Below are 288,358 nucleotides of genomic sequence, written 5' to 3'. Positions count from 1 at the left end.
TTGAAATTAACTGGCACGACACCCATAATTTACTGGCACAGCCAAGTTTTTACTGGCATTTCCAAAATGTAAAAAAATTACAGTTTTATGTCCAAATTTCAATATTTAGGCTACAAATAAGTGCAAATATGCAAAAAAAAAAAAAAAAACATACTGCAAGTAGTCCAGGTGGCCTGGGCACAGACAGAATGCAGTACTGGATTACAAGAGTGATCCAGAAAGGGGGGAGAGGGGACTTACCTATTCACTGAGAGAAACAGTACTGCAAGTGGTCCAGTTGTCCTGTACACAGACAGTAGTGCTGGGTCGCTGGTCTTCACTCCTGGTATAGGCACCAGTGAGGGATGTATGGCATTGAATTTAGGTTAAAAAAAAAAAAAGTCATTTTTTTTTTTTTTAAGTACAGGAGTGGAAAGGAGCTTTTAAGCTACAATGTAAAACCATTTTTCAGCAAGCATTAGGCTTTTAAATTAAAGTCCTTCTCTGGGCACTCCTAAACCACCCTCCCAAATGGGTGGTTTAAGAGTGCCCAGAGAAGGACTTTAATTTAAAAGCCTAATGCTTGCTAAAAATGGTTTTACATTGTAGCTTAAAAGCTACTAATACAACAAATTGTTTTCAGCTCTGACATTTGTCTTTGCCAGAGCAAACATTCTTTTTAGTAAAATGACTGAAATATACATTAACCCAGGTCCATCTACACAAAATAAATCTTTCTGCTGCATTGTGTGTTAACAGGCAGCTGAACAGCAAAGACTGTCTTTATCTGGCCGACCTGTGCCTGCCTGAGCTAGTGTCCGTGACTCCCTCTGTGACTGTGGATGGATGCCATCCGTCCTGCAGCACAGTCACACTGAACACTCCACCACGAGGCTCCATATTCCGCCTGCTCAGCTTCAGCTTGGCATTGGTTTTTTAAATGCTGGCGCCTGGCGGTGGTGTGGCGGGAAATGCGCCATGACATTCAGCACTCGACTTGCGGTGCCTTGTCACAAGTAGGTGTGCCACACAGCTTCTTACGACCGGATACAGAAAAGTATCGGGTCGTATCGGGTCGTCCCGGGCATTTCCGGAACTGCGAGCCGATCGCAGCCATTTTTCACAGGCACTTTTATCCTGCTATGGGCATTTATGGGCAGGGAGAAAAGTGCCCCGTTTTTACGGGCTGCTCGTAAATATAAGGGCGGTTGGCAACACTGGTGCCAGTCACTTTTATGCTTGAACAAAGAGAAGTTTATTTCTCACAACAGGAAAAATGTGGGAGAGAGGGGTAGGGCACAGGACATCCTTAGTCAAAAACAGCAGCAGACTTGGAAATCGGCAGACTCCTTAAACAAAAATGTGGAAAAGCAGCACAGAAAAAGAGCCTTTAAGCTGGAACCAGCAATCTGTACTTTGTAGCATAAGCTGTCTCCTTTAGAAACACTAGTCAACTAACAGAAGGTGCAGGAATGCAAGAGTAACCTCTGGTACTTCATCACAGGTCTCCATCCTTTCCTTCATGCTTCCAGGTAGTAAGCAGGCTCTCCCTTGCAGAGCCGGGAGCACATGGCTAGAAAAGGGACAAAGACCACCTGACTTCCTCCAAATATATACCTTCTCCCAGCATGCTCAGTGACCAGTGTGATTGGCTGAGAAAAGTATACAAATTCATAACCTCAGACCAACCTGCAAAAACTAATTTTAGGGAGGTGGCACTCTGCACCCCCTCCTCCCCCCACCAATTTAACACAAGCAACCCCACAATACAGTGCCCTGTGCCCACAGCAGGACAGTGACCCCCTTACAGTTTACTGGTATACTCAAATAGGGACACCTGACCATCATTTGGATACTGTAAAGCAGGTACCCCTGATTTGGGGGGCAGTCTAATGATTTCAGTGCCAGTGTCAAAGGCAAATCAGAGTGCCAAGATCACAGGGCTGGATTCCTCTTAGGGCAGATCAGGCTGCCTGCTGCTGCCATAGATCAGAGGAGACGGAGGTTTGCAGAGTGGAGTCTCCCCCTCGCCCTTCCCAGGCTCAGCAGAGGCTCCCTTTTTAAAAGAACAATGCCTGAAGGCTGCAGCCATCCTCCCTCTTTCTCCTTGGACCACAGCCTGCCTGCCACAACAAGAAACCCCCCTCCCCCCCCCTGCTCTTGTCAGATGACTAGCACTGCAGACTCAGTCAGCTCTCTGCATTGCACAGCAGCTCTGCTCACTCCCCAGTGCTCCACCATATAAGAAAACAGCCAGCAGCTCAGCTGTTCGCATACCTTTCCATTCTTTCAGGCTCCTGGACTGGGCTCTCTCTCTGCTCCACACGGCTTCCTCCACTCCCCTCTTTCTTCTTTTGCGCGCTAAATGCAGAGGCATCACGTGTCACAAGGGCTTTCATAAGGTAGCATCTCTGCACAACACTCTGGATCAAACTGCCCCCCTCATCAGCTGGATCTAACTAAACATCAGCAGATAATACGGCTGTATCCCTCCTCTTAAAAAAAAAAAAAAAAAAAAAAAAAAGAGTCCCACAGCTGACAGCCAGGATATAGCGCAGCCCTTGTGGGTGTCAGGGAGCCGCAACCCAAATGCAGGAGACTCCCACACCGGGAGACTTGGGATACCTGTAACGTAGACTCATTGTAATTCATCACACTAATGCAAAAGGTAACAGTGCCACCTATTGACAAAGGGGAGAAACCACAGCAAAACCGGTCTTAGGAGGAAATCCAATGATCACAAAGACTACAAATTAGCCAGGGTAACACCTAGCACCGCTAAATTTATTAGCAAACCTGTTTAGAACAAGGGTGCTACATTGTGATGCGGGAACCAGTGCGATTCCAGTGTGAGTTCCCGCATCGCATGTCTCTGGCAGGCAGTTCATATTCCCCTATGCAAACTGCTGTGGGAGTCAATACAAAGGTAATGACTGCCCCAGATCAGTTCGCAGATCATAGTGCAAACTGCCAAAATGGTGCAGGAATTGAATTACATGGGTGTGAACACCCATATGATCCAATTTCAGTGCGGACCAAAAAAAGGGTCCTGCACCATTTTTGGCCGAATGCGATGTGAATTCAGCCATACACTGTGTATGGCTAAATTTGCATCGCACAGAGTTTGCATGTGATCTGCACAGCAATGCGATGCAAATCACATGCGATGTCTAACATCGCAATAGTGTAAACCCAGCCTTAAAGTGGAGAGATTGTGCCTTTTATTGCTGCTTGTACGGCAATGTAAGATCAAGATGGAAATAATCTCTCTAAGGCGGGCCATACATGTTCAATTTTCTTGTACAAGAAATATGAGGTCAAAGCTAAACAACACTTTCACTCGTATCCAATTAGGCAGGCCATTGTACTATATAGTTGAAGGTGAATTTCAAGAAAATTGTAAGACAATCGTATAACGCAGGAGTTCCCTAACTGTGGGTCGGGACCCACTGATGGGTCGCGAGCTGCGTTTGAGTGGGTCGCGCTGAGCTGCAAATAACTGAGAGTGGGCCTGCTTAAATTGTGCTGTGTGAGCCTGCGCAAATTACAGAGAACCAAGGCAGTCAAATCGCGATGGATTCAGGACCACGCCCATGCAGTTTACGAAGGCTGGTCTGCATTTCCTGCGAGGAGGATACTTGCATCAGTGAGCACGTATGTGGGCTGTTATGTAGGATATGTTCATGGGGTGAAGAGCCAGCTCCTCGGTCCTGCTGATGGCAGCGGTGGTGGCTAGACTGGCGGCAGGATTCTCTCAGCTATAGCGAGCAGCCTCTGTGTCATATGAGGACCAGGTGGCCCGGCGGTGTCAGGAGTTCATGGCAGCTTCTGTGACCAAGTAGAGGATCTGAAGGAGAAGAGCCAGGACACCAATACCAGCATAGAGCTCCTCATCATGGAGACTCTGGGTGAGGTGTGCTGGGCTGTGGAGAGGACAAACAGGGGCTTCACCTTCACTGTGGACTGCTGGGAGAGGAAGGAGGGTGAGTGCCATATAGCCTGCTGATCACTGTCCTGGGGTTGTTGATTTCTGTCCTCTGCCTGCCTTATACTGTCTGTGAGGGTGCTGATTACTTACAACTCCACTTATATGCCACACATGCCACAGATTTCTGACCCCTCACTTAGAATATCTGGCAAGTGTATTCAATAATAATTTGAAAAGTAGTAAATTGATATTTTTAATTTAACATCCCCCTGCCTTTAAAATATGCATTATTATTATTATTATTATTTGCATTTATATAGCGCCAACAAATTCTGTAGCGCTTTACAATATTCAATTACAAACAAATGGGTCCCGAAAAATAACTGTATTCAGAAGTGGGTCTCGGCCCAAAAAAGTTTGGGAAGCCCTGGTATAATGTATGGCCAGCCTAAGAGTCCTGTCACACTTTTGCAACTTGGAATCTGACTTGTGAGACCCCAAGTCGCAGGACATGTGAAATTCAATGTATTTCTAATAAAGCCATTCCTACTGACACTACAGATGTTGCTGCGACTTTAAAAAAGATTCCTGCACTACTTTGGTCCAACTTTTGATGCGACCTTGGTCCTGAGAAACCAATGCATAATCCCAACGCACACGTTCCTGAATAATGGCTGTGTATATAGACAGGTGCCATAGCGACCTTCGACTGGAACCGAAGATAGTCAAGGCAGAAGAATGTCACGAGCACACCGTGGATCTCCAATGTGGGTCCAAAGCTTTATTCAGCAATCACAATATTAGAGCAAAAGCAATGTTTCAGGGTCTCACAAGAGCCTTTCATCAGGCATGTGACGTCCAGAGAATGTAAAGTCAGGTCAAAGTCCCACCAAAGTCGCACTGGAAATCGTGTGACTTTGGTGACGCGCTTATGTAAAGGAGCCTAATTTGAAAGGGTGGCTGTTACTATGACCTCAACAACTTCGCTGTGTTACAGCACATTCATAAAGTATTCAAACCCTCTTCACTTATTTCCATATTGTTATGTTGCAGCCTTATTCTACAGTTGTTTAAATTCATTTTTTTCTCATTAATCTACAATCAGTACCCTGTATTGACAAATTGAAAGCAGAATTTTAGAAATGGCTGTGAATTTATTAAAAAGAAAAAACAGAACACACACCGGGACTGGAGAATCTTCTGCCATTCTTCTTTGCAAATCCTCTCAAGTCAGTCAGGTTGAATGGGGACCATCGGCTGACAGCCATTTTCAGGTCTCTCCAGAGATGTTTAATAGGGTTCAAGTCAGGGCATTCAGTGGTGGTCCCTCTTGCCAAATGCGTCAAAGGAGGGGCACATTTTTCCACAACGCAAAGCATTGCAGCTGGAACAAGAGTATACACAGATGCCTTTGCAGTTTAAGGGGAGGGCATAAAAACCCAGTTCAGATGCCTGTCTTTAGCACCCCTAACCACTAGGTCCTATGGATGTGGGGTGCCTCAGCAGGAACAGCCCAGGCCCAGCTATACTGACCTCCCCTCAGGTCACCAGACACAACTCCTCGTTATACCTGTGTGCACACACCTAAGGACAGGCCAGAGCTTTCCTCCTCATTCTGCAATGAAACCCATCTATATCACATTTCCCTGTTTTTTATAAATGTAGCAGGATTCCCAACCATTCTGCTGGATATGGGTCTGCCTGGGTTACCGCTAGCAACAACAGCACATTTAAGCATGTTTCTCCAAGTGTGAGCACTGAGACAATGACCAGTCCAGTATCTTTGGGTTTTCTATATTTATTGAGAACTTGGATGGGAGAAGGGAATGAGTGGGATACTCCTTTGGCTCAACTATGCACAAATTGCTAAGGACAACTGAAAAATGCTTGTTAGCGCTGACTTGATGCTGCCTTGATGCCGGTTAACGCTGGCCTGCTGCCTGAACTGACTTCTAATCACCTCCTTGTGACTCAAAGTCATCGTTGAAGCTCCCTTTTCGCGCTCCTTGCTGAGGTATCTACTTTATCACTGCTGCACTGCTGAACACTTATACGCTTCAGGGCCCGCACCGGCACCCTCTCTCACACACTTATCTTCAGGGCTTTGACTCTGGCACCACCTTTTCTAAGCCTTCTCTACTGGTTAGCTGGCTCCCGGATCCCTCTGACCTTCTGGAGTGGTCCCTTATCCTAGGCAGACCCCTGGGCAGTTTACAGTACTCACGACACTGCTTTCCTGGAAAACTCTGCCCCACAGCTCCACTCGGTCCTCAGCACACTGGATTCCCCCTCTGCAGCTCAGCTCAACCTTCCATCCTCTAGGCTGACTGCCCAGGACACTTTCCTCACGCGGACAGAAGGAGAGACAGCTGTCACCCTCCTCCTGGGACTCTGCTTCCCGCCAAAGACCACTCTGTCATGTGCCCCCCTCAGACTTTTACCCCATCCCAGGATGCATTGCGGCAGATTCTGCCCTCTGGGATAGATACAAGCCCTGGTGTGCTATTGGTCCACTGTCCAATAAGAGCCCTCATTGGACACAGTGGGGAGACTCCCTAAGCTCATCAGACACACCTGGAAACACATGACCGCCTAGCTGAATAATCAGACCCCTCTGATAAGCAGACAGGGTTTCCTAGCACCTACCTAGGAGGGTGCTTCATAAAGAACACACACACATGTACTATAATGCTTGTAAAACTAGGCATCTGTGTGCCGGCGCTTGTTTACGGACTTTATTAGTGTGGAAGTTTTACTGTGAAAAGAGCGCTTTATAAAATGGCATCGTATGAAGCGTGATAATACATGGCAACCAAATCTCAGTCACATTTATAAAACACGGTTGGTCCCTTTGCTGTTTTGCCATACTGAAGAGGTCATAATCATACATTTCTTTTTAATGTGTGTTACAGAAAGTTTTTTCTTTTTCCTTTAATTTATTTCATAGGAATTTGTCTCCTGCGACACACGAGCTAGCAAGACTGCGTGCTGGGGAATTCCATTTACTCATGAGGTGTGTAAAGCCTGGTGCCTCGGAGTGGTACATGTTTTTAAAGAACAGCTGTTACCTGCGGTGATTGTGACTGGACGCATATACAATTTGTCAAGCCACAATCAATGCAGGTAATTGCTGGATGTGCGAACGGTTACAAATAGCTGTGGCTGCAGTCAGCCTGTCTTTGCCTTGTATGGGCGGATGCAGCTGTTCGCAAACACCTCTCATTCCAGCTGCAGGGAATCTGCAGATCCTGGCTGCTGGAAATTGCAGGGTGTAGCGTTAAAACGCCTACCTTGACACTTCTATTAGCACCACCATAACGATTAGCAAGGATGGCTGGCATCTCGGACTAATTCATGGATTACTGCATATTATCTATGGCCTGCTCACTCAATGCACACATCACTTTGTATTAGCTTATGGTTTCTGTAAAACTATACAGACTCATTAATGGTTTTAGTGGACAGTGTAAAAATAAAATAAATTAAAAGTGCCCCGTCTCTCCGTGCTCGCGCCCAGAAGTGAACGCATACATAATATTCCCAAAAAGTGCAGCGCTAAACTTAAAAATTAATCATAAATGCAGTAACAGAGAAATATCATACAAATGCCATTATGAAAATGACATATAAAATAGGTATAGAGTGTCTAAAAATCCCAAAGAAAGTCCAAAGGGAATGTGTAAGGTGGGTACACCACAGTGCACTAATGGGGGTAGCAGCTTACCAAAAAGCCATGGCTACTCAACTTAATGAGAAAGCCTCGCCAGATAAAGCATGTCTCAGGAATTCCAAGAAACCATAATATGGTCTATGTCAGAACTTTCTATTCCAGAGCCGGAGGACCTCGCAGCTTTAGATGTGACTATCAGTGCAAGAGGAGGCGGAGAAGGGGAAGACGGAGCGCTAAGGAAAAACCTAGGAAAGCGGCAGCGTGACGTCACGAGCACACCGGAACGTGAAAGGTCGTGTAGAATAATGCCTCCCGTCGAAATTTCGATGGGAGGCATTATTCTGGGTGATACCCCATCCCTCTGCTTGCACACAGCAATGGATATTGTACTGTATGTAGCTGATGTTACATACAGTTTATACATCGCGGACAGGGGGCGCAGCAATTGGTAAGGGAACTATTTAAAGTGATAGCAGTGCTGAAGTTATGTTTTTAAGTGTATTAGGTGTCATTCACAAGAAGTGGCACTGCATAGGTTTTCAAGCATTACCATGTGCATTTTACTACAGGAGCTGCCTTTGAGAATGAATGGCACAGCACAAATACAGTGCATTACTGTGTATTGCAGTGACACACCTTTAAAGCGGAGTTCCGGCCACAAAATCGACATAATCGATTTTGGGCCATCCGCTTGCTTTTCGTCACCTGAAAAAGAAATGGATAGTTACAATTTTTTTTTGTTTACTTACCTTGTTATTGAAGAAAAATATACTCACCTTTCTTCCACTTCCTCCCTCTGCGGCCGTGGCCCGCACCGTCACTTCCTCTTTGCATCGATTCCTTGGAACTGAACGTCATCACTCCCAGGAATCAATGCATCTGCACCGGCCCCGCTCGTCACTTCCGGTGCGGCGCCTCATTCCCTTCTAAACTGCTTCTGGGCATGCCAAGAAGCTGTGGAGGGATGACGTGCCCGCACCGGAAGTGACGATCAGGGCCGGTGCAGGCGCATTCTGGGAGAGGAAGACACGGAAGAGGACGCGCTGGCTTCAACTGCCCACATCCGAGATGGCAGCGCTAGAGAAGAAATTTTCAAGGTAAGTATTTCTTCTAAAAGGTAAGTGCGACCCGGGACAGTACAGAGGCTATCCATTGTGGAATGTACTAGCCCTGACTGTCCCGGGGGTATTTTTATTGAAAAAAAAAAATTTTGTGGGCGAAATTCCGCTTTAAGGTCCAATCACATCTATTCGTTTTAATGCACATGTACCAACATAACCCTTGATCTATATAGCACATATTTTGGAGCTTTTTCAGCCATGTCAACTCACCTGAAAATGTAGGGAGTCACCCGGTTTTTCACCCATCTCACCCTAGCTCTCTGGTTGATGTCCAGATCTCCCATCGCTCCTCACTAAACAGAGACCTGTTTTGTTGACATGAGACCCCCTTTTTTTCTCAAGACAGTCCTACACTTGACATTGGGAGCCAGTAAAAATAGGTGTTTTTTAGCTGTGTTTAGGCCCCCCACCTTAGCTGAAAAGGCAGATTGGAGGTGTGCACAACACATCTGCAATGCACTGTGGTGTAACAATATTTTTACTGCCGCCTAACGTATCATATTCAAGTCAATAGAGCTGCACTGCAATTGTAAGCCAAATGCAAGGCTTGCAGTCGTTGCACAGTATTCCACTCCAAAAAAGCCTGTTTATGGGGCAAAAAAAAAAAAAGCAAGTATTCAGGAGGCGGCAGTAATGCCTCTTGCTTAGTCAGCCTGCACTAATCAGTGAAAAGTGATCCACTAAGGATACCCTTGGTACCCTACGGGTCTTGGTTCAACCTTTGTATATGATCTAACCCCATGGCCCTGGCAGCTGTAGTTCTGCCTTGGCTTCCCCTAAATTCTTCTTCTAACCTCTATCCTGGAAGCTGGTTCTTCTTGCTCCTTGGTGCTCTTCTCTACTGTGGGACAGGAATTATTTTTTTACAATTTACCCTACTGTTGCAGTCAGGACTGTCATGCTACCTGCCACTTCTTCCCTTGCTAACTGACCCCTCTTCTCTTTCCTTACAAGGGGTGTCCCCTCTATGGGATTCCTACCTCCTCTTCTGCCTAGTTTGGTGGTCATTTTACCTTTGATCTAGGGATCTATGGCTTCTGTCCTCAGAAAACGTGTACAGCCTTCTCTGCTTGAGCCCACACCTCCAGAGATATCTGTGTTTTTTTTGTAGCATGTAGCATCTGTCCTTCTCACAAGTTGTGGGGCCACCACCTGATCTGTTTATGCTTTTTCAAAACCATTTGTTTTCCAGATGGATGTCTGAGCCTCTGCTGTTGCATACTTCAGCTACAAGGTGCTTCTGATTTCAAGTGTTTCAACCCTTCTTGTTGTTTCCTTTGCTGTGTAGGCAATTTTGTTTCCCACTCCTTGAGTTATTGCTTGGTCTAAGAACCAATTATTGAGTCCTGTACGATTAGAATAATATAATTTTTTATGTACCTGTAAATTACATTTCTTGGAGTACAGGACACAAGTCCCACCTCCCTTTTCTCTATAACCTCCCTATTTCTTGCTAAAAAAAAAAAACATCGGGAGCCTCACTGAGTGTGTTGGGTGGAAACTTCACACTAGACCTCATGCAACTTGGATTCTGTGCCTCTCCACTCTTCTTCCAGACTCTGGGGCTTTTGATTTCCAAATGAAATGCAATGTTTTTCACAGTCTGATGATTTAGGGAACCATGTCATCTGCTGTTGTTGGTCTACTGTATTTTTATCAAGTCCAAAGTCAGCACAGCCCGCTACCAGGAAATTCTAGAGCTCATCATACTTCCCTCTGCTTACCAGATTTATGGAGATGCTTATTTAATTTTCCAGCAGGACTTATTGGTTTAATGATAATGTTATCACTGTGCTTGATTGACCAGCAAATTCACCTGGCCTAAGCCCCTTAGAGAATCTGCGGGGTATTGTCAAGAGGAAGATGACACACACCAGACCCACAATGCATATGAGCTGAAGGCCGCTATCAAAGCAACCTGGGCTTCCATAACCCCTCAGCAGTGCCACAGGCTGATCGCCTCCATACCATGCCGAATTAATGCAGTAATTCATGCAAAAGGAGCCCCGACCAAGTATTGAGTGCATACTATACCTTACATAGACATACTTTTCAGTAAGCCAACATTTCTGTATTACAAATCCTTTTTTTAATTTGTCTTATGTAATATTCTAATTTTCTGAGATACTGAATGTTGGGTTTTCACTAGCTGTAAGCCATAATTATCATTGAAAGAAAAATGCTTGAATTATTTCACTCTGTGTGTAACGCATCTATATAAAAAATGTGAGTTTCACTTTTTGAATTGAATTACTGAAATAAATTAACTTTTTGATGATATTCAAAAGATGCACCTGTAGTCACTGCTCATATCATGCTTATATGAAGTGAAAAGAGGTTTTATAGAACTCCAATCTATCTTTACTGTACATATTCACAATATATTTTATTGGCCTGACTGATGCACACTGATGAAAGATGAATATGACCGGATGGCATGGTTTACTGTAATTTGTATTTGCATAGCCGTACTAAGTGATCCATAGTGCTGGATTCAGACCCTGGGGTGGACAAGACACTTCAAGTTCGTGGGCCCCCTCAACATAGAAACTAAATTATACTATATAAATAGCTTATATAAATTATAGGACTAACACCGAGGACTAAGAAAATAAGATTTATTCTAACCTAAGGAGTATAGTTTACGCGAGGCGTCCGCGCGCCCACAGAGAGAGTTAATATACGGTATTCTTGAAATGAGAGAGCGAGCATCATCCAGCATAAGTACTTTTTCGCTGAGTTCGCAGTAAAATCTTTCTGAGCATTATGGCAAGCTCCCTCTATTTTTGCTGAGTGCACGGCCTTTATAGGCGCACGAGAGGTGGCATTTACAGGTCCACAGGCTGTAAGGTTCGGGAAAATGAAAATTTGTAGGAAGTCTGGTCAAAGGATTTGGGACATGGAAAAAAAACACTGGTTAGGAGTTGACTTCTTCACCGCTACACTCGGTGCAGGGCACATAAGAAAGCAAGGTCATCTACTCTCTGCTGATTTCATCCAACACTCTGTTGCCATGCCTGTCCCGAATTCAACCAATCTGGTAATTTTGTGTAAAACTTTCTAACAATGTTTTACCCTTTTCGAGACCGCAGAGTGTCTGATTTTCCCCTGGACTCATTCAGGGTTTAAGTGGGGGGAGTGAGATTTTCTCTCATGTTTCTCACTGCGATAAATTGGTGCTCATCATTAACTTCATCGCCCACACAATGGGCTCAGGGCTGTTGCCTAACACTTTCAACATTTTTCAAACTTTTACCTTGTTCCACCTACTTGTCTCTCGTACACAAGGCAATAAATTACACAACACAGCCATGGTAAAACAAACATCTCGAATAATAGTTAAAAATTATGAGAAGTTGAAATGTCAAACAACTACCAGAAGCCCTTGTCCCTGTCTTTACCTCTGAAGTGAGGCTTAACTGTTCCATATCCTGACACCCACTGAAACGTTGTTAATTTTTTTTAATACATTTTTTTTAATGATTACTGTATTTTCTGGCGTATAAGACTACTTTTGAACCTCAAAAAAATCCCCCAAAAATGGGAGGTCGTCTTATACACCGAGTAGAATATCTCCAAGGTAACCTAAGTATAAGTATTACCGGTAGATCATGTAATAGGGGGGTCGTCATATACGCCGGAAAATACGGTATTTTTCTAAAGGAAGACTGGGGCACCCTCTGGCAGGGGGACCCAGGGCAATTTCCCCTTTTATAAATCTGGCACTGCATACAAGGTTTCTGTGATCTGCACCTTCCCCATAACAACTGCGTATTGATATTAAACATGTACACACAACAAAAAAAATACAGAAAGCTACATTGTTACATCAAAATATAAATGTATTTATCAGATAAACTGTACAAGTCACTTCACAATGGCGATGGGTTTATTTTAATACAGTTCACAGAATGCAATTTGGATAATGCATAATGAATACTGTATATGGAGAAACATCTGTTATATATCAGGAAAAAACATCCAGTACGTAATATACATTTTCCATAGGTAAAGCATTGTGAATATATTTTTAGCAAATTAGCCAACGTCTCAAGGTCTATTCAAAGGGAGTCTATTGCAGCAAGAAGCAAACTAAACAGTTCGTGAAAAAGAAGAAAAATACTAGATTAATGTACTGCATATTTTTTTATCAGCTACCGTAGTGTTAATCTACAATTTTTTTTATTTTATTGTATGCAGACATACATCAAGTACTCAGATCAGCACAACCCTTATTCATACCCATGTCTTGATATTCTAATTAGATCACTAATTTGTCGTCCATGTTTGTTTCATCGGGGATGTTGTAAATCCATGAGGTTCCAAATCACACAGCCAATGTAAGAAGCTCACCTGTGTGTGCTTGACCACATAAATGTATGTACAGTGCTTGATCACTTTAATAAAAACCAACCTAACACTGTTTAAGGAGTAGCCAGTGCAAGTTATGATGGCAAATACAAGAACAATGTATGGAACTGTACAGTTCTATCTGCCATTTGGCTTTAGGCAGTAGGAACCGATCCAGCCTGAGACATTTGCTTTGTGACCTTTTATGGATGAATACTGTCAGTCTGAATTTATCAATGCAGTGGACAAAAAAAAAACTTCAATTGTTCATCATCCTCCTCCATCAAAACACTGGAATGTTTGGAGCAAAATAATGGCTGGTATTTATTAAACAAATGCATCACCCACGCCAATCCCTAAAAACTCATTTTATGAACATCATTTGAACACAAAAAATGTATGAAATGTACAAAAAAAAGGAGTAGCGTGTGTAAATGGAAAGCTAGTAAAAGCCTCATGGTATATTGGGCTACTTTTAATGGATTTCAGTAGTAATTTGCTAGTGCTGGACGAAAAATGAGCAGAAGACTGTAAATGGTTGCTATGGCCAACATAGTTTTTTTTTTTTTGGAGTTTATTATTATACACTGTATTGACTCAGAGATGCAGTTTTCACACACATGTGCAGCAAATTAAAGCATGTATCAGCTTTTTTGTTAACGGGAAAAAAGGATGGGGTCTACAGCATGAACTGGAACATGTCATAGAAAATGACCTAGGGCATGGGTGTCCAACCTTTTGGCTTCTCTGGGCCACAATGAGTGTAGAGAAATTTTCTCGGGCCGCATATAAAATATATACTATAGTTAATGTATATAAGTAATAAAATGCCGCCGCGCCCCCCGCACTAATTTAACACAACTAGAGGATGATCAAATGAAATGGAATCAGTATACAGAGGTTTACTTCTTCTGAGAGATCATAAAGGAACACTCTAACCACCAAGACCACTTCAGTGATTTGGAGTGGTCATGGTGGTAGGAGTCAAAAACACTGCACATGCTCGCCTAACCCCCCCCCCCCCCACTCCGAGGCAGCCTCTGCCTACAGTTGATAGCTGCTGTGGCCGTACCCCCGACCCGACTTCCTTCCTCTCCAGCAAAAAAATAAAATTGTCAGGGGGCAGTGGGCCGCATTGCCTGCGGTTCTGGGCCGCAGGTTGGACATGCCTGACCTAGGGTTTTGTGTTTTCCAGCATAGACATGCCACTATACATAATGTCATTTTGTACACCTACAAACCCATCTTAAAGATTTACTACGAGCTGCATGGACCCTTCAGCAAGTATATTTTTTGACATTTAAAAGTCCCCACAGACTGAGATTTAGGATCCTCAGATCCCCTAGGAACAGGCATCTCTGTCATTCAGATATTCATGTATGATGGCAAGACTAAAGGACACTGCAGGCACAGCTGGAGGCGAACCGTAGCAATCGGAACATTTTATAATTTAGAGTGAGAATGAGTAGTAGTTCTATAGACATGAAATCTTCTCTCAGTCTGGCAAACAATATTCAGACTGTTACAGTTATGGCTACAGATGACTACCCAGATCAGACAGCATAATGCAATGTAGCAACCAAGGATCCAGCACATTTGGAGGTACTAGGGGGGCTACAATGAACATTTTGTAACATCAGTAGCACTTGTTACTGCATGCAAAGATTTTCTAACTTGTCAGAAAATCTTCCGAAAAACCCAAATATTCTTTCTTCTTAATCAGAAGATGAAAGGCAGGTGTTCATATATATATGCACAGCTTCCAGTTGGGAAGATCCCGGTGCTACAGGCAGATCGTCATCCTCCTGTCATATGCAGGACGACATCTACCCATCCATAAGGTTTCCTCAAATAGATGCACTTTCTAGATGCCGAGTGTTACCACCAACACTCATCATGAAAATAAGCATTGTTGAATTTGCATGCAAAAGCCACTACTTTGGGGGGGGGAGGTAGGTGCAATGATCAGCTGAAATGATATATCCTAAATGATTTGAATTTCCCCACAGTGGCTCATGCAGGGCCGGTGCTAGACTGTTTTACGCCCTAGGCAAGATCAGCTACTTGCGCCCCCCCAAAAAAATAAAACAGGTAAGGGGTTAAAAACTGCTCTATGTCATATCAAGTGACCCTGATCTGATGGTTCCTCCATGTAATGCGGTCATACCTAGTGATCCCAATGTTCCTCCATGTCATACCCGGAGACCCTGATGTTTTTCCATGTCACACCTGGGGACCCTGATGTTCCTCCATGTCACACCTGGGGACCCTGATGTTCCTCCATGTCACACCTGGGGACCCTGATGACCTCAATCCCCTATGGCACACCCAGGGTTTCCAATTCCTCATGGCACACCTGGTGACCCCAAACCCCTGTTACACTTGTGACCCCTCTCTCCCATGTCACACCTGGTGACTCAGCTTCCCCATGGCATACCTTGTGACCGCAATTCTCTTTCACACCAGGGATACTCCATGCCACACCCAGGGACCCTGATTCCCTGTTCTGGGGACACTTACTGGGCAGTATGAAGAGAGTGGCCTGCACTCTGCCCTCCTTCACCATGATCCTGCTTATTCCTTCTCCCAGGACGCTCCTCTTCTGGACCACAGTGCTCACCACAGCTCCAACCGGCTCCTGGTGGAGGGAGAAGCAGCAGTCAGAGAGTTCCGCACCTCCTTCATCACCAACATCCTCAGATCATTCCGTTGCCTCGTCGCTTCTGCTCCAGTAAAGGTGCCGCCCTCCAGTGCCGAGCTCCGGCTCAGGTTCAGCTCTCCTCCACTCCCTGCTTAATACCAACCCAGGGAAATGAACGGCTGCCCACCAGCTCAGATTAGAGAGTCACTTCCCGCCCAGGGATTAGGCCGCTCAGCTCCAGACGAAGAGGATCATTATGCAGCTAGCACTCCGGTGGGCTCCTTTCCTGCCCCTTGGGGCTCCCCCAACAATGGTGGAAAGCCAGGGCCTGGTAGTTCTGTCACTGCCACAGATACCTGGCATCTTCCTCTGTCCCTTCTTCCTCCCCCACTGCCGCCCCTTTCCTCAGCTCACAAGGATAATTCATGATGGAGCGTGAGTGCTGACTCGTGGCTGCGCCCCTAGGTGGCAATGCACCCTAGGCAGCTGCCTAGTTTGCCTAGTGGAAGCACCGGCCCTGGGCTCATGCAGGAAGTATTAGGAAGGTTCTACAGACTTCATTATGTAACCAAACTGGCCAATCTTTGGGAGTCCAGGACTGTTGGTGTTTAGCTCTCCTGCCTGAAGATTTTTTTTTTTTTCGCAGTCCACATTTAGTGGCATAAAAATGTTTTGTGATGGGTATAGGCTCTAGTCAAATTGTGACCTTTAAGGGAAGACATGCAGGGCCCTTAAGGTGTGAGAGAACTTATAAATGAAAGTTATTTTTATGATATAGGGGGCATTTAGAAATGGTAATTGTGCCTGAGCAGTAACCTGAATAGTTACATTTTTGTTTTATATTCTTCTGAAAAATAGCTGTGTACTTTCTGGTATGCGAGGGTGACTACACACTCCTGTGCCTACAGCTCTATAGCTGTGAGATCTAAGGTGCTCCTGCCTCTGGCTAGTCTCAGGAGGTTTGGAGTGAGATGTGGTGGTGTCACTACAGTACTACTTACTCACTATTCTTCCTACTGGAGGCTATAAAATGAAGAAGCAAAGCCCTACCTTTATCTACATTGCCTCCACACAGAGACACAGTGCAGAACAAGACATCATAGGGCAGCAATGAGGGGGGGGGGGGGCAGCTGTTGTAGACCAAAGGCTATACTGGTGACTAATCCATTGCTTGTTTTTTTTTTTTTTTTTTGCGCACAGTTTACAGGGTTTTTTCTTCTTTAAACCCCATTTACACACTTTCACTGTTACAGTCAGTAGAATGATCACTGAATTAAATCTGTTTCTAAACTAATGTGTATATGATCATGTACAAACAAGGGTGTACCTGACTAGATCTATTATGGATGAGTTGTGTAGGCAGCCCTTTATAGTATAAAGACCACAGTTTATCTTTTAATCAGTACTGATCCTAAACAAAATCAATGAAGTTGATTTACTAAGCCTAGAGAATGCAAAATCTGGCGCAGCGGTGCATGGTAGCCAATCAGCTTCTTACTTCAGCTTGTTCAAGTAAGCTTTGAACAAAAAAAGCTTACTTCCAAAAAACCTGGAAGCAGATTGGTTCCTTTGCAGAGCTGCACTCTCCAGGTTTAGTAAATCAACCCCAATGGGTAGCCAGCTTTAGGGTTTGCGTACAATGCCATCAGAAAGAAGCAAGAAAAACCAATATAATGCATGCTGATGGGTAGGTTCTGGAAAATATGGATCTTTGTAGTGTTTAATGTTGTGATGTGTCTGATGATTACAAGGCTTTTGAGTTTTACCTAGAATTGATGTTTACTAGGTCGTTGTGGTACAAGCCAATCAATGCACTGTATATACATGCTCTGCCTTGGTTTTATGATGCATTTCCAAGGACGGCAATGCAATTAAAAAAAAAAGAAAGTAGAAGGAATGCAAATGTAAAGAACAAGCGGTGACAGAATGCATCACAAAGCAGACCCCTATGTAAAGTATGATTTTCTCCCAACCTGGTAGCGCCAATTAAAATATCTGGCAATGTGCATTTTCCAATGTATGTGAAATGCAGATGCCACACACCTTAACTGTAGCATTGTCATAAGCCTCCAGTCACCTTCTTTGAATGGCTTCGCTGTATATAACATATATGTGCAGCAGAGCCATGTAAATCAATTTTATATGACTGAAGTAGTAACCAAGTTCTACTCAAACATGGCTGTGTCTGTGCAGTCATATTTACAGTCATAGGCTGCAATCACCTGATCTGAGTGATTTTCAGGCATTTTTATTTGAGTGTTTTGCAAGCATATAGGAGCGTTTTAGAGGTGCATTACAAGCATTTTATCTTTGATTCTAACTTCAGGTTTTTTTTTGTTGTTTGTTTTAGCGCCGGTTCCCACTATAGAGATGTCAGACATCGCATGTGATTGGCACCGCACTGCTCTGCAAATTGCATGCGATGTCTGTGCAAAGCAAATTAATTCATACAGATTGTAGGGCTGAATTCTTATCGCATTCGGACCAAAGTTGTGCAGGACCCTTTTTTTGGTCTGCACCAGAATCAGATCGCATTGGGTGTTCACACCTATGCAATCTGATTCCTGTCCGAATTGACAGTTCGCACTGCGATATGCGAACTAATCTGGGGGTGTCATTACCTTTGTATTGACACTCCCAGCAGTTTGCATATGGCAGTGTGAACTACCTGCGACTCGGGTGAGATGCGGGAACCTGCAGTGGATTCGCAGGGTTCCCGCATTGCTTCAATGTGAACCAGCAATAAGCCAATAAAAAAGCACTCAGGGGAGGAGGTTAGGGGTGGAGAGCTGCTGTTTGGCCATAAAACTTGCGACAAAACAATTGTAAAACACTCATGTTGCGTGTTTTCAGGGGTTCCTATTAAAGTCTATAGGGCCAAAAACACTTCAATTGGTCAGGAAATAAACTCCTGTGCTTTTTTGAGCAAAAGGAATTTCACTACAGGTGACAAAATGCTCAGATGTGATCAGGGGACATTAAAATGAATGGGATTTTTCTTGTCGAGTGTCCTGGAGCTTCGAACTACAAAACACTCAGGTGTGAATGAGGCCTTATAGATTTTATGGAATTTTCTTTCCTCTCCTAGTGTCTAAGTGGCATTTTAAAGATCACTTGGAGCCAATATATTTACTTAGAAATTATAGCGGAAAATGGATGTTGATTTACTGCCTATATTATATCATCACATTAGGCATACTAGTATGTCACTTCTTTCTACTTCCGTATTACACAGAGTCAAGGATAGACTAGAATAGACCCTGGTTTAAAAAGTCTACATGTAAGCATGCCTAAACACAATAAGACAAGAATATTTATGAACTGGCATTGCTGTGGGCTCACATAGAATACTGGCAACCTGATGCAGAGTATACAGTGGCTACACTTTTTTGCATTATTCCCTGGCCTGACTAAACCGAGCAATCCAAAGACATTCATGGCAGCTTACAAATTCTCTCCAGCACGGTAGGCCTGCTGGCACAATTACCAGCTCACCAGTCTGAACTTGTGCGTTGTTACAAAATAGGGCTTTACAACAGACATGGCAAACTCGGCCTGCTGAGGAACTGTCAGCTTGTACAGTGCATGTGATGTCACATGTATAGTGCACATGTGCTGACCAGCACTCGCATACGACTTTACAATGCATTGCAAACTAATTTTACATATGTCTTAGTGCAATTTTTTTTGTTTTCTCAGAGCCATTAAATGCAGATGCCACACACCTTAACTGTAAGCATGATCATGAATGTCCAGTCATCTTTTTTGAATGGCTTTGCTGTAGTCATCTTGTAAGTATATAGCATATGTACAGCAGAGCCATGTAAATCAGTTTTAACAGCACTGCTGTCAATTTACAATGCATTGCACTGCAAAGTGTTGTTACATGTGTCGTAGTCCAGGAGCTTTTTCTCAGGGCCATTTCTTTTTGGACTGCTGTCCTTATATATCATGCAGCAATTAAATTCAACTTTTTTTTTAGCACATACCTAAGCATCAAACAAACGGTATTCTGCTTGGCCTTGTATTTTGACTGCGTTTAGAAATGCAGATCAGAGCAGTTGGTTTTAAAGATCCCCAAAGCTGGGTTCTCACTGTTGATCTGCATTAACACCTGTTTTGTGTGTTGTGCTGCAGTGCCATTAATTCCTAATGGCAACTTGATTCACCTTGCCAATGGACATGTTACATTGCACCACAACCGATGGTCGTGCATGCACTTTTTTTGATGTGTTTGACAGCCCTTTCAAACAAATGGCCTGCCTTAGCGCAACACACGTTAACCCGCATGTGCTACTGCACCGCAGATGTGTGAATCTAGCCTTAAGCCTCATACACACGCGTCGAAATTCGGCCGGGAATTTTCGTCAGACGACCGATCCGCTGATTTTCGGCTTGTTAGTAGGATGCTTCCGACAACCGACTCCCACTTTTCGGCCGAAAAAATTCTGGTGTGCAGGCTATAAAATTTTTGTCGACCGTCAACACAACGTCCGATTTTCCTTCAGTCAGTACAAATTTCGTGACTACTCAAAAACTGTAAGCTGGCCTAATGAAAAAAATAAAAATTCGGCCAGTCCCCGCAGGGCTGACTGAATTTTAATCAGTGTATGGCCAGCTTTAGTCTCCATAATCCCTATAAGTGACAGATTACAGAATACATACATTTAATGTACTTCTTCTGTACATAAAAGAAAGTAATTCAAGCTTGTATACAATGATTCAATTAAAAAGATGTACCCCTTGTTTATCTTGGGACCACTATTCTACTGCGTTAGTTTGACATATGGATGTGGTTGGGAACTATGGCTGTTATAGGGCTGGTCTTAGAGGTCACTCATGATCTGGCCTAGGTCATTCCATCCTCTTGAGTGTTCTTGCATCAGGCACTATTTAATGCACGGTGCCCATGGGTGATTTTGCCATGGGTGCCGCCTCTGATACTGTACTGTCCTTACCGATGGTGTGCTTTTATTATGTCTACATACTTGCTATATAATGGTGTCTATGTTTCATGGCTTCAAGCTGTATACTAAGTTATTTTTGTTTTCAAGGTTTTTTGCTGTCTATTTGTATTGTTAAATGTTTTTTCTTCAATAAAAATTATCTGATTTAAAAAAAAAAATTAAAAAGATGTAAGATTAACACTTGCTATAATAAGGTATGACGGTAGTCCTATAATAAGGAGTTAAGTCAAAAGCTGGCAGTTTCAGCAAAGATCTTTCTTAAGAATGAAAAGCCCATACACAAAATGATGCCGGGTACAGAAATGTGCATTTGCATCGTGTGCAATTGTTCAAACCCTTTTGGATAGAAGAACAGATGTTTAAAGATTGATAGTCTGATAGAAACAGACAAATTGCAGCTTTACAGATCGATATTTCTAGTGCTGTTAATCTAAGAAAGATCTAGTTTATGAACTATCATTTTACAATGTTTTTTTAGAGGATATTACCCATTTCTTCAGACTGCTATCAAGAGGTTGTGAAACAATACAGAAGAGTGTACAGAGCTATGACGTACTGTGATCTACAGCCAGCTCGTTGGCAGACATAAAATATAAAATCCATGTAAATTAGAAAATATATATTTTTTCCCCCATTGCCATTGCCTCATAATCTTTGCTCCCAAAGGTTACGGCAGCTCAAGTCTCTTTAGCATTCAACATGCTTCCTGTTGTGTCAGATGCCTGGTCCCCAGCTAGCGTGTGGCTCCATCTACTGACCGCTACTTAATTACTGTGTCCTACAGTAAAGTTAGCGCCATCAGATGGAACCACAGCAGGTGAGCAGGCATCCAACGTTCCTAGATGCACGTTGAATGCTGTGGAGTCTTGATTCATCAAACTCTTGTAGAGAGCGAACACAGAGGTAAGTCAATGCAGCAGGTAAATAAACCCACATTCTAAGCTTAATCTATCTAGCTCTATAAAGAAAAGATCGCTATACCTACCTATTCTGCAGCTGCTCCAGTCCGGTCCCAGACTGAGCCGATAGCGGCTGCTTCAGTTTGAAGGAGAGGCAGCTGACAATGGAAGACCCATAGTAAGTCTAAGGCAGGCCACAGACTGCAGGAAAAAAGGGTTACAGGAAAGAAATTCACACGATTGCCCCATCAACACAGACAGTGTTGACAGGGGAATCCCTCCTGCTGAGACATTGTCTTCTCCCAGCAGGGGGCAGGAGAAGACAGTGATTATTGCTAGCGGCTATAGCAGCTGCTTGCGATGATTGCAAGAAAATTTGGCAGGCTGGTTATACCCAAGTTGGTCGATAGATCAACTTGATACATTCAGCCTGCCCATCAAGGCCTCATGCACACTGGAATTTATCAAAACGTCAGTGGAAAGCTGTAGCTGTAGGAGTTTTTCAGCGGTTTTTAGCTTTTTTCAGGTGTATCGTTTTTTAGAAAAACGCTAAAAGCTTATGGCTCATAAACTTTGATAAATGCAGAAGAGCCGTGTTTTTAGGCTTTTATCAGTTAAACCGTTTTTACAGATGAAAAATGCCTCTTAAAACCCACTAGTTCTTGCTTTTTTTTTTTTTTTAGAGCCAGAAAACCCCCCTGCCAACTGCCAAAAACTGCTGATAACAGCCTGTGTGTGCATGGACAGGATAACATGCTGGGGAGTTTACTGGCTGTAGAAAAAAACGCCTGATGCAAAAACAGCAGCTGTAAAAACTTCCAGTGTGCATGAGGCCTAAAAGTTAAAATCTCGGCCGGTACAGCGCACAGTTCAAACCATGTATGCCCGGCCTAAGAGTGACATCACTTCCCAGCCGTTGTCTGCTTTCTTCTGCACACAGATGGCACCAATGAAGGGGCTTTAGAATAGGCAAGAATAGTGACCTTTTCTTTAAAGTGTTAGATAGATTAGGCTTAGAAAGTGGGTGGGAGTAGGTTTAGAGTTAGTTTGGTTTTGCATTTACTTCCACTTTAAAGGAATTGAACCATTTTGCATTAAGACTCTGTGTATTGGCAAAAAAAATAAAAATAAAATATATATTCCTATTGATTGTGGATTGGATTTGTTGGGATTTTGTTTTGTACATTATACACGACATTGCCTACAACTGCATCCAATCATATGCTTAAATTTACAAATGCAGTGAGCATGGGAGGAAAGATTAACGATTTATGTAGCTACACATACATGCACACTCCCATAATATGAGGCACCCAGTGTCTGTAACATAGCCAGGTAGTGTGGCATTGCCCATAATAATGAGGCATTGGCTTCCATTTTCTAATCTACACAGAAAAAATGATAGCTAAAATATGGCGGTTTGTTTGGGCCAGATCAGAACTTTAGACTGAACGATCATGGGTATACCTTTATCAGGTACTTGGGCTGTTTTACAAAATAAGAAAACGAGGCAATCTATGACACATAAAACAGCATATAAAATCATTACAAGGTGCAAACCATAGGTAAGCAAGGATCTCCCCTTTAGAATGACTGACAAAGCCCTTGTGTGAAGAAAGAAAAAAGCGTTCGGGAATGATAGAGCAGAAATTTGTGGCACTGGGTCAGTAATGGGCCACATATCCTCTTTAACAGCAGTACACCAGTTCAGCAAAATGTTTCCTCCTCGTTCCACAGGAAGGTGCAATAGTCATTATAAAATCCACAGCTCCATGGATAAAGTGCATATGTGAGGTCTTCAAACAGAGCTGAAGTGCAGATGTGTCCAGGTGCATTCTAAGAGCAAAAGCTTGCCTGCAAGTGAATCTTTTCATTCTTGTCATTGCTACTTATTATCCTCACATAGTGTGTGTAGTCACCCCAAAGGTATAAAAAGGACAGCTGGAGCCATTAGCCGACCATCTTGAATAATTAGCTTCTAACCAGCAGATGCAGTCATTTGCACTCCGTTCAAGTCAAGATTGTTTTATAATCGCCTCTGCATAAAAAATGCCACGTGCTACTTGTATTGCAATCCCCACTCTTTAGTTGCCTTTTCTTGCTTCAGAATACTGTTAGGTGGATCCTTTAATTAGAAGAAGGAGAGGAAAGAAGCATTAAATCAGAAGTCATTGCAAGATATTAATACACTGACAAAAGCAAAATAAATTTTGTTTATTGCTATCTGATTTATATCCATATATTTCTTGCAGGCTAAAATTACTGTCATCAATGATATAGGGCGTGTTGTTCTATGCCTGATATGACAGACGCCTGTGCTGACCTGTTTTAGAAGTTATTTCCCTTGCCTTATATTCATCCCCAGCATCACCAGAAAAGCACATGGTATTATGTGCTGTTTGCCATTTTATGATCAAAATTTTCATGGATCAAATGCATTTATTCCTCCATATTGGCAGTCATCACAAAGGTTGTACACTTTTACATTACTGCTACATTTTGACTGGCATTAAAGGTTAACAACATATTTGTAACATGTTACACCTGTGTTCAGGGTGTAACATGTTGCTAAGTACCCCCCCCCCCTCCCCACATGGTGACAGTGTGTGGGGGTTCCTCTAACACCCCACAGCTGCTGTCACTTTTAAAATCAGCATGGCTGTGTGAGGCTCTGCCTGCACAGCTGCATCATTCCTTCACATACAGGTCCCTCTCAAAAAATTAGCATATTGTGATAAAGTTCATTATTTTCTGTAATGTACTGATAAACATTAGACTTTCATATATTTTACATTCATTACACACAACTGAAGTAGTGCAAGCCTTTTATCGTTTTAATATTAATGATTTTGGCATACAGCTCATGAAAAACCAAAATTCCTATCTCAAAAAAATAGCATATTTGATCAGACCAATAAAAAAAAAAGTGTTTTTAATACAAAAAAAGTCAACCTTCAAATAATTATGTTCAGTTATGCACTCAATACTTGGTTGGGAATCCTTTTGCAGAAATGACTGCTTCAATGCGTCGTGGCATGGAGGCAATCAGCCTGTGGCACTGCTGAGGTGTTATGGAGGCCCAGGATGCTTCGATAGCGGCCTTGAGCTCATCCAGAGTGTTGGGTCTTGCGTCTCTCAACTTTCTCTTCACAACATCCCACAGATTCTCTATGGGGTTCAGGACAGGAGAGTTGGCAAACCAATTGAGCACAGTAATACCATGGTCAGTAAACCATTTACCAGTGGTTTTGGCACTGTGAGCAGGTGCCATGTTGTGCTGAAAAATGAAATCTTCATCTCCATAAAGATTTTCAGCAGATGGAAGCATGAAGTGCTCCAAAATCTCCTGATAGCTAGCTGCATTGACCCTGCCCTTGATAAAACACAGTGGACCAACACCAGCAGCTGACATGGCACCCCAGACCATCACTGACTGTGGGTACTTGACACTGGACTTCAGGCATTTTGGCATTTCCCTCTCCCCAGTCTTCCTCCAGAATCTGGCACCTTGATTTCCGAATGACATGCAAAATTTGCTTTCATCCGAAAAAAGTACTTTGGACCACTGAGCAACAGTCCAGTGCTGCTTCTCTGTAGCCCAGGTCAGGCGCTTCTGCCGCTGTTTCTGGTTCAAAAGTGGCTTGACCTGGGGAATGCGGCACCTGTAGCCCATTTCCTGCACACGTCTGTAAACTGTGGCTCTAGATGTTTCTACTCCAGACTCAGTCCACTGCTTCCGCAGGTCCCCCAAGGTCTGGAATCGGTCCTTCTCCACAATCTTCCTCAGGGTCCGGTCACCTCTTCTCGTTGTTCAGCGTTTTCTGCCACACTTTTTCCTTCCCACAGACTTCCCACTGAGGTGCCTTGATACAGCACTCTGGGAACAGCCTATTCGTTCAGAAATTTCTTTCTGTGTCTTACCCTCTTGCTTGAGGGTGTCAATGACGGCCTTCTGGACAGCAGTCAGGTCGGCAGTCTTACCCATGATTGCGGTTTTGAGTAATGAACCAGGCTGGGAGTTTTTAAAAGCCTCAGGAATCTTTTGCAGGTGTTTACAGTTAATTAGTGGATTCAGATGATTAGGTTAATAGCTCGTTTAGAGAACCTTTTCACGATACGCTAATTTTTTTAGATAGGAATTTTGGTTTTTCATGAGCTGTATGCCAAAATCATCAAATATTAAAACAATAAAAGGCTTGCACTACTTCAGTTGTGTGTAATGAATCTAAAATATATGAAAGTCTAATGTTTATCAGTACATTACAGAAAATAATGAACTTTATCACAATATGCTAATTTTTTGAGAGGGACCTGTAGATCTTTGAACGAATAAAGCACCGAGGCAGATGGACTGTAGTTCTCAATGAAATATACAAGGGGGAAGAGTTTACACTCTATTATCGTAGGTTATAACAAAGAATACACAAAGGTGGAAGAGCTTACAGTTTTTAAAGTATAACTGAAGATACTAAAAGGGATAAGAGCTTACAGTCTATTAGGGTATAATGGAAAATACAAAAGGGTTAAGAGCTTACAGTCTGTTGAGTTATAATGGAGGATACAAACAGGATGAAGGACTTAGAGTCTATTAGGGTTAAATAGATGATACTAAAAGGGGAAGAGCTTGCGGTCTATTAGGTTATAAAGGGAGGGATATAGGAGGTAAAATAGTTTAAAATATATCAGAGAAAGTAGTATTAAGGAAGATTTCTTTGAGAATAAAATGCTTGTATTTTTTCCCTTAAATTACTGGTAAATTAACAGTGTACCCAAAAGCAAGTTGGCTTGGGGTAGGGAGAACCCAAAGCTACGGTATTAGCCTCCTTATGTCTATTTTTGGACTCTATATTGTAGGGACATGTAAATGCAATCTGAAATGCCTTAAATAGACTCCCCTGCCTCCCTGCTGTCAGAATACACAGATCAGTGCTGCAGCCCTGTTAAAAATAAAATTTTCCAGCAGTTCTATTTGTGAGAAGTTGATCAATAGATTGACGTGTAATAAACAGGTATGACCATACATGGACCAAAATTTATCCAGCTCTTGCAAAACTGGCCAAATTTAGGGCCTAGGGTTTCAGGTTGCTCAGAATAAATGGATTTTTGTAAAATCTTACCGTAAAATCCTTTTCTCTTAGCTCATCGACAGACGTAGTCCTCGGTGATACACCACCTTCGGGTTATGTTACCTCCGCAGGAGCAGGACTAGACAGGAAATTAAAAAGCTCTGGCCACACCCTAGGGGCAGTCCCAGAGGGTATATCCTCTCTCTCTCTGCCTCAGCAAATCAGTTATGTGAAAAAGCAGTGCTTAGAGAATTTAACCCAACCCAACTCCAAAACAGAGGGGCGGGGACTACGTCTGTCGATGAGCTAAGAGAAAAGGATTTTACGGTAAGATTTTACAAAAATCCATTTTTCTCTAGCGCTCATCGACAGACGTAGTCCTCGGTGATACACCACCTTCGGGACGTCCCAGAGCAGTATCACAACTGAGGGGTGGGAAAATGGAAATCAAATCCCAATCTAGAAGGCCCAACCGGTGCCAACTAGAAGTTTACAATGCTCATCCTTAATGATGAGACTCAACAAAAAAATTTTCAAACAGAAAAAAACCCTCGAGGTAGACCACCGGTCTCCTCAAATTGCGGCCTGCAAAACCTTGCGGCCAAATGAGGCATCCGCCGATGCCGTCACATCAATTTTATAGAATTTTGTAAAGGTATGTACCGACGACCAGGTGGCCGCCTTACATACCTGGACCACTGACGCCTGATGGCGAAAGGCCCAGGAAGTACTGAGCGCTCGAGTGGAGTGCGCCCTAACAGGGAACGGAGGACTCTGACCCTTAATAGAATAAGCCTGTACCACCGTCTGTCTAATCCATTTGACAATGGTTGCGGCAGATGCAGGCAAACCCTTTCTGGGGCCATCCGTGATCACAAAAAGTGAATCCGTCTTACGGAATGATTCCGTAGCTTTCAGGTATACCCCGATTGCCCGAACCACATCTAAGGAATGCAACGCATGTTCCCGATGATGCTTGGGCTGAGGACACAAGGAAGGTAGTACAATATCTTCATTCAGATGAAAATCTGAAACCACCTTAGGAAGAAAAGATGGCTTAGGATGAAGTACTACCTTATCCCTATGAATCACTAGGTATGGGGACTGGCATGATAATGCAGCCAGTTCTGACACCCTGCGAGCAGAAGTAATAGCCACCAAGAAGGCCACCTTCTGGGATAAAGTAAGCAAGGGAATCTCCCTGATGTTTTCAAAAGGAGGTTTCTGTAGAACCGACAAAACCAAATTAAGATCCCAGGGCGGTAAGGGCGCGCGGACTGGAGGAGCCAGGTGCCGCACCCCCTGGATGAAATTCCGCACCAAGGATTTGGTAGCTAACGGCTTCTGAAAGAAGATTGCTAATGCTGAAACTTGACCCTTGATGGTGCTCAAGGCTAGCTTCTGCTCAACCCCTTGTTGCAAAAAGGCCAATATTCGAGACACCGAATAGGTACGTGGAGGAAATCCTAAAGATTCGCACCACGCAATATAAGTCTTCCATGTGTGATAATAGACTTTGCTGGAAGTCGCTTTCCTTGCTTTAATAAGGGTAGGAATGACAGAAGTAGACAAACCTCTGTCCTTCAGTACTTGGGTCTCAATGGCCAGGCCATTAAAACCAGCGACTGTAAAGCACGAAGGTAACTTGGTCCTAGAGACCACAGACACTCCCTGAGACGAAGTTCCCACGGAACGTCTGCGACTAGCATGTCCAAGTCGGCCAGGCCGGCTTGAGGAGGCCAGCCTAGAATTTCTAGGACCACTGGCGCTGATTGGATCTGAACCAGGCGTCCCTAGAGCTATCTGGCCCCGACCATCCGAGAAAGTCTGGTCGTTTTCTGTTTCCACACATTTATCAGATACCTGATAGTTATCAGGAAGGGTGATCTTTTCTGGTTGAACCTCAGGGACCGAAGTCACCCGACTAGAGGCTACTTGGCCTATCTGGTCAACCAGATCCGATTCCTGTGAGGTATCGGGACTAATATTAGGAAAGGGTAAAGGAAAAGATCTATTCAGGGAACGGTAACTACCGCTTCCTGTGGTACTTAAATGTTGGAAGGGAAGAATCGCACCGGTAGTAGTGGTTGATGCTCGATCTAATGTCCTGAATACCGGTGAAAACGTCCCCCCACCCTGAAACCGGGTGGGGGCGCACCTTCAGGCTGTGTACTCCTTTGCTTCGGGTTTGGCTGGGTTGGTCCTCTGCTTGTCCGACCAGCCCTTCTTGAATCCTCCTGGAGGAGTCTTGCCTTTCCCGCTAGTACCAGCCGGGCGCCCTTTATGGGCGGTAAAGAAAGGTCCTCGCTTGTTGCGAGGTCCCTTAGCTTTTGCAGCCTGTGGCAAGAAAGTGCTCTTGCCCCCAGTGGTATCCTTAATGATTTCATCTAGGTTGGCCCCAAATAGACGATTCCCCTGAAAAGGGAGATTGGTCAAGGTCTTTTTGGAACCTAGGTCAGCTGACCAGCATTTTAACCACAGCACACGTCTGAGGATCACTGCTAACTTAGATGCATGCCCTAATAAGGGAGTTGTGTCCAAGGCTGCGTCACAGATAAACTGTAGCCCTTGTATAATCTGTTCCATCAAATCAGATGTCTCCTGGGGAATATCTTTTCCCCTAAGATCTTGGCGTACCATTTTCGCCCATTCCGTAAGTGTCTGGGAAACTAGACCAATAACAATTACTGGTCTAAATGCTGACCCTATCAGAGAAAAGATAGTGCGGGACTCTGCTTCTATCTTTCGATCCACCGGATCCTTAAAGGACGAAGTGTCCTCCACTGGAATAACCGTGGCTTTATTCAGCCTGGAAATAGGCGGATCCACGACTGGTGGTACCGTCCATTTCTTAATGATGGATTCCCAAAACATTTAGGTACCGGAAAAGCCTTCGCCATCTTGATGGGCTTATTAGTACCGAAAGGCCTCTCTGTTTCAGTTGCCTCTGCCGGTAAAGTCTCAAGTTTTAAGGTTTCTTGCACTGCCACAACTAGTGCGTCCACCAATGCTTCTTCCTGAATAATAGCAGGAGAAGAAGCGTCCTCCTCACTGTCTGAGGGGGCTTTACCTGGGATAACAGCCCTTGCAGAGGAACCTGCAACTGCCGTGACCATCTCTGAATCTGAGTCAGAGGTGTCAGATGGTATAGGGGTAGGCGGGGGTCGCTTCCTTGACCCCCGTCCCTGACAGGCCGCCTCCACCCGAGCCACCATAGACTGCAAAATTGCTGTAAATGATTCTATACTCTGTGCACCGGCGGGTCCCGAGGCCCCCTCGAGGGAAACAGGTGGGGGAATATGTGTGGCAGGGTCCATGATAACTCCAGTTACTACCTGGATAATATAATTCAAAAGAAAAAAACTTTTTTTTTTTTTTTTCTGACCCCCAGCGCCACAAAAAACCCCTTAGTGTTACCTGCTAGGGATCCCTATCGATCGAGAGAGAGAGAGATAGACCCCCAGGCTCACCACTTGATGCTCAGAGTTAAACTGCAACAGCTTACAGCGCTGTCTTGACAAACAGGAAGTCTTTTGGCTGGCTGCCCAGGAAGAAGGGAGGCGGCTCCGCCCCTCTGCACGCCTTCCTGCGCCTCCCCCAAGCTCCACGAGGTGTAGGATCACCTCAAACATGGCCGCCCCCATGCTGGAGACACGAGGCTACGCCAAAATGGCGGCTCGTGCGATCCAGCAAAAAAAATGGCGGCGGCCTGTGCTGACTAGCGGTGTGCTGCAGGGCACACAACACTCTCTCTGCATGGGGATATGGCGTGGTTGGCGGTACCGGCCCTGGCGGACCGCATGGAGATCTGATTTGGAAGGCAGTCTACATGTCCGTGGCTTCTGACTGGTAGGTAGCTTATACTTAACCCATAAGATTCCCAGAATGCCACAGATTACATCTTTAAAACATGTATACAATAGATTGTTAGCTCCCAAACCAAGCCTCCTGGCTTTTTGCACACATAAAATCACACTCAAAGTAGGAGGATTTGTGACATGTTATAGGATAGAAAGAACTCTTTCTTACCATACAGAGAGGGGCCCGCGTTCACCACAAAACCCGTCAGGGAAAAAGGGGGAACATACTACTCACCATACCGGAACCAGGCGGGCACCAACTCCTGACAGTACCCCTCTCCACCGGGGCGGGAGGGCTGTCGACCGATACGGACGCCGTGACTCATGGTCTTTGGCGTTTCAGCGAGACGTTTAACTCGCGGGTTCAGTCCTTTTAATGGGACTTTGTCGCGGCCGACCCAGCGCGGAGCTATGGCCTGCACGCGCTCGTAGGCTGAACTGGGGTGACCACCGGATCTCATCCAGCCCGTCGCCCAGTTCAGCTTTCTTGCTTGAAGATCTCACAGGAACACTGGAGAAAAAAAGCTGTCTAAAAATCCTTTTAGAAAAAAATTCTTGCCAGGACCTAAGATCCCAGCAAGGTATCTAGGTCCTTACTCCTAACTAGACAGAAAATAACTGATTTGCTGAGGCAGAGAGAGAGAGGATATACCCTCTGGGACTGCCCCTAGGGTGTGGCCAGAGCTTTTTAATTTCCTGTCTAGTCCTGCTCCTGCGGAGGTAACATAACCCGAAGGTGGTGTATCACCGAGGACTACGTCTGTCGATGAGCGCTAAAGAAAAAAGTGTTTTGGAATTTTCCTATACATATTTGCCTCTAATGGAAGCAGACAGAGCAGCCTGAGAAGTTTTAACATCATCAGAATGTGGTTTCATTATTATTTTTTTTTTTCTTTACAAAGCTATTGTATGCTTCTCCACAACGATCCTGTGCATTTCAATGTCATTTATTTACTGCTGCTGGGTCAGGCTGTGAAAACAAATTACAATTCCACAGAAAAGTGCCCAGAGCCTCACAAAACAGGAACTTTGTGCTGCATTGTGAATTCCAAATGCGTTAAATGTTTTCTTCCAAGTCTTATGGATTGTTTGAGCTGTAGAGAGAATTAGTTCTACTACATCTGCCAGGGCTTGAAGCTCTACAACAGACTTCCCCTTTGGGAAACAAATGTGCAAGTTATTGATAGATTAAATTTTAAGAATGACACATTGTCCCCGTTTAGAAACAAAATAGACTCTCTACTTGCTTCCATTATTGTCCCCAAAAAAAAAAAAAAAAAACAGTACACATGAGGCAAACCGAGACATGAAATGATTTTCATCCAATCCTACAAAAAACTGTATTAGACAATAATTTGACCCTAAAGTTCCTATCCTGTTTTTAAAGTTCAAAATTGGGTAGGTCAAATACCTTCCTTATGTGGCCATGTTCCTTAAGCACCAAGGACTGCATTCTGGGAGGAACTGTGCCTATTTTCCTCTATACCCAGAAGGCAGGTTGGCTTACTATGTAGGGTATAATGTGGCAACTTATCAGACTTGTTCAGTAACTGAAAGCCTTTCGCATACTGTAGGTCTACATTACAGATTCATGGTTTGTGGTAGATAAAATGGACAGGGGTTGGAACCCGTCAGGTTTTTACTGTTATCTGGGGCTCCACTAGAAAGATTTTTCCTTTACTGCTTTTGCCATAAAGAAAGTGAGCGAAACTCTGACCGCATCAGACAAAAAAAAAATGTTTTTCTTTAGAAAAGTAGGGAAAGGCTTGAGGCCCTGTTAGAATTTTTTATTTGTCGGTGTCCCTGCTGCAGATTTTCCCTCAGCACACGAATATATTGGAGAAATCTCTCTAATGGAGGGCTGGATAGCAATAATAGTCCAACAGGAGTTCCAAACCTTGCCCACTCTATACCAAATTAGAAACAAAAGGTTTTTGGGTTGACATATGGGTTTGCTGCAAGATCTGTACACCCCTGTCCACTGAACTGCAGCTTATTAGCGGTAAAAACAAGCCCTTAAAGTTTGTAAACCTCAATAACAAGCCTCCTTAATTTGCTGCCTATAAGTCTGTAAATTATACAATGGAAAGATTTTTGTTATATCTGTCCAATAAGTGCAAAAATGTAATGCAGTCACAATGTCTAAGGACCAGTAAGCTGCAATATAATACATTTTTGTGCTTGCATGGCTTGAACCTTTTTAAAGGCTTAGAAAATGCCTGCTAAAACGGATGGCCTTTAGCTTAGCCTTTACGAGTCAAGAATGAACAATGTCTGTGTGTATTGTAAAGAATGCAGGCAGTACACTTTGAGATAAAGGAGGATATATTTTCCTCCTCAACTACTAGCCTATTCGATTAAAAAAAAAAAATATGGTAAAGCATTGGAAGGTTGCATGCGGTCAATGCGTGTGAATCAGTATTGATCAAGCATGTAGGAGTTACTTGGCTTAACTACTTGTATAGCCAGAAACCATAAGTGAATTCAATTGTACTCTTTACATTGAAGATTTTAATGAGCTAGCACATCGATTTGCTGGATCAGGCTGGAGAGCTGGAATAAGCAATCACTTGAGTATGTGAGCAGAAAAGACTACTTCACAGCATAATCATTCGGAGGTTACTTGTACTGGAGGATATCCAAACTGGAAAGAACACTCACTGTTTTTATTTCATTGCAGACCTATTTCCTGGATTTTGGCACTAAAGGGGTTGCAATAAAAACTCCTGATCACGAAGGACATTTCAAAGAACACTAGGTGAATATGAATGTGAATGTAGTCTTTGTATTAAGCTATTAGAAATTAATCTGCCCTGAAGATAGAACCTAATCTACCATGAAGGTATTACTTCTTAATTTTTCCAAATGATAAAATGCTACTTATCATATCCCCCCCTCCATGTGGCACCTCAGTGAAAAGTCACTTCTCTAACAATATAACTACGTACTTTAGAGGCAGAAGAATGATACTGGTACTGGGGACCTCCATGATCTACAACTCTATAGGATTCTATAGAAAGGTTAAGCAGAAAATCTTCAACAGAAGTCATAAGATATTCAACTAATGCAGGATTGTTCCTTGCAATGGTTGTAGTGTGTTCATGTGTGCAGGCACGGGTCTAGGGTGCATAATTAAAAGATATGCAAGTCCTGTCCATAATCTTCCTTTTTTTTTTTTTTTTTGTTGCTCCCCTTTGGTCTGCTAAATATACCATTGATAGTGTTACCTGTTCAATAATACAAAAAATATTTGGTCATAAATATTGTGAGCTGAGAACTTACAGTGCTTTCTGCCTATGTACAAGGAGGGCTTATGGGAATGAGGAGGATGCAGGAGATGGAGATGAGGAGGACAGAGGAGATGGAGAGTTCTTTCTATTCCACCATGTGCTTAGGAATTCAGAGCGGTGTTCTCATATCAAAGAGGTAGATAGGAGCACACTATATTGCTAGTAAACAATTATTTTTCTGTACTTGCAGAATGCTTAACCTTTTCACGGCTACACAAGTGTACCATGCATTCCTGCTGAACCCGCCTTAGATTCAAACCATGTATGGGCAAGCAGAATGTACCCAAGTTGATCTGATCTATCAACTTGGGTACAAGCCAACCAGTCAGATTTGACATTCGATTATTGCCAGCAGCTATTATAGCCACTAGCAGCAATCACTGTGTTCCCCCATCGAGAGAATGCAATGGCTCTACGGGAGGGACTCCCCCATCAACACTGACTGTGGCTGCAGGAAAGAAAATCGCTCTGTCTATGGCCTGGTATAAGAACCTGGCAAGCAAAAAGACTTTAGTTACTTCTGGTTTCTGCTGTCCCATTAGCTTCTGTGAAGTGCAGGAGAGACCTGAGGGGTCCAATAGACACCCTGATGGCTCATTAAAGAAAATCTGTTACAGTATGTATGCTATCACACATGGAGATTTTAGTTTTCTATATGATAGCAATAAAGTTAAATGAAAAAAGTGTAAAAAAATAAAAATTACACCCACCCAAGCCCTTAAAGATTTTTTACCATAATGCAATGCAAGAACAAGCCGCATTGTATGTGTCAATGGACACACATGGCTTGCTATGGGGGCACTCAGCAGGAGGGAGGAGCCAGGATCACCGCCAGGGGACCAGAAAAGAGGAGGATCGGAGCTGCTCTCTGCAAAACTATTGCACAGAGCAGGTAAGTATTACATGTTTTATTTATTAAAAAAAATAAAAAAATTCCCTTTGCAGTCACCTCCCCGCCTCCACGTATGTATGTAAACACATACGTCAATTGCGTTATGCGATACATATAGCTGTGTGTGCTGGACTGATAGCAATAACTCTAGGGCCAGTATTCAGAGTTAACTCTCAACTGATGACCTGCTAAAGCTTTTAGCCCACTTAGAGCAGAATCAACAGCAGTATCTTGAGCCAATTTATCAAGTGATGGGCAAGGTGCATGTTAAAAGTCCTACAATAATAACATTATTGGTCGGATAGGTGGAGATTAGTGATGAGAACTTATAAAACTGGGCAGCATGGGCTGGCAGAGGGATATACACCCCAACTAACAACATATCACAAGTACCATTTAAAGTGGTTCTAAACGCTAGACACTTTTTAACTTAGTGCACTTCCTGCATTACGGTAAAAAATGTCCCCGTATTTTTATCACCTCCTGACCCCTCTTTATACTATCTCAATCCAGAGATGTGACCGTCTGCAGCGGTACTTTTCCTCTCTCTCTGCTCACAGAGGAAGCCGTGAGATCAATTGGTTCCTGCTGCTGTCAAACAAATCCTTTGAGCAGAGAGTGGAGCGGAACAATGCTGCGTGTCAATAGACGCACACACCATGGCTTGGGAGTGAGCCTGCAGGTGTACCCCTACAAGAAGTAGCTTCCTATGGTGGCGCACCGAGAAGAGGAGGAGCCAAGAGCACTGGTGGAGAACCCAAGAGGAGGAGGTTTGGGACTGCTCTGTGCAACACCATTTCACAAAGCAGGTAAGCATAACACTTTTTTTATTTTAATAAAAAAAAAATAAACTTTACAATCACTTTAAAGCATGTATGAGGATATATTTTCCTTCCGGTTCCAATTTGAGATCTAAAAGAGAGGAAGCCAGGGACTTACGAATAAGCATACTGACTCCCCTAGGATAGGAAGAGAAGACGGCATGGTAGTGGTGGCCTACCTTTTCAAAACTTTTTCAAACTTAGTACCTTACTTCCCACAAGATGGGCCTTCTATATTATAGATATGTGAGGGCAGTAGGTCTTAAGATAGTTACACACTAGGGAGGCACTTAATCTTAGCATTAAGGCCCCTAACAATCCAGGAAATAATCGTTAAGGTAGTCATGAGTATAGCTAGAAAATATTAACCACTTAAGCCCCGGAAGATTTTACCCCCATTCCGACCAGGGGGTATTTTACGACTCGGCACTGCGTGACTTTAACTGACAATTGTGCGGTCATGCAATGTGGTACCCAAACGAAATTTACGTCCTTTTTTTCCCACAAACAGAGCTTTCTTTTGGTGGTATTTGATCACCTCTGCGCTTTTTATTTTTTGCGATATTAATAAAAAAAGAGTGAAAATTTTGCAAAAAAATGACATTTTCAACTTTGTCTTTTAAAAAATATCCAATATACTCAATTTATGTATTTTTTTTTGGCCAAAATATATTTAGCTACATGTCTTTGACAAAAAAAAATTCAATGAGCGCATTTTTATTGGTTTGCGCAAAAGTTATAGCGTCTACAAACTATGGTGTAAATACAGAAATTTACGCAGCTTTAATTTTTGACTGCCTATCTCATTTCATGAAGTGCTAAAATGGCAGGGCAGTACAAAACCCCCCCAAACTACCACTTTTTGGAAAGTAGACATCCTAAGGAATGTTCTGAGAGGCATGTTGAGCTCATTGAATATTTCATTTTTTTGTCACAGGTGTTTGAAAAATGACTAAAAATTTTTTTTTTTTTTTTACACAAAGTTGTCATTGAAATGATATATTGCTCACACATGCCATGGGTATATGTGTAATTACACCCCAAAATATATTCTGCTGCTTCTCCTGAGTACAGGGATACCACATATGTGGGACTTTTTGGGAGCCTAGCTGTGTACGGGACCACAAAAATAAATCCCCACCATCAGAATTTCAAAGGGCGTACATTTTTCATTGCATTTTCTCACTACCTCTAACGGTTTAGGAGGCCCTGAAATGTCAAGGTACCACAAAACCCCCCCAAATGACCCCATTTTGGAAAGTAGACACCCCAAGCTGTTTGCTAAGAGGCATGGTGAGTCCATGGAATATTTTATATTTTACCACAAGTTTTGGGAATATTACTATTTTTTTTTTTTATTTTTTTTTTTTACACAACGTTGTCACTAAAAGATAAAATTCTCACACATGACATGGGTATATGTGGAATTACACCCCAAAATACATTCTGCCACTTCTCCTGAGTATGGGGATGCCCCATGTGTGAGACTTTTTGGGAGCCTAGCTGTGTACAGGACCGCGAAAACCAATCAACACTCCCAGGTTTTCTAATGGCGTAAATTGTGCATGTCACCTCTGCACTACCTGTCACAGTTTCGGAGGCCCTAAAATTCCAAGATAGCACAAACCCCCCCCAAATGACCCCATTTTGGAAAGTAGACACCCCAAGCTATTTGCTGAGAGGCATGGTGAGTCCATGGAATATTTTATATTCTGCCACAAGTTCCGGAAAATACATATATATATATATATATTTTTTTTTTTTTATTTTCACAAAGTTGTCAGTAAATGAAATATTGCTCACACATGCCATGGGTATATGTGAAATGACACCCCAAAATACATTCTGCTGCTTCTCCTGAGTACAGGGATACCCCATGTGTGAGACTTTTTTGCAGTCTAGCCGAGTACAGGTCCCCGAAAACCAGTCCCCGCTTTCAGGCTTTCCAAGGGCGTAAATTGTTGATTTCACTCCTGACTACCTATCACAGTTTCGGAGGCCCTAAAATTCCAAGATAGCACAAAACCCCCCCAAATGACCCCATTTTGGAAAGTAGACACCCCAAGCTATTTGCTGAGAGGCATGGTGAGTCCATGGAATATTTTATATTTTGCCACAAGTTCCGGGAAATATATATATATATATATATATATTTTTTTTTTTTTTTTTACACAAAGTTGTCAGTAAATGATATATTGCTCACACATGCCATGGGTATATGTGAACTGACACCCCAAAATACATTCTGCTGCTTCTCCTGAGTATAGGGATACCCCATGTGTGAGACTTTTTTGCAGTCTAGCCGAGTACAGGACCCCGAAAACCAATCATCGCCTTCAGGCTTTCCAAGGGCGTAAATTGTTGATTTCACTCCTGACTACCTATCACAGTTTTGGAGGCCATGAAATGCCAAGACAGCACAACCCCCCCCCCCCCAAATGACCCCTTTTCGGAAAGTAGACACCCTGAGCTATTTGCAGAGAGGCATGTTGAGTGTTTTGCAGATCTCACTTTTTGTCACAAAGTTTTGGAAATTGAAAAAAGAGGAAAAAAAAATGCATTTTCCTGTTTTTTCTTCATTTTCCAAAAAAAATTAGAGCTGCAAAATACTCACCATGCCTCTCAGCAAATAGATTGGAGTGTCTACTTTGCAAAATGGGGTCATTTGGGGGGGGTTTGTGCAATCTTGGCTTTTTATGGACTTCAAAACTGTGATAGGTAGTAAGGAGTGAGATCAACAATTTACGCCCTTAGAAAGCCTAAAGGTGCGCATTGGTTTTCCGGGTCCTGTACGCGGCTAGACTGGCAAAAAGTCTCACACATGGGGTATCATTGTACTCAGGAGAAGCAGCAGAATGTATTTTGGGGTGTCATTTCACATATACCCATGGCCTGTGTGAGCAATATATCATTTACTGACAACTTTGTGTAAAAAAATAAAAAAAAATAAAAAAATTTTTTTTCCTCGAAACTTGTGGCAAAATATAAACTATTCCATGGACTCACCATACTTCTCAGCCAGTAGCTTGGAGTGTCTACTTTGCAAAATGGGGTCATTTGGGGGGGTTTTGTGCCATCTTGAAATTTCAGGGCCTCTGAAACTGACAGGTAGTCAGGGGTAAAATCAGCAATTTACGCCATTAGAAAACCTGAAGATGTGGATTGGTTTTCGGGGGCGCGTACACAGCTAGGCTCCCAAAAAGTCTCACACATGTGGTATCCCTCTACTCAGGAGAAGCAAAAGAATGTATTTTGGGGTGTCATTTCACATATTCCCATGGCATGCATGAGCAATATATCATTTAGTGACAACTTTCTGTAAAAAAACAACAAAAAAAAAAAAAAATAATAATTTTCCCGAAACTTGTGGCAAAATATAAAATACTCCATGGACTCACCATGCCTCTCAGAAAAAAGCTTTGGGTGTCTACTTTTCAAAAATGGGTCATTAGGGGGGTGTTTGAACAGTTCCGGCATTTTATACTCAATCTTATCCACACATCACCCACTCTTTTAACCACTTGAAAACCAAGCCTTTTCTGTGCCTTTTTGTTTACATGAAAAAATATTTTTTTTTTACTAGAAAATTACTTTGAACCCCCAAACATTATATATTTTTTTAAAGCAGAGGCCCTATAGAATAAAATGGTGGATGTTGCAAATTTTTTTGTCACACGGTATTTGCGCACAGATTTTCCAAACGCAATTTTTGCGAAAAAAATAAATTTTTTTTTAATTTATTGCACAAATACACTATATAATTCCAATTTTTTTGGTAAAATTTAAAAGATGATCTTATGCCGAGTTCATAGACACCTAACATGACATGCTTTAAAAATTGCGCATGCCTGCGCAGCGACAAAAACGTATGTACATTTTTGAAAACCTTTAAAAGTCTCTACAGGTTACCACTTTAGACTTACAGAGGAGGTCTACTGCAAGAATTACTGCACTCGATCTGGCGATCGCGGCGATACCTCACATGCATGCTGCAATTGTGGTTTACATATGACACTAGACCACCGCTTGCGTGCGCCATTGCGCGCAAGCACCGGGGGTAAGGGGGGGGGCTCAATTTTTTTTTTTTCTTTTTTCTTTTGCTTTTTTATGTTATTTTGACACCTTTCCTTTAATTTTTTTTTTTTTAAATCATTTTTATTGTTATCATAGTGAATTTAAATATCCCCTATGATAGCAATCTGTGGTGACAGGTACTCTTTTTTAAAAAAATTGGGGTCTTTTAGACTCTAGATCTCTCCTCTGACCTTAACGCATCTGACCACACCAAAATTGGTGTGATAAAATACTTTCCCAATTTCCCAATGGCCCTGTTTATTTCTGGCGAAACAGAAGTCATAAAATGCTCGTAGCCTCCGGCATCTTAGGCCATAGAGATGATTGGAGCCATTCTCATCTCCAATTAGCTCTATGGTTAGATAATTGAACCACCGGCTGCACTCTCGGGTTAACCGGTGGGACAGGAGAGCCAGAGAAAAACCATGGAAGGCTGCGGAAGGCGGCGGTGGGGGGGGGGGGTAGGCCCCTCCCACTGCATGTAAAAGCAGTCTAGCGGCCAATTACCTGCTAGAATTGCTTTTACATGTAAGCTGACCGCTGGCTGTAAAAAACGATACCAAGATGATGCCTAAATCTGCAGGCATCATCCTGGTATAACCACTCAAAGTCCAGCAACGTACCAGTACATTGCTGGTCCTTGTTTGGCATATAGGTTTTTTTTTTTTTCATGCAGCCTGTGGGCTGAACGGAAAAAAAGAGAACCTATCAGAAATCAGCACAGGAATAATGCGTAGTATTACTCATCATTAACCGCCCAAACAACCACCCACTGAATTTAATGATGGGTATACACGACACTATCCACGTATACCAAAATAGGATTTTAACTGCAGTGCTGAAATCAGAAAATCACCACAGCTGCTATCAGCAAAGGTATCGATATATGCTGAGCGCAAACGCTGTTTGTGTCAGAATATATAAAATCAATGCGTGGTAGCCGACGAGGGACCTGCAAGAGAAACAGGTCACAAAAGAATGAAAAAACAAACAAAGGACATTGAAAAAAAGTATAGTAGGAAGGAGTAGAAGGACATATAAAATGACTGACAACAACAGTTTTTGGATCTTCATCATTAACCGCCCAAACAACCACCCACTGAATTTAATGATGGGTATACACGGCGCTATCCACGTATACCAAAATAGGATTTTAACTGCAGTGCTGAAATCAGAAAATCACCACAGCTGCTATCAGCAAAGGTATCCATATATGCTGAGCGCAAACACTGTTTGTGTCAGAATATATAAAATCAATGCGTGGTAGCCGACAAGTACCTGCAAGAGAAACAGGTCACAAAAGAATGAAAAAACAAACAAAGGACATTGAAAAAAGTATAGTAGGAAGGAGTAGAAGGACATATAAAATTACTGACACCACAACAGTTTTTGGATCCTTTTATTTTTCTTTCTAACTGTTCCTTTACTTCTTGATTTGGGAGGGACTGCGATCATCTGCGATCTTCTCTTCCAGCTTGGGTCTCTCAAAATGTCGATGGACATCCAACATCCTTCGAGACCCTGTGTTTATGTGCCCTACACTGTGTCGTGCTGTACCCTACGCTAATAATCCACTAGTGTATGGTAGCGCTCGAAACATTCCCCGATGCAGAGACCAGGTTGGTCAGGACATTTGGGACAATAATAACGGGTGTCACGCCTAAATCCGCGCTTGCTACAGACACGACATCTTCTTTGGGGCCATCTTTGGGTAGGGGTACTCGGGAGGACATGTGAAAAATGCCTCTCATGCAGCCGGCTCACTGCATCTGGAAGGGGAAGTTGGGCAGGCATGCCTCCTGGGTACAGGTAGGCAAGGATGATCTCTTCCTGGAATTCCCGGAAAGATCCAGTTCGTCCTGACGCCCTGTATAGGACAAAGGCGTTCAGCATAGCCAATTGGTATAGGTAAACAGACACTTTTTTGTACCAGCGTCTGGCTTTACGGGCAACTAAATACGGCGCCAAAAGCTGGTCGTTAAGGTCCACCCCTCCCATGTTAAGGTTATATTCGTGGACACAGAGGGGTTTCTCCATAACGCCAGTTGCCGTAGGAATTTGGATCGTCGTGTCTGGGTGAAGGGAGGACAGAACATAAACATCCCGTGTATCCTTCCACTTCACCCACAAGTAATTTGTCCGTTTTCAAGCAGGCTCTCGCCCCCCGACTAAGACGGGAATCTACAAGCCGTTGGGGGAAGCCCCGGCGATTAGGTCGCACGGTGCCACATGCGCCAATTTGTAAATCGAGAAGGTGACTAAATAGTGGCACGCTTGTATAAAAGTTGTCCACGTACAAATGGTACCCCTTTCCGGATAAGGGTGACACCAAGTCCCAAACGATCTTACCGCTGCTCCCTATGTAGTCTGGGCAGTTGGGGGGCTCCACACAGCTATCTTTTCCCTCATAGACCCGGAAACTAACTGTATAGCCTGTGGCCCTGTCACACAATTTATACAGTTTGACCCCGTACTTGGCACGCTTGCTGGGGAGGTACTGTTTCATAGCAAGGCGGCCAGTAAATTTAATCAGGGACTCGTCAACGCAGACAACTTGTTCGGGGGTAAACAAGGCTGCAAACCACTGATTGAAGTGGTCTATGAGGGGCCGAATTTTGTGGAGCCGATCATATGCAGGGTCTCCCCGAGGACGACAGAGTTCATTGTCGCTGAAATGCATAAATCGCAGAATTTGCTCGTATCTCGTCCTGGACATAGAGGCAGAGTACATGCGCATATGGTGAACTGGGCTAGTGGACCAATATAGCCGCAATTCACTCTGTTTAGTTATGCCCATGTGGAGGGAAAGGCCCAGAAAGATCTTAAATTCGGAAACCGTTATAGGTTTCCAGCCGAATTGTCTGGCAAGGTGTGAATTTGGGTTGGCGGCGATGAACTGTTGTGCATATAAATTTGATTGATCCACAATAGATCTGTAAAGATCTTCCGTGAAGAACAGCTCAAAAAAGTTCAGGGGCGTAAAACCAGCTGTCTCCACGTGGATTCCAGGTTGGGCGGTGAATGGGGGAAGTACTGGCGCTGTAGTATCAGTGGGTTGCCAATTAGGAAATGCCAGCGCATCAGGGAGGGCACTATGGGCTCTACGGGCCTGTCTTCGAATACGCGGTGGCTGCGGGCCACTACTTGTGCTAGCCACCGCACCAGCTTCAACTGCACTTAGGGGACTCGCCACGTCACCAGGTCTTACTGCAGTGCTGGTTGTACTAGGTCCAGGTTGTACTAGGCCGCTGGCGCTTGCCAGGTCGCCAGAAGGATGAGCGGCACTAGTACCCACACTCTGCTCCATACGAGCACCCTGCGATTCCTGCATCACAACAACTTCAGAATGGGGTCGGGTACGCCTGGGTCTAACAGGGACCCATCTGTCGTCGGAGCTATCTGTCAGGGAGCCGCTGCCGTCATCAGGTTCATATACTGACACTAATTCGGTCATTGTAGCTTCCCCTTCGCTATCAGATGACTCGGTCAGCATATAACTGATAAGCTCTTCATCCCTGTACGAACGTTTGGTCATTTTGGTAACTAAATTTACTCGTACAGTGATGCGACTCACAGGTAATAAAAGCACCTGGTTGTCGAAGATTATTTCAAGCGCTACAAAAAAAAACTGCTAATGCTAGCAGGGATCAGGCCTGACTCTGCTAACACAGCGGTTTTGTGTCTTGTGTTTTTTTGCAAGTGACAGTAATCTATTGATTACTACACTTGCCTGGGTGAAAGGGTTAAACGCAGGTGCTGGCCGGAATCAGTACTGATCGTGCAAACACCGCGTTTTGGGAACCCTAAACTATGGGGGCGCTAGTATAGTTCTGATCAGATCAGATATTGATCTGTTCAAACACTATACTAGAAATGGAAGTGAAGGTGCGTGCGTGCGTGTGTGGCAATCAAGGGGTTACTTCTAAACTATGCGCTGGGGATCTGGGGGGGGGGGTGGCGGGGACCCTAAACCTCCTTTGGGAAAGAAACTAGCTAGCTAGCGCAACCTCAAGTCACAATGACACCAATACAAAATACAGTAAAAACAGTATATTATGTGTGTATTAGTGCTAATGTGACAGAGGGTGTAGGGGTTAACGGGATGTGATCAGGGGGGGATCAGGGGTTTAAATCTTTATTGGAAGGGACTGGCGGGTATCCTAAGGATAAAAGGAACGGTGGCAAGCGCTAAACCTGGTCACAAGTCACACTTATACGGGTATATAGAAAATGCTATATACTGTATACAGTGTGCGTTGTGGCAGGGGGTGTAGGGGTGATCAGGAGGGGATCATGGGATTAAATCTTTATTGGGCGGGTGGCGAGGACCCTAAACCTCCTTGGGACACAAACTTAGTCGCCTGCGCTAATTCTGATCACAATGACACTAATACAAAAATACAAAAACACAGTATATTACGTTTGTATTAGTGCTGATGTGACAGAGGGTGTAGGGGTTAACTAGCGGTGATCAGGGGGGGATCAGGTGGGATCAGGGGCTTAAATCTTTATTAGGGGGGGGGTGGCGGGTAATTCAAGTGGAAAAAGGGGGGTCGCAAGCGCTAGACCTGACCACAAATCACACTTATACGGGTATATAGCAAAATGCTATATACTGTATACGGTGTGTGTTATGGCAGGGGGTGTAGGGGTGATCAGGGGGGGGTCAGGGGCTTAAATCTTTATTGGGCGGGTGGCGGGGACCCTAAACCTTCTTGGGACAGAAACTTAGTCGCCTGCGCTAATTCTGATCACAATGACACTAATACAAAAATACAATAACACCGTATATTGCGTTTGTATTAGTGCTGATGTGACAGAGGGTGTAGGGGTTAACGGCGGTGATCAGGGGGGGGGTCAGGGGAGATCAGTGGGTTAAATCTTTATTAGGGGGGGGTGGGGGGTAATTTGAGTGGAAAAGGGGGGGTCGCAAGGGCTACACCTGTTCACAAATCACACTTATACAGGTATATAGGTATATGCTATATGCTGTATATAGTGTGTGTTGTGTCAGGTGCTGTAGGGGTTAATTGGGGGGGGCGATCGGGGGTGAAATGTGCCTATCTAACTGTGTGTGGGTGTGCTTGGTGCAGTACTCACAGTAAGATGTGCTCTCCTCTCACGCTGGATCCAAAAAGACCGTTGTGGGGGGAGGGCACATCTCTAAGCCTGTGTTTACATTTCACAGGCTTAGAGGATGATCTGATTGGGCAGGACCGATCAACAGGTCCAGACCAAAAATGATTGGCCTGGACCTGATGACTGATCGGTTCTGAACCCAATCGAGTCATCATCGGCGGCGGGGACGCGCGGGAGCGCGCACAGGGCTGGCAAATTGTGCTGACGTAGGCCTACGTCAGTTTGCCTGGCCGGGGCTGAGTGCCGACGTAGATCGTCGTGCGCCGGTCGTAAAGTGGTTAAAAGGTAAAAAGGAAGAGAGCTCCATTGAACTATAAAGAAGCTGAACAGCCAGCATAAAGCACTTGTTGACCAAAAAATGCAATCTAGTAATAATAGGAGGTCAATATAGCATCCTTCAAGTGAGAATAGCTCCACTATAAAGATAACCCCAATACTAATGCCTTGGTCTTTTTATTATTTATATTGCAAAAAATAAAAAATAAACATACAGTGGTGATCAAATACCACCAACAGATAGCCCTACTTGTATAAAAAAAACTATATAAGTTTAGTTTGGGTATAGTGTTGCATAACCATGCAATTACCAGTTAAAGAAGAGCAGTGCTAAATAGTAAAAAATTACCTTGTTATGAAGGGGGTAAAATCTTCCGGAGCTCAGGCAGCTAAAGAAATCAAGCTGTAAGGCTGCACACTTTTTGCTTTGATGCACCTGGAATGTACAGTATTTCTATGATTTAAAGTAAATGTTCAGTTGGCCTTTATGGTCAAACTATTAAACCAGATCAAACTTTGCACAAGCACCTTCCTTGCCCTGATTCAGTGCGTCACTTTTGAGGATTGGTGTTTAAGAGAATCAAAAGAAAATCACACTTAATATAATTTCAAAGAAAAAATGCTTGCATTTGAAATGTAGTTAACATGCACTCACATTGCATTTTAATTAAATTGTATAAAAGAAGGAAAGGCATACAGCAAAGCACTGGTCACCAAGATCAAATCCAAAATGTAAATTCAAATTTAATTTCCACATTATACTTCAAATATTTCTAGCCAACTTCTATTAATCTGCAACCATGAACAGTATAAACTAAAACCTCGTACACATGCAACGATTGTTGGCCGACCGATCGGCCGTCTTTTGTCCAGTGTTGTTGTGTTGGTTGGAATGTGCTCTAGACTGCACACACATTTTTTCGGCCAACAACAACCAACTTCAGAAGTGATGTCATGTGCTGGTTTACTTTCTGTGTGTTTTTTCTTCTCTGAGCATGCCCAGTCTTGCTCATCTGATTTTTGTCTGCCGAAATCTGTACTAACTGACGAACAATCGGCCATTCTGTTGACGGCCAACAAAAATTTTATAGCATGCACACCAGATTTTGTTCGGCCGAAAAGTCGCAGTCGGTTGTCGGAAGCATCATACTAACAAGCCGACAATTGGCCGATCGGACGTTTTGCCGAAAATTCACGGCCAACAATCGTTGCGTGTGTGCGAGGCTTTAGTTTGTGAAGATCAGCACACATTTCTTGAATTTTGTTACATGTATTCATTATGCCTTGTGAGGCATAATGAGTAGGCACTGCTGTGTCACAGAATTCACAGAGCCTGCCTTCTGAACTACAGCGTTTCTGAAAGGAGAAGTTTCAGGAAATGGCGTCAGTACAAGAATCACTGCTTGTTGGCAGCAAGGCACCATGGAATATACACTGCTTAGCCATAACATTATGACCACTGACGGGTAAAGTGAATAACATTATTTATTTACAATGGCACCTGAAAGTGGAGGAGATATATTAGGCAAGTAAACATGTTGTCCCTAAAGTTGATGTGTTGAAAGCAGAAAAAAATGAGCAAGCCTAAGGATTTGAGCAACTTTGGCAAGGATCTAATTATATTGGCTAGATGACTGGGTCAGAGCAATTCCATAACTACAGCTCTTGTGCTATGTTCCCAGTGTGCTGTGGTCAGGACCTACTAAATGTGGTCCAAGCAATTAAAACCCGTGAACCTGCAACAGGGTCATAGGCGGCCAAGGTTCACTGATGCGTGTGGGGAGCAAAGGCTGGCCCATGTAGTCCAATCCAATAGAAAATCTACTATACCTCAAATTTCTTAAAAGGTTTATGCTGGTTCTGATAGAAAGGAGGCAGAACACACAGTGCAACGCAGTTTGTTGTGTACAGGGCTGCGTAGCTGCAGATGGGTCAGGGTGCCCATGCTGTTCCCTGTCCGCAGGCAAAAGTTTTACAATTGGCACATAAAAATCCGAACTGGACCACAGAGCAATGGAAGAAAGGGCATGGACTGATGGATTATGTTTTCTTTTACATCATGTGGATGGCCGGGCTTATGTGTGTCGCTTACCTGGGGATGAGAGGGCACCAAGATGCAGTATGGGAAAAAGGAAAGCCAGCAGAGGCAGTGTGATACTTGAGGCAGTGCTCTGCTGGGAAACATTGCATCCTGACATTCATGTGGATGCTACTTTCGAGTCCATGCCTTGACAGGTCAGCTCTGTTTTGGCGCAATAGGGGGGACCTACTCAATATTAGGTAGACGGTGACAACGTTATGACTGATTGGTGTATAGTCCCCAGAATTTGAAAATAAACAGAAGATGCTGCAAAGCATGCAGTGAAACCAGGATATTGTGGAAAGAGATAGCAGCACTCATAATACGCAAGGAGATTTTTTTTAAGTAAGTTTACATAGGATTGTCAAAAATGATTGTTTGTATTGCTATTACAATACTGATATTAAATGGTGCTGAAGTTTATTAAAGTGTATGCTATGACATTAGATTTCCTTTAACCACTGCGCTTTAGATCCTTCGCAAATACAGGTTAGAAGAAAAACACATATACAGTAACCCATAGCCAGTAACATACACAAGCATTGAAGGTTACGACTGAAATACACACCTACCTTTGTTCTTTTGGTCACGGTTTTTCCAGAACAGAGCAGGATTTCTTTTCAAGGAAAGCACAGCCTCCTACAACATGTCCATTTTATAGCAGAAGAGAACCCTGAAGCTCCACAGATAAAGATGTCTATAGTGTGAAAAGAGTCGTGGACTTGTCACTGCACTTTGTGTTTTTGCTTATAAATAAAATTAAAAGGGACAGCAGAATGAAAATATAATAAAAAGTTTTTTAGTTTAAAAAAAGTAATTTGAGGTAGATTTGTTTTTTTTATAGTCTCTTTTTAGTTTTTACTAAACTGAACTTTCATCCAACTTTTCAACCAACTGCGTATGTTTCCTTTTTTCCAAGATCTTGCTAAGTTCCTCTGTGAATGAATTGTACAAAGGAGAACTTGCCTCCTCACTTTGTCTTAAAAGCATGTAACTGTTACCATTCATTTTCCTCAACATGTTAGGCAGGGTACTGATCCCATTGGTGAACTCTGACGGTAAAGGAGGTGGTGGTGGCGGAGGAGGAGGATTTGATTTGGTAGGAGATGCAGTTGGTGCCTCTCCAGGTATTATCTGAAGGCATCCATCAGAATAGTTATGTTCCTCAGACTTGTCTTTGAAGTTTGAAGACACCGTCTGAAGTTCTACACTGGTTATCCGAGGATTGCTCATTGCATATTTGCCTTTTCTTTTTTGCTGGCAGGAAACATACAATAGAACAATAGAAAGGACTAAGCACAGGCCGCCAAGAACCGTGATGACAGAAATGTAGACAAATTCCAGCTTAGAAGAAGAATAAGGTGCTGGTGTTGGCAACTGGTTGTTGGGGGTAGCATCAGATGGTTTTGGAAGCTGTAGTAGAACACTGACGTTATATGAAGCAACTATAGACTGCAAGCCTTTTTCATCGGAGTAACAGTCATATTCACCACTGTGTTCCAAAAGAGCATCTGTGATGAGGAGTCCATCGACTCCCACTCGAAAGCGACCATCATCATCTTCCAGTGGGTCGGTGCCATTCACTAGCCAGAGAGGCTTAGCCAGGTTAGACCAAAGGTCACACTGAAGCAGGACATCATCTCCTTTCAAGACAGTTCTAAGTTTCTTCACTGGAACAACTAAAAAGAAAGGTATATTAGTAAAAAATAATGTTGCAGACTCAGCCTGCCTGTTACTCAAGAATAGAAAACGCAAAATGTCATGAGGTATTAAGAGACTTCAAATGGAAAAGAATCAATGAAGGGTCTAAAGAGGCTACATATATTTACTGCGCAATGGAGCACAAATACTGTCTTTTCATTCCTCCTGTACTTAACCTTCCTTCTCCTCAGCCTCATATTGATTTATCTGTTATGATGCAGAAAATATCAGATGGTACAATCTGACAAAGTCTAGCAAGGAATAAAATGGGTGGCCCATCACTGATGAATAAAACAAGAGTTGCTCTTGCCAACTATAAAACAAACAAGATGATGTAGTATGCAGCCAAATACCCAGGAAAAGGATGTAAAAGTTGTGGAATATTTGCCTAATAATGCTATTACCTATTCAGAGAAGACATGGGGAGGATTTTTATGTCCTTGTGGAGGCCTCTACACTCTAGCCCCAGAATACTAGGCTCTACCCATTGTCATTTAATTGTCAAATGGCAGTAATTTGACTGGGGACATGTGTTCTGCCATCTGATTTGGCCAGAAGTCAAAATTTCTGCATTCAGGTGAAGAATGCAGACGGTCTCTATAAGGACACTCATTTATAGATTAAAGCACAAAAAGTTACTTGTATTATTTGTTAAGTTGGGTACTTCCTAAGGCAGTGGTCTTCAAACTGCCCCCCTTTGCTTGCCTTTTCCGGCCCTTGGGGCGCTATTTATCCTACTGACATGAACAATGTGTAGGGCATTCTTTCTCCCACTGACCCCAGTGATGGAGCACTATTCCTCCCACTAACCCCAACGATGGGGCACTATTCCTCCCACTGACCCCAGTGATAGAGCACTACTCCTCCCACTAACACCAACGATGGGGCGCTATTCCTACCACTGATACCAACGATGGGGCACTATTTCTCCCACTGACACCAACGGTGGGGCACTATCCCTCCCACTGACACCAATGATGGGGCACTATTCCTCCCACTGACACCAACGGTGGGGCACTATCCCTCCCACTGACACCGATGGGTGACTATTCCTCCCACTGACACCAGTGATAGGGTACTATTGCTCAATTCCAAATCACAGAGCAACTGACGACATAAAAGTTTGGTTTTAATCAACCAAAAGATGAGGATATAGAATTTGCCCCAAATATACCCAGAGGAAAAATCCTGTTGCTTTTGACAATATTGTCAAAGCTTTTTTCTCATTTTGCAATTTGATCTTTAAATTAATGGTGTAGATGCTGCCAATTCATTGCCTTGACTTTATATTTGACTGAATTTTCAACAGTCAACTAGTAGATTGCTTTGTACATTCAAAATAAATGCAATTTCCAGTGGTCCTAAAAAATGCTGCAACTGTCTTCCACCCACCACTACACTGAGAACTGAGCAATCATAGACTGCTAATTGCTCAGCTGTTGGTCTTCAGTGAGCAGAGAATCAATGACAAGTCAGCCACTGGCTCTCTGCTTGGCCCCTCCAGTGCTCACAGGAGTGCTGGGCTGTGGAGTGGGCAGGAGCAGCTGGCTTGGGCTCTCAGCGGCTCGCTAACATGCTGAGCCAGCTGGTGGTCCAGGCATCTGGGTGGATCATTTGCTCTGTGTATGGTCTGCCTCAAAGGTGGAACTTGAAGCCAATCAGGCTATGTTGCGTTGCTCAGAGTTTTGATCCTGTTTTTCAGGCACTGGCAGGTATTTGGACAGCTAATAAGAAAGAGCACAGGGAGGATTTTGCCAGTGGAATGATCCTCATTCATAGTCCAAGGACGTGAATACTAACAGCAGAAGACGATCTGCGGGTGGGGGGTACTCAATGTCCTCCAGCACCCTCTGAACGTTGGTAATACACACAGAGCAGGCATCTGCCTACGTAAACAAGGCAGATCGCCATTCTGACAGGGGGGAAGGGATATATTCTCTGTTCCTGCAAAGCAGGGACTAGAATACATTACTTCCCCTAGTAAAAGCAGCACAAACAGTACACATAAACACTGGCTAGGCACACAGTTAACCTTTTTAGTGGCCCAGATGTTTAACCTCTTCCCAGCCAGTGTCATTAGTACAGTAACAGTGCATATTTTTAGCACTGATCACTGTATTAATGTTACTGGTTTCCTGCAAAGTGTCAGCTAGTGTCCAATTGTCTACCGTAATATTGCTGTCTAGCTATAAGTCACAGATCGCCATAACTAGCGTAAAAAATAAAAAATTATATATATATATATATATATATATATATATATATATATATATATATATATATATATATATATATATATCCTATAGTTTGTAGATGCCATAACGTTTACGGAAACAAATCAGTATACGCTTATAGGGATTTTTTTTTTTTTTACCAAAAACTTAACAGAATACACATTGGCCTAAATTTATAAAGAAATTTGATTAAAAGTAAAACATATTGTGTTTTTTTTTTTTTTTCCAAATTGTTGGTCTTTTTTTGTTTATAGTGCAAAAAAGAAAAAAAAAAATTTCAGAGGTGATCAAATACCACCAAATGAAAGCTCTACTTGTGGGAAAAAATTATAAATTTTATTTGGGTATAGTGCCGCACGACCGCACAATTGTCAGTTAAAGTAACAGTGCCGTATTGCAAAAAATAGCCTGGTCATGAAGGGGGGGGGGGGGGGGGTAAGCCATTCAGAGGTCAAGTGGTTAATGGCTGTGAAGCCTAATTTACATTATGCAGCTGAGAGCATTTTACATATTTTTGTACAGGACAGGCTGCATCCACCATCACTGCTCCACTATGGACTATGGCTTCTGACTGTTCTCCTTTAACACTCTGGATGGATTACACTGCAACACTTTCAGCTTGTGATGCTCATTAGATAACATAGATAGCAGTGACAGGGCTTAGATCAAGCCATAGGTACAGTGCAGTCTCAAAGGGAGCATCTGCTGTTGCTGTTTTCTCATCTGGTTGTTACTCCCTTGAGTCTGCAAATCAGCACAGAATACAAAGTATAATATACCTTATAAGAGCTTTTACAGTTTCATGAAATACATTTGGTTATTACTTCATATGGTCAAACTACATGTTGGTTCTCCATAACAGAGGCTAATTTTTTGTTGAGCTGATGATGGTAAAAATAAAAAATAAAATAAAATTGATTTTTACAGGAAAACCTTTATATTCTAATTAAAACAATCTTCCCATTAATAAATGATCAATCCTAACAACGGAAATACAATTCACTGTCTGGGAATTGCCCCCCTCACTACTGCACCTCCTGGCATAAACTGCCCATACCTGGTTCAGACTGCCAGCTTAACGGAAAAAACTAACGGATTCCCCCATCCACACTTTCTGTGTGCATGCGGAAATCCTCCCCGCTGTGTTATTGTATTCTGACAACGGGGAGACTCCCTCCCAACTCCCCACTGTCAAAATACACAAATTATCCAATATTCCTATTTGCGAGACTACAAATCGATGGATCGACTTCTCATGAACGAGAATGGACATCCATGGATCAAAATTTGGATGTTTTTTTGCTGAACTAGCAGAATTTCAAGCTATGTGTGGCCAGCTTTAGACCTAAATTTAGCTTATTCATATTGGGGGGGGGGGGGGAGGTGATAAAAACAACAGACTTACTGGCAGGATCACCAGGTGAAAAAGGAAATAAAGCCTATAAAAGTAAAACCAATGCAGCCATTACATCTAAAAATTGGTGAGCTGCTATATAAGGCTCATTTAGACAGTCGATTAATCCCACAGGCACTGGGTGTTTATATCTATGCATGCACTCCTGCCTGCAAATCAAACTTTGACATGCGATTGTGTAAGTGAATCCACACACATCTGCCAGTGGAGGATGGGATTAAATAGTCTAAATTAATCCAAATAAATGTTTGCTTTTGGGTTTAATTCTGCTTTAACATCCCTGGCATTCCTTTAAAGTATTACTAAAGGCATACTCTTTTTTGGAGTATAGTAGAGACGGATTAGAACACTCATCAGTTTTTATTGCTGTCTTGTCTGTCCCCGTTAAGGAGATTCCCCCACTCTATTTGTCCTTTTTATCATTGAAAAAAAAAAAAAAAATCCTACATTTTGTGTTGTCCTCAGAAAGGTAATAGAGAGGAAATCTTCCAATGGGTACACTAGTTCTAGTGACCTGGGAGTCCCCAAGGAATTCCCTTGATTTACAGAGATTTCCTCTCACTTCCTGTTTGGCTATGGGACAGGAAGTGAAGGGAAATCTCCACAATGGGACACAGATGGCGAAAAAAAATATAATAGGTGTTATAAACCCCCCTTGCTCTATGCAAAATGAAAAGAAAAAAAAAAAAGTTTTGCCTAGAGTTCTACTTTAACCACTTGCTGACCAGCCGACTCTGTTACGCAACACAACATACCTACGTGTAGCAGTTAGTGGGGGAGCCAATCAGCGGGTCCCGTGGACGCGATGTCCGCCGAACACCGGCGATCACTCCCCATGGAGACAGAGCGGCGGTCTGCCGAAGTAGACTCGGCACATCGCTGTTCTGTCAGTAATGAACACAGGGATCCTGTGTTCCTCCTATTTAGGAACACAGGTCTCTGTTTTCATCAAGTACATCCCCCACACAGTTAGAAAGCATCCCCATGGCACACATTTAACCCTTTGCTCGCCCCTGGCATTAACCCCTTCTCTGCCAGTGTCATTAGTTCAGTAACAGTGCATATTTTTGGCACTGATTACTGTATTAGTGTCACTGGTCCCGTCAAAAGCGTCAGTTAGGTGTCTGATCTGTCCGCTGCAATGTTGCAGTCCCGCTAAAAATGAATTTAAAAAAATGACATAAATCTTTCTCCTAAATTGTAGACGTGATAACTTTTGTGAAAACCAATCAATATACTCTTATTGGGATTTTTTTTTTACCAAAAATATGTAGCAGAATATTGGCCTAAATTGATGAAAAAAATAGATTTTTTAATTTATTTTAGTTTTATAGAAGTAAAAAAATATAGTATTGTTTTCAGAATTGTCGCTATTTTTTTGTTTATATCGCAAATAATAAAAACTGCAGAGGTGATCAAATACCACCAAAAGAAAGCTCAATATGTGGCAAAAAAAAGGGACATCAATTTTATTTGGGTACAGCGTCACACGACCGCGCAATATCGCAAAAAATGGCCTGGTCATTGAGGGGGTAAAAACCTTTCCGGTCCTTAAGTGGTTAAGCTGGCCAGCAAGGACTGCCCAAATTTTGATTTATCCTTGTCCGCTGCCACGCCGGAGAAGGCGATCTAATGATCAGCTTCAATCGAATGGGAATGTTGGAAACTTAATTCAATCAGAGCTGCAGCCAATCCGGCCACAACCAGTAGCTGAACAAAAAAAAAAAAAAAAAAGATCCATCTATGGCCAGCCTTTTGCCTCGCACACAAGCGTCGATAGTTGGCCGTGAATTTTCGGCCAACATCCGATCGGCCGATTTTCGGCTTGTTAGTATGATGATTTCGACAACCGACTCCGACTTTTCGGCTGAATAAAATCTGGTGTGCAGGCTATAAAATTTTTGTTGGCCGTCAACACAACGGCCGATTTTCCGTCAGTCAGTACAGATTTCGGCAGACAAAAATCTGATGAGCAAGACTGGGCATGCTCAGAGAATAAAAAACACACGGAAAGTAAACCAGCACATGACATCACTTCTGAAGTTGGTTTTTGTTGGCCGAGAAAATTTGTGTGCAGTCTAGAGCACATTTCAACCAACACAACAACACTGGACAAAAGACGGCCGATCGGTCGGCCGATAATCGTTGCGTGTGTACGAGGCATTAGTCTGCTTCCTTCTTGCTTGTTGCTGGAAGAATGCGATCTGTATACATGCATATCTAGAGGGATGTCAGAAATGCTTCTTTTTTATCTGTGTTTGAGGACAACTATAGATCGCTGTATTGGCCAGCAAGCAAAGAAATATAAAGTGACAGAATTATAACAATCCCAAAGTAAGCAATCAGGAGAGAGCAGTAACATTAAAGGTTTTTTTTTTTTTTTTTTGGCCTATGAGATTTAACTTTACTTCCTGTCCCAGGGATACAACAGGAAGTGAGACAATCTTTCCAAAATGTAGGGAAATCCTTCTTAGACAGTTGACACTAAAACCGTTATTCTTTGTGGACGATTTCCTTGGATTAACACACTGCATGTTCCAGTGACAACTGTAAAATTTTGCATTCCCTATCTAATTCAGGTGCAATCTCCCTAGCGGGGACATAAATGCCACTAAAAGTCTGACTCGGGTTTTGGCTATAGACAAAATGACAATTTTTTTTTTCCACTCTAAAGAAAATATTTAACTTCAATTTCCTCCTACAGTTTTTCAAAATTACTTTCTCACTACATGTATGCTCATAAAGTACCACTTCGCTTTCTCACAAGCATGCAAGGCTGATGTTGTAAAATAAACAGAGAATTTACCCTGGTCTGTGTTGTTTAAACATCCTCCGTTACCATTCTGAACATCCTGCGTCATCTGTACCCTGCAAGAAGCCAAAAACAACAATTTTAGCTGTAAAATATAATGACAATCACAGGCCGCAACAAAACCAGAATTTAAAATGTATTAGGAAAAGGAAAAGCAATAGATGACTCCTAGGAAGGTCTGAACAATTTGTAGCATGAAAGAAGAAGTAATACAATGTCTCTCCAATAAATAAAGGAGTCCTGCAGTTACGTCTGACATACCACTTTAATTGTTAAGCTGTTGTTTTGCTAATTGGGCATTACGTTAACCTCTTTCCACCAATCTTAAAAAATAAAAATAAAAAATAGTATGTAAAGGGAAACTATAACTAGCTTTATTATTATTTTTTTTAATTTGTACATTTATAAATTGTTGCCTTGTATCTGTTTATACAATTTACACACATAGTATTTACTTTTCAAATTATTAATTTTTTTTTTTTTTTAAATTGATGGCATAGGAACTACAGGCCAAAAAAAACCAGTACAAGAGATGCTGTCTACTTTGAGGCTCAGTTTGCCTGACTGAAAGCTTGGACTGAGCTGCTCAGACTGAGTGGTTTGATAAAGGATAAGTCCCTCCCGACTTTTTCCCTTTTTGGTCCTGGCCATAATGAATATGCACAAAATGACTATGCGTTTCCTTTAATAAAAAATATAAGCCCGAAGGCTAAGCGAAGTTGAAACATAATATTTTTCAATGAGCAACGGTGGCTTGATTGCCCTTTGATATTACATCTGTGAGAATGGCAATAAGAGAGCTGCCAATGGCTTGTTTTTAAGACTCTAGTGCTGTGAGCCTGGTGAATCACTGAACTGGAACAAGCATGCAGGATCAGAGGTTTTAGACTTCACTTGTTACATTCTTATTCCAGGTCAGTGTAACAATACAATGAATTCCCATAGTTTGCTAAATCGCATGGGGTTGATGGAACAAGCCTGTTGTCCTCGATGTGGAGAAGTCTATGCAAATGTTTTGGTCTTGTCCAAGATTATTTTCTTTCTGGGCTGAATTGATATGCTAGCATCTTAGTCTTTAAGCTCTGAAGACCCTGGAGGTTTGTCTACTCGTGTACTTGATAACTGTGTTCCACTTATTTGTAACCATGTTATGTTTCGCTTGATATTTTTCTATGCAAAAATGCAGCTTTTGCTGCACTGGAAGGATCCAGCTCTGCCTACGTTGTCATATGTTTTACGCCTGATAAACCAGGCTTTACCTTTGTATAAACATATTTACAGAGGACCTGTCTGTTCTAAAAAATGTAATAAAGTATGGCAACCTTGGCTGGATATTTTGGCCTCCCAAATGACAGATTTGGCTTCTTCACAATCCTCCCTTTAAATGGGTTGGATATGAATCTTCTACCTGGGTCTGGAGAGAACACTGTGTGTGTCTGAGATTGATGTGTGGCTGTTTTTGCTTCTTCTTCTTTTGTTTGTTGGCTGAATCGGACTGCCCATGTCTATTGTACTGCTGATTCTGGGTATTCCTGCTAAAGGCTATGATGCTTCATGGATAATTTACTTTGTATTACCCTGCTATTTTTACTGTTGGGCTCTCCGCAGATAATTTTAATGCCATTACCCTGGTTTACATGGCAGCTGCTGTGTATGTTAAAGAAAAAAAACACCTTAAAAAAAAAAAAAATCTCCCATAATTTGTCCTTATTGGTTTACTTTATACTTCCAAAAACTTGTAAATCTCCCCTCTTTTTCAAATTCCTTTCATATGAAGAACCATTTTTGCCATTGTTCTATTGCAATCACACAGTACAATACTGATTCCTAACAGGAATCATGGTCACACTTGAGTACTTGAATTCAACAGCAGGTGGAGCAGCATTTCATTTTGATTGCCCTGTTTATTCATGTCCCCTTTAAACATTTTAGGTCATGCTTTTTAGGTTTGTTGTGTTATGGAAAATGCAGAAAGGAGGACAGTCCCTGTTCAAACTTTACAATGGCAGCACTAGGAACACACGGAGATGAGAAACTCTAGCTTGGTAATCTGGCCAGTGGAACCATCTGAAGGTATAAGGAGCTAATGAGTGATTAAAGCCACCACCGTCCCCTCAAAATGGAAATATTGGGCACTTCTGATATGCATGAATTAAAAAGCAACCTGGATTAACAGAAATGCAGATGTTGCCATTGTTAACATAAACCTGTGGTTAGGCTATGAACATTTACATATTCTTAAATAAGCAATACATGAAATTAAAACAAGCCCTTGCAGATCTCTATAGTTGAAGGCACTGTGAAGGAATGCATCCTCAAAATACATAACCGAAGCAGAGAAATCCCAACTCATCTTTGCATCCTGCCAACCAAACTGTTCAGAAAGGGGCTGCAACCTGAATTCAGAGTCTCTGTTGTGATTGAGGATTATTTACTTCAGGGTACATGCAGCAACAAAGGTCAGAGGGGGCTTGTATGAAAGCTAATTTATGGTTTGGTAAAGAGGATGTTAAGTCAGGTGGCTTTTTTATCTTAAGGCATTCTATGCCTTAAGATAAAAAGCCTTCTATGTGCAGCAGCCTCCCCAGCACCCCCTAATACTTATCTGACTCCCCTCTCAATCCAGCGATATGCACGAGTGCCTCAGCCATTCCGGACTCTCTCTCCTGATTGGCTGTGACACCGCAGCTGCGTTATTGGCTCCCACTGCTGTCAATCAAACTCAGGTATCCAATCAGGAGAGAGGGGGTGGTGCCAAATGGCAGTTCCATGTCTGAATGGATAAACGGAGCTTCAGATTGGCTCGTGTGACCCTATAGCAAGTGGCTTGCTGTGGGGGCAGTCAACATGAGGGAGGGGCCAGGAGCTCCAGCCAGGGACCCGAGAAGAGGATCCGGGCTGCCCTGTGTAAAACCACTGCACAGAGCAGGTAAGTATAACATGTTTTTTATTTTAATAGAAAAAAAAATTAGATTTTACAATCACTTAAATGTTTGGTATATACTAATGCCTATAGCCTGGACACAGCTCATTCTGAAAACCCTAACTGCCTGGCTCTCAAGCTGAACCACCAGATTCATAACTGTCAGTAATACTAATTCTGATCAGAAACCCTGACTTCAGTTTCAGTAAAATGGCATCTTTAGTCAAAATGTTTTAATTTTAGTCTGGATAGATTTGGCAAATGTTAAAACCCCTGTTTTCTCAAGTCGGTGTCCCTGGTCCCCAGGATAAATGGAGAGAGTGAGTCTACCCTGTAGATACACAGTATCCGGATACATTATCAGCTGTCCAGCATGTGCGAGTATGATTTTCAGGGACAATAGAAGGCATCCTCTTTAGAAAGATTTAATTAAAACTAGTTCTATAGACTATAAAACTCCTATGAACGCGTCAGTCCTACATAAAATAAATACATAACATTTTTTACACCTGGTTTTCTGCCACATAGTTTAGCACAAGAATACTAACCTGTCCTGTGATGTTCGAGGCTCTCTACAGACTTTGCCATCCCACCCACAATACGGGTTTCGGGCCAGGATACAATCATAGCATGAGGTGCTTCGGCTACATCCAGACAGTGGTAACTGCAGGACTCCACTCTGAGCTCCAATATACAAACTATTCTGTAAGACAAAGACAAGACACAAGTTCTATTTATTACATGAATTTCATTTTTTTAATTAGGAACTTGTTGGAACACGACTTTAATTTGTGACCAGAATTTAATTAACTCTGCTGAATTGTTTAATATCATTAGAGTGGCCCAGAATTGCTGGTAGTTTAGATTTCAAAGTGAGTTCAATAAGTTCACAAAGATGATTAGAATGACATGAAGATATAAGCGGTCTCCTTTCCAAAACAGTCTTGGAGCTCATGTAAAATGAGAAAACACAAGCAGTAAACAAGCCCTAAGAGAGGCTCTTAGAATTGACAATTTGGTAGCAAACCAGAACAATTCAGCAAGTTCAGCAAAATAGAGAGGACATGATGTGCATACAAAAAGTTAATACAATATGATTAAACTAGAAGGAATACATTAGAGAGATCTTGGCAAGATGTGACCTTCCAGTACACAAGAGATGTGTTCTCCCACCCCCTCCGCTACCCAGATGCCTCAAACCTTTCTACACTCCTTCCACTCTCACTTTCCCAAGCACCACAAAAAACCCTCTTCAAAGGCTCCATGAGAGCAAAACTTACAGACAGGTGAATGTTACAAAACATCCATATAAAATAACTGAAACTGTGGATAGTTTCTATTTACTCTGCAATTTTATTTTATTTTTTTAATTCGGTTTGAGATTTAATGGTATATAATGATAAATAAGGACAAAACTGAGACAATTGGGCATAACCTGGCTCAAATGTCCACAGAAGAAAATATAGAAGCCATAGTGAAAAAACATTGTCACACATAATAGAGTGAATACACTGGGATCCACCAAAAATAGTGGAAGAACCGAACTGACCAGAAATCTAATATAGGGGCAATATGGGATTTCCATCTCAATTGCTTTCCTGGCATTAAACAAAAGACCCAAAAGTGTTCTAGATGTTCATTTAAAGAGCAACCCCAGCAAACATCCACACACAGTGGATCTATGCTGCGATTTTTAAAGGATTATATCGTTTTTTTGTGTTTTATTTTTCAGTTTTAGTAAAAAAAGAAATAATGTCAACTATCTCATCAAAGTGTTACTGAAACACCCTGTATCCCCAAAACCTTGATTTCTAACTTAAACTACCTTTCCACTAAATACAATAACCAGTAAACTAAACTGGGGTTGATTTACTAAAGCCTGTGCACTATGTAGGTGCAGTTGCTCCAGAGATAAGTGAAGTGAAGCTTCACTTTGCAAAGGATATCCAATCACATGCAAAAAAATGAAAAAAAAAAAAAAAGCATTTTTGCATGCACATGATTGGATGATGGAAGTCAGCAGAGCTTTGCCTCATCTACTAAGCTCTGGAGCAAAGGCACTTGCAAAGTGCACAGTCTAGTAGTAAATCGATCCCTATTTATCCTGAATGTCCTTAACTGCCATAAGCCACAATCTTTTGCATAAATGCTGTTAATTGCTTTTGTTAACTATGCGATCCAGATTGTTATATTGTAATTGAAAAAAAAAAAAGGAGGTGAAGTTTTTGTGCTATACAGTCCGATTTTGTCCACATAAAAGCCAAAGTAAGATCAAAATGATGTTGTGCCGCAGCATCTACCACTATTTTACTGGAGTTTAAACAGAACTAAACCACACGGTTAACAGAAAAAAAAACTGCTTCCCAAATAACATGCGAGACATGAGATAAGACTTAGGGATGTCTAGTAATATGCAATTCTGTGTAAATCTGACAATACTGTAAGAGGGGAAAAAGCCTTTCATTCTTTTCCTTGGAATCCCAAACATACTCTGGCTGAATGGAGCCAACCAATAAATAAGATATTCCCTGCTGGAACCCTTCACATTTTGCACTTTGATGTAAAAATTAAAGCATTTATCAATATGTGCAAAAGATGGGACAAGCTTGTGAATAAAAGCAACCATCAGAAATGGCATCAGCATATCATATCACACGTAAGTCCAATTTGTTCGCAAATTAGAAAGATGGACAAAATACTAGATTTCAATTTCACTTCAAAAGACAAAAGACTACAAAATGTGTTTGCAAAGTGATTTCTTAAAGGGCTCTTTTACACGGGCGTTCCGTATGTCCGTTTTTCATCCCATCCGTTTGCGGATGAAAAACGGACATAATGTATCTCTATGTAAATACGGATATCAACGGATGATCATCCTCTGACATCCGTTTTTTGTCAGTTCAGTTCAGTTTTTTTGAACGGAGGAGAACCCTATTTTTTCTTCCTTTCAAAAAACGGAACGGAAGCAAAAACGGATGTCAGTTGTGTCATCCGCAGACATCCGTATTTACATAGACATGCATTATGTCAGTTTTTCATCCGCAAACGGATGGGATGAAAAACGGACATACGGACCGGATGACACAAGTGTCATCCGTGTCCGTTACAAAAAAAAAAAAAGGACCTGATCGGGCAAAAAAAAAGGATCGCCCGTGTGAAAGAGCCCTTAGTGGCTTCCTAAAAAACAAACAATTGACAAAAGTTTAGAGCACAAAGGTCCATTGCTGCGAAAAATGCTTTTACAACTCCAACGCTCTAAAGTGATAAAAACGTAAAGTGGATTGGTGAAGCATAATCACACTTTGATATTTGCAGACTTATTTACTTTTCAATAAAAAGAAACTCAAACATTTTCCTGCCCTTTCTTGAAAATATATCAAAATGGTACAATTCTTAGGACTTTGTGCTATTTAATTTTCACTTTATTATCAGCAACAGACTGGGTGAGGTTTATTTTGCACTGTGATTGGAATCCTACCTGTTGATTAAGAAAGAATGTTGAATACAAAGCCAGAAAAGCCTAGGTATTGTAGAGATAACACTGGAATGTCTGGCAAACTATTATTTGACATAGATTATCGTGACTATAGCAAATGGACAATGCTATCAAATTAGAAAATATTTACTTTAGTCTTTTAATTTGGAATTGTTAAAAGAAATTAAGATCCAATACACTGCTTAATAAAGCTGTCCATAGATGACAAAGAATGGTTATATCTGCATAGAATCTGACCAACTATCCATTAATGCCTGCAGACAGAGTCTCTGCTTGTTCAGAGTATGATGGAAGGAAGAACCAACTGATAATTTAAAACTCGCCAAAAATCGTTCCAACGGCATCTAATGTCTATGAGAAAATGTAAGAACATAGCTCAATTCCCAAACTAATATAGTAAATTCAAAAACAAGCTTTAGGAAATGTGGGCTCAACCAGGGTAGAGTAGCCTATGGTAATGTTCATATTTAGTAAGCAGCACAGGGGCTCTATTCCTCAATAATAGGATTTTTCTATTATTTTAAATCCAGTAAAAAGTATAAATGCATAAAGCAGCAGACAAGACATATTTACCACAAGGCTGGATACAATGTGCTGCTGGCAGCTTAAAGAGACACTCTCGCCTTGCTCATGCAGAGCTAAGTGACCGTGACTCTGCAAAAGGTAATGCTCACCTTGCCAGCACCCCTCACTCCTCCACAGCATACAATATAGAGCATTTGCAGGTATGGGAGGAGCTTGAGACCTGTACCCTTGTGATAGTACCCAGGCCAAGCAACCAACTGCAATGCCTAAGCACTGTCACATGACCAGTGGAATGACTACACTGGGTAACCTAAGTTGTCGGCAGAGCTGATATCAGCATTGGCTCCAGATAAGCAAGGAGCTGAGGGAACACAAGTAAGGTGTGTATTGGGGTTTGGGTTTTCCCATTGCCTTGCCTAAATAATGTGACAATGTCACAACTGCTCACTCAGTGTCACTATTGCTCTTTCTTTTAGTATCAAACGGCACAGTAATTTAGATCTCTAAGATTCTGAAGGTGAAAGGCAACATATGCAAATTAATAGATCTTCAGGACCCTGAAATATGTTGTATTTACTGCTTTAGGTACCACAGCATTCATTAGGAGGCTTGGTGCATGTGGGGTCATCGACACCACTGCATCATCATGGCAAAGCATAAAACCTAAGCTAACTCCTTCATGGAAGCTGGGCTTTGTTTTTTGTTAGAAAGGACAAAAAAGAAAAAGAGGGGCGCACCGACCTAGTGCATTACCATAAAACCATTTATTAAAATATTAAAAAGTGTACAAAGTACTCACAAAACTAGTGTGATACAACACACATCGAGAATAGCATATACAGTCTCCAAGGTAGCCAGGTCCCAATTGTGACGAATGGGCATGCAGATGGTCGCATGGGGCTGCTATGGCTAGGCTGACGTGTTTCAGGGGCGAGCCCCCTTCCTCAGAGCCAGATGAAATGCCGCTAGTTTTGTGAGTACTTTGTACACTTTTTAATATTTTAATAAATGGTTTTATGGTAATGCACTAGGTCGGTGCGCCCCTCTTTTTCTTTTTTGTCCTTTCTACCAGTGGTTCTGGATACCCTTGATCCTGAAGGGGGCAGCAAGACCAAACAGCTCTCTCTACATCTGAGTTTGCAGTGCACCTCTTTCTACTCCATCAGACAGCACTTGAGCGCAGGAGGTTTTGTTTTTTCTTTGTTTTTTGTTCCTGATTTGGACCTAACATGACATGTTGAAAGAAATGCTGTAAATAGGTCATATTTTGTTTTATATTTCCATTTGTTATTATTGTCATTTCATATGTGCTCAGTATACCTGTAAATCATGCTTAGCATAGTTTTTCTTTAAGGTCACCTTAAGCATGTGCTACCATCGAGGATAGGGACAATCTTCAACCACACGCTACTGACTGACTTTTTTTGGGAGAACTAGCAATTCATTTTTCATCTGGCCACTACTATAAGATTCAGCTGGCATGAGCTGCACAGCCATTTACAGGCAAATGTCCATTTTTAACTTTTGGGTGGCTATATAGGCCCAAAAAATGAAAAAGTTGCAGCCAATTTGAAGATCATTAAGGGTTAACTAAGAAAATGTACAGTAATTGGAAAAAAAAAATTCCAAAACATCAGAACTGCTTTTGATTCACAATGCAGATATTCTAACACACTGCACGCACAACCTGCGCTACATTTGTTCCTTGGCTAAATCAAGATTATAGGAACCTTGCTGCTTGAATGAGTACAAGTAGGTTACTTCCATCTAGACCATACTCAACAACTAAATATGGAGCCCTGTAATGATCGAAAAGTCACAGAGAAAAGATTCTAAGGAACAGCTGAAGATAGAACCTGTAACCTTGAACAACATCTAGCATGAACCTTGGTACAAAGCTGGCCTGTGGTGTAGGCACAAAGAAAGGTTTGATATGTTCAGATTGCTGGAATAGATAATTATCTTAGACTTTAGGTTTGCTTTAATTATACAATAAAAACATAACACAGACAGTACCTGTTTCTTGGAGATAACCAATTTTTCTACCGGCTGTGGCTTTTTGAAGATCTGGATCTCCTCTATGATATGAACTTGGGATTTGATGACTACTGCCTTGTGAATCCAACCATTATCTGCAAATAAACATGAGGAACATCAGACACCTAACCAGCAGTTTATCAAACACTAACATTTAGGCAGTCCAGAGATTATACTGGTAGAACGAAAAAAAAAAATGGCTTGATTCCACCATCCACACATTCAAGGTGGATGGGGGAATCCTCCCCGCTGAGTCTTTGTATTCTGACAGCGGGGAGACTTCCCCGCTATAGCCAGTGGCTCTGATCAAGCAGAAATTTTCCAGCGGGGTGGTTGTACAGAAGTCAATTGGTATATTGACTTCTGAACAACCACCCTGCCCATACATGCATCAAAATTTGGCCAGTCCTTGCTGTGCTGGCCAAATTTCAATCCATGTATGACTGGCGTAAAGCTGGCTATACACTGACTGAAATTAAAATGCTTCAGCAGAGACTGGCAGAATTTTAATGTGTGGCTGCAATGTGTAGCTGCTCGATCATTTGACTTCTGTCAAAAGGGACATGCTGGAGGGGATTCCACCATCCACCTCATTTGAGTGGATGGAGGAATCTGTTGGTGGACAGCATATGACCAGCTTTAGAAAATATTTGCATCCCCTGGATCTGCAAACTAAGACACTTGTTTGCAAGCTTTGCATGGATATGCAATATATACATACAATATTTATCATTACACTTGCTCTCGTACATAATCCAGAACCATGCATAAGAACCACTCAAGGTATTATTTTATACCAAAGCATACAGCCAATCACCCTGTCCAGCCACTGCACAATTTTGACTACCAGTGAACCCTTCAATGCGCTATTGATAGTTAAAAATAATGAAAGCACATCTCTGACCAATATTAGAAATCCAACCCAAAATCCACACTTTGTGTCAAGGCTCCCAGAAAAAGTTTTATTATACAGACCTGTGCCAAGAAACAGGACATCATATTGTTCTCTATCCAGAGCTGTGACTCTGTCTGCAGCTATCTGGGTATAAATGATGTTCTTCTTCATGAGAATTGGTTGCTTGTCAATAGACTTTACCGCTTCAGCCATAAGAGGATGGAGTTTTACAAAATCCAGGACATTATTGGGGAGATCCTGAGAATTGTTGTAATTGCTGCTTCGCAGTTCATTTGTAATGCACTGTGTGAAAGAAAACGTATTCGTGGAATTTTTAATGTGTGAGTTCTCTAGACAATTCATGCTGATGCTTTAATTTGTTCACCTACACCATTTTCATTACTTTAAGGTAACTGAACAGTCAATTAAGATAAAACGAGAACAAATAAAGAAGAAACCTCTAAACCCGTAATGTTTTCGCAGTTTTTTTTTCTGTTTTTTTGCTGAAGCACTGTACTACCTATGCAATGTTAGTGCAGCGATTTCCCCACTGAGCTATTGTGTTCTGAAAGGGCCCCCCTCATCACACACCAATCAGTGCTGGTAGTCATTGAGTTTGAGAGCTGATCAGATGCTGATTGGCAACTGTTTTTACAGTATGCCCGGTCGGCAGGAGCCAGATGTTTGGACAGCTTTGGGCAGACAGGTTGCAATACACCTGGACCAAATGTCGGCCAGTTTCTTTTACACTGGCAGATATTCGGCCTGTGCGTACCAGGGTGTGAGCTAAAAAGATATCAATGACTCAGGAATGCAGGGGCTCAGTCCTGATCTCCTTTTCTCCCGGCATGGCAGTGACACAAAACATGCCGGAAGAGAAGTGCTGAGCCAGAAGATGAGTGTACATGAGGCTCCTGTCAGGGGCGTAACTACAGGGGTTGCAGGGGTTACAATTGCAACCGGGCCCCATGCTCCAGGGGGCCTGTGTGGCTCCCCTGTACACCTGGATAGGAGGGGCGGCGGGGGCAAAATGTAGAGAAATCACTGTCCTCCTTTTTCCTCCTGTAACTGCGGGAGGAAAATGGAGGAGATTGGTCCCTCTGTATACTGCCCCCGCCGCCCCTCCAATCCAGCTCACTTGTGTTCTGCTGTCTCTGGGCCCCTGTTATGAGCTCCCCTGCCCCCCCCCCCACTGTGCTGCCCCCCCACTATGCTTCCCCCCCCCCCCCACTGTGCTCCCAACCCTCTCCTGCCAGCTGCTGCAGGTGATGTGTCACAATAGAGAACCAGGAAGGAGTCGGTAAATATGTAATTTTCCAGCTCCTTCCTTTTTCTGAATGGACAGAGTCATAGTCAGGGACATTGTAAAAAAATAAAATAAAAACTACTGACACCAGTGGGTGAACTTCCAGGATAGCAAAGGTCACACATTTGCGACCGGGCCCTGGCATTCCACCACCGTGGGGAGGCCCCAAGATGGCAGGAAGGGGGCCCACTGCAGAACTTGTGAAAGGGTCCCGCAATGAGAGTAAAGGGCCCCAGGATCAGTGGGAAGAGCCCCAGGCTTGAAGAGAAGGGCCCTGGCCGGGGGGCCCTTCATGGTTTCTTGCACCGGGGCCCTGAAGGTTCTAGTTACGCCTCTGGCTCCTGTTACCTATTCTCCACGCATGGCATCCTCAACATGGAAACTGGTAGTGAGACTGGCAATAACACAGGACACCAGTCTCATTGCCAGAGGTGAGGTGGCAGGGACAAGAAGGGTGGGGTGTGACTCTAGCAGAAATCAGGTTCCTATGCAGCCACCCACCTACATACAAAGCAGTGAGGGTTTTTTTTTTAAACCGTTTGATTAGCATTATATACGATATATATGATATACTATATGTTACTGGCTACCTAAAATAGGTACAGTAATGATGTACAGTACACATTCTTCACGGTCAAAGGGTTACAATATAATAACTACACTGCTGCCAAATATGCTACATTTTTACAGCCTCTGAAACAATGCTAATATATAACGACTAAATTTTACTGAAGAGAAGTCCTGTCCAGCAATGTTGCCTGCAGCCTCCTGGTACTTCTTGCTATGTTCTGAAATACCTTCTTCAGGAAAACAGACTGCTCATTCAACTCCATACTGTTGGAGATGGAATTAAGAGCTTCAGGAGTTATGAAAGGGCAGTTTCAGGTCGAATAAAACCATACACAGTTTCTGTGTTCAGGATGCCATGTGTCTAAGCGGTTTTACAACAAGTTTAGTTGCAGCTTGGATTGTTTTAATGAGATCTATGATGCCTCTTTTTTTCGTGATAAATGTCTTATGCTTGGTACACACAATCCTAATGTTCCTGCTTAACCGGCCGAAATTTTGCCCATGTGTCTCACAACCAGCTTGTGTCAAACAAGCATGCTGAAAAACCAGCATCTGACCAGAAGTCCCCCTGTCAGAACACAATAGTACAACGGGGGAGAAGAGAAGCTCAGTAGGATTACATAATTAGTATGGCGACCTCTCCGTTTTTTTCAATTCAGCCCACTGGGTTGAAAGAAAAAAATACTTAATGTGTGTAATAGGCTTTAGGCTGATGTGTGTGATAGCTGGGGAGGGTTATATGAAACGTGTCACCTCTCTGCTTGACTAACAAAGACAAAAACTTGTAAGAAAAGAAACGGCCTCACATCCAGGAATTCCAATTGCCTTTAATTTCCAAAGTGATGACACCAAAGACACCAACATAGGGTCACGTAGATGCGTTTCACACATACATCTTGTGCTTAATCATTATTAATCATGGTAATGATTAAGCACAATATGGATATGTGAAACGCGTCTACGTGACCCAATGTTGGTGTCTTTGGTGTCATCACTTTGGAAATTAAAGGCAATTGGAATTCCTGGATGTGCGGCCGTTTCTTTTCTTACAAGTTTTCCACGGAGGCGGGCCGGGACTAACACTCTATGGGATATTCCACCTCTAAGCTACCATCACACACCTGGAGCAGCGTTTTCTCCCTTCAGTAACAAAGACATAAAAGATTTAAATGCAAATTTAAATGTGACTGTTTTTGTCACTAACTTATGAATTTTGGAGAAAAATGGGCGGAACTGTGTTTAGTATGACTTTCTAATTCCCTCCACACAGTTTGGGGCTGGTCAGACCTTACTGTTTTCAAACCATAAACAAGTTATAATGAAGTATTTATTTTCCTCTATTTAGAGCATCAGTTTAGAATATTGGCAAGATATGCAATATTGTTTTCAATTGAAAATCTAGATATGCTTTATGCAGTATTTTTATTGCGTTTCCCTTCAAGATTCATTAATCATAGTTTTAGGTATAGTCTGGTAACCGTTTAACAGTTTCTGCATTATATCCCCTCATGTAATTTTAAATAACCATCAATCTGGGGAAAATTGTAGGGGAAACCAGGAACCACAAAAATAAATTTAAAAAAATGTAACATTTTCTGCAACAAACCAAATTTGGGATTTCCGCAGATATGTTTCACATAACATGCTGCTATATGGTCTGCCAAAGTGGATTAGTGTGCTGACAATCAGACAGAGTCAGCCAGTCACCATATCTGCCTTAAAAGTGAGCCAACCCTTCAGCATTGACTAGGTCCTGGACATGTGCCCAGGCACTTACAGAGTGTGGACCTTAGCTTTCTTACCAAGAAAAGGTAAACATTCCAAGTGTGTGCTATTACAGGGTTAAAAAAAAAAGTTTCTTTCATTTTTAAGATCGCTTTTAGGTGTTGATAAAGTGATAGGCGTAGCCCAAAATCAAATTAGCTTTCTGGTAGCTGGCTTATTTTACACAACATGACTTATTGAATAAAGTCTCTTGCTAAATGAGCATCACAGAACCCCCTCTAAACATTTTTTCCCATTTTAAAGGATTTGGAACTTAAGCAGGTTATCATACAATGAGCAATTTCATCCAGTTCCTAATGAATTTATTTAGTGGGTGGCCCCGTCAGCACCACTCAGCCCAAAATCCTTCATATGAAAAAATCAAAGGAGCTGGGTGGAAAATAGTCTAACAGCAACTGCATCCAATGACATCCAGGCCTGGCTCCAGTATTCTGGCAGCTGGTACCACTGGCTGTCAGACAACAGTAGCCACACTGGGAGATTAATCTTCCTGTGCTGTTTTACATAGATAGAGCAAATCTATCTTGATTTTTTTATTCAGTCCATAGGCTGAACAAAAAAAAAAATCTATTGGTCTATGGACAGCTTAAAGCGGAGCTCCAGTCTCTTGACTTAAAATGTTAAGTCAGCAGCTACAAAAACTGTACCTGCTGACTTTTAATAAACAGCCACCCACCTGTCCCCTGATCCAGCGGTGCACTCACCCCAGCCGTTTTGTCAGTGTCCTCCCTCAGTGGTGCCTGCAACTTTACTAAGGACACCCGGCAGTGACTGCTTGCATTTTCACAGCGAGGTGCCCACTTCCCATGCGCGAGCAGTGCCTGTGACTAGTCCTGAAGTCTTCTTGGACCTGCCATGTGTCCCAGAAGACTTTGGGAAGAAGTGGGAAGGAGAACTTCCGCTTCGGATTGCAAAGGGGATTGTAGCGAAAAGGGGAGCAGGTACCTGTCAAAATCGGGTACCCGCTCCCCCCTCCTCCCCAAAAGTTCCTTTTTACAAACTGGAGATGTGGAGGAGGTCTGAAAGGTGAACTTCCCCTTTGGGGTGGAGCCCCGCTTTAAGGCCCATCCCCCTGGCATCCTCTTTCCAACGGTAACTAAAGATGCCCTTATAAGATAGGTAGGTGGCAGTATTCCATTGCGAGCCTGATCGGGATAATTAAGGCAGTATTTGAATATCTGTTTCTCCAGATATTTTTTCATCTTTGTTCATATTCTAGTTGATCCTGCTGCTTTTGCCATTACTCCAGATGATTTGTGCATGTTTGGCATATCTTTTATTACACACAAAACATGACGGATACAGGGTTAAGAAACACTTACAGAACCTGGTCTTGGCCTCGGTGGATCCCCTTGATATCGAGACCATTTTCTTAAAAGATCTTGATATTCCATGTAATCACCCTCAAACACATCGTGAATATCTGTTATGCTATACCTGCAAACTGCTGAAGCTTCCATGTTTCTCCTGGAAGAGAGACAATACAATATCATTACTACATGTCTGCAGCAGGGCCATCACATTTTTCTGAAACAACAGAACAATACACTGCTTAACACAAAAACATGGAATTAGAGAACACGTATCAAGATACATGAGCTGAGCAAATAACCTATATTATGGGCATTTATACAGCAGCAGTTGCACATAACCTACACTGATGGAACAGCTGAGGCCCCTGTGATTCTCCAGGGCAAGCAACGCACTGAGCTGGCTAGATCGCTCCACTAGTGGGCAACATGATTTCTGAGAGAACTGAACACTGTTGCTACAACATGGATTAATGAAGATTACGGATGTGCAGAAAATGCAACAAGACAGATGGAATTAAGTGAAAATAAATATGAGGAACATAAACAACCCTCCATGTAGCATAAAGCCAAGCAGAGGAGACACCGTTTACTTAAGCAGACTTCTGCTCAAATGATTACTGTAAGCTATGTTTATGGTCTGGCAGTAATGGAAAAATCAAGAGTAATAGAAGCAAACCATTTTTTTTTTTTTTGGTACCAGAAGCAAATAGGACCACACAGCATTAGGGCCCTTTCACACTGAAGCATTGTTTATTTTACCCTGTATTCTGAAAAGTCTTGCATGTAGCATTTTTGGTGCACTTTCCAAAAGCGCACCAAAGATGCACCCTCAATTGAAATCAATAGGGACCACATCAAAAATGCAACAATAAGGCACCCAGGGCATGTTTTTTGGAGCATTTTTGGGGTCACAACACTTTTTTAAAAAAGATTCCCCCTTTGGGGGAGTCAAGAATGGAGAAAGATCTGGGAGTCTTGGTAGAGGATAGACTAAGCAATAGCATGCAATGTCAAGCGGCAGCTGCCAAAGCCGGCAGAATATTAGCATGCATAAATAAAGGGATGTATTCCAGAGATAAGACTATAATCCTTCCACTTTATAAAACTCTGGTCCGACCGCATCTGGAGTATTCTGTCCAGTTCTGGTCGCCAGTCCTCAGGAGGGATGTGTTGGAGCTGGAGAGATTTCAGAGAAGGGCAACTAAACTAATTAGGGGATTGGAGGACCTTAATCATGAAGAGTGTCTACAATGGCTTAATTTATTCTCCCTGGAGAAGAGACGCCTGAGAGGGGACATGATAGCAATTTATAAATACCTCAATGGTGATCTCAGCATAGAAAAAAAAGCTATTCAGTCGCAAGGATTGCATGAGAACTCGAGGACATACAATGAGATTAGAGTAGAAGCGTTTTGACCTCAGGCAACGCAGGGGTTTTTTTTTACTGTTAGGGCTACAAGATTGTGGAATTCTCTACCAGAAGAGGTAGTTTCTGTGGGAAGTATGGCTACTTTCAAAAGACTCTTGGACGTACACCTCAAAGATCAGAACATTAAGGGGTAGAAGAGATGATTACGGCCACGCGCGCCTACACAGGTTGAACTGAATGGACTATTGTCTTTATTCAACCTCAACTACTATATAAAACTATGTAAACATATGCCCCTGTACCTCCATGGTCTGTTGAATGTTACATTCAGTTGCCCCCTTCCTCCCCTCACATGCCGCCTGAGCTTCTCCCCGGCTTTCAGTTTAAAGTTTGGTCCCCCTCCCTGTTTTACAGTTCCTTTCTGTCCTGCCCAGTTTTCCTGGCTCCTCCCCCCTCTGCAGTGTCCCGTGTAATGACGGGGCAAAAGATGGTGGGCTCTGCTCTGTCTTTGCCCAGCCAGCAAGACAATTCAAGCAGAGAGGAGCTTGGTGACCACAATGGAGGTACAGGGGGGCAGTGTATGTGTAGGTTTCCAGCATGTCTTGGCTCCTTAACAACCAATAAATAGCCTATTGATAAGGAGCCAACACCCCACTGTGTCCTGTGCCACTGACGCTTTTCACTGCTTATGCGCTTCCTACAACCCATTTAAAACAGGCTATGCAGCTTTAATAAATGCATTGTGCATTTTAGAAGCGCTGCAATGTGAAAGGGCCCTTATGCTGCTGCATGACTTTGTACAATACGGTGCCTAAAATAGCGTTGTAAGATGTTTTAATTGAAATACACTTGTAACTAAATGTGTTTGTTATTACTTTATAGACACAGATACATTGTAATCAATCCTGTACTGCCTGGAAGTGTAGAATGAACAGTTGACCTCCGCAGCAAAGTGCCTGATCAGTAGGCTGTAATGGGTTAGTGATCAAGCTGTATTGCTTGAATGTAGAAATGAAGGGTGAGGTTAGGAACCTGGCTTTGATGTTTATGCAGGTGTGTCTAGATTATAAAAGACCTTTTTTGTACGTATTTTAGCTATATAATATACCCGCTTGCCTGGATTTCAGAAATGCTCTGATACCAATCTGCCTAATTACTCGAATCACAGCAGTGCTAAATGAACTTATATTTGTCTGTTGCTATAAATGTGTTTTCTGTACCCCACTAAAATGAAATGGCATACATCAATTTATCCTGATTAAGGAGACAGAGGAAAACAAGCAAATTCTATTGAGTAATTTTTCTGTGCTGCATCTCTAATTCTTATTCTATACAGTTTATATTAGAGCGAGGCAGCTTGTAGCTGGATGCGGAGAAACATGCCAAAAAGAATTACAAAGAAAGGTTTGAAATTCTGCATTATTGTGTCACACTGCTCGGGCCAACAGCTCCCTGACAGACTAGAAAATCATTCCTATTTGTCTGCACAGCGGGGTGCTATTAACTCTTTGGCTGCCATATTAGTCTGCCATCACTAATTCATAAAGCGCAAGTTCAAGTATCCAAAGGATTTCTTTTTAATGTTGTACTACGAAATTCTACCTACCAAACAAACAGACATGACAAAGCAGTTAGAAAATCCTACGGCTGAAAAATCAGTATCTAACATGATCAAGCCCTGGCTGCTTAATTCTTCTCATCAATAATCAATCAGGTAGTATCTTCAGCGGTCATTCTCTGATTAGACTGTTATAGATTGGAGGGCCAATGATCCTATATCTATGCAATTATAAGCTCCTTTGAGGTAACAAGGACTAATGTGAATAGTCTTATGTTCTTTATTAACAGCTGAAGGCTATACTATAAAGCCCCGTACACAGGAGAAGAAATTCGGCCGGGAATTTTCGTCCGACGACCGATTTTCGGCTTGTTAGTATGATGCTTCCGACAACCGACTCCAACTTTTCGGCCGAAAAAAACCTGGTGTGCAGGCTATATCATTTTTGTCGACCATCAAAACACGTACGATTTTCATCTCATTAGTACAGATTTCGATGGGAAAAAATCTTATGAGCAAGACTAGGCATTCTCAGAGATGAAAGAACACATACAAAGCAATCCAACACGACATCACTTCTGAAGAGAGTGTCGGCGGAAATTTGTTGCGTGTGTACGAGGCTTTAGACTTAAATTTTGTGGACTTTTGCAGCTCTAAAAGTCTTCACTCTTTTTGAAAGGTGTTCCGAAAGAATTTAGAGTGCGTCTGCAGAAATGTATGCTCATTACCCAATAAAGCATTTGTTTGTGTCAAGTATTTCAATTGGACAAGAGGATCTGGCTTGCAATCAGTGTTTCAGTTCCTCCCATGACAAGGATGAGCTCAGCCGTATTCCAATCCTAGATCCAACCCACCTGAGCAATCCCGCCAGGAAGCCCTCACTGCACACCACCTATCATAAGTGACTGAGGAATTTCCCGGCCTGCAGCTGCACATATACACGCCCCCTAGGCTGCTCATGATTGTCAGTGTGCAAAGATGGCTTCCTGGCAAGATTGCTCAGGTGGGTTGGGATTAGAATATGAACACACCTGAGCGCATCCCTAGTCCCAAGGGAACTGGGCTCTGTGCAAAACACTCAAGTTCCTAAACAAAACTCACACCAACTCTTTATAGATAAGGCTTTGAGCACAGGAGGACAATCATGCTGGAGCAGAAAAGAGCCTTCTCTTTATTGTTTCAGGTTGGAAATGCATGTCTAAAAGGTCTTTGTATGTTTTAGCATTAAGGCCAGGTTCACACTATTGTGTTGTGCATGCTGGTGCCACGCACTAAAACATATTCTAACACACCACCATGCATTGTGGTGCTCAGCATTACAAAAATAGCGTAAACACCTTTTCGGTGCATTAGGCAGCCCGATCAAATAAATAAGCTGCCTTTACCCAACACTTATTATAGCAGGGGTCCTCAAACTATGGCCCTCCAGCTGCTGCAGAACTACACTTCCCATGAGGCAATGTAAAACTCTGACATTCACAGCCATGACTAGGCATGATGGGAATTGTAGTTCCTGACCATCTGGAGGGCCATAGTTTGAAGACCCCTGCATTATAGCCTTGGAAAAGTGTGAGTCCCCGGTTCACATTAGTGCAATGGCAGACATTGCATGTGATTCAGAGCGCACTGCTCTGAAAAGCACATGCGATGTCTGTGCGATGCGAATTCAGCCATATAGATTGTATGGCTGAATTTACATCTGATTCGGACTGAACACGCACAGGACCCTTTTTTGGGTCCACAATAGAATCGGATCACATGGTGGTTCACACCAATGCAATCCAATTTATGACCAAACTGTCAGTTCGCACTGCGATATGCAAACTAATCTGGGGGTGTCGTTAACTTTGTATTCACACCCCCAGTGATTCGCATATGGCAGTGTGAACTGCCTGCAATTTGAATGTGATGTGGGAACCCGCAGTGGATTCGCAGGGTTCCCGCATCACATATGTGTGAACCGAGCCTGAATCTGATCTAGCACTACCCTCAACTTGAAACATCTAAACTCAGTTATTTTGAGGTGTACACATATAGTGTATATTATTAAAAAAAAAAAAACTACAATTATGTTTCCTTTTTTGCCCTACTCCCTTTTTGTATATTGAGAGCTATCATTTCTTTAATAGAAAGAGCAGAGGACCTTCCTAGAACATGCACAGTGTAAAACAGCATAATGATTATTAAAGTGTAACTTTACTCATACAAATTGATAAAATCTAATTTTCTTTAGTAGGAAACAAACATTCCAAATTATTAATTATGCCAACAAAATGAGTGTGTGCTGTAAATTACCTCCAGCATTGCTACTATTTCTTCTTGCTGGAGGCTGTCATTTTGGTCAAGTCCAGAGCCCCCTAACAGCAGTAAATCTTTAGGCTGTTAGCAGAACAGCCTCTACAAATTCGGCACAGTACCTAAAAATAGAGAGCAACTGAGCATGTGCAGAGCAGTGTGAGACAGTGGGGTTGATTTACTAAAACTGGAGAGTGCAAAATCTGGTGCAGCTATACAGGATAGTCAGCTTCTTACTTTAGCTTGTTCAGTTAGGCTTTGACAAAAATTCCTGGAAGTCTTTGGTTTCCAATTTAATATAAATTTCACAAACAATCCTGACTTCTACAAACCCGATTCCAAAACACTTGGGACACTGTACAAATTGTGAATAAAAACAGAATGTAATGATGTGGAAGTTTCAAATTTCAATATTTTATTCAGAATATAACATTGATGACATATCAAATGTTTAAACTGAGAAAATGTATAATTTTAAGGGAAAAATAAGTTGATTTTAAATTTCATGGCATCAACACATCTCAAAAAAGTTGGGACAAGGCCATGTTTACCACTGTGTGGCCTCCCCTCTTATTTTTATAACAGTCTGGAAACATCTGGGGACTGAGGAGACAAGTTGCCCAAGTTTAGGAATGTTGTCCCATTCTTGTCTAATACAGGCTTCTAGTTGCTCAACTGTCTTAGGTCTTCTTTGTCGCATCTTCCTCTTTATGATGGGCCAAATGTTTTCTATGGGTGAAAAGATCTGGACTGCAGGCTGGCTATTTCAGTACCCGGATCCTTCTTTTACGCAGCCTTGATGTTGTAATTGATGCAGTACGTGGTCTGGCATTGTCATGTTGGAAAATGCAAGGTCTTCCCTGAAAGAAACTATGTCTGGATGGGAGTATATGTTGTTCTAGAACTTGGATATAGCTTTCAGCATTGATGGTGCCTTTTCAGATGTGTAAGCTGCCCATGCCACACGCACTCATGCAACCCCATAACATCAGAGATGCAGGCTTCTGAACCGAGCGCTGATGACAACTTGGGTTGTCCTTGTCCTCTTTAGCTCGGATGACATGGCCTCCCAGTTTTCCAAAAAGAACTTCAAATTTTGATTAGTCTAACCACAGAACAGTTTTCCACTTTGCCACCATTGACCATTTTAAATGAGCCTTGGCCCAGAAAAAACGCCTGCGCTTCTGGATCATGTTTAGATTTGGCTTCTTTTTTGGCCTATAGCGTTTTAGCCGGCAACGGTGAATGGCACAGTGGATTGTGTTCACCGACAATGTTTTCTGGAAGTATTCCTGAGCCCATGTTGTGATTTCCATTACAGTAGCATTCCTGTATGTGATGCAGTGCCGTCTAAGGCAGTGTTTCTCAACCTTTTTTCACTCAAGGCACCCTTTAAAAACGTTGGACAATCTCCAGGCACCCTTTAAAAATGATGGACAGTCTAGAGGCGCCCCATTCTAAAATGTAAAACCTATTCTAATAGCTTTACATAATGCAGCAACAGCCACAAGTCCAAGTAGGACACTCAACTCTAGAGGTGATTTATTCTTCCAAAGCACATATACTTTTGCAAACTGGTACTGACTAGCATTCCAATGTTTCTCCTCTCCCTCAGTTTTTCTCCATCACTCAGCTAACGTGATGCCAACGCTGATGGAGCGGGGCAGGGGAGGGGCAAACAAGGATGCTATGCAGGCGACTGACATCATCCTTATCAACTGATGATGCAAATCTGTGACTTTGTGTAACTAAAAGGGAAGACTTCATCCACACACTGGCTTATATACAATTTTTAGGCATTTTGCCAAGGCACTCCTGAAGGAACCTCAAGGCACACCAGGGTGCCTGGGCACCCTGGTTGAAAAAGGCTTGTCTAAGGGCCCGAAGATCACGGCCATCCAGTATGGTTTTTTGGCCTTGACCCTTACGCAAAGAGATTGTTCCAGATTCTTTGAATCTTTGGATGATATTATGCACTGTAGATGATGAGAACTTCAAACTCTTTGCATTTTTTCTCTGAGAAACTCTTTTCTGATATTGCTCCACTATTTTGCGCCGTAGCATTGGGGGAATTGGTGATCCTCTGCCCATCTTGACTTCTGAGAGACACTGTCACTCTGAGAGGCTCTTTTTATACCCAATCATGTTGCCAATTGACCTAATAAGTTGCAAAATGGTCCTCCAGCTCTTCCATATATGTACATTTAACACCACACTTGCAGCATACTCCTGCTTAAACATTTAGAAGTCACACTTCTGTGATAACTGGTTCACACTAGTGTGATTTCTGATGCCACTTGAGTTGCACAGAACTTCATGACAATGGAAATCACATTGCTTTTATTGGTGCCTGATCAGAATAGAGTGATTTTGGAAATGGTTTCTGTGCTACTTTGGTGCAATTTGAGCTTGATTTTTGCTCTATGGAATTGCATGTTCATGCAATTCTGATGCAATTTGGAAAGTGATTTCATGTTTTTGAACCCTAAACTTCAATGCAAAGCAGCAGTAGTGCCTTGACTACTACGGATCAAAATCTTACAGGAGTAAAATCGTGTCAATATGTCACACAAGTCACATTACATTATCGCACCTCAAATTGCCTCAAAAGTGCCACACTCTAGTGTTAACCGAGCCTTAGGGCTCTTTCACACATATAGTCTGTCAAACGGACTCCATTTTTCTCAGCGGGGATCGATCCGTCGATCCCCCGCTGAGCAGGAGAATGACAGCTGTTCTCCGCACTGTGTGCCGAGACACAGCTGTCAGAGCCCCATACATCTCTATGGGTGAATCGGATGGGAACGGACCGTCGGTCCGTTCTCATCCGATCCCATCCGCTGGATGGATGAAAAATAGGGTTTCCATCCGTCCAGATTTGACTGATTGGATCGGGTGTCAGCGGACATGCCCCATAGAGATGCATGGGGGGACCGTTCAGATCCGCCAAAAAAACGGACAGGCGGATCTGAACGGTCTGCCTGTGTGAAAGGGGCCTTAGCCCCGGTTCACACTTGTGCGTGTGCGGGGTTCGCATGTAATGTCGGAGCGCACTGCTCCGACATTACATGCGATCGGCTGTGCGGTGCGAGTTTAGCCATACAAACTGTATGGCTAAATTCGCATCGCACCCGCAGCAAACACGCACAGGAGGCATTTTTGCAGCCGCATCAGGATCGGATCGCACAGCAGTTCACACTTGTGTGATCCGATCCTGTGCGAACTGCACGATCGCACTGCGATATGCGATCAAACTGGGGGTGTCGTTAAGATTACATTGACACCCCCAGCGGATCGCATATGGCAGTGTGAACTGCCGGGGGTGCGTGTGCGATGCGGGAACAGGCTGCGAATTCGCCTTAATGTATAACAATGTTTGTAAACAACTATGATTGGCAAATATTTGTCAACTATAACAGCTCAAGCAAAGGGCAGTAAGACCACCCCAGCCAATTAAAGGGGAGTCTGTGAGATCTAAAAACAGCAGACGCAATGTGGTTTGAGGATCAGAGAGGGCCTATAGTGTTGGACAGGTTTGAACATGCACTTTTAATCATTAGCACATCAAGGCACTGAGGGTCACAGTGGGCATAGTTAGTTCTGTCAGTACATGCTCCACAAAGCAGAGCAGATACGGAGCTTCTGAGCTGAGAGAGAAAGAGCGTTAGTAGGGTAAGGACCCATGCAGGCACATTCATACTACTTATCTAGGCCTCCAATGTCTTAAAAGAACATTTGCTACACCATCATTTTCCCCCAACTTTGAGCGGTCTAAATCTCAAACAGTGGATAAATAAAAAAAACAAACACAAGAGGGAGTCTCCATCTAGGTGTAGCAATTTATTAAAAAAGTATAAGAGACAATAAAAATGCACTCACTAGTTAAAAGTGGATCAAGGCTTGTCAAAAACCCATATAGACCTCCAGAGGATCACTGTAAGGCTGCAGAGCTCTGCAGGTATGTGGCTAGTTGAAGCAGAGTTCTTGATGGAAGAACAGCGGAACAAGCTGGAACATAAGCAAGAGCAGCTTCCAGAAGTAGCAAGATGGCTGCAGCGCCAAACAGCACCTCTATGGGTTGGGTGATGACAGAAAGTGGAGGGGATGTGGCTTCACGTTTCAAGGATAACAGGAGGGCCCCTTTAACACTAGGAAATCATAGTTTCCTTCATGGCTGCAGAGCTCTGCAGCCTCATAGTGATGCTATGGAGGGCTATATGTTTTTGACAAGGCTTGATCTACTTTTAACTTGTAAGTACATTTTTATTGTCTTTTCTACTTTTTTGAATAAATTGCTACACCTAGATGGAGGCTCTTGTGTTTATTTTTTATATGTGCATTAGGATCTCAAGACCTAATCTGAGAGGAACTGCATCCACTTCACCTGGTATGCCCCATCACTCTCCTGGCCCTGTTAAATGATAGTTGGGTTCTAGTCAGCACAATATCTTACAGTGCCTTGAAAAAGTATTTATACCCCTTGAAATTTTCCACATTTTGTCATGTTATAACCAAAAACGTAAATTTATTTTATTGGGATTTTATTTGATAAACGAATACAAAGTGGCATATCATTGGTGAGTGGAAGGAAAATTATAAATGTTTTTCAAAATTTGTTACAATTAAAAATCTGAAAAGCGTGGCGTGCATTTGTATTCAGCCCCCTTTACTCTGATACCCAACTAAAATCTAGTGGAACCAATTGCCTTCAGAAGTCACCTAATTAAACCTCTGGGTAATTTAATCTCAGTATAAATACAGCTGTTCTGTAAAGCCCTCAGAGGTGTGTTAGAGAACCTTAGCAAAGAAACAGCATCATGAAGGCCAAGGAACACGCCTGACAGGTCAGGGATAAAGTTGTGGAGAAGTTTAACTACTTGCCGATCACCCAAAGCAGATTTACTGCAGCAGGGTGGCTCAGGTGTGCATAATCACGTAGATCTACGTGAATATGGGCACGCGGTTTTGGCGGCGCGAGTGCGCCGCTTGATTCCCGTTCCCGCTGTGGTTAAACACAGCGGGAGGCAGGTGTCAGGAGGAGCGGGCTCGATCGCCGCCAGCCTCCCGCAATCTTTGGCAAAACTGACAGGAGAGCCTCCTAGTATGTAAACAATATAAGACGGCTCTCCTGTCAGCTGAATCACCAATCTCTCTCTGCCTCTGTTCAATCCATCCCCAAAACAGCTATTAAGCACATCTAGGGAACACATTTAACCCATTGATCACCCCCTTTCCTGCCAGTGTCATTTATACAGTAACAGTGCATACCATTTAGCATTGATCACTGTATTAATGTCACTGGTCCCCAAAAAGTGTCTCTTAGTGTCAGATTTCTCCGCCGCAATCCCGATAAAAATCGCTGATCTTCACCATTACTAATAAAAAAAATAAAAAAAGTCCATAAATATATCCCGTAGTTTGTAAACGCTATAACTTTAGCGCAAACCAATTATAAGCTTTTTGGGATTTTTTTTTACCAAAAATATGTAGCAGAATACAAATTGGCCTAAAATGATAAAACAATTAGATTTTTGATTTTTTTTTATTGGGAATGTTTTATAGCAGAAAGTAGAAAATATTGGTGTTTTTTCAAAATTGATGCTCTTTTTTTGTTTATACCATGAAAAGAAAGCTCTATTTGTGGGGAAAAAGGACATCAATTGTATTTGAGTACAGTGTCGCACAACAGTGCAATTGTCAGTTAAAGCAACGCAGTGCCGAATCGCAAAACAATGGCCTGGTCATTAAGGGGGGTAAAACCTTCCAGGGCTGAAGTGATTAAAGCAGGGTTAGGTTATAAAAAAATATCCCAAGCTTTGAACATCTCATGTTGAATCACCTTTAGCTGCAATTAAAGCTGTATTAAAGAGCATTAATCAGAGAAGCAGCCAAGAGGCCCATGGTAACTCTGGAGTAGCTGTAGAGATTCACAGCTCAGGTGGGAGAATCTGTCCACAGGACAACTATAGGTCGTGCACTCCACAAATCGGGTCTTTATGGAAGAGTGGCAAGAAGAAAGCCATTGTTGAAAGAAAACTATAAATACTCCTGTTTGCAGTTTGCGAGAAGCCATGTGGGGGGACACAGCAAACATGTGGAAGAAGGTGCTCTGGTCAGATGAGACCAAAATTAAACTTTTTGGCCTAAAAGCAAAATGCTGTGTGTGGCAGAAAAATACACCATCCCCAGCGTGAAACATGGTGGTGGCAGCATCATGTTGTGGGGATGCTTTTCTTCACCAGGGACAGGGAAGCTGGTCAGCGTTGATTGGAAAATGGATAGAGCCAAATACTGCGCAATCTTAGAAGAAAACCTGTTCGAGTCAGCAAAAGACTTGAGACTGGGGCGGAGGTTGACCTATCAGCAGGACAACGACCCTAAACATACAGACTGAGCTACAATGGAATGGTTTGAATCAAAGTATATTCATGTGTTAGAAAGACCCAGTCAATGTCCAGACCTGAATCCAATTGAGAATCTGTGGTAAGATTTTAAAATTGATGTTCATAGATGCTCTCCATTCATTCTGACAGAGCTTGAGCTATTTAGCAAAGAAGGATGGCAAAAATTGTCACTCTCTAGATGTGCAAGTTAATAGAGACATATCCAAAAACACTTGCAGCTGTAATTGCAGCGACAGGTGGTTCTACAAAGTATTGACTCAGGGAGGCTGAATACAAATGTACGCCACACTTTTCATATATTTGTTGAAAACCATTTCTCATTTTCCTTCCACTTCACAATTATGTGCCACTTTGTGTTTGTCTATAACATAAAATCCCCAAAAAATATATTTAAGTTTTTGGTTGTAACATGACAAAATGTGGAAAATTTCAAGGGGTACTGTATTAATCTCTTTGGGATTAATAACGTATTCTGGGTATGAATAATTTTTCAAGGCACTGTATTCATTTACAGTGGATGAATACTGCTAATAATGACAGAACATTTCCTCCTTGGCGGTGAGCAGGTGATGAGGCACCCATTCTAAATATTGACTAGATAAATTGCAAGATATCAGCAAACAACTCCCATCTGGGCAGTCATCAGTCAGCCCAATCTTGGCAGCGTCTGCTGACAAAATTCTAATTGGTCTTTCTTCGCCAGTAATTATGAGCATTTGTTATCAGCAACAGCTTCCATCTTTGACTACCCTTCTTTCCAGTGAATAAAAAGGCTTTTAGCAGCTAAATTTAGTACCATACAGCTTATCCAACAGGTGCCACACTATCACAAGAGATACTGTAAAACTATCAGTCTTGGGTCTTAAGCTGGGACCGGCGGAGATTCAAACCATCTATGGGCGGGTTGAATTTACCCAAGTCAATGAATCGATCAACTTGGGTACAAACAGTATGTTGAATTTTCAGCAATAATCACTGCTCTTCTCCCACAGGGATGGCTCCCTTTGCCTCCCTACCACCCGGAAGGAAAATCGCACCATCTATGGCCTGCCCTAGAATCAAGCAGTTTAGTTATTGCTTAGCAGTGTTCAAAATATTTAATAACTGCCCACATACAAAAGGACACAACTAGAACTAGAAAATCAAGTGTATCTTTATGCAATGCTGACATTGCATACGTTACCAATTCTTTCACCATGCAGCCGTCTACAGGGAGATATGAGTTGGGTTTGCATTGAACCCAGAAGTTGTTAATGTCACCTGATCAACTGCAGCCAGGGAATCCCCCACCAGCAACTGTATGTACACAAAATGAGTGGGGGGTGCTTGTGACATTGACCCAATATGGCCCCATTCCCTGTGGGGAATGCCCTGCCCACAGTCGATTTGCAGCAGTAGGTAGGAAATACAGTTTACTTCTGGGTTCAGTTCAAACCCAAAAATTTAGACCCAACGTGAGCTCATTCTTATCTTATCTACAGGGTATTAAAGTGATTATAAAAGTCACTTTAATACAAACGTGTCATACTTACCTGCTCTGTGCAATGGTTTTGCACAGAGCAGCCCTGATCTTCCTGTTCTGGGTTCCCCCGCTGGTACCTCCACCCTTCTGAGTGCCCCCATAGAAAGCAGCTTGCTATGGGGGCACTCGTGTGGGCGCAATCCCAAGCAAGACTGTGTGTATTGATTGACACACACACACAGCCCAGCTTGGCCCTGCCCTCCGTTCTCTCCTCCTCATGCTGCTGCCACCATATCAAGTAGGGGGGAGAAAGAGGAGAGAGCCAATGCTCTTGGGCACAGAGCTGGATCGAGTTCAGTCTCAGGTAAGCATTTAGGGAGAGTCGTCAGCTAAACACAGTAGATTTTTTACCCTAATACACAGAATGCATTAAAGCGGAGTTCCTCCCCCCAGAAAAAAAATTAAAAGTCAGCAGCTACAAATACTGTCCAGGGTTCCCGCGATGTCGGCACCAGAAGCCGATTTTTGTATCAGCTCTCGGGTGCTGCCGCTGACATTCAGGGTAAGGGAACCCGGCAGTGAAGCCTTTCGGCTTCACAGCTGGTTCCCTACTGCGCATGCGCGAAACGTGTTGCGCCTGCTAATTGGCCCGGTGGCGGAGGAAGGAGGAGAGGGCGTTGTCTCCCGGAAGTGGGGAAGGGTACCTGTTAAAAACAGGTACCCGTTCCCCCCTGAAAGGTGCCAAATGTGGCACCAGAGGGGGAGGAGGAAGCATATATGCTGGTGGAACTTCGCTTTAAGGTAAAACAAAAAAACCCTTCTGTCTTTACAACCACTTTCATTTGTACTTACCCTGATGTTAAACACCCTTCTGCAGCATGATCAGCCTGTGAACTTATGGGAGTTGACCCCCCCAAACAGGCATGGTTACATCAAAAACTGATTTTTCAAATTTCTTTATAGAATATGTAAACACAGATCACCAAAATCTCGTATAAGCACTAAAATGCTAAAGTCATTTTAAATTCACCCTCAATATTTTCATATCTGCACCTGATTTTAAAATGACATCTTGGTGGATCCTGCTATAAAAGTTCTTGCTCGGGTACTTCCTGTTGTATGGGTTGTATGGTGATAATGCTCTTGCAAATATGTTCCTGCATTGTCACCCAGTCTCATGCACTGGCAATGAAGACTACAAGTGGCTGGTTCAAAATAAAATATGGAGACTCAACTGTGAAACCACCAGGAAACCTGCCCCAGGAAATACCATGCAGTCACAGCTAGATGGCATGCATACTGACAGGACGTGGCTCCAAAAAGGCTGCAGGAGAAAAGCAGCACGGAGGTATAACAGAAAATAAAAAAGGTGAAAAAAGTATGGTTAACAAATGGTTAAAGTTTATGGCACACAATGCTTTTAGCATTCGGCTTCGTTCACATATGGGCGATTTGAATCGCGGGCACCCCAAGCACAGTGCGATTTCGCCATAACTGTAGAGCGACAAAACTCACTACAATTGTGACAAAAATATCAATGTCAAATGCTGTTGGCTCATGAGCTTCTTTGGAGAGTTTTTGGAGCAGAGGAAGGCCCATTCAAATGAATGGGGCCGTTTCAAAAATGCTGCACTAAAAAAAACACAAAAAAAGCAAAAAAAAAAAAAAGCTGCAGCTCCTGTCGCTGTGCTACGCTCAGATGTGAATGGAGCCTAAATGTCGATTGGTTATGGCTTATATCTAAAACCAAAAAACAGCATTTTATATATTGCAACTTAAAAATCCTTGGGTGGCTGCATTCGTTTTCTTTTTTAAACTTTTTCCCTTTATTTTTTTAACTAGTGATTCTGCCCAGAAACAAGATAGAACTACAACTCTCCTATTAACCATAAAAAATAGTGAGGTGTGATTTCATAGGCGTGCGCACAGGGTGTGCCAGGTGTGCCTGGGCACACCCTAATCACTCTGGGTGGCGCAGATTCCCCCTGCTTAAACCCCTGATATTTGACCAAAGTCCCCTAATGGGCTTCAGAAAAAATGTGTAAAAAATTATTTAAAAAAATAAATAAAAAATAAAAGTGTAAACAAATAATAAATACACCAATCTCTGCCTTAAGGGCTCTTTCACACGGGCGATCCAATCAGATCTGCCTGTCAGTTTTTTAGGCGGATCTGATCGGATCCTCCATGCAGCTCTATGGGGCAGCGGATGTCAGCGGAGACACCTCCGCTGACACCCGCTGCCATCCGTATCCGATCCTATCCGTGAAATCCGGACGGATGGAAACCCTATTTTTCCATCCGTTCAGGGATCAGATCGGATGAGAGCGGACAGCAGCGGGGGCTGTGACACCTCCCTCTCCGCACTGCAAGTGGAGACGGAGCTGTCATCCGCCGGTTCAGCGGGGATCGGCGGATCGATCCCTGCTGAGCAGCACGGATCCGCCTACGGAGGCAGACCGTGTGAAAGAGCCCTTACTGACACTGTTCACTGCTTTACATACACACACATATGTGTTTGAGCTTTGAGGTGCACACCCTAATGCAATAGGCTGTGCACACCTATGTGTGATTTTGTGGTGCTGAGAGACAGCTGAGAACAATGTAACTGATAACTGCAAGAGCTGACAGCACAGTTCTCAGCTCACACAATTTCTGGCAAGGGCATTTTTGAACTTCTCTAACAGACATAACAAAGTGCTTTCATGTTTAACAGACCAAAAGGGAATAAAAAAAGGGAAGTTCATTGTTAGAGTTTATATACACTTTTAATGGACATGTTTTTGTTTGAGGTTATTACGTTTGCAGCCTCACATCAGGGGACCCGTTTGTTCAACTGCTCGTGACTATATTTTTTCGATTCCATCTTTCTGCTGTGATACCCATGAAAATTGTAATGGGAGACTACCCTTGTCCCTGCGGTCCCATTTTAGCAGCCAGATTCATTGCAGTTAGATAAAATGCCCACAACCAGAAGCAAGGCAGAAGACATACTTGGTGTAGAGACAGGCCTTTTATATCTCCTGGGGGGCCATACTGGGAATTAAAAGCATTCCTGGCTTATAGACTATTTATGCAAATAAGTAGTTCTGCCTTCACTAGCTACATGCAAGTTCCAGGTCAGTGACTCAAAGTAGTAAAAAGTCAGAAAATCAAACAGGACTGCCAGGCAGTTAGCATTTTTGGGACAGTAAAAGCATCTAAGGTTTCCTTTAATAACACACTGCAGCTTAGTGCAGAAAACATGGAGGACAAGCTAAAGCGTACGTGAGCACAAACTAGCTTTTCTTCTTCTTGCGGAGACACACCAGGCCTTCTGGTAAATGTCAGAATTGCTATAAAACTGGTTTAGGTCTGTCACTAAACATGACTAGATTACATATTGCACAATACTTACTCTCCTAGTTCCAGGTAGTGGAGTCAGGCACCCCATATATTGCAGATTTCATTACAGCAGATACAGCAAATCACAGTAAACTTTGTCCATCGATCTCCTTTGCCCGAGAAAATAGTCTTCCATGTGACAAGTTGCACACGTGAAATATTTAAAAGGGAAGTAAAACAATGGAATTCACACTATGAAGGAGAACAGCAACACAATTGCTGCATAGTCAGGAATTGGTCATATCCCACTGATTACACAATGCACTTAAAGCAGAGCTCTAACCAAAAGAGGAAGTTCTGCTTTAAGGCCTTCTTCCCCACTCCTGTTTGTGAATTGGAGCTTTCAGAGAGGGGAGGGGAGCAGGTACCCAATTATGACAAGTACATGTTTCCACTAGGTGATCTGAAGTTGAAGTTTCCCTTCCCCCCTCCCTCCAGAGGACTGTGGGACCAGTCACAGTGCGCAGTGCAGCGTCGCTTGCGCATGCGCAGTGCAGCGTCGCTTGCGCATGCGGAGTAGACACCCAGCTCTGAAGCCACAAGCTATCACAGCAGGGTGACCATAGTAAAGGTGCCGGTGAGGGAGGACGCAGGTTGAAAAACGGCTGGTGTGAGCACACTGCTGGATCGTGGGACAGGTGAGTGGCTGTGTATTAAAAGTCAGCAGAAACAGTTTTTGTAACTGCTGACCTTATTTTCACCTAAGAGACTGGCTCTCTGCTTTAAAGTGGTTGTAAACCCTTACATATACCCAGTGAAGTGACTGGCCTCAGGTGATGCACAGAGGTGAAACAAATCCTCCTACAGAAGTTGTACCTGTTTATCTACAGTATTCTTTCTAAATTGGTTCAAAGTGCTGATATTTAAAGCTGGTCTGAGAGTTAAAAAAAAACGGGCTGAGAGTGAAAATTACACTATACAGAGCTCAGTGAGGAGAGCTCTGAGAGCTAATTGAAGGGAAGAGACACACCCCCTTCATACAGTACACAGGAACAGAGCTTGGCCTGTCAATCTGCTGGAGGTCCCTCCCCTGTCACCATTTTTCTCCTGTGTCAGGAAAAATTGTCAGAAGTGATTCATCCTAATAGGAACAAAGTAGCAGACATAAATGATACTTAGGGGTTTATTTACTAAAGCTAGAGTGCAAGTGCAAAATCAGGCTCACTTCATAGAAACCAATCTGCTTCTAACCTAAGCTTTTTCAATTAACCACTTCAGCCCCGGAAGGTTTTTCCCCCTGGTCAGGCCATTTTTTGCGATTCAGCGTTGACAATTGCGTTGACAATTGCGTGGTCGTATGACACTATACCCAAATAAAATTGATGTCCTTTTTTTCCCCACAAATAGAGCTTTCTTTTGGTGGTTTTTGATCACCTCTGCGGTTTTTAGATTTTGTGCTAAAAACAAAAAAAATAGCGACAATTTTGAAAAAAAAAAAAAAAAAAACACAATATGTTTTACTTTCTGCTATAAAACATTCCAAATAAAAAAAAAAATAAAAAATTGGATTTTTTTTATCAGTTTGGGCCAATTTGTATTCTGCTACATATTTTTGGCAAAAAAAATCCCAAAAAGCGTATATTATTTGGTTTGCGCAAAAGATATATAGCGTTTTCAAATTATGGAATCGATTTTTGGACTTTTTATTTTTTTTCTTGTTTTATTTAGTAATGGCGGCGATCAACGATTTTTAGCGGGACTGCGACATTGCGGCGGACAAATCTGACACTAAGTAACACTTTTTGGGGACCAGTGACACTACTACTGTGATCAGTGCTAAATAATATGCACTGTTACTGTATAAATGACATTGGCAGGGAAGGGGTTATTACTGGGGGTGATCAAGGGGTAAGGTGTGAGCCTAAATTGTGCTTACTAACTGTGGGGGGGGGCTCGGTGACAGGCACGCATTGATTGGGGTTTCAGGTTAGCTGAGACACACAATCTCATTGTGCCTGTCTGAAAGGAGAGCCGCCTGTTTTGTTTACATAGTTTCTCTGAAGATTGCGGGAGGCTGGTGGCGATCGCGCGTCTAATCACGGCGGGAGCGTGGCCCCGGCGTCGCATGAGACCACGTGCACATAATTACGTAGATCTACGTGATTGTGCGCAGCCAAGCCTCCCTGCCGCAGTAAAATCTGCGTGGGGCGGTCGGCAAGTGGTTAAGCTTTGGCAATAAAACCTGGAAGCTGATTGGTTTCTATGCATAAGTAAACTGATTTTGCACTCTCCAACTTTAGTAAATAAACTGTTCTGGATTATGACAAGTACACACAATAGAAGGATATGTTTTGTTCATATTTCATGTCTGAGGTTTACAACTGCTTTAAATAAGTAGGACTACAAGCATTTAGGAATTAGCAAAGATGAAATCTTGACAGTCAGATTTTGAGCATTTTCATCAGCAATTACAAAAAATAGGGAAAAGTATCCATTTTGGAGATCAAGGAACAATTGTATTCTAGGGCCCTTATTCACACCTGTGCGTTATATGTGCTTTTTAGGTGTGTTGCAATTAAAATAAATAGACCGCCTAATGAAGGAGCACGGATGCTCCGAAAGCTAGCAACGCCCATTTTTCCCTCCACCTCACAGGAAGTGATGTCGGGCTGACAGGAAGTAGGAAGTGGAGCCCCACAGAGTCCTCCAGCACCACAGCACCATCAGACAGGCTGCCAGACAACAACCTCCACGCACCACGGCACCCCGCACCCCTCCTTTCTGCAACGGTATCCAGGACAAGAAGATGTATGATCCCATTCACCTACCGAACCGGCCTTTACTTACCTAAGAGTAAGTCACTATGTGTTTTTTGTATTAATAAACCTTATGCTTCACTAAGCTGGCGCTGCTTTCTTTTTGTTTATTCTCCTCAGAGCCTCTCCTTGCTCCAGCTGGCAGCCGCTTTCGTGTCCCCCTCCCCCCTTCCACCTCATCCTTTTTTATATTTTTCTACCCATTTTTTACTTTCTATATTTTTACCTCTTTACCTCATGGTATGCCACCCACCATCAGAGAGCGCCATGTAATCATTGACCAAAACCAAAGGGGACTGGCAAAGAATTTGGTCTACAGTTGCTTCTTGGATCAATTTGAAGTGGAGTTCCACCCAAAAGTGGAACTTCCGCTTTAGGGAGTCCTGACCCCCTGACATGCCACATTTGGCATGTCATTTTTTTGGGGGGGAGCGGGTACCGAGTTTTGAGAGGTACCCGCTCCCACTTCCGCTCGGAGCGCTGCGGCGCCCTGAACGGAAGTTCTCCTCTCCCCCTCCCTCCCTGCAATCTTCTGGGACACGTCAGAGGTCCCAGAAGATTGCCGGCCAATCACGGCGCGCAGCGCGACTCGCGCATGCGCAGTGGGTACCCGGCTGTGAAGCCACAAACTGTGACAGCCGGGTGCCCACAGCAGTGATGCCGGCGCCGAGGGAGAGGATCGAGGCTTCGGGCGGCCGCACGGCTGGACCGTTGGACAGGTGAGTAAATGGCTGGAACTCCGCTTTAACTTCTATCAATGTAACCTCAGCTGAATTGGCATTTAAGGTCCCCTTTGATATACCTGTATATTCTCATTCAGATTGATGCACCTCAATCCCTGATTTCCCAATATGTGTTTGACAGGCTGTAGTGCTGCTGGAGATGTGCTGCACATTTTATGGTCCTGTCCTCGGTTGAGCAGATTCTTGACCAAGTTATTTAAACTTCTACAAACCTATTTTAGCAGCCCCTTCCCAAAAGATCATTGGCTTGTGTTTCTCCATCGCAAACCCCCTTTCCTAACCAAATAATTCAGACTTACTACTTATGTATTATTAGCTGCCAAACAAACAATTGGTAAGCCTGGGAGGAAGACATTTTTTTTTTTTTTAAAATCAATGAAAATCCTATTAGTATACTCATGAACACACAAGAAAAGTATTTTTGTCTGGATACCATGGATCCAATACATCTATGCCTCAGCAGTATCTTCAAACACAAAGTGATGACCGCACACCAATGTAAGTGAACATGTGAAGTTCATTCACCACTGTAGATCCAAAACTGAACATCAAAACATCACAGAGGAGGACAAAAGGTTGACGCGTTTCCCGAGTTTACACTCGCTTACTCATAGCCACATCTATGCCTCACTTTCTCCTGAATGCTGGTGTTATTGGAATTATGGAGAACTCCATTTTCTTTTCACCCTGCTTCTCCTGCATCTAAAGTGGTCACTTTATTGAAGATCTTTGCAGAAAAAAACACTCTAAAACTTACCATTGTAAAATAAAGGCTCCATAGAAGATGGTTGCATTCCAGGTCCCCACCTCGAGGGTGTATGCACTCTTTAATGTTTCATAGTACGGCATGAAGCAGGCCAATCGTGCTTTCAAGAATGATGTCCATTTCCTTTGCAAGATCTTCTTCCCTCCCATGTCACTCTGCGAACATAAAGGAAAGATTATGTGGCTAAACAAAAGAAAACAGAAATTAGGGAGAAAATGGAAGAGTTCTTGATAACTATTGGTGAAAGTCAAATTACACTACAGGATTTATGAGGCACAGCGGTCAGAGCATGCTTATTACAAAACCTGAAAAAATTTAAAAGTTTTAGACACATAAGGCAAATAAATATATAAGCGTATATCGCTGGCATACATGCACATTTCTCAGTTTTAACTATTTAATCATGCTGCAAATACAGAAAGTAACTGTTCTTGTGTCAAGTATTTATAGTATGCTCCTACTTTCCTCTTTGACATCACAAGATAGCTTTAAATTCCTGAGCAGCCCTGCCTACTCAATTTCTGATGGATTACAGAGGACACCAACTCCTCCTTATCTGCCCTAACCAGCAAGATTTACGGCAACAGGCATTTTTTTACTTAATAAAACAGATATACCAAAAAACTTTCAATATTTAATTTAACAGAGCAAATAAGAGAAATTTATTTTTAGAGTTTACATTTTAATGAAAAAAAAAAAAAAAGATTCTAAAATCACATTGTTCTAAAAGGAGCCTGGCATAGATTGTGTGCACTCTCTAGAACAGCCGTTCTCAACCACGATTCTGTGGAAACACTGGGTTCCTCCTGAGGTTGGTGGGGGCTCCTTAACCACTTAAGCCCCGGAAGATTTTACCCCCATTCCGACCAGGGGGTATTTTGCGATTCGGCACTGCGTGACTTTAACGGACAATTGCGCGGTCGTGCGACGCTGTACCTAAACAAATTTGGCGTCCTTTTTTTCCCACAAACAGAGCTTTCTTTTGGTGGTATTTGATCACCTGTGCGATTTTTTGATCACGCGCTATAAACAAAAAAGAGCATCAATTTTGCAAAAATAGCAATATTTTTCACATTTTTTTATATGAAATTCCCCCCCAAAAAAATGTAAAAATCTAAATTTTTTAACATTTTCGGCCAATTTGTTCTATGCTACCTATGTTTGGTAAAAAAAAAAAAAATCGCAAAAAGCGTATTTTGATTGGTTTGTGCAAAAGTTATCGCGTTTACTAACAAAGGGAAAGATTTTGTCATTTTTGTTGTTTTTTTTTTTAACGCGTAATGGCGGCGATCTGCGATTTTTTTTTTTTTGCGATACTGCGACATTGCGGCGGACAGATCGGACCCTTGACTGACATTTTTGACACTTTTGGGGTTACCAGTGACATTTCTACAGTAATCAGTGCTATACATATGCACTGTTACTGTAAAAATACACTGGTAGTGAAGGGGTTAACTTTATTAGAGAGGGAGGGGCTGTGTGTGTCCCTAGGGGCGTGCTTTCTACTGTGATTGGCTGTGGCTTCAGATGTATGAAGAGTGATCGACGGTTCTACATAGTAGAACCGTATGATCAGCCTTCATACACCGGGGAGAATGACAGGTGGCTTGTTTACACAAGCCGCCTGACTTTCTCCCTCTCCCCCGCGGATCGCCGAGTGACCGGCGGACATCGGGTCCGCTGGTCACACGCGCGCGGGGGGGGGGGGGTCCGTGACCACGCGGGGGCGCGCGCTCGCTCCCTAGACCCTCACAAGCTAGTGACTTAGCCCTACGTCACTTTGCCTGTGAGGGGCTGACTGCCGACGTAGATCGGCGTTAGGCAGTCGGCAAGTGGTTAAAGAGGTAGTAAACTCCAGGGAAAAAAAACCTGTAAGATAATGGCATAATGAGCTAGTATGCACTGCATACTAACTGAATATGAATTACTTGTCTTAGAGAGAAGGCCTTCCAGCGGCGCCCGCTCACCGCTGAGACGGCTGACACCTTCCCCGGTGTTTCTTCCGGGTTTGTGGTCTCCAGCGACGTGAGTGACTGGGGCGGCTTTGACATCACTCCCGCATATGTGCACGAAGCCGCCATTTACAGCATGAGTTCTGAAGGTCCGGCGCGGTAAGCCGGACCTTCAGAGCGCCGGCGATGTCATCAGCTGCATGCACTCTGAATATCTCCTGAACTGTGCAAGTTTAGGAGATATTCACAGTACCTACAAGTAAGCCTTATTATAAGCTTACCTGTAGGTTCAAGTGGTGCAACAGAGTTCACTACCACTTTAAAGGGTTAGTTCACCTTTACCCAAAAAACTGCCTATACAGGTAATGAGTGCCTTCAAATAAAAACATACTGTGCAGTTTTGACCAAAGTTAAAGTGGTTCTAAAGCCTAAATATTTTTTAACCTTCATGCATTACTTGCATTAATCCAAAAAATATTTAGACTTTAGTATCCCCCCTTTTACTTACCTGAGGCTGTCATTCATTTCAACGCTGTGCACGTCTGCAGCTCTTCTCTCCCCTCACTTCCGTGTCTCGCTGGCTTTGCTGGGAGCGGGGGGGGGGGGGGGCCCAAGTCCCTGTGTCTGTCAATGGATGCAGCAATTGGGCTGGGGAGTGAGCATGCACAAGTGCCCCCATAGGAAATGGCTTCCAGTGGGGGTACTAGATATAGAGGAGGAGCCAGAAGCGTCGGCAGGGGACCTGAGAAGAGGAGGTCCGAGGGCCGCTCTTTGCAATTCCATTGCATAGAACTGGTAGGTAGAGATGTCTCTTATTTTAAAAAAAAAAATTACCCTTACAGCCACTTTAAATAACATCTATACTATAGGTGTAGGCCATTTGCATATCTCCTGAAGCCTGGCTAAAAAACTCCCAGAAGTGGCATTATCCCATCCTGCCTTGTTGCTAGGAGGTTTCTAAGAGACTCCCAGGTGATTAAACCCAATTGCATGTGCTCTCTTTACACCGTGTCGCAGTAGCTCTGAGCTCAGAGATGCTGCAGTAAAGAAGACAGAGGAGCACACACATGCGGGATTTTGAAAGTTCACTTCTGTGATAGTGGGGGTGAGCAGTAACAGTTGAAATGTCTTAGAAAAGTCCTAGCAGCTAGACATGGTGATGCCATCTTTGAAGGTTTTTTTTTTTTTTAGCCAGGCTTTGGAAGGTTTGTAAATGGCCTAGACCTATAGCAAGGGCATTATCCAACTTTAGTCAAAGCTGCACAGTTTGTTGTGATGTACAGACCTGCATAGGCAGTTTTTTTGGTGAAGGTGAACTAACCCTTTACACAGTAAGCAATGGTAAACTGACCTTCCACTTACACTGACCACATGTGCAAGGGGGAATTTTTCACTAACTTCCAATATAAAGGGTCACTTCTACACTGAGCACTTTTAAGGTAATATAAACAAAACCTGAAAATTATTTTAAGGGTTCCTCAAAAGGTAAAAGGGTGAGAAGGCAGGTCTAGAGGCCATGATTAGCTATTTTGTAAGAAAAAAAAAATCTTGTTAACTAGTGCTACCTAAAGTTGGCCTTACATGCAGATGTAAGACTATTTGGAAATAAAAGACTAGTTTCTCGTATAAAAACAAAAAAAAAAAAAAAACAAAAAGTAAAAACAAACAGTGTAGTGCTGCTGACAAATATATGTCACTGATATATAAATATATGTCACTGATATACAAGTATATGTCACTGATATGAATATCACTCATTATTGTGTGGTGGACTTTGAGATGTTATGATTATTGATATTATTTTTATTTAATTAGATGTAATGTTTTAATACAATAATTTGTCAGCAGCGCCACACTATTTTTAATGGGGTTTTTTTTTTAGCTGATTCGGTGAGGGAACACACTTAAGTGTGAGCTGCAGCAGCATTATTTGTTTATTTTATTCAGTTTTTGGTGGCAGTGCGCTAGCTGTTTTTGGCTTTCATTTGTTTCTCATAAAGGCTAACCTGTCAAATCTCCTAAGGTAGTGATGGCGAACCCATGGCACGCGTGCCACAGCTGGCACGCAGAGCCCTCTCTGTGGGCACGCCACTGACTGGTTATCCTTTTCAGGGTCAGCAGCTTTGTGGGGGTGCAATAGTGAACAGTGGAGGGCATGTAGAAGTAAGCAAAGAGGGGGGCTTTGGGGTGCAAAGGTGAGTAGCCAGGTTAGGGTGCATTTACTTATGCAGCATCCCTTGCTGCTCTTCTGAAAAGCAATCCATGGTGAATCAATTTTCAGAAGGCAGTTGACAGCTGGCTGGGAGGCGATATATTAATCTGCTGGCACTTTGAAACAGATAAGTTGGTTTTGTGTTGCAGTTTGGGCACTTGGGCTCAAAAAGGTTCGCCATCACTGTCCTAAGGCAAATGAAAAAACAATTTTAAACCCGCGCTGCACAATAGTGATAAATTATGGTGATAAACTGTGAAAGTGTGCAGCTGCTGAAAACACTAAGAAAAATCTTAGAATAAATGAATAAAACAAAATTTATGCAGCGCTAGCAATAAATTAGTGAAAATATAAAATTATGATAAAACCAATCTATATCATACAAGAAATCATAATATAATGTATCAATCACATTAAGTGCATAAAATAACTGCAATAATTATATAAAGTGCATGATAAACTAAAAAGTTGAGTATAGTTTTCAAGTGAGAAGATTAAAGTGCATAAATAAAAAATTTGGTGAAAAAAGTCCTTATTGATGATCCAATAGGTGCCAAAGTGCCAAGTGAATAAAGGTGCTTATAAGGTGAAGGTGCCCTCTTGGTTCCCCACTCACCGGATTGCGATTGTAAAAAAGCCCTTGGTATTATTGCACATTTGCCCAGGATCTGATGTGGGGTTCCTCCGATGTGACCTCCAAATTGAAATCGTCTCCGATATCACCATTAAAAGAAAAACATCACGGAAGTGCGTCAACGCGTTTCGCCGTCACACACAGCGTCTTCAAAAGGTCCTTTGAAAAAGGTGTGTGACGGCGAAACGCGTTGACGCACTTCCGGTTGCGGACGTAACGTCATTTCCGGTTGGGAACTTCCTGTATGTGGAACGCACGCTACGAGCGGCGCCACTCGCTTTGTTTGATACATGCTTTTTTAACCTTTTTATCCTGTAAGTATTGAATCGCTTTTTGGGGAAATAAAATATACCTACGTACTTCGCGATGTATGGCCCTTTTTTCTTTTAATGGTGATATCGGAGACGATTTCAATTTGGAGGTCACATCGGAGGAACCCCACATCAGATCCTGGGCAAATGTGCAATAATACCAAGGGCTTTTTTACAATCGCAATCCGGTGAGTGGGGAACCAAGAGGGCACCTTCACCTTATAAGCACCTTTATTCACTTGGCACTTTGGCACCTATTGGATCATCAATAAAGACTTTTTTCACCAAATTTTTTATTTATGCACTTTAATCTTCTCACTTGAAAACTATACTCAACTTTTTAGTTTATCATGCACTTTATATAATTATTGCAGTTATTTTATGCACTTAATGTGATTGATACATTATATTATGATTTCTTGTATGATATAGATTGGTTTTATCATAATTTTATATTTTCACTAATTTATTGCTAGCGCTGCATAAATTTGTTTTATTCACTGTCCTAAGGCAATTACTGGTGTACTATGAACAGTGCAACTCTCACAGTAGTGCAACCATATTGTATATCCAGTATAGCTATGTTTAAAATACCCAAACTTACCTGTCCTAGATGCTGGTTGCAGTCAGTGAAACAACAGGTAAGAAGATCTGTCATAGAGGCTACTTAGCTCATTGCCATGGGAGATGCATGCAAATGCATCTGAAGGTAACCAATAGTTTAATACAGGTTCTTCAGCAAAATATGTTCCATACAGGAGGAACAAATATATGTCACCCAGCCATCCCAATAGCTCAGAAAACAGATATCACCTTTGAATCTCATGTTCTACTTCAAGAGCTCCACCAAAAAACAAATATGTCACCAGATCCAACCAGTGCTGATTTCATGTCTTTGGGCACTCTAAGGCAAATCATACGTGTAAAGATTTCTCATGTTAAGCCCCATGAGCTGGATAGCGTGGATGGAGAAATCTGCATAATTGTACTGTATATTCATATACACTCACTGGCCACTTTATTAGGTACACCAGTTCAATTTCTTGCTAACACAAATTGCTAATCAGCCAATCATGGCAGTATCTCAATGCATTTAGGCATCTAGATGTGGTGAAGACAACTTGCTGAATTTCTAGACCAATAGAACAATCTATTAAGCTTCTATGAAGAAGTGAGTTGCCATCTAGATAAAGGAAGATCTGTGCATGTGGTGTATCTGGACAAAACATGTGATACAGTTCCCCACAAACATTTACTGTACAAACTAAGATACGCAAGTATGGACCATAGGGTGAGTAACTGGATTAAAAGCTGGCCTCAGATGCGAGTCCAAAGGGTGGTGATAAATGGGGAGTACTCGGAATGGTCAGGTGTGGAAAGTGGGGTCCCCCAAGGGTCTGTCCTAGGATAAATCTGTTTAATTTACTCATAAAGGACCTAGAGGATGGGATAAACAGCCCAATCTCCGTATTTGTGGATGATACTAAATTAAGCAGGGCAATAACTTCTACACAGGATGTGGAAACCTTACAAGAAGACCCGAACAAAATAATGGGGTGGGCAAATGAGGTTTAATGTTGGAAAATGTAAGATGATGCATTTGGGTGCCAGAAATACGAACGCAAGTTACTTACTAAGGGGAGAGCCTTTGGGAGAATCTAAGATGAAAAAGGACCTGGGGGTCCTAATAGACGACAAGCTCAATAATGGCATACAATGCCAAGCTACTGCAAGCAAAGCCAACAGAATACTGGCATGTATAAAAAAGGGGATTCACTCCAGAGATAAAATGATAATTCTCCCACTCTACAAGACTCTGGTCCAGCCCCCTCTCTTGTATGCCATCCAGTTCTGGGCACCGGTCCTCAGGAAGGATGTGCTGGAACTAGAGAGAGTCCAGAGAAGGGCAACAAAGCTAATAAAGGGTATGGGGGACTTCAGCTATGACGGAAAACTACAAGCATTGAACTTATTCTCTCTGGAGAAGAGACGACAGAGAGGATATGATATCAATGTACAAATAACGTACTGGCAACCCTAGCATAGGGAACAAACTTTTCAGCGAAAGGGACTATATAAGGACTCGTGGCCATTCACTAAAATTGAAAGAGAAGCGGGTTTAACCTTAAACTGCGTAAAGGGTTCTATACCATCAGAGCAGTAGGGATGTGGAATTCTCTTCCACAAGCAGTGGTATCAGCAGGGAGCATCAATAGTTTAAAAAATCTATTAGATGGGCACCTTAACAACCACAACATACAGGAGTATACAATGTACCATTGACATGAAAAACTTATACACACTCTCATCATGGGTTGAACTGGATGGACTGGTGTTGTTTTTAACCTCACTGTGTAACTGTAAGTTCAAGCCGAGCGTCAGAATGGGGAAGAAAGGGGATTTAGGTGACTGAATAGGGCATGGTTGTTGGTGCCAGATGTGCTGGTCTGAATATTTAAAAAACTGCTTATCTATTGGTATTTTCACGCACAACCATCTCTAGGGTTTACAGAGAATGGTCCGAAAAGAGAAAATATCCAGTGAGTCAATAGTGGTGTGGAGGAAATTGCCTTGTTGATATCAGAGGAGAATGGGCAGACTGGTTTGAGATGATAGAAAGGCAACAGTAACTCAAATAACCCCTTACAACCAAGGTATGCAGAATACTATCTCTGAACACACAACACATCGAACCTTGAAGCAAATGGGCTATGGCAGTGGGTACCACCCCTGTCAGCTAAGAAGAGTAAACTGAAGCTGCAATTCGCACAGGCTCACCAAAAATGGACAATAGAAGATTGGAAAATCGTTGCCTGATTTAGCGAGTCTCGATTTTAGCTGTGACATTCAAATAGTAAGGGCCTAAAACAACATGAAAGCATTGATCCATCCTGCCTTGTATCAATGGTTCAGGCTGTTGGTAGTGTAATGGTGTGGGGCATATTTTCTAGGCACACTTTGGGCCCCGTAGTACCAATTGAGCAATGTTTAAATGCCACGACCTGAGTATTGTTGCTGACCATGTCTATCCCTTTAGGACTACAGTGTACCCATCTTCTGATGGCTCCTTCCAGCAGGATAAAGCTCCAGGCCACAAAGCTCACATCCTCTTAAACTAGTTTCTTGAACATGACAATGAGTTCACTGTACTCCAATGGCCTCCACAGTCACCAGTTCTCAATTAAATAGAGCACCTTTGGGATGTGGTGGAACAGGAAATTCACATCATGGATGTGCAGCTGACAAATCTGCAGCAACTGCTTGATGCCATCATGTCCCTATGGACTAAAATCTCTGAGGAATGTTTCCAACACATTGTTGAATCTAGGTCACAAATAATGAAGGGAGTTCTGAAGGAAAAAGGGGGTCCAACCCGGTTCTAGCACGGTGTACCTAATAAAGTGGCCAGTGAGTGTATATGCTATTGTATCTAAACAGCCACAGGACTCGCAGCAGTCTGAATACTCAGAGTAGCTATGCCTGACAGGATGCAGTCACTGTTCAGCCAATCATTTTTCACCAGGCTCAGACGATTTTAAAATCGACTTTGTCGAGCCGGGTGGTGTCAGCATTGCCACCAACGGCTCAAATTTTGATCTATTTCAGCAGGATTCAGACAGGTTTTTTGCCACGTATGACTAGCTTAAGTAGTAGCACTGCTAAAAAAAAAACGCCTAACTCATAAATCCATGATTTTACACCACAATAGAGTTTATCTGATAAATGAACGCAATTTAATCTGAAATTCTCCTTCAGTTAAAAGTTCTTTTTAGTGACTCACAGTTTACTGCATTCCTAACATGGTAAACAAGTCTTGGAATGGTATCTACAAAAGATATCATTGTGAAATGTTTTTATCACCCGTGTACATGTGGGATTGGACATACACCAAATAATTGTCTCTCTGGTGTTTGTCTACTTTCAGCCACCTCACCATAAAGGATTCATTGGCCCTGATTTCAGGAATTCTCAGAGGTGTAATAATTAGCAGAAAAAAATCTGAAAGTGCAAAGCCTAAGCTTTATTTCACAGTAAATAAGCGGACTCTAAAGTGTATGTAGACATTAAAAAGTAACTGGACTTTTTTGCCCCCTTTGAATCTGTTAAATATCCCAGTGAAAAAGTATTGTTCTATCTGTTCGATAAATATCTGTTGATCCTGTCAGAAATCCACTTCTGTCCAGCGCACTGTGTAGTGTTATCTCAAGCAGTGTAATCTTCCTGCCCAGGTAACCTCTTTACTATAAAATACCACCCTATGGTATAGAGGGGAGGAGACGGGAAGGTGATCTGTAGTCCTAAAATACTTCTCGTCCTAAAAGTGACAATGCTGCTCCTCCAAAGATGCAGTATAGGGATAGAGCGCTGTCAACCTAGGAAGGGTGCTACAAGGGTTATTAGACGAAAAAATAAATAAAAAAAAAACCTGAAAAAAAGAAAACTAATCCAGCCATCATATGTAAGGACTGGTTAGCAGCAATAAATGTTTGTTTTGAGGTTTAGATACACATTATACATAAACAATTCTGGGTTCTGCAGAAACTCAAAGACAGAACATCTTCCCTTCTGACTGTTGACTCCAATAGAAGGGATTTTCCACTTAAGCCTATCTCCCTGTGTTTCAGGAGTTGTTCATCTCTGGTGAAATTTAAAAATGCAGAGGTCACAGAAGAGGAATACATCCATGTAAAGCAAAAAAGTTGCACTTTCTTTTTACATTAAGACACCATGGGAGGATAATGCTTGTGACACTCTTAAAAACTGAGGAAACAGCAGATCCTGCTGCTAACAAAAGGGATGCAATTAGTATTGTAAATAAGGAGCGATCAGTTCTCTGTTCCATGCTGAGTATGTGGCAGACACAACACAGAAAGCAGTACAGCTAAAGCTGAAAGCATAAGTTCACCTTTGGAGCATGTTACATGTTCTGACGGTTTTAGGGTAACATGTTCCAGCATTTGCACCTTTTCCTCTCAATCTCCCTTCCCTGTGACAATGGGTGAGATCTACCTACAGACGCTGCCATGGCCATCTCATTAACCACTTCCCGCCCGTCCAATAGGCAAATGACAGCGGGAAGGTGGTTGCATTATCCTGACCACTCTGTCACCTCATCTCCGATCTCAGTAAAGAGTCTATCACAGCTGGTCACATAGTAAATAGGAAGTGCCGTTAATCAGCTTTCCTCAGTTCGTGCCTGACAGGCACGAGTAGAGGAGAGCCGATCTGCGGCTCTCCTGACAGGGGGCGGGGGGGGGGGCTGGTCTGCACTGGTAATCAGAGCATTGATTACCAGTGCAGACCCTGGGGGGGGGGCTAGGTGCCACTAGAACCACCAGGGATGCTCACCCATGACCCCATGGATGCCCACCCATGACCCCAGGGATGGCAATCAGGGCTCAGGGAGCCCGCTAGTGCCCATCAGTGCCACCTATCAGTGCCCACCAATGCTGCATATCAGTGCTACCCATCAGTGCCACATATAAGTGCCCATCAGTGCAGCCTCATCAGTGCAGCCTCATCAGTGCAGCCTCATCAGTGCAGCCTCATCAGTGCAGGAAAAAAACGTATTTACAAATTTGTATAACAAACAAAAAACTTTTTTTTTTCTTCAAATTTTCAGTCTTTTTTTATTTGTTTAGCAAAAAAGAAAAAAACCTTGATCAAATACCACCAAAAGAAAGTTCTATTTGTGGGAAAAAATTACATAAATTTGGTTTAGGTGCAGTGTTGCATGACCGCGCAATTGTCATTCAAAATGCAACAGCGCTAAAAGCTATAAATTGAGGAGTGTCCTCCCAGTTCTCCCCTGCTCTCAAGTAACTGCCTACCCTTATCTGAGGTATGGGCAGACAGCTATCCCGATTGTCTGGAGGAGATGGACATAGCACCCACAATCTGCAGGCTCTTTAGAAAAAAATAATAATAAATGCACATTTTTTTAACTGCAAAAAAATGTGCATTTTTTATTTTCTAAAGGTAAACAGCCTTGAAAGCTTTAGATTCCTCTGACCTTCCCTGCTCCTTCCTCTCCACTCAGCTGAGATCAGGAGTAAGGAGGAGGGCTTTGCTCATATAACCTCTTTGGCAGTTTTCTACACTGAAAACTGCTACATTCCCTTTTTTAATTGAAAGCGGACCATGCACCAATTTCTATTCCACTCAGAAATAGCGACAAGTGTGGGTGGCACAGATAGACCATAAACAAGTCTATGTGTTTAGTTACTGAGGCAAACGCCACTTAATTTTTCAGGAATATTTCTCAAAATACAGTTAATATCTAAAAACAGTTGACACTGCTAGGAATTGTATACATAAGTTTTCTTCAGTTAATGGTAAGTGGATTTAAACATACTTGGGACAAACATAGACCCACAATATACTCAGACAAAAAAAAGAACAACCTATATTTATATATAAATGGGGAGACTCGATGGACCACTTGGTCTTTTTACTGCCATCACTCTTCTATGAACCTGTACTAGCTTTTCTTTGTCCCTCTAACTTTGTTAAGGGGGCCTTACTTTCTTTAAACTTTCACTCACTGGGTAGTGGAATGGTAATTGATTGAGCTTGCATAGGGAGAAGTCAAACCCCCATAAAGAGAAACTAAACACACACATGGCATAGAAGAGGTTTTTACTTTTCAATAAAGGCAACAGCAGACCTCTTGTAATGGCTGTTATTGAGCATGGCATTTACTTAAAAAAATTAGAAATGAATATTGGTTTTAACATTTGCATGATGAACTCCCAAAAAGGCCAGTGGGACTGAACTGTTGGATGAAAACTGAGAAGCAGAAAAGAAAAAAAGTGAGGTCGCCCATAGCAAACAATGTTAGTTCACAAGTACATGTTAGGAAATAAATATCATTTATAAACAGACTGTCATGTAACACTGAAAAAAATTAGGAATTTGGGACTTATACCAAAAATATGTTTGTCATCTCCTTGGAAAAATATCAGCTTTCCCAATTTCTGTGTTTATATTACAGACAGCCAGTTAAGATAGCGATTCTAACACCAGAATATATTTTGATGGTGAAAACTTATACAAAGAACAAAGTGAATGGTGGGAAGCAACAAACAACAACCACTCAGAATTCAATGGTGTAGACCTAAAGGGGGAGACTTACTAAAACTGGTGCAAATGTTGGCTAAACAAAAAAACTAAACTTAGTATGGACAGCCTTTGTGAACTGCAGCAGAGAAAAATCAGGTATCCACCCCTGGAAGACAGGGCTCCGCTGTGTGGCAGAGCGGTGTAAACTCTTAGGCCCTGTTCACAACTGAGTGATTTTCTGCTTGAAGCTCTAAAATGCTCAACAACCCAAATCCCATTCATTTCAATGGCCCCTGTTCACATCGAAATGTTCTGTTGCCTGAAGCAAAACACCTAAGGCTCAAAAAAGTATGTGAGCTTTTTTTTTGGTAGATTTCAAGCGTTTTTGGCCCAAGAGACTTCAACAGAAACACCTGACTTGAGCGTTTTACGAGAGTTTTGTTGCTCATTTTCTCCTCAAACACCAGTTATCCGCCGCTAATTTTCTTTCCCTCTCCTCCCCCTAGTGCTTTCTATAGGCTAAACAACAACTCCTGAAGCTGTATAACGCTTGTAATACGTTTTAAAAAAGCTTGTAAAAAGCCCCCTGAAAAACGCCAGTAAATCAACATGCTCAGGTGTGAATGGAGCCTAAGACTAGAAAGTCAGAAATACAAATCCTTTGGCAGGTAAAACAGCTCTTACCAGGGCAAGATCTAATCTATCTGATCTTGGGGACAGTATGAAAAAACTATCTGGGGGGCATGAACGGTGTGAGTCAGAGACCCTCTGTCACACAGTGTGAAAGAGATGCAGGGAACAAGTACCCCCTGTCTAGGGTCTGAGAGGTAGTGTAGAGGCAGTGTGGAAGTGAGCCGGAAACACTAGTATGTATTAGTCTGTCCTTACATTAGGAATATTAAACATAACCTGCATCCCCTTATATTAGGAGTCCTCATCAGTCCATATATACATCAGGGTTCCCACCAGAATGCCCCCTTACATTGGTTGTCCCCATCGGTGTGCCCCCTTACATAGATTGTCTTCAATTATCCCCATCTGAGTGCCCCTTTAAATAAAATCGGTCTGAACAAGAGTTCCGTTTTACAAAATGTCGCCATCAAAGTGCTCCTTACATAATTTCCCCTCATAGGAGCCCCCCCCCCCCCACCTACATTAATTGGCCTTATATGACTGGCTCATGGATCAGTGGAGGCACTCTCAGAGATTCAGGGGTTTGCAGCCCACCCCAGCAGCCGCTAGATATGGGTATGGCTCACATACATGAATTTTATCTGTATTTTGCCCAGAGTTAAGCTTTACAACTTATTTCAGATTTCTCTGAGTTGGTATGAAACATTTTTATTTGCATTGCTTTACTAAATAAACAAAAGCAAAACAATTACATTTTCCTAAACTTTTTGATTCTCGCATCCAATTATCGATTCCAAAATGTAAATGATATAACAACGTTCCTCCACATCAAAGGACAGTTGACCATGAGCAGGAGACAAGACTGGAGACTGCCAAACAACCTTTAAAAAGATCATACAATACAGATAAGCAAAGGTCAAATTTGGTGGGCTAAGCCCTCATGCACACTGAGTGTTTTTGGCGTCATGCAGTCAGTAAACTCCCCAGCATGTTATCCTATCTGTCCATGCACACATAGGCTGTTAGCACTTTTTGGCAGGGGCATTTTCTGACTGGAAAAAAACCCAGAACTAGTGGATTTTGAGAGGAGTTTTTCTAATAAAAGCTTATAAAAGCTGAAAAATGCCAAGAAACACTGAAAAACGTGGCTATTCTGCATTTATCTAAGTTTTTGAGCCATACGTTTTTGTAGGAGTATAATTTTGCTAAATAATGCTAAAAACCACTGCTAAAAAAGCTGAAAAACTCCTTCTACAGCTACAGCGTTCTACTGGCGTTTTGATAACATCCAGTGTGCATGAGGTCTAATAGTGACTGGTTTGGTTGAATCCATCTTGGCCAGCTGGTCCTTAACCCACAGTTTTGTTGGCTAAGGAAGTCTTAAAAGTATGAATCTAATCAACCATAACTTCCCTGATTACAATCAACACATGGTGTAGTTGTTGATTAAAAAATGACAATCAACAAAATACAAAAAAGGATGAACATAGTTTTATGCAGATTGCAGAAGCCCAAAAAAAAAAAAGTTTTACATGTTAGTGATGGCAAAAAAAACTGCAATACTATGCTGTGTGTTTCTAATGTATGTTTCCTGCTCTAAAATATAAGACTCAGGGACTTAAAGAGGAAGTAAACCCTCCTCTTTCACTTGTACCTATAGGTAAGCCTATGATAAGGCTTACCTATAGGTACTGTAAATATCTCCTAAACATGTACCGTTTAGGAGATATTTACCTTAGATGCATCCAGTGACATCACTGGCGCATGCGCTCTGAAGGAACGGCCGCTGGTGCCGTTCCTTCAGAGCCCCGTGCCGTGACCGTCGGCTCCCGCGCGCGTGCGCGGGAGTGACGTCACCGCGGCTCTGGCCAATCAGATGGCAGGATGCCGCGATCCCGGAAGACGGGCGACTGGACATGTCACCCATCATGCAGGTAAGCGGACAGCACGGTGGGGGCTCGTTCTAAGGTAAGTATTGCATAATGAGCTAGTATGGGTTTCTCTTGCAGGTGGCAAAAAAAAAAAAAAATGTTGGGGGTTTACAACCTCTTTAATGGTGCAATCATTTAGTGTACAGCTAAATATGGTGTATACATTTCCCTTTAAAAAAAAGTTGCAATAGTATAAAATCCGGTATTTTAGTAACTGTATGGGGTTAAATGGGGCTAATACTTCACATGGCAGTATTCAGAACATTCCTTTTCAATTTCACATAACTATTTTTAGTAATAGCTATTAGTATTTTTCTCTATATTCATAAGTAGACCAAGCTGCCAAACAACATTGACAATTACAAGGGTTGGGACAAAGTATACAAGGGCTCATGCCAAAAGACTTTTGTACTCCATACAAATTTATGGGAATGCAAATCCTGCTTCAAACAGAGCAGATGCAGGTCAGGAGGTGGCTAACTGCAGGTAAAATGCACCCATCAATGGATTGGGAATGATCTCAGAAGCATCTAAAACTGATGTCATCAGTTTAACAAGCCCTAATGTGGCCCGGAGTGCCTACACCTGTCTCAATTTTACTATATATTTGTATCATTTTTATTTTCATTATATTGATACTTTTTTGTACTTTCAATATCCTGAGATACTATGTTTCACTATTTAGGTTTACTCAACCAGTGTTATGAAACCATATGAGCTCACCTACCTCACTCTATTTTATTCATCACAGCTTCCTCATCACCATTCCTGGTCATTGGTCACACTGTGATCAGCACTTTTTCTGGGGATCTGCGTTTTTCTTCGGTGCTATCTTTCGTTTTTTTTTTTTTTTTCTTCTCTAATGTTGACACTGTTTCTGCTGGAACATACCTTGTACATTGAATACTTTCATGTTTCACTATGTGATACAGCCCATATTCTAATACTTTGATATATTATTCCTTGCATTTTCAGCCAGTGTCATATCATCTTTAATTGATCACATTCTCCATCACATATGTTTCCTTGCCTGTCCCCCCCTTTTTTTTTTTTGTGTGGGTACTCTTGTCTCTTCAGCTCCCGGATCAGACGTTGGCACCCCACCTCATGGCAGCATTTCTCAATCTGATTTGGCCCAATTTAAGTGTTGTTTCCCCACTTGGGTCATACATTTGTTGAAACTTCACAGTTGTTGGCCAATATAAACGCACAGCAAATATTGATATTTTATTATTTACTTTTAGACAGATTTACTTATATACTCCTGATGAGTGGGCATATTAGACCCACGAAACGCGTAGAGTTTTCAATACAGATATACCCAATACTATGCTACACGGATGCAGCAATGCTGTCATCATGCGCAATTTGCTGCTATGTTGTTATTTTGTCAATTGTTTCCTACATGCTGTACATGTTTTGTAACTATGGTTATGGCTATACATTTATATCCATTGTATGCTTTTACTCTACTAAGAAATTTTACTCTTTGACTCTTCATGGCTATTGTGGCAACCTCATATAAAGTCCCACCTGGGCGACCGTTCTCTTGTTTTTACAAAATTTTAGGGATGGAGATGTACACAATTGCAAGTGCTAGACCAGTTTGTTTTACCAGGAGTGCCTACAATGGTCATCCATTATTCAACTAGTCCCAAAAGAAAAATAAATGTTGCTGTAACGACTTAAAAAGTGTTAGCTGAAGTTGGGCTTTCATTTGTTGCTTACTTAAAAATCATTTAAAACTGCATGTCTAACCTACGTCCTTAGGGTGACAAACCTGCAATGATTTTACTGCAAAAAGAACAGCACTTTCATTCTGCTAAAAAAAAAAAAAAAAAAATAACAGAACTACTGGAAGGATAAACAGGTAATACAATGTCTCTTGGGGGAAAAAAACAACTTCTATGTTATTGCTCCTGACAGACTGCATCATAAATTATTTTTTACATTTTGTCCATAGTTCTACTTTAGTTTAGAAATAAAGGCACTAAAATGTACCTCCTCTGACAGTCTGGGTCCCTCCCAAGTCGCCACCATCTTCGGGTGCTAATCCTCAGACACCTTCATTGGCTGGTGCAGGATGACATGCGCATGCACAGGAGTCAGTCACCCTGGCAATGCAAGCTAAGTTGCGCATGCTTAAAAGTTACTTTGGACCTAAAATGGAACTTCACTCTCCCAATCAACATTGACTATTTTAAATCCTTATGCTGCTAGCATTATTAAACAGATAGTAAAGTATACACAAAAGGTGTTGTAGAATATTTGAAAACAATAAAATATATCTAAAACACTAGAAGCGCTAAATAGAACAGAGGGCTATGAAAGGCACTTCGACAAGAGTCCTTCAAAATATCATTCCTGCAGTCCAGTCTGAAACAGCATGTGTCAGATATAAAAACGAACACAGTCCATCAGAAAGGTAAGGGAGTGAGGGATCTTGACTTATCCACCAAAAATTCCACCACCGACTGGTGCTCCCCCCCCTATTCTCAAAACTGACCAGACAATAGGTGAAAACACTCCTTCAAAGGATCCACCAATCAGCAAGTGTGGGACTCCAGACTTGGACGGTTAACTCATCCCTTCCAACGTTACTCCATTCAGAACCACATGTAAATGAAAAGAGTGGGGGCGAAAATAGTGTAATTCCGCACAAAATTTATTGAAATAAAGGAAAAAAACAAATTAGGCCCCTCTCCCCTCCAGATGTCTACTTACAGGAAGTCTCCACGACGAAACGCGTCAGAGCTGTTGTGCGCAGTTGCCTATAGCACTAACATCACGCCGGACATCTTTCAGGATTTCTCAGCAATAAGAAATCGGAATTGGTGGCCATCCAGCGTGTATATTTTACTCAATGCCTTCATTAACGGCCTTCCTGTAAGTAGACATCTGGAGGGGAGAGGGGCCTAATTTGTTTTTTCCTTTATTTCAATAAATTTTGTGCGGAATTACACTATTTTCGCCCCCACTCTGTTCATTTACATGTGGTTCTGAATGGAGTAACGTTGGAAGGGATGAGTTAACCGTCCAAGTCTGGAGTCCCACACTTGCTGATTGGTGGATGTTTTGAAGGAGTGTTTTCACCTATTGTCTGGTCAGTTTTGAGAATAGGGGGGGGGAGCACCAGTCGGTGGTGGAATTTTTGGTGGATAATTCAAGATCCCTCACTCCCTTACCTTTCTGATGGACTGTGTTCGTTTTTATATCTGACACATGCTGTTTCAGACTGGACTGCAGGAATGATATTTTGAAGGACTCTTGTCTAAGTGCCTTTCATAGCCCTCTGTTCTATTTAGCGCTGCTAGTGTTTTAGATATATTTTATTGTTTTCACATATTCTACAACACCTTTTGTCTATTTTTGTTGTTGTATAGCAGCTGCTTAGACTTTGTGTCAGATCATCAAGCTATAGTTGCCATCTCAGTAAGTTCTGAGTGCAGGGTGAGTGGATATATGTTATTGGTTCTCCCTGTCAAGCATACTCTTCACTCCTGGTTTGTAGATAGTAAAGTATATTATATTCACTTGGTGTAAACCTTCTTTTTACATTTCTTCAATTACTTCCTGGTTTCCATGCCTAGGCAAATGATGTCATACATCCCAGGAGTCTTTAGGAGGAAAGGAGGGGCTCTCAGCTAAGCACACCTCCTGCCTCAGTTAAGGGCATGTAGCTTCCAGATTGCAGGAAGTAAATTCATCTGCCTTTACTCAAGATGGCAGTAGCGAGAAATACTAGAGGGCTGTTTTTCAAAGTTCTTTCTCAGCAAAACAAAGCATAGAGACATGAATGGATAGGGGAGTTTACTTTGAAATAATATTCAATTAATTAAAATAATATAGTGTTTTGGTTTGTGCTGATGCAGTGTAGTTCCACTTTAAAGCAGAACTGTAGGCATTTAAAGTGATTGTATACCCCCCTGTTGTGTTTGTACCTATAGGTAAGCCTATAACAAGGCTTACTTATAGGTACTGTAAATATCGCCTAAACGTGCACAGTTTAGGAGATGTTTACACATTGCATGCAGGCGATGACATCAGAGGCGCATGCGCTCTGAAAGAACGGCCGTCCGTGTGGCTTCTTCGGAGCCCTGTTCCGTGACCAGCATGCACGGGAGTGACGTCACGCGGCTCTGGCCAGTAGCCCAGTCGGAGCTAGGAGACCTGGAAGGAAGATGGGCAAAGATGGATGCGGCCTTCAGCCGGCACGACGCAGGCTTCGTTTTCAGGTGTCACATAATGTGCTAGTATGCATTGCATACTAGCGCATTATGAATTTACTTTGCAGGTAACCAAAACGAAAAAAAAAATTCCAGGCTTTACTTCCTCTTTAAGAAAAGACAGATTGGACAGGTAGGTGAATTTTATTGTAAAAGAGACACAATGTCTCTTCTGCGATAATAGCTTGTCTGCTCACATTCGTCGGGTTAAAAGCAGTCAGTTCTGCTTTGGGTCTAAAGTAGCATTTAATGAAGGCAGCTAAAGAGACCATCAAGGTGTACAAGCACATATCAAAAACAGAAGTCTGACCAAAAGAGCTCATTTGTGCCAATGCTGGCGGCTATAGCCACTGTGATCATTGTATTCGGTCAGTGGGGAAAGCTCCCCCCCCCCCCCCCAAACAGAATACAATGGCGCTATGGGAGGGAATCCCCCATTAACACTGTGTGGCAATCAATTTTCTTTCCTTCAACAACTGCATAATTGTATTGCCTGCCTTACATAGGTTTCTGTACATAAACAATATATACTATCAGGCCCTTTTCACACGGTTGGACCGATCAGGTTCGCCTGTCCTTTTTTAAGGCGGACGTGATTGGGCCAACCATTCTCCTCTATGGAGAGGTGGATGTCAGTGGAGATGTGTCCGCTGACACCCGTCTGGCATCTGATCCAACAAGATCTGCTTATAACAAACGGATGGCGATAGGTTCGCCATCCATCCAGCGGGTCGGATCGGATGAAAACGGACATGCTGTCCGTTTTCATCTGTCCATTTTCATCCGATCTCTCCATTGAGGAGAGCGGAACTCTTACAGGTCTGTCTCTGCACAGTGAGCAGAGACAGACCTGTCATCTGCCTGCTCAGCGGGGATCAACGGAGCAATTTCTGCTGAACTAGCGGAGTCCGCTGAGTTGATCTGCCCCGTGTAAAAGGGGCCTTCTTCATACTTTTCTAAGAAAGGGTTGTGTGACCACCGGGTTCTCCTGCACAATGAAAAGCTGTACATCTTTTTAGAATGAGACTCCGTTAGTCTGTCCCTGCTCAGTCACCTGACTGTGACAACAAGAGTTCAATGCACTAGCTAATGAGTCTGTTGTGAAAGCCATTTTCAGTAAAGGGAAATGTTGTACAAATTGATAAGAAATGAAGCTATTTACCATCTGCATGCATTGTAAAACATTCTGGCCGATGGCTTGTAACAAAACAAGAAATGAGTTTACTGGGGAAACGTGCCTTATCTGATAACGCCTACGAGTTTACAGCTTGTTTTTATATCGGGCAAATGTGCGCTATTTTGTGATGTTTTGGAACAGCTGAAAAATGGATGTGTTTATAGCCTTCTGTTAACACAAGAAGCATGTTTGACAAAGTGTTCTTTTGAGACTACTTTACTCAATATGAGGAGTGCTGCCAACAAGTCATTGTAAAACATAATCACTATTATCCTACACAGAACAGATAGGACTGGCTGAAAGAAATACAAGACAGAGAAAGAAGGAAAGAGAACTCTCCCACGGAGCTAACAATCTAAGCCAAGCCAGATTTGCCAGGAACTTTCTTCCACTGGAAAACTTTTTGTCAAATTGCTCCTAAGACCTTGTTTAAAATGAATGAGCATACCATGAGCTGTATATCCTGAATATAACAGGGACTTTATGCTTTATATTTAGTTCTTGTTTAATTATAAAGATGTGACACATACTGTATTAAAGAAATCCTGTCCACATTAAACTACAGTATATAAATATACACACACACACACACTCAGGAAGAGGTTGAGTTACCCCCGTGTGTTATAAATGTATTAAATAGATCCCGCTATTCCGCCAAAACATATAAACCAAAGAAAAAAAAATCTTTGGCTTGAAAAAGAGCATGGTCGCTCGAAACTGTTGCTGACATAAGCTACATTGTGATGAAATTTATGGATTTTTGCAGTATATGGACACCACATTCCTTCTTTGATATATATATAGATATATATATATATATATATATATATATATATATATATATATATATATATATATATATATATATATACACCATATATATACCATATATATATATATATAAAACCACCATTGATAAATTAGTACATAAATAAATGTAACATTTCCAGGAAGATTAAAAAGACACAAATTACTGCAGCTCTGTATTCTATTTCTCTGCTAACATCATAAGGCTTTTGTCAGCAGACCTGGGGGTTATATACACACTCATGGGGATTGGTATAACGTTACAAGCCAATTGTAGAGTCACTGGATCATTTACATTAACCAACAGAATGTGTGGCCCCCCCCCCCCCCGGAATATATATTTAAAAAGAGAACCTGTTACACAAAAGGCTATTACATTGTGTCAGCCCCTATGTGATGGAAATAAAGCACTTGAGCATTCATTCCTCCCCGAAAAAAATAAATAAAAATAGAGCCTCCCTGCCCCCCAGGTGAAAATATAAAATGCACGTGTTGGGGGCACCTGTGTACGAAAATGGCGACTGTGTTACAAGCAACATACAACCACCCATGCTAGAGTGAGAGCAATCATTCTAGAGCCATCATTTACAGTTAACTCTCAACTGATGACCTACAAGGGCTTTTAAAACTATGCCTATGGACAATATTGTCAAGTTTGCCGCTGTTTGTCTAGTGCATGCAAATTTAAGACTTGACTTATTGGGCATTTACTGAATTTACCCCATGCAATCTTGTCTTTTATCTAACAATTTGGTAAAATGTTGCCTATGTGCACTAAAATTAACTTTGGCGTATTTTTTTTTACATAAAATATGTGTTTGATAAACCATTGCACTAATATATGTTGATGGGAATAAGGAAAAATGGGGAGGAAAGGGGAAACGGAAAAAAGGGAAAAATAAGGGAAGTGGGACTTTAAATGAGACTCGTGCCATAGAGTCTCCATCCCTGTTAATCATAAGCATAAAATGAACATAAAGAACACATAGTGTTCAAAAATAATATGTTCAAAAATAAAAAAGGTGGGACTTTGTATGAGGTGTGGCCAGTTGACACATGATGTTTTATGGGTAGTACATATACATTTGCTGGTAAGCATAAGAAGGCATATGATCAAACATCAAGTGTTTATTGACATGTAAAATGGCAGTAAGCCTGGGTACAATCGATACAATAAGTTCAAGGGGGACAAACAATATACAACTGAATAATAAAGGAGAATCATAATAAAAAATGACAAAGGTGGACCAACAACCATAAAATTTGTACAACATGATGGTTGGATGCATGCTAAGATGATATTGAGTATACATAGCCTCTTCAGCTCGACGCGTATCGTGAAAACCGTTTCACTTCTTCAGGAGCAGGCATAATTAGACTCTACGGGAACATATAAAATATATGACATAACATCCAATGAAGGGGTGTAGTGGAAAATATATAAGGACATAGACTTACGGTTAGGATATAGATTGTCAGTGAGGCTGTAATGGCACCCATAATTACGTCTGGAAGGGAACTGTGGGAGCTAAAAAAGATCCGCGCAAGGCCAGGGGCGCAAAGTCCATAGACATGATGTGAATTGCCATATAGGTTCTCAGGCTGGGTGATCAAAAAGTGGCTCTATTAGGAAATATTAAATTAATGGTATGTAACAAGCATTTTGCCTTTTTCATCTGTTTGGTCACCCTGTTATTTGGTTTTTCCTCCCTTACCAGCATTTTGCTACGTGTCACCTTTCCTTCCCTTATATCGCACATCATATCATTACCCTTTTGGGCTGTGAGGTTTTCCTTACTGTTTCAATACCCCACCTACTCTCACAGTCTGTGTCTTGCTATCCAACCTTGGTTCACTCTCTACACACGTGGTCTCGGGTCTATTTTTCATTTATACATTTTTATGGTCGCTACTTATACCATTAATTTAATATTTCCTAATAGAGCCACTTTTTGATCACCCAGCCTGAGAACCTATATGGCAATTCACATCATGTCTATGGACAGTTGTATATTGTTTATGTCCCCCTTGAACTTATTGTATCGATTGTACCCAGGCTTACTGCCATTTTACATGTCAATAAACACTTGATGTTTGATCATATGCCTTCTTATGCTTACCAGCCAATGTATATGTACTACCCATAAAACATCATGTGTCAACTGGCCACACCTCATACAAAGTCCCACCTTTCTTATTTTTGAACACTATGTGTTCTTTATGTCCATTTTATGCTTATCATTGCACTAATATCATGTGAGATAAAAAAATAAAAATGTGGACCTGCCACCATTTATATATTCAGGGTTTCTGACTTCAGAAAAATATACAATGATCAGCCATAACATTATGACATTTCACCATAACCCTTTAAGACATGGACTCCCTTGACCTGTGAAGGCTGTGGTATTCGGCACCAAGCTGTCAATAGCAGATCCTTTAAATCCTGTAAGGTGTGAGTAGGTACCTCCATGGATTTTACTGGTTTATCTAGCAAATCCCACAGATACTCGATCGGACTCGGATCTGGAGAATTTGGAGGCCAAGTCAATGCCTCAAACTCGTATTTCTCAAATCATTCTTGAATTCTGCAGACCTGTCCAATTTGCATTGCTCCGTGGTCCATTTCTGATGCCCCCGTGCCCATTTTAGGCACTATTAGGTGTGGACACAGGTCAGCATGGGCACACAGGCCACAGACCCAAAAATCAGAAATGCACTGTGTGTTCTGACACCTTTCTATGGGAACAAGCATCAACTTTTTCAGCAATTTTAACTACAATAGCTCTTCTCTTGGACCGGATTACATAGGCTAGCACATGCATCAATGGATGGTTTGCCAGTTTTCTTTCCTTGAACCACCTTTGGTAGGTCCTGACCACTACAGACCAGGAGCATTTCACAAGAGCTGTAATTTTGGAGATGCTCTGACCCAGTCACCTAGACATTACAATTTGGCCCTTGTCAAAGTCACTCAAATCTTGCCCTGTTTTTCTGCTTTGCCCTTACACTTGCAGTTTTTCTGCTTTCAAAAACAACTTCAGGGACAACATACTCATTGGCTGTCTAAAGCCCCGTACACACGTACCGATCGTCGGCCGAACGATCGGCTGTCTTTTGTCCAGGGCTGTCGTGTCTGTTGAAAAGTGCAAAAGACTGCACACGAATTTTGTCGGCCAACAACAGCCGACTGCAGAAGTGATGTCATGTGATGGTTAACTTTCCTTGTCTTTTTTCTTTTCTGAGCATGCCCAGTCTTGCAAATCTGCTGTCTGTCGGCCGAATTCTGTACTGACTGGCGAACAATCGGCCGTTCTGGTGTCGGCATACAAAAATTTTAATGCTTGCAGGACAGATTCTGTTCGGCCGAAAGTGCGCTGTTGGCTGTCGGAAGCATCATACTAACAAGCCGAAAATCGGCCGATCGGTCGTCGGCCGAATCTTTTCGGCCGACAATCTGCACGTGTGTACGGGCCTTTACATATCCCACCAAATTTAAGATGACATTATAATAAGCTATTCAACGTTATTAACTTTAACTGTCAGTGGTCATAATGTTATGGCTGATCAGTGCATATTTGGAGGATTTAAAGTGATATAGGAACCTTTTTTAAATAACAAACATGTTATACTTACCTGCCCTGTGCTGTGGTTTGGCACAGAGCAGCACAGATCCTCCTCTTCTCGGGTCCCACACCGGCGCTCCTGGCTCCTCACTCCTTCCAGGGGCCCTCGCAGCAAGCAGCTTGCTCTGGGGGCACCCAAGCAGCCACGCTCCCGACCTATGGCTGTGTGTGTCCATTCATACCCGAAGCCATGGCTCAACCTCGCCCCACCCGTCTCCTGATTGGTTCACTGGCTGTGATTGACAGCAGCGGGAGCCAATGGTGTGAGAGCCCCAAGAGAGGCAAGGCTCTCGCAGACATGGCTGGATCGAGAGGGAGGTCAGGTAAGTATTGGGGGGCTGCTGCACACATTAAGTTTTTAACCTCCATGCATAGAATGCATGAAGGTGAAAAACCTTGTGCCTTTACAATCACTTTAATCTTCAGGCCTAAAATGTGCATTTTAACCTGAGCAAAAAAAAAAAAAAGCCTAAATGGCTCTGGCGGAAAGGGTAAATGTATTTATGAAATGCAAACGCTGACAGAACCCTCATTTGAACCTGCATTTATCAGCCTCTTGGAATCTACATCAGTGCTTCAGACTCTAAGAGGGAAAAGCAGCACAAGTAACCAGTTGTACTGCAGTGCTCATGGTCTAACAAGAAAGCAAGCAGAGTAACACAGAAATTAGCTTACAGTAAGGCAAAAAAGTATTTGATCCCCTGCTCATTTTGTACTTTTGCCCACTGACAAAGAAATGATCCATCTATAATTTTAATGGTAGGTTTATTTTAACAGTGAGAGACAGAACAAAGTTTTTCAGAAAAACGTATTTCAAAAAAGTTATAAATTGATTTGCATTTTAATGAGTGAAATAAGTATTTGATCCCCTATCAATCAACAAGAATTCTGGCTCTCAGGCGTCTTCTATACAGGCAATGAGCTGAGATTAGGAGCACTAGCTTAAAGGGAGTGCCCTAATCTCAGCTTGTTACCTGTATAAAAGACACCTGTCCACAGAAGCAATCAATCAGATTCCGATCTCTTCACCATGGCCAAGACCAAAGAGCTGTCCAAGGATGTCAGGGACAAGATTGTAGACCTACACAAGGCTGCAATGGGCTACAAGACCATAGCCAAGCAGCTTGGTGAGAGGGTGACAAAAGCTGGTGCAATTATTCGCAAATGGAGGAAACCCAAAATAACTGTCAATCTCCCTCTGGGGCTCCATGCAGGATCTAACCTCGTGGAGTTTCAATAATCATGAGAATGGTGAGGAATCAGCCCAGAACTACAGGGGAGAATCTTGCCAATCATCTCAAGGCAGCTGGGACCATAGTAACCAAGAAAAAATTTTTTAACACCATACGCCGTGAAGGACTGAAATCCTGCAGCGCCCGCAAGGTCCCCCTGCACAAAAAAGCACATGTACAGGCCCGTCTGAAGTTTGCTAATGAACATCTGAATGATTCAGAGGAGAACTGGGTGAAAGTGCTGTGGTCAGATGAGACCAAAATCAAGCTTTTTGGGATGAACTCAACTTGCTGTGTTTGGAAGAGGAGGCCTATGACCCCAAGAACACCATCCCTACTGTCAAACATGGAGGTGGAAACATTATGCTTTGAGGGTGTTTTTCTACTAAAGAGACAGGAGAACTTCCCCATATCAAAGGGACGATGGACGCGGCCATGTACTGTCAAATCTTGGGTGAGAACCCTCTTCCCATAGTCAGGGCATTGATAATGGGTCATGGATGGGTATTTCATCATGACAATGACCCAAAATACACAGCCAAGGCAACAAAGGAGTGGCTCAGTTAGAAGTACTTTAAGGTCCTGGAGTGGCCTAGCCAGTCTCTAGACCTTAATCCTACAGAAAATATGTGGAGGGACCTGAAGGTTCGAGTTACCAAACGTCAGCCTCTGAACCTCAATGACTTGGAGAGGATCTGCAAAGAGGAGTGGGACAAAATCCCTCCTGAGATATTTGCAAACCTGGTGGCCAACTACAAGAAACGTCTGATTGCCAACAAGGGTTTTGCCCCCATCCCGCCTCTTAGACTTCTATAGCAGAGCATAACAGCATAACAGAGCGAAGCGTTCTGGCCATATGCTACAGATCTGAGAAGCGGAGACTGCAGTGTGTGTTTTTTGGAAAAAAGGACGCGCACACAAAACAGAATAGTGCAGCATCACTGTGAGGATGAGAACTGCGAGAAGGAAGGGGGTGAATTTGTGAAAAGAGGTGAGAACTGTAAAGGGGGGGGGGGGGTACAGAGGTGGCTGTGGACAGGGGGGGTACAGAGGTGGCTGAGGACATGGGGGGATACAGAGCTGGCTGTGGACAGATAGGGAGGGAGGGGGATATCAAGAGGGCTGTGGACAGGGGGGGTACAGAGGTGGCTGTGGACAGGGGGGGGTGCAGAGGTGGCTGTGGACGGGGGGGGGGGGTACAGAGGTGGCTGCGGACAAGGGGGGGTACAGAGTATGTGTTTGTTTTTTGGGATTTTGGGCTAGAGAGCGAATATGCATGGTGAGGGGGGCCCAAGAAAATGCTTGCCCAGGGTCCAAACAATATTAAAGATGGCCCTGGTCCTGTCAAAGGCTAGGAGAGCGTCCAGACCTGTAAGTAATGACTATCAGGAACAGCCTTTTATGTATCGAACCTTGGCTGGTCCCTGCTGAACCAGCCGAATTGTGATTCCTCTATGGGCAGCGTAATTGTACACAACATAGACACTAATTCTTTTGTAGTCTTATAGATAACTGCCAATTGGGCTACTTAGACTCCATAGGATGACAAAGGAAGCATGCACAAGACTTCGCACTGGTCAAAATTCTGACACCATTAGTTCTTGCTGTTATCCAGCAGATAAAATGCTTTTACCAGTATATTTAACAGACCAAATGGGAAACAAATAAGTTTACTGCTAGGGTTTTATATACAGTTTAAATATGATGGTGCCTCATGGGCCCCTGGGAAGACTTGCTCTTACAACCATTTCTCTATGGTCAATCATATAGTACATATGCCAAAACCTGGAAGCAACCAAGCCCAGATGCCAGAGAGGGAGATGAAGTGGAATCAAATTTTCACGTTTAGAATTTTTTTTACTAAGTGTGGGTGCACCGTAAGGAACCGCAAATTCTAGATTAAAATACCTACCTTGCACACCCGAGCTACTCTTGCAACTTTGGTGTTTTCTAGAAACTCAGAACTTTCTTCCTTGACTTGTTCATTAAAGAAGTAGTAGATTTTATCATCATCGCCTATTGAAGAGTCTACACTTTCTTGAACCAAAGAGGAGGACACAAACTCAGCATCTGTGAAAAGCAAAACACCACAAATAAGCAGTTGGCAGTCAGGGACTTCTACACAGGAGGGACATGTTTAAAGTGCCCCCCGTCATATTCCTAAACACCTACCTGAGCCTGTCAGCAATACAGTATTGTGCTTGTCTCTTCTCTTTTACTCTTCTCACAAGACACACAGGCAGCAATGGGAGCCATTGGCTCCTTCTGCAGTCAGTCAAATTCTGAGAGGAAGCAAGGGCGGGGCTGAGCCACCATGTATGTGTCTATGGACACACATAGCCGGGCTCAGGAGTGAGCCCACACTGGTGCCCCCTCAGCACACAGCTTGCTGAGGGGGCATTCAGAGAAGAGGCGGAGTGGAGAGTGCCTGCGGGGGACTCCAGAAAAGGAGGTAATATTCTTGAACAGAGCAGGTAAGTATAATATATAGATTTTATTTTTGGGGGGAAAAAAATGGGACTTTAGTATCACTTTAACATTAGGTACCACTGCTCATGATTCAGAAACATGTACACAAAACTCACATCCCTGTAAAGATAAAATTTAACATACCGGACATTTAATAAACATGCTGTTGTGTTGACAGTTCTAAAAAAGCTGCAATTTTCTAGTTGACTATAGACATTAGTAAACCTTTGAACATGATGTACTGACAGGAATGAAAAAATGCTGTAAATTAAGAAGGCAATCAGAAATAGAAGTGCTAATAGTTTATCAAACAACAAAATGGAAAGTAAATGAACAGAAGAGAAATCCAAATCAAAACAATATTTCCCCTACCCCCTTTGACCTCAAAACAGCATCAATTCTTCTAGGTACACTTGCACATAGCGTTTGAAGGAACTCGGCAGGTAGGTTGTTCCAAACATCTTTGAGAAGAACCGCAGATCTTTTGCGGATGTAGGCTGCCTCAAATCCCTTTGTCTCTTCATGCAATCCCAGACAGACTCGATGTTAAAATCGGGGCTCTGTGGGGGCGAGACCATCACTTACAGAATGACTTGTTCTTTTTTTACGCTGAAAATAGTTCCTAAGGGTCCTTTCACACGGTCCGCCTCCGCCGGCGGACCCAGTGCTGCTCAGCGGAGGATAGATCTGCCGAGAGTGTGCGGAGAGGGAGCTGCCAGATCCCCGCTGTTCTCTATGGGGGAATTGGATGAGAACGGACCGCCGGCGGAGGCGGACCGTGTGAAAGGACCCAGTGCTGCTCAGCGGGGGATAGATCTGCCGAGAGTGTGCGGAGAGGGAGCTGCCAGATCCCCGCTGTTCTCTATGGGGGAATTGGATGAGAACGGACCGCCTGTCCATTCTCATCCGATCCGATCCGCTAGACGGATGGAAAATAGGGTTTCCATCCGTCCGGATTTCACGGACAGGATCGGAATCGGATCGCAGCGAAGATGTCTCCGCTGACATCCACTGTCCCATAGGGATGCATGGGGCATCCGATCAGGTCCGCCCAAAAAACTGACAGGCAGATCTGATCGGATTGTTCGTGTGTAAGGGGTCATATGATATTGGCTGCATGTTTGGGGTCGTCGTCCTGCTTATGAATAAATTTGAGGCCAATCACAAGCCTCCCTGATGATATGGCATGATGGATAAGTATTTCCCTGTATTTCTCAGCATTGAGAACACTATTAATCTTGACCAAATCTCCAACGCCATTTACAGAAATGCAGCCCCAAACATGCAAGGAACCTCCACCATGTTTCACTGTTTCTTGCACACACTCATTATTGTACCCCCTCCCGCTATTTGCAAACAAATTACCTCCTGCTACAGTCAAATATTTCAGAATTTGACTCATCAGTCCACATTACCCATTTTTTGCACCCCAATTCCTGTGTTTTCATGCATAGGACATGTAAACAAGGCTAAGCGACTCAACACATTTTTACCTTGCATTCCCTGCATAAGGCAAAAAATATCCCAGTAATTGTATGCCCCCACCATATACAGCGGGTAAAGTATGTATTGAACAGGTCACCATTTTCCTAGGTAAATATATTTCTAAAGGTGCTATTGATATTAAATGTCCACGTCAGTAACAACCAATGCAATCCATACAAACAAAAAATACAAAACACAAAAGTTCAGAAATGAAGTTATGGTTAATAAAATGTAATGACACAGGGGAAAAAGTATTGCACACGCTTACTAAAATTTGTTAAATAATTTGTACAAAATACTTTGTTGGTAATGGCAGCTTCATTCCTGTATGAAGAAACTAGTCGCTTGCATTGCTCAGGTGTGATTTTAGCCCATTTTCCAAACTGTCTTCAAATCTTGAAGGTTTCTTGGGCCTCTTTGAACTCTGATCTTTAGTTCTTTCCATAGATTTTATTTTTGATTGAAGTCAGGTGATTGGCTGGGCCATTCTTGCAGCTTTATTTTTTTTTTTTATTTGAAACTAATTGAGAGTTTCCTTGGCTTTGTGTTTGGGGTCGTTGTCTTGCTGAAATGTCCACCCTTGTTTCATCTTCAATATCCTGGTAGATGGCAGCAGAATTTTATTAACATGTCTTGGTGCATTATTCCACTCACCCTTCCTTCAATGACATGAGGTTTGCCAGTAACGTATGCTGAAAAAAGCCCCACACCAGGATTTTCCCACCTCCAAACTTCGCTGTTGGTATGGTGTTTTTGGGGTGATATGCTGGGCTCGAGTCCTGCAGGAATGTATGGGAACAACGTTCCTGTATTTTTTCCACAGCAGGAATGCCGTTCCCATTAGCAGCTGCGTCCTGCAGGACTGGCAGGGGCAGACTAGGCCGAGGGACAGCCAATTTCTGCATAACCCGGCTACCATAAGGTCAGCGCTGCAGGCAGGAAGGCAGGCTTTGCATTCTAGTTCCTCCTAAAAGGTTTTATCCCTCCCCGGCGTCAGTTACCTATTGGCTGAGGAGGTAGCAGGAGGTGGGCTGCACAGCCTTCTATTGCCTCACAGCCAATGGGTGCACACTGCACTGTCCATTACTTTCAGTGGGCTTCCTGTGGTGTTGTGGCATGGAGCTGCTCTGAAAACTGATTGAGGTGAGGAAGAAGAAAGTGTGTTATGACCCAACAGTAATTAAAAGCTGCTAAAAATGCCTTCCTTGCTCTCTCTCCATCCCCCTCTCTCTCTCTCCATACCCCTTTTTCCACCCCTCTTTCTCTCTTTGCATCCCTCTCTCTCTGCATCCCTGCAACCCTCTTTCTCTCTCTCCATTCCTCGCTCATTTAATTTATAAGGCCAGCCACAGACGGAGTGAAATTAGGCCAGTTCAGCAGGAACTAGACATTTCAATCCATCTATCGGCAGACTGGTTGTACTGAAGTCGATGTTGCATTTCTTTATATATATATATATATATATATATATATATATATATATATATATATATATATATATATTACGTATAGAGTTCCCACACTTTTTTCCCCAGTACTTGACACCTGGTGATATGACGTGCCACTTGACCTCCAAACAATGTGCATATTATGGCATTCAAAGTGTTCAATTTTGGTCTCATCTGACCAGACCATATTCTCCCATTATTTCACAGGATTGTCTAAATGTTGAGCAGCAAACTTTCAACAAGCTTCAACATGCTTTTTCTTCAGCAATGGAGTCTTGCATGGTGAGCGTGCATACAGGCCATGGCAGTTGAGTGCATTACTTATTGTTTTCTTTTAAACAATTATACCTGCTAATTCCAGGTCTTTTTTTTAAGCTAACCACAAGTGGTCCTTGGCTCTTGGGCAAATCTTCTAATAATTATTTTTACTCCTATCAGAAATCTTGCGAGTGGTCTTAACCGGTTTATGGTGAAATTATGTTTTGTCCACTTACGGATTATGGCCCCAACAGTGCTCACTGGAACATTCAGAAGTTTCAGAAATCTATCTGTAATTAATGCCACAGTATGTTTTGTAACAATAGGGTGCAAAGGTAGTGAGAGCTCCTTGCTTTTACCCACCATGAGATATTTCTTGTGTGGCACCTTGGTAATGAGACACTTTTACAGGCCATCAGTTGAGACTGAACCAGCTGATATTAATTTGCACTGACAATGGGCAGGATTGCTTTCTAACTACCGATAGATTTCAGCTGGTGTCATCGCTTTTTGCACCTCCCTTTCTTCATGTGTTCAATACTTTTTCACTGTGTCATTCTATTTTATTAACACATAATTTAATTTCTGAACTTTGTTTTGATTTTTTTGTATGTATGGAATGCATGGTTTGTTATCAACATGTGGTGAACATTTCATGTAAATAGCACCTTTAGAAATATATTTACCTATAAAAATGGTGTCCTATTCTGGGAAAAAAGCCTTTACAACTGCTTTAACATTTTCATTACTATTGGTTTACTGGCAGTGAGAGCATGTCATACAATAATAACCTATCTTTTTATTTTACAGGTCCTTTCAACATACCTGCTGAAAACCCTCTACCTAATCAAAAATCCCCCACAATCCCATCTGTTAGATATACATACTAACCTCAGAATGTAAAATCTACTAAGTAAGGAATGATTAATTGTGCAGAAATCTGTGTACAGACCATCTTTTGTTCTGTTCTAAAAATCAATTCACAATGTATAATGCAGGGACTAGATAAACTGATTTTTTTTCACCTAACATATTTACAATGGTTACATACAATATATGAAATCACCACTGTATTTTCAAATGTTATATTGTTTGTTTAAATGCTACACGTGAGCATCCTGCATGCAAACCGACTGAATTCCAGGAAAAGAATCTAGTATTGTATGTATTGCCAGTTTAACAGAAAATAAAAACAAATGTAATATACCTAGCTTAAAGTTGAATTCCAAGCTAACTGCTAAATACACAGATGAAATATATATAGGTTTACGGTTTTACCTGCCAAGGGGTTCATATTTCTGTCCATCCAGTTCTGAGATTAAGGCCTGGGTTCACACCTATCCATTTTTTGTGCCTTTTCAGTTTTGCAGAAACACACTACAGTAAATTTATGGGTCACGTTCACATCTGTGAATTTTATGGAAAGAGCCAGGGACTTTTTTCTGGTTTTTGGTTCCATAGACTTCAATGGACCAAAAACGTGTATTGAAAAACACAAAATGCACCTGGCATATGCATGGGGTGAACCAGGCCTTACAGCACAGCCCTGTCTGATAGAAAAGGAGCGGAAAAGGAGACCCAATTTTTCTCTTACGCAGATAAGCAACATTTACAGGTCTTGTCCCTCCACCAGCCTGTGACTGGACAGTAAAAGAAGATTATTTATTGGTCACTCTGCTGTCTACCGCTATCAGCAACTCCTTTTAGCATATGGAACTGCAGCACACTTCGTTCTGTTCTAGAGCCCTGCTGTATTCAGGATTTGCAAGAGTTTGATATAGTCAAATAAACAAGCAAAAAGTTGGGGGAGCAAACCCTGAACATGTATTTCTAAAGCTGGTGCAGCTATGAACCAAGCGACATGCATATTAAAAAAAGAATAGCGCACACATGCAAAAGAAATGAATATCAAATATGAAGACAATCCATAAATAAAAAATGGGGATTTGGTCCCACCATATGGCCATATCGTGTTCAAGCCCACCACTACGTCAAAGTACCCCATTGGCAGTGGGTCCTACACTATCCATAAAAAAGGATGAATCCAGCCTCTCTAACCCATGGAGACAACACTCCTGGCTGGGAGAGATGTGCTAATGCACTACAAGGGACTCCTCCTAGATATTACATGCATGAAATTACAGGCCATGCACCTTTTGAGTTTACATCTATAAGAGCCCACCATATTTAGGAATAATGGGATGTTATTTACTGACCGTTGTTTCTTGTTTTTAATTTGACTAGGTGCCACAATATTCCGGACACTTCTAGCCCATTTAAAAACTACCTTAGGTTTAGTAGGAAGTACTCTACATAGGGCGGAGTCTTGCATAAGGATGGGCCAATGTTTTTTAATGGCCCTTTTGACAGCCCAATGTTGATTGGTAAACTTGGTAATAAAGAGGGTATTAGAGGGTTCCTCACTTTTACCTTCAATCCTTCTACTCTCGCCACCCATAGTATACCTATCAATGGCCTCATCAATGTGCTCCTCACGGTACCCTTTTTCTAGAAATCGTCTCTTTAATATATCAGCCTGCACCAGGTACTCTGAGACTTCTGTACAATTCCTACGCAACCTACAAAATTGGCTGTGGGGTATATTCTCCTTCCACTTAGGTAAATGGCAACTTGTACGATGCAAGTATGAGTTGCCTGCAGTCTCCTTAAAATGCGTCCTAGATGTATGCGCGAAACGTATTGGATATTTACGCTTAACTCTATGTCCCCCGATGGCTTGAATGAGGAATTGGAGGTTGGCACTTTGATTTAAAACTTTGTTTTTATGTATGTACCAGTTTATATATTTTACATGTTGTCAGCATATATTTACATCTTCCTCATCTCTTATGGTCTTCTATGTCAGTGTACATATATGTTGGCATGTGTGTTCCTTTATACGCACCCAGTATCAGTATACGGGAATATTTTGCGATACATATGCGCACATATATGGTGTTTATATTGTTTTGTTAGTCTAGTCTCCACAGTGACATGTAGGTTTTATATATATATATATATATATATTTTTTTTTTTTTTTAAAGTCTTTTAAAGTTTTTATTGTATTATGAACTTATTCACTTTTATTAATTTTTATTAGATATGTACAATTCATGGATATATATGAATGTTTGGATATTATTGCCCCCGATTACAGGCTCTCTATTGTCATGTCCCTTTAAGAAATAGTGAGGGAAGGAGCCGCTATATTGTTATATAAATGAAGGCAAAGGATCTCTGGGGTGTTGAGATCTGAAGGAGGAGGCTACGCCTCCGAAACGTTGTCCCTAGCAACCCCATGCAAGTCATGCTCTGGGTCCCGATCGGGGAGTCTCCCTCGGCTTAACCGCATTGTCAGTTTCTCTGAGCGGCTACAGCACCGGCTCCCGGAGGGTGTGCAGCGGCGGCTGGACCGTGCGCAGGCGCACCACATCGAGTCTCCTTGAGTAAGCTAAGGCGGTTGGCTTAGCTGTACGATACTCACTGATCAGTGCAGGATGAACAGCTGAGCCGCCGAGGCTAGGAGGAGAGAGCCCTGTAAACATCATCGGGGGATATTTATTTCCATGCATGACTTCCTATCTGTTTGTGAGTACCTGTTTTTATGGCTTCTATTAACTTCAAATAAATGGTGTTACACTAGGGCGGTGTGCGCTCTGTTCCTTTATTTATTTTTTGTACAGCTTCTTTGCCTCATATCCCATGGAGGGTTAGGAGAGCTGCCACGCTTCATTCATGTGTTTCACCACAGGCCATATTACAAGATTCCCCAGCTTGAGAATCAATCTCCAGGATCTGCGCAGGGACTGGTAATGTGTATTTTCTCTGTCTTTTTTTAATATGCATGTCGCTTGGTTCATAGCTGCACCAGCTTTAGAAATACATGTTCAGGGTTTGCTCCCCCAACTGTTTGCTTGTTTATTATGTATTCGGTCTGACCAGACTTCTGTGGTTGAGCACCCCCCCCCCCCCCCACACACACACGCACACACCTGTACTCTATGAGTGTCCACTATCAAGTAGATATAGGAGGAGTCCCTTGTAGTGCATTAGCACATCTCTCCCAGCAAGGAGTGTTGTCTCCAAGGTTTAGAGAGGCTGGATTCATCCTTTTTTATGGATAGTGTAGGACCCACTGACAATGGGGTACTTTGACGTAGTGGTGGGCTTGAGCACGATATGGCCATATGGGGGGACCAAATCCCCATTTTTATTTATGGATTTTCTTCATATTTGATATAGTCAAATGAATGTACAGTGCCTTGCAAAAGTATTCACCCCCTTGGCATTTTTCGGGTTTTGTTGCCTCACAACCTGGAATGAACATGGATTGTTTGAGGATTTGCATCATTTAATTTACAGAACATGCCCACAACTTTGAAGATTTTTTTTTTATTGCGAAGCAAACAATAAATGGGACTAATTAACAGAAAAAGTCAATGTGTATAACTATTCATCCCCCTAAAGTCAATACTTTGTAGAGCCACCTTTTGCAGCAATCACAATTCCAAGTCACTTTTGTTAAGTCTCTATGAGCTTGCCACATCTTACCACTGGGATTTTTGCCTATTCCTCCTTGCAAAACTGACCACAGATTTTCTATTGGATTGAGGTCTGGGCTTTGTCTAGGCCATTTCAACACATTTACATGTTTTCCCTTAAACCACTCAAGTGTTGCTTTAGCAGTGTGTTTGGGGTCATTGACCTGCTGGAAGGTGAACCTCCGTCCTAGCCTCAAATCACGCACAGAGTGGTACAGGTTTTGCTCAAGAATATCCCTGCATTTAGCACCATCCATCTTTCCCTCAACTCTGACCAGTTTTCCAGTCCTTGCTGATGAAAAACATCCCCACAGCATGATGCTGCCACCACCATGTTTCACTGTGGGGATGGTGTTCTTTGGGTGATGTGATGTGTTGGGTTTGCACCAGACATAGCATTTCTTTGATGGCCGAAAAGTTCAATTTTAGTCTCATCAGACCAGAGCACCTATCTCCATACATTTTGGGAGTCTCCCACATGCCTTTTCGCAATCTCAAAACTTGCCATTTTGTTTTTTGCTGAAAGTAATGGCTTTCTTCTGGCCACTCTGCCATAAAGCCCAACTCTATGGAGCCTATGGCTTATTGTCCTCCTATGTACAGATACTCCAGTCTCTGCTGTGGAACTCTGCAGCTCCTCCAGGATTACCTTAGGTCTCTGTGCTGCCTCTCTGATTAATGCCCTCCTTGCCCGGTCCGTGAGTTTTGGTGGGCGACTGTCTCTTGGCAGGTTTGCTGTTGTGCCATGTTCTTTCCATTTGGTTATGATGGATTTGATGGTGCTCCTGTGGATCATCAAAGATTTGGATATTTTTTTTACAACCTAACCCTGACTTGTACTTCTCAACAACATTGTCCCTTACTTGTTTGGAGAGTTCCTTGGTCTTCCTGGCAGTGTTTGGTTAGTGGTGCCTCTTGCTTAGGTGTTGCAGCCTTTGGAGCCTTTCAAAAAAGGTGTGCATACGTAATGACAGATCATGTGAGACTTAAGATTGCAAACAGGTGGACATAATTTCACTAATTATGTGACTTCTGAATTTAATTGATTGCACCAGAGCTTTTTATGGGCTTCATAACAAAGGGGGTGAATACATACGCACATGCCAATTTTCTGTTTTCTATTTCTAAAAAATAGTTTTATGCATATATTTTTCTCATTTCACTTCACCAACTTAGACTATTGTGTTCTGATCCATCACATAAAATTCAGATTAACAAAACATTGAATTTAGGGCTGTAATTTAACAAAATAGGTAAAAAGTCAAGGGGGTGAATACTTTTGTAAGGCACTGTACATACACTACTTGCATATATTTTAATGACATATTAATGAACGCAAAGCCGCATTATATGATTTCTTTTTTTATCTGCCTGAGTACAGCTTTAAGTCTGGAGGTCCCTATCAGTCTGCTTATGTTGTGAATTGGCAGCCTGTTTCACTATCTTCTTGTTTACTGGATGTCATAACAAAGGATGTCAGAGAATGAGCAGAAGGCATTTCATACGTCTGCCCTGAATTATTGATGCCGCTTCTCCCCTCAGTATGAAATAATCACTTGGGCACACACATTCAGGTTAGAAAACACAACAAAAATATGTATGTAAAAAAAAAATTGTGTGTGTTGATTAGAACCATGGTCTTCTAGAGTGGCAGCTGATGGTTGGCAGAGACAGATAGAAAAATGAAATGATAACCGAAAACTTGTCAAAACCAATGCAGCTCAGAAAATGAACACATGACACCTGAATGAACATCTAACAGTGATTTTGTCAGAACTTGGGGGAATATCAACAGTAAACATTTCAGGGGCAGTGAAAATCTACCGAGAAGCGGTGTGATTAGATGCCATCAAGTAACAGACTGCGATAAACAGGCCTCCTGAGAATTGTCAGCACAGTGCATTTGGAAAGTAGATGAAAGGTTTATATGGACGAAATAAATACAGAGGATTAAATTGATATCTACATGCCTTTAAGGTGCAGATTCCCTAATAGTTATAAGTGGAATCTGGTGGGTTCAATTAGCGCCTAGCTACATATAGGCCTTGGACACTCCAACGTCAAGATCGGCCTGCCATAATACCCCACTCTGTTCTTGACCACCTGAGAGGTTTGGGGGGGGGTCTGACCCAATTTTCTGCATTCCATACACCTTCTTTTATGCTTTCTTGTATTTAAATTACAATTTAGAAATCAACCTTGCAGACTGCAGACCCCATGTAATGGCCACTGATGACCCAGGGTCATAGATATTCCAAAAATATAATCCTCAAAATATCCAAGGTTGAAAATTGTCAGATGGCTGAACCCTCTAGCAGTACCTGCCAAAAACTGAAATATCCATGCCCTGATCTAATTACTAAGCATTGTTTTTGTCACCAATAACCCGTGTCACCAGTTCAGAGCCTCAAAAGTACTAAAGCCAGTGAGTCACCATAATTAGTCTACTAGCATCTTCAGAAGAAAGTTGGCAGCTTATTGCTCTCATGACATTCTGTAACATTTCCAGCAAATGTATAGCAAGACCTGACCTCTCCTACCTGTCTACTGAACAACAAGGTTGACTATTACATTTAAGGGCCAATAGGAAGACTCAATAGTCACAGAGCCAAAACATTGTATAATGTGAAAAATTAAATCAAGCCTTGCTAAATAAAAAATGGGGGGGGGGGGGGGTTCGCTAGTAGACAGGCAAAGTCTACATTTTTCACAATATACAAGGTCTTGGCTGGCTGGGAAAGGAAGGGGGGGGGGGGTAATGGAGTGCTAGCATCTAGGCATTGAATAATCAACAAGATCCTCTCTAAGCTTTGACAGTGGCATCTACACAGTAGCAACAACTGCAAATGTAAGCTTTCATTTATAAGTGAACTGGATAGGACATTTTAAAAAGCAATGCAAACCGGGGCTCTATTTGTCTGACTGAAATGCCAAACTTGAGTAATTGACTCCTTTAACCACTTTAACCCCGGAAGGTTTTACCCCCTTAACCACTTGCTGACCGCCAGCAGTACATATACTGCAGCAGGTCAGCTCTGTCCCACGAAACAACGCAACTGTACGTCAATTCGCAGGGCCACGAGCGGGGGTGCGCGCACGCCCATTCACCACAGGGGAAGCTGATCTGCGGGTCCGGCGGCCGTGATCTCTCCCCGTGAAGACAGAATGGTGGTCTGCCGTTATAAACACAGCAGACTGCTGTTCTGTCAGCAATGAAAGAGGGTTCCTCCTATTAGGAACACAAGTCCCTGTGTTCATTCCATAAGTACATCCCCCACAAAGTTAGAAAGCACCCCCTAGGGACACATTTAATCCTTTGATCACCCCTGGTGTTAACCCCTTCCCTGCCAGTGTCATTAGTACAGTAACAGTGCATATTTTTAGCACTTTTTACTGTAGTAATGTCACTGATCCCCCCCCCAAAAGCGTCAAAAATATCAATTAGGTGTCCGATCTGTCTGTTGCAATCCTGCTAAAAATAGCTGATCGCTGCCATTACTAGTAAAAAATAAATAAAAATGAATTTTTTCCCTCTAGTTTGTAGACGCGATAACGTTTGCGCAAACCAATCAATATACTCTGATTGTTTTTTACCAAAAATATAAGGCAGAATACATATTGGCCTAAAATTATGAAAAAAATTGATTTTTTAATTTTTTTATTGGGAATGTTATGTAGCAGAAAGTGAAAAATAATGTTTTTTTTTTCAGAATTGTTGCTCTTTTTGGTTCATAGCGTAAAAAAAAAAAAAACGTAGGAGGTGATCAAGTACCACCAAAAGAAAGCTATTTCTGGGGAAAAAAAGGACATCCATTTTATTTGGATACAGCATCACACGACCGCGCAATAGTTAGTTAAAATAACGCAGTGCCGAATCGCAAAAAAATGGGGGAAAACCTTTCCGGTCCAGAAGTAATTAAATACCAGGCCCTTTTTTCAATACGACACAGAGTTACTTTAACTGACAATTGTACGGTCATGCAACGCTGTACCCAAATAAAATTTATGTGCTTTCGTTCCCACAAATAGAGCTTTCTTTTGGTGCTATCTGGTCACCTCTTCGGTTTTTATTTTTTTGCGCTATAAGCAAAAAAAAAAGCTACAGTTTTGACAGAGAAAACAATATTTTTTTACTTTCTGCTATAAAACACAGCCAATAAAAACTTTAAAAAAAAAAAAAACTATATTTTTCATCAATTTAGGCCAATATGTATTCTGCTTTTTGGTACATATTGATTGGTTTTCGCAAAAGTTACAGCGCCTACAAATGATGCAATATTTTTATAGAATCTTTATTTATTTTTTTACAAGTAATGGTGGCGATCAGCGATTTTTAGCGGGACTGCGACATTGCAGCAGACAAATCAGACATCTGACACTTTTTGGGGACCACTGACACTAATACAGTGATCAGTGCTAAAAAAAAAAAAAATGCACTGTTACTGTACTAATAATGGCAGGGAAGGGGTTAACATCATGGGCACTCAAAGGGTTAAATGTGTCCCCAGGGGGTGCTTACTAACTGAGGGGGGAGGGGGGTTGCACTGATTGGGAGAAGACAGAGATCTGGGTTCCTGCCTTGTTTTCATAGGCAGATTGCCGTTTTGCCTCTCCGGGAGTGATTGTGGGTGGCCGGCGGACCCATTGATTGACATCTCCGCTAGCCAATCACGGCGCAAAGGCGCTGTCTAGTGGCTATTGAATGAAACAATGTGCAACAATGTGCAGGTATGTGGTTTCGCGCAATAGTGCCACTTTGCCGCAGTAAATACAAAGAGGCTGGTCGGCAAGTGGTTAAAGAGGCATCTTTCAGCATAGCTGAAAGCTAAAATAGTGAAGCATGTGAAAAGAGGACCTGAGTGCCACCTACTGTTCAAAAGAACAACACAAAATATTAACATGCAATATAACAAATGTCACTGTCAAAAACATTTGTATACATAATTTTTTAGTTCCAACTATAAAAAAAAGAATGAAACTCTTTAGAAAGCCACTATTCTCTATGAGCCAAATCACTGTGTTAAAATCTGACTGTAGCCAAAAACATATTTCTCCCTCTGTGCCAGTTTTTATAAATTACTCTACTATAAACAAATGATATCTTACCATTCAGCCATTGAAGAGGCGAAGCTTCGGTTTTCAATGTATGCAGCACTGAAACATTTTTCCGTATATCGGGTGCGCTGTAGAACCCATAGCCTGATGCTGTGTACAGAACTTCATCTAAAATCAACGAAGCAATAAATCACTTTGATCCTCCATTTTAGAATGTGCGTAATAAAAATTCAAAAAGTCATTTGCCAGCAACTACTGTACCAATCAGAAATAAGTAATAGATTACTCTGAACCACTTATAAATCTAAGGTAGACTAATGCACAAAATTCCAATTCTCTAAACCATGGGTACTTAAACCTGTGGCCCTGCAGCTGTTGTGGAACTACAAGTCCCATCATGTCTCTGCCTTTGGGAGACTTGTAGTTCCCGCAACAGCTGGAGGGCCATAGGTTGAGCACCCATGCTCTAAACTGTAAAGGCCGGTGGTGTAACATACTCCTAATTATATAGTTTGTGTTGCTGTTAAATATCCATAAACATGACTCTCGGGTGAGGATCAGCCTGTTTAGAAGCTACGCTATGACCAACAGAAGTGCACATGACCATTAATGGAGATATTTACAACTTGAAGATCTCTGACACTGAACCTTCCTTGTTCTCATATTAAAGTCTGTCAGACAAGTTGACAAAAAAATATATAGCAGCCTGGCTGCAAAAAGAAAGTTTTAATTCATAATATACTGACTGAAAAAAAAAAAAAAAAATGTTACTATGATTTTTCATTACAAACGTAGTCTAGCAAAAATACATGAAAACACGATACATTTCTATTAATAAATTTGAAATATTCATTGACCATAAATGTCTCCAGCAGCGCTTACAGCGTATTTCCACTTTAGCGGTCAAAATTTGAGAAAACCTCACTATATGTTATGTGTTCCCACGTACACAGCATGCCTACATTTTTTTCTTTTTAATAGCTATCACTTTTTAGACATCTCATATAGAGATATCATGGCTGACAGCAAAGTTTTTTAAACAATGTTAGAGTGAGCCTGTCCCAGATCTATCCTCATTAACATATGCACCACCCTCCAACTAGGTGCTGGAGAGTGAGTATAGTTTTTGGTTCAGTCTGCCTATCAGAGGAGTAGCAGGTAAATTCTATAATCTCTCTGCTTAACAGGGAGCAGGATCTGTCAGTTAGGTCTGCTCATGGTGCTCAGTGGTGATTCATGTGGTCTGAGGGAGTGTCCCCACTGTGCCCAATGGGAAGGCACATTGGACAGTGGAGGAAACCTGGCCAATGACACACATGCTTTGTTACAGCCCAAGGGGATTGGCACAGACAGCTGTCTCGGTGCATTGTGAGGTTTAGTATATAAAGCCAGGGGCACGAGTGGTAGAGGTCTTTGGCTGGAAGCAGAGTCCCAGAAGGAGGGTGGCGGCTGCCTCCTCTTCTGAAGTGGATGGTGATGGTCACAGGCAGTCGGCTTGGTGAACCAACAGAGTGAAGCTGAACCCAGAGGTGCAGGAGAACTGACTGAGGAGTTGGGGCACTGCGGGAATCTGGAAAGCAGTATCGTGAGTACAGAGGATCTTGCCCAGGGGTCTGCACAGGAAGGGGACCACTCCGGGGAGTGCAGTCAGTGGACGGTTGTTGGCTAGTAAAGAGAAAGAGGGTACTGGGGGAGTACCCTGAAGAGAAATACAAACAGGAACATTTACCTCAGATTCATCTAGTGGCAGGATGAAACAGCGGCCTTGCCGCATTCTCAAGTTTGAGTCCTCAGAACTGTGAATAGTTCAAACGTTGGGAGTATCCCATTCATGCCTTCTCCTATCCCACATAAAAACAACAAAAACATCAACCCCTAGACTGATCATTGACTGAGCCAAGAATGTAAAGTGCTAAGATTTCTGCATGCAGTTGCTACGGGTAACCCAGGGGAATCCAAAAGTGTTAAACACCAGCAGCCCTTAAGGGGGCAGTGCTACACATACATAGTTGGTAAGGGTGAATAAAGACACCTGTCCATCCAGTTAAGTGAAAGTGTGTGCATTTATGTCACTACCATTTTCCATATCACTGAACACTGTGTTCACTAAAACTGGGTATACTTGTTCAGTTTTCGTTCAACCAGAATGACAGATCCCCCCCCCCCCCCCCATCAACACAACAGTATGTAAAGAAGGGATCTCTCCAGCAGTGCTATTGTATTCTAACAGGGAGGTGACCCTCCCACCAGAATATACTGATCGTTTCCCACCAGGACCTTTCAACAGAGACTGGCTTCTGTTGAACAGAGTGATACACATGTACCGAAAGTCCTCCGGTTCCTGCTAAACCAGATCCAGATGACTTTTTGTAAATTTGTACCAGGCTTAACAAACGCATCTAGGTTTTTTTTTTAATTAATCTATACTTCTTGCTGACACTACTAACTGTGGAAGGGAGTTCCAACTCCTTACCACACTAACTGTAAAGAACCCTTAGGCAGTTTAAAATTGAACAGCTTCTTCTCCAACTTCATTGTAATGCCGCGCATCTTCTTTAAAAACCTTAGTTTAAATACTTTCCTCCCAAAGCTGGAGTCCCCATTTAAAGATGTGTATATAATAATCCTATCCTCTCTTTTAAGAGTCTTCTCCATGGGAAACTAGGTTTAATGTCCCCATCCTGAGGAACGCTGACCAAAATTGAACAGTATACGCAAGATGTGGCTGAACTAGAGTTTTGTAAAGTGGGAGAATTAGGCCTCATGCACACAGGGCGTTAGAAAAAAAGAGATGCAGAGCCACTATCAACACCAGGAAAAAGCAGCTGTAAAAAAGTGCTTTTAATAGCTTTTTCCCTTGGCGTTAATGTGTGTTTAGCCACGTTAGTTTTTAGCAGCGTTTTTCTGCCTCTGTTCAAAATCAATGGTTGCCTATGACCATCTATGATACGGCTTTAAGCCCATTGATTTGAATGTAAGTCGCATCCAAGTCCGATCATGAAGATCTGAGTTGTGTTGTGCGACTTGCGCTCGAGGGAGAACTCCATGCCAAAATGGAAATAAAATGGTGTGGAGGTCCCCCCCCCCCCCCCAGGATCCATACCAGGTCCTTCGGGCCTGATATGGATTTTGAGAGGAACCCCATGCAAAAAATCAGCATGGGGTCCCCCCCCAAAATCCGTACCAGACCCTTATCCAAGCATGCAGCCGGCAGGTCAGGAAAGGGGAGGGGACGAGTGAGTGACCCCACCCCCTTCTGGACCATACCAGGCCACATGCCTTCAACATGGGAAGGTGGGTGCTTTGGGGCGGGGGGAGGCTCTGCTCCCCCCCACCCCAAAGCACCTTATCGCCATGTTGATGGGGACAAGGGCCTCTTCCTGACAACCCTGAGCGGTGGTTGTGGGGGTTTGCGGGCAGGGGGCTTATTGGAATCCGGACACCCACCCTGTAACAAGGGGGCCCCCCAGATCCTGGCCCCACTATGTCAATGGGTATGGGGTAAATTGTACCCCTACCCATTCACCCCAAAAAAGGCATTTCCTATTGAATTCATTGTAGTTTTGAAATGCCAATGATGACCTTTTGACCTTATATTTTGTAATGGAACGTTTTTTTTGTCATTAATGCTTTTTTATGTTAGTATTTAGCCACTCAAATTTAAGTCTTGTTCTTTTATACTGGATTTGTTGCCCACTAAAATGCACTGATAAATGCCATTGTTTAATATGTCCTTAAAGCGGGGGTTTCACTCATTTTTGTGTTCATTAAAAAAGTCAGCAGCTAACAAAAGTGTAGCTGCTGACGTTTAATAAACACACACTTACCTGTCCCATGATCCAGCGATGTGGCCGCCCGAAGCCTCGGTTCTCTCCCTCTACGGTCAGTGGCGCCGGCATCTCTAGTGTTGGTACCCAGCTGTGACAAATTACGGCTTCACAGCCGGGTGCACACTGCCTATGTGCGAGTCGCGCTGCATGTTGTGAATGGCTGGGCAATCTTCTGGGACCTGTGACATGTCCCAAAAGATTGCAGGGAGGGAGGGGAAGAGGAGAACTTCTGCTTGAGCCGCCTAGGCGGCCAGAGCAGAAGTGGGAGCGGGTACCTCTTAAACCTAGGTACCCGCTCCCCCCCCCCCCCAAAAAAATGTCATGCCAAATGTGGCATGTCAGAGGGTCAGCAGTATTTAAAGCAGAAGTTGCACTGTTGGGTGGAACTCCGCTTTAAAGCACTCACTTTTTTTTTAGTGTTCTTGTTTCAAGAATTTGATCCCATTTACTATCATGTAGTAACATGAAACACAGCTTAGTAAAGTTAGCTCTTTTGAAATTTAGAGTTCTTGTCCTACCACTGTGTCTCGTTAGCTCTTTTGAAATTTAGAGTTCTTGTCCTACCATTGTTTCTCCGGTTCCTCTAATTTATCACAGACGTAATTACTCAATTACTGTTTTCTTGTAATTAGTAGGTCCAGCAGTGCATTATTTCTAGTTTGGGCTTATAACATTTGACTAACGAAATTGTCCTGCATCACGTTCCAGAAACAAGCCTTTGTTGAGTGTGTAGTTCTATCTGCCCAATCAATATCACGATAGTTGAAGTTCCCCATGGTTATAACATTGCCCACTACCATACAATGCAAGACACCCAGCCTCTACACCTTAAAGTGATTGTAAAGGCTCATTTTTGTTTTTTTATTTGTTATACTTACCTGCTCTGTAAAAGGGTTTTGCACAGAGCAGCCCAGATTCTCCTTTTCTGAAGTGCCCTGGAGTGGCGCCCGGCTTCCCCTCCTCATCTGGTGCCCCCACAGAGAAACGCTTTCCATGGGGGCACCCACGCGGGCACATTCCTGAGTCCTGCTGCTGCATCTATTGACACAGACAGCAGGACTCGGCTACACCCCTGCGTCACTGGATTTGATTGACAGCAGCGGGAGCCAGTGGCTCCTGCTGCTATCAATCTATCCAATTAACACCCATTAAAGCAGCTGGAGTTGCTGGGCTTGTGCTCATCACTGGAATGATCGGGTCCAGGTAAGAAAAAGGGGGGGGGTCTGGGGTGCAGCTGACGCAGAAAAGGTTTTTCACCTTAATGCATAGAATGCTTTAAGGCAGGGATTCCCAAACTACGGCCCTCCAGTTGTTCAAGAACTACAATTCCGATCGTGCCTAGCCATGTATGTGAATGTCAGAGTTTTACAATGCCACATGGGATGTGTAGTTCTGCAACAGCTGCAGGGCCGTAATTTGGGAATCCCTGCTTTAAGGTGAAAAACTTTGAGACTTTATAACTCCTTTAACCTTTTTGTTAGGACAGTGTTCCATTCTAGTTCCAAATGAAAATGAAGATCTGCCTGCACAATTATGACCGGGCTAGTTATGGTAAATACAGCTCCTCAGCCCCCCTCAAACAGGGAGGACTTCCTAGGATTTTTCCTTGCTGGAAGGTCAGAAACAGAGCATTCAAAAAAAGATAAACTGCAATTTTTAAAACATTTTTTTTAAGTTATGGTATGTGAATGAGGACATGTAACAAATATATATATATATATAAGTAGGTGCTATCCCAATTTGGCTGCAAAAGTGGAAATGCACATTAAATGTGAACGTGTTGCGCAGTTGTACAGGCTCCGCCCCTGTTCTGAAAATCAATTACTCTGATTTCATTGCACATTGTACGCTTCTCACAGCATCCAAAAAAGCCACAGCAAGTCAGATATGGCCCACTTTTTTATCTGGCTAGAGGACATCCAGCAGGACTAAAATCTTTTCCTCCCCAGCATGGATGTGAAGATGTAAATATGGTTTATGATCAGGATTTTTATGTAGTTTTTATAGTATGTTGATATTGTTATTATTTGGGGTATTGCTAGAGAAAGTGATGCATTATTTGCATTTTGGTAGTTTGATTTTCTGTTATGTTTTAATCGGTGTTATTTATTCTATGTTGTATTTTAATTGTATGGATGGTTTATTAGAGTGTAGTTTTAATTTTTTATATTTGGTGCTAATGGCTGTTATTGGGAATCTTGTTGTGTCTTGTTCTATTCATTGTTGTGTCTTTGTTAAGTGTGGCATGTGTTGCAATAATTTCCCTTTGGGTTTAATAAAGTATTCTGAATCTGAACGTCCCATACTTTTCATTTACTGGATTTCAGTTCTTTCAATCGTGGAGGCTCTGCGCATTACATGTGGGCATTAGCTTGGGCAGTCTACATGCAAATATAGTCTGCCCAGGAATGCCCACTCTTCCAGAAAGACATTCATTCATCAAGGAACCTCAACATTTAGATAAATGCTCCCAAGAATAAATTTACTGCATGCATCAGGGTTCTTGAGATTAGTACTGAGGCAGGGGGCTGTGATATTTTCAAGAAGCCATGCACAGGATCCTGCCAGCCACTTTCACCAGCCATGGTCTACCTAGATTTCATAAAGAAGCACAGAGATCCATTAAAAAAAAATATCAACATATTGATGAAAGGGAATGCAAGAACCAGTGAAGACAAAACAAAGGTGGGTAAACTTCATACAGAAATCCCTACTATGAGAAAAAAATATACCTAGGTTAGTATGTGCTAGTTGTGTGCGGCTTACAAAGAATTAATCTTACCAATAAGAAAGCCAGTGTACCCTATAACTGGATCAAAGGGGCACTTCTCTCTTCCATCTTCACATGTTAAAGGTAAAACAAATGTCTTCAGGTCCTAAGGATTAAAAAAAAAAAAAAGACATTTAATGGTGTCTGCAGCTGGTCTAGAGCATCTTCTACAATTAAGAGTAACTATAATGATTTCCTGGAATTTTTATTTTATTTTTGTTTACACATTTTAAAGTGCAGTTTTGATCTAATTTTGGTCTATTTATTCTAATTATTTACTCTACAAATTAACATTTAGTGCAGGGTGCATCCATGACTATGGTGTCATATAACATTATGGGTTTGCTAAAGAGAACAATTTTTAACTTCAGACTTTTACCCTCAAATCAAAGTCTGTTTAAAGGCATACCGAAAAACATGTGGGAAGGGGAATAGGTCGCCCATTTCATTGGGAAGGGAAATAGGTCGCCCACTTCATTGGGAAGGGAAATAGGTCGCCCACTTCATTGGGAAGGGAAATAGGTCGCCCACTTCATTGGGAAGGGAAATAGGCCGCCCACTTCATTGGGAAGGGAAATAGGTCGCCCACTTCATTGGGAAGGGAAATAGGTCGCCCACTTCATTGGGAAGGGAAATAGGTCGCCCACTTCATTGGGAAAGGGAATAGGTCGCCCACTTCATTGGGAAAGGGAATAGGTCGCCCATTTCATTTGGAAGGGAAATAGGTTGCCCATTTCATTGGGAAGGGAAATAGGTCGCCCATTTCATTGGGAAGGGAAATAGGTCACCCATTTCATTGGGAAGGGAAATAGGTCGCCCATTTCATTGGGAAGGGAAATAGGTTGCCCATTTCATTGGGAAGGGAAATAGGTCGCCCACTTCATTGGGAAGGGGAATAGGTCGCCCATTTCATTGGGAAGGGAAATAGGTTGCCCATTTCATTGGGCAGGGGAATAGGTCACCCATTTCATTCATTTGGCTGTGTGTAGTATGAGCTTCAGCTATTGAAATCTGTAAACATGCTTTACCAGGAAATTAAATGTTTCTCGTAAAACATAAGGAGCTTGGAGCATGAATAAGACATTTAGATACAAGATTTCATATTGAACAGATTAAGAAAATGAAAACATGTTTAAGAATTGTATTTTGAAAATATTTTTTTAATTACATTTTTAGTCCTGATCATACTGAATGGGAAAATAAATACAAAACCGCATAACATTCCCATAAGGCAGAACTCTCAATTAAAACATGTTACGATTAATGGATAATTGTGTTATTGGATTACCAGAAATTATTGATGGACTTAAAATAAATAGGAAACACTACATTCTTAAGCTTTGTAATGCTTTTCTTTCTCCTTTAAAACTTGTCCGTTGAAAAAATGGATTTTTGTAAGAACTTACCGTAAAATCCTTTTCTCTTAAGCTCATTGACAGACGTAGTCTTCTTGATTCTCAAGAGCTGGGTTATGTTGTCTCCGCAGGAGTAGGACTAGGCAGAATGACAAAACGTTCTGGCTCCACCCTAGGGGCAGTCCCTGAGGGTATATCCTCCCTCTCTCTGCTACAGGGAATCAGTTCTGTTCTAAAGCAGTAACAGAGAATTTAACCCAACCCAACTCAATGATAGAGGGGCGGGTACTACGTCTGTCAATGAGCTTAAGAGAAAAGGATTTTACGTTAAGTTCTTACAAAAATCCATTTTTCTCCATCGCTCATTGACAGACGTAGTCTTCTTGATTCTCAAGAGCTGGGACATCCAGAAGCAGTGCCACAAATGAGGGGTGGGATTGACAAAATCAAATCCAATCTAGAAGGCCTAACCGGTGCCAAACTAGAAGTTTTAAAGGCTCATTATAAACAAAGAATGAGGCTAAAGAAAAATTTTTCCAACGGAAAAAAACCCTCGAGGTAGACCACTGGTCTCCTCAAATTGCGGCCTGCAAAACCTTGCGGCCAAATGAGGCATCAGACGATGCCATTACATCAACTTTATAATGTTTAGAGAAGGCATGCACCGACGACCAGGTAGCCGCCTTGCACACCTGGACCACTGACGCCTGATGGCGAAAGGCCCATGACGCACTAAGTGCCCGAGTGGAGTGCGCCTTAACAGGGAACGGGGGCTCCCGACCCTTAATAGAATAAGCCTGCACTACCGTCTGTCTGATCCATCTGGAAATGGTCGCGGCAGATGCAGGCAACCCCTTTTTGGGTCCATCTGGGATCACAAAAAGTGAATCCGTCTTGCGAAACGAGTCTGTCGTTTTCAAGTATACCCTGATCGCCCGGACCACATCCAAGGAGTGCAAAGCAAATTCCCGAGGATGACTGGGCTTAGGACACAGGGAAGGTAATACAATTTCTTCATTCAGATGAAATTCTGAAACCACTTTTGGTAGGAAGGTGGATTCGGACGAAGAACCACCTTATCTCTATGAACCACCAGATATGGTGAACGACAAGATAATGCGGCCAGTTCTGACACCCTGCGTGCAGAAGTAATAGCCACCAAGAAGGCCACCTTCTGGGACAACGTGGGTAGAGGAATCTCCCTAATATCTTCAAAGGGAGGTTTCTGAAGAACCGACAACACTAGATTAAGATCCCAGGGGGGTAACGGCGCGTGCACTGGCGGAGCCAGATGTCGCACCCCCTGGATGAAATTCCGCACCAAGGAATGAGTAGCCAAAGGCTTCTGAAAGAAGATGGCTAATGCTGAGACCTGACCCTTGATAGTACTCAAGGCCAGTTTCTGCTCAACCCCTTGTTGCAGAAAAGCCAATATTCGACTAATCGAATAAGACCGAGGACGGAACCCCAAAGGTTCACACCATGCAATGTAGGACTTCCATGTGCGATGATAAATCTTTCTGGAAGTCGCTTTCCTTGCTTCAACTAGAGTAGGAATAACTGAAGCTGACAAACCTTTGTCCTTCAGCACCTGGGTCTCAATAGCCAGGCCGTTAAAGCCAGCGATCGTAAAGCAGGATGGAAGATCGGTCCCTGAGACAGTAGATCCTCCCTGAGAGGAAGTCTCCATGGGACGTCCGCCACCAGTCTGACCATGTCGGCGTACCAAGCTCGACGAGGCCAGTCCGGAGCTACCAGGATTACTGGGATTCCTTCCTCCTCTACCCTGCGAAGAAGTCTTGGCAGTAACGCGAGAGGAGGGAAGGCATATATTAGCTGGTATTGCCCCCACGGGGCGATCAGTGCGTCTGCGGTTTCTGCTAGAGGATCGCGGGAGCGAGCCACGAATCTCTGAACTTTCCTGTTGAATCGTGATGCCAACAGATCCACATCCGGGGTGCCCCACCGTAGGCACAACTGGTGGAAAACGTCTGGATGGAGGGACCATTCCCCCTGATCCAGGGTCTGACGGCTGAGATAATCTGCCTGCCAATTCTCCACCCCCGGAATGAACACCGCAGAGATTGTTGGAACAAATCGTTCCGCCCAGCGAAGAATGCAAGCCACTTCTTTGGCCGCTCGGACACTCTTGGTGCCCCCCTGATGATTGACATAAGCCACGGCCGTGGCATTGTCCGACTGGATCCGAACCGGGCTGCCCTGGAGCTGCTCGGTCCCGTGAATCAGACAAAGTCTGATCGCTCTCAGTTCCAATACATTTATCGGTAACCTTGATTCTTCCGGGGACCAAAGTCCCTGGACAGATAACTGACCAAGAATTCCTCCCCATCCGGATAGACTGGCATCCGTGGTCACTATCGTCCAATATATTGGCAGAAATGACTTTCCCTGGCTGAGCATTGGAGACCAAAGCCACCAAACCAGAGACTCTCTGGTCTGTTTGCTCAATCGTATCTGATTGTCCAGGAATTCCGGATTCCGATTCCATCTGAGAAGAATCTCTTGCTGAAGAATTCGGGTATGGGACTGGGCAAATGGGACTGCTTCGAATGAAGCCACCATCAACCCCAGAACCCTCATGCACGTCCGAAGGGAAGACCAGCTGTTGGACAGTAACAACTGGACTGCTGATTGAATCTTTCGAAGTTTCCCTACCGGAAGGAAAACTCTCGTCCTGACTGTGTCTAGAATTAGACCCAGATATTCGAGCCTCTGGGTGGGAACCAGAAATGACTTTTGCTGGTTCACCAGCCACCCGAATTCCTGTAAAGAAATCATAGTAATTTCTATGTTTTGTAGCAAGGTCTGAGGAGACTCTGCATGAAGAAGAAGATCGTCTAGGTAACCTAGAATCGATATACCTCTTTGGCGCAGAAGTGCCAACATTGGGGCCAACACCTTTGTGAAGACCCGCGGAGCCGTGGCGAGACCGAAAGGTAACGCCACAAACTGATAGTGGTTCTCCTCTACGGAAAAGCGTAGAAAACGCTGATGTCCTGCGAAAATGGGAATGTGAAGATAGGCGTCCTTGATGTCTATGGACGCTAGGACATCCCCTGGATGCAGGAAGGCTGCTACCGTGCGAATGGACTCCATTCTGAATCTTCTTATGTTGACGGAAGAATTGAGTGCTCTTAAGTCCAGAATTGGACGCACTTTGCCCTCTTTCCTGGGTATTGTAAACAGGTTTGAATAAAACCCTTGAAACCGTTCTGTCCAAGGAACGTGGACTACCACTCCTTGTTGTAGTAAATCTGTGACTGCTCTCCTCAGATCTTCTAAACGATCTGCGGATAGACGGATATTGGAAGGGAAGAATCGCGCCGGTGGGAGAGATCGAAACTCGATCTTGTACCCTGACCTTATGACTTCGCAAACCCAATTGTCCCGGATTCTGGAAAGCCATGGATCCGGGAACCGGCGAAGACGTCCCCCCACCCCAGTTATGGGTGGGGGCGCACCTTCAGGCTTTGGATGGTTTATCTTCAGGTCTGGAGGGGGCGGGCTTTTGCTTGCCCGACCAACGACCCCTGACGCCTCCTGTAGGAGCTTTGGAGGACTTCGTTTTTTCACCCGCTGGACGAAAAAACCTCTTGTGAGCAGAAAAAGAAGGCCCTCGTCTTTGACGAGTTCCTCTACCTTTAAAATTTTGCGGTAAAAAGGTGCTTTTTCCACCGGTGAGATCCTTAATGATCTCATCTAAGTTGGCTCCAAATAGACGCTCTCCTGAAAAGGGGATATTAGCCAATGCTTTTTTGGAACCTTGGTCGGCTAACCAACCTTTTAGCCACAGTGTACGCCTGAGAACCACTGCTGAGACTGATGCTCGCGCCATTAATGGAGTGGCGTCTAACGCCGCATCACATACAAACTGTAACCCCTGTATCATTTGTTCCAACAAATCTGATACCGCCTGAGGGACTTCTTCTAAGTCCCGGCGTAACCACTTGGTCCATTCAGTTACAGCCTGCGAAACCAGACCAATAGCAATTATTGGTCTGAAAGCTGATCCAATCAAGGAAAACATGGTGCGAGACATAGCTTCTATCTTGCGATCCACTGGATCTTTTAAAAGACGGAGCGTCTTCTAAAGGAATAACCGTGGCTTTATTCAATCTAGCAATAGGTGAATCCACCACAGGTGGTTCTGTCCATTTCTTAATAAGGGTTTCCTCAAACGGATAACGCCTGTCAATGCGTTTAGAAATATTAAAAGTGCGTTTTGGCAGACGCCATTCTTCTTCGATTGGATTGCCAAAACATTTGGGCAATGGAAAAACCTTCGCCACTTTGATGCGCTCTTTAGTCCCAAAAGGGATCTCAGTTTCAGCTATTTCCGATGGAGTACCCTGTAACCTTAAAGTCTCTTGAACAGATACAATGAGTGCGTTTACCAACGCTTCCTCTCGGGCTATGGCGGATGCCGAAACATCCTCCTCACTGTCTGAAGAGACAGGACCCGAGACACCAATACCAGATGAAGTACCTGCAACTGCAGAAATAGGCTCAGAGTCTGAATCCGAAGTTTCAGATAATAAGGGGTTAGGCGGGGGTCGCTTTCTTGCGCCCTGTCCCTGACAAGCCACTTCCACCCGGGACACAAAAGTTTCCATAATAGCTGACAAAGATTCAATTGTCAATGGGGTGCTGGAGGATCCCGCAGACCCCTCGAGGGGATCCGGAGGAGATACATGAGTGGCAGGGTCCATGTTAATACAGGACACCTTTGCCAGCAAAAACAAAAAAACTTTTTCTTTTTTTTTTTTTTTTTGTGTGTCTCCCCCTAGCGCAATAGCGCCCCTCAGAGTACCTGCTTCTCGATCCCAGAGAGAGAGAGAGGGACCCCCAAGGCTCACCAACCGATGCAGTGCAGTTTCCAACAAACTGCAGTCAGCGTCTGTCTTACACAGACTGGAAGGAGCTGTTTGCTTTTTTCCCGGGCAGAAGGCGTGGCTCCGCCCCCTGTGTACGCCTTCCGGCGTTCCCAGCCCTCCACGAGGTAGCTGGGCTCACAAAACATGGCCGCCCCCATAGAAGAGACATAAGACTCCAAAAACATGGCGGCCGGCGTGACCTGAGGACATACATGCATTCGGTCTCAGGCAAAATGGCGGCGGACCGCCGATATCGTCTTCCCAGCACATCCACCTGCACTCTGCTAAGAGGTGACATATGGATCTACAGAGATACACTGTACATAAGGTAGGATTATACCTCCTATGTCTGCTGTAATTTACAGTCTGCTGGGTAGAGTGTTAGCTCTTGAACCAAGTCCACTTCCCACAAACACATGCTGTATTACAAGGGGGACTTGTAAGTATCAGATATATACTGACCATATATGGAGGGGCCCATAATATATACTGCCTCATAATGAGGAAAAAAGGGAACGTTTACTCACCATACCGAACCGACAGGCACCCTCTCTTCACAATACCCTCTCCACCGGGGTGGGGGTTTGTGGACGCCTCGACTCTCTGGTACCTGGCGTCCAAGCGAGCTTTTGACTCGCAAAGTCAGTCCCTTTGCTGGGACTCCGTCGCGGCCGACTCAGCGCACTGGTCTGCACGCGCTCTTAGGCAGAAACCGGGGTGACCACTGGATCTCAACATCCAGCCCGTCGCTCGGCCCCGCATACTTACTTGAATATGTCGCGGCCGACCAAGCGCAATGCCATGGTCTGCGCGCGCTCGTAGGCCGGCTGGGGTGACCACAAGTGTCGCCCAGTCCGGCATTTTTGACTAGACAGAAAAAAACTGATTCCCTGTAGCAGAGAGAGGGAGGATATACCCTCAGGGACTGCCCCTAGGGTGGAGCCAGAACGTTTTGTCATTCTGCCTAGTCCTACTCCTGCGGAGACAACATAACCCAGCTCTTGAGAATCAAGAAGACTACGTCTGTCAATGAGCGATAGAGAAATTGTACTTTGCTACTGACCATTCTACAAATGGTTCTTCATGAGATAATACCTACAGCAGTGATCCAGTCATCTGCACTGTGCATCCTGAGAGCTGTACTCCCTTAATTCTAAAAATTCCGGTTTCATACTGCATATACAGGCTGTGGGCCCATTTATTTCTCTAGGCGACCATTTGAGACCAACATGAGTATGGCTTTACCATAATCCTATTGGTTGTGTGATGGACAAATCTCTTGCTGCAGGTAGTGTATCCTGATAGCCAGCCCCACTGGCTGTAATAATACCCAAACCGTAACTGCATCTGATTGAATGCAGGCACTGTTTGGTTGACAATGTTTCGCCTACGATTTTTCAGTTGAAGGATGTCCGGAGGGAGGGTGGTCCATTTCAGTGCACCCTAAAACAATGGGTGCAATTTTATTTTTTACAAGAGGTTATTTGTGATTTTGAAGGGAGCTTGTGGTGGCAGAAATATGGAAAATCCCATTGCTTGTATAATGTAAATGATCTACTGCTGTCATCTGCATCTTTCCTTTACTACCTAGCAAGTAAATGACCTACAGCAAGCACGAAATTCAGCAGTTTCGACTTACGCAGACAATCACTGGCTGCATGCTTGTTTCAGGCCAGTGATTCACTAGGCAGTGAAACAAGGATAAAGGTGACCGTACTAGAGCCTGTAACTGTAAAACAAGTCAACAATAGTCACTCCCAAATTTCTGTTCTCTGATTTCTGAAGAGAGTTAAGAGATACCTGTATGGTTAGTATTTTCTGGAGATCTTCAGGTCTATTTAAAATAAATGACCATAAACTAAAAATATGCCAATTGCAAATTCCATCTTGCTGCTTTGGAGTGATTTGTCTGTAAACAGCTCTCCTGTCCGGTGGCTACTTACAAAGCTATCAGTGATATGTATAACACAACGTTTCTTACATTCCTTACAAAAGCAGAAGTGTGGTCTAGCTGCTGCTAAATGACTGGATCCGAAAGATTTAGCCATGCATAAATGTGGCCTGTGGGTTTTACTCATGTGAGCTGAAGTTGTCTAATTTCTACTTGTATGGTCAGACACAGACTGGTAGATATACCCAGTATAGGGACCGCCTGCGGTTAAAATATTGCAAACACAATCGCTTCCAGTCAAAGGGACTTTTTTTCCATTATGATTTTAAGTATCAAAGAGTTAAGAACTTTAGCTTTAAAGTAATTGTAAACCCTGACATATACCCAGTAAAGTGACTGGCCTCAGGTGATACAAGAGATGATACCAATCTCTCTACATAAGCTGTGCATGTTTATCTGCAGTCTTCTCTTCTCCACATCAGTTCAAAGTCCATAAAACACCCTGCAGAACTGAGTGAGGAGGGCAATGAGAGCCGATTGGAAGAAAGCGATGCACCCCCCCCCCCCCTTCACAAAACTCACAGGAACAGAGCTGAAGATGTCAATCTGCTGGAGATCCCTCCCCTGTCACCATTTTTCTCTTGATGTTAGGAAAACTTGTCAGAGTGATCCATGCTGATAACAAAGGAACAAAGCAGCAGACAGAAATTACACTTAGCGCCAGTGGCGTAGCGTGGGGGGTGCAGGGGGGGCCAGCCGCACCGGGTGCAACATCTGGGGGGGCGCATCCACAGTGTCACTCTGTCTGTTTGACTCTGACATACACAGTTCACACACTGTCTGCGGCTGCCTCCATCGTTAGGCTGGGAGATGTCCAGCGCAGCCGCCCTATGGCTGAAAATGGCGGGTCGGGCGGGGCTGGACTGTGCCTCACCTGTCCATTGGTGTAGGGTGGGGTGGCGTTGCAAGCCAAGCCCCGCCTATGCTGCCTCTCCTCACTGCTCAGGCAGTTTAGCAGCGAGTGAGTAAGCAGCCTGGCGCTGTTACAGAGTTTTTTTTTTTGAATCACCTGATTAGAGCCAGAGGGTCTAATAGGCTTAAAAAAAAGGGTGGATCTGGGGCGCAAAGCAGTGCGCCCTGAGCCCACCCATTGTGTGACAAAAGCGAATGAAATTCATTGCATTCATTTCTGCATTGAAAGGGGGCACGATGATCTCTCTGCATTGAAAGGGGGCACACGGGTCATTCTGCATTGAAAGGGGGCACGCTGGTCTCTCTGCATTGAAAGGGGGCACACTGGTCACTCTGAATTGAATGGGGGCATGCTGTTGCCCATTCTGCATTGAAAGGGGGCACACTGGTCATTCTGCATTGAAAGGGGGCACGCTGGTCACTCTGCATTGAAAGGGGGCACGCTGGTCTCTATGCATTGAATGGGGGCACGCTGGTCTCTCTGCATTGAAAGGGGGCACGCTGGTCATTCTGCATTGAAAGGGGGCCCGCTGGTCTCTCTGCATTGAAAGGGAGCATGCTAGTCATTCTACATTGAAAGGGGGCACGCTGGTCTCTCTGCATTGAATGGGGGCATGCTGTTGCCCATTCTGCATTGAAAGGGGGCACGCTGGTCATTCTGCATTGAAAGGGGGCACGCTGGTCACTCTGCATTGAAAGGGGGCACGCTGGTCACTCTGCATTGAAAGGGGGCACGCTGGTCACTCTGCATTGAAAGGGGGCACGCTGGTCACTCTGCATTGAAAGGGGGCACGCTGGTCATTCTGCATTGAAAAAGGGCACGCTGGTCATTCTGCATTGAATGGGGGCACGCTGGTCACTCTGCATTGAAAGGGGGCACGCTGGTCACTCTGCATTGAAAGGGGGCACGCTGGTCTCTCTGCATTGAAAGGGGGCATGCTGGTCATTCTGCATTGAAAGGGGGCACGCTGGTCTCTCTGCATTGAAAGGGGGCACGCTGGTCATTCTGCATTGAGAGGGGGCACGCTTGTCATTCAAACTTGTATTTAGATGCATTTTACTTTAATTACATCAGTATTTTCATAACAAACAATACATGTGCTTAGGGGGTAAGGGTTTCTTTAACTAATCTAGTGGAAGAGACTCGAGTGCTAAAATCCCGCGGGTTAGGGGGAGCAAATTACTTGCCTTGCCCCGGGTGCTGACAACCCACGCTACGCCACTGCTTAGCGCTCCTAATTGAGGCAAGCACACATTATAGAGGGATATATAGAGGGATATATTGCTTCCCAACAATCCACACTATGATTTTCCTGCTTTTAGCAAGTGTTGTGTATGAAGATCCATTAACCAAATGAGCAGCTGCAATCAGTGGGAAATTAAACTGTGAATGCATTTATAGAAGTGTTAAATAGTTGTTGCTAATTGCATTGCAGCTGAAATAAAGGTAGACTATAAATTACGCAGCAAAAAAAAATCAAGAACATTCAATTAATATATTGTATTATAGGCCATGTTAAATTGTAGGACTGTTGCGAAAATTCCATTCCCTCGGACTTACTCTTCAATACAGACTTTGGATTCTGGGCATAGAAATGCTTTGCTCTTTGACCAAGTGACAGATTAAGCAATCCTGGCATGTGTACTGGAGTTTACAGAGCAACTAAACATCTCTGAAATATGTGACACAGAGCAGGCCACAAGATTTCATTCTGTACAGCATAAAAAATGTGAAACCGAGTCATAGTTTAAAATTAAGAAATATGCTAGCAATTTCAAAACTGAAGACCCCATCTGAAGATCCAGAGATCACGCAACTAGCAGAAACTTCAGAACACTCCTCAAGCCAAGTTCTTTCTCAAAGTGCAGTCCTGCTATGGGTAATGATTATTTTTATCCCATGGCGGCCAAAACCCTCTTTAAGTGGGCATGTATGGAGGTTTGGGTGTACCATCGGCACCTGAGCAGAATCAGAACCAGGTCACTTTGTTACAATTCTGGCTCCTCTTTGGCCTTTCATCAAGTTCAATGTTAGGGCTATCCTTCTGTATTATACTTTTCTTCGATTACAGAAGTGTTCAATACATCTTGAGACGATTTAAAGAGGAAGTAAAGCTTCCTCTGTAACTTGTACCTATAGGTAAGCCTAATATCTCCTAAACATGCACCGTTTAAGAGATATTTACTTAGAATGCAGCCAGTGACATCACTGGCACATGCACTCTGACGAAACGGCCACTTGTGCCGTTCCTTCAGAGCCCTGTGCCCTGAACAGCGGCTCCAGTGTGCATGCATGGGAGTGACCTCATTGTGGCTCCGTGTGCAGGCGGCGCTCCGGGGGCTTCGTTTTAAGGTATTTCATAATTCTCTAGTATGCAATGCATACTAGCTCATTATGCCTTTGCCTTTCAGGTTTTTGTTTTTTACATTTCTTTAAATCGAGTGGTAATAGTACTATTAGTAGAGATTTCATTGTTTAATTTCGAACTGAAAATGAAGGGGAAATAAGATTCTTGTGTGAAACCTAAGCACATGCAGGATTCAAGAAATTTCCTTTTAGTTTTTTTTAGTTTTTAATATAGTGGTGATGGGTTCAACACCTGTTATGTTTTGTGTTCTAAATAATTGGTGCGCTAAACGTGTAGATACGATTACAATGAATCAACTCAATAAAATTGATAACCGGTTGCCGACTGCGCACAGTATATTTACTGCGGCAGTCAGCCCCGGCTAGGAAGAGTGACGTAGATCTACGTCGCTCGCCTGTCACTGGGTTTTGAGCCAATAGCGGGCGAGCGCGCGCACGCTGATGCGCGCGCCCGCCTCGGCTCATTCACGGAGGAGTGCGGGCGTCGGTAGAGCGGGAGAAAGGCGGAGCGGCTTATGTAAACAAGCCGCCTGTCATTCTCCCCTGTGTAAAAATGGAGATCAGACGGTTCTACTATGTAGAACCGTTGATCTCGGTTTTTACACTAGTAGCCATGTCCCACTACAGTTAGAATCACGCCCCTAGGACACACTTAACCCCTCCCTGTCCAATACAGTTAACCCCTTCCCTGTCAGTGTCATTTTTACAGTAACAGTGCCTATGTATAGCACTGATTACTGCAGTAATGTCCCTGGTAACCCCAAAAGTGTCAAAAATGTCAGTCAAGGGTCCGATCTGTCCGCCGCAATGTCGCAGTACCGCAAAAAAAAAAAAAAAAATCGCAGATTGCCACCATTACTCGTTAAAAAAAAAAAAAAAAAAACACCAAAAATTACAAAAATCTTTCCCTTTGTTAGTAAACGCGATAACTTTTGCGCAAACCAATCAAAATACGCTTTTTGCGATTTTTTTTACCAAACATATGTAGCATAAAACAAATTGGCCGAAAATGTTAAATTTTGATTTTTACATTTTTTGGGGGGAATTTCATGTAAAAAAATATTGTTATTTTTGCAAAATTTACGCTCTTTTTTTGTTTATAGCGCATGATCAAAAAAAAAAATCGCACAGGTGATCAAATACCACCAAAAGAAAGCTCTGTTTGTGGGAAAAAAAGGACGCGAAATTCGTTTAGGTACAGCGTCGCACGACCGCGCAATTGTCCGTTAACCACTTATTTTTGGTGTTTTTTTTTTAAACGAGTAATGGCGGCGATCTGCGATTTTTTTTGCGGTACTGCGACATTGCGGCGGACAGATCGGACCCTTGACTGACATTTTTGACACTTTTGGGGGTACCAGTGACATTACTGCAGTAATCAGTGCTATATACAGTGGGTACGGAAAGTATTCAGACCCCCTTAAATTTTTCACTCTTTGTTATATTGCAGCCATTTGCTAAAATCATTTAGGTTCATTCTTCTTCCTCTGCAAGGAGGAATGGCAGAGGATCCCCAAATCCAGGTGTGAAAGACTTGTTGCATCTTTCCCAAAAAGACTCCTGGCTGTATTAGATCAAAAGGGGGCTTCTACTAAATACTGAGCAAAGGGTCTGAATACTTAGGACCATGTGATATTTCAGTTTTTCTTTTTTAATAAATCTGCAACAATGTCAACAATTCTGTGTTTTTCTGTCAGTATGGGGTGCTATGTGTACATTCATGAGGAAGAAGAATGAACCTAAATGAATTTAGCAAATGGCTGCAATATAACAAAGAGTGAAAAATTTAAGGGGGTCTGAATACTTTCCGTACCCACTGTATATGCACTGTTACTGCAAAAAGGACACTGGCAGGGAAGGGGTTAACTGTATTGGACAGGGAGGGGTTAAGTGTGTCCTAGGGGCGTGATTCTTACTGTAGTGGGACAGGTCTCCTAGTGTAAAAACAAAGATCAACGGTTCTACATAGTAGAACCGTCTGATCTTCATTTTTACACAGGGGAGAATGACAGGCGGCTTGTTTACATAAGCCGCTCTGTCTTTCTCCCGCTGTACCGGCGATCGTAGTGTGACCGGCGGACATTGGGTCCGCCGGTCACATGCCCGCACTCCTCTGTGAACGAGCCGAGGCGGGCGCGCTCTCGCCCACTATTGGCTCTAAAAGGAGTGACAGGCGAGCGACGTAGACCTACGTCACTCTGCCTGGCCGGGGCTGACTGCCGCAGTAAATATACTGTGAGCAGTCGGCAACCGGTTAAAGTCACGCAGTAAAAAAAAAAAAAAAAAATCGCAAAAAACCCCCTGGTCAGGAAGGGGGTAAAATCTTCCGGGGCTTAAGTGGATAAAACACAGTGCTAACAATGTGATAAATCTTCTGAATGAAAATCCAAAACAATGAAGTCCATCAAATCATATCCAAACTGTGATGATCAATAAAATATATTCTTGTGAAACTGTGATGATATTACTGAAGTGCTAAAACCACGTCCCAAACAACGTGACATCCACGTGAGTAAAATTCCCACCACCAGCTGGCCGTTCTTCTTACCAGATATATAAATATCATAAGCAATCCAAAAATGCAGAATTCATGCACATCCACCCTCGTGTGAACCACACTGAAGAGCCTCTTACCAGATGTAGAATGCATTTGGGCATAGGATATATGCTCTCTCTCGGTCAGAACATAACAGGTAGATGGATAGATGGTCTAATCCCCACTGACTCTGTAATAATAGATCTTCTTATTGCCCGATTGGAGGTAGAGGTTGGTGGGCAGGGTTCAGATGTGTGGGGGTTTGCGTATGTAGGTCCATGCAGTCAATCGGAAGAATTTCAGAAGAGGTGACTTCTGTTTCCCCCATGAGAAGGTGACATCTTTGCTTTCTGTGGTTATGTTACTCCACAATGCCTGATCTGAATAGACTCCGCTGCACCCAGTGATCGCACTCAGCCTTGTGGAAAAGGAAGTCTCAGCAAGATGGACTTGTCTCTAAGCGCTGCCAAAGAATTCCACCTGACTGGAGGATGTTCTACTTCAAATGTCCAGGGACAGTCGGTTGCCCTCAATACAACACTTTTCTCCAGTGATAGACTAGATCTTCGAGATCAGTGTGTTCAGAGAAGATATATAGACTCCCAGCAGCCTTCAGGGCCCAGCTCTCAGGGATTGGCCAAGGCTTCCGTCCACAATCACAGCACAGCATCTTGCTTTCCCTCTATGTTTCATAGTTAATGTTGATTGGGTACACACTTGTGCTACGTATGTACACCATGGTAATGTACTTCTCTTTACTGACCTTTGATTTGTTATTGCTTAGTTCACCATGTTTTTGTATATTATGTCTGGTTCTTACTGTAATCCGATTATGTATGAGGTGTACATTATTTTCTGATGTACAACGTTGTACCACTTTGACTTGATGACTTATCACTTGTTCTCTTTTCATTATTCAATAAAACGTTTATTTAAAAAATATATAAATATATGCTAAAGCTAGTTTCCTAGCTTGTTCATTGAGTGAGCCAATCAAGATGTTACAATCCCCATCATGAAGATACAGTGAATAAAATAACCTTCTAGTGGTAGGTGTATCCTACGGGCAACAAAAAAAATGCTTTTCGTACCAGTGCGTACCAATCATATACAAGAGAAGCGTATTGGATAGTCTGCACTAAACTGTATGCTTGTATTCTACTAGATTCATTGAAACAGAACAATCAGATTAAAAGTTTAGTTTACAGAAATTATTTGACATTCACTTCTGCAATTTATGTTGAGATAATGAACACGTGAAGTTCTCAGGAAAAATGTGGTCAAAAAATAAAGCAGACAAGTTAAACCGAGTTCCAACAAAGGACCAATTGAGTAAATTAAATCATAAATGGGCTGAACTGGATCTAGCCCAGGCAACTAATTAGGCTTTTATGTTTTATTACAACAGTAACAAGATGGTGTCTAACATGTTTTATCCTCGTAAAGGGCATAAAAAAGTTTTATTCAGCAAAATGATGCAGCAAGCACAGATTAGCCATAGGCCTCATTCAACTGCAAATCAGGCCAATACCTGCAAATGAGGAGGAAAAATGAGCATATACCGCCACCAAAAACTTTCAACTGACAAGTAGTCACAAACCATCAAGGTTCTAGGCAACCTAGTTGTCCAATGAAATAAAATAATGTTAAAAAACACACAGAAAACAAAAACTTTCCTCACCTTCTTAGTAGTACATTCTTAAAACTGTGAACAAATTAGAAACATTTTTAACATTTACGTTTTTAAAGATTAAACCTTTATTAGGCCCCCTTTGACGCGGGAGCCTCCGGTTAGTGGATTCAGCCTGCTTAGCAGGGGTTTGCTCTGCTGATGGCCACTGAGGAGACAGATGACAGCTATGCAGAGCGGACATGGACACAGTCCAGCTGTCTTCTATGGGAAAATTGGATGAAAACAGACCGCCTGTCCGTTTCCATCCGTTCTAATGGACGGATGGAAAATATGACCACCGTCAGTCTGTTCTTTGCGGGTAGAATCAGATCGGATTGCGGCGGGTGTCCACTGACATACTCGGCTCTATAGAGGACAATGCAGTGTCCGATCAGGTCCGCCTGAAAAACTGACAAGCTGACCTGATCGGACAGTCCGTGTCAAAGGACACAAGGGATATGGCACGCTGACAGACATAAAAATGGTTAGTTCCAATTACATAACCAAAATACAGCCAACAATGATCAGAAATGCCAGTAAATAATCTTATCGATCAAAAACAACTCAAAAAGAAACAGTTGGACAATAACACTTATCACCAGTCTAGGCGAGTTAAGATAAAATGGCGAATGATTAGGAAAATATAGACATAACAGTGATACATTACACAATGTATTTACTGTCAAGGCCAGTTATTCTAAAAATGTAAAGAAAGCAGAAGAAAGAAAAAAAAAAACAAAAAAAACAAAACCGAGGTGGTGTCTGACAGTGTGTGTCAGGGGGTGCGTGTGTGTGGGGAAAGGGAGGGGTTTGGGGCAGAGGAGGAGTGTGTGTGGGTGGGGCGTGGGGTGGGGCTCCGGCGCCAAACAGGATTTAAAAAAATTAACTACTTTTTATTTACTCAGGAAAGAAAGTAGCCAGGGGGAGGTGGAAAACTCCAAACATGGGGTCCATATATCCTTAATTGGTTGGCTTGGTTTGAGGGGTGAGCAAAACATTTTTCATTAGCTACCGCTATCAGTTCCTCCATCTAAATGATCTAGTTTAATTCCACCACCCATTCCCATATTGTAGGGAATGTGGGGGATTTCCAGTGTCTAGGATTTAGCGCTCTGGCTGCCATTAACAAAAATTGGAATATTTCCTTTTTAATAGATTTAATTGAATCAGGGATCATGGAAAAAAGGGCTACTTCCAGGGTCTCCAGCCATTTTTTGCCCGAAATAAATTGACTAAGCTGAAGTATAACCAACCAAAATGTTTTTTTTTTGTTCCTGGGCAGGAACAATTTAATGTTACTGATACTATGTTATGTGGCATGCAAATTTAATGTGGGCTGACGTGTCTCACAAAACTCAGCGGTCAAAGATCAAATAATCATATCTAGTATAAAAGTTTCTTTCTGAACCATGTAACAGATTTTCATGTAGAGTCACCCCTATCCAGAGAAAATAAATACTGTATATACAAGGCAAAAAAAAGGAAAGAATAATGCAAATATTCTTGAAAACCCATCCACATGATAGGCCTGGTACTGCGGCATTTGTCCTGCAGGCTATTGAATTTCATCAGCTGTCACTAACAGAAAGACAGGGCCTCATTTTTATCCCCATAGACGATCGGTGAAACACTTGAAGATTTTTTTTTCGTTATATTTATATTTCTAAAATATAGAAAATAGTGCTTTTTTCTTCTTATGGGCTCAAAGCACTTTACCAACTGTTGGGACAAATGATGAAGCAGCCCTCTTGGGTGCACTCAGTAGAATATCATACTCCAGACCATTTTTAGACAGGAGACCATTAACCGACCAGCATGTCTTTAGAGTTCAGATTTCTGTAAATTTGATTGTCACTAGCTCACCCAATTTATTTTCAGCTTCCACTATATCTGGGGACATACAAAAGAAAAACATTTTTCCAACACCCTACTTAAGGGGGCCCAGGGCACAGTGAGGCAGCGGGCATCTGACACACTCAGAAGTATGGGATGCTGAAGATTCTTCAGGAAGCTAAGCTATTCAAGAGATCACAGACTGGCAGCGCATTGAGCGCAGTTCTTGTTTTTGTTGTTTCTTCAAGGATAAATAACCCAAAAAGAACAAAACTATATTGCAGCATACAAGTCCTTAGATGAGATGGCTGCTTTAGCATTTTTTTCAGGCAAGGGAGTACAGAAAATAACTGCTGATCTTGGCATAAATGCAAAGTCATCATCTTAGTCTGAGCTGAACAGAAAGCAAAACATCCTCATCTTTCTTCTGTAAATCACGAATCCCATCAGCCTTAACGTAATAAGAGTACAACAAAAGCAGACGTATTTTGAAGTCCAGCATGGGTGGCAACAATGGCTCCCACCAGACACCATAGGTCTCCTCCAGGATCCTTGACCACTTTAAAAACCCAGAAGGGGAGAAAACTCTGCCAACTCTTGTGTGGGAGTGAAGGTTTTTTTTAAAACTTTTTTATTTGTGAAGACTCCTTAGGTACACAGACTACACTGTTTATTAGTCATGGTGTGCAATCACATCTTTTATTGAAAGCAAAATGACTATTCTTAAGCTGAAGTTTAGTGATTTTTTTTCTATTTTGAATCAGCAAAAGGGACAGTACTTTCATGAATGACAAGTGTCCTTTGTGCTGGTGTCTGCTCTGTTCCTTAAAATCTTCCTCCATATAAAGCACTCTATGAATAGAGGAGATAGACCTTTCATTCATCCACCCGTTCTCCATACAGAGCTTTTTGTTGTGGGAACTGATAGGATAGACTGAGTAAAAGGGTGGGGGAGGGGGGTTGTTGTGCAGAGAGATCAGTAATAGTCAGTAATGTGAAGGAGTGCCTGACAAGCGGAGTTGTTCATATTAACCCCTACACCAGGGGTAATGAATTAAAATTCAAGGAGGTCCGGTTGCTAAAATTTTCTTTGGGCCGAGGTCCGAATCTGAAGTCTTTGCTATGACTCAGAAAGAATGGCAAAACAAAACGTGTCCATCAGCGTTGCTCTTAACATAAAATATGCCCATCCGAGTGCCCCCTAACATAAAATATGCCCATCAGAGTGCCCCCTAACATAAAATGTGCCCATCAGAGTGCCCCCTAACATAAAATATGCCCTTAGCATAAAATTTGCTCATCAGCGTGACCCTTAACATAAAATAAGGGACACGCTGATGGGCATATTTTATGTTAGGGGGCACTCAGATGGACACATTTTATGTTAGGGGGCACTCTGATGGGCACATTTTATGTTAGTGGGCACTCTGATGGGCATATTTTATGTTAGGGGGCACTCAGATGGACACATTTTATGTTAGGGGGCACTCAGATGGACACATTTTATGTTAGGGGGCACTCAGATGGACACATTTTATGTTAGGGGGCACTCTGATGGGCATATTTTATGTTAGGGGGCACTCTGATGGGCACATTTTATGTTAGGGGGCACTCTGATGGGCACATTTTATGTTAGGGGGCACTCTGATGGGCACATTTTATGTTAGGTTGCACTCTGATGGGCAAAACAAAACGTGTAAATCAGCGTTGCTCTTAACATAAAATATGGCCATTAGAGTGCCCCTTAACATAAAATATGCTCCTCAGCGTGCCCCTTAGCATTAAATATGCCCATCAGAGTGCCCCTTAGCATAAAATATGCCCATCAGAGTGCCCCCTAACATAAAATGTGCCCATCAGCGTGCTCCCTAACATAAAATGTGCCCATCAGCGTGCCCCCTAACATAAAATATGCCCATCAGAGTGCCCCTTAGCATAAAATAGGCCCATCAGCGTGACCCTTAACATAAAATAAGGGGCATGCTGATGGGCATATTTTATGTTAGGGGGCACTCTGATGGGCACATTTTATGTTAGGGGGCACTCTGAAGGGCACATTTTATGTTAGGGGGCACTCTGATGGGCACATTTTATGTTAGGGGGCACTCTGATGGGCAAAACAATACGTGTAAATCAGCGTTGCGCTTAACATAAAATATGCCCATTAGAGTGCCCCTTAACATAAAATATGCCCATTAGAGTGCCCCTTAACATAAAATAAGGGGCATGCTGATGGGCACATTTTATGTTGGGGGCACTCTGATGGGCACATTTTTTTTTTTATGGGGCACTCTAATGAGCACTACAAAATATGCCCATCAATCTGCAGACTTTTAAAACCTCCCATCCGCTTTAAGTGCAGCTATGACCACATTACATTCTCCCCTTGTGCTCCACATACCTGGAGCCAGGAGCCGAGCCAGAAGCCGCGAGCAGGGGGGCGGGGCGCGCACATAATGTCACGCCCCAACTCGCTGCCTGGCTGAATGGGAGCTGCAGTCAGGAGCGGGGGACGGGGCGCGCGTGTGACGTCACGCCCCTACTCGCGGCCCGACAGGACACCGGCCGGGAGCCGCAGCGCACACACAGCACGTCACTGGTTGCTGGGACACCCGCGGTCCCAGCAAACCATTGAATCAATACAGGAGGCGGCCTCGCGGTCCGGGTGAAAGCATCGTGCGGGCCGCCAATGGACCGCGGGCCGCCATTTAGTGACGGCTGCCCTACACCATCAGAATATCACAGCTGCAGGGGTATCTGTGGGGAAGAGGAATGGAGATGCCAAAGAACATAGCAATAACAGTTTGGGGAAAAAACACTGAACCAGAGCAGAACTATAACACCATATTTCAGAAGGTAGAATTATGACAGTTTATTGAACATACCACGGTGTGTAGGAGCAAAATGTGGTCACAAGATGCTTTGCCAACAATGGAATGTACCTGGCTGCATGAAGGACAGGACACTCCAAAAGACTCCTGGGGAGACCACTCAGCTTGTGTTAAAAGGAAGGTGCTGAAACCACAAGCATGTGAAAGGAGATCACACCTTTTGGTGGGGCTGCCTTACCTGTTAATTTATTTCTCGTGGCCAGTCTTCCTTTGGTGACAGTTTCGGGAATAATTATTCCATCAACCAGTTTATTACTTGCTCCACTCAGTTTGTCATTTATGTCCTGCGGTGCCCCTGTAATCTCTTGTACATGGGTTGCATCTCTGCACCAGAGTGGGAGAACACTGTAGGCTTATCAAGCAAGGGGATGATGTACATAGTGTTCCCTGCCATTTTGCTACCCATCACCGCATTGCTACCCATCACCGCAAGAACATTAGGGATCTATCAGTTCTAGCTATTGAATGTATACCCAAGTGGTCTCTGACAGACCAAGAAAGGTTTTCGTTGTCGTGTAAGAGAGAGACTCTTTGGATATATGAGCTCAATACTTTATTTCCCCAGGGCCTGAATGAGGAGTTGGACACCCACATTGTCATGTAATACAGATCTATTTATAGCTATTGTCTTCATTATTGTTTGTTTAGTGGTTTTCCTCCCTTTATTCATTTTTTTTATTTTCTTTCATCAACCAATATTTTTTAATAATATTACTCCTCTCAACAGATCTCAAGTTTGATATGTTTTTTTTGAGCTATGGTTTATAACTGATCAAATTGTTTTTACTATGTGTAGTCAATATTTGTCACTGGAGGAGAGGCCAGCATGAGTTACATGGATTTCTGTCCCCCCCTCTCCTCTCCCCTCCTCTTTCTCCAATTATCTCTGTATTGTTTATTTAAACCCTTGCTTTACATGCATTTGCCAGCTTTGTTTTTGACCTGAAGAAGGGGCTTGGCCCTGAAATATGTAGTATTTGCAGCTGTCTTCCCTGTATTCCCCGAGCTAGGTTTAAATTTAGCACTGTGATACACTTCCTTGCTGCCCATACATCGCCGACACTAGTATTCAATTGCGCCCGACTCATGACGTTATCTCCGGGCAATGTGTGCGGCTCCCTTTGTGGAACAGTTTGCAGGCTTCGAGTGCGCTGGTGGTTTGTTTACCTGGATGTCCCGGGCAGCCACCTTTGTCACCGAACTCCGGCACTGGACCCATCAACGGAAGGTGTGATCTCCTTTCACATGCATGCGGTTTCAGCACCTTCGTTTTCACACAGCTAACAGTCTCCCCAGGAATCTTTTGGGGTGTCCTTTCACTCATGCAGCCATCTCCCCTAGGTACATTCCATTGTTGGCAAAGCATCTCGTCACCACAGTTTGCTCATACACATCGTGGTATGTTCAATAAACTGTGATAATTCTACCTTCTGAAGAATGTTTTTTAGAATTATGCTCTAGTACAGCGCTTTTGCCCTGATTGTTGTTGCTTTTTACTGATCTCACTGGTTTTTGACTTTGGGAAAACAGACACCTGTTAGACTATACACTTCCTCCAAGTGGGACAGCAACCTAGTGCCTTAACTTTGTTTTTGTGTTTCAAAGAACTGAGCAGTCACAGGCACATAGGACAGACCCTGGTGCTTTGCTTTAAAATCCCTAAACTACAGCCCAAGGGCTAGCTATACATGGAGAAAATTTTGTCTGGTTTCTGATAAACCAGTCAAACTTTGCTCAGGTGGGTGACCCTGTTGGAAAATTGTAAGTCAAACAGCATCCTTCAGCCAATCAGATGCAGGCTCTGTTTGGGTGTTCTGAAAGGCAGCAGTGTCAGCTGTCAAAATACAGTAGTTGCAAGGGAGATTCAGCCATCTATGCTGTGTAGTGTAGATGGAGCAATTGTTAGATTAATCTATATGAAAAATCTAAATGATTATAGCCAGCTTTAGTAATGCTTGTGATAGAAGACTGTATAGATCATAATAAACACATTATAGGATTTAAAAGCGCCAATAAGTTGCTCAAACCCTGAATAGTACATTCGGTCATTATTTTTGCCCATAACAACCAATTGGATCCAGCAGTTATTTTTATATCGCAGTTTAAATTTTAATTTTAATGTCTTGTCAGCACTGCAGTCTTGGACAATGCATGTTCTTTTATATATATATATATACATACACATACACACACACACATACACACACACACACACACCCCAGATATCGTTCGAGGACCTGAAAATTTCTTCTGTCAGCATAAACCATCTAATGCTGTACAGTACATGAAATAAAACCAGAAGCTCAACATAATGTGGTCAGTGTTGTCAGACAAATGTTAAACAAATAGCCCTATGAACTAATTGAAAATCTGATCACAATGCCTGGCCACAGTGTGTGACACGATATTGCATTATTCTAGACATACAGTGCCTTGCGAAAGTATTCGGCCCCCTTGAACTTTGCGACCTTCATTTCAGGCTTCAAACATAAAGATCTAAAACTATTTTTTTGTGAAGAATCAACAACAAGTGGGACACAATCATGAAGTGGAATGAAACTTATTGGATATTTCAAACTTTAACAAATAAAAAACTGAAAAATTGGGCGGGCAAAATTATTCAGCCCCTTTACTTTCAGTGCAGCAAACTCTCTCCAGAAGTTCAGTGAGGATCTCTGAATGATCCAATGTTGACCTAAATGACTAATGATGATAAATAGAAACCACCTGTGTGTAATTAAGTCTCCGTATAAATGCACCTGCACTGTGATAGTCTCAGAGGTCCGTTTAAAGCGCAGAGAGCATCATGAAGAACAAGGAACACACCAGGCAGGTCCGAGATACTGTTGTGGAGAAGTTTAAAGCCGGATTTGGATACAAAAAGATTTCCCAAGATTTAAACATCCCAAGGAGCACTGTGCAAGCGATAATATTGAAATAGAAGGAGTATCAGACCACTGCAAATCTACGAAGACCTGGCAGTCACTCTAAACTTTCAGCTCATACAAGGAGAAGACTGATCAGAGATGCAGCCAAGAGGCCCATGATCACTCTGGATGAACTGCAGAGATCTACAGCTGAGGTGGGAGACTCTGTCCATAGGACAACAATCAGTCGTATACTGCACAAATCTGGCCTTTATGGAAGAGTGGCAAGAAGAAAGCAATTTCTGAAAGATATCCATAAAAAGTGTTGTTTAAAGTTTGCCACAAGCCACCTGGGAGACACAAACATGTGGAAGAAGGTGCTCTGGTCAGATGAAACCAAAATCAAATCAATTTTGACAGCAATGCCAAATGTTATGTTTGGCGTAAAAGCAACACAGCTCATCACCCTGAACACACCATCCCCACTGTCAACCATGGTGGTGTCAGCATCATGGTTTGGGCCTGCTTTTCTTCAGCAGGGACAGGGAAGATGGTTAAAATTGATGGGAAGATGGATGGAGCCAAATACAGGACCATTCTGGAAGAAAACCTGATGGAGTCTGCAAAAGACCTGAGACTGGGACGGAGATTTGTCTTCCAGCAAGACAATGATCCAAAACATAAAGCAAAATCTACAATGGAATGGTTCACAAATAAACATATCCAGGTGTTAGAATGGCCAAGTCAAATTCCAGACCTGAATCCAATCGAGAATCTGTGGAAAGAACTGAAAACTGCTGTTCACAAACGCTCTCCATCTAACCTCACTGAGCTTGAGCTGTTTTGCAAGGAGGAATGGGCAAAAATTTCAGTCTCTCGATGTGCAAAACTGATAGAGACATACCCCAAGCGACCTACAGCTGTAATTGCAGCAAAAGGTGGCGCTACAAAGTATTAACTTAAGGGGGCTGAATAAATTTGCACGCCCAATTTTTCCCTTTTTTATTTGTTAAAAAAGTTTGAAATATCCAATAAATTTCGTTCCACTTCATGATTGTGTCCCACTTGTTGATTCTTCACAAAAAATTACAGTTTTATATCTTTATTTTTGAAGCCTGAAATGTGGCAAAAGGTCGCAAAGTTCAAGGGGGCCGAATACTTTCGGAAGGCACTGTATTTAACTGTAGTGTTCACTCCATGCAGCTCACTGACAGATTAATACTGTAACGTTCCAACAAAAAAAATGCAACATACTAAATCAGACGTCTCCCCCCAACCTTATACTATCCAGCTTGTGTATAAATAACCATGCTTAAGGCTTGATGTGTCCCAGTTCTCCCAGAATATGGATGTTGTTACTTAGTGGAAACATTAACCTGGAATTCTTATGTTCCAAAAAAAAAAATCTACCTATTGTTAGAATTATCCAATTTTCCTTTTAACTTCTGGATAATCAAATGCCTGTCCTCTACCTGCTCTTTATGCAGTGACTGCATCAAAGAAAGCTGCACCTCTGTAAAGATTTTTTTTCTCTTCAGCTGAAATTTTTTTTTTTTAAATCTTCAGGGCATCCCTCCTAAATTATGCAGACATTTTGGTGCCTCTGAAACCTGTGTAATTTTGCCTTTATACCTTGAATGTCTGCCTCTTGTTCCAAAAGTCTGCAACCAATTGTTTGGGGGAATTGTGCTATTACACGTTGTAAAAATATATGTAGTTGATTTTCATAAGCCATTGTTAGTTGACTTCTATATTATTGGTTATTATACTACCATATTTTGGTTGTTGCATCTGCCCTTTGTCTTTCCCTTCTGTGTTCCTTCACACCTGTGATGTACTTCCTCTTCTGTTTGTAGGGATAAGAGATGGCCACATCTGTCTAGGCCAGTGGTTCTCAACTCTGGCCTCGGGACCCACTAACAGGCCAGGTTTGCAAGATAAATGAAATACATCACAGGTGATATATTTTGCTGCTCAGTGATTGCAGTACTCTAGTCTGCATCTCCCCAAGGTGATACTTAAAATCTGGTCTGTTAGTGGGTCTTGAGGAACAGAGTTGAGAACCACTGGTCTAGGCCTTTATGCAATCTGCTCGCATCTGAGAAGACATTACCATCTTTTGACCTGCAAAAGACTGTCTTTTAATCATCTGCCACATCTTGTTATCTGCTATACCTGAAGCTTGCAATAAAGGCCCAAGCTGATGAAACAGTGTTTTGGTTAGTTCAGCTATCTGATAAAGACTGTCCGCGGTGATTATATCTGCTTAAACAGGCCAGATCTCAGCAAGGGATAAGTCACTATTACAACAGTTGGAATCAGAATAAGGATGGTTATTTTGTGGGTGCTTCTACAAACGTTATGGGTATAGTTGAAAGTGGTGGTGTTCCCAGATTTCATTTTGGTAATCTTACTCAGATATCTAATTCAATTCTTGTATGGTTGATGGTAATTTAAATTACATGTTGGTTTTACATATTGATATTGGGCAGCACAGTAGCTAAGTGGTTAGCACTTTCGCCTAGCAGCACTACGGTCATTGCTTCGAATCCCAACATCGGTGCTACCTAACTGGAGTTTGCATGTTCACCCTTTGTCTGCGTAGGTTTCCCCCAGGTACTCTGGTTTCTTCCCGCACTCCAAAGACATGCCGGAAGATTAATTGGCTCGTGTCTAAATTGCCCCTATTATGTATGAATGTGAGTTAGGGACCTTAGATTTTAAGCTCCTTGAGGGCAGGGACTGATGTGAATGTATGTATGTGTGTATGTATGTGTGTGTGCGTGTGGGGGTGTGTGTGTGTGTGTAAAAGCACTGCGTAAATTGACAGAACTATATAAGTACCTGAAATAAATAAATACATTTCAAGACCCAATGGAAAAGGTAACAACCACTTCTGGACCGATACAGCACTGCTTTACTTTAACTGACAATTGGGCAGTCGTGCGACGCTGTACCCAAATAAAATTGATGTCCTTTTTTTTACCTACAAATAGAGCTTTCTTTTGGTCGCATTTGATCACCTGTGCCATTTTCATTTTTTGCTCTTTAAACAAAAAAAAAAAAAAAAAAAGAGTGACAATTCTGAAAAAAAAAAACAAAAAAAACAATTGTTTTTACTTTCTGTTATAAAACATTCCCAATAAAAAAAATAAAAAAAAATCTACCTTTTTCATCATTTCAGGCCAATATGTATTCTGCTACAAATTTTTGGTAAAAAATATCCCAATAAGTATATATTGATTAGTATGCGCAAAAGTTATTGCATCTACAAACTAGGGGAAGGATTTAGGTAATCTTTGATTAATTTTTTTACTAGTAATGGCGGCGATCAGCGATTTTTAGTGGGACTGGGACATTATGGTGGACAGATCGGACACCTAACTGACACTTTTGAGGGGACTAGTGACATTACTACATAAATCAGTGCTAAAAATGCTAAAGTGCTAAAAATATGCACTGTTACTGTACCTAATGACACTGGCAAAGAAGGGGTTAACACCAGGAGCGATCAAGGGGGTTAAATGTGTCCCTAGGGGGTGCTTTCTAACTGTGTTGAGGATGGACTTGCTGGATGAACACAGAGACCTGTGTTCCTAAATAGGAGGAACACAGGATCCCTGTGTTCATCACTGACAAAACAGCGTTCTGCCGTGTTTACATTGGCAGACCGCCATTCTGTCTCCACGAGGAATGATTGCGGATGCCCGGAGGACATCGCGTCAGCCCAACTCACTGATTGGCTCTCCCTGTGGTCAATCGGCACGTGCACACGAGCCCCCACTAGCTGTCTCACGAAAGCCGACATACAGGTACGTAGTTTCACGGGACAGAGCTGACCTTCTGCCATAGAAGTATAGCGGCTGATCGGCAAGTGGTTAATCAGATCTCCTAGCTCAACTTACCTACAGAGTAACCGCAAAGCTAAATGATAGTGTCATAAACCAAGATCACCTTCAGTGAAAACCAACTGTCAAAATGAAAAGTAAATCACAGAATTAGCTCAAGTCATGAACAAATTTCCATATTCCCTGTATATGCTTGGTCAATCCACTCCTGTTTGGCCCTACCTAATGTAAGGTATTGTGATGGGCCAGCATTGCTGGCCAGTAGGGAGGGTTGGTAAGGCGAAAAGTTGCAACTTCTACAAGAAAAGTCAACATTTGCATATAAACTTTGTTGTCTGTATTCCTGGATGTACGGACAAGCAGTTTTCACTTAATGTGACCATTGTGGATACATTCTTGGATAATATGCTGTCTGAGTTGCCTAAGCTTGTGACAAGTTCACAGGATTACTTTAGATTTTTGTCCAGGAAAAGTAGCAGAAATGTAATTATTATGATAATCTGACACTGACATCCAGACGTTAGATGATATCAGAAACTAAAACAATACATGTGTACTGAAATTTACTTAGCATGAATTCATGATGTAGGGAAGTACGCATAAAAACAAGTTAGAAGGATAGAGGATGATTCAGAATCCGTGAAACCTACACCAACGTGATACATTTTAAATAGAAAGAAAAAAAATGGACTGTCATTTGAGAAGACTTTCATGTCATATAATGGGACTACAACGACACACAACTTTCCCCACAGTTTGCAGTCACAGTGACCTAAACAAAACCTTATTCAGTTTATTTCAAACCTTAAAGATTCATTGAATCTTAAAAAAGGTACCCCCCCAGTCGAAAATTTTGTGTTTATATTACCATGGTGAACAACATATACCTACTAAATGGCTCAAGTTCTGAATGTAGCATTCATCTTTTAGGGCTTGTAAATACCAGGTGTGGTGTGGGAACACGTATGAAACCGCACTGTGTCACATACTGCAATAAAACACACTGCCTTCTGCAGGTGTGCATGGGTACTATTAATTCTTATGGCACCGCACTAATATGGAAAATCCATGTGCGTTTGGGGACTGCCAAAGGGCGTGGTACTGCAGATCCATGCATTTTGGTGCAGTGCGATTTGAAAAATTGTGCACCTTTTTGCAGATTTCCCGCGCATAGGGTGGCCTGATGAAATTATTGGGCCGCCCATGAATGTGCAAAAAAAAAAAAAAAAAGTATGAGAGCCCAAGGTGTCAGGAAAACCTCTATTGAGGGCCCAGGGAGTGGGCCTCTGCTGAAGCTACAAGACTAACCCAACGTTCCAAATATCAAAATACAGTATCTCACAAAAGTGAGTACACCCCTCACATTTATGTAAATATTTTATTATATCTTTTCATGTGACAACACTGAAGAAATTACACTTTGCTACAATGTAAAGTAGTGAGTTTACAGCTTGTGTAAGGGTCCTTTCACACTGTCCGCCTCCGTCGCCAGACTCTGTGCTGCTCAGCGGGGGATCGATCCGCCGCTCCCCGGTGAGCAGGCGGATGACAGCTCCCTCTCGGCTCTGTGTGCAGAGAGGGAGCGGTCAGATCCCCGCTGTTCTCTATGGGGGGAATTGGATGAGAACAGACCGCCTGTCAGTTTTCATCCGATCCGCTGGACGGATGGAAAATAGGGTTTCCATCCATCCGGATTTCACGGACAGGATCGGAATCGGCTAGCAGCGGCTGTCAGTGGAGATATCTCCGCTGACATCCGCTGCCCCATAGGAATGCATGGAGGATCAGATCTGCCTAAAAAACTGACAGGCAGATCTGATCGGATCGTTCATGTGAAAGGGGCCTAACAGTGTAGATTTACTGTCCTCTCAGAATAACTCAACACACAGCCATTAATGTCTAAACCGCTGGCAACAAAAGTGAGTACACCCCTAAGTGAAGATGTCCAAATTGGACCCAATTAGCCATTTCCGCTCCCCGGTGTCATGTGACTTGTTAGTGTTACAAGGTCTCAGGTGTGAATGGGGAGCAGGTGTGTTAAAGTTGGTGTTATCGCTCTCCCTCTCTCATACTGGTCCTTGGAAGTTCAACATGGCACCGCAAAGAACTCTGAGGATCTGAAAAAAAGAATTATTGCTCTACATAAAGATGGCCTAGGCTATAAGAAGTTTGCCAAGACCCTGAAACTGAAACTAAGCTTCTCGCTATGGTCAACCAAAGACATTGAGTGCATGTAGTCAGCGTAATATTTACAGGTTGTCTTTGGGAAATAGACGTAGGAGTGCTGCCAGCATTACTGTAGAGGTTAAAGGGGTGAGGGGTTCAGCCTGTCAGTGCTCAGACCATACGCCGCATACTGCATCAAACTGGTCTGCATGGTTGTCGTCCCATAAGGAAGCCTCTTCTAAAGATCGTGAACAAGAAAGCCTGCAAACAGTTTTCTGAAGACAAGCAGACTAAGGACATGGATTACTGGAACCATGTCCTGTTGTCTGATGGTACCAAGATAAACTAATTTGGTTCAGATGGTGTCAAGCGTGTGTGGCGGCAACCAGGTGAGGCGTACAAAGACAAGTTTGTCTTGCCTTAAGGTAAGCATGGTGGTGGGGGTGTCATGGTCTGGGGCTGCATGAGTGCTGCCAGCACTAGGGAGCTACAGTTCATTGATGGAACCATGAATGCCAACATGTACATTGACATACTGATGCAGAGCATGATCTCCTCCCTTCGGAGACTGGGCCGCAGGGCAGTATTCCAGCATAACAACCCCAAACACACCTCGAAGATGACAACTGCCTTGCTAAAGAAGCTAAGGGTAAAGGTGATGGACTGGCCAAGCATGTCTCCAGACCTAAACCCTATTGAGCATCTGTGGGGCATCCTCAAACGGAAGGTGGAGGGGCGCAAGGTCTCTGACATCCACCAGCCCTGTGATGTCATTGGAGGAGTGGTAGAGGACTCCAGTGGCAACCTGTGAAGCTCTAGTGAACTCTATGCCCAAGAGGGTTAAGGCAGTGCTGGAAAATAATGCTGGCTACACAAAATATTGACACTTTGGGCCCAATTGTGGACATTTCCACTTAGGGGTGTATTCACTTTGGTTGCCAGCGGTTTAGACAATAATGGCTGTGTGTTGAGTCATTTTGAGGGGACAGCAAATTTACACCGTTATATAAGCTGTACACTCACTACATTACATTGTAGCAAAGTGTAATTTCTTCAGTGTTGTCACATGAAGACATATAATAAAAATATTTGCAAAAATGTGGGAGTGTACTTCACTTTTGTGAGATTATATATATATATATATATATATATATATATATATATATATATATATATATATATATATATATACACATACATATACACACACACACACACATACACACAAACTATAAACCTCTAAACAATAAAGGGAATAACTATATGCATGCACAAGCCTACTCCACTCTGGGACATAACCAATCATCCATAAGCTATATTGTTACATTAAGTACAGAATGATGCAGTTTAGTCTTTTGTGGGCTGTGCCACATCTGGCTGTGGTCTGCCTTGGGAAGAGAAAAAGTATTTTAAACTTTTATTTATAAATAATAATTAAAATACATATTTCTACAATTATGGCCTTTTTAGTTCTTCCCTCTCAACTGCAGCCAAAATCTCCTTTGAACCTAAAACATAATTGACCATGCTATTGACTATGGATCAAGAGCTGGTGTAGTAAGGAGGGTTTTGTTCATAAACCCAAGGTGGGTAGGGGAAAAAAAAAAAAAAAATTGCGAGAGTAGCCTAAAAACATCAAATGAGGATATAGTACGCAACCGGACAAAATTACGAGGTTTATATGCCAATGCTAGAAGCCTGGCCAACAAGATGGGAGAGCTGGAGCTGCTAATATATGAGGAGGATTTAGATTTTGTGGAAGTTTCAGAGACTTGGTTTGACAGCTCTCATGATTGGCTGGCGACCATTCAGGGGTATTCCCTATATCGCAGAGATAGAGAAGGTAAAACCAGGGGGAGGGGTATGTCTGTATATTAAGAACAGTGTGCAGGTAAATAGGGGGGACGACATTACAAATGGAGCTAAGGAGAAGGTGGAATTCCTATGGGTAGAACTTCAAAGGGAAGGCACTATGGGGAAAGTAATATTGGACGTATGCTATAGGCCCTCAAACCAGAGGGAGGAGGGGGAGGCGGAGAGTCCAGAGGGTGGTGATAAATGGGGAGTACTCGAATTGGGTGGGTGTGGAAAGTGGGGTCCCCCAAGGATCTGTCCTGAGACCAAACCTGTTAAATTTATTCATAAAAGACCTATAGGATATCCAGCACAATCTCGGTATCTGCGGAAGATACAAAGCAGGCCAATATCTTCTATACATGACATGGTAGCCTTACAAGCAGACCTGAACAAAATAATGGGATGGACATCTACATGGCAGATGAGGTTTAATGTTGAAAAATGTAAGGTAATGCACTTGGGTGTCAGAAATACGAACGCAAGTTACTCGCTAGGGGGGGAAACTCTAGGTGAATCTAAGATTAAAAAGGACCTGGGGGTCCTAGTGGACAACAGGCTTGGCAGTGGCAAGCAAATCCAACAGAATACTGGCATGTATAAGAAAGGGGATTCACTCCAGAAATAAAGAGATTATTCTCCCACTTTACAAGACTCAAGTCTGGCCACATCTTGAATATGCCGTCCAGTTCTGAGCACTGGTTCTCAGAAAGGATTTGCTGGAACTGGAGAGAGTCCAGAGAAGAGCAACAAAGATAATTAGGGGAATGGGGGATATCGGCTATGAGGAAAGACTGCAAGCATTGAACTTATTCTCTCTGGAGAAGAGACGTTTGAGAGGGGATAGGATATCAATGTACAAATACTGTACTGGTGACTATAGCATAAGGAACTAACTTTTCAGAGAAAGGGAATACAATAAGACACAGGGCCACTCACTAAAACTAGAAGAAAAGCGGTTTAACCTTAAACTACGTAAGGGATTCTTTACTGTCAAGAGTGGTAAGGATGTGATATTCTCTTTCACAAGCAGTGGTATTAGCAGGGAGCATTGTTAGTTTCAAAAAACTATCAGATGGGCACTTTAAAGACCACAACAAAAAAGGGGTATACAATGTACGGTTAACAGCAAACACACATTATGGGTTGAACTGGATGGACTGATGTCTTTTTTCAACCTCACTATTGGCTCGTTTCCACTGAGCTTTCTGGTACGGTTCGGTTCGGTACGGTACACTATTTATGCCGTTTCCATTATGAATGGTACCCTAATTCCGAACCGTACCACTTTTTGGTACCCTTTCGTTGGGGTACCAAGCACATTAGTACCGTACCAACAGGGTGGAGCTACACTCTGCAGAACTTTGATTGGTTGACAGAGAATCCTCTATCACAGCTTTCCTGCTACACCACGCCTATTATGAAAGGGTACTATTGGCAGTGGAAACGCAATGTGTACCGTTCCGAACCATACCGTACTGAACCGTACCGTACCGCTCAGTGGAAACGAGGCATTATTAGTAACTATGTATATACTGTATGACTGATCAGCCTAGGAAAATATAAAACTAGTTATGCATTACTAGAAAAATAAGGATTTTTTTTTTTTTTTTTATAATATAATCATTACCAAAGGTGACATTCAGTACGCCATACTAAAGAGATGCATGTAATCAGAATTCTTTTCTTCTTTTTTTTTTTAGTTCTCAATTGCAAACCTATTTAATCAAGGATTGATTAGTGTGCTGTAACATAGCAACCCACATGGGTTTTATTTTAAATACCTGAATCTACCTTGATCAATGCTTCAGTACCCATATATACTAATTACCTGGTGTTCTACAAGAACCCCCTGTACTAAGCATACATATTAGGATGAAACTTTTTTTTTTTTAATCTGCTCAGCTTCTGAGCACAGCATTATCACATAGTTCCTCAATACCTAGAAGTATTGGTCAAAAACGTAGGTTTAGTTGAAGCTCACTGAAGAAGCTTGGCACCTGAAGTTTGTGGTTTGTCCTGCTAATCTTGTTTTCTGTGTTAGAATCAGGCTCATAAGCAACTGCTAAATATTTGGGGAGTGTCCAACTCGAAGCAAGTCTCTGCTTTTCTCTCATATTTGCTGCCCTTTAAACTTGCAATGGATGATGTCTCTGCTTGTAAGGGGGCTTCAGACATTTAACTTAGATAATCTAGTGCAAAGGTTCTGATTTTTTTTTTTTTTTTTACTATCGTCATGCATGCCAAGTTAAAACACAACATTTTAAATCTTAATAACAAATAGGATTTGGGCATGTTATGACATATACAGTATGCTTGTAACCTTTCTAGAAGATATGTTTCATTATTTGAGCAGCATATGCATCTTTGAAAAAAGTGTACTTTAACTACTTCTAGTTCCAATTCAGGCTGCTAAAACAGAATATATATTCCTGTACCATCTTGTTAACTAAGCGCCTGTTAGGCTTTTATTATACAGTGCAGGTCTAATAGTAATATATAGCTATGTACTATCTTTGTTTAAGTGCTTGTCAATATGGTTTGAAACCTCAATAAAAATTCTGAAATTAAATAGTGGACTTTGTTCCAAGAAAAATGTTGGATGAGTATCTGCACGTGCAGGAGTCTTTGTGAAGTCTAGAACAATGCTGATACAATTATGTAATATATTAGAACCAGATTACTTTCATAAGCACTTAAGAGCTCTATTTTTAAGGAGGGCACTATAAAAATAAATAGTTTGTATACTTTTAGTGTCTACTTGGTGTCCTACCAAAAATTCCCTCTTTCTCTGCCTATTATTTTTTACAATTACATTTTTACATGACTGATGACAAAATCAATGAAAAAAGAATACTGAGTAGCTGCAGGGGGTTAGGAGACACGGAGAGAGAAGAGGTAGAACTAAATGTATCCACCAATGTAGACCAATCCCTCCATTTTTTTCCACCCTATGCCCTGGCAGTCTAAGGTCCTCTGATGTCACCAAGACATCAGGGCAGGGTCCATAGCCATGACATGTTTTTGGTTGAAAATGTATACTTTATTTGCATAAGAATATACGAAAAACAATACTTTGTCGGGGTACATTCTACCCTGTACTGCGACGCAGGGCATAAATACACTACATGACAATACATTTCCAATCATACAAATAAATACATTCATTCTGCAGCATGATACCTAATGTGTTGTGCAGAGTAAGGATACCCCGAGCCATCACATCATGAATGATGACGCATTACCCCGAAAGCATATAACTAGAAGACAATTGCTATACAATTACTTGGCATGCTTCATTCAAACAAAATTGCAATTCAATAAGCAACAGGTGTGATGGGGGGTGGGAGAGAGTGGTAGGGGGAGGGGAATGGGATCACAAGCCCGAAGCTTTATTGAATGGACAAAGACACACAAGGGAGAGTGAGGGAAGGGGAAATCTTCAGACCTCCTCTTCCTCCAGGAGATCCATCAAGTTATAATCTCTGAGCAGAATGTGGACCAGTCTTCGACAGTCCTCAATGGACATCCTCTCCCATTGGTGGATAAGGCGCTTTCAGGCGCACCATAAAGCGTCCTTAAAGCAACACAAAACCCGCCAAGCGTTGTCAATGTCCTCCTGGGAAAAAGTTCCACAAAATAGTCAGTTTAGCACACCGAAGTGTGTGATGGCAGTCTGTGGTACAAAGTTTTTGAGTTCAGGTTCCAAGGCCCTCAACAGGCTCTGTGCAAAGGGGCACTCCCAGAAAACGTGCAAAGCAGTTTCCTCCTGGATGATGCAAAAAAGGCCAGTGCCTGTATCTGCACAAGTTTGTGGCATGCATAAATGTCCTGAGCGGCAACCCCCCTTGGATTGCCATCCATGCCAGATCTTTGTTCCAAAAGAAAATTATGATGCTTAACATCTAACTCCTGCGCTCAGATACAAGGCTCCCAGGTCACTCCTATCACGGGACTCCTACTTGGCATCCTCAATGGCAAGGTCTTGCTGCCCACTACGACCTGGGTGGTCGATAAAAAGCTACAAACAAAAACAAAGAAAGGGCGCACAGGCCTAGAGCATTATCCTCAATAGAGCTTTATTATTGTCAGATAAAAATGTATCTGTTCGCAAACATAAGTTGTAAGCCAGCATATCAGATTCGAATGACAGAATCCATCAAATTGCAGTCCACAGTCATGATAGTTAATGGCTAACACGTTTCGAAGCTTAGCCTCTTCATCAGAGCCAAAAGACCCTACCTGGACCACCGGTTTATATAACAAAAGTTATATTTTTATCTGATAATAATAAAGCTCTATTGAGGATAATGCACTAGGCTGGTGCGCCCTTTCTTTGTTTTTGTTTGTATGCCAGATCTTTGTGCCTGTTGGTGAGTTCCTTTGAAGAGACATTCCTCCAGACCACTTTGCAAGTGGCTGAAGGTAGGCCTGGAACATAGCCATGAAATGTGAGGTTTGTAATCTGTATCGGGGCTGGATTCATATAATCGGTTTGGTATATATGATCTACAGGGAACACAGGAATCCAAATGCTTGCAGATCACTGAGACATGACCACAGAAGAAGAAATCCTTACAGTTTTTGGCCCTTTCATCTATTTCCCACAACCCCCCTTGCTGCAAAAATCTAAGTTCCCCAACTACTACTCACCTTCTCCATGCTTTAGTACATGATACTTCAACCAAAACCTGCTAAGACCAAGCAGAGGGCAAAACAAATCCAACACAAGGTTGTGGGTGGAGCATCCTCAGTCGAAGCTGGATGAATAAAGTTGTCAAGCTGCTTACAGAAAATCCATCCAGTTCAAAACATTTTTTTTTTACAATATCCAACCTTGACCTATGTTCATCAGAGATACTATTTTGAGTTGCATATCAACCATTGTAACTTACCACAATATGTTAGGAATACAGATACTAACATAAATAGCATTTGCATACATATACAAACACCAACATATTTTCTAGACAAACAGTCTGCAGCACAGACATCCCTCGGCTAATCTCACATCACACTCCCGCCATGCTTGGCTGGTTCTGTCACATTCCTACATTGCTCCAGTGTAGCACTCTCATTAATTACGACAGGTTTAAAGAGTTAATGGTCATGTGAACTACAGAACAAGAAGAAGAAAAACATGGCTTTCCAGTCTCTATCACTTCATCACACAAACAAGTATATCACAGTGTTCATCACTCACCCCAGGCCATGTTTTCAACAGACACAATATATTCCGTGTGACTTGGAGTTGCAGCTCTAAATAGGATTGCCAGGAAATACTGTATATATTAGGGATGGCCATACACACCTAGATTTATTTTTCAGCCATCGGGCCGAGCAAGAGAAAATCATTTGATTCCTCCATCCATGCTAAACGGACATGAGGCTAAAGTCCTTACATTATATAAACTATTAATACTGGAGTTTCCTTTTCGGTTTGCTATATAGCCACATGCTTACAGGATGGAACAAGAATTGAAACCCCACACAACTATTCAATAGATTAGATATGATTTTATTCCAGTAAAGGTTAGAGAGACAATCAAAAGGCGTAGCTAACACATTTCAGAGGCCCAAGAACACCTCCAATTATCAGGGCTTGAAGTAGGAAATATTGTATAAGGACTAAATATTGACTAAATCTTGCGTGGACAGTATTTTATATAGTGTGGTAGTCTGCAGAAATCTTGTTTCAGCTGGTTTGGCAGCCATGTAAGCTGCTAAACTAATCACTTATACCAGGGTTACTCAACTAGGGTTCCTCCAGAAGTTGCTAGGGGTTCCTTGAGCAATGAGAAAGGTCTCCCTCTCAGATAAGTTCCCACTAACATCATAGATTCTTTTAGCTTTCTGTAAGGGGGTCATTCTTTCCAATGTTCACAATGTAAGGAGTATTCTTCCCAGTGACTATCACACAAATTTATTGTGTGTGTGTATATATATATATATATATATATATATATATATATATACACACACACACACACACACACACATTATATATATATATATATATATATATATATATATAGTGATTTTTAGTATGGGGTCCTTGAGATCTGAAAGTAATTTCAGGAGTTCCTCTGTGTTGAAAAGGTTGAGAAATGTTGACCTATATCAACATAAATACAATACTATTGGATAGCAACACCAATTCACAATTCTGCAGAATGTCAACCTTCTGTACTTTAGACGAAATGTCTATTTTTGTGACAGCACGTTTTACTGAAATTGATGACCTCTTTCTGAAAATGTAAGATGTCTGGCTATATTTCACTCTTGGTTTAGTTATCTTGGACAAGAAATCAGAGAGTTAAGTTGGATCTCCTGATCTGCATATTTGATTTAGTAATTATTAAAGTATGTATGACAGCCAGGAGGCAAGTATCGATTTTAGAAGGAGATGTACATACTGGAGCCTTCGTATAACTACAGATATATATATATATATATATATATATATATATATATATATATATGTATAACAATACAGATGGCTTGAGTGCTCTACACTGGAAGTCACCAACCCTTTCATGTATCCATCTACATTACCATACAAGAGACAGCAAGCCACACAGTACATTAATGGGCATGAGAATATTATTCCAATGAAAACAATTTTACACAATAGCTAGTTCTATGCTTTCTTAAATGCTGACTTTTTAATGCAATGGCAAGTAGCAAAGCAAATTACATTTATATCCATCTTTGGCCTAAAGCAAAATGTATTTTACAATGGAGGTATTTTAGCTTCTTAAGGGAAATAAAGTTGAGAGAAATTACTGTATGTGATGTTTTCACATAAACATTTTCCGCAGTCTCTGTTGAAGAAATGGTTTTAAATTGCAGAACCAACAATACAAATGTAAATAGGGGATATATTCATACTGGCTATAATATAGTTTATAGTTCACATGCCGGTCTACAATGTGGCAGGAGATGCAATCAGAATATAGATAAACGTCAGACCATTGACTACTCATGATTATAAGATGAAGATGTGTGGGCATGCTGTCTACAAGCCACCCGCCTGTCGCCCCCCTAACCATTATTTACACACTGTTTAAGTAAAACTCACTTTATTTTGACTGTTTTAACTACAGCTTATAACATTTTCTCTTTTATTTACACAAGACGCTTTTTGGCCATTTCAAACAAAGGTAGGGTTGTGGCTTAAGCACAGCCTGTTAAAATTATTTTAGCCTAAATCACAGAATGTGAAATAAATTTTAAAAGGAGCAAAAAAAAATTTAAATGAACAAGCAGAGTGCACTGCTCACACAAATATTTACCCCAAGGTGTCAGAGGGCTATGAAAATGTAAATGTGTTTAAAGTTAGGCCATACAGAACTAATGTTTAACCTATGCAAGCAAACATTCCTAAATGTGCAAAGCAAAATACACTTTAAAGTGATTGTAAAGTTTTAAAAATGTTTTCATTAAAATAACAAACATACATGTCATACTTACCTGCTCTCTGCAATGGTTTTGCACAGAACAGCCCCGATCCTCCTCTGATTCGGTCCCCTGCCGGTGCTCCTGGCTCCTACCCACTGCCAAGTGACCTCCTATGGGGGGACTCGTGCATGCCGGATCCCGAGCCACGCTGTTTGAGTCTATTTCAACCCACAGCTCAGTTCAGTCCCCCGGCTCTGTGATCACAGGTTTTGACTGACAGCAGCAGGAGCCAATTGCTTTCACCACTCTCAGACAAACCTGTGAAAGAAGGCTGTAAATGAGGCCTAAATGTTATTATATTGTTACATGGTAGTTTTAACAACTAAACTGTTCTACACACTCTGCTCCAGTTTTAATACTTTTATAGGGTACCAGTAAAAGTATATTGCCCTAAAGCAAGTTATCTACCTGGGGGGAAAGCGTGAAGATATCCCTGTACATATCTCTGTTTGGTGAGGTTTTTAATGCTCTCAGCTCATAGCTGAATAAGTAAAAGCCAATGTTTACAGTAATACCATGGAAAGCATTTATAAACTATCACAGGCACTATTAACAAGAGCATTGGTTGATAGGCATCAACCAGGACTAATTGTATAAACTATAGTAGATCTTCGAATGAAAAACATTCTGTACATATTAATGCCGATATAGATAAGCATAACTCCCAACTTACTGAGATAAGAAAGGTGGACATCATCTAACACAAAATATGCAGTTAAAAGGTTCAGCCTTTCCATGTTCTAAAGCTCAAAAACCAGTTAATACACAGGTGCCGCCGCCCCCCCCCCCCCCCCCCCAAACAACTGCTTTTCCTTTATATGCACTTTTTACAATAGGTTTAATCAATTAGAAGCTGGGTGATAGGTTTAAGTGCAGGAAAACACATTTGTTGATCCAAATGAGTGACAGATGGGAACTATGGACAGGTGCAGTACAGATAACCAGCTAATGTTTATCCAATAACAGCAATGGTTAAGACCAAGCTTTAAAAACTAGAATGGAAAACCAAAGAACCCATCAGAGTTGCATCAAAGTGGTTTCATTCAATTTCCAACCCATGTTTTTTCATTTGGTTAGTGGAAAGCGGGAAATGATTGCTGACTGAGAGACACCAAATTGTTTTGTGCATGGCCAACACTACTGTTTAGGTTGGCATTTAAAAAAAAAGAAAACTGCAAATTCACTTGAAATTCTGCTATGTTCCAATTTTCTACATCATAAAGAAGTCAAAGAAACTGAAAGGTCAGGGTGTACTTACAATGTAACAGCATTGTGGAGCAAAGGCATGCGTCCCGCAGACATACAGGTGGGTTTCATTAAATCTCTGCAAGAGCCTTATATGGTTGAAGCACTCGGTCTGTAGGGAGAAAAAAAAGTGAAATTATTATGTTCCAACACCAGAGCACTAAATTCTGCTAAAGAGACAAACTAATCTTACATTAAACAGTCTAGCTCGCACAGCGACCTGAACACGTGCTTCTCAGAGATGTGCACTGAACGTGGGCAGACATTAAAGCATTCATTTTCTGCAGATATTTATTATAATATGATAAAAAGAACATATGAATAAATATTTATACAAAATAAAGGAAATAAAACATGTAGACATTGACTGATAAACGTGTTTTTCTAATAACAGTAAACAGACAAGTGAAAGACGCATAACACACAGGGACCAGCGGCAGCTTGTGGTATCGCTGTGCTGGCATCAGATTCTTCAGGGTGCTGCATCTTAGTAATAACAGCACGGAGGTAAGTGTAATTGGCACATTACACTTGCCTCTCACAGTCCTTTTGTGAAGACTCATCTTAAAACTCCAATTCCCAAAAAGATGGGATGCTGTGTAAAATCTACGTAAAAATGGAATGCAATGATTTGCAAATCCCATAAACCCATATTTTATTCACAATAGAAAACATATGAAATGCTTAAAATTAGAAAATATACCAGGGGAGGGTGGGTGCTATGTCCGTCAATAAGCAAGAGAGAAATGGATTTTACGGTAAATCAAAAATCCCATTTTCTCTTTCGTTCATTGATCCATACAGCTCCTGATCTCTTAACCATTGGGAAGTCCCAAAGCAGTGTTAAACATGAGGGGTGGGAACAGCAAAAAATTCCCAAGGCTAAACAGTAGCCAACCAGGCAACAGGAGCTCAACCAAAACAAGTGAGCACTAAATTGAGGTCCCAAGGCAGCAACAGAGATCGCACTGGAGGGGCCAAGTGCCTAACTCCCTAATGAAACACACACACCAGGGAGAAAGTGGCCAAGGGCCGTTGAAAGAAGACCACTAAGGCCGACACCTGACCCTTGATAGTATTCAAGGCCAGTTTCTGCTCAACCCCCTGTTGAAGGGAGGTCAATATCCGTCCCACTGAAAAAGAGCGAGGATGATCCCCAAGAGACTCACACCACGCAATGTACATCTTCCATGTATGATGGTAGATCTTCCTAGAAGAAGATTTCCTACCTTTCAACAGCGTTGAAATCACCGATTCAGACAAACCTATCCATTAGCACCTGGGGTTCAATAGCCAAGCTGTCCTTGGGACAGCAGATCCTACCTGAGAGGAAGCTTCCAAGGAACTTCAGCGACCAGCAGCACCAGATTAGCGTACCAAGCCCGGGGAGGCCAGTCTGGGGCCACTAAGATGACCGAAATCCCTTCTGCCTCAATCCTGCTTAGAAGTCTTAGCAGAAGCTTTAGAGGTGGGAAGGCATAAAGCAGACGATACTGATCGCATGGGGCCATCAGTGCATCTGTGGTGTCCGCCAGAGGATTCCGTGACCGAGCCACAAACCTCTGCACCTTTCTGTTAAGCCGGGATGCCAACAGATCCACCTCGGGGATGCCCCACCAGAGACACAACTGATGAAACCAATAAAAAACAAACAGTGTTGCGCCAGAAAAACAACTGTGATAAAAGTGAAATTCGTAAATCACAAATAACTGTGAAGAGGATAAAAGTAAATAGACTTTCAAAATGTAAATGACTAAACAAAATCATATATAGTGCAATATATGTGGATACATTTCCATCAAATAAATCCCAGAATCCAAACCGGTGACACCTGAGTGTGTATTCCTTCACCATAAGTGGCCTCTCACCTTGTTTCTAGACCTGAGTCTACAGTTATTTTGATGGCGCAACACTGTTTTTTATTGGTATTTGATTGTGAAGAAGTAAGCACTTTTAGTGTTTGCAGCCGAATGTGATTTACCTGTGCACTCTGTTGATTTATTGCACATATATTTAAGGTTTTAGCACATAGAGATTATTTATCACATTTTTACGCTGATAGTTTTTTTAATAATTTGAATTGCACAAGTGATGAAACACCTCCAGATGAAGGGACCACTTCCCTTGATCCAACGCCTGCAGACTAAGGTAATCTGCCAACCAGTTTTCCACCCCGTGAATGTGTACGGCGGAGAGGGCTGGAACGAACCGTTCTGCCCACCTTAGAATGCCGGCTACCTCCAGAGCCACCAGGACACTTCTTGTGCCCCCCTGGTGATTGACATAAGCCACGGCAGTGGCATTGCCCATTTGAATGCGCACTGGACATCCCTAAAGACGATCTGGCCAATGTTCCAGGTACAGTCTGATTGTTCGGAGCACCAAGACATTGATCGATAGTCTGGACTCTTCCAGTGTCCAGATCCCCTGAGCAGAGATTTTTCAGAGGAAGCCTCCCCAGCCGGACAGGCTGGCATCTGTGGTGACCACTGTTAAATACAAGGGGAGGAAGGTTTTGCCCAGCCGAAGAGCAAAGCCACCATATTAGGGACTCTTTCATTCCCCCAACTTAGCTGGATCGGATTGTCCAGAGACTGTGGATTCTTGTCTCATTTGGCGAGAATCTTCCTTGCAGGGACCTCGTATGGAACTATGCAAACGGAACCGCCTCGAAGGTAGACACCATCAGGCCCAGCATCCGCATGCAATTCCGGAGGGATTATCATCTGCTGGACAGCAGGAGACAAATTACACCCAGATAGTCCAGCTTTGTGGACGGAATCAGAGCAGACATCTGAAACTTCAGAATCCAGCAAAAACCCTCAAGCTCTTATGGTGATTTCCAGGTTTTCCACCACAGCAGTAGGAGACTCCACTTGCAGAAGGAGGTTGTCCAAGTAGCCCAGTACTGCAATACCCCATTGGCGTAACAACGCTAGCATCGGGGTCAACACTTTTGTGAAGACTTGAGGAGCAGAAGCGAGACCAAAAGGAAAAGCCACAAACTGAAAATGTTCCTCTCCCAAGGCAAAGCGGAGGAAGCGCTGGAGACCAACACATATTGGAATGTGAAGGTAAGCGTCCTTGATGTCGATGGAGGCAAGAAAAATCCCCCTAATGCAGGGAGGCAACCAATGTGCGAACCGACTTCATTCTGAACTTCTGCACCCACACAAAGCAGTTCAGCGCCTTGAGGTCCAGAATTGGACGAACCTTGCCTTCCTTCCTGGGCACTGTAAACAGGTTTAAGTAAAACCCCTGAAAACATTCCAAAGTTGGAACCAGGACCATCACCCTTTAAAGTAAAAGGTCTTGCACCGCCTCAAAAAGAGCTGGTAAGCGGACCAGGGACAGTCGCACATTGGAAGGAAGAACCTTACAGGAGGGTTAGAACTAAACTCGATCTTGTAGCCGGACCGAGTTACCTCGTGGACCCACCTGGCTTGTACCGGGGGAGTCCACGGGTTCGGGAACCAGCGAAGGCGTCCCCCCACCCCAGATATGGGTGAGGGCGCGCCTTCGTGCTGGTAAAAAAATAAAAATAAATAATGGACCCCTCATTTCTTTGTAAGTGGGCAGACTTACAAACTCTGAAGGGGAACAATTATTTTCCCCACTGTAGAACTTTGGGAAATATTATATTAGGTGGTGAAGTTGGTTTAAAACAGAATAACCATGTTTATTGGAAAAAAACAAATACTAACAGATAAGGAGCTTTGCAAAAATAAAAGCAGGCAGACACCTGCAGACTTGGCACACAAAGCACAGTCCTGACATTGGCAACTATAAACATTCCATCTCCAGCACTTGGTGTGCACACAAGGTTCTCTTTATCCTCATACAAAATACAAACACTCACCACAAAAAAAAAAAATACCTGAATATTTTTGCCTTTGTTGTGACATTTATTGGTTTCTTCAGCAGTGACCTCCCAATTGATCTGAGAAAAAATAGAAACAAAAATGTGCAATTAGTTTGTGGTTAGCTATTGGCTCACAGGTTAACAAACTAATAACCAATTAAGTTACAAAATAGAATCTAATATAGAGTATATAGCATATCACATTGGTTTCTTTAGGTGGAAAAATGTAAATAATCGTTACTATGTGCTAATGAGATGTAAACAATATGTTCCTTATCCCTTTCATTTTCCAATAAATGTTATTTAGTAATAATGCATTTCTAAATGCAATTAGTTTAACTTCCTAAACTTGTTTAAGAGTGCTGTAAAACAAACCACAGCAGGGACAGACCTAGCTGCTAGCCAGGCTCTGCTCCAGTGCACATGAGCTGATTAGGGACGAGCATCCGGTTCAGATAAAAGTAGATTTTGGTCTAAACTTTGCCTGTTCAGGGAATGGGTGAACTAAATGAGGTGTTCACCAGCCTGCTGAGCAAACCCTCTAACAGAAGCAGGAAATTATACATTTAGCAGCAGTATTACTAACACGGAAAAAAGTTACAACTTCCCGCTGAGGCTGGTTGTTAGGATGCCAGCGGCTGCTGGCTTCCTATCAACCAGTGACCCATCACCACCTGGCCATTCAGCTGTCAGATTTGGATTTCCCAGCACTTTCACTATGACATGGTATTAAAAAGCCTGTCAGCTTGCAGTTTTTTGGGGGTTTTGCTATAAGGGCCCATTTACACTTACTAGTGCTGCAGTGCACCACAACACAAACATTCAGCATGTCTTTAGTCAGTTAAGATGAAATGGAAGTCATTCAAAGTAGAATGTATCTGCATCGATGCAATGCACAAAAATGCCAAAAAAAAAATTAGAAGCTAACTAAAAATCTTTCCCATTTTATTTAATTTTTTTTGTTTTGTTGTCTGCATACTCATTAGGATAATTTTTTCTCACTTTTGAACTCTGTGACGGCAGAAGAAATGAGAGGGTATAACCAGAAAAGAGGACACAGCACAGGAAAAACCTAAAGTAGGGTACACACACTAGGAAAATTGGATGAGTAATCATCTGGTTTTCCCTCAATTGTTCGCAGCTGGTGGAACCTGAGTAGCACAAACGCATTTTTTGTTTTGATGTAGGAACGTTGTGCATAGATTACATTGTTGTTTATGGTTTCTGATCATGCGCAGTCTTTCATATCAGATTTTTCTCATGAAAACCGTATATATTAAAACGAAAATCGTTAGTTGTGTTCATGTACAAGAAAAATTTTGGAGTTTTTCCTTTCAGAAATTTTCATTTGAAAGGTCTGAATCTGTGGTGAAAGTTGTGTAGAAAAAGGAATACAAGATGGCACCAGCTAAGTGCAGAATCAATGGGTTCAGTACACCTTAAAAGCCAAATGCAAACTCACTAAAATATAAATTTAAAGAGCTTATCTGCAGCCATGCCACATTGGATGGAAGCTATCCACTGGAAGAGCCGCTGGTGGCAGCAAACAACGTGTAGTCAGTGAGGAAACCAAGTCCAATGTTCCAGAAAGTTAGTAGAGCCACTGTGAACACAGGGCAGGACAGTTGCTATGGTAATGCATTTCGTAACTCGTACAAGCTCCTTTTTCAAACCTATGAAAATCATAGGGAGGCAAGCTCTATTTAACAGGTTAGGGGAGGGGTGGGTATCCTAGGCTCTGCCAATCACAAAACACTCAGCAATAAAAAGGGACTCCCTCAGATTAGCATCAGTGAGAGCTTCCAGATGAGAAGTGAAAGAGCAGGGACATGCCATCCTTCCTGGGCGCCTCCCCATTTAGGCATTGACCGGCTATGCGGCCCCTCGAGACAGACGCTGTCGGCGCACCCAAGACCTAGTGCTATACTCTTCACTACAATATCTAGTGAGTGCGTGTGGTCAGGTTGTCTTCCCACCAGATAGTTGTGTTTTCATGAACTTTAACTTCAATACAGCCCTGTTTCTGCAACTGTTTACTCCACACTAAGCTGCACCTCCCCACATACACAGTAAAATAAAGCCACAAAATAACACTTAAAAATGTATTTTAAAGTGGAGGTAAGCCCTCATATTCTTTTCAACCAAGGAAGATGCCATCTTGACCTCTGTTTAATCCTCAACCGCCATGAAGCTGCACGTGATCAGTTATGACACTAGTCATTGGATGGATTGACAGTTTGGGTGAGAGCATAACTATTGTGGCAGCTACATTTCTGGCATGTGTCGGGAAAGTAAATGTTTTTTGAAACTATTAAATTGATGGGTTACCGTGCACTTTAAATAAAATTGACCCCAAAACAATATTACATAGTTTCCCTTTTAGAGCTGCACACTGTATCTATCTTCACACATACTAAATTAAAAAGCAACACAAAAAGCTGTTAAAGAATTAAATAAAATCCTTGCTAAAAAAAAGCAAAATTAATAAATGTCTCTTTGCAAACTGGATAGCATGAGAAGTTTGTCCCTTTGTTTCGCACAGCTTTACGACATTTCCTGTTATCTATAAACTATGTACTAGTCCATGCTGAGTCACACTGTAAACAGTTTGTTATATGTTAAAATATTGTCTTGCTGTAGTAAATGACTTCTAAAACATCACACAAATTCACACTGAAGAGCTCTCTTCTGTACATAGATGAAAAGAGCAGTGCAAGAGAAGCCAAACTGCAGTGGCATGAGTCACCTGACATGCTGTGTGACTTGGCACAGAAAATCCAGAGCCGTCTGCCTTGAGGACACAAGGAGTGTCTGCAGATCACCCGCTTAGTCACCAACATGTTGAGGTCAAGGATCAAATATGTCATTACTGCTGTCAAACATTAAATATCTTGCTGACAATAGTACTGATACCACTATTTGTGCTGGTGACTCACAACCTGCTTAAGGCTTCTAGTCATTTAAAAAACACATTACTACTACGCCTATTTTTTCTCTTTTTTTTAAATTGTATTTAAAAAGTAAACCAGTGGCTTTCCTGGCCACCAAGAAACTCTCACTGAGACACCTTTTTACTTGTTTTTTTACCAAATTACCCAGTATATCCTAAAGCAGGGGTGGGGAACCTCCGGCACCCCGCGGCCCGCACGATCCTTCTGTGCAGCCCGCACAATCGTTGCGATCCGCCCCCCCCCCCCGTGCCACTGTGTCACGCCGATGGCTCCGTTCTGACACTGAATCTCCGAAAAGGGTGGACCGAGGCGCAGAGCAGTGCGCCTCGAGCCCGCTCATTTGTGTGACAATAGCGAATGAAAATTCGCTACTGTCTCACGGATCCTCCTCCTCCTTGGCCAATGTCATTGGCCGAGGAGGCGGCGAGACGCGGGGACTGAAGAGAGGAAGCCGCCGCTACAACAGGTAAGTCAAGTGCACTGGGGCTTGGCACGCTGTGGTCACTCCGCATTGAAAGGGGGCACGCTGTGGTCACTCCGCATTGAAAGGGGGCACGCTGTGGTCACTCCGCATTGAAAGGGGGCACGCTGTGGCCACTCTGCATTGAAAGGGGGCACGCTGTGGCCACTCCGCATTGAAAGGGGGCACGCTGTGGCCACTCCGCATTGAAAGGGGGCACGCTGTGGCCACTCCGCATTGAAAGGGGGCACGCTGTGGTCACTCCGCATTGAAAGGGGGCACGCTGTGGTCACTCCGCATTGAAAGGGGGCACGCTGTGGTCACTCCGCATTGAAAAGGGGCACGCTGTGGTCACTCCGCATTGAAAAGGGGGCATGCTGTGGTCACTCCGCATTGAAAGGGGGCACGCTGTGGTCACTCTGCATTGAAAGGGGCACGCTGTAGTCAGTCTGCATTGAAAGGGGGGCACGCAGTGGTCAGTCTACATTGAAAGGGGGGCACGCAGTGGTCAGTCTACATTGAAAGGGGGGCACGCAGTGGTCAGTCTGCATTGAAAGGGGGCACACTATACCTTGATTACTGAAGGCCCCTTTCACACTTTTGTGACCTCAAAGCCACGCAATTTTTTACAGCGTTTTTTGTAATGCCTATTACATTTATGCATACATTTTGTACGGCCCCCGAATGATGTTACAAAAATCCAAATGGCCCTAGGTAGAAAAAAGGTTCCCCACCCCTGCCCTAAAGGCTTAGACCTCATAATTGTAAAACAAATGTATTTTTCATGTAAAGACCAGTGTCAAAATTAGACAGAAGACAAGCGAACTTACAGTTCTGCGGGATCTGTGAGAAATGTCTGTGGCGTTCAGAGAAAAGATGGCTCCTCTCGCTCCCACAAAAATAATTCCATTTTCATCCTCCAGCAGTAATGTGGTGTAATTCTTAACTTTATCACTAAATTGCTTGGCATCAGTTAGTTCTGTGGAAAAGAACACATCACATGGTTACGGTAAGGCCTTGCAGATTACACACACTATTCTCATAGCAAAAGCATTAACTGGAGACCCACCAGAAGACTTTAAATACAGCAGAATACTTGATCAACATTATCTCGTTATTCCCCTTGAGGAACATTATAAAGGACAACATGAGCAGTCTTAGAACTGTACATCCCTACCCATTCATGTCCAAACCAATACAAAGATTTCCTCAATCAAAGAGAAGCAGTATTAAAATAACTAATACAAAGGCAACATATTGCTTCTACAAGAATACAATTAAAAGAGAAAAAGGGCCACAGTGGGCTAAAGGTATCACTCGACTGATATCACTCAGCTGGTTCAGGCTCTACCCAAATCCTTGACTGGCAGCTGGCTCAGCCTCTCAACGAGCAGCACAGCCTAGTGCTCCAGTAAGCGCTGGAAGGGGCAGAACAGAGAGCTGGTGACTGACAGTCACTGCTCTTCGAGGACTGAGAACTGAACGATCAGCGGTCTTTGATCGCTCAGTCCTTGGTGTTGAGATGGCAGGGGACAGATGCAACATCAGACCAAATCTGTATCCACCAATGGGAGTATGTAAGAGACTGGGTGGCTGTACAGCCGCTGGGTTGCTTCCATCTGACAGTTTGCTTATGTAAAAAGTACCACTGCCAATATATGGCACACATCAGTGGCAGCAAAAGGGTTAAATTGATCATCAATCACGTCATCCGGAGATGTAAGTTTACATCAATCATGATGAACAACCACCAGGCTAGGGATGTGGGAATAAGGGTCTTTATCTGGTATAAGCATTTGGAGGGACCCAACCTTTTTTTTTTTTTTGGCAGCTTCAATGGCCTCATTGGTTGGCAGGCGGCCAGGCTGCAGTGTCCTTAAAGTGATTCTAAAGGTTCAAAGTTTTTTACCTTAAAAAGGTTAAACAAATCTTCTCTGTGCAGCAGCCTCCCAGCCCCCCTAATGCTTACTTGAGCCCCATTTCGATCCAGCAATGTGCACGCGAGCTTCAGCTCTCTGGGGATTCTCCTTCCTCATTGGTTGAGACAGCAGCAGAAGCCAAAACCAGTGAGCCAATGAGGAGAGAAAGGGGACGGGGCAGAGCCACAGCTCTGTGAGTAAATGGTGATGCAGAGCAGTGGCTCGGGAGCGAGCCTGCTTGGGTGCCCTTATAACAAGCTGCTTGCTCTGGGGGCACTCAGCAGGAAGAAGGGGACCCGAGAAGAGGAGGATCGGGACTGCTCTGTGCAAAACCACAGCACAGAAATTTTTTTTTTTTTTTTAAGTTGCCTTTAATATCACTTTAATTGCTACAACACAGGCGGCACAGAAGGAAGTCGTAATTTAGTGGCTGTAGTAATACTTCCTGCTGCAGTAGTAGGCCAAATCAGCCCATTTCATATACATGGACCGTGAATTGGGAGCATGCAGACCTGAACCTCATACCTAATAATCAACTTTAAAAATTCCTATTAATAATTAAGAAAGGAAGGAATAATTCACGTATCCTAAGACAAATATGGGAAGTCAATTTACAAAAAAAATAGTTTTGTTTGTTTTTAAAAAAATACACATTAAAAATGAACTTAATCCTACATCGTTTTACTGGTGTGTATTTATATTTTTGAAATTGCGTTTCTGCTCTTTACATTTCAGACTCTCCTCACTTGTGCCCTCCTGATCCTCATTCCGCACTGCCAGTCAGTCTGACAGAAAACGATTGGCTCTCTGCAGTCTCTAATGACTATGACATGAAACACTCTGCTAATCAATGATGACTGCCAACAAGGCTGCCTAGGCTTTAGATACAATTTTTTTTTATTCAAAATTCTTATGCGATTTGATAATTTATAGATGAGCATTATGCAAACTATATGGTAAGGCTGCCACAGCTCCAAATATTTGCAAGTCACCTCCCCTCCCCCTTTTCATATATTACCTGCCCATGATCCAAGTAAAGTCCTTTGCATGTCTTCCCAGGATTTTTCTAGGAATATTAAAGTGACTGTAACCAGAACTAGTTAAAGTGATGTGTCACCAGAACTGGTGTCCCCATTAGAAGATTACCCCTCTATTACTTTTTAGGGGACAATCCATCATTTGAGATTTTCTTTTACTTCTACTTTCAATGATAATGGTAAACAGGACAAATTGAGAAGGTGAATCTCCCTAACAGGGGCACAGACAGCAATAAAAACCTGACAGGTGTTCCAATACCTATCCACTCTGTGCAAAACAAAAAAAAAAAAAAAAAGGGTTCACCTTTAGTTATCCATTAACCAGTTCGGTTCTAGACAATTTTTTTTTATTTTTCGCATACTAGTAGAAACCCCAGAACATTTTATACTTTCTGAAAGCAGAGGCCTTGTAAAATAAAAAGGTGATGGTTGCAAATTTTTGTTTACGATATTTGAGCAACTACTTATTAAACGCAAACCTGCAGGAGAAAAACCCAAATTAAATGAATTTTAGAGCAAAACCACACCATATAATACCAATTTTTGGTTAAAATATAAAAGATGAGGTTGCATCGAGTAAATAGATACCAAATATTCCATGTCCTAAAATTGAGTGCGCCCGCAATATCGCCAAAAACGATGGTGCCCAAAAATCACCATAGGTGTTGATTTAAAAGCCTTTACATCTCATCAATTTAGAGTTAACTAGGAGCTTTTGTGGTAGAATTATTGTTCTCATTGACATATGAGGCGATAAGTCACATGTTGTGTGACTGTAGTTTACATGCGTGTAAACACCATGGGCTTGCGTTTGAGCTGGTGTGCAGAGCTACGGGGGTTTCGGCAATTTATCATTTATTTTTTTCATTTTAATAAATTTGTTTTTTTCTTTTTTTTTTTCTTTATTGCCATCATAAGGGCTTAATAAACCCCTATTTGATAACATTGGGCAGAGGACAGGAACTCTTTATGGAGACATTAGGGACCCCAATGTCTCCCCTGCCCTTCACACCATCTAACCAAGCACAGATCGGCTTGGTTAGATGTGTGCCCTTCTCTGTACTGGTCAGGAAAGAGTGCATCGGAAACCGGAAGTGACATCACTTCAGGTTTCATTGTTTGCACGGGAGATTGAGGCATTGACTTTCCTCGGTCTCCGCAATCTCTCCCCTAGCCAGCGATTGTGTTCCTGGGCACTGGTGAGAGTAAGAGAGCCCAGTGAGTGCGGGAGAGCTTGGAAACCAGGGGGGGGGGGGGCAGCAGCGGGAGTTGGAGGAGGCACCGAGCTGCCAGCTATGTGAAAGTGATAGCTATGTTGCTGCCTCATCACTTTCACTTTGAAGCCAGGAAGCGGCTGAACAAAACACACACAGGCTGATGGCTGCTCCTGCAACCATCAGCTTGTGATTAAAGAGTACAAAATATTTAGACTTTAGAACCACTTTAATAGCTGTGAAAATATGCGCACAGCAATTTTTAATCCTTTAAACTGTGCTTGGCCCAGTCTTCATCTCCATCTCATTGCTGGTCCATCTTTTAGATAAAAAGCCGTATTGACCAATAAAGTGACGGCAATTGATCAGGCCAAGCTCCACAGAGCTCCCAAGGATTTGGGGCTCTCCCAGGGGTATACACTGATCAGCCATCATTTCATGACCACCTAATATTGAGTAAGTCCCCATTTTGCCACCAAAACAGCCCTGACCCATCAAGGCATGGATGCCACTAGACATCAGAAGTTATGTTGTAGTATCTGGCACCAAGCGGTCAGTAGCAGATTTTTTAAGTTATGCAAGTTAAAAGCTGAGGCCTCCATGGAGAAGACCATTTTTAACACATCCCACAGATGCTTTATTGGACTGAGATCTGGAGAATTTGGTGGTCAAACAACCCAAACACGTTGTGTTCCTCATGCCATTCTTAAACAATTTTTGCAGTACGGCAGGCCACATTATCCTGCTGAAAGCGGCCACTGCCATCAGGGAATACTGTTTCCATTAAGGGGTGTACTTGGTCAGCAACAATGTTTGGGTAGGTGGTATTGGTCAAGCAACATCCACATGCAGGACCCAAGGTTTTCTAGCAGAATATTGCCCAAAGCATCACACTTTCTGCTTCTTTGCCTTCTTTCCATATTGCATCCTGGTGCCACGTCTTCCCTATGTAAGCAATAAACACACACACCATCATCCATATCATATGCAAAATTCATTAGACCAGGCCACTTTCTTCTATTGCTCCATAGTGTAGTTCTGTTGTTCGTGTGCCCATTGAAAGTGCTTTTGGCAGAGGACACAGGTCAGCATGGGCGCCCTGACTGGCCTACGCCTATACAGCCCCATACACAACAAACTGCAACGCCCACTTTTTCTTCTTTTAACAAATCAGCTTCAGGGACATCATTTTTTCTTGCGGTCCAATAAATCCCACTGAATTTCAGATGCCATTGTAACAAGATAATCCATGTTATTCACTTAAAGTGTTACAAAACCCAGGACCCTGCATTCACTATATCTGGTCTCCCACAGTACACAGAACATGCAATCAATTTAGTGAATATAAATTGCTAAATACCTTTTCTCATCAGCAGTACATAGCAGTCTTGTAACTTCTATCAGTGTCCTGCGAACACTGGTTAAAGCTTGTAGGAGGAGTTTTCAGTCTCCTCTGAATGTCCTATGGAGCTGCATGACCCCATTTGTCTGGACAGTGCTGATTGGGGGGGGGGGGGGGTATAGATGATTAGAACAGGACCAAAGAAAAAAAATTCTTTAGCAATACACATCAAACTGAGCCTGTGCAGAGTGCCAGACATGGGAGTAAGTCACACATGTGCAAGTCTCAAGCAAGTCCCAAGTTACTGTGGTGAAAAGCAAGTCAAGTCAAGTCATTTATTTTGGTCAAGTCACAAATCAAGTCAAAATACTGATCTACCCCAATTTTCACCTTTAAATTAGTTAAAAGTCAGTGGTCAGGAAAGGTTTTGTTTATTTTCAACATTAACAAAACTGCTTAGTGCTTTTTTCTTGGCATATTAAAGAAACACTTTGAATGCCCAAACAGCTCAAAATCCTTCTTCCGGTCATGTTAAAACACCACAGTCGCTAAAAACGTTAAGTATTTCCATTGTTAAACAGCCAGTGTCCTAAAAATCAGAACACACTGAGGTGTTTTAAGTGACTGTGGTGTCAGAAACATAACAGGCACATTAATTTTGCTTTAACACATCTTGAGAAAATGCAAATATTTAATAACTTAAAAAAGTAAAGTCATTTCGAGTCATATGTCTCAAGTCAAAGTCAAGTCTCAAGTCATGAATACCAAGTCAAAGTCAAGTCGAGTCTTTTATTAATTTTAGTCAAGCAAGTCTCAAGTCCTCAAACTGGTGACTTAAGTCTGACTTAAGTCAAGTCATGTGACTCAAGTCCCCAACCTCTGCAGAGTGCCTCCTAGAGCTCTATGCTACTAGCAGATAGATACAAAACAGTAAAATAAGGGGGGGGGGGTGGGGGACCAGACCAGACAGGATTAAAAAGGCTTTTTACACAATGCAGGGGATTAACCCCTTAATTTCCACAGTGAGTATAACAAGCATGTTTTACTGCATATACAGACTGATTTTACTGTTGTGGGTTTAGGAACACTTTAACCAGTCAGTGATTCTAAAGTTATGGCTGATCAGTATATATAAAGTACTTCTACAAACTGTATAAAGTTTGTTAATCTCAAAGTGAATATTCGTTTATTATAAGAGATCAAAAAACTTAAAAGTACTCCTCAATCTTCAGTGCTGTGAATATACAGCAGTAACCAGTATAAGTAATCAGTAAAAATAACCCAATATACACATTATGTGTTGTTGATCATCCTCTCTATAAGGAATATTTTCAGTATGTTTGAAGACAGAATGGATGTGTACATGTTTCTGTAGTCAGCAGAAAGGTTCACTTCAATGTTCACCTACCAGTGGCTCACATGATTGTGGTTACTAAGCAACATCCTCTACCGACATGTAGCCAGAGGGAAAACGGCACTGCTTTTTATGCTGGCTGCCAGTCGCCATGGTGTGACCGGGGGATATAAGATGGTTCATGGATTCGCGCACATCTGCTGACTCAGTAATCTAATCTCAATGAACGATTACAAGCTAGAAGCTGCACTGCTTACAGCAGCAATCGCCTCCATGCAAGCAGCAACGACTGCTATAGTAACAACCACTGATATTTCACAATGAAACCGTTTAAGGAGATGTAAAATATATGCTAAAATGTGATGCAAATAAATTCATTGATATTGTAAAGAGTGCTGCAGGTCTGGTAACTTGGCAAGCGGACTAATAAAATTGGCCATTTTGTTTTTCGGAAGAATCAGAATTAGATTAAAAAAAAAATGATTTTTAAACTGCAATTTCAGTGCAGTGACAAGGTGTCCTAGGAGGATGCCCATCATGTACCCCACATAAATCACCCTAAAACTGTTGCATGCAAGAGTGACAACATTCTGCAGCACCAATACTGAGGTATGAACAGCCCCATTACTGCACACGCATTTTGCTAAAAAGTAAAATGCTTGGGAAGATTTACAGAATATGAAAGACCCTTACAGCTGACCCCAATTCAAAAAGTAACTTTGGATCCATTTGGTAAAATACTTAGCAATCATCTGGCAAGAAATCCTCCAAGTTCAGACTTGTGCTTACCCATGCCATTTCCGTCTTTCAGCCAATTAGATTCTATCAATGCCTCTGCCAAGGACAGGCTGTTGGAGATTTTTATAATTCTATCAATGCCTCTGCCAAGGACAGGCTCCACCTAGTCATAGTCAGAGAGGGAACACTTACCATCTGATAGGTAGGTATTTATAACAATAAAAATGTTGCTTTTCTTAGGCAACATCCTGGGAAGGAGGACCTAAAGTCAATTTTTACTGGCTGATTGAGCCTGATGAAAAATTAGCTATTACAAATTATCGTGCCAAAGTTTAAAGTGATTGTAATGCCTTTTTTTTTTAGTTAAAAAATTAAAAATATGTCATATACTTACCTGTTCTGTGCAGTTGGTTTTGTACAGAGCAGCCTGGATCCTCCTCTTCTCTGGTCCCTCTTTGGTGCTTCTGGCCCCTACCTCCTGTTGAGTGCCCCCACAGCAAGCAGCTGGTTATGGGGGGGTAACCGAGCCGAGCCACTGCTCTGTGTGTCCATTCAGACATGGAGCCTGGGTTCGGCCCTGTCCCCTTTCTTTCCTCATTGGCTGACTGACTTTGAGTGATAGCAGCGGTAGCAAATGGTGCCACACTGCTGTCTCTGCGAATGAAGGGGGGAGTCTGACAAGACATTCCTTCAACATAGCAAAATCTAGAGGGACCTTAGGAGCTGAGCGGGGCTGCTGCATACAAAAGGCTTTTTATCTTAATGCATAGAATGTGATTAAGATAAAAAAACCTTCTGCCTGTGCAATCACTTTAAGATTTAAAAAGACCTCCCAGTACACTTATTTTTCCTAAATTCTACAAGTGAAGAGCAAAGTGCATGTAACCAGGGAGATCACCCACCAATCCCAAGTCTCTGCAGGGCTCTGCTTTGACTTAAACATCCTGATTAATGTCTTTGGTGTATATGTGCTTTAAAGTCGTTGTAAAGGCACAAGGTTTTTTTACCTTCATACAATCTATGCATGAAGGTAAAAAACCTTCTGTGTGCAGCAGCCCCCCCCCCCAGCCCCCCTAATACTTCTCCGAGCCCCCTCTCGATCAAGCGATGTCCGCAAGAACCTTGCCTCTCCAGAGACTCGCACTCCTGATTAGAGATTGGCAGCATTTGGAAGCCATTGGCTCCTGCTGCTGTAAATCACAGCCAAGAAGCCAATCAGGAGATGGAGGGGGCGGAACCAAACCACGGCTGTGTGTGTGAATGGACACACAGAGCAGCGGCTGGACTTGGGAGCCCCCATAGAAACTTCATGCTGTGGGGGTACTTGACAGGAGGGAGGAGCCAGGAGCGCTTGCATAGGACCAGAGAAGAGGAGGATCTGGGTTGCTCTGTGCAAAACCAACTGCACAGAACAGGCAAGTATAACATGTTTATTATTTTAATAAAATCAAATTAAGCTTTACAATCACTTTAAAGTTCTATGAAGAGTGTACTGGTGAGTATTTGACACCAACTATACAGTACTAAAGTAGAACTATAGGCAAACATTTTTTCCATTTTTTGATAGAGTAATTCACACCTATATTTAAAAAAGCTTTTTGGTTTTAATTCTACTTTAAAAGAATCCACATTCATTTTGTTTTTTTTTTTGTTTTTTTCAATAGAGTAAGAAGGGAGGGTATTAACCCCCTGTAAGATTTTTTCCCAACTTTGTCCCATTGGGGAGATTTCCCTTCACTTCCTTTCCCATAGCCAAAACAGGAAGTGAGAGGAAATCCCTGCAAATAAAGGGAATCTCTTTGGAACCCCCAGGTCACCAGAACTAGCGTCCCCATTGGAAGATTCCCCCTCTATTACTTTTCTAGGGAAAAACCAAAATTTGGGATTTTGTTTTACTTTCAATGATTGGGGTAAACAGGACTAATAGAATCTCCCTAGCGGGGACACAGACAACAATAAAAACTGACAAGTGTTCTAATCCATTCAAAATACGATTTTGCCTTTAGTTATACTGGAGGGTTCTCTAGAAGTTAGTCTAAGAATATAATGCAGAATGCACACCAGAGAAAAGACACAGGTGTTAAGCTCACAGGAGAGCCCTGGTTGTCACTGCCATGCCTGAGCAAGGTGAGATCACTTCACCAAGGTCAAAAACAGCAAAAGACATCTGGCAGAACAACAAAACCTGCCTTACTGCACACAAAACTACATTCAATTTTGGGCAGAATTAGACCTACATATTATTTACTTTAGAAGCATTAAATTCCTTCTTAGCAGTTATCAAAAGGTAACCCCAACCTTGGCATGTAAAGCTAAATACAGTCCATTGATGGACACATTATCCAATCACTTACCACCATTTGGCAAGTATAAAAATGCAGTGCAAGCAATGATGGCACCCTTCGTACATTGTGAAAACACGGGGGTATCAATGTCACCCCATTAGATCTCTGCAAGATGTTGAAGGCTCTTGCTCATATCAGTGCTCTCTCATTTTCCTAAAATTGCTGTTTTTAGGGGACAACAATGACTTAACACCTTAAAATTAAAACAAGTTTGGGACTTTTTTTTTTTCTTTTTTAACATAGTATCTAAAGTTATACAGTGGGGAAAATAATTCTGTAAAACAGTGTATAGGATACAATCAGCGCTACCTTTCACTACACAATACTGTGTCAATATTTCAATATACTCAATTATATTAAGTTGCTGCTGTACACTCCTAGTGATTCAACCATACTACAAATTACATATAAATATTCTTATAGTGCAACACAACCCTAAATCACTATAGAAAGTAATATAAAATATGTCTTCAATCCTTATAAATCAATCATACATAAAATGTCCCCCAAAAAACAAAAAAGTCTATGTGTAGATAAAAAATGAGATATAAAAAGTGATCCACCGCAGTGTTCTTCAATCACTTATTGACACTTAAAGTGCACACCACCACTGGCTGGAAAACCTGCTCACCTCACAGATGAGATCAATCAGCTTTGTATATAAACACTCCTGCAATCTCTTTCTACGGTCTCCCCTCCAGGTATCAGGCTCTGTAAGCTCCTACTGCTCTGCGAACCTCATGCAAGTGCAAAGGCAGACTACATAGTGCTTTCCATTTGAACAAAGGTTATTAAAAGCCCCCATAAAATACACTTACAGAATATAGAATCAAAAAGCACTTTGAGTCACATTCATCTGCTCACCACTCCGCACGGATCGCGATGGCGGTGTGACGTCACGGGCACGGCTCATCCCTCCTATATGGGTTTCACCCACTCATTGGACTTCTTCAGTGACGAGAAGGAAGGAGCCGAGTCCATGACTTCACACAGCCACCGCAATCCGTGCAGAGTGGTGAGAAGACAGATGTGATTTTGACTCAAAGTGGTTTTTGATTTTATATTCTGTAAGTGTATTATGCACTTTTTAGTTCAGTGAGTAAAATAAGCATTTGATCCCCCTACCAACCAACAAGAATTCTGGCTACAACATGTGCTCATGTGGTACATAGATTAGTCCTGTCCAGTGGCAGCCCGTCCATTGGGTGTGCAGTGCATCTGGCCTCCTAATCTACATGCATGGCGCCGGATGCATGGATTCCAATGGGGCTTTTTTTTTTTTTTTTTTTAAGCACGTGATTAGATATCTGATAAGCTTCAAAAAAGGGTGGGCTCAGGGTGCAGAGCACTGCACCCTGAGCCCACCCAGTTGTATGACGATAGCGAATGAATATTCACTATATCACACTGATTCTCCTCCCAGCCAATCTGGAAGCGGGTCGTGAGACCCCTTTCCTGTTTAGCTGAAAAGAGAAGGGATTTTACTGGGCATTGGCCAGGAAGAGGGAGGAGACGCACGGCCAGAGGAGAATCACAGCCACTCAGCTACCCGGGAAGGAGGTGGTAAGAATGCTGGCTGTCCGTCTGGCCGTTCGTCCCGTGGGGGGGGGGGGGTGTATTTGCCTGCCGGCTGTCTGGCCGGCCATCCCAGGGGGGGGGGGGCGTTGCCTGCCCCCCCAAATTATCATGCACCAGCCGCCACTGGTCCTGTCAATTTCAGAAGGTGCTCCTGACGACAACTCGTTATGTATATAAAAGACACCTGTCCACAGAATCGCTCTCTTCCAAATATCACTATCATGTGCAAATCCAAAGAGCTGTCAAATGACAACAGGGACAAGATTGTAGACCTGCACAAGGCTGGAAAGGGCTGCAAGACCATCAGCAAGAAGCTCGGCGAGAAGATGACTACAGTTCGAGTGATCATTCGCAAAGAGAAGAAATACAAAAATAACCATCAATTGCACTCGGTCTGGAGCTCCATGCAAGATTTCACCTCATTGGGCAAGAATGATCATGAGCAAAGTGAGGAGATCAGCCCTGAACTACAAGGAAGGAGCCTGTAAATGATCTCAAGGCAGTTGGGATCACAGTCACCAAACAAACCACTGCAGCACCTGCAAGGTCCCCCTCCTCAAAAAGGGCACATGTACAGGCCCATCTGAAGTTTGCCAATGAACATCTAAATGATTGAGAGAAGGATTGGGGGAAAAGTGCCAGAGTTGTATAAAGTACCTGAAACCCATACTTGAGTAAAAGTACAAGTGCTTGATCAAAAAGTGACTTGAGTAGAAGTGGAAGTGCTCGATCAAAAAGTGACTTGGGACAGAAGTACTAAAGTATTCAACATTTTTTGTACTTCAGTATTGCAAGTAGTTTTTTTAAAAAATGTTGCTACTCAAGTACTGAAAGTAAAAGTACCAGTAGTTTTGAAAAAAAAATTGCTACTCAAGTACTGAAAGTAAAAGTACAAGTACTGTGCTATGTAGTTATTAAAGAAAGAAGTCAAAAGTTTGAACATCATATTGTTTTTTATTATTTCAAATGCAGCTTTTATTTATACATACAGTAGCATTTATTTTCGTATGCGCTGATAATACACATGTTTTGAGCTTCATGAAACCTGCCATCTACTGTTCTGGCAGTGGTAATTTTTATAATTGTAACGAGTAACTATGCAGCACAAAAAAAAAATATCGTAGTAGAAGTATTGAAATCATTGAAAAAATGTAGTGAAGTAAAAGTGGAAGTAGGAGAAAAAAAATTCTACTCTAGGAAAGTACAGATCCCGCCTTTCAGTACTTAAGTATAGTAGTGAAGTAGTTCTACTTAGTTACTATACATCGCTGAAAAGTGCTGTGGTCAGACGAGACCGAAATCGAGCGCTTTGGCATTAACTTGACTCGCCGTGTTTGGAGGAAGAAAGATATGGACTATGACCCTAAGAACACCATCCCTACAGTCAAGCACAGAGGTGGAAACATTATGCTTTGGGGCTGTTTTTCTACTAAATGTACAAACAGACTTTGCCGCATTGAGTGGCCAATGGATGCTGCCATGTATTGTAAAATCTTGGATAATAACCTTCTTCCCTCAGCCAGAACACTGAAGATGGGTCATGGATGGGTCCTCCAGCATGACAATGGCCCAAAACATACTGCCCAGGCAACAAAAGAGTGGCTCAAGAAGAAGAACATTAAGGTCATGGAGTGGCCTAGGCAGTCACTTTAGATCTTTAAACCAGCTCCTGCTGCTACCAAAGTCAGTCAACCAATGAAGACCTTAATCCTATACAACATTTATTGTGTAAGCTCAATCAAAGTCAGTCAACCAATGAGGAGAGAAAGTAGGCAGGGCGCACCTCCGTGTCTGAATGGACACAGGCAAATGTGACTCGGCACGGGTGCCCCCATAGCAAACTGCTTGCTTTGGGGGCATTCAACAGGAGGGAGGGACCAGGAGCACTGAAGAAGGAACCGAGAAGAGGAGGATCCAAGCTGCCCTGTGCAAAACCAAAGCACAGAGCAGGTAGGTATAACATGTTTGTTATTTTTATACACAAAAAAAAAACAAGACTTTTAGGCCCTTTTCACACTTGTGCGACCTAAAAGTCACGTGATTTTGCCACAATTTTTAGCTGCAATCTTGACTGGACTTGAAGCAATACCTATGTAATCTTGAGGTCTATAGACTGACTTCAAAATGCATCAAAGTTTGACCAAAGCAGTGCAGGGACTACTTTGAAATCATTGCGACTTGAAGTCGCACAGATATGAATGGTACTCATTGGAAATCATGGAGTACAACTTTGCAGTCCCAAGTCGAAGGACAAGACGCAGACGTGTGAGAGGGGCCTAAGGATTTAGAGAACATCTGTAAGGAGTGGACCAAAATCCCTCCTGAGATGTGTGCAAACCTGGTAACCAACTACAAGAAACGTTTCACATGTGCTTGCCAACAAGGGTTTCTTCACCAAGTACTAGTTACATAGTAGGTGTGTGTGGCTGAAATCATCTCGCATACCCCTGAATGTTCTGATCTTTGAGATGTACGTCTAGTAGTCTTGAAAGCCACCATACTACCTGCAGAAACCACCTCTTGTGGTAGAGAATTCCACAATCTTGTAGCCCTAACAGTAAAGAACCCCCCACGTTGCCTAAGGTTAAAACGCTTCTCCTCTAATCGCATTGTATGCCCCCGAGTCCTCATGCAATCCCTGCGACTGAACAGCTTTTTTTCTAAGCCTTGATCCCCATTGAGATATTTAAAAATTGCTATCATGTCCCCCCTCAGGTGTCTCTTCTCCAGGGAGAATAAATCAAGTGATTGCAGACGCTCCTCATAATCAAGGTCCTCCAATCCCCTAATTAGTTTAGTTGCCCTTCTCTGGACCCTCTCCAGCTCCAACACATCTCTTCTGAGGACTGGTGACCAGAACTGGACAGAATACTCCAGATGCGGTCGGACCAGAGTTTTATTAAGTGGAAGGATTATAGACTTATTCCTGGAAAACATCCCCTTCTTTATGCATGCTAATATTCTGCTAGCCTTGGCAGCTGCCGCTTGACATTGCATGCTGTTGCCTAGTCTATCATCCACCAAGACACCCAGATCTTTCTCCATTTTTGATTCTCCCAGGGGTTCCCCTCCTAACGTGTATTGTGCTTTTATGTTGCTAGTCCCCAAGTGCAAAACCTTACACTTCTCCACGTTAAACCTCATTTGCCAAGTCGTTGCCCACTCCGTTATTTTGTCCAGGTCATTCTGTAGGATATCTGCTTCATACTGTGCTGTTATTGCCCTGCCTAATTTTGTGTCATCTGCAAAAACTGATATTGAACTACTGATCCCGTCCTCAATGCTGTTTATGAATATATTGAACAAGGTTGGTCCTAGGACTGAGCCTTGGGGGACACCGCTTACTACCTCAGACCAGCCTGAGTATGCGCTGTTTATTACCACCCTTTGGACACGCCCTTTTAGCCAGTTCCGTATACAAGAGCAAACCCTGCTGTCGATACCTGCAGACCTTATTTTATAAATTAAGCGCTTATGGGGAACTGTATCAAACGCCTTAGCAAAATCTAGGTACACCACATCCACTGGTCTGCCCCTATCTAGCTCACAGCTCACCTCCTCGTAGAATGTTAAGAGATTGGTTTGACAAGAACGTCCATTAGTAAACCCGTGCTGGTTACTACTGATGATGCTGTTGTCCTTCGCAAACTCTACGATATAGTCCCTTATCATCCCCTCCAGAAGTTTACATACTACTGATGTCAGACTGACAGGCCTATAATTTCCCGGTATATGCCTCTGACCCTTTTTGAATATCGGAATTACATTAGCTTTCCTCCACTCCCCTGGTACATCTCCTGTCCTAATACTGTCCGCAAAGATCAGGAACAGTGGTCTGGATATAACCTTACTGAGTTCCTTGAGTACTCTCGGATGTATGCCATCCGGGCCTGGTGATTTGTTTGTGTTAAGTTTATCCAGCCTTTCCCTGATTTCACCCTCTGTTAGCCATAGTGGCAAGTCCTGTGTATTACTACTAACCATACAGTCATGGTCAGTGTACCCCTCCGTTTCCTGTGTAAAGACTGACGAGAAAAAAGCATTCAGCAAGGTTGCTTTTTCAGTGTCCTCTGTAACCATCCTCCCATCATCGTTAATTATGTGTGAAATATGCTCTGCCCTAGTTTTTTTGCTGTTGATATATTTAAAGAATTTCTTTGGGTTTTTTTTTACTATCCTCCGCTATTTGTCTCTCAAAGTCTATTTTAGCCATCTTGATTTCGTGTTTACACTTATTTGCCTCCTTGTATTGGTCGAAAGCCAATACTGTGCCCTCTGATTTATATTTCCTGAAGGACAATTTTTTTCCCCTAATAAGTTTTTTCACACTAGGGTTTAGCCAGCCAGGTTTGGCTTTGTCTCTTCTAAATTTATTTCCCATAGGAATGCACTGCAAGATGCCTTTGTTTAATATATTCCTAAAGCATTCCCATTTTTCCACTGTGGTCAGTGATCCCAAGGTTTGGTCCCAGTTTACCCTTTCCATCAACTAGTAAAATTTTGGAAAGTCTGCCCTTCTGAAGTTAAGGGTTCTTATGTTCCCCACTTGCCTTATTATATGGTTATTTACACTAAATGTGATCATCCTGTGATCGCTAGAGCCCAGGTTGTCCTGGACCCCTACCTCCGATATTAGGTCTGGATCATTAGTGATCAATAGATCCAGGGTTGCGTTTTCTCTAGTAGGAGAGTCTACCAACTGTGACATGTAATTATCCTGTAAGGTTTCCGTGAATAGACGGGCCTTCTGTGAGTGTGTAGTCCCCTCTTCCCAGTCAATGTCGGGATAATTGAAGTCCCCTAATAGGACGACTGATCCTAGCTTTGCCACTTTACCCAAAAGTGCTAAAAATTCCTTCTCTACCTCCTCCCCTTGTTTAGGTGGCCTATAGCAAACCCCCACAAGTACTTTTCCCTTTTCTCCTTCCCTATGGAGTTCTACCCATACGGATTCTAACTCCATACTCATCCCTTCCGTAATGTCACTCCTCTCTATCACCTTTATATTGTTCTTGACATAGAGACACACCCTTCCCCTCTTTTTCCTACCCTGTCCTTCCGGTACACTGAATACCCTTGGATATTTGCCAGCCAGTCATGTGAGGGGTCGAACCAAGTCTCCGTTATTCCCACAAGGCCTATGTCCTCCTCATGTACTAACATTTCCAACTCATCCATTTTATTAGCTAGGCTCCTGGCATTAGCATATACCCCTCTTACTAAGTTATGTTTTGCTTGGGGATCAACCAATTACTTATTTTACTTACTGAACTGCAACTCCATTTAAAACATTTGTATCGTGTTTTTTTTTGGTTGAGAATTTAAAAATTAGAGACCCTTAATTTCTATGTAAGTGGACAAATTTACAAAATCTGCAGGTGATCAATTAATTATTTTTGCTACTGTATACCTTTAAACCAGCTCCCGCTGCTATCAAAGTCAGTCAGCCAATGAAGAGAAAGGGGGCAGGGCCGGGTCGCAGCTCCATGTCTGAATGGACACACGGAGCTGTGACTCGGCTCAGGTGCCCCCATAGCAAGCTGCTTGCTCTGTGGGCACTCAATAGGAGGGAGGGGCCAGGAGCACCGAAGAGGAACCCATGAAGAGGAGGATCTGGGCCGCTCAGTGCAAAACCAATTCACAGAGCAGGCAAGTATATCAGGTTTGTGATTTTTAACTAAAATAAAACAAGACTTTACAATCACTTGAAAGTGTATGGTACCCCCACATTTTATTTTTCTGATATGTGTCTGTGTTAGCATGTGCTTGTATAAAAACGTATCCAGTTCTCTTTGCATTCCTTCCTTTTGCGTGAAAAAGCTAGTGACTCTGCCAGCCACCCTGCTTCCATACTTCAAAATAATCATGCCAGGCAAGGAAGCACATACATCCCAGCGTGATAAGTTATCTTCTTTACATTCTACTTGGGAGCTACAGGATGCTGTGCTCACAAACAGCATGCCTGTACTCCCGTGGAATGACTTCTGCTGACATGCTCCCCTGCGCAGCATTTCACTGGGAAGATCAGTGTACTGCATTCCCTTTGCCTCCTGCTCACAGAATCTTCTCCCCAGCTTTTCAGCGGAAAGATCAATTATATCGCTGCTTCTCTGCCTTGGCTACCTTGCCCCCTGCACAGATCATGATAGTATTTTTCTGTTTGCATTTTAGACAAAACTGTGCCTTTGCTCTTGTTGGGCTGCTGCTGACACCCCCCCCCCACCCCCCAAGTATCCTCCATCCCCCTCACTTTAGGACTCTTATGCAGTTGTGAACAGTAGTCACTTGGAGAGAAAAATGTATTATACATTTTTGACTTCAATATATATTTTAAATGGAAAGGGTTGTTGTAAAAGGTAAGGGCTCGCATATACTTTAAGCTATTGAACTCAATGAACAGGAGGTAAAAAAAAAAAAAAAAAAAAAAAAAAAAAAGAACAGCCAAAACGCACAGAAAGGGGCTGAGCACTCCAAATTTGGTGTGGACATGAAAACACAAAATATGCAATGTTCCACATTTATCAAGAAAAATAAAATACACATTTCTAAAAAAAAAAAAATAAGAACTAAATTAAAATTTGTTGTCCTGACCACAATAAAGATGTTAAATGGACACAATCAGTGTAGACTGTATATCCTACTAGCTTCAGGTTGTCCAGAGAGTGTCAGACTACAAGCATGCCTAGAAAACGCTGTGACATATGGCATATTGCAGAAGTGATTATGTATTCTGTAAGTGTATTAGCCTGTTCCTTTGCATGGAGAGGAATAAAGATATTGAAAATGTTTCTGCACATAGTCAATACAGAAATGCATGAACAATCTCACAAGTGTGCAGATAGCAATGGAAGAAATATTAAGATTCATAGCTGCAGGTCAAAACAATTATGATAATGTAAACACCTTTGCGATGGTGTGAATTAATGAGGACTTGATTTTTCATTACCCCTGTAATCCACTAGAATGTACACAAAATAGCAGAGAATTGAACTGTGATTTCAAAGAAACTGTTCAGTTGAAAGTCTTATTAGAAAGGAAACACTGAAGCGGATTAGCTGTAAATGTTCAAAGATTGACACAGGTTGTAACAGAAGATTATTAAATATGAAGTAATATTAATATAGCCTTAGTGCTGCTACTCTAACAATAAATGATGCTAAATACAGTTGAATGGCTTGTCTGAAAACATCAATGTTCACACCTAAAATATATGGGACGACAATGCCCCCAAAAATTTGGGAAGATTTGGGATGTTTGGATTGCTGCCAGATCTTTACAGCTTTAGTCGCCCAAGACTGGCGAATGGTATTATGAGCCCCGGTGGTAAGGTTGTTGCTGTATGGATGCTGGCCGGGGGGCGCGGGGGGGGGGGGGGGGGGAGGCTGGCTTTCAGCCTTCCTCGACTCCGCCCTCAGGAGCTCCCCCACTGCTCCCCCTCCAAGGGGACCAACTGTCTCCGAGGGGTGGCACTTGGTTAAGGCCCTGCCTGATGTTTCTACAATCCTAAATGATGGACTGTTCTCTTGTGTTTTGTTACCCTTACTGTGATATATGTGTACTTGCTCTTTTTTTTTTATACTGCTATGTTCATCTTTTTTGTATATACCTTGTAGGCAATGTTTGACTTTCTGACGGATACTTTTATCAATAAAATGTTTGTTAAAAAAAATAAAAAAAAATAAAAATCTCAGTTTTCTTCCTGTAACAGTGGCAAGAAAAGTATATGAACCCCTTGGAACTAACTGTTTTCTAATTTGCCATAAAATGTGATCTGATCTTAATCTAAGTCACAACACCAGACAAACACAATGGAGTGGATTTACTAAAACTAGTGAGAACAAAAAATGGTGCAGCTGGGCATGGTAACCAACCAACTTCTAATTTTTTCTTCTACAGCCATGGCCAAAAGTTTTGAGAATGACACAAATATTAATTTTCAAAGTCTGATACCCCAGTTTTAATGATGGCAATTTGCATATGCTTCATAATGTTATGAAGAGTGATCAGAAAATTGCAATTAATTGCAAAGTCCCTCTGCCATGAAAATGAACTTAAAGAGGTTAAATCCCCCCCTGCAAAAAAAAAATTGACAATGGCATTATGTCCTAGTATGCATCCGGCAAGGAGCTCTGAAGATACGCCGGACCTTCAGAGCGTATGCGCCACTGGTGTCAGCGGCTGCATGCAGGGTGAATATCTCCTAAACCGTGCAAGTTTAGGAGATATTAATTTTACCTACAGGTAAGCCTCATTATAGGCTTACCTGTAGGTAAAAATTAAAAAGCGGAGTATACTACCACTTTAATCCCACAAAAAACCTTTCCCCTGCATTTGAAGGCGGCTTCAGGGCTCCCAAGAAAGTCCAGCAAGCGCCAGGACCATCTGTCCTACAGTTGGTTCAACTGCAGGATCGGGATACCACCAGTGCAGAGCTTGTTCAGAAATGGCAGCAGGCGTGTGTGAGTGCATCTGCACACAAAGTAAGGCAAATACTTTTGCTAGATGTCCTGGTGTCAAGAAAGGCAGCAAAAAAGCCACTTCTCTCCAGGAAAAAAAATCAGGAAAAGACTGATATTCTGCAAAAGGTACAGGGATTGGACTGCTGGGGATTGACGTAAAGTCATTTTCTCGAAAGAAATTCCCCTCTCCGATTGTTTGTGGCATCCGGAAAAAACCTTGCCCAGAGAATAAAAGCGGAGCGCTATTCTGACAAACCCCAAGCATTGATTATGCAAGAATGGGCTTCCATAAGTCAGGATGTGGCCCAGAAACTGATGGACAACATGCCAGTGCAAATTGCAGAAAGGTCTTGAAAAAGAAGGGTTAGCACTGAAAATATTGACTGTTTGCATGAACTTAATGTAATTTATGAAATGCTGGTAATTATACTTCAGTATACCATAGTAATATCTGACAAAAAGATCTAAAAACACTGAAGCAGACTTCACAAAACTTTGTCATTCTCAAAACCTTTGGCCACGGCTGAAGCCTGTTCAATTAAGCTTTAAGAAAAAAAAAATGGAAGCGGATTGGTTTTTATGCAGGACTGCACCAGATCTTGCACTGCAGTTTTAGTAAAACAACCCCAATGGGCTTAAGCTGAGGACACACATACAATTCTTATTTCTCGTGTCTTTATTGAACACATCTATTAAACATTAACAGTGCTGGTGGAAAAAGTGCACCCAAAGCCTAATTACTTCCAAGAAAGCGAACAATAATGTCAGGGTGGCCGTCTGCCAGCTTAAACTTAGTAGAAAGTTGGGTGATGAGTCAAGACAATGACCTTACAAATTAAAATAAATTCAACACAAACTGGCAATCCGAAAAAAAAATGTTCCTTTTGGAGTGGCCCACTGAGAGCCCAGACCTAATCCCCATAGAGATTGAGTGGAATGACCTGAAGGGAGGCAATCAAACCAGACATCCTATAAATGTGTTTGAGTTTTAGCAGTTTTGTAAAAGAGGATTGGTCAAAAATTACTCTGACATGTTGTGCAGATCTGATCCAGAGCTATCGAAAGCGCTTGCTTGAGGTCATTGCTGCCAAAAGAGGTTTGACCAGCTATTACCCCAAAGGTACTTTCCCCCAGCACTCGTTCAATAAAGACATAAGAAATTAGAATTGTTTGTGTTTTATCAGCTTAAAGCACATTCGGTTTGTCTTTCGTAAAGGAGATGAGGATCAGATCACGATGTATGGCAAATTCTGGGGTTCATAAAATTTAACTTGCCACTTTATTTAAAGAATACACAGAGGGCATCATCAGGGTACCGCCTTATTCTCAGTGCACTTGTGGCGTCATCTGAGCTGGGACCACCCAGCTCTGAAAAGAAGGGGGGGGGGGGGGAGTACCCTTAACTGACCAGTCTGAAGCATAAAAACAGAATAAATGTAAGGTTTTTAGGGGGAGGAAGGGGCAGCCTGAGAAGTGTGGAGCCCGGAGTTCTGCTTTAAAGGAGAAGTCCAGGCAAAACCTAACTAATGCTAAACCTGCTCTTTGCCACATTCTAAACCTAATCTATCTAACCCTGTAAAGCAAAAATTGTTGTACTTACCTATTCTGCAGCTGATCCGGTCCTAAGTGGCGGAGGCTGTGTGCAGGAGAGGACCGACAACAGCTGTGGAATGGCTGGGAAGTGTCGTCATCCATAGAGTTACTATGGGGCTTCCATTGTTGGATGTCTCTCCTGCACCCGCCTCCATGCCGAAGCTGCCTCTGACAGCTGATGCCGGGACAGGACCGGATAGGCTGCAGAATAGGTAACTACAGAGATTTTTGCTTTACAGGGTTAGATAGATTAGGTTTAGAATGTGGCACAGAGCAGGTTTAGCATTAGTTAGGTTTTGCCTGGACTGCTACTTTAAAGTAAACCTGTAGCTGTAGAAAAATTCCTGGCTTCCACTGGCAACACTTTGAGTCATCTGACCTGGGTGGAACAAGCATGCAGAAAAAAAGATGTCAGAGTAAAGCACAGCACCTAATCTGCCCGACCTGTTCTGGGTCAACGCCTCAAACTAGAGGAGTTTTTGGATCACCAAATCGAAGCATACATTTTCCTAGATAGGGGTTTCTTTTAAGCATGATATTCCATTATATACTGTTCATAACAAAGACCAGGCAATACTTTCCCCTGTGATCTGTTCCATTATCATTTACAGTATTCAGACATCTCTGCAATACAAAAAGGCAAAGGAAATTAGGGCTCTGATTTTCCTCATGTTTAAAAACTGGTTATTAAGCTAAAACAATCCCATTAATTCAAACTGCTTCTGAAAGTGCTTCATGTTTTTGACCTAGTAGTTGACCTCATTTTTGATATGCACTCAGGGAATAACTAGCAGACTCTCATCCGGTTCTTGTAACCGCAGGACTTTTCTCACACAAGGTATAATCCCCCAGTGGCTTGTATGAACGAGTGTTGGTTTTTACAGTGGACTAGGAAGTTAATTGTTCTCTTGTAGATTCCAGTGAATGCTGAGCCATAAAAATGAGTGTAATTCTAGAAAGAGAAGTGTCTACTGAGGCAAAACATGATATGGTTAGCTCCACCCAAAAACAAATACCATTTTATTGGTAAGGAGGAAGAAATCTCTTTGGCGAATTATATTTACCTTTGTGGTGTTTTGCTGATCCTTTATAACAGTTCCTTTCCTCTGCTCAGTTACTGGCTGATGTGATGATTTGAGCGCTAGCATTCACAGGAGGTTGTGCTCCCCCCCCCCCCCCCCCCCACCTCTTGGTGATGTTATAGGAACAAAAACTCTCCTTTATTGAAGCATCCTTGATGCCCAGTTTTGTATGTTTACTTACCTACATTTATGATGGCACATGTTGTGCAGTGTTGATGTTGCACTTATTCCCCATCTCTAGCATGCATTCATGTGCACCCCCTACTGATGCCTCTTGAGGTCCCTGGTAATCCCCACGCCGTACATTGATGTTTGGGGCCCCAGTTCTACCACCTACCCTTTAAACAGCTATAGAACTTCTTTATCACAACACTCCTGAGAAAGAATTTTATGTAAAACATGTAGAGTGAGACCGCATTTTGCAAATGACAAGTAGCATTGTTTATTTTGGACCTTTAAATGCTATTATAATGGGGATGTTTGCATACCGATTCCTGGTGCAGCCTCCTAAGGGATGTAATCCTTGCGGTGTTGGAACTATCCTTATTTGTTTTTATGCAACTATGTTTTATGTCTTTAATTATTAATAAAGAATAAAAACTTCTATCTTGTCTGTGTGTATGACTTACTGAGGGGGTCACACCCTAAAAGTCCAGACTAGACCTTTGCTGCATATCCAGTTACGAAGATTGTCAAACAGCCCTTTTGGTACCATTCCATTACCGTGTTCTTTAGCCGGCGTATGGGATAGAACACATTTTTCACAACTAAAATTCGTTCCTTGTAATCTCCCTTAAGCAGATGCCAGACACTGTTCTTCCAAAGCAAGCCCGTCCCATCTAACCAAAGACTCATTTCTATCAGTTCATATAACGAAGGAAGAATTTAGTAGGTAGATAAAGAGTAAACTGGCCAGTCACTCAAGCTGTATTATCCCAGACCTGCCTACAAAAAACAAACTGGTCATGGTTATTTGTTTGTGTATTTATTTTGGGGAGCACAGATCTGAGATAATTAGCCACCCATTTGGCACAGTTTCACACCTACATTTAGCAAAGAAATCAGATGGTAAGGGCTCCATAAACACATTTCTAGGCTTCTCACATTACAAGTGGATGAAAATCTGGTACGCTGCTACAAGCAAAACATTCTGAAATTTCCTTGTGTATATGTTTCCTTCATTACAGGTATTTTTTACTTAATTTTCAGTGTCAAAGTTGAACATTATAGCACATGAATGACAGAATGCTCCTCTGTACCTTTTAAACCCATCACTTAAAGGGGGCCAGTTATCACTAGACTTGTGTAACAATTAGAAAATACATTATACAATATATAATACAGAAGTAATTATGCACTATACATTATAAGTATTTGAATGGTGCAGTCTTATTACTATTTGTCCTTTTTCAGGTTTTCTTTGCCTATTGCAAGCTCTTCTGGCACTTGTGGGTGTGAGAAGCCTGTAACTTACTCCCTTTCTTCCCACAAAACAGGGCTGATGCTTGGTAATTGACTGCTCAGATGACCAATTACAGATATTTGGTCGGGTCTGCTCCCAGGTTGGACCACTTCTGCTGATGTCATTGTGAAGAAATGCGTTAGGCGCAGCTTACTGACGTCACTTCTGCTCAAACACTTCTGGCTTATGGAACACAGATGAACATTACATGCAGGGGACACTATCACATGCGAATTTAGCTTGGGTAATGCAAGCATCTGTTTAATGCGATTAAATTTTCACTGTTTCAATGTAATTTAAAAAAAAAAAAAGGTTTTACGCTATGGAGGCTTGCTTGGTTTTTATCCCCTTACTCATGCACATAACAGAGCAAAATTGAAGAACATCTATCCACCCCAACAAGGCAGTGGAGTCCGCCTAGGACAGGACCACTGGTCTACACACAACATGCTTGCAAAGCTTATGTTCCTGGGAAATGTGGAAACATAGGAGGGAGGAAGAGAGTGTTTTATCACTGTCTATAAAATACATTTTTGAAACTTGAAGCACTGAGCATTTTTTTTTTTTAACACTGTGGTGTTAAAGTTTGTTATAGTTATACAGTTCTAGTTTATGAATTTCGGAATATGTCTGCACATTAGTAGAAAATTGATTTCAAGGCACAAAGCACATGTTTATGTATTGGACATTTTCTTGTAGGATGATTTAATGTTGTTCAGCACTTTAACCGATTCACAATATTTGGGATTCACACACAGTAGCACCGCATAGATTTAAAATACACTTTAGATGCCACAGGATATCAGTGTGATGACCAGCATCACTCCTGTGAGCCCAGGTTGTTCTGGACCCACCCCAGCCTGTGACTGAGCAGTGAAAGCAGCAGCAACATGAGGAGTTCATCTCTGTTGCTATACTCTACTCATATCAGCATGCTTTGTGCTAGTGTATCAACAAGTGTAACTCCTTGTACTGCTTCTTCGTCTCATACTCCAGCCTTGCTGTACAGAGGCGGATACCAAATTCAAGTACTTGCATTGCTTGAATTTAACCAAATGCAATGATGCATTATGAATTACAGCACAGCATCAGTTTGAGCCTTTATCTGCCTAGCATTCTGCTTTGAGCATTTCAAATGGTTGACAAGTTCACTCATCAACTAACCAACCCCTTAACCCAATCCATAACACTAAGCCGATCACTAAAAACCTGTACTTACCTTACGGGATGCCAAAAAGCATCAGTGCCAAACGCACATAATTCTGAACGGAGATCAAACAGCACTTAGATCCTGGCACTCCAAGAATCCATTTTATGTTTCCCATAAAGTCTTGAACTAATGTTACATTTAAAGAAAACATGTCAGAGTAGTAAAGGGGCTGCAATGCTGACCTTTTTCTAAAAATACCAGTTGTCTGGCTGTTATGCTATGCCTCTGGCCTCAATACTTGCTTAGTCACAAATCAGGAAAGTCAGTTTAACATGTAAACTCCTTATCTACATACTTGTTCCATGTCAGCAACTCAAAGTTTAGCAGCAACAGGGTCTGCCTGGGCATTTTTAGGAGAGGTCAGCAATGACAGAAGCCAGTTTTACACTTCATGGTCTGGTGGAGTTCATGTAAGTTTAACACTCACTACACAGAATGATTAAAATAGGTTATCTCTATCATGAGTGTAGCCAGATTCATCCACCTTACCAACCACTCACTGTTCCCTACCCCGCTCTACCAATTCCTTCACTGGCTTCCAAGGAAGATTCAAACCATACAACATACAAAGCCAACCACAACTCTGCTCTGACTTGTATCACCAACCTTGTCTCAAATTGTCACCCAAACTATCCTTTTTCTTTTGCCGAGATCTCCTGCACTCTAGCTCCCTCGTCACCTCCAGGACTTTTCCATAGCCATTTCCATCCCCTGCAACTCCCTACCCCAGTCTAATTAGCCACCCCCTACTACGCCAACCCATCAGTATCACTTTTAGATTGCAAGCTCACATGAGCTGGGCCACCTAACCCCTTTTGTCTTGAATTTTAATGTAACTGTACTGTCTCCCTTTATATTGTAAAGTGAAGGGCAAACTATTTGAGTTAATTAAATCTATCATAATAATATTTCTGATGGGCAAAGATCTAGGTCATTGATTTCCGCTAGGAGGAAAATATCTATCTAATCTAAAAATGGCATAATGAAAATCTGTGTGGCTCTCCCACTTCCAAATGACATATAATCCTAAAAACTTTTCAATTTGTTCCCATTATTATGAGTGAACTGTCCTTTTTCTGTCCTTTCTCCAGGAAACATTTGACCTGAGTTAAAGTAATATCTATTCTCCTATTAGCAATAGCAGAATTGTAGAGCACACCTGTGCCTCTAGCTTTACCAGAAATATAACAAACAGTAGAAATTGCAAGGAAAAGTCAATTTGAAGTGGATCTTCAGTAAAGCTAGCCATAGACAGTTTTTCTTTTTTTCACTTTTAGCTAGCAGGCTGCACAGGAAAAAAAAAATAAAAAAACAGATTGCTCCATGCACACAAAAGATGGGGATGGAGGAATCCCTCCTGTAGGGACACTATATTCTGACAGTTGGAGCCAGTGCTGTCACATCTCACTGATCAGAGGCTGCAAAAGCTGATCAAGAAAAATTTCCTAACACGTCCTAAGCAATTGATTGCCACACACTAATCAAAAATTTTCTAGGTCCTGCTGGACCGACCGAATTTCAAGTAGCGTATGGCCAGTTTAAAAAGCATACACCTAGAAGAGCCCTGGTCCATCTGCTCTAAAAAATATTAACAGTAGTAAACTGCTAAGTATTCTTCTAGCGCTCCCTATAAAAGGGCGGCCACCAACTTGGATCATGACTGGACAAGCGGATTTAAGCCATCTATTATACGATTGTAAACTTGCAACAATGTGGAGGAGTAAGAATTTTGTGTAATTGGTGTAATTAGCTTTGAGACAGCAAGATGGAGCTATGTTTCACATGAGTACATATTGTTTTCTAGATATCGAGTATATGGGATTTAGATATATTTCGCTTTACCAACTTCATTTATTCAAAATCATTTGTTATGCACATATTGTTTCTGGCCTTAGGTTAGGCGGAACATTTATGAGTCTAATAAGGATGCTTTAGCAATATAATGTTATCTCCTTATAGAAGCTTTACAGTTAGAATGTCGCTTTCGCCTATTTCCGGCGTTTGAAACGCAACTGGGTAATTCCCGTCCCTTCCGGCCGTCCAGCATATGTATAGGATCATAGCGTCTGTAAGGCCACGCCCCAACGTCATTTGAGGACGAAACGCATAGGAAGGAGCTTGAGACAAACTACGCTAATGCATGCTGGGACGTGGTGGCCATCTTGCTGGTTAGAAACACCGTTCAAACTTGTTTAAAGACATGCTGTTTTTTTATCATCACAATGTGAGTGAGTTTTTATTGCTTTTTATCATAAACTGGCTGATAGATACCTACACTATGAGGAGCATTTTGTTTGCCTCTTATGAGACTTATTATTCCCTAGGGAAGATCGCAGGACAGAGGAGGAGAGAGATGACTGACAGTCCAAGGGCTCTTTGGGGAGTCATACACCGCTAGTCCATGAGGGTCCTGGTCGGATGGTAAGAGGCTCTAGTGTTGGGTGTCGGTGGTGGTCTCTACATACCTTTTTCAAGCTATACTATGTCATGTAAAACCCTTTACAATTACTTTATTGGATGTGGACTGTCAATTGTTTCATGTCATTGAGGATTTAGCACTACACCTTTATCCCTTTAGGCTCCATTCACACTTGGGCGTTTTTGAGCGTTTTTCAGCTTCAAAAACACTGCTCAAAAAAAACGTTCCAAAACACCCAACAAGTAAAACCCCATTCATTTAAATGGCCCCTGTTCACATCTGAGCGTTTTAACGCCTGAAGCAAAACGCCTGTAGCTGAAAAAAGTACATGAGCTTCTCTTTGGGCTGATTACCAGCGTTTTTGATAGATGTCAATGCCTGCCTCCAAAAACGCCTGAAAATCGCGGTAAAATCGTGGTAAAAATTGCGGTAAAAAAACGTGCGAAAACGCTACGCTCAAGTGTGAATGCAGCCTTATGTTTTGTTATGTTGTTTATTTCACAATATTGTGTCAGCAGCTAGAGATACTACTTTATTTCCTCTGTACTAGGCACAGCAGATATTTATAAGAGAAAACAATTAAATGTCTCAGGTGCTTGGCATTTGGGTGTAGTGCCAAAGGAAGACAACATAGCACATAAGGCTCTGCTCTCCGCACAGGCTATGTACACTATAGTAATGAGGTTACCACTAATTTTATAAGATAACATCTTGCCTTGCAAAAGCATTTGGTGCACAGAAAGTATGTTTTTGTACCCTTTGCGGATATTGAGGAGTTTATTTCAATAAAAAAATGTTTGTGGTTGAAGTTTGGCTTTAAAGCGAACTTTTACCGTAACCTTAAGGCCGCATTTACATGTCAGCGTTTGGATCGCGGGCAGATTCCGCCCGCGATCCGGAGATTATCCGGATCGTGCGTTGCCCGTGATTTGCAATAGCCCCCCAAACGCTGAGCGATGTTGCCGCGATTTCCGCCTGCCGAATCGCGGTAACATCGCGCGAAAAAAAATCGCGGGACGCATTACGCAAGAGCTTCTTTGGAGCGTATTGCGTCCCGCGTTTTTTTTTGCGCGGTGTCACCGCAATTCGGCAGGCGGAAATCGCGGCAACATCGCTCAGCGTCTGGGGGGCTATTGCAAATCACGGGCAACGCACAGGCGTCCCGCGATTTGCAATAATCTCCGGATCGTGGGCGGAATTGCGGCGATTCTGCCCGCGATCCAAACGCTGACATGTGAATGCAGCCTAATACAAAAACGAAAGGCTTCAGTTTTATTGCAGGCTGTTTCATTCATTACCTTTTTGTTTTGAAATAGTTTACTGCAACCCACACATACACAGATCTATGGATGAATTAAGGAAATGTCACATGATTTTTTTTTTAACTCATCCATAGCTTGGTATCTGTTTCTGTGACAGTAATCATCATCTGAGGGTAAAAAAAACCTCACCCAAGATCTTGGGTGACTACCAGAAATCTGATGAGATCTCACTGTGCAGAGGCAGGATCTTAAAGCGGAGTAACGGCCTCAGATAAATAGCTAAAAATACCCCATTAATACTAATCCATCGCCCTTTACATAACCGCTATTCTAATATTTACCAGTTGTACAGTGTATGATTTTAGTAAAAATCTTACTTTTAAAAACTCTGTCTGAACGCGGCCATCTTGGATGTGGGCACCTGAAGCCGAAGTAATCCTTTGTTCCCTTCTTCCTAAACTTATGAGTGGTTGATCTCACTATCCTCAGATCCCTCCTGTGCCGAGTGTGGCAGAAGAGCTTGCAGTTTATCAAGATGGATCTTATGGGGGTGATCGCAATGATCCCCAGGACCCCCCTGTGCCCAGTGTGGCAAAAGAGCTTGCAGTCTATCAGTATAGATGTTATGGAGGTGATCTCACTGGAGGTGGGAAGACAATGTAATAGAGCAGCACGAAATGCCAGCAGAATGCTTGGATGTATAGGGAGAGGTATAAGCAGTAGAAAGAGAGAAGTGCTTTTGCCGCTGTACAGAACACTGGTGAGACCTCACTTGGAGCATTGTGCGCAGTACTGGAGGCCATATCTCCAGAAGGATATAGATACTCTAGAGAGAGAGTTCAGAGAAGAGCTACTAAACTAGTACATGGATTGCAGGAAAAAACTTACCAGGAAAGGTTAAAGGACCTTAACATGTATAGCTTGGAAGAAAGAAGAGACAGAGGGGATATGATAGAAACTTTTAAATACATAAAGGGAATCAACTCGGTAAAGGAGGAGAGCATATTTAAAAGAAGAAAAACTACCACAAGAGGACACTGTTTTAAATTAGAGGGGCAAAGGTTTAAAAGTAATATGAGGAAGTATTGCTTTACTGAGAGAGTAGAGGATGCATGGAATAACCTTCCTGCAGAAGTGGTAGCTGCAAATACAGTGAAGGAGTTTAAGCATGCATGGGATAGGCATAAGGCTATCCTTCATATAAGATAGGGCCAGGGACTATTCATAGGATTCAGATATATTGGGCCAAATGGTTCTTATCTGCCGACACATTCTATGTTTCTATGTTTCACTATCCTCAGATCTCTCCTGTGTATAGTCCAGTTGTAAACAAGGCAGGACATGGTCGGCTAGTGTTGTAATGTCGGAAGGTTAGTCGGATGAGATTATTATTATAAAGGATTTATATAGCGCCAACAGTTTGCGCAGCGCTTTACAATACGAGGGAAGACAATACAGTTACAATACAATTCAAAACAGGAGGAACTAGAGGGCCCTGCTTGTTAGAGCTTACAATCTAGAAGGATCACAGACACTTGTAGAGGAGTTCTCGTCTCCTCTCCTCTTCTCTCCTCCTCTCCTCTCAGACACGTCTACACACACCGGCCAGTGTCCCCTCATCCACACACACCGATCTCCATGTTCTCTCACAACTTGTCAAAGTGAAACTTCCTTACCAATTACAGCGCCGCTCTCATTCTCCAAACTTCCGAGCCTGGGACGAAAAGTCTGGGAAGAGGGACACCCTCCAGATCCACACATCAGCAGAGGGAGGCAGCCTGCACTTCTTCCCTGCTCCCTGGGTGGGGCCATGAGCCCATTGCCTCCTGGGAGTGATGACAAACAGCTCCCAGGACGCTCTCTGCAGAGCCGGAAGGGACATCAGCGGCCATGTCCGCAGAGAGGGGGGGGGACCCCCTAAAAAAATGTTAAATGCCCAATTCTTCTTTAGCATACCGATCACTGCTGGAATCAAAAGTGTAAAATTAGGGTGGAACTCCGCTTTAAGGGAAGGCACAGGTTACGCATCTGTGAGGCCCTGGCTTTATCACCAGTGTCTCAATAAACCAGGAATCGATTTTTTGCAAGTAAATCATTGTATTAGGAAATTGACTTGCAGATGTTAAATACATGCACCCGAGATTTTTTTTTGTATGTTTGGAAAGGCAGGGGAGGGGGTCTGCTTTAAATGCATATTTTTTATTATTGACTTTTCTCTACATTTACCTATCGTGAGTTTTAATTATAAGCAGCTTTCATAAAAAGCAAATGGCATGTAATGTTTAACTAAACAAAACACTGCATGACACTGTAGCTAGGTACAATCATATCCAGGGTGGATAAAAATCGATGATTTAAAAAAAAAAAAAAAAAAATTAAACAAATCTGATTTTTTTTTTATTTAAATCAGATTTGTTTTTTTATCAAATTTATTTAAATAAAATGCTTTTGGAGTAAAAAAAAAAAGTTAGTTTTCTATTTAAGATACATTAATAATTTAGTTTATTAAGCAAGAAATGGAGCTTAGTTATGTAACCATAAGTCTTTATATTCTGCAAGATTTACATTTTTGGTAAACTCATTCAATGAATCCAAGAGCTGCAGGCTGAGAACATGCACTGCATTGATGTATTCACACAATTTCACACTAACTACCTGTAAGATTGAGTCCTTACTTTTAAAAAGCACCTGTCATTTCAGATTTTAATGGCTGCAGCTGTTATTGGGCATCCACTCACCTGCTGACACCACATCCCTCACCTTTTTTCACTGACGCATTACTAGCTGTCCCATTAACGTAAATGGGACTGTCTGAGTCTATAGCAGGTCAGAAGAGGAGCCGCTGCGGGACAGAGATGACAGTAGCCCTTTAAAAATTATGATTTAAATCAAGCCTTTTTACTAGCGATTTAAATTTACTTGATTTCATTGAAATCCACCATGATCACATTTTAGTCATAGTATGAAATAAAAAGGACTGCAGCAGACAACCATTATCAGAAAAAAAAAAAAAAGAAAGCTTAATCTGATTGGGTGGAATATTTCATCAAATACTCATTGTTATCCATTGTCACTGAAGAGATAAACCGTCGCAGTGGGGTTCACCGCCTACCATGGTTTAGGTTTATCAAGGACTATTAATGTCCAGTCTAACCACACTAGCCCATGCAGCATCTGATGGGTGAAGGTAATCCCCTGCAGCGCCCTATATCTCACCCCAATCTGTCCTAATCCCTGGTGCCAGAACCATAAAAAAAAAGGTAGTAATAGGATCATGCCTTCCATCAGTATGGGGGAAAATTGTTAGAGGCTCACTGGCAGAAATGTTCTTCCTGATTATGGATGATAATGTAATGGGGAAAATTTTTTTTTAAAAAATGTCAGTCACATCAGATTTAATAAATGTAATCTTTTCTGTATGGGCCAGAACAGACCACGTAGACAGGAACTCAGAAATAATGGAAAACCGATTGGACACCATTGTAGTCGAGTTTTTTGCAGCTGTCACACTGCTTACATCTACATCTATAGTCTATGATGTTCACAAGGTGTTTTGGAAAATAGAATGTTGTCCATGGAAAACATGATCATGCTTGTTACAAATATGGCTCTTATTTCATTCTTCCATTGTATGCAGTGTATGACGACAACTACATTCATTATAACAAAACCGTGTTCTTGCTGTGTTTAATTAAAAACAGCTCTGAAATCATCATGCTCATTAACATACATCTTAGCATAAACACAAGATCAAAGCAAAGGTAAAAATAGGAAACACTGACTGAAACAATCCAACGTCAACTGTAGCCAGCTGATTCTTCCCTGAACAGAACCCACAAGGGCACGTCCTCCATTCACACAGGTCACTGTGATATACGCATACGATGCAGGCCGCTCCACTGTAAATCAGATGTTCCCAACAGGGCTGTCTGACATTTCCCTAGATTCAATTATAGGCAGAAATAGAAAATTGTGCAACACTGAAAAGGGTTGGTTAAAATCAAGGCTTGGGATATATATAGGGGTTAAACCTTATATAGGGGTAAAACTGTTTATGAAACAATGAAGGGGATGGATATATGCTGTTTTTATCCACTTCTGGACCAGAAGGATTTGTTGGAGATACAACAACTTTAAAGCTTAGCCTATTACAGATTAACTGCAGTTCACAAATAGGACACTAGATGTCACTAATGCTCAGTGATATGCTATGCATTTTCTATGATGTGTTGTAATATCCTGTACACTCTACTGAACTTGTTGGTTATCTCTTCCTGTCTGTTGTTCTCATTACAATGAGGTGACATCTTTGCATTCTGTGTTATGTTCCAATAAAGAAGCCAGTTCCTGTTACTCCACAATGTCTGATCTGAATGGACTCCGCTGCACACAGTGATCGCACTCTGCAACAGGATTTGCCCCCTTAATGACCAGGCCATTTTTTGCGATTCGGCACTGCGTTATTTTAACTGACAATTGCGTGGTCATGCGACACTGTATCAAAATGAAATTGATGTCCTTTTTTTCCCCACTAATAGAGCTTTCTTTTGGTGGTATTTGATCACCTGTGCAAATTTTTATTTTTTGCGCTACAAAACAAACAAAAAAAAGGAGCGACAATTCTGTTTACTTCCTGCTGTATCTTATAGGACAGTGAAAGGTAAATTTCCCCAACAGAATACAGATGAAAAAAATGACAAGATTTGAAAGATGAACTTTAGGGGAAACAAAACAATACTTCATAAATGGAGCTCTCCCCAACATTGCAAGAGTAAAGTGCTCATTTATACCTAGGGTATCAGTAACAAGGACTTTTACTTACCCAATCCACAGCCCCTGCAAGCTCCCTCCATGCTATAAGACTGGATCCTGCAGTCTCTTCACTAGGGTGCTCCATAAGTCTCAGGCACTCTGACATCATCACATACAATTAGTGGCCAGCAGTCTTGCTTTGTAAATGTGGACGCAGAGTGATCGCCCACATCCCAGAGCATCAGGAAAAAGAGTTGACCACCAGCTACCAGGGAGTAAGGGATAAGATTTGTTAAAGTGAAATTTTAGTCAGAGAATTACGTACTGCTAGATCACTTCAGGATGGCTCCTTTTGCAGGTATAGCTATATAAAATATTAAAAAGAAGTGCCTATACTGTATAAAATCCAGTAATACACAGTCTCACTCTGCTCAGCCTTAGCTGCTTTTTATTTTTCAGCACTGTGCCTAAAATCAGAGCCACTGGAGAGCAATCTGCTGACAGCCCTAAAGATTTACTGCTGCTCAAGGGCTGTAGACTTCAGCAAAATGGAAGCCTACAACAAGAAGTAATGGGGAAAAAGCCAGGGACAATTTATAGCACACACTACTTTTGGCAGAAAAATTAATCTGCAGAACATTACTTTTTATAAAGTTTTGGGTAAAGTTCCGCTTTACGTTAAAGTCCTTTTTAGGCCTCAAGCACACTATGATTTTTTGATAGGAGAAAAGCAGCATTAACACGTGTAAAGGAGCATTTTTCAAATGCATTTAGAAGCCTTGAGGCATCTCAAACATTTGGGCGTTCATTTATTTAATTGGCCAGAATAGTAATTTATTCTGGACACTAAAATAAATGAATGTTTAAGCGCTATATTTGCTTTCAGATGCGTTTACATGCATTAGCAATTTTTTTCCGCTCAAAAGCTCCTCTCCTGAACACGATTTTGGCGAGTTCCAAATTATGCCCCCTAACAACCCCTCCTGCCTGTAAACGCCTGTGTGTGCATAGACACAAGCTAACAGAGGGGCGTTTAGGGGCAGAAAAAAAAATAAAAATCAATCGCCTGTAAAACAGGCATTTGACAGCTGCAGTGTGCATGAGGCCTAGGCATTTACCCTTTACCACTTTACCCTTGTAGTGCTGGGTGGCCCCACTCAATGGGTATTTTTGTTTTTCCCGAAGTTCCATTTTATTTAATTTTCTTCCTCTGGGATGTTTTTGGCTTTAGATATTCTATGACTGTAGATATGCCTGCCACCAGTGTTAACTGTGTTGCCCACCTTGCATAGCTTATTGATGTAAATAAGCATGTGCACCCAGTGGTAACAGTAGAAAAAAAAAAAGATTTGAAAAGGAAGGTAGATTGCCGATGCAATTTGCCCTTTCTTATTGCAGAGATAATGAGGTAAAGCATCCCACAGGAGCCCACACAAGTCCATAGATACAGAAAACCAGGATTTCTGGCAAGTGCAAGACTTTCCAGAATACTAGTTCAAGTCTGTACGGAATCTGCACATATAGTACAGTGTAATACCAGTATAGAAAGGCAACTTTTCCTTGTAACCCATCTATTTTATGTTTATTGTCCTTTGACAATATTGACAGAAGAGTTTACTTCTCTAATAGCCCATGACTTATGTCATAACTAAACTGTTTACTCTATGCCCAACGCACACATAATGTTTACCATTCCCACGCCAGGACAGTCATCTGTATCATAAGAATTGTGAGAAATAAAGTGATAATAAGATTGGAGGAATACTGATAATGAACTGTAAAATGTTTTAATGCCTCATCATCATTTGTCTATTTAATATATTTTTAAAGCGGAGTTCCAGCCACATCTTTATCTTTGCCCCATCCGATTCTGTGCATCAAGTGAAAACATCATTGGCTGTTTTACCTTCATTCCTTGCGGAAATTATTTCTTCCTGTTTTAAGCCGTCGCGGCGAGGTACATCATTTCCGCAATTGGATCGGGCCCTCTTTCACCTCCCCGGCTGCCTTCTGGGACCTGACGACGGCAGGACCATTTAGAAAGCTCCCCGCGAGTTGCGCATGTGCAGTAGGAAACCAGCTGTGAAGCCTGAAGGCTTCACTGCTGGTTTACCTTACTAGTAATGCCGGGGCCTGCACCAGAAGCCAATAGACAGATCGGCTTGGAGTGCTGATATCACGGGCTCCCTGGACAGGTAAGTGTTCTCATACTAAAAGTCAGCAGCTACAGTATTTGTAGCTGCTGACTTAATTATTTTTTCCCATCAAGCTGGAACTCCACTTTAAGTACCTTTCCATGCACCAGGTGTGAGCGCCTAGATAATATTTTTCATACAGTTACTAAAGCTGAAGTTCACCCATAATTTAAACATAATTATAATATTATTATTATAGAGAATTTATATAGCGCCAACAGTTTGCGCAGCACTTTACAATGTTAGGGCAGACACTACAGTTACAATTCAATTCAATACAAGGAGGAATCAAAGGGCCCTGCTCCTTAGAGCTTACAATCTAAGAGAGAACAGTGATATCACTGAAAATGTATTGCATAGTTGCACCAGGATCCAGTGACATCACTAAAGTTCAACCAATCTTCCACCATCATAAGCCCTTACTGCAAATTCTCATTCTTGCCTTTAACCAAGGTTTAAGCTCCGTACACACAGCTCAAATGTAGGGCGGCCCACATTAGGCCCATATGTACTGCAGCCAGTTCGGCAGGCTTCTGTCAAGGGGGCATGACTGGAAAAGGTCTGCCGACCTCTAATGGCTGAGAGCCCTGACCGGAGTGTTCTGGCCGGCCGCCCCCCACCCCCTGTCCAAACACAATAGAACAGTAGGAAAGATCACTGCACTAACATCGGATTGTTCATACAGTGGCTCCGATCCGAGTTGTCAGTTTTTTTTATGTTCAGCCCACTGGGTTGAAAGAAAAAAAGTTAGCAGTGTGTACTAGGCTTTACTAAAAATTCAACAGCTTCCATCAAGATCCAATGACATCATTGCAAGTTAAATTCAGCCTATATTTATTACCAGGATCAAGTGACCTATCAATTAGGATTCAATGATACAGCTGAAATTCTAGCCATTCGTTTATCAACATTTTGATGCATAACTAAAACCTTTGCCTATCCTTTATATGGATTTAAGAATATATCTGAAAATGGAGTATATCCTCCACCAGGTTCCAGTGACATCATTTAAATCTTCATCCTGTCTATTCATTAGTAACTCGGGCCATCAATGAAACACAATTTATAAGTCAACTTTCCCACAAATAACATGGGCATTTGCCACCTGACCACATCACCCGTATTGGTTATCATTAAGGATGACCCAATCTGCTACAGATCATACTGCCTGCTGCAAATTTACTAAGGATGAAGCCTATAGATTCACAATGGGAAGAGTGTAATTACCACAAATGCAAGTTATCTTGACAAAAAAAAATGAGTGCCATTGGTGAAAAACTTGTCTTACTTTTCAGTAGAAGCTTGTCACATTATTGAAGTTTTAAATAATCCTTTCAATAAGAACCTATGAGGTATCACTAGAACTTTAACCACTTGCTTCTTTAGTCATCACTGGTGAGCTGTCCATATATTAGCAAATCACCAACAACCATACAAACCACCAAAAGCAGAACCTTTTATCACTGTTGCAACAGCCGGGGTTGCTACACCTATTGGCCCAGCCAAATGATAATCGATGTAGACCTGCTAAATAGCTCAGCAGCTGGGTAGTGGGTTGAAACAGCCAGGTGGAGCTCCTGGTACAAAGGGTCAATAATTCTATTAAAAGTTAATTTTAGCAACAGCACTGAGATTAATGGCAGTCAGAGACTTATAAATCAAACCTTCATGAAGATGCAGCAAGATTGTATCTTTGTTTTCACACCTAAAGGAGTTGTAAAGTCAGAAGGTTTTTCATCTTATTGCATTCGATGCATTAAGATAAAAAGCCTTCTGTGTGTAGCAGCCCCCCCCCCTAATACTTACCTGAGCCCAATCTCTGTCCAGCGATGTCCATGAGTCCCTCAGGCGTCTGGGACTCTCTCCTGATTGGCTGAGACACAGCAGCGGTGTCATTGGCTCCCATGGCTATCAAAGTCAGTGAGCCAATCAGGAGAGACGCGGGGGGGGCTGAACGGCAGCTCCGTGTCTGAATGAACACATGGAGCTGCAGCTTGGATCAGGAGCCCCCATAGCAAGCTGCTTGCTGTGGGGCCATTCGACAGGAGGGAGGGGCCCGAGAAGAGGAGGATCCGGGCTGCTCTATGCAAAAACAACTGCACAGAGAAGGTAAGTATAACATGTTTCGGGTGGGGGAGCGGGTACCTGTTTTTGACAGGTACCCTGTCCTCACTACTGTTGGACCTTGCAGCGGCGAGGTACGTCAGAAGTTCGGCCCCCTTCTCCTCCTTCCTGGTCAATAACCATAATAGTATTAGTTGATATTTTAGTAATGGAGTCCAGGCTAATTCCGGTGCATGTCAAAAAAGGTGTAGGACGACGCACCAGGTGTAGTAGGAGGAGTAAACTGAATAAGACTAGTGCATGCTAGATGTACCAGCTTCAGATGATGCCCTATCCTTAATGTAAGTGGATATTATTTCTCAATAAAAAGTGTATTAAGTACTTCACCATGGAGAGTCTTTCCCTTTTATGTTCCACTGTGGAGGAGAGCATATGAGAGACAGAGGCATAGTGATCCAACATGGCCATCTATTAATTCCAGCTCATACCAGCATTGGAGGATCTTATCCACGATAAAGCTCTAACTAAAGTTGTTCCGGTGAGTGGGGACACAAAGGGGAGCATGGATTGCACAGCGAGTGAGTACGGATTGAGCACTACTTATTGGAGCACTAGAATAGCACTTTATGAACTAATTATATTTATATGGACATTTATTTACACACATTCATTTTTGCAGCACTTTATGAACTGGCTATATTTATATTAACATTTATTTACATATATGAATTTTTGCAGCACTTGGTCACTTTTTCGTTGCACTTAGCACTTTATGCACCATGATATAAAAGTGTTTACAGTCAGATATTATATAGTGGAAGGTCTACAAAGCCGTGCTGACACCCACGTTTTTTTCACCTGTTTTTGACAGATACCCTGTCCCCATTTCCGTTGGTACGTCAGAAATTTCAAAAGCTGAGAAGGAAAGCGCTCAGGTGAGACAAAGCACTCCGGTGCAGGTCGGATCCGCCATCCAAAACTCGATAAACCAAAATGAAAATGGACCGCACTCAGAAGTAAATGAAATTAGAAGAGTCTTTTATTCTTCATGAAGAATCAATACAGACAGTGCATCACAGGGACATGCAAGAGGTTGACGCGTTTCACGATACAGAAGATCGCTTACTCATAACCACGCCAAGAAGTTTATCAGAAGTTTGACCCGCTCCTCCTCCTTCCAGGTCAATAACCGAGCGCAGCGCGCTTCGCGCATGAGCAGTAGGCACCCAGCCATGAAGCCGCAAGGCTTCATGGCCGGGTTCCTTTACAGGCAATAGCGGAATCCGACAGCTGATAGAAACATCGGCTGCGGTGCAGACATCGCTGGATTCTAGGACAGGTAAGTGTCCTAATATTAAAAATCAGCAGCTACAGTATGTTGGAGGGGGAGGCTGGAACACCACTTTAGGTGCTGACTGTCCTGCCCTTCAATTTATATCCAAAAGCCATCTATGAATTGTAATGCCTACTATTGTAGACAGAGTTTTAAGACCTTGGATTCAAAGTAAGTTGTTGAAGTACTTTTAGAAAATTATAATCGATAGACTGCGTGTAGGCTGATCACTTCACTAATGCCTGCAATTTGCCATCCAAGAGCCCCCCTTCTGTTACAATTAATTGCTGCCTATTGGAAGGCTAAAAGGATAGTTGACCACAAGTGTCCATCAATGTTCCTAAACAGTTTATTTTATTCTTAAGTTTTACCTACACAACTTCTGTAAGACCAATGTGAACGGACATAGGCTTGTTAAAATCTGAAACTTATTAAATGCTTGTAATTAAATTAGATGTCAAAAAGCTAGATTTCTAGCGCTCTCCTTATTTATTAGAAGAAGTCATTTTGGAGAGAACAGCAGAAATGAGTGGCAACAAGCAGCAATAGTAAAAGATAATTTAAAACTCCCTTTACAGGCTTGAAAATGGCCACGGAATACAGGAGCTGCATGGCTGCTGGTTTGTTTCCATCCTTTGTTAGCAGATAAGACGGCTTCTCTTCCTCCCCCACTGACCTGAAATTGGCATCATTACATCTTGATTAAGTACTCACAAACTGTTGGAAAGGTTTAAGTTCTCCTCTAACAAAGCAGATCGGTAAGCAAATTACAGGTCTTCGTAGCGTTCCACTTCCTTGGATGGCGGCCAGAGCTCCATTACTCTACATTGTGCTGGAATTCTGGTCCTCCAGCCATCCATTCCTCTAGTCCATCGAAAATGATAAGTCATCTCCCTCCAGCCCCCTCCTATAACGTACTGAGGAACATAAAGGAAGATCACTTATCCCAGCAAGGAGCATATTTGTGCCTTTAATTACTTTACACCAGAGAAAATGAATCGGACATCAGCCACCTTAATGCCAGCTAGACACATTTTGTTTTTTAAATTAGCAGCGATTAAAATGTTCTCAGCAGCTTAATTCATTTTTATGCCATTATAACTTTTATTCAGCCAGCAATGATCTCTCTCTTCCTTAACCACTTAAGGACCAGACCTATTTCTCACACTTGTTTAATTTTCTAGCAAAGAGTACTGATTTTAACTTGAACTTAGAACCTCCAAACATTAAATATGATTTCAGCAGAGACCCTAGAGAAAAACACAAGGATATCATTGCAATACTTTATGTCACATCGTATTTGCGCAGCGGTCTTACAAAACGCAATTTTTTGTTATTTTTTAGAAAATAGATACCCAGCATGTCATGCTTCAAAATTGCGCACGCTTGTGGAATGGCGACAAATATTGGTACCTAAAAATCTCCATAGGCGATTCTTTAAAAACTTCTACAGGTTACCAGTTTAGGCCCCATTCACACTAGTGCGACTTGTCCCGCGATTTTGGACCGCAAAATCACATGACAAGTCGTTTTCCATTATTTTCAATGAGCCCCATTCATATCAGTGCGTTTTGAAGTCGCACCGACTTCAAAGTAGTTCCTGCACTACTTTGCCACGATTTTAATGCGTTTTGAGGCATATAGCCTTGCCATTGCTTTCAAAATTGCGGCAAAATCGTGCCGCAAAATCGCGGTAAAATTGCGTCGCATAAGTGTGAATGGGGCCTTAGAGTTACAGAGGGGATCTAGGGCTAGAATTATTACTCTCACTCTAAGGATCGCGGCAATATCTCACATTTGAACATAGTTTACATATATGGGTGTGACTTGGGTATGCATTTGCGCACGAGCTCGGAGGGATGGAGCACTTTAAACATTTTTATTTTCTTATTTATTTTACCTTTCATTTTTTATTTTTACACTGTCCCTTTAAAAAAATGTTTGATCACTTTTATTCCTATGACAAGGAATGTAAATATTCCTTCTAATGGAAATAAGCAGGACAGATCCTCTTTAATGTGAGATCTGGGATATAAAAGACCTCAGGATCTCACATCTACACTTAAAAGCAAAAAAAATGGCCCTTTATATACAGAAATCTAGCTTAAGGGTAATGTATATTTTTTGTATGCATTTCCATTAATAATGTTAATGAATTTATAAAAAAAAAAAAAAAGGGATTAAGCCCCCGTTCACACTGGGGCGACCTGTCAGGCAACCTGGTCGCCTGACAGGTCGCCTCGCATAGAGAAGCTGTGGACCCGTTCTAATAGGAGCGACACACTTAGAAAAAGGGTCCGGAGCTTCTTTGGGGCGACCCGGAGCGACCTGCATAGACATAAATGTTATGAAGTCCGTGCCGGCCGCTCCAAGGTCGCGGTGCGAGCAGCGCGCCGCGACCTGTGAGGTCGCCCCGGGAAGTAGCGTCGCCCCAGTGTGAACGGGGCCTCAGGGTAACATTTCAAATACATATTTCATATTTTGTATTTACAAATTACATGCAAGTTTAAATAAAACTCACTGCTCTGCTTGGCTTCTATATGGAAATTTAGGGAGAGACACAGTCACATAAGGCTGCATTCACATGTCAGCGTTTGGATCGCGGGCAGAACCGCCGCGGTTCCGCCCGCGATCCGGAGATTATTGCAAATCGCGGGACGCCTAGCGTTACCCGTTGATTTGCAATAGCCTCCCAAACGCTGAGCGATGTTGCCGCGATTTCCGCCTGCCGATTCGCGGCAACATCGCGCAAACAAAATCGCGGGACGCAATACGCTCCAAAGAAGCTCTTGTACTTCTTTGGAGCGTATTGCGTCCCGCGATTTTGTTTGCGCGATGTTGCCGCGATTCGGCAGGCGGAAATCGCGGCAACATCGCTCGGCGTTTGGGGGGCTATTGCAAATCAACGGGCAACGCTAGGCGTCCCGCGTTTTGCAATAAATCTCCGGATCACGGGCGGAACCGCGGCGGTTCTGCCCGCGATCCAAACGCTGACATGTGAACGGAGCCTAAAACAAAAACATTGCTGTGCTCGCTCAATGTTTTGCAAAATCAATGCTATTGGTGAACCGTGTATTAAAGTGGAACCAAAGTCTCTCAATCAACATTAACTATTTTTAACCCTTATGCTGCTAGCATCAGTAAATGCATAGGAATATATATTACATTTACTACTTATAAACTTTTTTTTTTTTTTTTTAAAACATTTTATTTACTGCATGGCTTCTGGTCTGCATGTGTAAGCTAAGGGCAGATTGATTCCAGGAAGTAAATGCTACATTCATCATCATTAATCAAGATGGCAGTGGTTAGAAATGCTAGGAAGTGTGCAAAGTGATTTCTCAACAAAATGAAGCATGGAGAGATGGACGGCTTGCTGAGCTTGCTTTAAATATTAAAAATGAATTGAAGGCCGTTTTCAGTTTGTAGTGCTTTGATACGGTTAAGTTCCAGTTGAAATATTTAAAAAAATAATATTTTATATGCATAAAAAGAAAACAATAAAAGGGTGAATATTTACATTTAGCTGGAGAAAATATGTCATCAGCTACTAGATTTATCTTTGGATAAGCAGCTTGCTCCAGGACATGCTCTATTACCTACAGGATCATAGCATTTAGCGATAGCCTAATTATTAGTAAATTGGAGCACCTACTAATCAATGCCTTGGAGGAAAGGATGAATTATAATGGAACTAATCTGATAATGAATGTACTAATTGCACAAACTAATAATCCACAGAACTCAGTTTTCAGGTCAAGATAAAAGTACTGCGGATTCTAGTCAAGATGGTGACAAAGGGTTGGGTATTAACTGAAAACCATTAGAGGTCAGGGAGAATTGAGCATTTCAGAGCATGCACTAAAAGAAGGCAAAAAAGGAAAAAAAGGAAAAAAAAAAAAACTGGCAGGTTTGTACAAACATTTTCTAGTGACCTTTAAACTTGAATAAACGCTATCCCCATGTTATTTACATGAAACTTGCCAAGAGTAAAATGACTGTACCTCATTATGTCTCTGTCTAACAGTACAAGATCTTCCTCAATTAGACTGCCAGAATCGAAGATTGTCCTTAAAGTTTAAGGGGACCTTACTATATGACAGTAAGGCTATGGCCTACCTAAGCAGGAGAACACATCATGGTCAGTTCTCTAGGTGTGCTGGGAACTCAGCCTGCTCTCCTCCAATGACCAGACTTTTCCTGACATGCACCCCCCTGCACAGCCCTTCACTGGGAAGCGCTGTAACTGAAGTTTTTTCCTTGGCTCACTCTTACTGAGGGAATGGGATTACTTGTAAAAAAAAAAAAAAAAAAAAAAAAGAAGAAGAGGGGGGGAGAGGTATTTAAATTGTTTTTTTTTTTATATGTATGCACAAATGTTTTGCATTTCATTTATATTTTAAACTAAATGGGCTGTTTTACAAGGTGATCATTTACAAATAACTAAGTGGTCCTCACTGTACCTACAGTATACACACACATGTAATTTTGTTAGATGGAATTTGCAGTGGAGCAAATACCTATGGCGTATTATGTTTGATGCAGTGGTGTATTTTGGTTTTGTGCTGCCCTAGGCAAGACTAGAATTGGGCACCCCCCCTCCCCCACCTATGTAACTTTGCCCCACTCCTTTTTTAATGGATGTGGCTCCCTCCAAAATTGAAGGTCTACAAGTCCCAGCATGAACCCCTGAGATCTCACGATAGGGGGTGGGTGAGGGAGAGAGAGAGGGGGGATGGGTGAGGGGGGGTTGAGAGAGAGGGGGGGGTGAAAGAGCAAGAAAGGGGGGATGAGAGAGAGTGAGAGGGGGATGAGAGAGAGGAGGGGTGAGAGAGTGAGAGAGGAGGGGTGAGAGAGTGAGAGAGGAGGGGTGAGAGAGTGAGAGAGAGGAGGGGTGAGAGAGTGAGAGAGAGGAGGGGTGAGAGAGTGAGAGAGAGGAGGGGTGAGAGAGTGAGAGAGAGGAGGGGTGAGAGAGTGAGAGAGAGGAGGGGTGAGAGAGAGGAGGGGTGAGAGAGAGAGAGAGGAGGGGTGAGAGAGTGAGAGAGAGGAGGGGTGAGAGAGAGAGGAGGGGTGAGAGAGAGAGGAGGGGTGAGAGAGAGAGGAGGGGTGAGAGAGAGAGAGAGAGAGGAGGGGGGATGAGAGAGAGAGAGCGAGAGGGGGGATGAGAGAGCGAGAGGGGGGATGAGAGAGCGAGAGAGAGAGGGGGGATGAGAGAGCGAGAGGGGGGATGAGAGAGCGAGAGGGAGAGAGAGAGAAGAGGGGTGAGAGAGAGAGGGGGTGAGAGAAGAGGGGTGAGAGACGAGGGGTGAGAGAGAGAGAGAGAGAGAGAGGGGGGGATGAGAGAGAGAGAGGGGGGAATGAGAGAGGTGGCTCTAGCAACCATCGGCCAATAAAGACTCAGGTGGAGGGGGGGCAGTTTCTTTGCTGCCCCCCTGCAAAGTGCCGCCCTAGGCCTGGGCCTTGTTGGCCTAGGCCAAAATACAGCACTGGTTTGATGTGATATGACATGGAGGTTTGTATCTATTGTATAAGTTTATCTATACACCTAGTACGACATTATTGGTAAAGCATTGTTGTTACGTAGTCTGCTTACTCTTTATACAGGTGCATCTCAAAAAATTAGAATGTCATCAAAGTTAATTTCAGTAATTCAATTCAAAAAGTGAAACTCTTAGATTATATAGATTTATTACACACAGTGTGAGATATTGCAAGCATTTCTTTTAGGCTCTGTTCACATGTAGGCGTTTTGGGGCGTTTTTGGGGAGTTTTTCTGCTCTAGGATCAGCTCTCAAAACGCCCAACAAGACAAATCCTATTCATTTCAATGGCCCCTGTTCACATCTGAGCGTTTTGACGCTGTGAGCAAAAACGCCCAACGCTCAAAAAAGTACATGAGCTTCTTTTTGGGCAGATTACAGGCGTTTTCCATTGGTCTCTATTCAATCTAATAACGCCTGCACAAAAAACGCCTGTAAATCGCGGTAAAAATTGTGGTAAAAATCGCTGTAAAAAACGATCGAAAACGGTATGCTCAGGTGTGAATGTACCCTTAATTTTGATTATGGCTTACAGCTAGTGAAAACGCAAAACCCAGTATCTCAGAAAATGTTAATATTGTGAAAAAGTTTAAAACTGTAGACTCATGGTGTCACACTCTAATCAGCTAATTAACCTAAAACCCCAGTAAACGTTTCCTGAGCCCTTAAATCAGTGGTTCTCAACTTCCGGTCCTCAAGACCCACTAACAGGCCAGATTTTAGGTATTATCTTGGGGAGATGCAGACTATAATACTGCAATCACTGAGCAGCAAATTATATCACCTGTGATTTATTTCAGTCATCTTGCAAACCTGGCCTGTTAGTGGGTCCTGAACACAGGAGTTAAGAACCACTGCTTTAAATGGTCTCTCAGTTTGGGTCAGGTTACACAATCATTGGGGAGACTGCTGACTTAACAATTGTCCAGAAGACAGTCACTGACACCTTTCACAAGGAGGGCAAGTAACAAAAGATCATTGCTAAAGAAGCTGCCTGTTCATAGAGTACTGTATCCAAGCATAATGAAAAGTTGAGTGGAAGGAAAAAGTGTGGTAGAAAAAGGTGCACAAGCAACAGGGATAACCACCACCTTGAGAGGATTGTGACGCAAAGGCCCTTCAAGAATTTGGGGGGGAGATTCACAAGGAGCAGATTGCGGCTGGTGTCAGTGTTTCAAGAGCCCCCACACACAGACGTATCCAGGACATGGGCTACAACTGTCGCATTCCTTGTGTCGCATTCCTGAACCAGAGACAACGTCAGAAACGTCTTACCAGGGCGAAGGAGCAAAAGGACTGGACTGTTGCTCAGTGGTCCAAAGTCCTCTTTTTGATGAAAGTAAATTTGGCATTTCATTTGGAATTCAAGGTCCCAGAGACTAAAAGGAAGAATGGAGGGGCACAGAATCCAAGTTGCATGAGGTCCAGTGTGAAGTTTCCACAGTCAGTGATGATTTGGGGAGCCATGTCATCTGCTGGTGTTGGCCCACTGCGTTTTGATTTTATCAAGTCCAAAGTCAGCACAGCCCTCTACCAGGAAATTCTAGAGCACTTCATGTTTCCCTCTGCTGACCAGCTTTATGGAGATGCTGATTTTATTTTCCAGCAGGACTTGGCACCTGCCCATACTGCCAAAAGTACCAATACCTGGTTTAATGATCATGGTATCACTGTGTTTGATTGGCCAACAAACTTGCCTAACTTAAACCCCATAGAGAATCGGTGGGGTATTATCAAGAGGAAGATGAGACACCAGATCAAACAAAGCAGATGAAATGAAGGCCGCTATCAAAGCAACCTTTGCTTCAATACCACCTCAGCAGTGCCACAGGCTGATCGCCTCCATGCAACACCACATTGATGCAGTAATTCATTCAAAAGGAGCCCAAGTATTGAGTTCATACTGTACTGTACATGGACATACTTTTCAGCCAACATTTCTGTATTAAAAATCCTTTTTATTGGTCATATGTAATATTCTAATTTTCTGAGATACTGATTAATAAATGATTGTACTATCAAAGTTGTCTGTCTATTTACCATTTGCCTGAAGTACAGCTAAGAAGAAACAAATATTGCCATCTTGTATGCTTGCTGTAATTTAGTTGTTTTCCAAAAAACAACAATATCTCTCCTGTGCTCAAGTGGTATGCGGGAAGGTGAATCTTCTAGGTGGTTTTATGACACAAAAGAAGTGGTCTTGCTGCCCCCCTCAGGACCAAGGGTATCCAAAAGGCACTACAAGAAAAACAACAAGAGAAGGGCGCACCGACCTTGTGCATTACCACTTAAAAGTTTATTAAAATCAAAGAAGGGTAGCGTACAATATACTCACAAGCGTAGCATATGAACAAGCATATAGGAAATGGGCACCGCTCGCTTCCAGGACACTTCTCTACTGCTGGATAGAGAAGTGACGATTTTGGCTCTGAGGAAGAGGGTCCTCCCTCGAAACGCGTAAGCCACATCAGGCTATCCAGCAGTAGAGAAGTGTCCTGGAAGAGAGCGGTGCCCATTTCCTATATGCTTGTTCATATGCTACGTTTGTGAGTATATTGTACGCTACCCTTCTTTGATTTTAATAAACTTTTAAGTGGTAATGCACAAGGTCGGTGCACCCTTCTTTTGTTGTTTTCTTGTAATTTAGTTGTGCCAGTTTCCAGAACAGAAGTGAGGGCAGACAGTGTCTTCTAAACAGAAACACAAACAGCAGCAAAAAGAGGTTCACCACTCTTCCCAAACACAAACAAAATCTTGCTACAGTTCCTCTTTAAAATTCAGCTGGTCAGCAAATCAAACCATGGTCACATCCTGCACTCCTGGACTGATCTATCCCTGGGCATAGGAGAACTGTGTCTACACATGTAATTATGTATATTACGTGGGACTGTCATGGGACACGGCATTACGTGACTTGTGGGAGATTCAGCACCAGGTCTGCAACCCACATCATATTCTACAATTGTCAATTGTTACACTGTAAGGGCTGCAACTGCAATAATAGAATGGGGCTCTGTTCCAGTGCTCATCAACAACTGTAGGCAGGACAGATGTAGAATGACAATAGTTTTTACTTTATGCAGAAATAGAAAGAAAACAATGAACACGTCTGTTGACAAGTTGCTGTACCTTTTTGATAGATGCACAAGCTTTAAATCGGTTCTCAGTTTTAGGTCTATATTTTGTCATCAACTAGAAAGTAACTCTGCGTATAAAATTGTAGACTGTGTGGGATGGCATTGTGATTTTTAGAAAATAATTTTATATACAACTTTGAAAGATGCATTTGAAAAAGAACTCATTTAATAAAGTCCAATGCTTAGAAACCGCACAAGTCAAAAACCCAGATCTATTGCTGTGTGTTAAAATATTAGGTAAACAATAAGACTGACTTTTTCCCCTAAGCCAAGGCGTCTGAAAAGTATTATGAAATTAAAAACAAAAAAGGCAAAAAACTTTGTTGCCCTTAGCAACCAATCATCTTCCAAACATCCTTTCTGCAGTATAGAACTAACAGCAAAACAAATTATTCGGACCGGTTGCTATTTGCAACAACAATTTTTCTCTTTTCATATTCAGGCCTATAAATCTAACATTCCAAAATGCAATGGCCTTGAATAAGACTAAAGAGTAAAAAAAAATATCAGTATATTCAGGCCTTTTTGGGTGGGGGGTAATTTTTCTACATTGGCCTGTGTGGTACTTAGTCCTGGGCCCTTCACTCTGCGCATTATGCCTTCCTGTGCACTTTGTACACTTGACTGTACAATGTATGGCATACCCCTGACCTTTATGCTACATATTAAATTGCATATGTCTGTTGTACATTTAATATTTCTGGCCACTGCACTCCATATGCTGGGCTACCTATGACAGACTCCTGACCACTACACTCAATATGCTACATTTTCGGTTACATACTTCTGACCTGAATTTATTGCTAAGCAGTCACTGACTATTTTATGAAGTTCTTCTTTAAGATAGGCTAAAAGGCATACGTAATGAAGTTTTTCATTTTTAAAAAAGGACTGTGCTGAGTGTGGTGTTAGACTCTCTCTCTTGTGTCACAGCAATGAAAGCATATTTGTGGCATTCCTGTGCAGTCCATACTTGTTATACCTAAGCAGTTGGGACGGTGCATTCCTGAAGAGAACGTTTTTACATTTCTTTTTAAGTGCTCCTGTGTGCTCTAACACCCACACAGATTCTGTACTGTGAATGCACTGATGGCTCTGTACCATGTGATTGCTGTGACCAATCACAGCATAACACAATTCAAAGAATGGCTGCAGGTAGCATCCAGCTTTCACTTTTCTCTGTCACACTAAAGAATACCTTCTGACTGTAGCCAATAGTGTATATTATTACCAGTGGTGCTTTCCTGATTTAGGTGTCTTCCAAAGAAACAAATCCACCTCCTGGGTACAGGTGATCCCTCTCCCAATAGAAAATAACTCACCAGATTCCCACGCCTTTCATTTGCATTGTTGGTTATGATAAGAGGCAACTTATTTCACTTTTATATGGGATTCGGCCATTCGGCCTTGCGGAGGAATACCACATTACTCAAATGAGGAGAGAGATGATTTGTTGATATATTGAACTCATGCTAACCATGAGAATGGAAGGCATGGGAATCTGGGAAGTTTTTTGACACCCCAAGGAAATATAATTTTTTTCTACAATTTTCTGAAAGGAAGAAATATGTTGGCATTAAGGGGATTAAAACATGAAGCTTAGTAATGGAACACTAGATACCGTGCATGTACAGTGGGAGGATGGAGATGAAGGGGTCATTGTGCAGATTTTCAGAAAAAGGGAGGTGAGGGGTAAATATACAGAGACCTGATGGAGCTGGCTTATAAATATCCATGCAGGGATGAATGACAATTGGTGGATTTTTTTTTGTTTTTTTTAGCACTGAGACTGGGTGGATTTCTTTTTAAGTTTTTTTCTATCTTTATATCACTTCATGAATGGTATTTAGATCTTATATCACAGTGTTCTGTTAATGTGGAATAAAGTGAAAAGCACAATGGTGACATCATCAAATCTCCTGAGATTTACCATAAGAGGCAGCAGTGCCCTGGATGTCACGCCGCAGATATACATCTATGGAGGTTGTGGGCAGACTTGTCTAGACATCATCACCCGCCAGGAAGTGTGCTGCAATGTTTCAAGGGGTCTGTACAGTTTAGAAAACTTTTCCTACAAGTCATTGACTCTGAAAATGGTTCATTGTATTAAGCAAGGTCCGGAATTTCCAATCCTAATCAGAGAACAAGGTTCTCTTCCTCTGCTTTCACAATCTTGGAGCTTTTACCATACATATTTCTTTGTTCAGAGTGGAATTGGCACTTTTTGTCTGGCACTTGTATAATATCTGTATATACAGTCATCTGGAAGCATGTCCGAACTGCAATCATCAGTTCAGCTTAATAACCACAATAGACCTCATTTTATTTTTTTTAGATAATTCATCATTGTTTTGCAGGGTATTATTTACTATGTTTACAGTATACTGCTCCAGGGTAGGTTGTTGGGGCATAAGTGATTTATAAATATCTGCCTGACATTGTAAACTGATATTTCCTAATCCATTTGTGTTCCAGAATAACTTTTAAAGAGACTCTGTCATCAGGTGGAAACTTCTTTAAAATATTAGTAGTTACTAGCGTTTCCATTGTCTCCCCAATCTACTCCTTCTGCTTGTAGTTACAAGTAATGTAAAATTCCTAAAGAGGAATTTCACTTATGTTAAAAGAATAAAAATAAATAATAAACAGCTACAAATACTGCAGCTGCTGACTTTTTAGAAAACAGGCACTTACCAGCTCAGGATTCCAGTGCGGTCTTTACCAGGTTTTGGATCCCTGGTAAAAAAATGGATACTTTCCAAGCTAGGATAGGTTTGACAAGGCTGCAGCCTACCTCACATATCCCTAAAAAGGGATATGAAAAGAAATGGAAATAAAATGGAGGGATAGGTGGCACTGTCTGAGAAAAGCTATATATGTATCATTTAAATAAAGTGCTAATGCTTAATGTGTGGTAATGTAAGTGATGTGTATACAATACATAATATAATATACAAAATTAAGTGCTCTTAGTGCAAATAAAGTGCAAAAGAAATCAATAAGCAATATATCTCATGAAAATATGGCAGAACGTGATGTCATATAGAAAGTGCTCTCAGTGCAAAGGAATGCAAAAAAACAACATATAAAATATAAACTGATCCCAAAAAAATGTCATAGGTCTATACAAAGTGACAAGTACTAAAGCCAATGCAGATATACCATGAAGATGGGTCCACTCGTGCTCCCCCCTTTTACAGGTCCACACTCACCAGAAGATGAAACTCCTGCAGGGGTCACAAGCACCAAACAGCAGTAGATCTCCTTCTCCACCTTAATGCACCAGATCACGGGGGCAGACGAAAAAACCCCTACAGGGGTCACAGACATCAACTAAACAGCGATATATCTCCTTTTTTCACTTCAATGCGCTGAGTCACATGGACCTGTGATGGGAGCTCCCCGTGATTCGGCGCATTGAAGTGTAAAACCTACACTTGAAAACATTGATTGCGATACACAGGTCACATATCACCGCACATGCCATAAAGAGCAATAATTCTACCAACAGACCTCCTTCGTAAAGCTAAACTTATGACCTATAGGGGGCTTTTTAAGCGTCACCTATGGAAAATTTAGAGTACTGAAGTATGTCGCTATTTCACAGGCGCACGCAAATTTAAGGTTTGACATGTTGGGTATCTCTACTTTGTGTAAGCTTGGCTTTTATTTTTTCTAAAAAAAAAAAAAAAAATGAGGTAATTTTTCGAATTTGTGTGCCTCCCTAAAATTAACTTTTGCTGTAATATTGTGTGACAGAAAAAATTGCAACTACCGCTATTTTATTCTCTTTGGTGTCCGCTTTCAGAAAATACATAAAGTTTGGGGGCTCAAGTAATCCTTAGGCCAAAAAAAGCAAATACAGCTTTGTCAGAAAAAGGGGTAAAGGATAAGTTCACCTTCAGGAACATGTTACATGTTCCACCTGTAAGATTTGTTGAACCTGTGTGAGTTGGAGGTTGTGGTAGAAGCTAGTTACCGCCCACAGTACAAAGTAAAACACACCGATTACCCCCAGTAATAAAGAGGACCTGTCAACAGCACATCAGAGTACCCGAGTACCTGTCACATCTAAACGCAATATTCTCCACGCACACATTCAAGAAAAACGGCTGTTCAGTGATGCTGGGTGCTATGATGACTATAGGTTGGAAACCGAGGATACTCAAAGTGAAGAAATGTCATCAGCACACCAAGGATTCCTCAATAGGGTCCAAATCTTTATTCCATGGTCACATAATAAATATGTAGCAACGCTTCGGAGGCACGTAGGGCAGGCAAGCGATCCTGAAATGTGTTTAAAGGGGGGATGGGTGCGCTGATAGTGTGTTGAAGCTGCTCCCGGTATTCAGTGCTTTTTGAATATAAATGATATGTGTGGTATAGGGGTGCGCTAAACAACAATGTATGTGAATATAAACAACATATATCCAACAATGTGCAAATCAATGGGTGCATAAACATAAAAGTTCATAAAAGTCCATAGATTATGATGCAAGTGAGTAGAATGATGTATCCAAATAATACGTGTATCCACCACCAAGTGGAATTCGCCCTTACCAAACGGAAATAAATAAGGTGCAATTATATATTCTTGTGCTGAAAAATCCAATCTCCAAACACCACGTGCAAATCACCAAGAATTAGCCTCTTACCAGATGGTAATAGGTATACACAATCAGTGAAACCACAGCCTCGCTTCCTCTCTAAGGTCTTGAAGTTGGATGCAGCAGCCACACTAACATTCCTCCTCCACCTCCTCCACTAGATGGCACCAGTATCGCTGTATCAGCAAGAAACACCGCTTGCTTCTCCTGATCCTGAAATGTCAAGCGATCCTGAAATGTACCAAATACCAAAATGATCTCTCTTCCAGGAAGCAGGTGAAAGACAAATTCAAGTTGAGGCCCTTGGGCTGTAACATATTCAGTGTGTAAATCCAGACGGCCCCCCTACGTAGGAGGAGACAGTCATGATCACCACCCCTAATGGAACGGTCCACATGCTCAATTACCATACCTCCTAGCTCATGTACCTGGGTTTTCTTTGTAATAAAATCAACAGCCACAGGTCTGGAGAGGTCAATGGGAAGATCCTTTGCTACCTTGGAAAAGGCAGTCCTAATGTCACTCCTGTGTTTTGAAATCTCAGTTTAAAGGGGGCAATCGTCTTCCCGACATACACCACAGAACATGGACATTTTAAAATGGTATACACAATATTATGTATTACAATTAACATAATTGCTTATGTAGTACGGCTTGCCACTATGTGGATGTTCAAAAGTTTCACCACATATTAGAGAATTATAGACTTTGAAATTATGATGCTTCTAACAGCCCTGTTTTTGTGATATCTTGGTGACTTTCTACGTTTGTGAACCAATAGTGGTGGGTTCTTTAACTCAGTCATCAACACAGGTTCCGTGGGGCTGCATTTGTTCTGATTCACAATTGAACCTATGTATAAACTGTGGCCTAGTCCCAGTTTTCGAGGTCTTGTGGCTGTTCATGGTGGCTCTCGTCATGGCTTGATGAAGTACAGGTGTGGGACAACCACGTTCCAAAAATTTTTGTACATAATCTCAAGTTGTCGGTTCTTTTCATCGTCACTGGAGCAAATGTACAAGATTCCTAAGCTGTGAAATGGGAAGGCTGTTTAAAAAGGTGTTTGTGGTGTGCACTCTGGTAATGAAGCAAGGTGTTCCTCTCAGTTGGTTTTGTAAAGATTGTGGTGTTGTGTGACCCATGCATATTCTTAATCATTACAATGAGGTAGGTGACACTGAGCAGAAATCTCCGGATTGAAGACAATACCAGGGAAAATTCAGTTCAAGTTATCAACAAAAGCAGAGAAATTAGATTCACTACCATCCCAAATCAAAAAGATATCATCAATGTATCTTAACCAGCATTTAACATGTCCAGAGTAAGCAGTTTTTGTAAAAATGTCACATTCCTCCATGTGACCAACAAACAAATTTGCGAACGAGGGGGTATCAGAGCTGCCCATAGCTGTACCTCATATCTGGGTATATTTTCTACCCTCAAACGCAAAAAAATGATTTCAACCACAAAAATGCAGACATTTGATCAGAAAATCAACTGGGAAATTCTGGGCATTCGATGTGGAGAAAAAATGTCTTACTGCTGCCAAAATGGCCGCATTAGATAAGCTGGTGTATAGAGATGAAATATCCATAGTTGCTAATAGCCAATCCTTGTCAAAAGTTGAGAATTTTGCTAGTTTATCCAAAAAAAATCACTTGTGTCCTTGAAATAAGCTGGTAAGCTCATAACCAGGCGCTGTAAATTAAAATCAATCCATTGTGCCAGAGGTTGCGTGACTAACCCAGAATCGGGGACAAAACTTGAGGATTAGTACCCTAGTGGATTTTAGGCAACCCGTAGATCACTGGTAGACGTGGATGTTCATTCATCAAGAACTCAGCAGTGTCCAAAGAGATCCACCCATTCGATTGACCAATGTCGACCAGAGATTTTAAGGCATTTCTTGTGTCGATTGTGGGGTCACTGGTTATTCGCACATAGCTTGTGGTATCTGCCAACATCAATAACATATGGTCCCTATATTCTGCGTAGTCCATAATGATTGCTCTGCCTTTATCGGCAGGTGTGATTATTGTTTTTGAAATCCCTTAGTGTTTTCAAAGCAGATAATTCCGCAGGACCAAGATTGGTACAAGTTCTCTTACGGATCCCAGTACAGACATCATGTTTAACAGTTTTTGTGTAACTCTCAATGGACTGGTACTGTCTGGGAAGCATAAATTTGCTCTTTAGCCTTAATCAGAGGCGGAACTACCAGGGTTGCAGAAGCTGCATTTGCAACTGGGCCCCGGAGTTTCACCACTGTAGGGGGGCCCAACCGCCCGCTTGTTTTGGCTGTGCCAACCTCCTGCCTGCCCGTCCGTTCATTCCGCCTGGGGGGGGGGGGTTGAGGCAGGTCGCTAAGGGAGGGCTGAGCATTGTCACTTTACTTGAGTCCAGACGGCCCCGTCTATCTTAGAAGCCTGGGGAGGCAGAGATGGACACTGAAAAAGAAAGTGAGCTGACAAGCTTACACCGAAAGAGTGAAGGGGAGGAGCTCTCCCCTCTCCGAAGTGACCCCATGACACAGAGGCATCCCTGGAGGCACAAGAATGCTGAGGGGGAATAAACTGACTGACCAAGTGATTAACTTCCAGATGTCAGTGCAACTGATCCCATCCTCCACCTTCCTCCTCACCACCTCTGCCTCTTACTGATCCTCCCCACCACCACAGATCCCATCCCTATCCCCACCTCACCTACAAAAGAGGTGATTTGGGGGGAGGGGATAGGTATGAGACCTGTGGTGGTGGTGGTGGGATCAGTGGCAGCAGTGAGGGGATCAGTAAGAGGCAGAGGAGGTGGTGGGGCAGGATGGCACCAGATGCCATTTGGTATAGAGTAAATACCAGGATCAAACCAATCGATGAATGTGGTCCCCCAATACTGTCTGGGTGGGACCAAGATTAATAATCTCTACAGTGGGTAGCCATCAAGGGTGCTATTGAGGGAAGCCAAATGTCAAATCCAAACGCAATATTCCCCCACACATTCAAGATAACCGGCTGTTCAGTGATGCTGGGTGCTGTAAAAACCATAGATTGTTAAAAGTGGATACTCAAAGTAAAGAAATGTCATCAGTACACCAAGTATTCCTTGAAAGGGTCCAAAGCTTTTTTCCATGGTTACATGATAAATATGTAGCAACGTTACAGAGCCACACAGGGCCCCTTCATCAAGTGATCGTCCCTTGCCTGATGAAGGGGCCCTCCGTGGCTCCAAAACATTGCTCCCCTTTTACATGTGAGCATGGAATAAGGCTTTGGACCTGTTTGAGGAATTCTTGGTGTGCTGATTACATTTCTTCTCTTCGTGTACCTGTCCCCAGCCCATCAGAGTACCTGTCCCCAGCCCAGAACACCCAAGTACCTGTCCCCAGCCCAGAACACCCAAGTACCTGTCCCCAGCCCAGAGTACCCAAGTACCTGTCCCCAGCCCAGAGTACCCGAGTACCTGTCCCCAGCCCAGAGTACCCGAGTACCTGTCCCCAGCCCAGAGTACCCGAGTACCCGTCCCCAGCCCAGAGTACCCGAGTACCCGTCCCCAGCCCATTAGAATGCCAGAGCACTTGTCTCCAGCCCATCAGAGTACCCAAGTACCTGTCTCCAGCCCATCAGAGTACCCGAGTACCCATCTGCAGCCCATCTGAATACCTGCCTGCAACCCATCCCAGTACCCGAGTACCTGGATACCTATCTGCAGCCTCATAGATTGTATGTTGGGGTGTATGCTTTCCAAAATGGGATCATTTTGTGGGTGTTTTCATTGTCCTAGTGTTCCAGGGCCTTCCAAAGCGTGATAGGTAGTAATGAAATTTGATATGCAATTTATGCTCCTAGAATACCTGAAGGTGCTACTTGGATGTTGGGCCTCCGTACGTATCCAGGCTGTGTAAAATACTCACATGTGGTATCCCAATACTCAGTACGAGTAGAAAAATGTGTTTTGGGGTGTAATTTTTGCTATGTACATGCTATGTGTTAGAAAAATTATGAATTGACAACTTTGTGTAAAAAAAAGAAAAAGAAAAAGAAAAAAAAAAAAAAAAAAAGGAGTTTTCATTTTCTTTTCACGTTTTCCAAAAACTTGTGGGAAAGAAAATGACATGCTCAAAAGACTCATAATGCCTCATAGAATATATGTTGGGGTGTTTGCTTTCAAAAATGGGGTCATTTTGTGGGTAATTCCACGGCCATGGTGCTCCAGGGCATTCAAAAATGTGATTGATCATTAGGAAATTAGACGTGTAATTTATGTTCCTAGAACACCTGACGGTGCTCCTTGCATGTTGGGCCCCTGTATGTGGCCAGGCTGAGAAAAAAAGTCTCACATGTGGTATCGCCATACTCCGGAGTAGCAGAATGTATTCTGGGATGTAGAGAAATGATAGTAGCGCTGGAACAATCTAAAAAGGTCCCTAAGACTATGAATGTCCGCCACACTGTTAGTGTGGTTGATGTCAGTCCTCACAGTCTCTAATCAAATAGTCCCATAGGTCTAATGGTGGATAAAATTACACATCAATCTCCTTTTCCCCAATCTTCAGTCACCATGAAGTACTCGTATATGGATAACGACAGTTCTTAGGTATATGATAGGGATACACCAAAACTTCGTGTTATCTGATAGGGTCACCACAGGTCCACCACCAAGTGCAAGGGGAAGTAAGAAGTGGCCACTCACCAGATGCACATGCTCACTTATTCTCATAAATGAGCTCACTTCGCATGTTAATAACAAATCCCAATGTAGCCATAGGACAGGTCAGAAGTAAGCAAACGGTCTTTATACTCCAATGCAGTGGCACTCTTTTCACTGTTTCTCCCAAGTGTCATGGAAAACAAAAGAGATAGCTTCCCTAGTGCAATATGTCTGATAGCCTTTATTAAACAAAATGCTCATACATTGCACTCACTTGTAGTGTAGTAAAAACACGCTCATCACATAGTATAAAGCAGTATCAGGGCCTCCATTCCCACTTCAACATGACTCCACGTCAAATCAGGTAGTCCCGGAAGTCCTTCAACTGTTGTAATCCACAATAGGGTACGTCGTCTGGCCACGCCCCGACGCGTTTCGTCACTTCCTGACTTCAACTGGGGGCGCGGCCAGAACAGCGAACCCTTCCTCTTTATGCTCCGCATTGACAGCGCCGGAGCCAATAGCACAGCAAACGGGTCAACCGGAAGGACCTTATGTCGACTTCCGCCGGAAGGTAAACAAAGTTTGGCGAGTTCACCCGGAAGCTGGTCTCCCACCACCTCTGCTGACACCCAATCGTGAGGGAGCTCCTCCCGTTAGTCACAACAAACAGACTTATCCCATCCAAACATGTAGTCTGAGCGGGTGACCCGTTAACTGTGCACGAACGAACTCTGCTGATGCTAGTTACTACAAGTCATTGGCTCGATAAGCAGTGTTACATACATCTACACACTGACTTATTGCCTATGCTAGACCGAGCCCTCCTGATAATGATTAGTGACTCGATCTGCACTATGCCATACATCAGCAGAGTAAATCTCTCCGGTAACACATCAATGTGCAAAGTACACATGTGCAAGCCGGCACAATGACATGAACCACATAAAATGAAACATATTAAAATATGACATATTGAAATGTAAAATACATTTAAAATCATATACTCACATGGTTAAAAATATGGTCAAAAAATATTATATATTCAAACCACAAATTTAAAAATCTCTAGGTATATATAATATAAAATTAAAATATAAAAATAGATATGTATACCACAAACTTAAAATAGCAGCTAATACTGCAAATAACTGATGCCAGAAATAGGGATAAAAATAGTCTCAACGCAGGGTAGATGGTTAAAACTAGGTGTCACTGATGAAACAATTGATGTCTAATTCAATGTTTAAACCCACAGGCGCAAGGGATTGGGTCAGAAAGATCCATTTCGTCTCGCATTTTGAGAGCTCTCTGACCCAATTTGCCCCTCGCCAAGGTGGAGTGACTCGTTCGATACCCCAGAACATTAGTTCACTTGGATCTCTCTGGTGGTGTTGTCTAAAGTGGGCTGGCACATTATGTTCCCGTTTCCCATTGATAATATTGGTAATGTGCTCCCCAACTCGGATCTTCAAGGTTCGTTTGGTTCTCCCTATGTAAACTAATTTACATGGGCACATAAGGCCATATACAACGTGAGTAGTGTCACACGTGATAAGGGATTTGATCTTAAATGTCTTCTCAATGGCAGGGACATAAAACGAATCACGTCTTCTCAAGTTGGACGGGGCTAAAGAACAAGCCCTACACCTCCCACATGTAAAGGACCCTTTCAGGTCAGGGAAAAAGGTGATTTTAGGTGGGTCAATCACTTTTTTAACCACCCGATCCCCAAAGTTAGGGGCTCTACGATAGATAAATGATGGATTATTGGGTAAGGCTGGGCCAAGGGTTTTGTCCATCAGCAGGATCGGCCAGTGCTGTTTGAAGATACCCTCTACCTTCTTGTAGTCATTGGAATAGTCTGAAAGGAAACTCCACTATTTGCGATCATTCTCTGGATCTCTGTCTCTAATTCTAGGATTCAGAGGTCTCGGTGCTTCCAAAATGTTAGTGATTTCCTTATCCAGCACCACTTCTTCATAGCCCTTGGCAACAAAGCGTTCCTTCAGAATTTTAACCTGGTCGCAGTAATCGTTGGTAGATGTACAATTTCGTCTCACACGTAAAAATTGGCCTCTGGGAATATTCTTAAGCCAGTTGGGGTGATGTCCACTCTGGATAGCAAGGTAGCTATTCCTATCCGTGGATTTAAAAAATACCTTAGTTGTCAAGGAATTCCCTTCCCTCCTGATAGTGACATCTAAGAAGTGGATTTCACTCTGGCTATAATTATATTCCAACTTTATATTGTTCTGATTGTTGTTCAGATGTTGCATAAAGGTCATAAGATTTTGTTCAGATCCTTCCCAGATAAAGATGATGTCATCTATGAAGCGGCGGTAGTATCTCAGCTCTGGTCTGCTGGTGTTGAACACAAATTTGTCCTCCCACTCTGCCATAAAAATATTGGCAAGACTGGGGGCAAACTTGGCGCCCATCGCCACGCCAGTTCTCTGGGCAAAGAAACTGTTGCCGTACCAAAAATAGTTATGGCCTAAGCAGAAATCCAGGGCTCTTCTTATAAAGACCTTTTGTTCCCATGGCAGATCATCTCTTTGACACATAGCCCAATTCAAGGCAGTTTCTTTGCCCAGAGAACTGGCGTGGCGGACCAGAGCAGACCAGAGCTGAGATACTACCGCCGCTTCATAGATGACATCATCTTTATCTGGGAAGGATCTGAACAAAATCTTATGACCTTTATGCAACATCTGAACAACAATCAGAACAATATAAAGTTGGAATATAATTATAGCCAGAGTGAAATCCACTTCTTAGATGTCACTATCAGGAGGGAAGGGAATTCCTTGACAACTAAGGTATTTTTTAAATCCACGGATAGGAATAGCTACCTTGCTATCCAGAGTGGACATCACCCCAACTGGCTTAAGAATATTCCCAGAGGCCAATTTTTACGTGTGAGACGAAATTGTACATCTACCAACGATTACTGCGACCAGGTTAAAATTCTGAAGGAACGCTTTGTTGCCAAGGGCTATGAAGAAGTGGTGCTGGATAAGGAAATCACTAACATTTTGGAAGCACCGAGACCTCTGAATCCTAGAATTAGAGACAGAGATCCAGAGAATGATCGCAAACAGTGGAGTTTCCTTTCAGACTATTCCAATGACTACAAGAAGGTAGAGGGTATCTTCAAACAGCACTGGCCGATCCTGCTGATGGACAAAACCCTTGGCCCAGCCTTACCCAATAATCCATCATTTATCTATCGTAGAGCCCCTAACTTTGGGGATCGGGTGGTTAAAAAAGTGATTGACCCACCTAAAATCACCTTTTTCCCTGACCTGAAAGGGTCCTTTACATGTGGGAGGTGTAGGGCTTGTTCTTTAGCCCCGTCCAACTTGAGAAGACGTGATTCGTTTTATGTCCCTGCCATTGAGAAGACATTTAAGATCAAATCCCTTATCACGTGTGACACTACTCACGTTGTATATGGCCTTATGTGCCCATGTAAATTAGTTTACATAGGGAGAACCAAACGAACCTTGAAGATCCGAGTTGGGGAGCACATTACCAATATTATCAATGGGAAACGGGAACATAATGTGCCAGCCCACTTTAGACAACACCACCAGAGAGATCCAAGTGAACTAATGTTCTGGGGTATCGAACGAGTCACTCCACCTTGGCGAGGGGCAAATTGGGTCAGAGAGCTCTCAAAATGCGAGACGAAATGGATCTTTCTGACCCAATCCCTTGCGCCTGTGGGTTTAAACATTGAATTAGACATCAATTGTTTCATCAGTGACACCTAGTTTTAACCATCTACCCTGCGTTGAGACTATTTTTATCCCTATTTCTGGCATCAGTTATTTGCAGTATTAGCTGCTATTTTAAGTTTGTGGTATACATATCTATTTTTATATTTTAATTTTATATTATATATACCTAGAGATTTTTAAATTTGTGGTTTGAATATATAATATTTTTTGACCATATTTTTAACCATGTGAGTATATGATTTTAAATGTATTTTACATTTCAATATGTCATATTTTAATATGTTTCATTTTATGTGGTTCATGTCATTGTGCCGGCTTGCACATGTGTACTTTGCACATTGATGTGTTACCGGAGAGATTTACTCTGCTGATGTATGGCATAGTGCAGATCGAGTCACTAATCATTATCAGGAGGGCTCGGTCTAGCATAGGCAATAAGTCAGTGTGTAGATGTATGTAACACTGCTTATCGAGCCAATGACTTGTAGTAACTAGCATCAGCAGAGTTCGTTCGTGCACAGTTAACGGGTCACCCGCTCAGACTACATGTTTGGATGGGATAAGTCTGTTTGTTGTGACTAACGGGAGGAGCTCCCTCACGATTGGGTGTCAGCAGAGGTGGTGGGAGACCAGCTTCCGGGTGAACTCGCCAAACTCGACGAAGTCGACATAAGGTCCTTCCGGTTGACCCGTTTGCTGTGCTATTGGCTCCGGCGCTGTCAATGCGGAGCATAAAGAGGAAGGGTTCGCTGTTCTGGCCGCGCCCCCAGTTGAAGTCAGGAAGTGACGAAACGCGTCGGGGCGTGGCCAGACGACGTACCCTATTGTGGATTACAACAGTTGAAGGACTTCCGGGACTACCTGATTTGACGTGGAGTCATGTTGAAGTGGGAATGGAGGCCCTGATACTGCTTTATACTATGTGATGAGCGTGTTTTTACTACACTACAAGTGAGTGCAATGTATGAGCATTTTGTTTAATAAAGGCTTAAGCTTAAAGGCTTTTGTTTTCCATGACACTTGGGAGAAACAGTGAAAAGAGTGCCACTGCATTGGAGTATAAAGACCGTTTGCTTACTTCTGACCTGTCCTATGGCTACATTGGGATTTGTTATTAACATGCGAAGTGAGCTCATTTATTAAAATAAGTGAGCATGTGCATCCGGTGAGTGGCCACTTCTTACTTCCCCTTGCACTTGGTGGTGGACCTGTGGTGACCCTATCAGATAACACAAAGTTTTGGTGTATCCCTATCATATACCTAAGAACTGTCGTTATCCATATACGAGTACTTCATGGTGACTGAAGATTGGGGAAAAGGAGATTGATGTGTAATTTTATCCACCATTAGACCTATGGGACTATTTGATTAGAGACTGTGAGGACTGACATCAACCACACTAACAGTGTGGCGGACATTCATAGTCTTAGGGACCTTTTTAGATTGTTCCAGCGCTACTATCATTTCTCTACATTGTTATCAAATATTTCCATATTTGTTGTAAGTAGCAGCTTTAATATTATTATTTTTGACCAGTTGGGTGCTGGTGCATCCTAGAGCGCAGAGTTAATCACACAGTTTGGGCGGGAGACTGAGGATTAATATATCTTTCTATTCTGGGATGTAATTGCAAGTAAAGTATGCATATGCTGTGTGTAAGAAAAAACTTACGACAATTGTGTGTAAACAAAAATGTATTTCTTTATTTTTCCAAGAATTGTGGGGAAAAAAAGTACAACTTCAAAAAACTCATGTTTCTTACTAAATGCCTTGGAATGTCTACTTTCCAAAAACTAAAGAAATTAGGCCATCAGTACATCAGGTGTTATTCATTTTTTAAGATTGGCACCAAAGCTTGTAGACCCTTTAACTTTCACACAGACTAAAGAGTATCCACTAATTTGGGTTATTTTTACCAAATATCTGTAGCAGTATACATTTGGGCCCAAATTTATGAACAAAAATTACTTGCTAGCAAACAAAAATTACTTGCAAAATTATTTATTTTTTTTTAAAAACCCAGTGGTGATTAAATACCTCCATAAGAAAGCTCTGTGTGTGTGAAAAAAATGATAAAAATGTTGATTGGGTACAGTGTTCCATTAGTAACTGTCAAAGTGTGAGAGCACTGAAAGCTGAAAATTGGTTTAGACAGGAAGGGGGTACAAGGGTCTTATATTGAAGTGGTTAAACTATTTAGATCTTAAGGTTTAAATAAAGTGGTTGATTTTTTGGATTTTAAAATGTATAGTTTTTGTATGACAAAAGGTACGTGATTGCTGCAATGAACCACCTACGAATAGGTTCTCTTTACACCATTTAAAGACACTCTCTTCCTAAGTGGTGCACTGCAGAAAACATTTTAATTTTTACCACTAGAAAAAAAATTACAGTCAGTCCACCATCTGAGATCAGTTGGCAAGAAGATGTCCACACAAGTCACAGCAGGCCAATCAAAAAAAAAAAAAATCAAAAAGAACTTTATCTGCAAAATTGCATTTAAAAAAAGTTACATTTCAGTAAATGTGTTGGTTTTTTAACAGGAATATTTGACTCCTGGTTTATTCTTTTTTTATCCCATATCTGGGGAAAATGTGCGGAATATTCTCTTGGGCAGTAAAACATTCAATCATTGCACCAGTTGGTGGACGAATTATATCAAAGTAATACCAAATTGCTGTTTCCCAAAACGCTGTGTAACAAAGCTTAGCTCCAGAGCTCTGCTGCTCTGTGAGAAGTGCATTTGACCACCAGAGCTGACCTCCGCCATTATATAAAAGCACCTTGCAGTCTGCTGTGAAACAAACCAGCTATCATCCCAGCTAGAAACGCTCAGCAGAGTTAAATTATTGCTTTGTAAAAAGGTTTCAAGCTAAACAAGAAAAATCCATCTTTTGCACTGCTAAAACCAGGGCCGTCTTTTCCAATGGGCATGCCCGGCGGTTGCCCAGGGGCCCCACACACATGGTGGCAATTGCATTGCCACCATGTGCACTGCATTGCTCAGGGGCCTATAAGGCTCTTAAGATGGCACTGGCTAAAACTTTCATTTTGATTTGTTCCCCAGCCGGGCAAATCTAACAGTATATATACTGCACAATGCCTTAAGGTTTTTATGCAGGTTAAGAGATATATTACACATTCAATGTTTAGGCCGATTTTGGGGTCACAATATTGATTTTGAGTCAATTTTTCTTTTTTTTTTTTTGCATTTTTAAACAAAATGTATAATTTTTTTTTTTTTTTTACGATTACTATTTCTTTCACGGTCTGTGTACCAATTGGAAATATTTCCTTATTTTACATTTGCTTAACAAATAAACTATAAAAAATGACATTGGATTCCCATAATTCTAAGGGTTATCTTAAAGGAAAACACATTTATTTATATGCCCCGTGTGAATAAAACTTCTACAGGAGAGGTCTAAAAAGGCAGAAAGGAAGGGTAGGAGTTGTTCCTTTAACCACTTGCCATCTGCTCACATTGCTGCTACTGCAGCAATGTGGCTCGTTATCGTCTAGCGACGTAGTACTACGTCACTGGACTCCTCCCCCTGTAGGCGGCGCTAGCGCGCCGCCGGAGGCGCGCTCCTGCTGTTTTCAGTCACAGCGGGAGTCGGGCCAGGGGAGGAGCAGTGGCGATCGCCGCTGCTCTTCCACGATGGTCGGGGAATCTAGTTTGGAGATGCGCTCGCTTGTGTAAACAGAGGGAAAAGGGGGGAGAGAGAGAGAGAGAGAGAGAGAGAGAGAGAGAGAGAGAGAGAGAGAGAGAGAGAGAGAAAGAGAAAGAAAGAGAGGGGGGGGGGGGAAGGAGGAGAAGGAGAGAGAGAGAGAGAGGGCGAGATCAAATACTTCAGATACCACAGGTGTCTCGGCTGCTTTCCACTGCCGAGTAATTATACTTCGGGCAGCTAGAAGAATATGAAAATATTTCTTTTAATAGACAATGTAAAAATATAAAAGTTAAAATAAATTTAAAAAATAAAATAAGTTCAAAGCGCCCTGTCCCTCCGAGCTTGCGCGCAGAAGCGAACGCCTATGCAAGCCGTGCCCACATATGTGAATGGTGTTTACACCACACATGTGAGGTATCGCCATGATGGTTAGAGTGAAAGCAATAATTCTAGGCCTAGACCTCATCTGTAAAGCCCCTTTCACACAAACGATCCGATCAGTTTCGCTTGTCTGTTTTTAGGCGGACCTGATTGGATCCTCCATGCATCCCTATTGGGGCAGCAGAGGTCAGCGGTGACATGTCCGCTGACACCCTCTGCCATCCGCATCCAATCCTGTCCGTGAAATCTGGACAGATGGAAACCCTATTTTCCATCCGTCCAGGGGATCGGATGAGAACGGACAGGCGGCAGCGGGGCTCTGACACCTCCCTCTCTGCACAGTGCGGAGACTGAGCTGTCATCCGCCTGCTCAGCGGGGATTGGCGGATCGATCCCCGCTGAGCAGAGAATGGTCCACACCGGACAGCGGACTGTGTGAAAGGAGCCTAACTCTAAACTGGTAACCTGCAGAAATTTTTGAAGCGCCGCTTATGGAAATTTTTAAGTACCAATGTTTGTCGCCATTCCATGAGCGTGTGCATTTTTGAAGCATTACATGTTGAGTATCTATTTACTCAGTCTAACATTATCTTTCACAATATAGAAAAAAATTTGGCTAACTTTAATGTTTTCTTATTAATTTAAAATGGTGTATTTTTTCCATAAAAATTGGGTTTGTAAGACCACTGCGCAAATACGGTGTGACAAAGTATTGCAACAATCTCAATTTCATTCTCTAAGGTCTCTGCTTAAAAAAATACATATAATATTTGGGAGCTCCAAGTAGCTTTCTAGCAAAAAAAAATGGATTTTTGTAAAATCTTACCGTAAAATCCTTTTCTCTTAGCTCATTGACAGACGTAGTCCTCGGTGATACAGCACCTTCGGGTTATGTTGCCTCCACAGGAGCAGGACTAGACAGGAAATTAAAAAGCTCTGGCCACACCCTAGGGGCAGTCCCAGAGGGTATATCCTCTCTCTCTCTGCCTCAGCAAATCAGTTATGTGAAAAAGCAGTCTTTAGAGATTTTAACCCAACCCAACTCAAAAAACAGAGGGGCGGGGACTACGTCTGTCAATGAGCTAAGAGAAAAGGATTTTACGGTAAGATTTTACAAAAATCCATTTTTCTCTAGCGCTCATTGACAGACGTAGTCCTCGGTGATACAGCACCTTCGGGACGTTCCAGAGCAGTATCACAAATGAGGGGTGGGAAAATGAAAATCAAATCCCAATCTAGAAGGCCCAACCGGTGCCAACTAGAAGTTTACAATGCTCATCCTTAATGATGAGACTCAACAAAAAAGAGAAAAAAAATTTTTTTTTTTTTTCAAACAGAAAAAACCCTCGAGGTAGACCACCGGTCTCCTCAAATTGAGGCCTGCAAAACCTTGCGGCCAAATGAGGCATCCGCCGATGCCGTCACATCAATTTTATAGAACTTTGTAAAGGTATGTACCGACGACCAGGTGGCCGCCTTACATACCTGGACCACTGACGCCTGATGGCGAAAGGCCCAGGAAGTACTGAGCGCTCGAGTGGAGTGCGCCCTAACAGGGAACGGAGGACTCTGACCCTTAATAGAATAAGCCTGTACCACCGTTTGTCTAATCCATTTAGCAATGGTCGCGGCAGATGCAGGCAAACCCTTTCTGGGGCCATCCGTGATCACAAAAAGTGAATCCGTCTTACGGAATGATTCCGTAGCTTTCAGGTATACCCTGATTGCCCGAACCACATCTAAGGAATGCAACGCATGTTCCCGATGATGCTTGGGCTGAGGACACAAGGAAGGTAGTACAATATCTTCATTCAGATGAAAATCTGAAACCACCTTAGGAAGAAAAGATGGCTTAGGATGAAGTACTACCTTATCCCTATGAATCACTAGGTATGGGGACTGGCATGATAATGCAGCCAGTTCTGACACCCTGCGAGCAGAAGTAATAGCCACCAAGAAGGCCACCTTCTGGGATAAAGTAAGCAAGGGAATCTCCCTGATGTTTTCAAAGGGAGGTTTCTGTAGAACCGACAAAACCAAATTAAGATCCCAGGGCGGTAAGGGCGCGCGGACTGGTGGAGCCAGGTGCCGCACCCCCTGGATGAAATTCCGCACCAAGGACTTGGTAGCTAAAGGCTTCTGAAAGAAGATTGCTAATGCTGAAACTTGACCCTTGATGGTGCTCAAGGCTAGCTTCTGCTCAACCCCTTGTTGCAAAAAAGGCCAATATTCGAGTCACCGAATAGGTACGTGGAGGAAATCCTAAAGATTCGCACCACGCAATATAAGTCTTCCATGTGTGATAATAGACCTTGCTGGAAGTCGCTTTCCTTGCTTTAATAAGGGTAGGAATGACTGAAGCTGACAAACCTCTGTCCTTCAGTACATGGGTCTCAATGGCCAGGCCATTAAAACCAGCGACTGTAAAGCATGATGGTAAATTGGTCCTTGAGACCACAGACACTCCCTGAGACGAAGTTCCCACGGAACGTCTGCGACTAGCATGTCCAAGTCGGCCAGGCCGGCTTGAGGAGGCCAGCCTAAAATTTCTAGGACCACTGGCGCTGATAGAATCTGAACCAGGCGTCCCTAGAGGTATCTGGCCCCGACCATCCGATAAAGTCTGGTCGTTTTCTGTTCCCACACATTTATCAGATACCTGATTGTTATCAGGAAGGGTGATCCTTTCTGGTTGAACCTCAGGGACCGAAGTCACCCGACTAGAGGCTACTTGGCCTATCTGGTCAACCAGATCCGATTCCTGTGAGGTATAGGGACTAATCTTAGGAAAAGGTAAAGGAAAAGATCTATTCAGGGAACGGTAACTACCGCTTCCTGTAGTACTTAAATGTTGGAAGGGAAGAATCGCACCGGTAGTAGTGGTTGATGCTCGATCTAATGTCCTGAATAACGGTGAAAACGTCCCCCCACCCTGAAACCGGGTGGGGGCGCACCTTCAGGCTGTGTACTCCTTTGCTTCGGGTTTGGCTGGGTTGGTCCTCTGCTTGTCCGACCAGCCCTTCTTGAACCCTCCTGGAGGAGTCTTGCCTTTCCCGCTTGTACCAGCCGGGCGCCCTTTATGGGCGGTAAAGAAAGGTCCTCGCTTGTTGCGAGGTCCCTTAGCTTTAGCAGCCTGTGGCAAAAAAGTGCTCTTGCCCCCAGTGGCATCCTTAATGATTTCATCTAGGTTGGCCCCAAATAGACGATTCCCCTGAAAAGGGAGATTTGTCAAGGTCTTTTTGGAACCTAGGTCAGCTGACCAGCATTTTAACCACAGCACACGTCTGAGGATGACCGATGACATAGATGCATGCCCTAATAAGGGAGTAGTGTCCAAGGCTGCGTCACAGATAAACTGTAGCCCTTGTATAATCTGTTCCATCAAATCAGATGTCTCCTGGGGAATATCTTTTCCCCTAAGGTCTTGGCGTACCATTCTCGCCCATTCCGTAAGTGTCTGGGAAACTAGACCAATAACAATTACTGGTCTAAATGCTGACCCTATCAGAGAGAAGATGGTGCGGGACTCTGCTTCCATCTTTCGATCCACCGGATCCTTAAAGGACGAAGTGTCCTCTACTGGGATAACCGTGGCCTTATTCAGCCTGGAAATAGGTGGATCCACCACTGGTGGTACCGTCCATTTCTTAATGATGGATTCCTCAAACGGATAGCGTCTAGCAATACGCTTGGAAATAGTAAAGGTACGTTTAGAATGCTCCCATTCTCCTTTAATCTGATTACCGAAACACTTGGGTACAGGAAAAACCTTCACCGTTTTGATGGGCTTATTAGTACCAAAAGGAATCCACAACTAGTGCGTCCACCAATGCTTCTTCCTGAATTATAGCGGGAGAAGAAACATCCTCCTCACTGTCTGAGGGGGCTTTACCTGAGACAACAGCCCTTGCAGAGGAACCTGCAACTGCAGTGACCATCTCTGAATCTGAGTCAGAGGTGTCAGATAGTATAGGGGTAGGCGGGGGTCGCTTCCTTGACCCCCGTCCCTGACAGGCCGCCTCCACCCGAGCCACCATAGACTCCAAGATTGCTGTAAATGACTCTACACTCTGTGCACCGGCGGGTCCCGTGGCCCCCTCGAGGTAAACAGGTGGGGGAATATGTGTGGCAGGGTCCATGATAATTCCAGTCACTTCCTGGATAATATAATTCAAAAATAAAAACTTTTTTTTTTTTTTTTTTTTTTTTTTTCAGACCCCCAGCGCCACAAAAAGCCCCTTAGTGTTACCTGCTAGGGATCCCTATCGATCGAGAGAGAGAGAGATAGACCCCCAGGCTCACCACTTGATGCTCAGAGTCTAACTGCAACAGGTTACAGCGCTGTCTTGACAAACAGGAAGTCTTTTGGCTGGCTGCCCAGGAAGAAAGGAGGCGGCTCCGCCCCTCTGCACGCCTTCCGGCGCCTCCCCTAGCTCCACGAGGTGTTTGGATCACCTCAAACATGGCCGCCCCCATGCTGGAGACACGAGGCTACGCCAAAATGGCGGCTCGTGCGATCCAGCAAAAAAAATGGCGGCGGCCTGTACTGAATAGTGGTGTGCTGCAGGGCACACAACACTCTCTCTGCATGGGGATTTGGCGTGGTTGGCGGTACCGGCCCTGGCGGACCGCATGGCCATACGGGAGGCCTGCTAATAGCTGGAGATCTGATTAGGAAGGCAGTCTACATGTCCGTGGCTTCTGACTGGTAGGTAGCTTATTCTTATCACCGTAAGATGCCCAGAATGCCACTGATTACAATCTTTTTAACATGTATACAATTAGATTGTTAGCTCCCAAACCAAGCCTCCTGGCTTTTTGCACATAAAATCACACTCAAAGTAGGAGGATCTGTGTCATTTATAGGATAGAGAGGGACTCTATCTTACCATACAGAGAGGGGCCCGCGTTCACCACAAGACCCGTCAGGGGAAAAGGGGGAACATACTACTCACCATACCGGAACCAGGCGGGCACCAACTCCTGACAGTACCCCTCTCCACCGGGGCGGGAGGGCTGTCGACCGATATGGACGCCGTGACTCATGGTCTTTGGCGTTTCAGCGAGACGTTTAACTCGCGGGGTCAGTCCTTTAATGGGACTTTGTCGCGGCCGACCCAGCGCGGAGCTATGGCCTGCACGCGCTCGTAGGCTGAACTGGGGTGACCACCGGATCTCAACATCCAGCCCGGATGGTATCTAGGTCCTTACTCCTAACTAGACAGAAAATAACTGATTTGCTGAGGCAGAGAGAGAGAGGATATACCCTCTGGGACTGCCCCTAGGGTGTGGCCAGAGCTTTTTAATTTCCTGTCTAGTCCTGCTCCTGTGGAGGCAACATAACCCGAAGGTGCTGTATCACCGAGGACTACGTCTGTCAATGAGCGCTAGAGAAATACTGATTTTAACTTGTAAACAACAAGTGTCAGAAATAGGCCTGGTCATCAAGTGGTTAACATGCAATATGTCATATTTGCCTGACAATTTTTTTTTTATTAGTCCTTACTGCAAAAAAAATATATACAAAAATACAATACATGTAAATTATACTGCAAAAGGTAGTGACAAACAATGCAAGGAGGTAAAATCAGGACTGATTAAAAACATTGAAAACGGAAAACAGGCCTCGCACATAGCAGCAAATGTAATTTCCATTTTTCTTCTTTGGAAACAAAAGCTGAACTTAAGGTAGCGATAAATAACAGAAACAAACACAAATCTGTCCGTAAAAATACATCACAGAATGTAATATTTTATTATTGTAAGCAGAAAATGTACCTAAATTTGACTTTGGCCACTTTCACACAGGCTTTCCGATCCGATCCGCCTGTCAGTATTTCTTTCACTGTGTCTACCAAAATTGGGGAAATTTCCTTTTACTTTATGTCCCAGAGACACAACAGGAAGCTAGATAACCCCTCCCACAGTAAGAGGAATTTGCACTCCTACACAGCTGTCCCTAGAAAATGTCCCGGTTGTGATCCTTAATCTTCAGTTTTTCTGGCCCCAACTTAAACTTTGGCTTTCCTCCCACTTTGTTTCTTTGGTACAATAGTCGCCAGTACAAATAGGAGGGTTGAATTCCCGCCCAATCGGGACACAGACAGCTTTAAAGAAGATACACTTTAAACATTTTTGCTGGACACATTCTATTATCCACTTCACAGTGTCATTTGCAATATATGCAAATGCACATTCTAGCAACAACACTTAAATGAGCTGGATTACAATCAAATTTTGACTAGCATTTATAAACTAAGCAACTGTTAAAAATAAGAGGACAGTATTCAAAAAAGTTTGGATCCACAAGTAAACTTTCGGTCAAGCATCTGTGGTAGTGAGCCCTTTGTAGATCGCCATCTCGGGGTTTCCCAGGGTAGAGAGTCTAAGCACCAGCCTGCTTCCTCACCAGAGCCCCATGATTGTGGGGATGGACTTGCAGCAAGATGGAACCAGGTCGCGACCCCCAGGTACGCCCAAGCTGAGGATGCAGAGACCACTTATGTAAGCAGAGTACAAACAGTAGGAGGAAAACAGGAAACCCAGGAGACAAGCCAAGGTGAGGACTGGCAGCAAACAAGCACAGACGGTGAACATGGGTAGTCAAGCAGAAGATACACAAGTAACAAGCACCCGGAAGCTCAGAGAGCTGTGAAGTTGCTCAGGCAATGTGGGCTACCCTGAGCATGTCTTAAATAGGCAAACAAACTAGGAGGCGGGCTAGGAAGTGATGGAAGGGAAGGAAAAAAAGCCCACAGAATAGCAAGCTACGCCCATAGGGGAGCACAGCCAAACCACAAATGTAGAAGAAGCACTGCAGCAATGAGGCAAAAATACACAGGTGGGAAACTGCAGGCTATCTTTTGACACCCTCATTCACACTGGAGGTTTTTTTGCTAATTTCATTTTAAAACATCTCACAGAAAGTGCAGATTTCAGATGCCTATCCTGATAAAACTCAACAGGGTACAGCTTTAAGTCATGGCGAATTTCCGTAGGGTCAAAATGCGAACCACTGATCTTCTGCCCCCCATTACAAGGGTAACTTGACTGCAGGACAGAAACAGATTGGCTGCTATAAGTAACAGGCAAGCTTACTGTAATACTCACAAGGTCAACGATTCATTTATTTTGTTTTTTTCCTTTGCAAAGCTATATCTCAAATAGAGCTGCACGATTAATCGTATGAAAATCGCGATCTCGATTCACCCCCCCGACGATCTAAACCTAACATTTGCTCGATTCTTTGCATAGCACATAGCAGAGAGAACAGCTGTGGAAAAAAAAAAAAAAGCCTCCCGGCAAACGCCTATCAGCATTAGTCTCCCAGTAACTATAAACAAAAATGATTACATTGTATCTTTTCCTTCCCTCTGCCAGGGAGAAAGGAAGTTTAACCTCTTAAAGACTAGACCTTTCTCTGACACTTGTTGCTTGCAAGTTAAAATCAGTTTTTTTTGCTAGATAAGTACTTAGAACCCCCAAACATTTTATATATTTTTTTAGCAGAGACCCTACAGAACAAAATGGCGATTGTTGTAATATTTTATGTCACACTGTATTTGCGCAGCAGTCTTTCAAACGCAATTAATAGACTTTAATGAATAAAAAAAAAAAAAACGTAACAGTAAAGTTATCCCAATTTTTTTTTTTGTTACACAGAGAATCGTGAGAGAATCGTGATCTTTATTCCAAGCTAAGAAATCGTGATTCTCATTGTGGCCAGAATCGTGCAGCTCTAATCTCAAAACACATGAACCCCCATCCCCTACACCAGTGATGTTGAACCTTGGCACCCCATGTTTTGGAACTACATTCCCTATGATGCTCAACTAAACTGCAGAGTGCATGAGCATCATGGGAAATGCAGTTCCAAAACATCTAGAGTGCCAAGGTTCACCATCACTGCCCTACACCATCTTAAATCACTCAGGAGGAAATCAAGAATGTCAACAATTTTTAGAATTCAACCTTCTCCAGTATATGCTTTTTTCCCCATGCAAAGTCTGAAAAACAATATAGCCTGGATTCTTCTGCACATAAATCATACAGCTAAATATCATCACAGCTTAATATTATTATGGGAAAACCTAAGGATAATTTCTGAATTTACTGTCATATTGTTAGCACCTTCCCTTCTCCCATTATATTCTGCAGCAGAAAATGCCTTCATAAAGCAATTACTCAACATTGAACAGAAAAACTATGAATATGACCCCTTTCACTCTCTTGCAAGCACACAGCTAATATTTCACACAGATGCCCCTGGCAGTTTTCCTCCTTGAACAATCATTTTCAGATACAGCCAAGTATTTTCCTTGGTTAGGTTTAGTTTCTGGTTAAGGCTGTAAATCACACCCTGAATGGGAAGTGAACTGCACTTCCACAGACCGCATAATGGTATTCTGTCACACGTGCCTGGGTACAATGCCCTAGAAAGTTAAGAGTTATTAAATAGTGTAGGACCAGAGCAACAGCAATAGAGTAGTGTCAGGGGTGTTGAAGAGCATTCAGCCAGACCATGCAGCTTTTGGGTGTCAGATAATGTAGTGGTTCCACCGGCCCACAGAATATTACAGGTAACTGGGCTTGGTATCCTGACAATTGTGGGCATCTATAAACACATTGCTTATACCCTATACCAATTATCTGTAATGCTAAGCAAGGATCTACAGATGCATCATTTGTTCCTCATAAAAATGATCTGTGAAGCTAGTAATTACCTCTTCTCTAAACATCTGAGGAAGTGTACAGTGCTAATTGCTTGATTGACGGCAAGTTCACTGTCCTCATTAGCACCTTCATGAATTGTTCCATCTGTTTTGTTTCAGTGAGGTGCTAAAAAAAATCCAGTCTGCTACCAAGTTAGTTATTTTTTCTTCCCATTTTGTCTCCCAAGAGGAATTTATCATTGAAGTATCAACCTGGAAATTATATGTGTGATATGAATACACTGGTTAATGGAAGCCTACCTTGGTGAATTGTTAATAAATAACATAATATACCCAGGATAATATCTGCGCTAAGAGCAACAATGGTGTGAAAAAGTTACACAACCCAATTGCAGATACATTCCATTTTACTGCAGTCAGATAAGGGAACGTTATATTTGCCTGAATATGCAACACGTGAGCCTTGGGTATTGTTCAAGATAAAATAAATCGTTCATGGTAGAATAAGGGGGGCTCTGCATATAACCAGGTAAGGAGCACTTGTAGACTGAGAAGCCAGCATTAGCAGCCTCCATGTTGCTTTAAGTAAAGGATTGATTTAAAATTCTATGTAGCACCCTCCAAGGTAGGTGCTAGAGAGGGTGTATAGTTTTGGCTCTGTTTGCCTTTCAGAGGAGCAGCAGGTAAATTCTATATTGCTGTGTGCTTAACAGAGAGCAGGATCTGTGAGTTTGGTCTGCTCAGTGTGTGATTCAACTGGTCTAGGGGAGTGTTTCACACTGGTCCAATAGTGAGGCATATTGGACAGTGGAGAAAACCTAAATATAAAAGAAGTGCACTATCCTGTAAACATTATAAATCACTAATGTAAAATAGATCCATCAATAAAGACTCTGGACAATTCCACACTAGAGACCACTGTGTGTTTTTTCAACCATATGGATGCTGCATAATAGAATTCCCATGCAATAAATTGCGGCTCTAATGTGTATATGCACTGAAGATATAAATCTGCCAAATCCACAGGAGTACAATGAAAATCACCCACAAGACTTCTCAACCATCAATATGGTGTTAATAGGCGGTAGTGCTTGTTTACCAGCTAGCCGCGGGCAATCGGCATAGTAATCCCAATTATCAATGTAGCAGACCGTTGCCTCTATGCTCGTGCTCCTGCTAGTGGAGAAAACCTGATCAATGGGTACACACAGAGGCTTTGATACAGCCCCAGTGATTGGCACAGACTGCTGTCTCCGTGCATTTTGGGGTGTGGTATAAAAGCCAGGAGCACATGTGCTCTGGGTCTTTGGCTGGTGAGCAGAGTCCCAAAAGGAGGGTGGCGGCTGCCTCCTCTTCTGCAGAGTTGAGCCAGAAGGAAGGAGCTGAACCCAGAGGTACAGGAGTGCTGACTAGAGGGGCTAAGACACTGGAGAACCTGGAAAAACAGTATCGTGAGTACAGGGGATCATGTCTAAGGGCCTGACCAGGAAGGGGGCCACTCCGGAGTAGAGTAGTCAGAGGACAGGAGTCAGCTGGTGGAGTGATATAATTAAAGAGCTGTTAGCCATCACTGGCAAACAACCTAATCTCCTACATAGGGTCAACAGAGAAGACTAGATACTCTACTTAGCAGTAGAGATGGGTTTGGGCGTGTTCGAGTCCATACGTGCCCGATCCTGGCAGGAAGCCAACACTGCACTCCACTAATCACAGGCACTGAAACATTTCCTGGTCTGTGTAGGTGCGGATTGGGAATTGGAATTGTCTCACTGCCTGTGATTAGGGAAGTCCAGTGTTGGCTTCCTGGTGGGATCAGGGACATAGAAACTAAAACACGAGCCCATCTCTTTGTAGCAGCCAGCGACTGCGGATTGGTAGAGGTTAAATTGGTGGTGTGTATAGTGATAGCAATGGGCAAAACATAGGAGCAGTAACATTGACCACAATCATAGCCCACTTTTCACTCTTCAGTACTCACATCTATTGTATTGGTATCACAACCATGTACAGTACATGGCTACTGCTTTTTCCACTGCCTATTATAAAAAAAACAAAATTTAATTAAAAAGTAATTTATAGCATTATAGCACTAGGACTTGCAACCTTACAAACTTACTTTGGTTACAGCTTCTGTCCTCATAAAGAAAGCCTGTCATTTACACTGCATTTGCAGAACAGTTTTGTAAAATATTGCATTTTATAAAACCTAACTGTCCTATTATCCTTGCAGTCAAGGGTTGACATTACTCAGCCTGCTCCCTTCTTCCCAACAAACCTGCCATATCCTGTTGCAATATGGATGTGCACTGGGACTGTGCCGATGTCATATGTTCTAGTTGCAGAGATGTATCTGTAACACTGAGTGCCAGTTTAATAGCGGTATGTAGAACACTGCAGACAAGGCACTAAAGAGAATCTATCACCATACTTTAACTCATCTTGACAGCTTTATATATATAAAAAGATAATTACATTTCAGAAGAATTTGTACTCATTTCCGGAAAGGTATTTGGTAACTTTCTATTTCACATTGTTTCCTTTTGTACATAAAGAGAGAGTGCTTGAACACTTCATCTTCAGCCATAAGATTTGTACAGGAATAATTTCAGATGTCCAGAGCACACTTTTAATGATGAGTTTCCAAGGGTTGCAAAGTCATTCATTTGAAGTAAAGGTCTGCCTTATCTGGCCCTGACATAGAGGATCAGCATCACTGATGCCAATACTAGCTTACTGCTTAAAGCAGTATTAAAGCCAAAAATGTAATATAACAGCTTATCCATCATTAGATGTGGTGGCTGCATAGGTTTTCTTTTTTAAGGATTTTCCCCTCCGTTTTCACTCGGTGATCTGGCCAGTAACACCCCTCCTGTATTAAGGCCCGTACACACGTACCGATTGTCATTTTCGGCCGCCGAACGATCGGCCGATTTTCGGCTTGTTAGTATGATGCTTCCGACAGCCGACAGCGCACTTTCGGCCGAACAGAATCTGTCGTGCAAGCATTAAAATTTTTGTATGCCGACACCAGAACGGCCGATTGTTCGCCAGTCAGTACAGAATTCGGCCGACAAACAGCAGATTTTCAAGACTGGGCATGCTCAGAAAAGACAAAACACATGGAAAGTTAACCATCACATGACATCACTTCTGCAGTCGGCTGCTGTTGGCCGACAAAATTCATGTGCAGTCTTTTGCAGTTTTCAACAGACATGACAGCCCTGGACAAAAGACGGCCGATCGTTCGGCCGACGATCGGTACGTGTGTACGGGGCTTTAGAGTGCCCCCACTCTGGATGAAGAAGCAACAGAGCCACCTTTGGACAGTAGTATTGTCAGTCTGCAGGGAGGGGAGTGTTCCATGCACTACCAGATTTAGATACACTAAAGAAACTGAAGCCAAGCTTCAGCCAATACTTTTACAGAAGTGACAGCAACAGTTTTGTTCTTTTTTACATAAAATATTTACATAAATGAATAAAAGTTGGCCATTGTAAGCAACCCTGTCTGTATTAAATTTTTTGTTCCAACCCCCCAACTGCTAAATTTGCAGGACATCTTGTTCCGATGAAATCAACAAACTAGCTGGATCACCAGGTGAAAATAAAAGAAATAAAGCCTAAAAAAGAAATCCAACGCAGCAATAACATCTAAGAATTGGTACGCTGCAATAGTGATCGACCGATATCGTTTTTTTTACCGCCGATACCGATATTTTGGTCATCAGATATCGGCCGATATCTGCCGATATTTTCGGACATAAAAAAAAAAAAAAATTATATATATATATATATATATATATATATATATATATATATATATATTTTTTTTTTTTTTTTTTTTTAATGTCTACAGCAGGGGTGGGGAACCTCCGGCCCGCACCATCCTTCTGGCCGGCCCGCACAATCGTTGCGATCCGCCCCCCCCTGTGCCGCTGTGTCAGAAGGAGCCGATGGCTCCGTTCTGACACTGTGAATCTCCGAAAAGGGTGGACCCGAGGTGCAGAGCACTGCGCCTCGAGCCCGCCCATGTGTGTGACAATAGCGAATGAAAATTCGCTACTGTCTCACGGATCCGCCTCCTCCTCGGCCAATGTCATTGGCCAAGGAGGAGGCGGGAGGACTCGAAGAGACGAAGAGAGGAAGCCGCCCGCCGCTACAACAGGCAAGTCAAGTGCACTGGGGCTTGGCACGCTGTTCACTCTGCATTGTGGTCAATCCCTCTGCATTGAAAGGGGGCACGCTGTGGGCACTCCGCATTGAAAGGGGGCACTCCGCATTGAAAGGGGGCACTCCGCATTGAAAGGGGGCACTCCGCATTGAAAGGGGGCACTCCGCATTGAAAGGGGGCACTCCGCATTGAAAGGGGGCACTCCGCATTGAAAGGGGGCACGCTCTGGGCACTCCGCATTGAAAAGGGGCACGCTCTGGGCACTCCGCATTGAAAAGGGGCACGCTCTGGGCACTCCGCATTGAAAAGGGGCACTCCGCATTGAAAGGGGGCACTCCGCATTGAAAGGGGGCACGCTGTGGTCACTCCGCATTGAAAGGGGGCACGCTGTGGTCACTCCGCATTGAAAGGGGGCACGCTGTGGTCACTCCGCATTGAAAGGGGGCACGCTGTGGTCACTCCGCATTGAAAGGGGGCACGCTGTGGTCACTCCGCATTGAAAGGGGGCACGCTGTGGTCACTCCACATTGAAAGGGGGCACGCTGTGGTCACTCCACATTGAAAGGGGGCACGCTGTGGTCACTCCACATTGAAAGGGGGCACGCTGTGGTCACTCCACATTGAAAGGGGGCATGCTGTGGTCACTCCGCATTGAAAGGGGGGCACGCTGTGGTCACTCCGCATTGAAAGGGGGGCACGCTGTGGTCACTCCGCATTGAAAGGGGGGCACGCTGTGGTCAGTCTGCATTGAAAGGGGGCATGCTGTGGTCACTCTGCATTGAAAGGGGGCACGCTGTGGTCAGTCTGCATTGAAAGGGGGCACACTATACCTTGATTACTGAAGGCCCCTTTCACACTTTAGTGACCTCACAGTCACGCAATTTTTTACAGCGTTTTTTGCCGCAAAGCAATGCCTATTACATTTATGCATACATTTTATACGGCCCCCGAATGATGTTACAAAAATCCAAATGGCCCTTGGCAGAAAAAAGGTTCCCCACCCCTGGTCTACAGGTACTGTGGTGGAGGGATCTGGGGGTCTAAAAGACCCCAAACCCCTTCTCTGCACTTAAGCATTTAAAAAACGCCACGTTTTGAATGCTATACGTTTTTTTAATTTGGCACCGCCAGTACCCGGAAGTGATGTCATGTCATGACATCACTTCCGGGTACGCAGCATTGCCGAATTCAAAGAAACAGAGACCTGGGTCAGACGGTGGCGGTGAAGGTAGGATTCCTGGGTCTGCCGGTGGGATGGGAGACCCAGGCAAGCCGTGGAAGGAGGCGGGAGGGGGCGTCCCCTCCCGCTCCTTGGAATGTCAGCCGAGCGGCTTCTCAGCCATATCGGTTGTCATTACAAGTCAGCCGACCGTCGGCTATGGACACCAGTACCGGGGTGATGCCTCTAGTTGCAGGCATCACTCCGGTAACAAGCACTTTCCCTGGACTATCGGCAATATCGGTAAATAAAAAGCCGATTCCGATATATCGGGGAAAGTCCATATCGGCCCTCGATATATCGGCTTTGCCGATAAGCAGTCGATCTCTACGCTGCAATATAATAAACGTTTGCTTTTGGATTTATTTCGCTTTAAAGGGGGCTACAGCCTGAACCGAGTTATTCTAAAACAGGCCCTACATGTTAAGCTGGCCACATGGATCAACGTTTGGCTAGTTCAACAGGGACAGGACATATTTTAATCCATGTGTGCCTCTTTGAAAAAGTCAATCTTTATATCGACTTCGGTCAAACTGGTTTGTTGGAAAAATTGTCTCGATCAGCTGGCTAAATTAACAACAGGTGCACACACTCAGGGCCGGTCCGAGGCGGGTGCACGGGGTGCATCGCACCCAGGCGCCGCGAGCTGAGGCAGAGGAGGGGCGCCGAAGCTCCAGTGACAGTGCCGGTGTTCTAAAATTTAATACACAGCTGACAGAGAGGAGGCAGCAGGACTGGTTGCTTAGCTGGGAGGAGGCGGGATGGAGAGAAGACATTCTCGGGTCTGAGAGGAGGCGGGACGGATTGCTTAGTTGGGAGGAGACGGGACAGAGGTAGAGAAAAAATGTAATCAGCAAGCTCTGCATTATTACAATTATGCTCGACCTCCGTCCCGCCTCCTCCCAGCTAAGCAGTTCGTCCCGCCTCCGCCCCGCCTCCTCTCAGACCGAGGATGTCTTCTCTCCATCCTGCCTCCTCCCAGCTAAGCACTTCGTCCCGCCTCCGCCCCGCCTCCTCTCAGACCTGAGGATGTCTTCTCTGCATACCGCCTCCTCCCAGCTAAGAACTTCGTCCCGCCTCCGCCCCGCCTCCTCTTCGTCCTGTCTCCTCTCAGCTAAGTAATCAGCAGTCCCGCCTCCTGTCCTCTCTGTCAGCAGTGATGTAATGGCGCCGGCGGGGCGCCATTTTTAAATCTAAAGTAAACTGCAGTGGCCCAGCAGTGGCGCGTGCCATTCATCACGGCCAGGTAAGACCCCTCCACAGCTTCTGACCACCTCCCCCTGTAGCATGCCCGCAGCCTCAGACGTCTCCCCCCCCCTGTACCATGTCCGCAGCCTCAGATATCTCCCCCCTGTTCCATGTCCGCAGCCTCAGATATCTCCCCCCTGTTCCATGTCCGCAGCCTCAGATATCTCCCCCCTGTACCATGTCTGCAGCCTCAGACGTCTCCCCCCCCCTGTACCATGTCCGCAGCCTCAGACGTCTCCCCCCCCCTGTACCATGTCCGCAGCCTCAGACGTCTCCCCCTGTACCATGTCCGCAGCCTCAGACGTCTCCCCCCCCCTGTACCATGTCCGCAGCCTCAGACGTCTCCCCCTGTACCATGCCTGCAGCCTCAGACGTCTCCCCCTGTACCATGTCCGCAGCCTCAGACGTCTCCCCCCCCCTGTACCATGTCCGCAGCCTCAGACATCTCCCCCCTGTACCATGTCTGCAGCCTCAGATATCTCCCCCACTGTACCATGCCCGCAGCCTCAGACATCTCCCCCCTGTACCATGCCCGCAGCCTCAGACATCTCCCCCCTGTACCATGCCCGCAGCCTCAGACATCTCCCCCCCTGTACCATGTCCGCAGCCTCAGACATCTCCCCCCTGCACCATGCCCGCAGCCTCAGACATCTCCCCCCCTGTACCATGTCCGCAGCCTCAGACATCTCCCCCCTGCACCATGCCCGCAGCCTCAGACATCTCCCCCCTGTACCATGTCCGCAGCCTCAGACATCTCCCCCCTGTACCATGTCCGCAGCCTCAGACATCTCCCCCCCTGTACCATGCCCGCAGCCTCAGACATCTACCCCCCCCCGTACCATGTCCGCAGCCTCAGATATCTCCCCCCTGTACCATGTCCGCAGCCTCAGACATCTACCCCCCCCCCCCCTGTACCATGTCCGCAGCCTCAGATATCTCCCCCCTGTTCCATGTCCACAGCCTCAGACATATCCCCCCTGTACCATGCCCACAGCCTCAGACATCTCCCCCCTGTACCATGCCCGCAGCCTCAGACATCTCCCCCCTGTACCATGTCTGCAGCCTCAGACATCTCCCCCCTGTACCATGTCCCCAGCCTCAGACATCTCCCCCCCTGTACCATGCCCGCAGCCTCAGACATCTCCCCCACTGTACCATGTCCGCAGCCTCAGACATCTCCCCCCCCCCCCGTACCATGTCCGCAGCCTCAGACATCTCCCCCCCCCTGTACCATGTCCGCAGCCTCAGACATCTCCCCCCTGTACCATGTCCACAGCCTCAGACATCTCCCCCCTGTACCATGTCCACAGCCTCAGACATCTCCCCCCTGTACCATGTCCACAGCCTCAGACATCTCCCCCCTGTACCATGCCCGCAGCCTCAGACATCTCCCCCCTGTACCATGCCTGCAGCCTCAGGCATCTCCCCCCCCCCCTGTACCATGCCCGCAGCCTCAGACATCTCCCCCCTGTACCATGCCCGCAGCCTCAGACATCTCCCCCCTGTACCATGTCCGCAGCCTCAGACATCTCCCCCCTGTTCCATGTCCGCAGCCTCAGACATCTCCCCCCTGTACCATGCCTGCAGCCTCAGACATCTCCCCCCTGTACCATGCCTGCAGCCTCAGACATCTCCCCCCTGTACCATGTCCACAGCCTCTAACAATCTCCCCCCTGTACCATGTCCACAGCCTCTAACCATCTCCCCATGTACCATGTCCACAGCCTCTAACCATCTCCCCCTGTACCATGTCCACAGCCTCTAACCATCTCCCGCTGTACCATGCCCGCAGCCTCAGACATCTCCCGCTGTACCATGCCCGCAGCCTCAGACATCTCCCCCCTGTACCATGTCCGCAGCCTCAGACATCTCACCCCTGTACCATGCCTGCAGCCTCAGACATCTCCCCCCTGTACCATGCCCGCAGCCTCAGACATCTCCCCCACTGTACCATGTCCGCAGCCTCAGACATCTCCCCCCCCCCCCCCGTACCATGTCCGAAGCCTCAGACATCTCCCCCCTGTACCATGTCTGCAGCCTCTAACCATCTCCCCCCTGTACCATGTCCACAGCCTCTAACAATCTCCCCCCTGTACCATGTCCACAGCCTCTAACCATCTCACCCCTGTACCATGTCCACAGCCTCTAACCATCTCCCCCTGTACCATGCCCATTTGGTGGGCACTGATAAGGCTGCATTTGGTGGGCACTGGTAGGCTGCATTTGGTTGGCACTGGTAGGCTGCATTTGGTGGGCACTGGTAGGCTGCATTTGGTGGGCACTGATGAGGCTGCATTTGGTGGGCACTGATGAGGCTGCATTTGGTGGGCACTGATCAGTCTGCATTGATGCATTGATCTCTTGTATCAAGTCTGCAGTCTCTTACCATCTCCTGTTTGGGGGCTCTGTCTAACAGACTCTCTAACAGATGCCCTCTCTGTGTCCATTAGATAGACCCCCCTCCAGTTCCCATTAGAGTACTCTGCTTCTCTTACTGTAATTTGTTTATTGTTAAGAGATCGTGGGAGTGTCCCGCGGTAAGGAAGACGTCTTAGGGGAGCATCTCTGTGTTTGAGCCATTGCCATAGAAACATTTGTAAAGGGGAGGAGTTAGTAAGATGACTACGCCCACGTGGGGGCGCCAGAAAAATTTCTGCACCCAGGCGCCTGTGACCCTAGGATCGGCCCTGCACACACTGCTCATGCCGACTAGGAAGGCTCCAAATAACTGTGGGTGCTCATCTCGACTCACCACTGCCAAACTTGAAAATACCAATGAAAATGGCCACACTCCAACAGATATAATGATGCTTCTTTATTAAATCAACGGACAGTCAATACAGGATACAAAATGGTAGACGCGTTTCACACGTAAAGTCGTGCTTGTTCACCACCTAGCTGGCTGCAGGCGCTGACCAGTATATTGACAATGAAGAGTGATGCTGTCAGAATACAATGTCCAAGTGTGGAGGATTGTTCCACCCACACAAGGAAGGTGGATGGAGGCATCCTCCCCACTGGGACATTGTAGCCATTTGTTTTTTTTCTGTTTGCTGGTTAAAGGAAAAAAAAAATAATAATCTATGGCCAGCTTTATAATAAGATTTTACAATCTCCTATAGAACTTGCAACAACTGCAATTTATATTGTAATAACTTCAGGTTTCATAAAGTATGTAGTACCATCAGCATGGTTCGTTTTCTGGCTGTGCTGGGAGACCAGCCTGTCCTCGAATGGCCAGGACATGTGCTGGCACAACCCCTGGAAAAAACAGTGTAATGCCGTTTCTCCACCCTGACTCTCCAAACCCCTCAAACAGCTGAGAACAGAGATTAGGGGAGAACTTCTAAAAAAAAGAAAGAAAACAAGGTATACATATACACGCAAATGTTTTGCCTTTCATTTCCATTTTTAACTGAATGCCTCTGGGCTAATTCAGACATTTCTCCCATACATGTTAAAATCAGCAGTTTTTTTTTTTATTTTTTTTTTGCTGGAAATTACTTCACACCCTCAGACATTATATATTTTCTGAAAGCAGGGGCCATGGAGAATAAAACGATGGTCGTTACAAATTTTTATGTCACGTGATATTTGTGCAGCCATTCGTAGCGCTTCTCCCGTAGGAGCTGCTGTAAATTGCCCATGTTCTTATCCCGGATGATTGCCTGCAGCCAGGCACATGTTCATAGTCACACTTTTCCTCAAACAGTCTAGGGGTGTTCTTTTTGTTGTTTTTATTTTATTTTTGGAGTAACTGAGATTGGGTTGAAGCAATTGAATGGGAACGCACATTACACAATATGTGAATTGGGCCTATCAGGGAAATCCCTCAAACTGAAAAGATATCCTCTCACTTCTTGAAAGAAAAAATAAGCCTTATGGCTTTACATATACTACAGTAAAACAACCATACCCCAATATGGTGTTTTGTGGTGAGATTCCCTGGTCATTAACATGCTGGGAAAACTGAAATAAAGGGAAAGCGGTTCATTCAGAGAGTGCGAGAACAAAACCTGTATAAGTAATTAACTGGCACCTGTTTTAAAACTACTGGATTGTATTTTGCAAAAACATTCAATACAGTTCACCACAAACGCCAAATCTACAAACTGTGGTCTGTAGGCATGGACCATAGAGTTCATACAAGGATTGAAAATTGGTTACAAGGGTGTGTCCAAAGGGTGATGATAAATAACGTGTACTCAGACTGGTCTGGAGTGATAAGGTTTGGTACCCCAAGGCTCTGTCTTGGGCCAATTGTATTTTATTCATAAATGATATTGTGGTCGGTATAAATAGCTCAATCACAGTTTTTGCAGACGACCCAAAAATAAGTAGGGCAAAAATATCACATTAGAATATAGACCTGAATAAAATAATAGTGGGAAACTACATGGCAGATGAGATTTAATGTCGAAAAATGTAAATTGATGCACTTGGGGGCTAAAAATATTAACGCAAAGTACTCACTAGGGGTAGAACCTCTGGGGGAATACAGGACTGAGAAAGATCTGGGGGTCCTGGTAGAAGAAAGACTGAGTTATAGCAAGCAATGTCAAGCTACAGCAACCAAAGCCAGCAGACTATTAGCTTGCCTAAAACGATAATCCTGCCACTTTATAAAAAAAACTCTGGTTTTGCCACATCTGGAATATTCCGTCTAGTTCTGGTCGCAACTCCTCAGGATGATGTGCTGGAGCTGGAGGGAGTACAGAGAAGGGCAACTAAATAGGCGGACTGGTGGACCTCAATTACGAGAAACGACTACAAGCGCTAAATGTATTCTCCATGAAGAAAGGACACTTGGGAGGAGATATAATAACGGTATACAAATACCCTAATTGTGATCCCAGCATAAGAAGGAAACTTTTCATGCTCAGGGAGTGTAAGAGGACACGGGGGCCACACAATGAGGTTTGAGAGGCAGTGGTTTAACCTTAAGCTGTGTAGGGGTTTTTTCACTGTCATGGCGATAAGGATGTGGAGCTCTCTTCCACAATCTGTGGTGTCAGTGGGGAGTATTGATATTTTTTTTAAAGACTCTTGGAAGTGCATCTTGGTGAACACAACATACAGGGATTTGGCAAATTATTACCGACATTGATACACATACATCTTCACAGGTTGAACTGGATGGACTATGGTCTTTATTCAACCTTATCTACTATGAAACTAGGATGTACTGCATTAAGGCAGACACTGAACACTCTGTGGTTAGTAGTAGGGAGGACACGTTAGGTGCCCCTACGTGGCAGCAGTCTTTATGCACAAGTTTCCCTTCAAGTCAAAAGAGAACAGCAAAAAAAAAAAAAGGATCCGACTTTCTCCAGACAGACGGACACATTTTAAGTCTGCTGGTAAATTTGTTATTTCTTAGGCAGAATTTCACTGTTTAGTCCACCAAGCAAACCAAATTGAGAACTTACATTTTGCTGGCAAACAAGACTAACCAAATAATTTCCTACATGCAAAATAACCTTATTTTTGTTTGCCACTAGCAATGACTTAAATGGTTCTGCAAAAAGTAGGTTCCCCATCCCCACCTTATACTTTCTTGAGCCAGATCTTGATCCAGCGATGTGCACCAGAGCAGAAGCTCTCTCCTTCCTCAATGGCTCAGAGAAAAAAGCAGGAGCCATTGGATCCTGCTGCTGTCAATCACAGCCAGTAAAGAGAGAACAGGGAGAGGGCCAAGCCACACTGTGTGGGTCTCCTAGACACACAAAGCCAGCTTTGGAGCGAGCATGCACAAATGCCCCCATAGCTAGCCGCTTGCTGTGGGGACAATTGGCAGGTGAGAGGAGCAAGAAGCACTGGTGAGGGCCCCAGAAGAAGAGGATCAGGGCTGCTCTGTGTAACATCATTGCACAGAGCAACCAAGTATGATATGCTTGTTATTTAAAAAAAAAAATTAAATAACTGAGCCTTTAGAATCACTTTTATTCATCCAATGCAAACAAACTATTTATTTAGCAGAACATGATGAGTGTATAAGATGGCCCAAACATTTTTCCTCGTTTTAATGGGGGTATCATTACAACGCATCTCTACCTATCTGCATACAGAAGCTTCTCATTATCATTAGCAGCACTAATTCATTCTCCACAAAGATGATCTGCTGTTTTAAGCAAATGCTATCACTCCCATGCTCATTAAGCAGTCAATGTCTGATGGATGCTACAGATAGAGGCATATCTATAATCAGCTCATCAGCATACAGGATGCAAAATGTCTCTCTCTGCAAAACGATTACCAAGATGTCTCGAGTAAAAAAAGAGAGCTAATTACCGTTATAAGTTACAGTTTTCCTGGGAGTCGCATCCAAATCAGCAGCTGACCTCTTTGATGTATATCCAATTGTTATTGCGCACAGTGCCACAAAGTAACAAGCCACATGCTTCTTCATCTTCTCCTAAGTAAACCCTGTGTTCACTAATCGTCACCGAAGAGATCTGAGATTGAAACACAGGGCGTTGGCAATTTCATCCTGAAAGTAAAAGAAAAAACATGAATGCTATATTAAAAAAAACAGTTTCCGTTTTGGTTCAATAGCATACCTCCCAACTGTCCCTGATTTGGAACAAAGTCCCTCTGTCCCTCATTTTGGTCTAATCTATAAAGCTGTATATATAATGCACTTTTTATCTTTCAAAAAGTGTTTCCTTCTGCCAAATCTTTCATCCAATTTCTAAATTGCTGCATTTGTAAATTCCAAAAGCCAATGTAATGGAACAGTATTGCTAAAAAAATCACTTGTGGTTTAAATAATCTTTTTATTTATTTAGATTTCTCCTTTAACCACTTCAGCCCTGGAAGATTTTACCCCCTTCCTGGCCAGGCCCTATTTTGCAATTCGGCACTGTGTTACTTTAATGGACAATTGTACGGTCGTGCAGCGCCGTACCCAAATTAAATGTACATACATTTTTTCCCCATAAATAGAGCTTTCTTTTGGTGGTATTTGATAACTTGTGCGATTTTTATTTTTTGCGCTATAAACAAAAAAAGAGCGACAATTTTGGAAAAAAAAAAAATTCACATTCTGCTATAGGACATTTCCAAAAAAAAAAAAAAAATCAAAATTTGTTAACATTTTAGGCCAATTTGTTTTCTGCTACATATTTTTGGTAACAAAAAAAAAAAAAAATCGCAATAAGTGTCATTTGATTGGTTTGCGCAAAAGTTATCGTGTCTACTAACTACAGGAAAGATTTATGTCATTTTTATTGTTTTTTTTTTTTTTACTAGTAATGGAGGTGATCTACGATTTTTAGCGGGACTGCGACATTGCGGCAGACAGATCAAACCCCTGACATTTTTTGACACTTTTGGGGGTACCAGTGACATTACTACAGTATTCAGTGCTAAAAATATGCACTGTTACTGTAATAATGCCATTGGCAGGGAAGGGGTTAACCCTGTGGGTAATCAAGGGGTTAAATGTAAGCCTAAGGGAGTGTTTTCTAACTGTATGGGGGTTGGGCTTCCGAAATGATCACAGAGACATGTGATCCTATATAGAAGGATCACAGGAGCTCTGTGATCATCCCAGGGAGAAGGACGGTCGGTTGTGTTTACAACAGCCTGCCAACCATCCTCTCTCAGCGGGAAGCGAACGCGGGTGTCAGGCGGCAATCGGAGCCGCCAGCCCGCTGCATCGGCTTCCCCGCTGACGAGCGGGGGCAGGAGCGCACGATTCATGTACGGCGATTCGCCAGGGAGCGGCTGCCTGCCGCAGTACATCTGCGGCGGGCGGTCGTAAACCGGTTAAGGGGCGTGCCCAATGTCTACATACTTTTGCTAACAAGTGTCCCTCGTTCCCATCTCAAAAAGTTGGGAGGTATGCAATAGGGAAGGGTTAAAAGTCTGTGCACTGTGCCTTATTGTCTCAGTGATGCACAGACACAGAATGGAATTGAGGGAAAATCTCTCCCAGACTACAATAAAAACCTAACAGAGGTTAAAAAGTAGGAAATGTCAAACTTGTGTTTTTGGGCCATCTGCCATCATCTCAATTTTCTTGGTGGTCAGGGTTGGACTGGGGACCGAAGGCCCTTCAGAGAAAGGGAAACAGAGGTCCCACCATAAAGCAGTTTGTATGATGGCAACATATTGTCACGGCTTACTGTGATGGGTCATGATTAAACAGATGAAGCTTATACTAACTCTGTATAGCCATGTATGTTCAGTCTAAGAAAAATAATGATGCACTTTTAGCAGCTGATTTAATCACTTTCTAAACACGCAGCTTCTTTATCTTTTAATCTTTGCCCATGTTCCAATTTAAGTTGTGCCACGATCACTGCCCCAGGTTATCTAATCAGGGTGGCTCTTTTTTTCTTGCAGCATCCTATAGAGCCACCCTAGCATGCAGGAACTAGAATTAAGTCTCCCTATTTTGTGTGCGTCATCAGAAACACAAAGCCCTCCCTGCCCGGCTCCTCCCTCTTCCTCCAGCTTTTCTGCCCAGACCGAACGTTCAGAGAAGCAGAACTGGGAGAGCAAGAGCAGGGGTAAGAATTTTCGGTTCAATCATTTTTATTGGGTTTAATGAACAAATTCACTGTCGCCATGTGACAGCGCCATCCTAACACAGATGCCTCAGTGGCGGTGTAAGTATGGTTTAGCTCCATGTGGGCTCTCTGGAGTTACCATGCATCACTGGCTACTACCTTGCACATTGCCACTCTACCATTCTTTTACATATATTCATGTTTTTCAGATGCATCTACTCCTGATGAATGGGCATACTGCGACCCATGAAACGCGTTGAGTTCCAACGATGCTTTTGTCAATTGTATAAATTATTTTTACCATCACATTTACTTCCTTTGAGTTCTGATGATGCCTTTACTCATTACGCAATGTATATCTACCTACTACTTTTTAACGTGACTACTATGTATTGTTTGATCTCTGGAAATTTTGTAAATTTTTTGTACATTTGTTACAGTGATAATTATATATGTGCTATGTTTCGAATATATACCTTTCATTTCAAGTGACTTATGTGTGCACCTCATATAAAAAGTCCAACAGGGCAACCCTTCCTTTTTGTTTTATGCAACACGGGATGGAGGTGTATCACTCTTTGACAGTACTGAGACCCCCCCCCTGAACATAAATAAGCACCAGAGTCACCCATGCAGGGGCTACATAAGGAGCATTTAAAAAAAGGTAAGAAACACAGAAAGATGCCCATGGAAAAAAAACGAGCAAGGCAATACATCAGGTGCCGGGGTAAGAATTTTAAAGATTTGTTTATTGGGGAATTTTTATTTTATTGTGCTCAATGGGTCAAGCTAACAAAAAAAATAAAAATAAATACTACTTTAAGTAGGGATAGCTGACCCTACCTGCAGACCCTGATCCTACCCAGAATGCAAAGAGGTTTTAACAAAAGCAGCTTTTTTTTTTTTTTTTAATCAATGGAGCAAAGGCCCAGAGCATCGTCCAGAGGAAAGTCTCAGATTGCTATGAGAATTTAAATTAAACAAGGCTTAGATGCTCTCTAGTTGAGAAAGTCTAGTTCTTTTTTGCAGTTTACTTCAGAACAGCTTTATGAATACAGTGCCTTGAAAAAGTATTCATACCCCTTGAAATTTTCCACATTTTGTCATGTTACAACCAAAAACTAAATGTATTTTATTGGGATTTTATGTGATAGACCAACACAAAGTGACACATCATTGTGAAGTGGAGGGAAAATGATAAATGGTTTTCAACAATTTCTAAAAATAAAGATCTGAAAAGTGTGGCGTGCATTTGTATTCAGCCCCCTTTACTCTGATACCCCTAACTAAAATCTAGTGGAACCAACCGCCTTCAGAGGTCACCTAATTAGTAAATAGAGTCCACCTGTGTGTAATCTCAGTATAAATACAGTTGTTCCGCGAAGCCTTCAGAGGTTTGTTAGAGAACCTTAGTGAAAAAACAGCATCATGAAGGCCAAAAAACACACCAGACAGGTCAAGGATAAAGTTTTTGAGAAGTTTAAAGCAGGGTTAGGTTATAAAAAATAACCAAAGCTTTGAACATCTCACGGAGCACTGTTCAATTCATCATGCAAAAATGGAAAGTGTATGGCACAAATGCAAACCTACCAAGACATGGCCGTCCACCTAAATTGACAGGCTGGGCAAGGAGAGCATTAATCAGAGAAGCAGCCAAGAGGCCCATGGTAATTCTGGAGGAGCTGCAGAGATCCACAGCTCAGGTGGGAGAATCTGTCCACAGGGCAACTATTAGTCGTGCACTCCACAAATCTTTATGGGAGAGTGGCAAAAAGAAAGCCATAAGAAGTCCTGTTTCCACTTTGTGAGAAGCCAAGTGGGGGACGGGCAAACATGTGGAAGAAGGTGTTCTGGTCAGAGAAGACCAAAATGTAACTTTTTGGCCTAAAAGCAAAACGTTATGTGTGGCAGAAAATCACCCTGAACACACCATCCCCACCGTGAAACATGGTGGTGGCAGCATCATTTTGTGGGGAATTTTTTCTTCAGCAGGGACAGGGAAGCTGGAAAGAATAGATGGGAGGATGGATAGAGCCAAATAGAGGGCAATCTTAGAAGAAAACCTGAAAGAGTCTGCAAAAGACTTGACTGGGGCAGAGGTTCACCTTCCAGCAGGACAACTACCCTAAACATACAGCCAGAGCTACAATGGAATGGTTTGGAAGCATATTCATGTGTAAGAATGGCCCAAAGTCCAGACCTAAATCCAGTTGAGAAACTGTAAAAATTGCTGTTCACAGACTCGCTCCGTCCAATCTGACAGAGCTTGAGCGGTTTTGCAAAGAAGAATGGGCAAAAATGTCACTCTCTAGATGTGCAAAGCTAATAAAGACATATCCAAAAAGTCTTGCAGCTGTAACAAGCGTGGACAGGGGCTCCTGCACACATGCGTAAGACTGACGTCATTGCAGGTTGTCCAATCAAAGGACCGGAGCCCGCCAACACAGAAGGAAGACCGGGTGAAGATGGAAGTCCTGTCAGCAGTGACAACGTGCAGCTGGAGAGCTTCGTTTTAGGGTAAGTTTCACATAATGTGATAGTATGCGATGCAAACTAGCACATTATAACTGACCTGCAGGTTTGTTTGTTTTGTTTTTTTTAAAGTCTGCCTTTTACTACTGTTTTAAGGGGTTATACACCATACCATACACAGGGCTCGACAATCCCCGGGCGCCAGGTCGCATTTGCGACTAGAATTAGCGACCTGGCGCCTGGGGGTGCCCTGCAGAAGGTGTCCTGTCATTTTTGCCCGGACTTCCGCGCACGGAGTGCACGGACTTCCGGGCCGTCCGAAAATTGAGGCCCCGGCTTTTCGGCCTACTTGAGATGACAGGCTTCCAATGGGGAACTGGCGCCCTCTTGTGGTGACTGTTTCCACTGCCTTTTTGTTCTCAATTCATTACCATCTCCCTGTCCAGTTAGTTACCTTTGACAGGGAGTGTGGTTATTATTTATTTAATTTATTTTTTAATGTAAAAAAAAAATAATAATATTTTTTCTTTTTTTTAATTTAAAAAAAATAAAAAAATTCTTTTTTTCCAATTATTAAAAAAAAAATTATATATATATATATATATATATATATATATATATATATATATATATATATATATATATATACACTTTTTTTTTTTTTCCTCATCGCCATGCCACAGCCGAAGGCCCCTTTCACACGGGCTGTCTGATCAGGTCCACCTGTCAGTTTTTCAGGCAGACCTGATCGGACCCTTGATTCTCCTCTATGAAGCAGTAATCTGTCACCTCTCCCCCCACACGTCAGTAAGCACCAGGCATACATTAACCCCTCCCTCTCCAATAAAGTTAACCCCTTCCCTGCCAGTGTCATTTTTACAGTAACAGTGCATATTTATAGCACTGATTACTGCAGTAATGTCACTGGTACCCCCAAAAGTGTCAATGTCAGTCAGGGGTCCAATCTGTCCGCCGCAATGTCGCAGTCCCGCAAAAAAAAAATCGCAGATCGCCGCCATTACTCGTTAAAAAAAAAAACACCAAAAATGACAAATCTTTCCCTTTGTTAGTAAACGCAATAACTTTTGCGCAAACCAATCAAAATACGCTTATTGCGATTTTTTTTTTACCAAACATAGGTAGCATAAAACAAATTGGCCAAAAATTTTAAAAAAAATTGGTTTTTACATCTTTTTTGGGGGGAATTTCATATAAAAAAATGTGAAAAATATTATTTTCTCAAAATAAACGCTTTTTTGTTTATAGCGCAAAAAGTAAAAATCGCACAGGTGATCAAATACCACCAAAAGAAAGCTCTGTTTGTGGGAAAAAAAGGACGTCAATTTCGTTTGGGTACAGCGTCGCACGACCGCGCAATTGTCAAAGTCGCACAGCTCCGAATCGCAAAAAGTGGCCCAGACGTAAGACAGCAAAATGCTCTAGTGGTAAAGTGGTTAAAAAAAAAAAAACTGGCTCCTAACTTTTTTAGCTGGCTCCTAGATTTCAGGAAAATTTGTCAAGCCCTGCCATACAAGAACCCACTACTACTGTATACAGCTGCCCATTGAAAGGATTCAGAAGATGCAGACAGTGGGGTTGATTTACTAAAGGCAAATTGTCTGTGCACTGCAAGTGCATTTGTTCTAGATCTGAGAGGAACATGCAAGGAAAATTAAAAAAACAGCATTGTTTGCACATGATTGGATGATAGAAATCAGCCGATCTTCCCCTCAGATCTAGCGCAAGTGCACTTGCATTGCACAGACTATTTACCTTCAGTAACTGAACGCTACTGTGCATATGAAATCTAATTAAGTGGTTACCTTACATACAGAAACTGCCTGTTTTCCACACCATGTTGTAGAACGCATGCATTTTTTGGCATTTCTAACAACTTATGGCATGTGGTTTTACTGCGTGCTTTTTGTCTAAAAACAAGAAGTCACGGTTCACATGACGGCAATGTCAGACATGGCATGTGATTCGGAGCGCATTGCTCTGCAAATCACATGAGATTTCTGTGCGGTGCAAATTCAGCTATACAGATTGCATGGCTGAATTTGCATAGCATTCGGAAACAACTCGCACTTGCGTCCGCACCAGAATCGGATCTCATGGGTGTTCACACCGATGCGATCCGATTCATGACCAAACTGACAGTTTGCACTTCGATATGCAAACTCATCTGCGGGGTGTCGTTAACTTTGTATTGACACCCCCAGCAATTCGCATATGGCAGTGTGAACTGCCTGCGAATTGAATGCGATGTAGGAACACGCAGTGGGTTCGCAGAGTTCCCGCATCGCATATGTTTGAACGCACTAAAACTATTTTTGTTGACAGTTGGTAATATTGCACTAAACCTCAGTACATGGACAATGTTACCGTCCACTTCAAAGTGCACACTGTTGCAAAAAAAAAATGATGCAGACAGCATTTAACTTAACGCTCAGCTGCACACAGATATACCAGTCCAAACTGATTTATATGACAATCCTAGGTTTTTAAGATATCCCCGAGATAACAAATGGCATTACACTGCTTGGAACTGCTTCAACGTGAACACAGCCTAGCAGAGGGTTTTATTTTCTGTTAAAGTCTAGGGAAACCCCCCGAGATATACTGATATACAGTCATGCCTATTCTTTGTTTTGGCTTGGAATGGTTGGAAAGTACTGTATGGTAAGTATGCAAGCGTGTTAGCCTACAAGGAACACATTCTACATAGAAACAAAACAGTGCAAGGAATGCCAGGGGCAGCAGATGCTCCATGAATGATCCCAGAACCATCACCATGTGACAAGATTCAGGAGGAAAAATTCTATGAACGCCGATTACAAACTTGCATTCAAAAACTGGAAAATATCCTTTGGTAAAAGACTATTTAAAGAGACCCCCAACAACCACTTTATACTTACCTTGCCAGGGTACTTTTACCTATCTATCCTCCCATGCAGATGGCATCACAATCCCCAGTAACAGCTGGGGTCATATGCTAGCGGGAACAGTGACATCACTACCCTTGTCATGTGACAGTCCTCAAGTCTGGAGATTGGCTGCTAGACCCAAAGAAGGCATTTTTAGCCAAAGATAAAGGTAAAGGTAATAAAGGTAATCAGCCACAAAGCAAAAGACTAGAGCTGAGAAGGCCATGATGAATTCATCCTTCCAGATTCTGGGGGATAATCTTAAACAATTAGCCAAGTCACTGCATGCATTGAAGTAGTATGTGAAAAAAGGGACCAGCTCTTCCATTTCAGCCCCCTCCCACCTATAAATCAATATCATTATTGCTGCACATAATATCTCAATGTGCAGCTTACATAACCTTCTAAAATGACTAACAACTTTCAAATGTCACATCCTTGTAGTACTGACAGCGTTCTAGAATACGTTTGTATATGATAAGCCCCAATAAATCTAATTTTCCACACCTGTGATTGGTGCAAACCTAAAGCCTCGTACATACTACTCTTTTATTTATTTTTTTCGTTCAACCCAGTGGGTTGAAGATTAAAAAAAAAAAAAAAAAAAGACAGCTCAGGTTGGTAATTAACGTGTATTGTAGTTTTATATATACAGTATATATTTTTTTTAAATATTAAAAAAATAAAATAAAATATCAGGCAGATTTGAAGTATTGCATGGTAAAATTTTAAGTTTGGGGCAGCAGGTGGAGCCTTAAGCTGCTTTTTATTTTTCCAGGCTACTCGGTTTATATTCTTTGCCTAAAAAAAGAAAAAACTGTTGCCCACAGAGCTCAGTTTCTCAATCTGAAATGTATACACGAATGAGAAAAAGAAACGACTCCCTCTTCCTCTCTGCTTTTCTAGGCACCTCCTGCAAAAGTTTTAAAGTAATTGTAAAGTCTCTTTTTTTTTTCTTTTAAAATAACAAACATGTTATACTTACCTGCTGTATGCAGTTGGTTTTGCACGGGGCAGAGCCTCTTCCACTCAGCTACCCCACTGGAGCTCCTGGCCCCTCCCACCTGTTGAGTGCCCCCAGAGCAAACAGCTTGCTATGGGGGCATCCAAGCTGAGCTGCAGCTCCGTATATCCATTCAGATACGGAGCCGTCATTCGGCCCCGCCCCCTCGCTCTCCTGATTGATTCTCCTGGATGAGTTTGATTGACACCAGCAGCAGGAGCTCAGCCAATGTCTCAGCCAATCAGTGGAGAGAGTCCCTGATGGCTGAAGCAATCACGGACATCGCCATGGCTAGAGATGGGGCTCAGGCAAGTATTAGGGGTGCTGCTGCACACATAAGGCTTTTTATCTTAATACATAGAATGCATTAAGATAAAAAAACCTTCTGACTTTACAACCCCTTTAAGCCTCATACTACTACACTTCTAGTTTTTTTCATTAAACCCCGTTGCCGGCTGACATTCGGCCAGTGTGTACAAGACTTTAGACTGCTGCAGTTTTCTTTCCATCTTTAGTAATATACTAGCCCAGAGTATTGTACATCTCCATTTTAACAGCCCTGGCAATGCTAATGTGATTATAGCATGCAGATCCACCCGCTTAGCTGTCCGTTTCAAGACATTACAGCAACTATCTCAGAATTTACGGAAAAGGAGCAAGCAGTAATAAGCAGTTCATTTTGTTAAAATCCTTGCAATGTATACAACTGACCTCTAAGATATTCCTTTTTTTTTTATCTCAACAAAAGAGAAGTTTCACTAAAAACTGATAATTGGCCAATTTTTGGCAGATGCTAGAGAACAACCACCATTTCTGGCCGCCCCCCTACATTGGAAGTTCTGGAAGTGGAGAATGCAAATCGAAAATAAGAACACTTCTTGTCAAGAAGGGAAAGTTCGAAGGTGGAGATAAGCCAGAACTGTGGCAGGAGACCCCAGAGCTATAAATCAGGGACTGGCTGTGGCCGCAGACCTTACCCTAGGATAGTTCTTTTAGAAGAAAGGACTGGAAGAATCAAGCTGAATGATGAACACACAGCTCTGAGAGCCATATGGAGCACTGAACATCTGAATTCCTGCCATGCTCACCACACTTCAAAACCAAGTATGCAGCTTTGAAATTAAAATGTCAAGTAGCTTTATGTAGGTGATCTCTTTACGCTTATAATTTTTGTACACTGAACAAGTCTATAAACTTCCAAGCTGTCACATGGCAGACAATCTGCTAAAGGTTACCCTTTCACAGCTTTTTATCAAAGGATTAAATGTGGACATGCCCTTTAAAATGGTTGTAAAGGCTAAAGACTTTTTTTCTTACCTCAACGCATTCTCAGCATAAAAAGGTAAAAAAAAAAAAAAAAAAGCTTTTAGACGTAGCTCCCTCCCCCTGCCCTCCCCCTTCCTAAATACTTACCTAAGCCCAATCTCAGTCCAGGGCTCTGTCAGAGAACAGTGGCGCTTCGCTCTGTCCCTCTGCATTGGCTCCTGCTGCTGCCAATCAAATCCAGTGACAAGGGATTGGGGGCAGGGCCACACAGAAAATGACAGCGGCCGCAGATTGAAAAGGCAAGGTCATTTTTTATAAAATTAAAATACAATATGACTTGTGTCGCAATTGTATACATTATTTTTTTGGTCATCAAAGTAGTGTTACCCTTTACAGTACTGCCTTCTGGGATCTATCTATAACCTGCCATAGGCAACACATATCCGGTTAGTGTGTTCTTAAACATGTTTTTTTGGGATTCGTTTTAAAATACGGTAAACATTCCTGTGAACTTTCTTGGGGAACTGAAGAGTTAATCAGTTGTTGGCTTTCAAAAGCCTCAACCTAACCACTTGCCGACTGCCCGCCGCATATATACTGGGGCAGGCTGGCTCGGGTGCACGAATCGACGTATGGGCACATCGGTTAGAGGCAGTGGTGCTGGGGGGCAAGTGCGCGCCGCCGGAGGCACGCTCCTGCTACCACTAGGCAGCAGGGATTGCCGCCAGGCACCTGCGATCACCCCCCGCTGAGAGAGGAGGACAGTCAGCTATTGTAAACACAGCTGACCGTTCTCACTGAAATGATCACAGAGCGCCTGTGATCCTTCTATATAGGATTACGTGTCTCTGTGGTCATTTCACAAGCCCATCCCTCATACAGTTAGAAAACACTCCCCTAGGCTCACATTTAACCTTTTGATCACCACTGTGTTAACCCCTTCCCTGCAAGTGTCACTATTACAGTAACAGTGCATATTTTTAGCACTGATTACTGTAGTAATGTCACTGGTACCCCCAAAAGTGTCAAAAATGTCAGTTAGGAGTCCAATCTGTCCGCCGCAATGTCGCAGTCCCACTAAAAATCGCAGATTGTCGCCATTACTAGTAAAAAATAAAAAATAACAAATCTTTCCCCTTGTTTGTAGACGCAATAACATTTGCGCAAACTAATCAAGATACGCTTATTGCAGTTTTTTTTTTACCAAAAATATGTAGCAGAATACAAATTAGCGTATAAATGACAAAAAAGTTAGATTTTTCAATTTTTTGGGGGGAATGTTATATAGCAGAAAGTGAAAAATTGTTTTTTTTTTTTGTTCAGAATTGTCGCTCTTTTTTTGTTTATAGCACAAAAAAATAAAAATCGCACAGGTGATCAAATACCACTAAAAGAAAGCTCTATTTGTGGGGAAAGAAGGACATCAATTTTATTTAGGTACAGCGTCGCACGACCACGCAATGGTCTGTTAAATTAACACAATGCCGAATCGCAAAATATGGCCTGGCCATTAAAGGGGAAAATCTTCTGGTCTGGAAGTGGTTAAACTTGGTTTTTTGGGGTTTAAAATACAGTAAACAATACTGTGAACATTCTTGGGGAACTGAAGCGTAGAGTAAATCAATTGTTGGCTTTTTAAGGCCCAACTTAACATTCCGTTTTAAGGTCGGTTCAGACCATGCCCACACGATTCACATGAAGCTCTGTGTGGTGAGATTTCAGATTCATTTTGAATGGGCTAAAATCGCATTGCACTGCACGAAAGTCGTGCATGCCCTACTTTTTAAAAAACTTACTGTGACTGGATTGTATAGTACAAAAGTACCATGTGATCCAGTGGAGGATAATTTACTGTGTTTGGGGTGTCGGTAACAGTAGTGATCCAAAACAGATTACCAGCTTGAAAGATAAATTCCACTTTCAAGGAAAAAAAATAAAAAATAAATGCACATTTTTGCAGGAAAAAAAATATGATTATTATAATATGTTATATTTTTTTCCCCCGAAGGAGCCTGGAAAACATTGTACCCATCACCAGAGAATCAGGGGTGCAATATCAGGCCTCTGCAGACATGGCAGGCAGCTTTCAGCCTGTACCTGCATACGAACTGTCTGTTTGAAAACTGCAGCGCTTTTAAATGAACTACAAGAGCGCTCATATGCTCATTTGGGACCACAAGCCATCAGCCACAGTAGCTGATGGTATTTGTAGTTCATTCAAAGTGGTGAACGAATGAGACAGCCGTGTGGGCGGAGCCCAGCATTTTTGTGCTATTTTTATAATGCTACAGCGAGTGCGGGGAGAAGATCCCCTGCCGCTATCACACCGATAGGGGGTTATTTCTGGGAACTGGTGGCAAGGGCTGAAACATGTTAGTCTGTTGCGTGTGGATTCTCCTTTCAGGGTTGGAGCCAGGTACCGATCTTGGACTGATGGTTAAAGAAGTATGCCAATACTATTCTCAATCTTCTGCTGTCAGCACTCATTGAGCCATGTGTATGAATACTTCTGACTACTCCTGTATAATTGCTGTTTATGACGTTTTAAGGTATTTCTTTATTCACCAAGCTGCCACAATTCTGTATAAAAAAAAAATTAACAGAACATTAAAAGAATGTATTTTCTTTCTGCACTGACACTGATTCATACATTGTGGCTCAGTTGGAGTTATAAATAAGCGTCGCGGAGATTACTCCTGAATAATGGCGCACGTCAGGTAATTTCTGTACATACTGGCACGTATTTAGCGTATTGCTGATGGAAATAAAGAGCTCCCCGGGAAATCATTGTAGCACTGCATATCAACAACACCGTACGCGTCACACTACTGAATGCAGCACAGCTTGCTGCGGTTAGCTGATATTTTACAACCAGAGAGAGAGTTTGCATACCCCTTAAAAAGGAAATACATAATATATATAAGTAGGCCTGCCGTTACATGATTTACTCCCAACACTAGAGACCACTGAGACCAGTGACATCAAAGAGAAAACTAAGCCAATATCAATGGTATTCTTAACCACTTCCGCTCCAGAAGGTTTTACTCCATTAATGACCAGGCCATTTTTTGCAATACGGCACTGCATTGCTTTAACTGACAATTGCGAGGTCCTGTGACGCCACACCCAAATAAAATGGAAGAGCTTTCTTTTGGTGTTTGATCACCTGTGCGATTTTGAAATTCGCATCACACTAAAAACAGGACCCTTTTTTGAACCAGAACAAATTAGCACCAAATATGTGTTAACAGCCAATAGTTTGTGCAGCGCTTTACATAATGCTTTTTTAAATGACATGCAAATTTATGTTTTGATGTGCAAAGAATTCACATAAGTCTGCTGTTTTTACCAAGTTCAAATACTACAGCAGAATACATCAGTTCACAGGGATGAGACTTGGGCACATCGGTCACAGAAGTCACTTCGATTGATATGAGAGCGGAATTAAATTCCAAATTTGAACTTGTACCTACCGGTAAGCCTATAATAAGGCTTACCTGTAAGTACAGTAAATATCTCCTAAACTTGCGACGTCACTGGCACATACACTCTGAAGGGAAGGCATACCATGCCGGAGCCGAGGGCTCACGTGAGCATGCACGAAAGTGACGTCATCGCGGCCCCAGGCCCCTCGTACAGCCTGAGAAACCTAGAAAGAAGACTGGGTGAAGATGGAAGCTTCAGAGAGCCCTAAAAGCGCTGTGCTGGAGGGCTCTGTGTACAGGGAAGTCTGTCATAATGTACTAGTATGCAGTGCATACTAGTACATTATGATATCTGCCCAAGCATAATTCAGGTCATTAAGGTGGACCTTCACCCTCCCTCAGCACTCTCCTCCTCTCCATCCTGCTCCCCTCCGCATCTCCGATAACAGGTGTTTTTCCTCATCAAAGCCTCAGCCCACCTCCTGGTTTTCAGAACTTATGCCGTGCAGTCTCATTCAGCAAAAAGAAGGTGGGAGGGCCGAGTGGTGTCTGCACCCAGAAGAACTGGCAACTCATCTGTGCAGCCCCTGCAGAGAGGAGGATCCCAGCGGCTAAACCCTGAACCTGCTGGCTAGGCGAGTAAGCGTATTGTGTTGAAGAATGTCAAAGGTAAGCAGTGGAAAAATTTGAGGGGGGGGGGGGGTTGCAGTTCCTCTAAGTGACTCAACTTTGATTACCCCCCTTGGAAAATTATTGAATGGCAGAAGCCAAAAAAATACTTATGGCAGAAGCCAAATCAAGATTTTTAACTGCTTAAAGTAGACAGTCTTCATTTGACCTCCAACTCACGGCTCAGATTGGTCAGAATTTGAGGACATGAATAAAAGCTTGGTAAATCCTTCAAAAGTCAAAATAGTCCAGTTGAAGATATTCCATTACAGCCACTGCCAATTGCTTGCAGGGCTGTGGTGTTACCGCTGACTTCCTGCGGTGTTTTGGGCATGTCCCGAAAACAAAATTCTGGATGGAGGTTACTACCTTTATTCTCCTTGGTATTAGGTCTCCCCAATATATCACATTCTAAGAACCGTTTAATAGGTGTGTTTGGTGATTCTTCTATATCGTAATATACTACTCGGTTGTAACACATCCTGTGAGGATGCTGTAAGAAATGCATTTAATAAAAATATATCTTTAAAAAAAAAAAAAAGATACAGGCTCATTTTTAACAAAAAAAGAGCCTGTATCTTTTTTTTTTTTTTTGAGGCCTACAGAAGAACCTGTGAAACAATTACCTCACTGTTAAGCTGGTCGCATATACAATTATCTTGTACAATTTTTCTTTAGATTTACAAAGAATCATACAATATGGGGTCAAACTTCAGCAACACTTTCAGTTTATATCTGATCAGGCAGGCCCTTGCACTACAAAGCAGAAGGTAAATCCAAAAGAGATTAAACAATTGTACAAGAAAATTGTATAATGTACAGCCAGCCTTACACAACCTTTTGTGCTTGAAATAGATAGCCAAATAACTCAATTTTGCTTGCTAATCTCATATCGAAAAAGAGGAAGCTACTAAAGTTATGAAAATTCTTATACGTCATAACACAAAATTCAGAAGTGATGTAACGTATTGCATTTGTATTTTAAGTCAAAAACTGTACTGATTAAAACAAAAATCATATGATCTTGTATATTACGAGAACCATTTTCTTGCTTGTAGAAATTGTGTGGAGAAGGGTCGGCTGGTTTAATATACGGACACCGTCCCCGGTCACAATTGCAAATTGCAACAAAGAATCCCCTTCTGTCCAGATATGCTTGACTGTTCCCCTATTTCCCATATTCCCCTTTCCCTCACTTGCATATCTGGATTTGTTGTAATTTTCAATTTTTTTGCTTGTCCCATCCAGTTCAGAAGGATGGGACAAGCACGACCAGATGAGCTGTCGTGATTGGCTCTCAAAAACTGTGCACCGACGATCGTATGATCGCTTTGAATGTGGTATTTTTCGTACGATTTTCTATTCGTGTGTATGGGCAATTAGAGGAGGGAGAGCTCTTCATGGCATTGACAATGGCATCTTAATATCTTAATTTGCATAGTATGGCAACAAGCAAATAGGGAATACTGCTGTGCAAACAGTTATCAATGATCCTCCTTCGCTCAGACGAGCTTCCTTAGGAGTGGGCGGGCTAGCAGTTTGCAGCCCAACGTCACGCCGGTCGTGGGTGGCAGCTAACGCTGGATACGGCTGTGGGGCATAAGGTCGTCAGAGTCCCATTGGATGAGTCCAAATGACGCGGTGCTGACGCGTTTCAGCGGCCTATCACCGGTTTCCTCAGAGCATTCTGGCCAGCCAAAAACACTCCATGCAACTTTTTCTGCCTCCAATTCTTTTGGATACGTTCCTCCATTGAGCTACACACCTGCCTTTGCATTTGCTGCTCTGAGTACTCTTACTGCTCTTGGGACTGTGTTTTCTTACACTCTGAGCAAGGTTACCTTGCCCCGCCCCCCATCACTGTTTATCACACTCCCTCCAGCGTGTACCTGATCTATCATCCGGGCTGTTGCCATATGTCCCATTTCTCTTTGTTTTTAATATATTTGTGTATTTTATCAGTACTATGCCTTGTGTCCTCCATGTGTGAATTTTTTGTCATAATAAAGTTTAACTTTTTCACCTATTCATGGATGCCCCTAGTTGATTCTCATATCCCATACCTCCTGCCCCTCGTAGTACCTTCTACTGTCTG

General features: G+C 42.7%; 1 protein-coding gene across 1 annotated transcript; it reads right to left on the bottom strand.

Annotated features, from left to right (window-relative positions):
• Positions 1-47,881: 47,881 nt before the first annotated feature.
• Positions 47,882-272,451, bottom strand: SEMA4G (semaphorin 4G). Its single transcript, XM_082268409.1, has 14 exons — positions 272,277-272,451; positions 186,419-186,567; positions 182,193-182,255; positions 178,329-178,427; positions 138,474-138,567; positions 131,913-132,029; positions 118,517-118,674; positions 90,793-90,956; positions 70,074-70,218; positions 65,171-65,393; positions 64,175-64,290; positions 58,686-58,840; positions 55,209-55,270; positions 47,882-48,732 (listed from the first exon to the last, which is right to left on the bottom strand). The coding sequence occupies exons 1-14, from the start codon at positions 272,392-272,394 to the stop codon at positions 47,915-47,917; spliced, it is 2,481 nt and encodes an 826-aa protein (XP_082124535.1). The 5' UTR covers positions 272,395-272,451; the 3' UTR covers positions 47,882-47,914.
• Positions 272,452-288,358: the final 15,907 nt, after the last annotated feature.

This window comes from Pelophylax lessonae, assembly GCF_965119305.1.
Source record: "Pelophylax lessonae genome assembly, chromosome: 9".
Classification (NCBI taxonomy): domain Eukaryota; kingdom Metazoa; phylum Chordata; class Amphibia; order Anura; family Ranidae; genus Pelophylax; species Pelophylax lessonae.
This window is presented reverse-complemented; position numbering and strand designations above follow the sequence as displayed.

Bases quoted from the DNA above. Each gene is read 5' to 3' on its own strand.
- SEMA4G (XM_082268409.1), bottom strand. From the start codon at position 272,394: ATGAAGAAGCATGTGGCTTGTTACTTTGTGGCACTGTGCGCAATAACA. The intron at 132,030-138,473 runs GTAAGATTAATT...CGTTGATTTTAG, and splicing joins GTACACTGGCTTTCTTATTG to ATGAAGTTCTGTACACAGCA. The intron at 65,394-70,073 runs GTAAGTGTTTCT...TCTTTCACACAG, and splicing joins CGAGGCCAAGACCAGGTTCT to TGCATTACAAATGAACTGCG.